The sequence below is a fragment of the Harpia harpyja genome, chromosome 1 (genome assembly GCF_026419915.1).
Source record: "Harpia harpyja isolate bHarHar1 chromosome 1, bHarHar1 primary haplotype, whole genome shotgun sequence".
NCBI lineage: Eukaryota > Metazoa > Chordata > Aves > Accipitriformes > Accipitridae > Harpia > Harpia harpyja.
In genome coordinates, this window is record NC_068940.1 from 777,734 (window position 1) to 1,066,091 (window position 288,358).

At 41.5% G+C, this 288,358-nt stretch overlaps 4 protein-coding genes across 5 annotated transcripts; 3 read left to right on the plus strand and 1 right to left on the minus strand.

The window, feature by feature from the left end:
• The first annotated feature begins 63,788 nt into the window (after positions 1-63,788).
• ADCY1 (adenylate cyclase 1) lies at positions 63,789-229,035 on the plus strand. Of its 2 annotated transcripts, XM_052794181.1 has the most exons (20): positions 63,789-64,474; positions 115,329-115,478; positions 133,590-133,708; positions 144,707-144,818; positions 159,969-160,096; positions 170,788-170,946; positions 172,197-172,338; positions 184,720-184,875; positions 188,604-188,798; positions 190,216-190,313; positions 193,605-193,689; positions 197,630-197,719; positions 200,633-200,889; positions 201,517-201,643; positions 210,467-210,583; positions 211,956-212,102; positions 212,494-212,592; positions 216,616-216,730; positions 218,344-218,468; positions 219,341-229,035. In XM_052794181.1, the coding sequence occupies exons 1-20, from the start codon at positions 63,806-63,808 to the stop codon at positions 219,677-219,679; spliced, it is 3,429 nt and encodes a 1,142-aa protein (XP_052650141.1). In that variant the 5' UTR covers positions 63,789-63,805; the 3' UTR covers positions 219,680-229,035. The 2 variants fall into 2 exon arrangements, 1 of the variants encoding a protein (XP_052650141.1); XR_008236248.1 differs by lacking the exons at positions 218,344-218,468; positions 219,341-229,035 and having other exon boundaries at positions 212,475-212,592.
• An 11,606-nt stretch (positions 229,036-240,641) lies between these two features.
• CCDC201 (coiled-coil domain containing 201) lies at positions 240,642-242,175 on the plus strand. The gene is made up of 2 exons (XM_052789493.1): positions 240,642-241,190; positions 242,089-242,175. The coding sequence occupies exons 1-2, from the start codon at positions 240,642-240,644 to the stop codon at positions 242,173-242,175; spliced, it is 636 nt and encodes a 211-aa protein (XP_052645453.1).
• Positions 242,176-255,057: 12,882 nt separating this feature from the next.
• IGFBP1 (insulin like growth factor binding protein 1) lies at positions 255,058-261,176 on the plus strand. Its single transcript, XM_052789639.1, has 4 exons — positions 255,058-255,556; positions 257,093-257,271; positions 258,959-259,087; positions 260,243-261,176. The coding sequence occupies exons 1-4, from the start codon at positions 255,058-255,060 to the stop codon at positions 260,372-260,374; spliced, it is 939 nt and encodes a 312-aa protein (XP_052645599.1). The 3' UTR covers positions 260,375-261,176.
• Positions 261,177-269,652: 8,476 nt separating this feature from the next.
• Positions 269,653-284,809, minus strand: IGFBP3 (insulin like growth factor binding protein 3). Its single transcript, XM_052794351.1, has 4 exons — positions 284,381-284,809; positions 280,381-280,610; positions 277,657-277,776; positions 269,653-271,365 (listed from the first exon to the last, which is right to left on the minus strand). The coding sequence occupies exons 1-4, from the start codon at positions 284,769-284,771 to the stop codon at positions 271,240-271,242; spliced, it is 867 nt and encodes a 288-aa protein (XP_052650311.1). The 5' UTR covers positions 284,772-284,809; the 3' UTR covers positions 269,653-271,239.
• Positions 284,810-288,358: the final 3,549 nt, after the last annotated feature.

The following is a 288,358-nucleotide window of genomic DNA, read 5'->3' on the forward strand; positions in this document are numbered from 1 at the left end:
TTTGGTTACTGTTCTGCATCCTCCACATACTCAGTTGACATCACCTCATGCTTACGTAAATAATGATGTGAAACTCAATGCTTTCTTTTCACAGTAGAAACTGTCTCTACTCTTCTATAGTGAGGAGTCACAGCCCTTGAGTTTCACTGTTACATGGAGGGAATTTCCTAGAACTGACACTCTGACGATTAAACTACATTCTCCCTGAATAGTTATTCACAGCCCTAGTTTCCTTCAGTAGTGGAAACCTTTGGATATATACCAAAGCTATACCCACCTCACTACTGCATGTAACCTCCAACCCCAAGCTAGGCATCTGTACGCTTTCTGTGAGGGACTTGCCTGAAGTAACCAGTAAAAGATAAGGTAGAAGTGGGACTTGAGTAACCAAGTGCGACCTGGAGTGGGATGCCTCCTTTCCCTCAGTATTGACAGCCAGGATGTTTCTCCTTGAGTTACAGATCTAAGTCTTTCTTACACAAACCATAATGTCAGGCTAGCACCCATTAATCCTGTAGTTAGAGAAACCATCTTGCTAAGTTCAGAGAAAGAATTTTAATCTGGCTTTCTGATAAGCGTGCTATCATCACCTGCTGATAGACCAGTGTGCACGAAGCTCTCCTGCTCAAGCTCTTTGGTTCTGTGTAGGTAGTTAGGTATCCAGCGGACCAGAGAGAGGAAGAGAGAAAGTAACTCTTACTTGATGGCTAAGTGCTGATGTGGGTCAATTAAATTCGTGTTTTGATGAATATTCATTGTTTCTGAAAAGAAGAATGGTTTCATTGGTTTTGAGCTGTATATTAGATAGCCTGATGACTTCTGGCACTCTCTCTCTGGGATGAGACCCCTGGGCCAAAAGGAATTTTGAACTGTGTCTTGAGAGGTATGTTTTGAACGAGTGGTGTAATGCCTGAGCTGTAAGTGATGACACAAGCAGCCTTTCCTAGCTCTGTGTGAGCGTGGGAGAGACTGAGGGCAATGGAGCACCAGTCGTGGGGAAGTAGGGCTAGCTTTTACAGTTCTTCACCCAGGAGCAATAACTACGCAAAGGAAAGCTAAGCTTGTCTATCCACAGTCAAAAAGCAGCTATCATAGCAGACAGGTCACAGAATTCAGGATCCAGTAGATCTAAAATCCAAGTCCAGAACAGGCTGATAAGGCTGCAGACCCCAAATTACTCCTCCCATTTCCATCAGCAATGGAGTACTGGTTCCTCTAGTGACATCATCCCAGAGATCACATTCCCTGAGGCTGGCAGTGGGGCATTTTGTGGTTATTGGCTATGCAAAAATACTAGCCTGCAGGTCAGGAGATCAGGAAAGCTGGTTACCCTATGAGAGTGTGCACACCACCTCATGCCCCGCTGATGTCCATTGATCTGTCTCACTTCATTGGTGAATTCTGCCTGAACTTTAGGAGCAGGGTAGCTCAATGTGTTTGGGGGATGACATTCTTGCACCTTGAGAGCAATGTGTCTGCCTTGAGACATTACGAAATTTGTGCCTCAGGAAATATATCTAAATGCTTTTGGGGCATTGCCTGAATAAGAGTGTTAAGGTTTAAATAAGTGTTAAATTTTGAATATTGGTATTTAAAGGCAAAGTTAGTTACTATCTTTTTGTTAATCCATTTCAAAGAGATTTGTAAATCAGGCTGGAGGCCTGATTTAAAGACTCAGGCTGCTGCTGTTTTGATCTACTTCAAGTGAGCCTTTAAATAATTTTTAGTACATCTCCCAAACCCCCACTACCATAAGTCCTCTTGGGCATACCATCTCTCTATGGAAAGAAATATTTCAGGATTTGGAAATGGATAAAAAATTGTTAAGCACGATACTATTGTTTCCAAAAAAACCCATTTGGATGGCACCAAATATTTGGGCTTGCCCTGCTAAAAAAAGTTTGGATCCAAAGCTTATCTTTCTGTGCCACTACTTCCAAAAATAGTTAACGACATCTACTGGAACAGTTTCCAACTAAAACTGAGACTGGGGACTTGTTGCTCATCCCTAGCAACATTACACATTCATGGGAGAATGTTAGAATTTTTTATCTCTTTCCCCTAGTTAAGTGTATCATCTGTTGAGGAAAAGAAAAAAAAAAAAAAAGAAACCAATAATGCTTCAAGGAAACTGTGACAAAAAGAGGCTGTGGTCATCAGCCAAATAGTTTACCAAGGCATGTCAATGCAGTCTTTAATATTTTCAGCTTTAAACTTGGCTAATTTTATACTGATGATACACATACCACTCTGCTTCCCTTGCTCTCTTCATCTTCGTAACACCAATAGTCAACCTATTATTATGCCTCTGAAAGTATTATGCATGCAGGAACTGTATAAGTAGTTCAGAGGGCATAATTTTTTACCTTAGTCACTATTTTCTAGTCCTTGGACATGACTGCAACTCAGACTGGTTTTGTGATATTTAACAAATGTCTTAGATTCCTTGTGTGGCATGCGCCTAATTGCCTTACCATGCCTTTGCCATTATTTTCAAAACAACCCTTCAACAGATAGGAAGTAACCTCAGAAAAAGAGAATAATTCCCAGTCTCATTCTCTTTTACTCTTGACATGCTGCAGGTCATGAGTGAGTTAACAATATTAGGGGTAGGTATCTCCATTGTGATAAGTGGAGTCAAGTGGAAACTGAACCTGACTGCATGGAGTTTTCAACTGAAATACCCATCTGTGCCCTTGGTTTCCTTCAAAACATTTTTTCTTTTCTAAATCTCCCTCTCCCCATGTCCCACCAGCATGAGATGAGAAGATGGAGATATATTATGTGCCAGTGAACCATCTGCTTATTTTTCTTTCAAGAGCCTCTTCTGCACTGACTGGTCTGTTCACCTAAATTGATCCATAACCTTTACATAGAGTAGCTTATCTGAAATTGTTTTCTATAATAAAATAGAGTTTCTATTACACTATAGTCATCTTTCACAGCATTTCTGCTTAACTTATGGAAGATGTTCCTACATTGCTTGAACATGACCCAAAGCATGTGGGATGCTAGAAATATCAAAATCTCCATTTTAAATCATACTCACTGATGTAAGTGTGGTAGGATTGTTGTCTGCATGTTTCCAACACTTGTGAGAAACCTGTAAGCCTTGTTTGCCTGTCATTATTGTATAATTTCAATTGTGCTGCATATGAGAAAGGAATATGTTTGACACAGGTATATAGGAACATGTGTTGCCATCGAATCTCAAATTTTATTCTGAACAATGCCAGTGGAAAAATTGAATAAATAACAGATAGTATTTGCCCTGAAACCAAAAACTTGCTACTTAAGAAGCATTTTTTTGACAGGAATGCTCTGAAAGTTGTGTTCTTCAAAAAAACCTTAAAACACAGTGAGAAAATGTTGGCAGCTGGAAGATATTTAAAAGTGTATACTGGAATATAGCCAATATAAGTAATTCCACTTGTACTAAAGGTAAGAGGGGAGCTTTTGAAAAGATAGTAAATTATTTCTCGTGGACGCCTGCACTACAAATATGAAACCTGAACTTGTCCCTATTGAAGCCAATGGCAAAGCTCCCACTGGCAGCCGTGAGAGCAGCTTTGAGACTGCGAGCTGTTACAACTGTATGAAATTCCTCATATCCACACCGCAAAATGTACTGCTGATATAGTAAGTCAGGTAGAAAATGCCTCAGAGTTAAAAAATAAATATCTTTGCTTTATGCTATACATCCCAAGATAATGAAAAGTGAAAATAAAGATTTAGTTCTTCTGCAGATAAATGACAGTCAAGCATGGATCTGTAGATAATGTGCAGAGTTCCAGAGAATTCAGAAGTTGGTTTTGGCTTATGAAATGTGCACTAAAATCTATCCCTGTTGCCTGCTTAGGAAAGCTAGAGCTGAGGGTAGATGGGAGAAAGCATGAAACGGAGGCAGGAGGAAAATAAGGCTTGACAGGCTCTGACAGCACAAGGTTAAAATGACAAGGACACTTAAGCTAATGAGTCTGTCATACTACACATATTCTACTTCTGTCTTCTGTTAGAGTCTGTATTTACTCCTATGGCAGCATAAAATGTTGAGAGGGAAGGAAAGAGGAGCTTGGTATAATTTCCTGAAACCAAAACCGTATGTGAGCATTTCTGTCACCCAGATAGCTTTACACTCTAGAAGAGGTTGCTATGTTTGCCGTGCTGGACCCCATGTTTCCCAAACTTCAACCAGCCCTGAGCATAGAAGTAAATACTCAGTGCACACCACCAATGACAAAGGTGGATCTGTCCTCCATGGGGTGTTATGAGTGGCAACGTCTTCCTTGTAATATTGACAGCATTGCCTGAAAAGGGGGTCTTTGATTTCTCCGCCTTCTGTGATAAGAACCTGTCATGTCCTTCCTAGATGCCTTGTACAAGATCCCTTGTGCTGCAGTGAACTGTTTGGGCGATACATGCACAAAATATCAAATTCTGGTTGCATCACTATTCGTCTGATATTATGTAGGCAAACACACACATCTTTAAGTTCCTTTGCTGTCGCGTATTTGTCCAGTAGAAGTTTTCAGTTAAAGCATTATCTGCGTATTTCAAAAACACAGATTAAAGAAAGAGATGGGAAGTGTTCTGTTAGTTGTATGCAGGGCCCCATCTTTATCTGTTTAAATAAATAAATAAATAAATCCCGTTTCGAGCTTTGAAAGCAGGTGGCTTATTTACATTCAACAATCTGCATTACTCTGAGGGGGTTTTAAAACATTGACAGAGCTATTGATAAAATAGGCAGCCTTCACTGAGAAAAAGGTAATTGAAGCGGGAATAAGCAGGCCTATTCAGGCTGCTGCTTTTGTAATTCCAGCTTTCTGCCTTGGCTCAATGATTTCATCAAAAATAAGTCATCAAGGGAGAGTCCCACGTTGTGCTTTGTTTGTTCAGGAACCAGGTGCGGCACATGTTTGTAATTTTAAACTGCTGATATTCTGCAAATTCTGCAGTGTAGGTGAAATCTGCTGCAAAACAGACCTCACTGTCCAACTCGGTTTTCTTTCTGCTAGTCAGTAAGGTGCCCTTCTACTCAGCCAGAGTTCTCTGAAGGAGCTGACTCTCTCAAGACATCACACAGAACAAATTAGTAGATTAACATTCCAGTTTTTCTGGATATAGATATCGTGGCTTTTGTATTCGTGTTCTGTTCCCGTATTAAACATGGGCAAGGAATCATGTCAAGTCAGTGAAAATGTGTTTTTTTGTGGAAAATGGAATGATTAGCCTCTGACATTTAAATACTCAAATAACCAAATAGCGATCAATAGTGATAAATAATCAAATATTCTCAGTTTCTAATTTTCTGCACCTTATAATTATTATTGACAAAGCTGGAATCTATCTCTGGCTGACATAAAATTAATATTGACTCCTGAAGTCAAATAGTTCATTTCTGGCAATTAGTCAATTAGGAGTCCCACCACAATGATGTATAGCACATATTTATGGAGTTATTGCCAAGAATAATTTCCTCTTGTTCGTAGTATACATCTTCATGATTAATAAACACACGGAGACGTTCAGTTATGAATTGCTTTCTTGTCTAGAAATTATTAAACAAGAAAAACGAAGGCGTGACAGCACCAGGTGAAATGGGTGGGCAGGGGAGGAGGCAGGAGGTAGCACAGGAGACAGCCCTGTCGGAAAGCCAACGTGCCGTGGTTGCTGGTCGGCGCTGGGCTCTCAGCATCCTTTGGGAGCCACGTCCGCCTCTGCACTCCTCAGCAGTGTGAGATGTCCTCCCCATGGGAGGGCTGGGGTTGGGAATGAGGAAACCAGAGCAAAATTGTATACCAAGGGCAGCCACACGCCACTTGTGATGTGTTTCACGGCACATTTTGCTGCGCTCGCCTTCAGTTTTCCTACCTCTAAAGTCGAGAAAAGTGCTGCTTTTATCTTAAATGACACCTTTAAGAGAAAAAGAGAAAACATCAACGTTTACTACTAAGCATTGCTATTAGTTACTGAGTTTGACTTCTAAAGAACTGTAAGAGTACTGTACACTGTAAATTGTAGAAAAGATAAAAATGCTTGCTTTCACCTTGTGAATATTTATTTATACTGGTGTTTGAGATTCTCTGAATGAAACTAGCTTGTGAGAGAAGCACAATTGGGTCAGCTGCTTTTTAATACTTACAATCACCAGGATATCATAGAAATAGCTTTGCTAAGGATGCTTGTACCTTGCACTAGCTGCAGGGTTTTGAAAAATATTAGAGAAGCAATATTGAAAAGAGGATTCTGGGTCCTCAGCATTTTGTTGCTTTACTGTGGGGTGTGCCAGCTTAAAGATTTAGCATTTCTAGGAATGTACCAGAAGGGCCTGCCTAATTCCACAGTAAATCACCTTATGTGTGGGGTAGCAGGCATCTTTATCTCTGTCCTTATGATGATCTCACTCTGTACCAGTCTGACATGCTCTTGAACTAAACATTTTTCTTTCACTTACACTCTGCCAAAATATCTCTTGATTCGTTTGTTTCTTTTTATATTTTACTCACAAATGCAGACATACATGATTAATATGTACCCTGTGTTAAGAACAGTGTTACAACACACTAGGGAGCATTTAAAATTAATTAGGAGGTAAACATGTATTTTAAACAATCTAAGAAGGACCAGTTTGAGTGAGTGTAAGTATATCTTCTACTATAAGTACTATACTAAGTATATCTTCTACTATAAGTACTTCTAAAACTATTTCTAGAAAGGTTGTATAATCATAAGTGCATTAATCACAGAGACTTAACCACAAATTCCATCAGGCTACCAAAGTGTGCACAATTAAATATCTGTGAAAATTTTGCAAAATAGGGAGCTAGAGGACAAATGATCTGAAGCCTGTATTTTCATGCTCATTATGCCTGCTCAGTGCCTGTTGGGAAGGATGTCGGTTGCAGGTGCTCAGTGAAGCCAAGCTATGCCCTAGATATTTACTTAGATATTGTGGGAGTCTTTAGATTTTTTTACATGCAAGACTCTAAAAAGTTTCTTGAAAATTTTAAGTCAGATTAAATACCTGCTGATCTACTACAATCCCATTACCCTAGCAGTTAAGATATCTAAGATTCAGTTAAGATATCTAACTATTCAAATCTTTAAATAGTTTTATCACAGGTGTGTCCATGGGCAAGGAAAATCCTTTTTACACCCCTCTATAAGTGGAGGAGCTGAAGTGCAGAGGAAAAAGGCCCAGTCTTTGAGACTGCTGAGATGTTGAATGTGTGTGAGAAGAGATGAGACTAAGGTCTTCCAAGCTTCAGGCAAGCACTGAATTTCCTTGCCTGTTCTTTAAGCAGGTCTTCTAGGAGTACTGCCATTATTTTCATCAACACTTCGGCAATACGTAAAGGGGAAAGTGCCATGAAGCCTTTTATTGCTGCTTTTCGTGTATATCTATTTGTAAAAAATACTCCTTATTTCCTTAGCCGTTGAACCTCTGCAGATTACACAGGTTTGTAGCCCATAACTGCTAAGGAGTTAAAACATTTTTAAGTACAGGACATCATATTGCCACAAGCTTAAGTGATTTCCATTATGAATGATGAGTATGACCATGTAGAATCCTTTGAATGCCAGGTATTGAAGTAAACGTCATGTGAGTAATGCCTCAAAGTCAGAACCTTGCCTGCAAATCTTCTAGGCCTTGAGACAGTTGTGCGTTTTTAATCTAAATCAAAGAAGGTTGTAATGGGGTAAAAAAGTACATTACAGGGAACTTTGATGAGAAAGAACCTAACAGAGATCTTGAAGTAACACATACTGTGGGGTCAGAAGTTACCCTTCCCTGTAAGGTTTTTGTTATGTTTTGTTTTGTTTTGTTTTGTTTTGTTTTGTTTTGTTTTGTTTTAACAAAAGGACAATTTGATACTCTTGCTTCAAATCAGTGTATCTATACCTGCATCATTCACAAACTTTAATTTCCATGCCCTAGAGGACTATTTCCATTTTCCTGGTGGGATTCAGATGAAGTCCAACAAGTCCTCTCTGCCTCTGTTGACCAGGAGTAATTAGCTGTCAGCTCTCTGCTTTAACAAGGCAAGGTGTTATGGAGAAACTTAGGGAAGAAATCTGAACTGCTATGGTCTTCTGATAATTTACTTTACGGGTGAAATTAAATTTGTTTAAAAACAGAGTAGATGGTCAGAATTTATGGTTTTTTCCCCTTCCTAAGTGAAATATTGTAGTGGGGTCTTCACCATGACTCTTAGAAGTTTCTTACATAAAGATGAAAGCCTTGACCTTGCATTGTTGCACTGTTAAATCATAAATCACGTTGTGCTGTTAAATCATACATCCAGAAAGCATCATGTCAGTACTGTTGCATTTGTTAAAACCAGAAGTTGTTGGCTAAAGCACAGGCTAATACACAAGCCGATGGAGGCTAAAGCTAAACATGCATTTGTTTTTGTAGGATGAACTGAAAAATGTCTCGAATCTTTGTATCTTCTTGAACACTAATTAATGTATTAGTCTTTATTATGATAATCACTGTAGTTAGAGGCAAGTGTGTTAATCAAGTTCTGTCTGGCTTCATCCCAAACCCTTGATCCGGCTCTGCTCCCTGTCCCTGAACAAATATGAGCTGAGGACTAGAAGAACCAAGCCAGAAAAATATTCAGACATTATACTGATAGTCATAGACAAAGAGTGTGGTCATGCACCAGACTCAGGACAAAGCTGTCCTCAGAGGTCTCAGATCTACTCTGACTGTTTTAATCCAACTGGCAGAACTGTTCCCCAGCCCCCAGTGATCTACGCTGTAACTAACTATGACGTGCTCTGTACGGTAGCCTGACGGTATTGAAGCATTAATTGCCCAGTGCTATTTTAACTACAACAAGAGATGTGGGGCACTGCTTATTCCTGTATAACAAATATTGCTGTTCTTGGGCCCTTGTTTCATGCCCTTCTTCTGGCAGGAGGCACAACGCAAAGGATTTCCTCCAAAATCAATTTGTCCCTTATAAGGAACATCCCATTTTCACCTTCTTACCTTTTGGATTGCTTGCTCCTCCTAGTATTACTTAAGCAACTTTTCTAGTTAGAAACAAGACAAGCTAAAAAATGAAGTATTTCTGCCTTTGTTAAGATTCTTTTTCTTTGTATTTAGGGCTTTCTGAATAATGATGGGTTCACAGGTGTGACCTCCACATTCTCTGCTGAAACCTCTCCCCCCTCAGCTGTGACTGAGCTGCGCTGGCGCTGGGCCGGGCTCGTGTGCCTGGCAGGAGGACCACCTCACCGCGCAGACAGGCAAGCAGCAGAGCTGGCGTCAGGGCGGCAGCATCCTGGGCAAAGAGATGAGGAAAGAGTTGGGGCAGGCAGCTGGGCAGGCTCCGGGGCTTTTCGGCAAGGTATTAAGACACTTTCAAGCCATTATCAACAAAACATCTTTTTGAGACAGGGAAATACCGTGCTCCTTTGATGAAGTGAGAGCTTGAGGCACAGAAGTAAGACTAGACTCCTGGGTTTCACTGAGTACTGTCTTCCATCTCAGAATACCAGCAAAATAGCTCAGTTTTCCAGTATTCCCTGTTTAGCATCCCTGTATAGCCCCATAAACACTACTAAGAATTTAGGAACTCTGGTTTTTCTTCCATCTGGGAACAGCAATTCAACTATGCAAAACAAATGTTGCATTTGTTATCAGCTGAAGTCACACATTCATGAAAAGAAAGTAATAATTATGTTTCCTTACAGTTCCGTGTTAAGTTGAAGTCCCACATAAAATACTGCTAGTGCTTCACTGTCATTGACCCAAAAGTCTCTCAGACATTAAAGGAGTTATATTCAAAAATCCTGAAAAATAACTGACTGTCTCAGTTTTATGTTGACAGCCTCCCGTTAGCTGACATTTCTTTCTCTGGAGGTCACTATGGGGATAAGTTGACATGGTTTTACATCTTAAAGAACTGTAGATGGTGGAATGGGAAGCCTGCTCTCTCCTGTGTACTGCCCTTCTTGAGGAGGTCATAGCACAGAGTGCAGGTGGTTGAGCTTCCATGTGTAGGAATCTCCTGTACTCTGCTAATTTTAATTTTTTTTCTTTCTTTCTCTTTTTTTCTTTTTTCTTTCTTTTCTTTTTTCTTTTCAGAAATATATTCCTCTGCAAATTCATAGAACATTTAGAACCATGGTAAATACTGAAAACAATTTTCATAAAGGAAATTGTTTAATATATTCTACTCGTTAAATCAAACCGTTCTCTAGCTTTACTCACATGTGCCAATATGGGCAGCTGAGACATCCTGTAATCATTTTTATAGTGTGTTCATCAACACAAAATTACTGAGACAGTAGTATTGAAATCTAAAGGTTACATGACTTTTAATGTATTCACTTCTGTCTAAGGTTGGTTACAAATCATATTCAGAGAGGAAACAAAATGGTGTATGGAAATATCTGGATATAGAATTTGAGGGGGGGGAGCTATTAATTTTGTTTTGTTTCTTTGGTGGTTATTTTTGTGTGTTGTTTTTCCCATAAAGTTCATTGCAAAGCATGTGGATCTGAACACAATATATAAGCCTAGGATTTTAGTTACAGATGAGCTGATCTGCAGTTCTATAGGCTGTCTGCTAAATATTAAGTCAACTGGTCTGTGCTTGAATGTATTATTTCCTATCAGTAAGCATTCCAGCCTCTAGTAAATGAAGACAAGCTAATGAACGAATTGCACATACAGGCAGATGCACATGGTGTGTTGTGTACAGCAAAAGTGGGAAATAATATATTAATATTACAGCAGGATGAGAATTGTTCTTGATTTATAGTTGCAAAATGTGGAGTGATATCTTGTATACATGGTATTGGATTTAAAATTATCACCTTTGAATTTTAAAATGAGATGCATCAGGAAGCAGATAAATTACACCTTGCATGGGGGATGTGTGGAGGAAGGGGATATTTTTAGGTTGGCAATCACACAGTATAAACTGTTATTGTGGCAAATGAGCCCCAGCAGTTTTAAGGGTCTTGCGGCTTGTTCTGATATTGTGTGCTAAGAATCCTTACAGTTAGTTGGCTGTGGATTACGTTGCTCACCACAGGTAATTATTATCTATAGCTATAAAACCCGCAGTACATCAGAAGGCTCTAAATAGCTTTCTGCAACGGACACCTGAAGGAACTGCCTGTTATTAAATGAAAATTTTAGTCTGACTAATCTTCAAAAAATCCTAAAGCCTTTCAAAGAGATGCATAGGAAATATGTACCACAGTGACATTCTGTATCTTATTCCTTCCATCTATTTGTAGCTGCTAATCTTTTAAAAACTGTGTTTTGGTAAAGTCTGTGTACATATCCTGAAGCTCAGAACTGGGTGAATTTTAATAAAGTAAAAATAATCTGCATGTTTTTTCCATTCTTAGGAACTCTTACTGAATTATCTTTGTATATGAACCTTCTGCTGGCAGTTCCAATTTGTTTATGAGGCCAAGACTTTAAGAACAGATGTTGGATATTCATGCAGAGTCATTTCAAGCCAGTTCTTGGAGGTCCCACAAGCGAACACCTAACTTTCAGAAATCAGATAGGCAGGTTTAAATACAGCAAACCTCAGTTTTGTGCATGTGGTTATATGGAAATACTAGTTCCTAGATATTTGAAGGCATACTTGGTAAATGATAGCTTGCCAAGCATATTACCTGCATAACATTTTGTGGCAGTGGAATGAACATGCAATGTTTAATGGACTGTACATGGTTAGGATCGCACATGAAGTGCAAACATTAGGATCTGAATGAAGTGCAAACCTGTTTGGCAAACTTGGGCCTTAGCCAGTTGAAAGTTTGTTGGACGTTTCTAAGAATGCTTTTTTTTTCTTTCTTCCCTATTCTGTACATTGACGACACTCAAAAAGTGTACCTTTTTAGTACCCAGACATTTTAGGGCAATTTACAAGTTGCTTTAAGTATTCTCTCCAATGTCTTCACTACTATGAGGACTGCAGTGCCAAGTCACTGTTGTTGCTGTGGCTGGAGTCTCACAAAAATCACGCTTTGTGTTCTGAGTATAAAATATACATTAGAAGTACAAGAAGACTTCTGGGCAAGGTAAGAGGACTGTTACGATGTCTCCTGCTGGCGTGCCTGCTGTCTGTGCAGGAGAAAAAGTTCCAGTCAACAAATATGGCCTGAACTGGGAAGATCAGTTCAGCTGTGTCAGGTCTGGGGAAAGAAACACAGTGGGGTATCCAGCTAAAGTCTTGGATCTAACCCAACCTTTCTTTGAGAAGAAAGGCCTTCAGTGGGTGATGGACAGATAGAGCAGCCAGTCAAGACTGAAGAGAACAATGCAAAGCCAAAGAGAATATATTTAGCCACCTGCCATGCAATCCTGTATGTATATATTCATACCAGTATGTGTAGCTGTGCAGAAAAGGTTATGACAGACTCTCCAGTAAATTAAAATGCTTTGCGGGGAGAGAGAGAGAGAGAGAGAGACAGAAAGCCAGCTTTCTGCCTGTCAGCCTTCAGTATACCTTGCATGACTGACCTCATATGCTGGAAGAAACAGAATGAAATCAGACTTCCAAATGTATCTGCAATTGCAATGTTCATATGAAAGGCTCAGGTCAGCTGTGTCCCAGTGAGGGACTCCTCAGTGTTATTTTGTGTTGATCACAGATGCAGTTTGCCCCCCTTGATGACCCAGAGAGATATTTATTTTAATTTTTTTTATCAATTTGATCAGTTTCAGATTTTAAATAGTGTTTTAGAGATGGCTTTTGCTTTTGGCTGGGGGATCTTGCTACCTTTCTAAATTGCAGCAGAGAAATTGTTTTCCATGATGTGTTGTATTAAAATGAACGATTAGCTATTGGAAAAGAAGCTAATTTTTCAAGTGCATGCATTTCAAGTGGTCACATTCAACATCAGAGCTGTGCTACTTTCTCTGCAAACATGCAGGGCCTTTGATATGCAACTCTTACTCAAGTTCACGTATTTTTACTACAGACCATGTCAGATCACAACAGAAAAGAATAGTATGTTTAACTACGCAGGTCTCTTAAGTTCTCTTAAGACAATGCAAAACATACACTAGTAATGTTGCGAAACATACTCAGCTAGCATTTTTGCTCCTTCCGTGAATGTGAAATTAGACTTTATTGCCAAGAAGTGATGGTAGAAATAGCCCAGATTTTCACTCTGGTTGTCTGGCTGAAATTCCATAAATTCCATTTAGTTACCTATCCCAATAATTATTCTAAAATAAAGTCATCTCATCCTCATCTGCTCTTAGTGCCACCTTCTTTGTCCTGCTCTAGTCAGCTTCAGTTCTGTGGGGTTATTGAGCAGCTGGGAAAGGACTGACAAATGCATAAGAATACAGAAATGATGTTGTAGCCTTTACCACTGAGCTTAAGAATACATGATGCCATGAAGTGCATGTGCAGAATTTGGCCCATGAACTCAGATATTGGTAGCTGAAAAATGTCAGCAAACGTTCTGATAAATTGTCAGCAATTAAGTGGTAGTCATTTAACATGTTGGAAGCACCGTGAAATGAAACATTTCTTGGAATGTATAATCTCAGATTGCCGGGTAGTTCAAAGTTTTTAAAAAAATAATAAACTGTTGTCTACTTTGAATTTTAAACTCCATTTTGCCTCATAATGCTTTGCTATTTATCTTTGGATATGAAGAATGTCAAAAGGGCTTATCTGTCTGCTGTAGAAATTCATCTTTAGAGAATCACTAATAGTCAAAGATAACCACAAGCATAAAAGGAAGGCAAGGGAGTAAACTGAGAGCGTCTCTGCTATCACAAGATGAACCAGACTAGGAAGTCATGATAGTGTTTTGTTAACTCCCCACTATATATTCTTATTTCTGGTATTTAGGAAACTATGAATTCTGTTTATCATATTTAAGCTAGATGTTGGAGAAGTAGCTCAGCAGGCATCTCTATTAGAGAGCAATGTTATAGCATTTATGATATGGAGCCATATAGTACCCAAACTAAAACATGTTTGATGGTGCAAATCAAAAGAAGTTTTTCCTCCATGGGGATTATTCTAGCCAAAGATGTGCAACGTTAAAATGCTCTCAGTGCTATAATTAGTATAGAAGAGGACTCTTGTTGCTTTAGTTACAAAATCCCAAACCAGTGATGCCAAGAGTATCCAAGGTACCTCCACATTACTGTTTTAGCTTTGCTTGGGTGTTTGCTTTTGAAACAAATCTCCTGATCATCCTCAGCTACTGCGCTTTCTTCCACATTCCAGAGCAGTCTCAGGGCACGTGTACTGGCTTTCTTTGGGGTTGTGCTGGTTTTGGCTGGGATAGAGTTAATTTTCTTCATAGTAGTTGGTATGGGGCTATGTTTTGGATTTGTGCTGAAAGCAGCGTTGATAACACAGGGATGTTTTGGTTACTGCTGAGCAGTGCTCACACAGAGCCAAGGGCTTTTCTGCTTCTCTCCCCACCCCACCAGCGAGGAGGCTGGGGGGGCACAAGGAGTTGGAGGGGACACAGCTGGGACAGCTGACCCCGACTGACCCAAGGGATATTACAGACCATATGATGTCATGCTCAGCATGTAAAGCTGGGAGAAGAAGAAGGAAGGGGGGGACGTTTGGTGTGATGGCATTTGTCTTCCCAAGTCATCGTTAGGCGTGATGGAGCCCTGCTGTCCTGGAGATGGCTGAACACCTGCCTGCCCGTGGGAAGTGGGGAATGAATTCCTTGTTTTGCTTTGCTTGCATGCATGGCTTTTGCTTTCCCTATTAAACTGTCTTTATCTCAACCCACGAGTTTTCTCACTTTTATCCTTCCGATCCTCTCCCCCATCCTGCCATGGGGAGAGTGAGCAAGCAGCTGTGTGGGGCTTAGCTGCCAGCTGGGGTTAAGCCACAACAGGGCTGAAACCTAAAGCCCTCCAAACACCAACATTCCTTCAGTGAATGGGACCAGAATACATAAGTCCTAAATAACCCTTCCCTCTCCACACCCAAAACACGTGTCTGTGTTGGCTTTGCACTGAGAAGGGTGGTTAGACCTGGAGAAAGATCCAAGGCTCTCTATTACCTACTGCACTGGGTCACTGAATAGTATAATTGTAATATTATAATGATATAATTATGTAATAATTATCATCATAATAATTCCCCAGTCACCTTTGGGAAATAATTTGCACTTTCTTATTTTTCCCCATGCATAATAGTTGCAAATTTTTTGGTCTTCTGCAGTGCATGCAGGAAGACAAAAAGTGGTCTCTTCCCCCTCACAGAATCTCCACATATTCATGCATCTATATTGTTCTTCTATGGTTTTCATTAGCTTATATCTGAGCACTGGGTGACTGAATTGTCGTCATCTTGTGCCTTGTCTAAGCACCAAAGCACTAGAATTTTCAGATGGTGAAAGTAGCCACTGAGAAGTGTTCAGCCTAAAGCTGCAAGGGATTCGATGTGGGACTCTGTTCGTTGGAACTTGGTAACTTGTAGCAAGAAGTTTTAAGGGAACCCAACAAGAAGTATTTTATTAAAACAGACAGTTTGACATTTGGGATTTTAGGCAGAATTCTTGCAAGGTTTCATTTGACCTTCACAAAAGTACTCCCTGCCCCTGCAGGTGTGTTCTGCTGGAAAGGCTTTCCTCCTTCCAAATTCCCCCAAACTTTCTGCTATTGCAGTGAGACTTGAACAGAGGTCAGAGGAGAACCCATATTAGCTCAGTCTCTTAAAATAACTATCAAATTCTGGCAGCCCAGATGCAGAAGTTGTATGCCTGCCCTCTGCTATGGCTTAATGGTAGAAGAAATACATGATGATACTTAACTTGGCTCTCAAGATACAAAACTAATCTTGAAATGTGAGAAAATAGAATTTCCGAAGCTGCTGTAGGTAACTCAGTGTGGCTATCCTTTAAAGCAAAAATGGTTAGCTCTTTAACAGTTAATTTACAGGAACAGGGGAGAGGAATAGTGATGCTGGGTGGTAATAGAATATATATAAGCTGATATGAAGTTTATGTCACATTAGAGTGAAGCCTTTTAAGACTGTAATGGTGAAGTGTGTACTGGCTTGTGTGCAATTTTTTTTTAAACAAACAATTACTTAAGCTGGTTTTGATACAGTGTTAATAGGAGTTGAAAGATAAACAAAAATCACACATTTACAGATACAGCTAGCTTTTTTAGTGAAATGACAGTTCTTAATTGCAAATCTTTTCAGCTAGTCAATCTGTGAAACTCCTTTTAAGTCAGTAGAACTACACTGATGTACAGAGATATGGTCAGCTATCTGATCTTCCCCATCCCCTTACACAGGTATTTTCCTCCTTCCTCTGCATTTATCTTGACAGATTTTCATCTGCATCCTTAAATCAGCATTCCCTTACTTGTCTTTCTTCACAATCCCTTACTGCTCCTGTGGTTCATGACCACAGTGGTCCTCTGGCAAAGTTCATTAAGCGGCATTTCCTTTGTGCTTGAGTAGAAGTTCTCATTGAGAGGCTTTTTCCTTGGAGATGTTGTGACACAACTTTAGAGTTTAATTATATTACTCTTTGTCTCCAATTGCCTTGGGAGTGACTACTTCATAATAAAGCACTTGGAAAGTTACCATAAATCAATACTTTTGCTGTGAGCTGCAACAGCAACTCAGTAATAGACACATGCTAGTGATGAAGGCCAAATTATCTCCTTCATGAATAAGCCACTTGTTTCCCAAAGGCTTTGATCTTTGATCTGTGTTTAGGCAGGAGATGTGCACTTCTCTGCCTGGAGAAAGTAACTTTACTGCTCCACCCACCTCTCACTGCAGCACAGGTAGACATTTGGGCCATTAAACTCGCAGTTCCCCTGAGAAGTGTTGATATTACACCTAGATAGCAAGTATGACATGGTGTCAAATTTTTGTAGCACATCAAACAATGTTTCTGTTTGTTTTAGTGCTTTTGGAACAAATACATGAGTGATTTCTATTTGTGAACAAAGTACAAACTTGAGACAGAAGCAGAATAGCCATTCTGTGAATTTTCACTGTTTATTGCAAGCCAAAATGTTGAGAGTCCTTATTGCCTGTCAAAGTAGCCTTTCAACCACCTGTGGAGTAAGATTGCTGAGTGCAAAGAACTAAAAATGTTTTTTCAGAGTAGGTTGAAATGCTTCTGGCTAGCACAGTCAGTCTGGATTAAAACTCAAATAATGTTTCTAGATATGAGTGAGCAAACAGGAGAGTAGATAAAACAAAAAAGTGAAATGTTATTGTTGCCAGGGTGATGCATCTCCATAGGGCGAACAATCTGTGACTTGTGCCTGCCATCTAGGAATGTTGTTGGGCATGAGCTATAAAGAGATGGGCTTAGCATAAATGTTTTGGAGGGATTTTTTGTCTTCCTGCATATCTGTAAGAACTGTAAGAGCTTGTGTACTGAGTTGGGGATACAGGAACCCCTGGCCCTAGCTACCAGAGCTTCACTTGCCTTGAATCAACTAGTGCCAGTTCCCCTCCAAGAGGCAATTCAACTGACTATCCAATAGACACCTAAGTTGGAAGTAAAAAAGAAAAAAAAAATAAAAGAGAGAGACAGAAAATAAGATTTTGCTGTTGTTGTTTATTGACTTGAATAGTATGACAACTAAAAAATTTGCTAGAATGGGACCATGTGACCATGACAGAGGGGCTGGACCAAGGGAGGACTGAGGAGGAGACAAATGTTTGTCTAATTCAGTCCCTAGACAAGAGTAGTACTTCTTTGTGCTTCAGTCTACTCAGAAATCAAAACTTAGACTGATCTTTTTTGAACAGGCAAGTTATCTCAGAACTTCCGTTGTTTAAACTTATTTCATCTGCAACTGGACATATAGTAAGTCCTGCTGTCATGATGAACCAGTTCAACTCACCGACCAAGCAGACAATGATCTGTAGGGTTTGGGGCCTTTTATCCTGTATTAGTTTTTGTGTAATTATTTTTTAGTTAGTGAGCTGGTTTGGTTCATGGACAGATTCAAGGAATACCAGAGCTAGTACACCGTAAGCAGTAATTATTTCTCTACAACAGCAGAAAAGTAGAAATAGATGTTGTAATATCTAACTTTCTTATACAAGTACAAACTTTTCTTTTTGCTCATCTTTTTCATACAATGGATGTTTGATAACTCTGCTTTATAAAATTTAGTTCAAGGGTTATATAAGATGTAAGGAGTGTAATGCTGTAATAGAATTGCAGGTGGAATAAGCATGTAGGACCTGCTGTTTGCTCTGGTGCAAGCATAACCTGGATGTTACAACAATTCTTTTCTATTTCTAACTACTGTTATTCTACAGTATGGAGAGGTCAAATTCTACAGCAAATCCAGCAACAACTATGAAATGTGAAACTGATTGAGTGTGTGATAATTTGAGAAATAAAAATATTGAAGCCATGGTTCATTTTTATTCAGGTCATGTTTCTGATCATATCATGTCCTTTTATCTATTTACCTATTTATTCATTCATTTATTAAACAGAGTAGTGTGGATACAAAGTCTCTCCATACAGAGGAAAGTCCCACTGAAGATTAGGGGAAGAGTGGGAAGGAGCAGCTAATGCCTGACTGCTTACATGGAAAATTCTTAATGAATCCAGAACAAACTTTTCACAATGTTCTAGCAAAGTTCAGAGAGAAGCTAAACAAGAGGGAAAGACAGCCTATTACTCAGGATCAGTGTAATGTTGTCCTACTATCCAAATAACAACAAAAAATAAATCTGAGCACAGTGCATGGTCTTTCTAGAACATGCTGTATGTGCTCTGCTTCTCATAATGTCAGCCATCTGCCCATTTGTGTAAGCTGAGTCTTTGTAGTTGAAATGGTGAGAAATAAAGAGAGAAAGATTGCAATATGTATTGCTTAATTTGTCAAACTTCATAACTGATTTAATTGGACAAAATGCTTGGTTTAGGATTTGTCTCTTCATTCAGTTTGGAGGAGGACTGATAAAAGTTCCTTGAAGATTATTTATAAGAAATATTGCCTTGAGAACAGCTTATATAGATAACACCTATATGGCTTCTCAGTGGGCTCTTCGTACTTGAAATCCTGGTGATTTTTGTCTCCCTCTTTCTCCCACTAGACATGAACAGAACAAGCTTATCAGGCAGTCAATAAGGCCATTTCTTTAACTCTTGTAGGGTTTTTTTTCAATAAATGAAGGGTTTTTTTAGATAAAGGTACTTGTACTCGTAGCAAGTGTGTACATGTGCAGCTGTGTCACTAGTAAGATCAAGATAAGGGGCTCTATGGGACTCCTTACCAGATTTTTCTCACATGCACCTCTTTTCCCATAACCACAATTGAGAAGATCAATGAAATTAATTCATCACATATGTATATTCTACTCAGGATGATTAACATACTTTGAAATATTTGAACTGTGTAATAGCTAATAGGTCCAGCAAAGAAATCAGCTGAGAACTCCTGTGTCTCCAAAGACTTGTGGCTTTTTAGAAGGTGTTTACAATCATTTTAAGCAGATGAACAGAAAGGAAAGAGTCTGTCTTTCTGTCTCCTTTTTCTGTTCTCAAGCTATCACAAAATCCTTGTGCAAGTGCCAGCAGAAGAGTAGGAAGCTCATATGGATCAGAATTTCCTATGGAAGGGCAAAACCTTCATATCCCAGCACAGATAGAAAGCAGTGTGTGGTCATGAGGTGCCACTGTGTCATTTTGTCATCCCTCTCAGACTGATGCCCACACCTTCTCACCCTTTCCAGCACACCACCCTGCTCATACCTTCCTTTTGTCATATTCCTCTCACAGTCCCAGATTGTTCCTCTCCCTTTCTCACCCTACTTAGGATCTCTCTGTAATTAAGTTTTACCTCCCAGAACTTCATGCTCACCTTTTTTATTTTTTCTGGTGGTGAGCTACCTGTGCGGTTTTATTCTGTTTGAAAATAGATTAAAGGCCTTCTGAATGTACTCTAGCAGTAGAAAAACTTCACAAAATGAAGCCAGAACCAATAAAAACTGAACAGGAAGATTCAACAGGAAACCACAGATATTGTTCAACTCTGTTCCGAAGTCAGGTTCCAGCTGACTGTACCTGGGTTCGGCGGGTGATGGCTGGTCTGGGCTCAGTGGCAGCCATGTGTGTTGCCAGAACACCCAACTCACATCATGTTTGCTCAGTGAAATCTTTTCAGACCGTTCAGCTAGTCCCTGAATACTTCAGTTTTACTTCTCTCAAAAAATATAAATCTAGCCTCATCTGTAGCATAAATCCTGCATACTGAGACCTTTCTTCAGCTCCCTGCCCTACTAAATCTACCAGAAGTAAATGTTTGAGCAGCTGCGGCCAACTCAGCCACACTGACAGATGCAATTATTTCCTAAGACATGAGGAGAAATAAAAAATAATGAAAAGAGGTATGGTTTTTAAAAAAGTGTTTTATTTGAACTATATTTCAGAAACACGTTGCTCAACTGACACGGTATTTGGACCCCTCTACTCTAAACATTCCCAAGATATGCTAAATATCACCATGGACCAAAGAGACTGTGATTTGAAGGTATTCAGCAATTGACTTTTAAAGTGAAACTGTCTTCAGCCTTTGCTATTGCAAAGCAGAGCTCTGCAATCATGCAAAATTGCTCCAAGGTGGCATTATATTAAGTGTTCCTGTCCTGTATCACTGAAATCACAGTTAATTCTACCACACAGACTCCCAAGACCAAGCTCAGGAACCAGAGACCCTCAACTGTTTTTATTCATGAGAAACTGACTGATAATTTTGTGAGATGAAAACATTTAGTTGCTCTTATTTCAAAAGGAAATAGGTAGCCACAAAAGTTTTGGGTTCAAATGATGCTAGTTTTATCTTCAGAGTAGATTTCTATGTGTAAGTGTGCTTGAAAGCACTCACAATTGCTTGAGTTCATCCTCCACACTTTCTCATGGTGAGAGAAACATAAATTTAAGCTGAGAAGATAAAACACCTTAAAATGTATGAAGAGGCAACCTTTTAAGTTCAAAAATGCTTCCAGAATAAATACCATTAAACTATGTTAAGGACAATATTTAGCTTTTGGTGCAGTAACAGCATTTCAAAAAAGCTTTTTTTTTTTTTTTTAAGGTAGAAAAGCATCTGTGTACATTTTACATTTCAATGTTTTTTGTTACTACCACACCTCGTGTCAGAGGTGTGATGGATTGAGCCAGTCCATGATGAAGAACATTTTATTTCTGTTTTTTAAAAAATGTTGAGAGAACTTGGTGAAGACTTGGTAAATAGCAAGAAGAATTAATTTTCCCTTGCAAGTCAGATATGTTCAGGAAACAAAAGCTAAGAACCTAATAACGTCTTATATGTGTGCATATCTGACAGCTGTTGTCCAACTGCAACATTTTAATTTCCAAAGACAGATCTCAGCAGACCTGTACTGACTTGGAAGGAGTTTTGCAACAGCCATGTGTCAACTTCATTGCACTGCAGAATGGATACTCTTAACCTGGATATTTTAATGCTAGGACTAACTGTCAGTTTGGTCATGCTGTAGAACATCAAGAGACCAAAGGAAAGGCATGCCAACTTTCCTCATTTCTATGCTGTGAGGCTTGGATGATATAAGACTTGGATGAGACTGATTATCCTGTGCCAGGAATGGTGAGAAATCTGGGCAGGGTAGAGATCTAGATAAATTCTCCTCTTGCTTTAAGCATCTCCCTTTTGCCACTCTGGTAGTAGGATTTCTTGTTTGTCCTAAAGATCCCACCAGAACTATAATGATGCAGCAGCATCATTCTTCCAGGGAAAAAATGGTGTATAAATTTATTTGTTTGGGGAATGCATGTTTTCTTCTGGGAACTGTTCCATCAGAAAAGTTGTAAGGGTTTTGTGAGACTTAATGGTGATAAAGGAACACTGAGACAGTCTAGGGCAGGTTAAAAATCTCAGATGCTATAATATAAATAGGATATACTCCACAACCCTTCAACCTTTAGTTTTCAATTGAATTCTATATTAGGACACTCAACACAGATGTAGGTTCTCAGGCCTTTGCTTTACACGCTGTCATCTCCACAAAGTCATTTGTTTCAAGACAAACAATGGAGAGGACAGAGATGCGCTGAATGTGCAGCGTTCTTATATCTAAGTGACCATTGGCTTGACTGTTAAGCCTTAACAAAGACTTGCCTTTTTTTTCTATTATCCTCCTCTTTCTGCTGTCCCTTCCTTCTTCACTCTTAGTACCGTCCCCTCAAACAAAAAAAAAAGTTAAAAAGAAAAAAAAGGAATAAAAAGAGTAACATGTTAAAACAGACCTTGGTTACTGAGTCCAGTTTCCTGCTAATACATGAATGGGAACAATTTATGTTTTCATTAACTGTTTCTGCCTCTTTTTACTATACACATACACATAGGATTCCCATTGAAAGGTTGGTTGAGAACGTCACCTCTCTTAAGGAAAAAAACAGTTTTCCCTCATTTCCCAGCTAAAGAAGTTCATTGTCATTTGTGCATTTCAGTTATCTTCATGTTGGCATCTCCTGTTAGTTTAAAAAGCTTATTTGCTTCCCTTTTTTTCATCCAATAACCACTTAAAGAGAGTGTTCATTTTGATAAGCTGGTGTGGTGGGTTGACCCTGGCTGGACGCCAGGTGCCCACCAAAGCCACTCTATCACTCCCCTCCTCAGCTGGACAGGGGAGAGAAAATATAACAAAAGGCTCGTGGGTCAAGATAAGGACAGGGAAAGATCACTCAACAATTACCATCACGGGCAAAAATTTGGGGAAAATTAATCTATTATGAACCAAATCAGAGTAGGGTAATGAGAAATAAAAACCAAATCTTAAAACACCTTCCTTCCTGGGCACAACTCCACTCCCGAATTCTTTACCTCCTCCCCAACGTGGGTCCTTCCCACGGACTGCAGTCCCTCAGGCACAGACTGCTCCAGCGTGGGTCCCCCACAGGGTCTCAAGTCCTGCTAGAAAACTTGCTTCAGCGTGGGCTCCTCTCTCCCCGGGCTGCAGGTGGATATCTGCTCCATCATTGGACCTCCCTGGGCTGCAGGGGGACAGCCTGCCTCACCATGGTCTTCCCCACGGGCTGCAGGGGAATCTCTGCTCCGGCGCCTGGAGCATCTCCTGCCCCTCCTTCTGCACTGACCTGGGGGTCTGCAGGGTTGTCTCTCTCACATATTCTCACTCCTGTCTCCAGCTGCTGTTCCCCCCAACAGGTTTTTTTCCCCTTCTTAAATATGTTATCACAGAGGCACTACCACCGTCACTGATTGGATCACATTTGGCCGGCAGCTCTATCACACATGGGGGAAGCTTCTAGCAGCTGCTCACAGAAGCCACCCCTGTAGCCCCCCTGCTAACAAAACCTTGCCACACAAGCCCAATGTAGCTGGAAAAGCCTCCTTCTCCTACCATGCATTCTCCATTCTACTGATCATTTATGATGATTTCTTCATAACTTTTCCAGCTTCCACTCTTCCGTTCTAGATCACCAGAATCCGCAGCCATTCTAAGCACAAATATTGCACAGCAGACATTCCTCATTTGCTTATATCCCAGAATTAGTCTACTCAGGCTTATGATGTGAGCAGAAAAGAAACACCTTCTCTGATAGATTGGTGGGTTGCTTTTTCTCCATGTTTCCAAACAGAGCTTTTGCATTTGTTCAGACTTCCTCTTGACTCATTAGAAAGTAGCAGTAGTGCAAGAAGGCCTCCTTTTAAAAATAAATTCAATTAATTCAGTAAATAAGTGCAAAGATAGCAAACGAAAAAGATGTCATACTGCCTCTACAAGGATAATAAGTGAACATTTCACTGGGGTCATGTCTTCCCTCCATTATCAGATGTGATGCAGTGAAGCCATAGGATTCCTGCAGGTGGAGAAAGTGCTTAACTGAGCCAATTGAATTTAACATCAGAGGATTATTCAATCTGGATTTGAACTTTACAGTTCTGGCCAACAGTGATAAAACTCTTACCCGAACTGTTGTGTTCTCTCAGCAGCAGGCTTTGCAGCTCCAAGAAAGGCAAAAGGATAAGTGCATTTACTTTTACGTATCTTAATTAAATAATGCTCTTGTAGTTTGTAGTAAAAGACGGTATAGAGAGTTTGACTTTTCATTTCAATGCCCATTTTCTTTGCAAGTTCAGGGTTCATGTTTTCTGTCACAACTTGCTTTAGATTTTAGTAGTTAGAAGTGCTCATGAAAAATGTCTCTTCAGATCAAAATAATTTTTAGATCTTCTATAAGTGTATCAGACATGAAAAGAGAATGCATAGAAGTAAACCTCCCACCTATTCAAGAATAGGATTTGGGGTATCTAAATGTTTTAGACATTAATTTATCACTTACAGTTTTCTAGCTTGCATCCTCTAATCTTTTCTGTACTCAGGAAGTTGGGTGAGATACATTTACATAAACCAGTATAAGAGGGCTGTTGGTGGGAATCAGAGCTGGTTTCTATTGCAAGATGATGCAGACAGTGCAAACTTATAGGACAGGATACAGGTAAGCTGGAAATCAATAGACCCTCATATTTGTAGCCAGGAAGCTACTGTTAAAATAAGCATCTTTTATTACAGTTATGTAAAAAAAGGAAGAAGTTTGTTATCATATTATTTAGACCAGGGCCATCTCTGCAATGCTTAGTCAAATAAGTGGTGTTTTCTTCAGTGGGTAGTAACATAAACAGGAAAGTTAACATGAGTAGTATTTACAGTACATGAATTTCAGAGTATTTGACATAGTATGATTAAGCAGCTATAGATGACAGATTTTTCTGTGTAGCCTTAACTTTCACTGTAATGCTGCAGCTGAGATTCTTCAGTGAATAAACAGGAGAGTAAAGAGATAGTTTTTCTTGCTGCATACAGAATTGAAAATGCATTGGTTGGTGTAACGCTGGAGTAACGTATAAAATCCCTGTGCCAACATTTGAGAAAAATATATTGAAAAGTTGTAGCAGATGAAGAAAAGATATTCATATGATTTGACGTTTGAAGAAAATACTGGCTTAAGAAGAAAGACGAGGAGTATCATCTGGAGAAGACAGAGTGACAGGATTAGATTGCTGCACTGAAGGGTACCATCAAGCTAATAGTAACTGGAGCACAAAATTAAAATGAGGGGTCATTCCTGGAAACTTCCAGATCAAGTTTGAGTGAGTGGAAGGAGGAAGAAAGTAAAGTGCCTACTGTAAAGTGCCGCTCCCCAGAAAGGGAGCAGGAATGAGGGAGATGAGTTTGTTGGAGAAAGCTTTTTAAGCAGATCACTGTGTGAGCTAGGCCACCTTGTCTCCATCCCAGTCCTGTTTCCATGGGGAGATGTCATTACCAAAGGCCTTTTGGATCTGTCAGGAAAAGGAACCTGAAGCCTTACAAATTCAAAAGGAAAGATACCATATTTTTTTAGCAGTGGTAGTCCTTAGCAACAGGAAGAAATGTTGAGAGAAGTGATGGATTCTTTATCATTCGATATATTCAGATGGAGACTGGCTACCTTTCTGAAAGATATGCTTTATTAGCACAAAGCTCCCGGGCTTAGTGTAGTGGCAACAGGATGAAAATGGCCTGAGATTAATTCACCAGATGGGGTGAACTATGTAAAAATCTATCAGCTCTGGACAATTAACTCAAGCTTTCAGTACCAGCTATTTCAGCTGGAAGAGCTAGTGCTTCATCATTTAATAGAAGTATGTGAAGTTTAATTCAATTATGTCTGTAACATACACGGACTCCTTCCTGTGGAAACTACCCCAGAAACAGAAAACATAATTAGCAGCAGATGATTGCACTAATTGTGTGCTCAGGAACACGTCTCTCTCAGTGTTTCATCATAAGGAAAATGCTGCATAAGCATAGTTTGGTTGATGAACAAATCATATGGAAGAATTCTTGCTCATGTCTTCCACAAGACACAGATCTTTATGGAGATTAGAAGCTGCTCAGTGAGTGACTTTCATTTCACCTTTTCAACCACTTGTTATATCCATGCAAGGGGAAGGAGGCACATTTGCAAACTCATGCCTAAGAAAAAAGTGTGTGAGTGATGCAGCACCTATTGTAGTATCATCTGTGCATTTGTTCCCCCTATACTTTCCTTAGAGAAAATGAATCATGAATTGGACAATTTGCAAAGCATATTTTTCATAAAATTATGAAGGACATTTTGGCTTTCAGATAGGATTACTGTCTTACTCTCTTTTAGAGCGGAATATTTACCTTCTCAGGTCATCACTAACCACAGTAGTGTATGACCCTCTGACGTGAGATCATCCTGCCTTTTGCCAGTTTGTTTGGGATGAAATCTGTCCCTATGCTCACACCGAGCATACAGGAAAGTAGATTACTTGGTAAGGTGAATAGCTGGAGATCCATCTGCCAGCTGACTAAGAAGAGAGAAATACATGCACACATTAGTTTCCATCCTCATTCAGTCATCAGTCTTTTTTCATTCTGTTCCTTCCTTTTGACATCTTGCTTAGATGATAAGTAAGTTGTTCAGGCCATGTTTGTGGTGCTCAGGTGTGTCCATAATGACATAAGTTGATGTTGATGTTATTTCAGTTACAAAAAACTCCCTCTTTTCTGCTTCAAAGCTAAGATGGTGGCCTTTCATACCCACCACCTTGAAAAAAGAAAGGGAAAGGGGAGGACATGTTCTATGTCCTTTTGCCCTTTCAATGTGCCAGCTCCATGGCAAACTGATTTGTCAATATTCAACTAAGTAAAATATTATAAGTGTCTCATTTCATACGTGTTATAAAGTTACCCTTGTTGGTTGTAGCTTGAGATGGTCTGGCACATGCTTGGGAGAAAGATAATTTTTAGCAGGGCTTCTGCTGAGTGCTTTTAAAGATGCTTTCTAGAAAATACATTAGAGGCAAGACTACTACTAATATTTCACAGCATGAGGCAAGGCCATTGCCTTGCTGTTCCTGGTAACTTCTGTTCTTTGGGGGTCTATAAATTACAAAGCCAAAAAAGGAAATATGAACTTTAATGAATACTCTCTCCTGGAGGCTCCAAGCTCCAGGAGAGAAATGTGAGTGCAAGAAGAGTGTGGGAGCTAAGGAAAAAAATAGAGAAGTTATTTGGCATTAGCATAGCCTACCTATTCATTAGGTCCCTTTCAAAAGGAAAACAGTGATCTATGTCGCAGCATTAGTGCAGACCTTAAAACTACGGGGAAAGGAGAAGTTGAGTAAGGGAGTTGTGCATTGTAGACATGAAAGCAAGATTTTTCCCCATATTACTTTGGGAGCATTTAAAAATGCTTGGAACAACTCATCCAGCCAACCACTAGGATGAAGATAACGTATGAGTCCAGGAAGACAGTTTGTGCGTAGGTCTCAGTCCCTATAACGCTTTCTCTGAAAGCTCAGGCCTCTCCATCCAGCCTGCAGCAGCCTGGGGTGTAGGGGGAGGAATTGGACTTCTAACGTAGGGTGCCTGTCAGAGCTCCTTCAGCAGGGATACAGGCGAGCTCGCTGCCTGTACTGTATTTTACACTTGTCCCTGGTTCTCTGCGTGCACCCTCCAAGGCACTGGCAGCGTGGACGACAGGGGAGGCAGCTGCGAAACAGCCTTTTGTTGTGTTGCCAACAGCCATGCTGGTATGGCCTTTTTTGGAGGGTGTTTGGATACAAGGGACCATTCCCCATGGCATCTGTCCTTGAAAAAGACATAGGCTACCCATACCAGCTCCACTTTTTGTTTATCCCTGCTGCACTTGCCTGTAAGAAGGAGGCTCAGTCTTCTCTTTTAATAATTTAGGTCAAAGAGCTAACAGAGTGTTCCAAAACTGCAGGAGAAATGTCCTTGAACTTAAATGGCTGGATAAAAATAGGCCTTTAATACAGTGAGGCAGCCACCTGAAATGTGCTTTCTGACTGCCACTTCATCAAACAACCTTTAACCCTGCTGCCACTGCCTGCCAGAGTCCTGCCAGCGGGCCATGGGGGTCCCTTCCATCCCCTCCTGCCGGCAGCCCCCAGCACAGAGGTGCCCTGCTCCTCCACGCTGGATGCCGAACAGCAGTATTTGAATTCCCTCCCTGCCCAAAGTACGCTCTCATGATTTTCAATCCCCAGGTTAAATCAGCTGAGGATAACCCACGTAAAGATGCAAAAGAAACAGAAAGCTAACTTAGTTTGTTCAAAGCCATGCAGACAGAGACGGGGCAGAAGCTGTGAATAGATTCCAAGCCTTCTTACTCATATTCCTGTGTCTGCGGCCCCAGACCCTGTTGCTTACACTTTAAAAAAAGACAAACATTTCCTTTGGAAGCCCCCCCCCCTTCTCCCCCCTCCTCTTCTCCTCTCCCTTCCCTTCTTTCCCCGCCCCACCTTCTCTCTCAGATGCTGGAAGAAGTGAAACTCCTCTACAAAATGTCCCTGCATGTATGAGATGTAGAAGAGCGTGATCCTACATGAAGGGGATGCTGTGTGATGTGCTGGCAGCGTGGAGGTCTTTTTCTTTCTTCTGCCAGAGTTCAAATAGATTACCTTGGCCAAAGCAACGGACCTTTCTGTGACCCAATTTCCCCTCCTAGGGAAGATGATTAATCATAACACTGGGGATTTTTTGAAGCTTAATTCAGTGACATTCATGCAATAGTTTGCGATTAGTGGAAGCAAAGATATGAAAAGAAATAAAAGAGTTCTAATGCAGCTGTCTTGTTGGCACAATATTAAAGCAGCTGATTATGGGCACTTAATTGAAGGAAATGAGAATTATGATCAGTTAGCACAGAAGCAAATATGTGATCCACAGCCTGATGAGAATGTAACTCCACACTTTCCTGTTCTGAAAAGAATACTGAAGCATGACATGGGCATATTTTTTATGTGAGTTGAAGATGCTTCGATAACTAAATCTAGGATTTCCTTTTTGTTGAACTTTTGCTTTGAAAGAGCTGGTGCAGTTCTGCAATTCACGTCCTGCCCCACAGAATGAACCTGAGCTGCAAGTACAATTGCTGGGCTCATCAAAGGGTGATGAGAGAGAGACAGACTGAAACTGCATGTTTGAACAAGAAACGTTGCTCTTGCCTTGATGTCTTGATATGCTCCTCACAGCCTGACCCCCAGTAGGGCAGTCAGTGATCTCTGGAGATGGTGAAATGGTCTCTTCCACAAAACAGTTTGTTTTAAACAATTTGTTCTAAAAACCTCCTTTGCTTTGGTGGTTTCTATCCTCTTGTTTGCTTTCTCTGTGCCTGGCTACTAAAGGAGAAATCTCTAGCAGAGAAACATGTCAGTGTGTCAGTCCTGTTTCTGGATATACCTGTAAGGTGCTTCAGAGACATGTTTATCACTATACAAACACAGTGCTTTGTATTTTTGCTTACTGGGGTCTTAGCATGACATTGCCTAGTATGGCAAAGATGCAATGAAGGTGTAGCAAGAAGTCTGGGAGCTAAATGACACCATTCCACAGCTGCAAGCAGCTTGTGGACTGGGAGTTTGACATTCCTCCCCTAGGTGAATGCCTGGGAGAAATCAGGGCAGCACTTTGGTTGCCCTTAAACTATTAGTGAATCACAGGCGCCTTTAAAGAGCACAGGAAGTTGTCTTTGAGGATGGAAGGAGGAGATAAAAAGTCAAATAGATTGGTTTTTTTCACATCGCTTTTTTCAAGTAGGTTATGGGCAGTGGTGCCTGGCAGGTTGGGTCTACTTGACTAATATATAAAGCATGAAAGCACCTCACTAGCACTTTTCTTCTCGTTGGCAGATGCCTTCTGCTTCTGTGCCTCTTACCATGCTACCTACTCTCCTTCATCCCTTTTGTTGCACAAGGCTGTTTTATTGCCCTCCTTTCCTCATGCTCCTCTAAACATTAAGCAATGTTGTACAGCAGAAGAAAGGGGATGACCACTTGAATAGTCCCATGCTATATGTTTGCTAGTTAGCGTTACCCCAGAAAACTTTATAACATCTTCCATTCCACTTGTGTACCATCTGCCAAAGATTTCTGTCAACAAGGCTTGTATGATATCCAGGGGAAGGCTTCCAGACACTTGCTCGTATTTTATAGCAAATGATACAGAGGAGGAAGGAAGAAAAGGGCATTGTCCCCAGCTTACAATGATGTTAGTGACTTTTTATCATGGTAAACTTGAATTAATTTTTAGTCTCAAGTCATCACAGTAAATATTGTATCTGATAGATAAAAAATCCTGGGATCTTATTTCCATAGTGTTGTCACTGTGTTCACATTCATTTTGTATCAATGCATCCTCAGATCCCCACACCTATTTTCTTCAAACACCTGAAGACCTGCAAGCATCCCTCAATCTAATTTCATGATCACCCCATCTGTCTTGCATTATGTTTCCATTTAACATTGATATAAGTGAGGAGGGACCTTGCCTACATTCAGTAGTTCTTTTTTTCAAGTATACGTACCAGCACGTATGTATACTTGAAAACTCTTAAAGAAAGGCACTGAGGTGCTGGTAGCGGATGTAAATTTAGCAAAACGTTGCCATGAATAGTGATACAGCCTGATAAGAGTAAAAAAAATACGGCAACCACCTTGCAGAGGCCTGATAGTTTTCTTATTGAGCGTGACAATCCTGGCTGTTGTGCTGGAAGTTACAACCCTAATTCCAGGGAGATGCAGACGAGCAGAGGCTTTGATACTGTGGTCAGAGAGATGTGCATAAGGTGACATCCACAGCTCTGAATCCCTTCCATTTAAATTGGCATCTATGACTGTAAAAGCTGGAGGGGGATTAAATTTCCCTTCCAGAAACAGCAACGATTCAGAGGGAAGTTTCTGAGGGTCAGTATTTCTTGGGCCTTGTTCCAGGTTAGTCCATATTGCTCAGTATTCTTTCTCTAAGCTTAGTACTAACGAAAGAATTATAGTTTGACTTGCTTAAAGGTGTTTTATGGGCAAAATACACTTTAAAATTTTTCAAATCCAGCCTTATCTCTTGAATATCTTGCTTTGCTTTTATTGGTTGGATTTTCACTTAACCTGGTGAGTAATAAGTACCTACTGGAAGATGAATGCAGAATACAAAGATGCAACCTAATTCCGTCCAATTTGTTCAGGCTGCCAAGTACAGAGGGGTACTAGAAACGAACCAGGCATGCTTCCTGAACTTGATCAAATGGTACACCTTGGCACAGCGGTAGATAGGAATCTGCCCACCTCACTGCAACTGTCCAGGTTTGAGGCTGATTTTGTACTTCATAAGAGGTTGGTGGAACAGCAGAAAGATTTTGTCAAGGCTCAGATGAGCAAACTGGGCTAATTCCAAGTCTAAGAGTTTATTTTCTTCAGAAAGCTGTGCTTCCTTTAGAAATCTGTGGGAGTTGATTCCCCATTCACAGAAGATTTTTGGCCTTCTGCTCCTCAAATCTAGGCACAAATGCTGATGAAATAGAGATCCCCAATTTAACTATCATACAGAAAATATGACCACAAGTTAACAAATCTGCCAGTTTTCATTGCCTCTTTAAAAACTTGCATGTGAAGTTGATGCATGTGCATAAATCTTGCTAGGAAAAACAGCTTTGCAAAAAGCCATCTTATAACTGTTACTGAAGAAGGACCCTTTTTTCATTTGTCTGCTTCCTTGTAAGTAGACCTCAACTACTACTATTTACATTTTGGTGCCCGAGTATGTCTGCATTGTCACCACCATTTTGGTCAGCTCAAATTTTAAAGCAACATTCTGCTGAAATGCCTGAATATCCATGGAGAGCCTTCCAGCACAACGTCTGAACCCTTTACACAGGACTTATTTTGGGTTGCTTGGTTTGTGGAAAAGCAAAGGAAGGGACAGAGGTTTCCATTGTCATTCACTGGTTGTTCAAGAGAAAAGGAAATAAGGAAGGAAGTAATTGTATTGCAGATGATACTTTCTTGCCGGTACAGTGTGTGAGAGGTGGGACAAATGCAGACTGTGATACCACCAAGGCAAAGTAATCTGTCTGGAAGACTAGCTGCCTGCAGGCTATGGTTCAAATTTCAGCCTCCCTGGTGCCTGTGTATAAGACACATATTTTACCATAAGCCTGAAATGAGACTTTCAGATTTCCAAATCAAAGATAATTTATTGATTTCCCACTCCCCTTTATTATCCCTCCGACTGAAAGATCATGTTCAACTTTGGCATTTCACTTTCTCTACCACCACCCCCCTTTTGCAATTAGGGAATCTGGATCTCTCACAGAGCACTCTGACAATAAGGAAAACACTTTATGTTTTGCTGCCTTAGTGGCAGAGTTGGTGTTATGTATACTTTTGCAGAGTGAAAATGTACTGATTAGCTTTGTTGAAAAGAGGTTGAGCATTTAATTACAGTACACATGCATAACTTTCTCCCCTAACCCATAACTCTCTTGTTGGGTTGTAAATAGGAGTAAGCGATTTAGAAGGGGGATTGTAATTTTGTATAGTTCCTAACTATGGTTAGGTGTCTATTCTTGGTTTAATAATACTAGTCCCTGAGTAGTATTAAAAAAAATTCATTTAAAAGTCTGTTATTTCTTGGCCCATTGTCATGGATTTGGAGTGAGGTTTATTCCCTTCCCCCTCTGAAGCTCTCACAGAGAGACTGTGATTTTTCTCCATTCATTTTCAGACTTTTCTTTTGGTCTTCATGTTTTGTGCTACTTCCTTAGGCCTTTGAGTTTCCTCCTCTGGATTTCTTCACTTCTTCCACATCTTCCTTAAAAATGCATTTTCCCAGAGTAGATACTATTCTAGTTGAAATGGGCCAGAGATGTCTCAGACGTAAAACTTTTGTTTATAATCCCAGTCTCTGGGAGGAAACTTGGTGAAAATATAATAGTGTTAATTCACGTTGGGCTTCCGTTCTACTGTAAAACCTTGCTGCTTTTTTGCATAAGTACTCCCTAGCCTCATCTTGTATTTCTATAGCTGAAGATTCACAGTAACCACAACTTACAATAATACAGAGAGAGTGAAGAGCTCAAACATTACAAAATTTCAATTAAAGAGAATAGTGAACTGTTACAAACATGGATCTAAACAAGGATATCCACTGTGTAGATCTATCTTGCACTGTAAATGTGTCATCTCTCAGTGGCTGAGCAGAGTTTAGTAGGAAATAAAATTTCAGAAACCCTGTGTGAGCAGCAAGCAATACAGTGTCCATGCAGGGAGGGCAGGGGAGGAAGCAGGTTCAGCAGATATTTCAGCATACTCTCTTTCAGCTCATTATAAGCAAAAATTTAAGGTGTCTTTTGCTAAGCTTCCAGCATGACCTAAAACTGATATCCCCATTCTGATGTACTAAGTAATGATTAAGCTATAATGCTGGTGAGATATTTCAAATTTAAATTAAAGGTTGGACCAGATGATCTTTCAAGGTCCTGGACTCAAAACCAATCTGGGCTTTTCCAAGCTGGTCTGTTCTATGGTTCTATGTTTTTAATAGAATAGAGAAAAAAAGAAAATACTTCTTTAAAATGATACTGGTCAAGAAGAAAAGGGGAAGAGGGAAGATCAAGATACTAATTATGCTCTTAAGCCATGTATAACTTTTTTTTTTTTTAAACCAGAAAGCTTTCTGGTTGTATCAGGTCATGCACGACAGGAGAAAATAGAAAATGGCACCTTGGCTGTGCTGAGCAAAGGTACTGGTGTACTGATAAATGCAGAGTGGTTAATAATGCTGGCCAGCTGCACATAACTAGCGGCATGTAGGTCAAGCATTGGTTAATAGGACCCAGAAACTGAAGTTCATCCATTATATAAGTAATACATATGAAGGCATCTGGCACAGAAGAAATAGAAAGAACTTGAATATCTCTGGAAAGTGTCCTGGACTGCACGCTCACGAGATGTCTCAAGACAAAACAGTACTTACTGCTGGCCTCCCAAATGTCACGGTTTGTCTGCCAACATTGAAAGAGTGTGCCTAGCATAATAATATTCAACTTGGATCTTTTGCTCTGTGCCTACACGATACGGTGTTTGCTGTTTGGCAGCATCTACAGAGGAGGGCAACAAGATGCATGGTTCTGGAAACCCACTGGGCTGGAGCTGTAACGGCTGTGTGTGTGTGTGTGTGGCAGCAGCTGAAACAAAGGCACAGACATTGCCCCCACTGCAACGCGGTGCAAAGTAAAAACCAAACAAAATCTCTTTCCCCAGAGAGTGTTACCAATGGAGTTGAGAGAGGGAATCTCAGTGTGACCTTTCTATGTTTGTGGTCTGCAACGCGCTGCATTTGTAGGGAAAAGAAAAAAACCGAAGGGATGTTTTGAGGTTGAATTTGTAAGTTCTGTGGCATTTTAGCAGTAAAGTGTGATCTACTGCAATTTAGAGGAAATAAGGGGCCATGCTCTCAGTTTTGAGATCCATTACAGTGCAGCTCATTTGGTTTATATTTTGTTTTGATTATTTTTCTTTATTTATTTATTTCTCCTATTCTCCTGAAAAAGCCAGCTGGCCTATAGCTGTTATTTCCTGAGGTAGTTACTGATGTCTTCTTATTATGGTATAACGGAGCTAGTTCTGCTGTAGGAAACATAGGGAGATTTTTCCTTCAAGATGTCGACTGCAGCCTGCCTGTATATTTTTGTGGCTTGCTGGTAAATTGTCTCTGGGACCAAAGCTGATAAAAGGCTTCCACAGAAGAGATGCAGACAAAGCGGCAGACTCGTCCTGTGGATGGATTGCTTTGACCCTTGGTGACAGTGATGAGAGTGCTGGCCATTTTTCATGCCCAATGCCCCTCTTCAGAAACCTTGCAAAACCCATCTAGTCTTATAAATTGCTAGGGAGTCCTCTGGCTCACCAAGCAGCCACAAGGAAAGAAAGTGCATGAAAAACAGAGCAGGACCAGATCATTGCCTAAACCTGAAAGCTTGCCATTGCAGCTGTTCTTGAGTGAGGGATAAAAATGGTCAGATCAGGTCTTTACAACTATATTTCTAGTGCCCATATTTCAGAAATGGCTTGTGAGACTGCTCATAAACATAATTAATATGCTTTTTCACTATAAACCATGCATGCAGATTCCAAGGCGTGAATGAGAATTAGAAAAGGTTAATACTAGGAAGAATTAGGGATCCAACTCAGAATAGTAGTAAGAAAGATATTTGCAACAGACACAACTGTTTGAGAACATTTTCATTTTTATTTATTTTGATATTATGTCACTGATATCAGGACTTTTCCGTTGCACAAAACTTATTTAGACAGTAAGGGATGAAAGTATGCAGCAGACACAGACTGCTAAATAGAAATAGATTAATTCTTAACAAAGTCCTGTGCCCCCATAACCTTACTCACTATTATTTGTTTCTAAAAAGACCAATGACTCAGAAGGTCAATCTCCAAACTGTAATGCTAACTTAAAAAAACAGTTTATGATACTTCATGTGAATGCAATAAAGGACTTTTGTTCCTATAACTATAATTGTATAATTATATTAATATGTGTAATTATATTCATACACAATACGTAATTATTCAAAGACATAAAGTTAAGGATCAGAATCTGGACATTTCTTTTCCGGCTTCTGTCATCTGCTTAGCTTGTCCCCTTCTCACCCCCAGAAAAGGATAAAACCCAGTATAGAACTGCTAGTAAAACACTGCTACATTATATGCAAACCAGCAATGTCTCTTGGATGCCCACAGGAAAAAACAACTAAACTGCACTTCTATCGTGACAGCATATAAAAGTACTTTCAAGAAAAGTTTATCGTTATCCAAAGAGAGTTAGCTAACTCCTCCTTTCACTTTGTGTCGGAGACTGCTTGGAAATGGGTATTTTTCCCTTCCCTTTTCTTAGAGGGTTGTGGGTTCTGCCAACACTAAATGCATTCACCGTCTGTGTCCTTTGGTTTGGACTGGCTGTTCTGCATCTGCAGGCTTTCAGGCAGCAGCAGATCAGCTGGTATTGCTGATGCCTGAGCGCCCGGTGGAAAAGGACCCGGCGTTGGTTGCCATCCAGCTGAATATGAGCCAGCAGTGTGCCCAGGTGGCCAAGAAGGCCAACGGCATCCTGGCCTGTATCAGGAACAGTGTGGCCAGCAGGAGCAGGGAGGTGGTTGTTCCCCTGTACTGGGCACTGGTGAGGTGACACCTCGAGTCCTGTGTTCAGTTTTGGGCCCCTCACTGCAGGAAAGACATGGAGGGGCTGGAGCGTGTCCAGAGAAGGGCAACCGAGCTGGTGAGGGGCCTGGAGCACAAGTCTGATGAGGAGCGGCTGAGGGAGCTGGGGTTGTTCAGTCTGGAGAAGAGGAGGCTGAGGGGAGACCTTATCGCTCTCTACAACTACCTGAAAGGGGGTTGTGGTGAGGTGGGGTCGGTCTCTTCTCCCAAGTAACAAGTGATAGGACAAGAAGAAAGGGCCTCAGGTTGCACCAGGGGAGGTTTAGATTGGATATTAGGAAAAATTTCTTCACCAAAAGGGTTGTCAAGCACTGGAACAGGCTGCCCAGGGAAGTGGTTGAGTCACCATCCCCGGAGGTATTTAAAAGGCGTGTAGACGTGGTGCTTGGGGACATGGATTAGTGGTGGACTTGGCAGTGTTAGGTTAACAGTTGGACTCAATGATCTTAAGGGTCTTTTCCAACCTAAATGATTCTGTGATTCTAACCCTGGGAGCTGAATTAGTGTCTAATTTGGTAGACCCATACATTCCTATGTTTGTATGAAGAATGCAGTAGTTGATCCCAATGTTGAAGAAGAGGAAGAAAACCAAAGTGGAAGGATAGGCTGGGATACTTGGGGTACCGTGTTGGCCAGCACATTGCAGCCTTCCACTAGCACCAGCCATCGTGGCATCCGTTCCGTGTTAGGTGCGACGGATGAGGAGCTGCACAGCCCACACTGCAGCCTGTGGCTGCATCTCACCATCAGGACAAGAAGCAGAATTGGACTGTGGCTTGCACAGTCACAGAATTAAGGGAAGGAGGAAAAGATTACTTGTCATGTGTGTGCATAAAAGAAAGCTGTAAGAGATATTTACAAGTATTGCCAACCTGGACAATTTAAATAATATAAATTGCACCTCAAACCAGTGATTCAGGTTCTCTTTTGTTTACTTGCTTGCCATTTCCCTTACCTTAATTTACAGAGCTTTTAGGGCAGGTTTGCAAACTTCCTTGGACACTAAAAAGGCTAGATGGTTTTTGCTTTGAATAAAACCTAAGATGTTTACGCAGTCACTGGACTCCAAGAACTGTAGCTTTAAGAAAAATGTCAAATAATGCACAATGACTATAAAATCTTGAAAGGGGAAATCAACAAAATTTTGCCTTTGTGTTTTCTCTCTTTCAGTCCAAACTGAAAGGCAAATCCTCACAGCTCTGAAATTAGTAATACACAGATTCTGACAACAGTTTTATCTTTTGCTCAACTTCCTGGATCACCCAGCAACTACTGTTTCAAATTTTCTCTACAACATCTTTTATTATCAGCTGGAAAACAGAAAGTGATGCAAAGGAATAAGCAGGGAAACTTTGCCTTTCATAAACCTGTGCTATTCAATATCTACATAGCATATTGTAAGCAATGTCATAGCAATTATGTGCTTTTTAAGAAAATCTTTTTCTTCCATCTTTAATTTCTGTGACTGACTGTGGGTTGAGCTAGGAAATAAGAAGATTGCTGTATCCTACATTACAAATAAAATCAGAATTGAATTTACAGTGTTTGTTTGGTCCAGATCTCAGTTTTACCACACCTAGGAACTAAAGGAAGAACCTACAGGAAAAATAAATGTTGCTTTTTCTCTGGGGTCTAATTCAAGACTATGCAGTAAGTGTGCTGGGCTATGCAGTAAAATAGCTGATCTCCATATTTTGTTCATGTTCAACTTCAGTAGGTAGCCAGAAACTTACATTATAGGAGCATCCTTAAACAGAAAGGTTGCTGCAAGCAACAGATAGTTGTGACAAAGCTCCTGATATTTTCTCTTCTGTTACAGAAAATATTACAGACTTTTCTTTCTGTACCAAAAAAGCAAGAGCTGGGTTTTAGCGAAGGCAGGCGGAAAACAGTTACTGTGCACTTTTCTATGTACGGATATTTTCTCTTAATTCTGTACTAGCAGTAGTTGCATAAATTTGGACAAAAATTTAAAAATAAGGAACAGCTGCCTTCAGGAACAGACTGTGCTCTTACACATATGGTAGCAGCATGCTCTCAAAGCGCAAGAAAACACAAGGAGCGTGTTTTCAGATTGGTACAGTCAAGTTAGCACTAAGCAAAAGTTTCGTGCTGAGCTGCAACCCATTGCACTTCAGTCAGTGTTAACAACATGTTTTTCTTGAGCTCAGCCCTCTCCTGTGAAAGGTTGACTGAGAGGGCTGGAGAGTCTGCGGTAAGTTTGGCAGTGCTTGCCTGAAACACCAGACCCTTTCGGAATATCCTGCCAGGAAAGGCAGCGTTCTAGTTTGGATCAGAAGCAGACTGTGAATAACCTGCCAAGAATACAAAGCAAGTGGGGAGCAGCTTCCTCAAAGAAGTGACTTGAAAGGATCAAGGTAGGAGCCTTTTCTGGGAATGGGACCGTCCTGGAAGAAGATCTGATATGGGAGTGTGAAGATTGGAAGCAGAGGGGAAAAACTAATGATTGACAGCACTGACTGTACTGCCATAAACAGCTCGTAATTATTTGGGGTGAATATTTATTTGATGTATTATCAACAATGGAAATTTCTTTAGCGGCCTTGGTCCAGTGATGAAGAAAACACAGATATGTCTTTGAAATGAGCAGGGTGATGTATTTTTGTCCTGTAAGGATGACATACAGTGTTCTGATGCATCTGTAACTCAAGAAGAGACAAAATGCCTATCCCAAGAAAAGACAAAATGCCTGTCCAAGATGGGCATTTGGGAATGATGGGTAGCTTGTGCCTCAGACTTTCATGCAGGTTGGCTGAGCAGCTTTGTGGCCTCTTGAGGAAATACTTTAATTCTTTCATAAATCTTAAAATAATTGGTAAATTCTGAAAGACTGGAAAAGAGTTACTGATGTGATTATGCTAAAAAAGGGCGGGCAAACGATACACTGAATTAAAGTTTGTCACCAGTTCAGGCAAAGAAGTGGGAAAAGCAGATATGGGAGTCATTTGATAAAGAATTAAGGGATCAGACTATAGCTGCAACCAGCAACATAATTTTATGGAAAACAGGTCTCCTCCAAGAAACCTGACTTCATTCTTACAACTGTTTCATTAATAAAAGTACCTACAGGAAGACTTTAATAAAGCATTTGAAGGATAAATTCTGAAAAAAGTGCTGACTCTGAGGACTTCTGTAAGTACTAATGAAGCTTGTGTACCTAAGAAGGTGTGCATGCTACCTGAGTTTTTCGCTCTTTTGTATATTCTTTGATGTCTATTGAAATGTGAGTTCACATTGTGGCTTTTTTTCCTCAGCCAAACCATTTAAACAAGCTGTCTCTCTTGCCACCAGGGAGCCTGTTTCCACAAGTTATAGAAAGTTAATAGTCTTTGAGCTTTTGAACCCAGACAAAGTTAAAAATTGTTAAACAATCCAAAGTTACTACAGGTTGTGGGCACACAGGCAGATGAATGACACAATGAATACAGAAGCCTTGTTTCCAAAGCCATGCTAAAATAAATTAAAATTAAGTAAGCACATTTTGATGAATTTAAAAACAGGCCAAATGAAAGTGCCAAATGGGTACCCATACCTGAATGGGATGCGGGACGGCAAATGGAATAGTTATAGTCATAGCTGACTATAATCTTTATAAACCAGTTGTAATTGTTGTCCCCTTCAGCTACCATTTTCAAACCTATTTCTATGCCTCACATGGTCAACTATCTCTGGTATTACTAGTAGGAATAATTAGGTGCTACTGAAGATCCAATGTGCACATGCAAGCATTCATGTGTGTGATACTGCCATTTAAGTTGTGCCCAGGGGTAAATGATTGATGAGGCTTTAGTTACTGAACAAGGTGAAGGTAACGAATTCACCTGAGGTTTGTGGTGGTTTGATATGTGAAAGTGTTGATATGTGAAAGTGTTGACATGATTTCACATCCACATTGACTTCAAGAATAGGAGGGATTTTATTGATTATTCTATTGATTACTGTATCACAGAGGATCCTGGGATCTTCACCTTTACACCATTATAGCTCTTCCAGGGGTTTACACACTGTCGGATTCTCCCAGAAAAAAGAAAAGGTGCTGGCCTATTAACATGGTCTGGTACTGAAAAAGAGTAAAATAATGCAAAAAGAAAGCTTTTAAAAAATAATCACATCACTGAAACTGTACTTCAAGCCCCTGTGAAACAAACAAAAGTTTTGATACATATACAATGTGTGCATATCTTTTGTTCAGATCTATGCCATCATTTCACATCATGCTGTGAAACAAGCATCTGTCGCATGCTTTGTGCATGTGGAAAAAGCTCAGTGGAGGTGTGTGTGTACAGTAAAGAGGGGATCACATCTCTGACTCTCTGGATGCTCCTGTATTCTGGTTTGAATTATCTTATTCTTCTCTATAAATTGAAAGAAATACAGGCCTCTAACTTACATAGGGTTATCAGTTCAAACTTATTCTGGCAGCCAGAAATAGCTGGGATTCAAAGTTCATGCTCTCTTCCCTTGCTAAACCATCCATACTGCATGGAGTACAGCACAGAACAGGGTTTGGTCCTGCTGTTTAGGGAACTTTCTTCTCTTAATCCAATGGAGTCAGCAAAATCAACTTTCTGCCTATTTTTTGTTATTTCAGCTTTAAAGCAGATGAATCAGGGAGAAGCAGACAGCATTTGGTCCACTGTTTCCTGGAACTCTCCATAATCTCTGTTTTTTAAGCAGATGGCTCCTAGATATATTTTATTAGCAGACAGCACTGCTCCGTAGAACCCACGTGCAGCCAGCCTGTAAAATGCAGCTGCTAATCAGGGGTTAATGTAGTAGTGCTGGCAGGGTCTCAGCGGATTCCTTCATGTGAGTCACTAACGACAGCTCCTGCACCAGACAGACATGCTGGAATGCATTATGCAGGTGCCAGTCACTGGAAAGGTGCTTTGCATATAATGAACCCGGTTCTCCAGGCCAGAGGTTGAGAGAAAGGTATTTAGTATTCAAAAGGAAATATATTTTAGTGGTATGTCAACTCTATTGACAATGCTGTGCAAAAAAGGAAGAGATGTACTTAATACTATGCTATATAGAATTTCCCTTCTTAAATCCTCTTTCTCTCTCCTTTCCATAACCTCATTTCTGAGTGTTTTCTGAGTGAATAGGTATTGCCAATGTCTGCTTGGCTTGTGCTGTCATAGTAGATTAGGAACGTCAATGAACTAGACTGGTTGTTTTGTTTCCTTCTACTGAAGCATACGCTGAATACAAGGATGCAAGACCTGTATCCCGGGGGAATGGGTGGGATGTGGAGGAACTGACTTTTGCTTCAGGATTCTGTGTGTTGGCCTGCACCAGGTGTAACTCCAAACTGAGTGAAAAATGGCACGCAGTTTCTCCAAAGTTAGAGCGTTAGAGTGGGAATCTGAATAGCGGGGAGTCAGTGGAGGTGCAGAGGTGGGTCCGCTTTTAAGGGTGGGGGAATTTGTGCAGAGGGAAACTTTGCCAGTAAGTGACACTTCTGGGGAAGTTTTCAGCAACACAGAAGTTGTCTGGGTTTCTGTTCTGGCCAACGTCTACAACTTCTGCGCAGTTTATGCACGACATCGTGTGTTTACTAGCAAACATCTCATACTTTTTAACTGCCTATCCCTAAAAGGAAACCTCAGGGCTAAACTTCCTCAGACCTTCTCTTCAACTTCTTTTCCTCCCTTTCCCAAACTGGGAGCCAGGCTTTCTCTCAGTTTTGACACTCTGCCCTAGCCACACTTCCATTTTGATTCATCCTCATCCTTGGGTTTTATTTGGTCAGTTTGGGGTAACTATTTCTTCCATCATTGTTAATCTGTGAGTGAAATGCTCCCCTTACTTTTTCTTTTTTTCATTTTTTTTCTAACTCTCCAAAGACAGTATGAGAAAGGTTGGGATTCCCTATCCTGCCTCATATATCACTTTTCACTTGGTTTGATCCAGGAACATTACTATCTTCCTGGCTTTTGTCAGAAGACAAAACATTCTTCATACTGTGAAACTCACAGTTCAGTCGCACTGTTCCATATTTCCTATGTGATAGACTGTTACCTTAAGTAGCATATATCTGAAGAAATAAGGATGATACGGTATCTTAACTAGCAAATTAGATTAAAGCCTTTCCTAGTACTTTTCTTTATTGTCAAAGCCAGTATTTTCTTTTTTTTTTCTTTTTTTTTCCAAATGAAAAATGCCATCCTTGCCGTAAGGATCGGCCCACTAAACTCACTTGAAGCACGTCAAGTGTGAACAGAGTGTTTCTGAAGCTTAAACAGAGTGTGACCAAGCTGAGTGCTTGAGGAAAAAAGTCTCTGACTGCTGACAAATCTGGCTCCTTGGTGCTTCCAGCATTCTCAAATGCAAATGCGTACTCTTGACTTCTTCTGACTGTGTTTGTGTTTGAGTTAAATTGAGTTGCCGCAGCTTCCACTCTGGTACCTCTGACCATAGCAGACACTGGACCAAATTCCTCCCTGTGTAGCCACATTGATTTCTGTTGTCTACAATCAAGGTGCAAACTATACTGTCAATAGCAGCATGCCATTTGTTACAGCTACCATTTTAGTCTAGGTTCATCTCTCCGCTATGCCAGGGAGGACAAGCTCAGTAGCCTTGATGCTGCAAGTCCTCGTGTCGTACTCGGCAGGAAATGCAAACTTGTAATGCTCCAGGAGAAACCAAAATCAAACACACACATACACCCCCCTGCTCTTCCCAAGGAAACAATGCCCAACACACAACCCCTAACCTGTACCAGTGCTGTGAAGAATAAAGCCCAAGGGCAAAGAGATCTTATAGTGCCTTTGATTCTGCAGAATGTGATGACTGCTGCTAATCAGTGTGTGGGCAAATGACATCTGGTCTATTAGCCAACAAGAGGCGAGTTGTTTATGTCCTTCGAAATAAAGCAAGCATGTAGCCGTATGTCCAGGACAAAATAAAACTTCAAACAAATGGGGACATTTACAAAATACCCACTAATAATAATGATGATAAGTATTCTAACAAAATTCTGTCCCTGGATCATAATGGAGAACAAGCAGCAATATAGCTGGACATCTTAGGGACCAAAAAAAAATCAAAGGACTTGCTTGAGAAAAATTAAAGAAACACTTTTAGACAGGATAACGGAGCAAGCAGGAAAGCTCTGGAAAGCTAGAGGTAAGTAAGTAAGATGAGTAAGAGACTGGAAGCTTTCACCCCCGTGACCAGAGAAGATACCCACCTTTGGTTACGCAGCCTGCTTCCAGCTTGCGCTGGACTTGTGGATGCCTGAGCTCAGACTGCTTTGCAGTAATTCTTTTCTACAACAGCAACCCTGCAGCCAGAGCCAACTTTGTCGTTAGCTGTCTGCAGGCACTCCCAGACAGCCTGTCCTCAGACTTCTGTGTTCACAGCACACAAAAAGAGAACAGCATGGGCACAGCTGATGTATGTAAGGCTATAGGTACAGCCCACCTGAGAAATTATCCATACTCTGAACATAGAAAGGATTTTAACTAAAAAACCCATAAGGATATAGAGAAAATCAGTGGTGCAAGTGCAACTCCGAGTCTTTTTTTTTTTTTTAATGCCAACTGCACTGTCTCCCAAAGTCATGGAATTTCCCAAAGGAACTCTATAGGTCTCACCACCTTGAGGGACAGGCAATTAAATGCCCTTCAGCTCATATGAGACTGAAAGAAAAGGAAGCCACTGTGAATTTGTTGTGGAAGAAGGCCATCAGTTGCCATCAGAAGAGAACTCGTAACTTTTTGGCCTTGTTGCCTTGTGATTTTCTGATCATCCTTTTTAGAGATGAGCTGTAGGATATTTTATTGATCTCTTGCAACCTGGTGGTCAACTCTGCAGCATCAGATGAATTGGTGTAGCTCCATCTCATAGGGGACACCATCAACACCTGTAGCTATGTCAGTAGGCAGTTAATTGAAATCTTGCGCAGTCTTCTGTTGTTGCTTCAGACTGTGTTTAAATATCCCAGATCTGTGACAAGATGTGTACCTCTGCTCCAACGAGATTGGGTGGGCAAAATGGGAAGGACAGCAGTTTTGATGTCCAAATTTGGACTGCAATAATTTGGTTCTTCCCTGATGTCACTGACTCATTTTAAAGGTCCATTTGCTTGCTTTCCTACAAGATAAACTATTAAAATTATAGAGATCATAACATGCTGAATGTATTTCACTTTTATTGATTCACTTTAGAAACTGAAGGAGAGGCTGTGCCAGATTTTTAACATGGATATGTGCCAGCCACTGCAAATGCATGAAAGATGCAGTCATTTTAGTGAGTCAAAATGGCCATTGCCACATAATTTTTGCTGTCTATGCTGTAACCCCAGGAGCTGCAGCTTGGCAAGTTACTTTCAGTAGTGTGGGCAAGTTAGTCTATTGATTTTCTTCTGACAGCAAAGCTTGCTTCCGATTGTAGTGTTGCTGCTTTGTCAAACAGATTCAGATTTAACACATTTGAGATTCACGTTTAATGAAGTCTCATTTGGCCAGTTTACAATGTGTTAACATATCAGCCAATTAAGACCTTTTTTCTGACTTGGTCTTAGCATCTTAAGGGAAGTTTCTGAGGAAGAGAGTCTGGGTGCAAAATCGTGGCATCTTGGCAAGCGGCAGAACTCTCCCAGTCTTCAGCAAATCCAGCACAACACTCCAGCCATTGCACCCTGAGCAGACAAACCTTCAAAGCACCACCAAAGGTAAATAGTTGTGTGCAGAGGAAAGTATACTTCATTCTCCAGTTCACCAACCAATGTGTGTAGCAGGTGGAAGGAGAGGAAGACAGAAGCAAAAAAGGATTTGGGGATTGCTGAACAATGTGGGTCTTAAAAAGCATCATAAATAGAGGAGGAAAAAACTTTTAGAGGGGAATATATGCTGATCTCTGTGTTGCCTTTGCCAGCAGACATGAATATGAAAGCTGTCAGTCTTTTATATTCTGAGAAATTAATAAAGCATAATCCGACCAATATATAAGCTCTTAATTATATGATACATCCAATTATAGATAAAATAATAGCATAATGAGATTGGGCCAAAGGAAAAAAAGCTGCCGTTTTGAAGAGAGGCTGCTTTGTTGTCTGAGGTTTTGGAGATGAACTAAAGTAATAGGCATGGACACATCTTTGTGATAGTTTTCATGTAATCGTATGCACGTACAAAAAGAGAAGCTAAACCACCTCTTTACTGCTGGTAATAAATATCAATGAGTGCATTTTAAGAATTGTCATTATATCAGAGTCAAACAAGTGTCCAAAGATTAATGGACTCTAATTTTTCCTGCCTTTCACTGAATAGCTCACAGTACATTTGTGAAAGCACACAGTAAAAGTAGCATAAATCATGTTGCCCATTATTCTACTTGTCTGATACATCCTAGCCTAGATCTACACCCCTTTCCCTGTGTTGCCCTACCTATAAAGATAGTTTCTAGATTGCTGCTTCTGGCAAAGGTATGGCTGCGTATGAATTCATAGAAATAGGAAGCATTTTTGGAAACCAGGAAAGTGGCATTGAACTAGATAGGCAAGCTGAGATATGGGGGTAAGGGGCTGTTGCAGCAGTCTGAAATCATAACGTTTTTTATATTGCAGGAATGCGAAGAAAGATCAGCAGTAGCCAGCCACTACCTGTGAAATCACATATGAATTTAAGAAATCCTGTCCCTGTATCCAAAACTTAAATTGAAGTAAATTACTTCCTCAGTATAAATTAAATAAAGGCTTTCCCTGTGTCAGGTGACTGGGGAGACAGGATTGCAAGATTTCTTTTCTTCACAGGTTTTCCAGCATTTAGCAGGGGATATTGGGAAAGTTGTTGCCCCTCCCAGTGTCTTAGTTTATCCATAGTAGGAGGAGGTTGGTTTACTTTTCAAAACACTGTATTCTTATAAGAATTATAAGATATTTTCCAGTTTGGTCCTGTCTTCATAGGGGAAGTTTCTAAGGAAGAAAGTCCAAGTGCAAAATCATGGCAATTGTAAGAATATAATACGAGAATAAGAAATGCTTCAACTATAAGTATAAAGAACAAAGTAGTGGTATTGACAGTGTTTCTAAAAACTGCTGCACTTTTTTTAGTTTCCTGTAGTTCTGTTTCTTCAGTGCATGAAAAAGACCGTATTCTCTAAATTTTTCTTTCCTCGGTCACATAGCAATTGACTGCAATGAAACTAGACTTTAGTGGAAGATATTATTCAGTGTGAGTTTGTATGGCAAACCTCGCTCTTGTTTACTCAGTCATTCTAGTCCATGTTTTTCATCCATTTTACCATCAGTACTTGGCTCTAAACAGCACAGACATGGAAAAAAGGAAGGTAGGTTATCTGAAATCCCTTTTTCTTCTTTTTTTTTTACAAAACCAATGTTTTAACTGAATATCCCTTTAGATGCATATTTGCTGTTGCAAACCGATAACGGGCAACTTAAGCTGGAAATATTGTTGGAACATTTAGATAGCATTATTTAAAGTACATTAAAGTATGTATAACCTAAGCCTACTCTAACCAATTGCTCACATCTCTCTTTATATTCTTGCTTTTCATTATACGTGACAAGATTTATAGACCCTGTCTGCTGCCATTAGGCTCTGGAGCATTGTTTTACCAGCTGTAACGCAAACAGCATGTTGCTGATTTTTGTCTTTTCTTTTTTTCCTTTACAGTCTATTATTTTGTAGGACAACATCCTGCAAAGAAAAGTAAACTGATATCACTGGGGCCCCACCCAGCCTCCACCACCTCAAATTCCGTGAAAACTCAATGCACTTAATTGTGATGTATATCTGCTAACTTCCATCTATTATATTTTTTTCCTGAAAAGAAATGCCATTTTAAAACACAGTTGCCTAAGACAATATGCAGTAAAGTAGTTGGTTTTGCTTCACTAATTGGGAGGATTAAATTACTTTATCACATGTTTAGCTTGTTTACTTCTTTTAGCAAATATGGCCAAACCTTTTTGGATATTCATGACACCTTTCCTGGTTGTTTTCTGTACTTGCTACCTTTGCAGTGACAGTGTTTCCAACTCTTTCAAAGTCCAAACCCGGTAATTTTTAAAGGAATAATGCACACGTTGACAGCTGTGAAATATCAATTGGTAATACCTCTTTCTATGACTGTGCTGCGGTCATACCCACAATATGGATGGTATCTAGGAGGGGGAAGGAAGAAAAAGCACCAGTATGCACCAGCTATTTAGCACCATTACCAAATTATGATTGGGCATATCAAGGAGATTTGGAAAGTAAAAATGTCTCTGCTTTGATCTGCAGGTGAACTTTGAGCCCTGAGCATGCTGCCTGTCTTTTTCTTGAGTCAGTGAGAAGGCGTGGTGGAAGATTCAAGCTGCTTAAAGTTAGACAAGAAAACCCTGTTATGAGGTACGAGTGCTGTATCAACGGGGAAGGCAGTTCAGTCTGTGGAGACGACTCAGCTCTTTGACTTTGGCCAAGTTACCCCCCTGTATCAAAACGAAGTCAGTTCTGAATGCGAAGGCAATAGAGCAACCAAAAGCCAGGTTTCTTTTCCTGGGGTTGTGAAAAGAAAGCCCACGATATATTTGCTGTGACAACAAACAGATTTTTGTTTCTGGTGGGTGATGATTGTGTGGAGATTTGTGTTTTTGCTAAAGAAATCTTTACGTATACCCTCACAAGAAATGCAAACAACGTGTTTGGGAATTTGGCACAAAATAGACATTTTTCTCCCTGTTTCTTCAAATTCCAGCATCTAGGGTCCAGCAGTCACTCCTGAATGCTACTCTTTGTCTAGCTGAAGTCTACTTTCGTTAAAAACAGAAGTTGTCATTAAAGTACTTTCAGTGATAGAGCTGTTAGAACAAGTTTGGTTCCAAGTATGTATACAAATGCTTCCAAAAGCCAGAGTATTTGCCTTTGGAATTTCATCTACCAGAATGGAAAAAAAAAGAGCATAAGGGGTGTTTGCGTCTGTGATAAAGAACAGTGCACAGAGCATTAGCACACTGCACAAATAGTGTCCTCCAGTTAATGTATATGATATTTTTTGGACTATAATATGGCTCTTTTTATGTCTCCAGAATCACCTCTCTCACAATTATATCCCATGTGTTTGTTTATTGTGGTTAGGTCTTTTGATATATGCTAAGCAGCTCTTACATGTAGGTGGGGGTGAAATCTTTCTGTTTCCAAATTAAAATCTGATGAGAGAACCAGTTAATGAAATTTCTAGTCTGAAAGTCACCAGTGCCCTATCTTTGATTCTTGTTCAATGGTTTCATACATTTTTACAAAGCCAACACAGAGGTTTTTTCTTTAAAATCCCTTTGTTTTCAGCAGTACTTTTTTTCCTGCTTTCACTTTCAAAACAATTGTTCTCCCAGCTGAGAGGTATTTTTTCCAATGATTTCCAGTTGTTAACTGTGCTTTTCCTATCTTTCAAAACTACCGAGACTGTATATATATACAGTATACATATATCTCTAAAGATGACTAGATTTTTGCAGGTATATTCTTCTGTACTAAAATGGCAGACCAACACATATAAACCTCGGAGGTGGGGATTTATGTGCAGTTGATAATGGCAAATTTAGTGCATTCTTTTCTGACAAGGGTGTCAGCACAACTATTGCTGTCCACGTGGTTATCAAACCCATACTGGCAGTATCTCAGTTCAAAAGCTACTGAAATGTTCATCTCAAGTGGAACAGCCAACATCTAAGATAAAAAAAAAGGCTTTTATATGCGTATCAGTCATGTCAACAGAGAATGATCTTTCCTTTGCAAAATAGTACTGATTAACTGGATATAGAAAAGGGTAAATGGAATAGGGTTAAAGGTGGAGGAGATAAGCAGTATTAGTATATGTTCCAAATAACTGTTTTACTGATTGGAAAGGTTAGTCTTGGTAAGGGCTGAGCAGGAACAGACAGAAGTTAAACTAGACCACTTTCAAAAATCCAGTGCTTGAATTTTGCTTATGTAGACTTTAAAATCTTCACTTTGGGGATCCATCATACTGCTTAAGTACCAAGTACACTGCTGGTGCTATGTACATTGCTACACTTCTTCCTTTATGCTTACTGGCCATTCACAGTTAGTTGAAAACTAGGATTTTTTAGGTGAGATGTAACCTAACCCAGTGGAATGAGCAGGAAAGCTAGATGTAGCTCCTAAGTCAGCCATTATTTTTGCCACTGTGATGTGGTTATTATTTCACCAGTTTGTACTTCTGATAAGTCAAGGCTGCATGGCTCGCCAATGGAAGCTGAGTAGTCATCTGTGCAGTCTTCCAGGACACTACTCATGTAACCAAGTAGAAGTACAAAAGGTGAAAGTATGTGGTTAAATAGATTGGAAATAAGATTAAATTTGGGGGTCAAAAAATTATGTATGTGACCAGTTTGACGTGTGATGGGTGGTTTGCATATCATGCTCACTGAGACAGGGTAAGCATTCTTCTAGCAAGCAATGCAACAGAATGAGAACTTGTACATGAAGGAAAGTCAATGTAAAGCCACAGACGAAAATCAGCTTTGGTTCACTCGGTAAGTACCCTGTAAGCAATTGCTCTGAGCTGAAGAAATTATTATTTTGTCAGAAAAAGAATCACAAAACTGACTTTGCTTGCAGATGAAACATATCCTAAAAATTTCCTTGCAGTTAATTGAATATTTTTCCTTAAACTTCTTTTTTGCATTTAGTATCCCCTTTATCTACTATAGTCTCCTTCAGTCTTGTTTATCTAGGCTATAAACTCTTTAGGAATAGAATTATTATGCAATAGACTTTTACAGAACTTTGCACAACTGAATTTTAAACCTGCTTATGGTAGAAATTCTTTACTCTGAGGGTGGTGAAACACTGGCACAGGTTGCCCAGAGAGCTTGTAGATGCCCCATCCCTGGAAACGTTCAAGGTCGGGCTGGACGGGGCTCTGAGTAACCTGATCTAGTTGAAGATGTCCCTGCTCATTGCAGAGGGGTTGAACTCGATGACCTTTAAAGGCCCCTTCCAACCCAAACCATTCTATAATTCTATGATTCTATGGTATTATTTTTGGTATTATTAAAGCACAAGTAACTAATCCTAAAGAATAATACCTGCAATAATGCCATAGTTTAATGCTAACATTTTTGTATCAGTAAACAACATTCTAAGTCCTTTTTTTCCAAGACTGAAAAAATAAAGTTCATTATCGCTGCATTTCGTACTTCACGTTACTCCTAAGGAGCTAGTACTTTTTGTTATCCTTATACTCCATTAGCTCTAGATGTAGAAGCAAAGGAAGTAGAGGAATTCCACCCTTTCACTACTTTGAACTAGTTGCTTATTGCCATGAGTCCTTTGTATATTTTAAATGGGTAACAGTCGCAGTGTCTTGAAGTGGATCATGGAAAGGACTATATGGTTTTACCTGCCTTAGAAAATCTACAAATGAACGAACAAATACATTAGTGTAAGCAACAAAATAGCCAGGAGGGAGTTTAATGGGCCATTAAAATAAACCTTTAGGCCCAAAACCCAGCTACAAGAAACAGATGCAAGCTTCAGTGATTCACAAATGACAAGCACAATACCATTTAGCAACCACATCAAATATACATAAGGTTGTTCCTCTGGCAAAAGCTCCCGACAGACTATTCTAGTTCCCTACAAGACACAGCAATGATACCAAAGCAGGAAGGGTAGAAAAAGGGCTTTGCTCCATTTATTGACATGGTTGCGATTAAAAAGAGTTTTTCAGTTCCTGTCCAAGGCTATATGGAGTTGGGTGTCCAATAAACAGAGAGACCTAAAAAGGTAACTGAAAGGCTCTTCAACTCACGTTCTCTGTTCTTGTCTCAGGACAAATTATATTTTACAATGAATCTAGCCACATGAAGTTTACAAATACAAGAAAAAAGGAAGAACAAGGTCTAATACTGAACACTACTTTTGGACAAATAGAAAAGGAAGTGCTTTTGGAGCAAGCTACTTGACTCAGTGCTTCTGTATATATTTTACATTTCCCTCCGCACGATTCTGCTATGGTTCAGTATCCCAAGTATGCCTGTTGCTGTTTTCACCCTTGGATACAGGGTACTGAATTTGATATTGTCTTTCCTGATTAGAATCATCAGCTGGAACACAGAATTACAAAATCATAGAATAGCTTGGGTTGGAAGGGACCTTCAGAGATCATCTACCCCCCTGCCACTGGCAGGAACATCTTTCACTATATGGGGCTGATCAAAGGCATGTCCAAGACTGCATCTTGATTGCAGTCTCCTGGGAGGTGTGGTATATATGTATTCTCATATAAACTGTTTTTACACTGTGGGAGAAAAACTTGTTCCAAACCAGAAGTGACTAAGCTGATCTAGTCAAATGATGTTAAAAATGCAGTGAAGACAAGACATCTTAGGTTGTTATTCTAATTATCTCTAAACCTGAATTTAACCTGCTAACTCAAAATAAAGCCCAAGTGTCTCATCTTCACTTCTATTTTAACCAAGTTTACCTAGATGAAGATCACATAGCTTTTTCCTTTTTTTTAATGACTCTACTAGAATACTCCTAGCCTACACTGTAGGTGTGCCAGCTTTTAAATATTTATGAAAATAATACCAGCTGAATTGCTTTGTATTATGACAGGCATAATAGCTTGTACTCATTACCATAAATGTATGCATAAAACTCCTTAGGTTAAAAAAAGTTCCCCTTGATGATAAATAGGTTTTGAAAATCTATTCAAAAGCCAGGTTGATCCATTTCAAATACTGAAATTTTAGAAGGGCATTTCATCTACTGCGTGTAATTGAAATAACATATAAGGCAAAGAGAAACATTACATGTAAAGGGGTCTGGGAGGAGTTTCACTCAAACTATAAGGACACAATAATATAAGGCACAAACAGGGATGCTGCTGAACCAAAACAAATGCTGTTCAGGTATGGTGGGTGAATAGTATCTCATGCTGTTCACATTTCCTTTCTTTTAATTGTTTTGTTAGTTTAATCATCTGAATGATTAAAGATGGGGGAAAAAATAATATTGCAAATCTGCAAGTTTCATAAATGACAATGTCTTTAAAAGAGGAAATAATAGTTCTGTGCAAAGTGCAAAGGCTACAAAATCAGATCATTACACATGATAACTTTTGAAAGCTATGCTATGGAATCATTTCAAGGCAGATTATGTCAAAGTTTGTGAAGAAGGTCAGCTTGATAGTGTGCAGTTTTCTTATTTCTCTGCTCATGCACACAAATTTTCACACTCTAGGTCAGATCCCATGAGTGATCTAGGCAACCAAATTAAGAACCTAAACACAAATTACAGTCCTCAAATCTCCCATTCAACTGCTGCGTAAAACTGAAGCGCTAAATTAATGTTTCCATACCTCTTTTCTTTTGGCATATTTTCTAGGGACCTGGGTTTTTCACCTGTTTTGTCAGAACTACCCCAGTTTTGACAGAGTTGAGGGTTTTTCTCTGTCACCCAAGTCATGGGTATGCCCAGCTAGCATCTCTAAAATAATTGTTCCTTTAATTGTTCTGTAATCCCATGAGAAGATTATAATACATCTAACCCCTGCAGGATCAGGTATATTAGAAAATGCAGTTATATTTTTGTATTTTGCAATCATTAGATATGTTTCTTAGGGCAGATCTTGCATTGTCCAATCTGCTTTTTCTTTGACAGACTGAATAATTTTTATTTTTCTTTTTTAACACCATGTAGAAAATGGAGGAGACAGTGCCCGCACATAAAACAGCCTGCCTCTTGGAGTGGGGTTGCACCAGAGTGGTTTGCAGCCCCCTCCCCACATATATCACAGAACTGCGTCATCACAGAAGGGTTGAGATCGGAAGGGAACTCTGTAGGTCATCTAGTCTAACCCCCTGGCTCAAGCAGGGCCATCTAGAGCCTGTTACCCAGCACCATGTCCACGTGGTTTCTGAGTATGTGTAAGGATGGCAACTCCATGTCCTCTCTGGGCAACCTGTCCCAGTGCTCGGTCACCCTCACAGTAAAAAAAGTGTTTCCTGACGTTCAGAGGGAACCTGCTGTGTTTCAGCTGGTGCCCATGGCCTCTGGTCCTGTCGCTGGGCACCACTGAAAAGAGCCTGGCTCCGTCCTCTTTGCATCGTCCCTTCAGGTATTTATAGATATTGAGGAGATCCTCCTGAGCCTTCTCCAGGATGAACAACCCCAGCTCTCTCAGCCTTTCCTCAGCGGAGACATGCTCCAGTTCCTTAATCATCCTCCTGGCCCTTCACTGGACTCATTCCAGTACGTCCATGTTTCTCTTGTACTGGGGAGCCCAGAACTGGACACAGTACTCCAGGGGTGGCCTCACCAGTGCTGAGCAGAGGGAAAGGATCACCTCCCTTGGCCTGCTGGCCATGCTCCTCCTGATGCAGCCCAAGATATCACTCACTTTCTTTGCAGCAAGGCCACATCACTGGCACATGTTCAGCTTGGTGTCCACCAGGACCCCCGGGTCCATTTCTGCCAAGCTGCTTTCCAGCTGGGTGGCCCCCAGCATATACTGGCACGTGAGATGGTGCATGTGATCCCTGCACCATCAGGGATGGTTCCTGAGTTTCCTACATCCTCAGAAAGTGTTCTCATCACTTTTTGGATTATCTCTGCTACCTCTTCCCACCAGGTCCTTGGAGAAAATCCCCTGGGTCTCTCGGGTAAAAAAAAAAAAATTACCTGCAGGTGAGAATTTTGAATGCTTAGTCAATAGGAAATTTCTCTTCAGTATTTGCTTGGTGGGTCAGTCTGTCTTGTGGACACACTGACATCTGGAAGCACCTTGCTGACTGCAGGGGCTGTCACAAATGTCACTGAAGAGGTCCATCAGTCACACGTCTATCTTGAACGTAAAGGCCCAAAAGTTACGACCCAGGCATAAAACCCTGTAGAGCTGATGAAGAAAATCCAGTTGACTTCCTCAGCCCTTGGATGCAGCCCTGTAGGATACGTTTCCACTGAAATCGGGGGAATTTTTCTTAGGTGGCGCGATGAGCAGAGCTGGCACACCATGAGGCAGAACTCACCAGTGGGCACTGCAGAGCGGCACTGGGGGCTGAAGGGAGGGGAAGGTCCCCCCCCAGCTTTTGGTGAGCTCGGTGAGGGGCCAAAAGAGCGCATCGGTGCTGGACAAAACTGTAAAACCTACTTGCAGAAATAAACACAGGTGTCATCACTGCGATGGTAGTTGAATGTGCCTGCAGATTTTTTTATCTTCATGTTAGTATTGCCTTGCCTTCCCTAAAATCCTTTGGAAATCCTTTAGGAAATCCTTTAGGAAAACGCATTCGCCCTTTAGCGTCACCTGATACCTTTTGAGTAATCTTGCAGTGACCTTTCTCCCACTTAACTGGAATATTTGAACTGCCCAGACTACCGCGTTGACTTGCTAAACAGGATTAGGGGAAGAAAAATAGCACTTAACCTTGTTTAGAGAAGTGAGATATATTTCAGACTAGAAGATAAGACCTAATCTATAATAGATGTAGTCAGGCTTGTACGTACTCAGTCTAGAGTTAAAAACAACGGTAAGCTCTCCTTAGAGTAATGCGTCTCTGTGCTTTAAAGTGCTATCAGCCCTGAGGAGGAGAAGCATTCTCAGGGATTAACTGCTAAGGTGCTACGAAAATAGCTGTACCAAATATACAAATAATTTTTTAGGCATGAAGACCTATATTTAAACTACTTTATTTTTTATGATTTTTGCAAACAAAACTTAAACTACTTTATTTTTTATGATTTTTGCAAACAAAACTTGTGAGAAAAAATGCCTACTTTTAAATAAAATCTAAGCAAAATCTAATTTTGTTTAGAAAAAATGAGACAATCCTTATGAGACCCTTCCAACTAGAGATATTCTATATTCTATGAGATTTTTAATTTCACCTCTAGGTTTTTAAAGAAACAACCTAATTTTCTACGCTAATCTTGACTGATAAGCAAGCAGGTTGTTGAGCAAGTAAACGAAAACACAAAAAACAAGGGACGACTCTGTGTGACAGGTGTGAGATGTAGTGTTAGTAACATCACCACCTGACTACATAACTCTCAACTTGTCTCACGTGAGGAAAAATGTAAAATGTTTCCCTTTTTTGACTTTAAAAAAAAAAAAGAAAAAAAATCCTGCTTCTCTACATTTACACACTCACATGCACACACTCACACGTACACAGACATACAGGAACCCCTGTAATATTTGAGGTTGTTATTAAGGCTCCTACTTTTGCATCAGCTCAGAAAATTTTGTGTTTCCCCCAATCATTAATAAGAACAATAACACTTAAAAGTCCTTTTAAGTACACAATCTCTCTTTCACACCTTCACACACACAAACACATGCACAGCAAGTAAGCAGGAAGGAAGAATGAGACAAGAAAAGAATTAAGTTGCTTTACTAAGCCGAATTTCCAGTTCATCTATTTATAGTAACAGTGGAGCATAAGCTAAATAGCATTATGCAGGTTTATGCAAATTATTTAGGATGAAAGGGGAGCACAGGTGATGAGAAAATAAATATAGCATTGAAGGCCACCGGAAATCTGTCTTAATGTTGAGCAATGGTCTGACTGAAGGAATAGTAAACACAGCACAACATAACGTTGTCTTTTTACTTTTAACACCCAGCAGTTGTTACCTTAAAGAGGAGGGTAGCTCGATCTTGAGGGTTTAAACTCAAAATAGACCCAGTGACATATGTGCTGTTAATTTGACCTAATTAGTTGTTGCTAGTTGCAGGACTTACATGAAGAATCTCATTACATAGATTAGATATAAAATAGAGGGAACCTTGGCCCTTGGTGGAGATCAAGTAGAACAGCAGTTTAATATCTGATACATGCTGTTTCTGGGCGCTCTGGTCTTTGCAAGAGGGTGTTAGGGGAGGTGAATCTCCAGTAAGTGTCTTCTGCGACTTAGCCTTCTGTAACAAGCTTTTCTATTTGAAAAGCATCATTAAGATTTTTATTTAAAATTCCGCTGGTTTGGGGGATTGTTTCCTCGGGTTTATAAAAAAAGCAAAGGACTGTATCTGTACTCACTTCAGTGATGAAGTGCAAGGACTAACGGGCAGGGAACACACTGGTCGTCTGTAGTATGCCATGTCTTGAAACCATTGTTAGCTTCATAGTTATGAGAAAACACTAAAATTAGTATAAAAGAGCAATTTTCTCCTCCAGTGGGAACTGACTACAAATATATTACTTGTTGTTGTTGTTGTTGTTAAATTCATATTGTCAGTGTACTTTTCATTCTTTGACAGGAGGCTCTGCAAAGGAAAATATGCAGGCTTTTAGAACACTTACTCAAGACAAACTCCCACATGAAATCGGTGTGGAGTTCTGCCCAAATCAGAAGTCCAGAAGGGAGCCTCAGGTCTGGCACTTGAAGAAGCTATTTACAGAACTGCTAATGAGTGCACTGTGATGGAAAGTCATAGCAGAGCACATCCTGAATATTACCAAGAGTGAAAACTTAACATAACGAAAACAAATACGGGATTAAAAAAAATCTTAAGCAACTGATAGCCTTCACTTAAATAAAATAAAAGAAAAAGAAAAAAAAGCTGTTTAGTAAAGTTTCAGTTCATAACTAATAATACAATGCTTTAGCATAACTGATCCAAGAATATGTGTGCAGCATAACTTACAGATGAGCAAAATAGGGGGAGATCAGATCTGGTGAATATGAATTACTATTTAAAAATGGATGTATCAGAAATATGGCTAGGAGGGAACTGTGGAATTCAGCTATAATTTCTGTCTCTATTTTTACTTACATCTTGGCTTTTCCTTTTCAAGGGATTCAAGAGATTACACTAAGTAAAATGCTTGTCCTTACACACACTCTAAAATACATCTAAACTACAATTCATTAGGCAAACAAGAATGCTGTTTAGAAAACAGAACCATGTTTTACCTTAGAAAATGGCAATATGAATATAAAAAGGAAGAGAAACCTTCCTCGGAAAATAAGCATGGTTATAATATCAGGGCTAATACAGCTGCAGTGAATATCAAAACTTCCCTTGATTTCATGGAACAGGATCAGAGCCGTATGATGTTGTCAAACACTGCCAGCACCCTGATGCTAGGCATTTGCAGAACTCCTAAACCAAGAATTGAATGCTTGACATGGAAGCAAGGAGAATGAAAAGTATTTTCTTCCAAGTGGTCTCAATTTTACTGAGTACGTTTTTACACCTAAGGGATTTTTAAGAATGCCTTGGTCAATCAGGTCACCTGTATAATGGAAATTGCTACCAAATCTGCTGACTGGTTTGGGAACTCTTCATTGTTCTGTTCCATGGAGAAGTACTGAGATATTGGGGGAGAAGGGTTTGGTTTGTTTTCTTTTCTTTGTTTTTCTGAAAGGATTTGCAAAAGGAAACTTGTGGGAACTTGAAAATATTTGTGTTTTGCCTGAGAACTGATCCAGCTTCATATAATTGTGGGTTTTGTGAGATATCGACTGTGGAGTTGGCTCAGAAAAAGTCTGTTAACCAAGCTGACCAGGAAAGATAAAATAATAGCTTTATTGAAGCAAGCAATCAAACACAACTGCCCGGGCTATATCCTGGGCTTGGATGGGAATGTGATTCTGAAGGTACCAATGTGCTGAAAGAGCTGCCTTACTAAAAGGAAAGAAGGGAAAAGGTTGCCAGCTGCTGCAGGCTAATATGGTATTTCTCGTCTCCAGCCTGCAGCGCGAAGATCCCAAGGCAGCCCTGAACAAGTCGTCTCCAGACCCGGTTACTGCACAACTATGTAAACATAGATTGAAGCCTAAGCTGGTAAGCTCTGGCACAAGTGCAAGGCCGTGTAACATGTGGCTACGTGGGTTTCAGTAACTGACCTGGCACCTCTGCATGGAGCTGCACTGCACAATGAGGGTGTACCAGGACATCCACAGCCAACTGGGAGTAGCTGCATCATACCCTCTTGCACGCTATTCTCCACTGAAAAAGAGTAGGCTCTAACTTACACATCTAAAATGAAATAATGAAAGTAGATGGTACGAGTGCTGGGTAGGTTTTGCAGGTGGTTTGTGATTTCTTGTTTTGCTGTTGGGTTTTTTTAATCAATATATATCACTGTTGTCTACCCCTTGGCAAAATACGCAGCGAACTGTTTTGAAGAAGCTTTGAAACCTTTCCTGTGTCATTTCCATGCTGTTACTGTCCACAGGCTCACGAAGGAAAAACCCTGACATTTCCCAGAGATAACAGGGTGGATGCAGTAGGGAGACAGAAGCATGGCCAGATGGGGTGTGGTGTTTGGGGAAGCTCCTGAGAACTGCAGCTTACTAGACATCAGAAAAGAAATAGCCAATGAATTCCTCATAAAAATGCACCAACCCCCCTTCCTGAAATTTTGCCTATATAATAGTCTTTAGATGGCTCTAATTTTAGATGAAGAATAGATAAATCAGAGTTGATGCAGTACTGATGGAGGAAATGAATGACTTGTCAAAAGCTGGAAGGATCCAGCTGACCTGCTATAAATCCATGCTGGCTGAAAAGCATGTTGCTTGCTCACTGGAGAGATTCATTAGTATTAATACAGAAGTTCAGTAGGTCACAGAAGTCTCATGCTCTCCTGGAAGGCTTAGAATAGAAGAGAGAGGTAAAGGATTCAAATGCTCTTAACGTCTGTACTCTCTGCTCAGCAGAGGATTGGAGAAAACCTATCCCCATTCTCTGCTGGCAAATTAGCCACTTTAACCATATTATTTTTCAGTCAAATCTCCTAATTGCTGCAGCAGCAGTCTTGTCTGACAAGAGACTTGAGGTCAAGGCCTTAATGTAATTTTCTTCTCCTCTGATTTTTTTTCCTCCAATAGATTATACAATTAAGTAGACTTCTATACAGATAAAATTGTGATTAAAATAGTCTGAGTGCAAAACCACTGTGTGGTCCAAAGGAAACTGAGTGAGCAAAAGTGCTGTTGTTAGACCTGAGCAGAAGCTAAGGCACAGTTTTGTCACTGAGTGATTAGTGTTGAAACCTAAACATACCCTTGAAGGACCCAACTCTGTTCTGGGTGCCTTAGGTAGTTGTTCGTCTCTTAAAACTGGTTCTTGCATGAAGAAGCACAAAGGAGAAGTTTAAAGCAAGAAGTTGTTTTGGAGAACAGTGTTGAGGTTAAATGCTAATGTTTCCTAGCAATTGAACTTGTAGGTGTTGTAAGGCTTTCACTTACTGTCGCAGGGCAAACTTTATTTCAGCTTTGTAGTAGAAACTCTCTATTTAGGTGAATTCAAACTTGCAGCTAAAGTTGTTTAACTGTGGAAGTGGTATATATCAGAACTATCTGCTTCATTTGTTCTCCATCGAAATGCATGCAACATAAATCAAACTTTAAAATCACAATTTGAAGGAACAGTTATTATGATGCTCATGAGACCCATTCAAACAGTACTTCAGTAGCCTTACAGAAATCTAGTCTATATTTCTTGAAATAAGAATGTGAATGGAGTCCCCACACCGATTCCAGATGAAATCTGTGCATGATTTGGAAAAACATACTTTTACTTCTTTCAAACCTTGGCTTTCCTCAAAATCTAGAAAAAATGGTAAATATATTTCAGAGATCCATGAGAGGAGGAAAACACTCTGTTGAATTTTTATGTTTAAGCCCGGCCATTTCTATTGTTTTCTGCAGGACCTCTTCTGTCCTGCCCACATCACTGCTTTTCTCTCACTAGACATATTTCTCTGGTGGCATTAACAAGCTGTGGCTGCTAGAATGAGTCTGCAGAAATTTCTCAATAGCTTTATGCAGAGTCCTTACTCTTACTGTCAGAGGGGGTGAAAAGAAAAAAGATTTCTATCCCTGTCTCAGATGATAGAGTATGGCATTCTGTTACAAGTAGGCAATACTAAATATGGATGGATAAAAGATGAAGATCTTTGCAGGCCTTGCTCAGATAAAAATTAACGCAAAACAAAAATTCTATTGATGCCAAATTTTGGTTAGGCTTAATTCTAAAATCGTCATGAGTCTGAAATGCTCTCGTTCTATGAAAAGTATTGCTTCCAAAGACGATCTCCAGCCAATGCACCAGGCAGTGAGTGCTTGAAACTGTTGGAGGTGAGGAGATACAAAAAGCAAGTACCGAGTTCAGTAAATTAAAACAGAATGGACAGTGAAAAATAAATAATTATTAAATGGATAATCTATATGCACATAGTAAATAAAAATAGATGTTCTGAAACTCTGAGTAGCCCTTTAATTCAAGACTACTCCTAAGGTCCAGCAAAAGGTAGAGACGCTTCTGCTCTAATGTAACCTAGATCCACATACTGCCCAACTCTCCATGAAGAAAGGTTTTCCACTTCCAGTGGAAACCGACCAAGTCAGCTTGCCTCTTAGGAAAAGGCTGAAAAAACAGATGGGTTTTGCAATGCAAAAGGTGATAAAGCTGGGCTCTAATCACCCTTTCCTGTCAATACTACATTTATCCCCAGAGTAGTCTCCGGTTACAAATGCAAGGGCATTCAACAGGAAGAGCTGGCTTGGATCTGGCCAACATCCAGAACTTTGGGGGCATTACATATCAAAATCAACCTCAGAAGTGAGCCAGAAGTGCACTACAGACCACAAAGTGTTGTTCATAGTTCACAAAACCCCAACCAGGCTGCTATCATCTGCAGCAGATAAGTTTGGTCAGAAAATACAGCACTGTGTCAGGTGCATTCCAGCAGTTTTATAGCTGGTTATTTGCTTTAATGACTGTTTCAGACAAAGGTTCTGAGGTTCCTTCTTTATATTTGTGACATCAGGTGGTAAAAATTGGGCTCTTCACTATGCAGGGTAAGATGAGGTGTTTGCCCTGTGATGTGAAACAGTGTATAAAGGATGGAAGCGTTTCATTAATCACTGTGTGGCATTTCCATATTCCTACAGTGTCTAAGGAAGATGAAGCTTCAACAGTTCAGTGCTTCCCCTTGACCTAGTAAGAATGGAGATGTGGATGTCTCATACACATGGGCCTTCTCTGCTGTGTGTATGCACGAACTAACCCAACCCTTGAGGTTGTAAGAAGCATGAAAATAATCTAAACCACAGGGTGCCTTGTAGGAAATTACTCACCTTGCATTTTCCCAGCAGTGAGCTGAGAGCCAGAAGAAAAAAAAACAGTAACTGCTAGCATGACAACTCTTTCCACGGATTGTTCTGAGGGCTGGGCAGCTCGGTGCCACCTCTTATGCAGTGTGAGATGTGAAATATTAATTTATCCCTCAGGATATACAAGCTCAGAAGAAAACTGAGGACAGGTGAAGATATAACAGTGTGTATTTGTCTAATATATGTGTGACTGAAGGGAATTTATGCACCAAAGTGAACAAGGAGATGAATTTTATTAGCTTTCCAAACACACTAGAGATACTGCAAAATAAAGGAAGCCTTTTTTTGTTAGATTTAACTTCATTTCAGCTAAACATCTCTTCCTGTTTCCAGCAGTTGGGCCAGCAAATCCAACCCCTTTACTTTCTTCCTGAAGGAAGTTACAGAAATCTAAACACCAGCTATTTTTACAGTTCGGCAGTGTTTGAGGGGCCAAGTCACAGTCCAGGAAGCCACCACGAGTAGCGTCACATGAACACAGAGTAAGTAACAGTCATTGTCTCAAGTGTGACATATTTTGAATCTATAACAGGCAAAACTCCAGCAATGTTGATTCATTCCCTTTTCCTAACGAGGTCTGTGCAGGTTCAGAAGAACAACTGCATACTGAGTCTGGAGGGCTAAGACTAACATAAAATATTAAAATAAAAAACTATGTTGCTTTAGATTATGTATCAGAGATTTTTCTTTTGAAAGCTACTGTACTATCCAGAAGTAAAGTACCAACGTCATTCACAGCTGTAACAAATCTTAAAGAATCCCTGCCTGCTGTTGATCTTAAGGCTCTTCAGCCCAAATTCGGAGCCAGAACCTGACATCACTAACACAAAACCCAGCAATTAGATCTTCAACATACCCATGATAGTAGGATTCTGCTTTGATTGTGGAAAGTATTCCTGCACCACCTTTGAAAAGCCAAATGTTCGCGATCTATTAAAGTCTTCTATTTTGACTTTTTCCTAGCCCCGATTCTTACAAATTCTTGATCCAAACCCAAAAGAAACATTGGAGTCCTTTCTCCAGTCTTTGGTGAGTTTGGAATCAGTCTCATAATCCACAAATTAGACGCAATGGTTGCAGAAAAGAATATTGTATTGTGTTCTTTGGTGGCAAGGCGGTAACAGTGGTATGTGGTAGCAGCACCGTAGGCAGACCTGGAAGGTTTTTTTCAACAACAACGCCCAGACTCCCAACTCAGGTTTTTGGTGAGGCACCGAGTGCAATTTTGTGGCGGATGATAATTGACTCCTGTCACAAGAGTAGCCCTCTGCAGCCACTGACTGCTCTGTACTCCTGGACAGGCAGAAGCGCGCACAGAAACGCGTTTCCTTGAAAATTTTCTCATTCGCTACGCTTTTTTCCAACTGCTTCAGAGCCTAGGAGACAAAACGAGTAAAATCAGCATGTTTATTCAGGCAGATCAGACTTTATTTCTCAAAGGACGCAGGCTTCACCCACATTGAGAGATTTATACGCATTTAGGTACACATGTGTATGGACACGTACTTCTGTGTCGTTACACGTCGCTTTCGTACATTTACACCTCTATACGTTTAAACAGATGTAAAGGCGGGCGGGCAACGCGAGGCTGAGAGCCGGGGGGCGCTGGCTGCGGGGCGGGGGGCGCTGGGTGCGGGGGGCGCTGGGTGCGGGGCGCTGGGCGCTGGGTGCGGGGCGGGGGGCGCTGGGTGCGGGGGGCGCTGGGTGCGGGGCGCTGGGCGGCCCCCCCGCCGCTCCCGCGCCGCCGTGCCCCCCCCGGGGCCGAGTGCGGGTTCCCCGGCGAGCGGCGCGCAGGCGCCTGGCCCGGCCCCTCGCCGGTGAGCGGCTCTCGGAGGTGGGGAGGGGATCGCCCTGCCTGTGCCTGCCTCCTGCTTTCCCTCCGGCCCCTCTGCCCCACTTGTCCTCCTCTTAGCCCAGCCCCCTGGCTGGGTGTCGTGACTATTTTTTTTTTTTTTCCCTTGTCGTTGCTTATTGCTTTTTTGGGGTGGTTTGTGGTTGTTTTTTTTTTTTTTTCAAATGTTGCCCACTCCCCGGGAGCCCGTTTGCCACCCGCTCTCCGTGGCTCCCGCTCCTGCAAACAGCGGTATCTGAAGGGAGACCCGCCTGTTGATTATCCCCCACTCCCCTTCTCTCCGCTTCCACCCACCTTCTGCCCGCCCCCCCCCCCCCCCCGCCCCAGCTTGATTTCGAACCTTCGGATGGTGTTTTGGTGTCATTAGGAGATTAACATCCCTGGAGCACCAGGGGAGGAGGAGGAGGACGAGGAGGAGGAGGAGGAGGGTGGAGGGGAGGGAGAGACAGCAGGCAGGAAGGTTGGCATATTAACACGAGTGAGGCTCTCCTCCCGCCGTCCCAGCCATCCCCGGCTCCTCGGTGGCAGCGGAGGGGGGCGTCTGCCGGCGCCGCGGGTTGCGGCCGGCGGCTGTGGGGCTGCGCCCGGTGCCCGCGTCCGCGGAGCTGCGGCGGCGGGGGCTGCCGGCGGGCGTGCGGCCGCGGCTCCTGCTCGCAGCCCCCCTCTCTCTTTTATGAGCGGCGAGGCGGAGGAGCGGCAGCGGGGGACACCAGGAGGAGCATTTCTTCCCCGGGGTTTATGAATGGCACTGACATGGAGGAAATACCGTTTCAGAAAGTCAAGACCAAGAGGAAGAAGTGCTGCCACTGCTGCTGCTCCCCGCCGGCTGCCGCGGCGGCGGGAGCGGGAGCCGGGCTGGGGGACCCCCCTCCCTTGCTGCTGCTGGATGCCATCGCCTGCGAGGACGAGTTCGACTGCAAGGAGCTGGAGGCTCTCTTCCAGAGCTACAACCTGAAGCTGGAGCAGACGTCCACCCTCAAGGCGCTGGCCGTCCTCATCGTGCTCACCGCCAGCCTGGCCCTGGTGGAGCTGCTCTCCGGCCCCAGCCTGACCATCTCCAAAGGCTCGCACCCGGTGCACTGCATCATCTTCCTCTCCCTCTTCATCGTCACCAATGTCAAGTACCTGCAGGTCACCCAGCTGCAGCAGATCGTCAAGCTCACCCTGCTCTTCAGCTTCACCTTCTCCTTCCTCTGCTGCCCCTTCTCGCTCGGCGCCTACGGCATGGAGCCCCCCAGCGCCCCCGAGCAGGGCATGTGGCAGCTCATGCTGGTCACCTTCGTCTCCTACTCGCTGCTGCCCGTCCGGACCCTGCTGGCCATCGTCTTCGGGCTGGTGGTGTCCGTCTCCCACCTCATCGTCACCGCCACCTCCGTCAGTGCCAAGCGGCAGCGGCTCTGGAGGACGGTGAGCGAGGGCCGGGCCGGGCACTGCAGCACGCCGCGGGCGGGGAGGCGCGGAGCGGCGCGCAGCGGAGCGGCGGAGGCTGCCGCGCAGCCAGCCGGGGCGGCGGGGCCGGCCGGCGGGGACCGGGCAGCGAGCGCCCGGTGCGTCCCCGGCTGGGCAGGGGCCGGCGCGCACCGGTGCTGCGGGCGGTGCCCGGAGTTCCCCGAAGTTTCCGGGAGGCGGGAGGACGGGGCGGCTCCGGGGAGACGGGACCCCTCGGCTTTGTCTCCGGCGGGACAGCCGGGGAGAGCGGGGGAGCCGGCAGCGCGCTGCCCGCGCTGGGGCAGGTTGGGGAGCACCGCATGCACCGGCCGGGCGAGCACCGCCGCGGGACTCGGTACGAACTTGGCTTAGACGATAAGCTGCGTGCGCTAGTAACGCTTCCGTCGAGCCGATTCGTGTCCTCGCTGTCTCTCTCAGCCGCGGACCCTTGGTGCCCACAGCCCGTCTCACGGGAGGGGGGGTGGGGGGGGCTGTCTGCAGAACTGGTCTGAAATAGGTGGGACACTCGAAGGGGGAAACCCACCTCGCTGCTCTGCCAGCGAGCCAGGCGTTCCCCCTTCAGCTTCCCCGGGGCAGCCGCTGCCCCCCCCCTCAGCGGACACTACCTGCTAGCTCGGTGAACTTCCTAGCGGCTCCCTTTCCCCTCGGAATTAATCCAGCAAAACCTCCCTCTGCAGCAAGCATCTTTGGAAACGTGCTGCTGCACTCTGCCCTCCTCCCCCGAGTAGCTATTTATAGCCCTGCAGGGCTTTCTCCCGCTCCCGCGGCCTGATGGGCCGCACTGGCTGGGGGAGGAGGGTGAGGAGATGCGCGTCTGGGAAACGCTGGGGCTGGGAGTCGGGGTTGGCGCTTAAGGCTCCCTTATGTTGTGCCTCTCAACCACTGGGAAAGGGAAATTGAAAAATTGTTGCGTCCTCCCTCGCACCGCATTGATTATGCCTGCCCTCGGGGGGGCACACGGGTTCTGGGGTCTAGATTGGTGTTAAACAATGTGATGCGTAATGGAAGTACTTAGTACGTTACTTCTGCTGGATCCTGGTGTTATTCTCCACGGCTGTGTAAGGCTGTGTTGTGATGCTAGGACGCTCACAGTTGGCATGGGCATAAACGCTGCCGTAAGCAGGATTGTACACCTTCGTGCCCAGAACTGTGAATTCCTTCTTCCTCCTTACGGGCTTGCACAGACACCACCCCCCGCCCAGCGTGACATACATGCACACAGTGGCGATACGCAGGGACGATCAAGAGTGGGGTTACTGAGACAAACAAGATTATTCATGGGTTCACGCTGCTGAGCTGGTGGACAAAATAAATTGTATATTTTGAAGGGAAAGAAAGAGATAAGCTGAGCTTTATGATTTACCCAGATAATCTGATGGTCTATTTTTAAATGCGTGATTTAGAGTTTCCATGAGAGAGAGCTGATGAAATGCAGGAGCACTGAGAGGAGCTTTCCTTAAAAGCATCCAAAAGGATGCTAAAAACACTAGAATATTTCTCTTTGAGTAGGGCTGAAGATAGCTCTTTTTACTGGAGTACCAATTAGTCCTTACGGGAGTCGAGGCTATCCTGGCTGCCCTGACACAGAGGCAGATTTTCCTTGATGCCAAGTTGCAGCTCAGTGTGGCACCTGCTGTTCTAGACAAACAACATAAAAGAAGCTGACAATAATGTCTGCTCACTAAATTATCTAACCAAGGGCTTGAATACGAAACATTTTGAAGAGAAGAAATCTGCTAACTTTCTTCACGCTAGTTTAACTCAGTTATTCAACCGATGAGAAGCTGGCTTAAAAAATACATAGAAATAGTTGACTAGCGGCTGATGTAACACACCTATGATTCTTCTTCATCACCCTCTCCCCCCCACCAAAGTAATTTCAGTAATTTGTATGCAGTCCCCAGAGCAGTATGCTTTGCTGATAACAGGAGGCAGAAACCAGCTTTGAATCAGGCAAAATAACTGGTCTGTGAACTTGTGTCCCACAGAAATGCACCTTGATTTGTTGCATATTCGCAAGCAAAAAGTCTTCTGATTTGAAGACTATCTGTGTATGAAGGGACTCTTCCCTTACACAGAAGTTGTTTTTTCTTTTCCAAAGAACAGGTCCACAATGGTTGAAAATTTAAAGCCATGTAAAGGCCGCATCATCTGAATTTTATTTGCCTGGCCTGAGAGTAGCTCAGCCTTTTTTGTAAAGGCTAGAATGGATGCTGGCTCGCAGTCCGGATCTGCTTCCCAGCTACTGGATTTTATCATGACCAGCCCAGTGCTTGTAGACACAGCGTGCAGTCGGCTTGTCAGGGAGGCAGGACTGCTCTGTGCAGAGCTGCAATTGCCTGAATGGCTCTGTTTTTTTCTCCCAACCCCTTGCCCCAAGCAAAGGGGTAAATTTAAATCTTTAAATAGAAATCTGCTGTATCCAGAAATGCGGATGCACCTGCACCAACCACTGAGGCCAGTGTTCTGTTAAAGAAGCCTTTGATTTTGGGGTGATTCCGGTAGGGAACCAATTCTATTTTTGTTTAGCCTGAGCTCTTAAGAGAGCGCAGATCTAGTAACTTCCATTTAAGTTAAAGTGGCAAGTTAAGTTGTCAGCAAGACCAAGCACTTCATGTTGTTTCAAGTTCAACCCGTTAAAAAACAGGCATAGCCAAGTTAAGGGGTTTGTCCTGAAGTGGGCTTTTGGATGCACATCTTCTATTCCATGCTATCTGAGGAATCACCATATGCAAATCTTTGAATGCCAAAAGCCTCACTGACTTCACTAGTGCTGAATCAGACCCTGAGTGGGTCCCATGGCGTGCTTAGAATTTGCATTCATATAAATGTACAAACACTTCAGCATATTAAAATCAATAGTTCAGCTCACTGTGGGAGAAGTTTGTTATGAGGTCTACCCAATGAAGCACATTTAATTTGAAAAGGGTAGTTTTCTGACAGCACAGTGTTGGCTGAGAGTAGTCTGTGGAGATCACGAGCTCATTTCTTCTAGCTCTCTCCACCATTAGATGTCATGTCATGTCATGCCATGCCATGTCATAAGTTGAGACACAGGTATGTGTAAAAGCAAGAGGAGAGGAAGAACGGAAGTGCAGGGAGGCAAAAAGAGCCAGGGGGATAATGTGGCAGAACTTGAGCTTCATCTTTCCACTCAGTAGCTGGTTTTTCATCAAATGAAAGATTCCAATCTGCTAATCTGTCCTGTTCATTCTTAAGAGAAATGTAGTAATAGATAAAATATATATATATAAAAATAAGTGGAATGCTAAAAATATGCAAAGTACTTGGGGGCAACCTTGACCCCATTTGGAATAAGTTCATGGCAAAAGGCATGCTGACTTCACAGCTGGTTTTGCATATCTTCTTTGACACTGTGATAAGGATAGTGTATATAACCAATAGCGTATTGGTCACGTTAGTCAGACTCTTTCACTTCCTTTGGAGTCATGGAACAAAATGCTTATGCCATATAATGTGACAAGGTATCCACAGGTGGCTGAACCTACAAATGAAGTTTTAACAGCTTGGACTTGTCTTTTTTTTTTTTTTTCCCCCCACCCTACAGGTTTCAGATGTATGTTAGGTGATTCAGAGCAGTTACAGAAATACAGAACCCTGCCCCAAGGAGCTTAGTCTAATTTTTGTTGTGATGCAGTGAGTGGGTGTTAGAGACATTAAGGCCAGATGGGGTGAGGAAGGCAAAGGCTGCTCACAGAAATTACTCAGTGGTGGCACGTGCACAGTTTCATGACTTACTATTAAATAACTTTTTTGTCCCTCTAAATATTTTTGTCCCCTTGGTTTCTTTTAAAAAGTATGCTTATTTCCAGAAAATTCAAAAGCAAATCACACAACAACAAAGTGCCCTCACACATCACAGAAATCTTTGTGAAAGAGCAAATCTCTTGCGAAAACCAAAGTTCCAGCTTGACCAACAAAGAGCAGAAGAAAGGTGCTGTCATAAATTAGTGAAAAAAAAATATATTTTTTTCAGCAGTGTGGTGAAATAAGTGTTGTAGTATTTTTCTGGCTGTATTTAAAACTGGTTTTATGCATGTATTTATTTATTTGTATGATTAGCACTTTTATTGATTCAGCAAGTACCAAAATTGTAGGGGAATGGCTAGACTATGAAAAGGATAACATGGAGGAAGCTGGTAACAGTTATTTAAAATAATTAATTTAATACTTACTTACAATTTTATTTTATCTTAACTCTTTGCAGGTTAGTGTGATAGTAGTCTGGAATATCACAAGGAATTATCATTATCATGCCACAGTTAATCTTATTTCTGCTAGTGTTTAAAATGTAATTAATGAACACAGCACTCGCAGAACTGTTAATCTCCACACCTTTGTCTCTCACACAGAAGGTAGAGTCCAGCAGCCTAATAAAAAGGGTTGCGAATCAAAGACAGCTCAGCTCCATTGTCATTATTATTTGGTGCAAAGCTCAGGTTTTCTCCTTCATGCATAGAAAGTACTGCTGAGGGACTGTACTAGTTCATTCTCTGTGGTGCTTTTCAAATGTTAGTATCAAGAATATCTCTAGTATTGCAAACATATCTATGCACTAATAATCTGTGTGAATTCACTGTTTTCCTCTCTTTCCAAAGATTGGGACCACTGTTCTTAGAGATTCTCAATATCTGTGTGTAACTCTAAGTTGACATTTAGTCCATATTAAAAGATTGGTAAAACTTTTTTTTTCCCCTAGTTAAAGTGGGATTTTAATCTTCATTTGTGGCATGGGGATTGCCAGGTATTGACTGCAGTCCTTTTATCTAGAGGCTGAAGTACAGGCTCTTCTATGGAATGTAGAGCTCAGTGTTGTCTTCCACATAGAGATTAATATGCTTTTGGCTTCCTGAGTCTGCAAACTGCTGAGACTGTTACTCTTCATGGGTTTCCAAACAATAGCAGCATGCCGATGGTTCTGCATGCTTGAGAAACAAGAAGCCTTTGAGAAACTGGCAAGAATCATACAGACTTGGAGAAATAGTAAATAACAAATAATTTATCTGATAGTTGTTTTTCTCCTACTTAATGGCCTGGGGAGAATGCAGCTTCCGTCCAATGAATGTCACCATATTCAAAATTTTATAAGAATTTGATTTTTTTTGGTAGCAGTTCTTTGCAATGATTTGTCATATGACCTTTGTATGGACACCTGTGGCTAGTGTATTACTGTTTGTATTGCAATAACACCTGTGGGTCCCCATGATGGGCCAGATGCCTGTTAACTAGCCCAGTGAATAAATACATGCCAAAAGGACAGACTTCCTCCTTGGCTCCACCCCTTCCTCTCTCATGCTGTACTTTTTGTTTGGAAAAAACTTCCCATGGAAATGTACATTGAATTTGCTAATGGTAAGCTCTGACTGAGTTGTCAAACATCTCTTAACATACCTTAGTCTTGTTGTGCTCAAAATCTTGTTTATGGACAAAGAGGAAATGCATCTTATATAAAGCTAGGAATTTTTTTTTTTAGTGTAATTGAAATCTTAACTGGCTAATCAAAGTATCAATAATAGGCTAGATCCCATTATTACCGAAGAAAAAGAGGGCTTCTATGCAGAAAATGTTTTCATAGTAATAAAGCAGCTAACATTGTTATACCCTCACTTAGTTTCTACCCTCTTTCCTTGACGTTATGCTCACCCTCACCATTCCCCTGCTTCTCCAAGTCTTAGGGTTGGTGGCTTCATTCTGCTGGTGGTGTTACCTCTGTTGGCAGCATTGGAGTCCTTCCCTGGAAGAAAGGGGATGTTCATGTTAGTGGTTTCTTCTTCGTTGCTCTAGGGTCCACTTGGGGACATTTTTATAAGTTCGCTAACATGCATTTCTCTTTCTTTATTGGTCTATAGCTCCATGTTGCATCCAAATTTACTATATATGGTTCCTTTTATGTATGTTAGATACTTGTTCTTTGTTCTCTTTGTTACACCTAAAGCCACTTTTGTCCATCTTCAGGCCTGCATTTCTTAACTGACCATTGGTGAGTCTTTTTATAGCTATGGGCGTTGTCTTCAGTACCAAGCCTATGCCTCATCTTTTGTAATCCTGTGCCTGTAGTCCTCTACACCATCTCCTGTGTCTCCACTTCTCAAGGCCTCTGCTGTCTTTCCATAGGCCTATATTCTGCATACTACATCATTATGTGATGGTCATAAAACTGTTGTGCTGGCATAGAAAGATAAGCAAAAGTAACACAAATTAGCTACAGACATCTGGTCAATTAGAAAAAATTGCTGTTATGTTTAAACCAGGTAAAACAAGGTGCAGGGAGGTCAAAAAAAGTGTAGCCTGAGAAGCTAAGCTTTTAGCCCAGAGCAAACCTGACATTTGCAAGACAGAGGTCTTTCAAGATCTGTACAATGCTTATGCCTTTCTATATAGCAACAGCAATACAGTAATAGCAACGGCAATACAATATTACAGGGCTGTATGGTTGCAGTCCTTTTTAATACGTGTGGTTTAGACTGTCTCCATGTGACTTATTACCACTTTCATTTTAATGCTAACAAAGTGGCCAAATGGTGGCTTCATTTCAATATGGTAAAATTTTACTGTCTAGACCCTGGTTAATAGCAAAACATTGCACGTGATGTTAGTAATTAGGGACTGTATTTAATTTACATACTTACTGTGTGAAAAAGCAGTTTTCATATGTGTTCGTGCAGCTCCGAGCTCAGGAGCTCCCAATTTGAGTTTAAAGGTCTTTGAGGCTTCTACAGCGTAAGTTATTGAGGGTTTCTATTTCTTCCTTCCTTTCCTTCTTTCTTTCTTTCTTCCTTTCCTTCTTCCTTTCCTTCCTTCCTTCTTTTCTGAACATGTGATTTTGGGTATGTTCAGTGCTAAACTCATATGAGAAAATTTTGAGAATAGGGAATAGCTGTCCTTGATGTGATCTGCCATTTCTTCTTCTGGATTCAAACTTATGGGTTTTTTTCCATCTTGTTTTCCCCAGTTACTATTACAGTGCAGTGCCTTGCTGGACAGAACCAGTGTAATACAACATCTAGCTAGTGCAGGTTTCAATTTCTTTTCATCTACTTTAAACACAGCCCTGAATGTCTGCATGTTTATATTAGATGGCCCTTACTAACTACAGCAGAAGTTTTCTTTCTAGCTTTTTCTTATCTCATTCTGTCAGTTTAGATGCATTGCATTCTCACGTGCTAAATTCTTCTGTTGCTGTTTCAGAAAACATCAGCTAGCATAAAATAATGGTTTTTGTCTATCACGGCTAGTTATTGTCTTGTACTTTCTTAGATTCAAAAGGCCATATACTCCTGTCTTCCCTACAGGAATAAAGTAGCACAAAATGTAACGGAATGTGGATGGCGTGTATGGAAAGAGGGAGATGAGCCAGAACAGCATCGTTTCTTGTTGCTTGTAAGCTCTTGATTGTGCCAGTATGGAATAATTGTTAGAAAGTCTTTTATGAGTGTGGCAAAGGGATGGCATGGTTTCATGCAGGTTTCATGTTTGGATTAATTCATAATATGTTATAAGAAAATTTCATCTAGGACTTAAAATGTTTGCAGTTTACAACTTTTGAACATAGCTGACAGGAAGAAGTCATTCAGTATTAACTCCTGCAGGACCCTTGCTGTTGGGAAGGGAACAGTGCAAGCAGAAAAGACTGGTTCAAGCTTTGGGGCTGAGCTCTGTGTCATGGTTTAAGCCCAGCCGGTAACAAAGCACCAGGCAGCTGCTCACTCACTACTCCCTCCCTGGCCCCAGTGGGATGAGGAGAAAATATGAAGGCAGGCTCGTGGGTCGAGACAAGGACAGGGAGGGATCACTCCCCACTTATGGTCACGGGCAAAAGACAGGCTCAACTTGGGGGAGAGAAAACCAAAATCTATGTAATTTGCTACCAGTCAAACCAAACCAAGGCTATTGGGAAGTAAACCCCAACCCGAGAGCAGCTTCCCCCCCGCCCTCCCGCCTCAGCCCCACTCCCGGTTCTCTCTCCCCAGGGGAGCAGGGGACGGGGGCTGGGGTCGGTTCCTCACCCCTGGTCTCTGCCGCTCCTTCCTCCTCAGGGGGAGGAGGACTCCGCGCTCGGCCCCTGCTCCGCCGTGGGGTCCGTCCCTCCCGCGGGAGGCAGCCCTTCACCCACTGCTCCAGCGTGGGTCCTTCCCGCGGGAGGCAGCCCTTCACCCACTGCTCCAGCGCGGGTCCCTTCCGCAGACAGGGCGCAGTCCTTCAGTCACAGACTGCCTCAGCCACGCAGGCGCGGCCATCTTGGGCGGCCTCCGCTCCCCCGCTCCCCTCCATGGGCTGGGGGGGACAGCCTGCCGCCTCACCGCGGCCTCCCCCGCTCCTCCTCCTTCCCTGACCTCGGTACCCGCAGAGGGGTTCCTCTCACAGCCCACTCCCCTGACTCCCTGCAGGTTTCCCCCCTTAACTCCGCTCTCCCACAGGCACTGCCGCCGTCGCGGAGGGGCTCGGCCTGGGCCAGCGGCGGGTCCGGCTCCCAGCCGGGGGAGCTTCCAGCAGCTTCCAGCAGGAGCCGGCCCTGCGGACCCTCACCCGGTACCAAAAAAAACCCCCACGCCACACAAACCCATGACACTCTGTCTTTGGCTTGCTATGATGGACGGGTCTGAGAGGCCATCAAAGAGTGTAATGTAAGCCATATGTTTTGTTTCAAAATTTCTGAAGTATGTGATTTCCTTTCTTACTTTCCTTTGGGAAACTTTTCATGGAAGAAATTGACTTTGCTTCAAATTTTTAAGACATGTACCTGGAGGAGGTTGAGGAAACAACATAGTTACTACTCGGTCCACCTGTTCTGTATTTGGAATAACTAAAGACAATAGCATTACCTTTCATTTACTCAAGCGTAATCTGGTTAAAGCAATCCCCTTCAATGCAGGTTTACATAATATAAATTTTAATTCATATAAATGTACAATAAATATAGTACAGGAATATATATTCTGTATGAACTTTCCACATGAGCTGATTCCTGAAAGAAATAAATTCACCAAAGACGTTATATATACAGAAAAGCTGTTTTCTGCAGCAGGACTTGAAATAGTGAAAAATCTGAGAAATGTGGATCTAGTGTGGCTCTAAGGCAGGCAATAAAGTGTGACAAAGCTGTAAGAAATATAGTTATTTCTTCAGTTGTTGTTCAGAAACTACAGAAGTCCTTTATCACCTAGAGATGCATGTTGCAAGAAATCATCTAAGTGTGGCTAATATGAAAAACATTCTAGAACAATATTTCACTATAACACCACCTTTCAGACGTTCATTCTGGAGCAAGGTGTTCATTATTGGATTCAGTAACAAGTGGTTGTGCATCCTCCTGTACAACTTGATAGAAGTAAACATAATTAACTGTTCTTTACAGTGGTTAGCACATAAAATTAAGGGGTGCTTATGGCCAACTTGACAGTTTTCCTTCATACACTACAATAGCACAGAAATATTTGTTGATTTCCATAAATCTGCTTATGATTCTCTCTCAGAAGATGAAAGTAATTATCCACCCACACAAAATTAGGAAATGAAATAACACTAATAAACACAGTTGTAAAAGAGATTTACATAAAATATATCCTTAATTTGAAGTATCAACAGCCTGAAAAAGAATATTGTGCTTGGGCAGATCTTGTGAAATTTGTTCATATGGAAGTTGAGAATAGGCCTATGCCTTCTAAGTAGAGAGTGTCTTTCTTTCTGTACAGAGTTAGAGTTAATCTGTATAAAATACAATGTCGCAAAATGAAGCTTTGAGGTAAATTATTCAATGTTCACCCAAAGGTGAAGGGTATAGGCCTGAGCCTCATTTCACTTTTAGACACCAAAAACCATCTCATAGGGCTTTGGGAAATTTACGTGATGTGCCAAAAATTCTTCTTGCCTGTAATAATTTCATCCCAGAACAATTTAACTAAAACACCGTTTAATGTGAACTATGTAGGAAGTCAAGATCTGTTTACGTCATGACATGAAAGTAGTAATGGCAATGGAAAGGAACCTCTCCTTATGGGCAAACAAGCCCGTAAGAGAGAGAAGCTGAATCAGGATCAAATTCCCACTGTTGCAGGTTGCCTCTGGAGTCTGCTCTGCAGATGCCTGGTCACTGCAGTCACGGCTGTCAGATTTGGATGCTACCCCTCACCTGGGATTATGGGTCACAGAGCGTAGATGCTATGCTCTGGAAATTGAGGATGACCCCTCACAGCTGTCCTGCGTCATTCCTGCTGCTGGACTCCGCAGCCATTGTGCTGATGTCTCTGCTGATCCATGCTGGTTTAATGCAAATCAGCTCTAGCGGGGCTCTGGGAGTTGAAGAAGCCTAGTTTTTAAGTCCATGGTTGGATTAGCTATGAGGAGTGCTCTATCTGTCATTCATCTATGTTTTGAAATATAAGGAATAATGAGGCTGTTCAAAACAGAGACACTGAGCGTTATCTCCATGTGCAGTATGTGAGTTTCCTCTTCCCACCCCCAGTTATGAAATGACTGTGGTGAATGATAGCTGCTTGAGTTCCCCCAGATGGAAAGTTTACATTAGCTTATTTGGCCTTCTCCATGCAGCCTTCTCTCTATTTTAGGCAGCAGTAGATTGAGGAGATTGCAGCTGAGGTAATGTGCCTCATGTGTTTGTCAAAATAAACCGCTTTATCAAGACTCCATTTCTTCTTGCGTACACTGTTAAAAAGATTAGTCCGATTTTACCCTTTGAAGAGACCACAGCCTGAAGAGGGGATTCCTATTCTAAACTGCACTTCACAATAGTGGTTAATATTAACACAATGGCTGAAACGGCTTTGGTAGGAGGGTAATGTGCTTTTCTAACTGAGAGCGCATGCTTTTCTTATAACAGCTTCTGGAACATCCTTCACTGAAAAGGATGATGATGTTTAAGAGGAGAAAGCGAGCTTCATTTGATGGCCTGTTAATCAGTTCCATTGCTATTGCTAAATTTGAAATCCAGAAAAGGGCAATTGATACAATTGCTTGGCATGGCTTTTTGATCTCAACAGCATTATTTCTAAGACTTATTTGATGTCTGACAGAGACATTGAGAGAATCATGAATGAGGTCCTGAATACCTGCTGACTATTTAGTGCAAATCTTATGTGTAGTTAATATATTTCTTTGGTGGGCCATGTATAGGGTAAGCTACAGGATTTTCTTAGCTTGCCTATAGGCAATGGACATGAAAAATGCACCTTTCTGACTCTTGGGTCTTAGGAGAATATGCAAAAAAATTTTACAGTTGGTATTTATAGTTGGTATTGTACAGTTAGGATAAAAAGAAGTACAGAAATGGGCAATGACCACTTGCAAAGCTGAATTATGAATTATCCTCTCTGCTTAACTGATATTTTTGTAACATTGCTAGATTGTCAACGGAGAACCTAATAATTTAAAAAAATGGTTTGCTTACTTGCTTTTTTTCTTTTTCTGCTGCTGCTTTTGTGGAATCAGTCCCTGTCAGTTTCGTGCTGACTACTGCAGTTCTTGGTGCACTGACCTCTACTGAACTTCACCTAAAAGAGAACATCAACCAAATACAAAAGAGAGAGCATTCTCCTGGGATGGAGGTGACTGCAGAAGGGAGGTTGATCTTTCCTAATTTCCCTAAGGGTGCACAACATTCAGTCCCAGGACTTCATCTGTCTTGTCAGTTAGTGAGTCTACACTCATGAACCTTAGTCCCAAATCTCTATGGTGTCATTTGCAAAAGCCCCATTTCTCCAGCATGATTGTATACTGAAGAACTGAGCTTGGCTACTGATCATAATGATTTTTCCTTCTCTTGGGCAAAAGATAGAATACCTAAACAGGGGAGAAATTGTCTTTCTTACAAAATGTCTTACATGCCCCTGAAGTTGTCTTTTGAATTTTACTTAGGGTTGCTGGTCCTCTGTAAAGTTAAGGATTTGACATATATATAATCCATTAGCTAACATTCTCAAAAAAATTCTCTTTACAGGGAGATACCAAGTGCTGTCTTGGCTTCTTTTCCCTTGTGTATGACGGTTGCTGCCATTCCACTCATATAAAAAGAAAAGACTGAAAAATCAAAGACTTATAACTACTTTGTACAAGACAGTTGAAAAACTTTTTCTGGTTGTAATAAAAAAAAAAAAAGCAAACCTAAAGCTGATCCATAATGCACTGCTGAGTTAACAATAATCTTACTGTGCACAGTCCTAAATGTAGATGGTTTTATTCAATGGTACAAACCTTGAAAAAGATTTTTTTTTTTTTTCCTTATTGTAACTAAGGGGTTCAAGAGTGGAGCTGTATGAGGGAAAGGTCTTTTCTTCTTTAGCGTCACAGTTCAAATTTAGGTTGCTAAAGTTCACGTTTCTTCACTATCTAAAGAAACTTTGATGCCTTACCAAAATGTGTAAGAAAGACTGATACTGATAGTTTAGTTTCTGAGATGCAAATGTGAGATTTTTATATAGCATCACTGTTGGTAACTCAGCAAGCCCAGCAAACTTAAAGTTGTTTTCTTAGTCTGTGGGCAAACATGAATGTTGTTTTGCTAAGATTGCTTATGAGGTAATATGTTTGTCTTACATGGAATTGTAATGAAAGTTCACAGGGCCTCTGCATAGGTGGTGTTAATGTGTATGACAACAGAGTGTGAGGCAAACATCCTTCCAGGGTATTACAGAGTCTGCCGCTATGGGTGACTTTTAACATGTTGGGTAAATACCGTGATTCTTACTGTGACAAAAGTCACATTGACTCCAAATCAGTCCCAAGGGAGAACTGAGGGCTTTGACTTGTCAGCAGATGACAGTGGTGCCACATGTCAGTAGACATTGGCTACAGCATGAGCTCAATCTGTGGCATACTGCAATGAACGCAAAGTATTTTGAGGGGGTGTGGGTTTTTTCCTTTAAGGAACCCTTAAGTCATCTGGAAACTACTGGGTACAGTAGTTCAAAAGCTGGCACGCAGCAGGCCGTCTTGGAGTAGTTGAAAAAGGGAAAACCATTAGGGGTCAGGTTACTCATCCTCAGGAGAAATATTTCTCTCTGTAGCATCTGGAAATCTCACAGTTCTTTTCAGAGTTGGTTAAACTATCTCCTGTTGGAAAGCTTCTTGCGATCGGTGTAGATGTCAAAGGTCTAGGTGGCCTAGACGTAATACAATATCACTGTACCATATACCTATGTATAATATAATCAACAACTGTAGCTGCTGATTGGTATTATCAGTCTGCAGACTGAGCAGTTTCTGGGTTAAGTTCCTCTGGGGAGTTTCATGTGACAAAGGAGTACCGTAGAAAAATAGGATCTAGTTAGCTTTCTCAGTTTTTGTCCAGTAGGTACAAAGCTTCATGTCTTACACCTCTCCTGGCCTCTCTTCAGGGGTGAATTTCTAGTCCGGCACACAATTCCCTGAGTGCTGTGAAGAATGGAAGAAATTTTTTTTTTCAGGACAAAATTACTGAGATGTAAGCAGATACTAGACTTCCTTTTAACAATTAATAAACACCAGAGGCTTGGTTCCACCTTCCATTTACAGATTAATTTGGTGCTTATTACACTGATGGACACAGAATACTGTCAGTGTCAGTCAAACATAATGCCAAAGACAAGAAGCAAACTGCTCTTTGCACCAGCCTGTTGATGACGCCTGATGATGTTGGGGTCTGAAGCACACTGTTCCAGCGTGGGGTGCTCCATGTACAAATGCTAACCTACGTTTGTGCCAGCTGTATAACGAGTGAAAACAGAACAGGAACTCCAGCTAACACATTTTCTCTTCTGACTCAAGGAAATTGGAACACAAGTCTTTGTATTCAGAAGAGGAGAGCCTTGGTGACACACCTTGGTGCACCGTGTTCTGGTGCATTCCCTTTCTGCACTATGGAGTCACTCCTTCCTTTCTAGGTCAGCTGTGCCTGTGTCTTTGGTAAGGGTGGGTAGCATGCCATACTGTCCCACCTGAGGCATGCTTTGGGGAATCTCTCAGTCAAGCTTAGTCGCGTGAGCTTACAAACTCTGTCACACAGCCAGGTTCATGTTGGCAATACAGCCTTCTCTGTTGTAATCCCATCTCTGTGTGGATCATAAAGTGGCATAAAAGTGCTAACACACAGGTCAGATAACAGGAGAAGTAACAAAGCCTGGTGATAACGGGTGATATCGTGACATCTGCTGTTTATGTCCTAGAAACCATTAGCAGGTGTGATGACGTGCGATGCTCAAATAATGCCCTCTGAACAGGAATCAGAAATCTCTGGTGTTGAAAGGCAGTGCCTAGACTTTGTTCGGACTCCAGGAACATCAGATATCCAGAGTCTAGGAGGAAGGAAGTCTCATAGGTGAATAGGGCTAGACAAATAATTAAAAGGCCAGCTATTTCTTTCTGGGTTTCCTAAAGCAGCTATTAATGGCCTAGTTTTACTCTCAGGTCATATTTTAAGTCATCATTACCACTGAAAAAAGTAGTCCCGTGGATGTGGATACGCACCCCTGTTCAACCCATTTTCACCACCAAACACACTTGAGGCCCTGCACTGAATGGGCCAGGGAGCTAATGCAGGTTAGAACCAAGCCTGGTAGGATGGGCTCCTATGTGGATGAGTTCACTAGTCCTGTTCACACCTGCATGGGCATCTGTGCTGGCATGAAGAGGCTGGGAATCGGAATGAGCGACCAGTATGAAAAAGAGGACAGAAATGCCTTTTTTACTGTTCTGTCAGTTTATATCCTTGTGTTGTAACAGCAGCCGTGTTGTCTTCACTGCTGTGTGAACTTCAGTGGGAATAATGTTAGTGCAATGACATCTTTTGTAAATGCAGCCTAACTTTTCACTTTATAGCTAATCATATGTGCATTAATTTAGATACGGATGTTTGGAAAATAGGTAAATCAGGTGATATAACTAAAGGTTGGGTTGATTAAGTATAGTGGCTAAAACAATGTTTTTCACTGATGGATCCTGGAACAGCTTTCAGCATAGGTGCCAAACCTTCATAAGCAATTTGCAAACATAAATTACTGTTAAGGACCAATGATCATATTTTCTTATGTTTCAAAAACCCCTTAAAAGTGATTCAAGGATCGCCACTTAAGCCATTTATATAGAGGGACTAGTTTGTTAAACAGTGCGAAAAGAAGGAATTGACTTTTAAAAATGGCTACAAGCAAATAAAATTTGTTTAAAGATTCTGAATTCCTACAGGGTGCCATCTTTAAATGTCCCAAAACTTAAATTGCCTCAGTGTCCATAAAGAAGTTTTATATTTATAACCAGTATGGTGGACTCAATGAGTGAATCACGGAACCCATTAGTTCTGGAGCAGGTAATGATGTGTCTGGTGCCAAGTATAGAAGATACTGTATGGGATTTTGATATGGTAAGTCAATGGACTTTGCATGTTAGCATGGAAATATTATGTGACTATGTTATTTCTTTCAGAATGGAGAGAAATAACCTTATCTGCATACAAAAAAGGCAGTTTCTATCTTATACTATCACTTTGGCTATATTTGGTTCTGAATACCTAACTTACAAAGCAGGCACTCAGAAAAACTCTTAATTTTGATAGCAAAGATGATACTCTGTAATAATCTGTGCTTTTCAGCACTGCTGCACCCAGTCACAGTCAAGTGCAGAAGGAGATTCACAATATATTTAAATTTGTCTTGCAGTGGCTTTCAGGAAGAGACCTTGCATAGTACTGTTGTTGCATGTATTGAAATAAAGATGTCTTGCAGCAAATTAATGGAAAACACAAAAACCCACTTGCTGAAAATTAATGATGCAGTGCTATAAAATACACTAGTTGTATATCCTGAAACCAGTCTCACTTTGCAGTAGTGTCTCGGGGAAGCACTGCTTGCTTAAGATCCTGCTTTTTCAATGACTGTTTTCTCATTGGAGCTGAGAAAACAGTAACACAAAGCAAACAAGGGATTGCTCATGAACCTACACATCAAATTCTAGGCTGAAATTCAGCTTGTCTTATTATTATTTACCATTGATGTTATGGTAATGCCTAGAGGTGTCAACTTTGATTAGCTTCTCAGCTCGCTGCTTGCTGTATAAGTACACAAATAACAGGCAATCCATTGTCCTCTGCTAGACATGGCAAAGAACAGAAAAAAGACTGGAGATAGAGAAGCAAGATGATTTTCCAAAACTCAGTCAGAATAGATTGTGAGTCTCCTGACTCCAGCTGCAGTTGTCTGGGACAAGAATTTCATAAAGTAAAGACTTCATCTTAAGCATCATAAAGCCCCAAGGAATAGTTTAAAATATTTCCATTTACTCTGGGCTAAGCCATACTGTCATGTTTTCTTCTTTTCAATTACTGGAGATGAACCTTTTCCTCTGGTCTGCATGACTTGGGGCAGGATGTTCATAGAAGAGTGAGGAGTTTCATGTTACAGTTAAATGGAGCATGTTTATGAGCCACTTAAACTTTTTTTAATGTATTTGCCTCAGTAACTTTGTTATTAACTGCGTAAGATGTAGATGAAAGGTTGATTTTGTTTACCCAAAGCAATGACATGAATGTATACAACCAAGAATAGCTATTCATCTATGTATTTTCCTGTGATAGTCGGAATTGTTTCACTTCATTTTTTCTCTCTTGGGCAAAGTGAAGCTACAAATATGTTTTTGAATAATTTTCCATCATGTTTTAGAAGAAACCAGCCATAATTTGTATATTTTAATGGCTATTCATTATAATTCTGTATCCCAGATACAATGTTGAGATAAAGGTGAATGGAGTTATGCCAGAGCATACTGTATTTTAATTCTGATAGTGGTAAGAAACTAACACTAAGCAATGTGAAATCTGAAAAATGAACATGGTCCTTAAATGCTGATTACTTTAATTTCTGTTTGTCATTTCTAAAGAAATATTAACAGGCTTTTTGGAGGCAGTACACTGGTTTACCTGCAGAGGATTTTGGCTTCTTTTTACTCCATGACATAGAAGAGATACATGTAAGATGTGTGTACCTGGCCAGGTTGGGAGAAAGCTTGAGGGAGTAAGGTAGCTGATGATAATTCCTAGCAGCTGCTTCACAAGTATTGTGAGTTAGAAAAATCTTGCCATGCATGTTATGGACTTTTACCTGTATCTGTATGTTTGACAGCACATGGTTGAAGCATACTTTAGCAGAACAAATCAAAATGATCAAAGAATAGCTAAACAGTTTATGATGTGAGGAATATAAGTGGCTTTGTTTTATAAAATATTGTGAAAAATTACCATTTCCTTCCTCTTGTCTGCTTTCATTTGTGAAACTTTCACTGTGCTTGTTTTTTGTTATTTGAATAATACATTTGAATATTGCAAATGCTAGTCCAAAGTATACAATCGCCTACACAAAGATAGAGCAGATATATTCTGAAAGTTATTGAAAGAAGTATCCTGCCTGTTTTCTATTTTTTCTCTTTCCTCATTCAGTTTTTCCCTCCCAAAGGAAATGAGTCAGAGGACTCTTTAATTTCTCATTCTGTCTGTCTCTTTCCTCGTTAGTGTTCTTACAAAGACCTCTCAAAAGATTTTCCCTCAACTCATCTCTAGGCATCTCTATGACTAGGGGAAGGTCTCTTTTTTGATATCTTTTCTGCATTCTTTTATTACACAGGCCATAAATACGTATTTCTGCATCTTGTCCTCAACTCCTGCTTGTGCAAGACCCTCAAAAAAGGAATTCATCTTGGTGCAGTTTCCATTCCTTACACTTTTCAAGAGTAGAAATTGATGCTGAAATGAGAAAAATCAAAGGGTATCTCTCTGACTGTTCTGCTTCATCCTGGAATAAGCAATTCACTCAGTGGCTTCAGTGGTGGGTTTGCTTGAGTATGAGCGTCAAGACTCCTCCGTAGACTGTTTTTCAGTATCTAAGTTCAGGAAACAGTAGGAAGTTTATTGGCTCTTTCTGCACGGTGTGTTGTATAACTTAAATTTGTGAACCTCTGATAGTAGCTGAAGGGTTGGGATTTCTTCAGAGTTCTTAGAAAAAATAAAGCTCTCCCTGTTCCTAAATTTAAGAGCGTTTTGTCAGTTAAGTATTTGAACTGAAGTTTTCCTGCCTGCTTAATTTTACCTTTCTGCATTTTACACTTTTTCTAAGGAGATCTCCTTTACTCTGATTACAGAGTAGGTCCTAATCTGATGGAGGTTTCGGGATGCAACCTCACGGTCATTACTAACAGCGGTAAGCAGAAAATGCTGGCAGTACTTAAAACTGTTGGTGTTCCTTTTTTTTTTTGCCTTCTATTTGGTTGGAAGTTCTCTGTGTAACCCTGGCTAGCAAGTGTAACATACCAAGTGTGTTGCTCTTGACTTTCCATAAACACATCACAAAAGTACAACTTCACGGGGTTTTTTTGTTTGCTTCTTGAAAGATCATTTATCATCAGTCAGGGGAAAAAAAAATACACCACTCAACCTTCTTAAAGTGAAGTTTGGTTTTTCTGTGAATAAAAACTCAGTGACAGTTCTCCTCTTCTGAAGCTTTGATGCAAATGTTAAAAGCCTCCGGGACAATATAAATTGTGGCCCTTTACAAATATAGTTTCCAGGGCAACTAAAGGGCCTGCTGTTTCATAAACACTGTGCTCTCAAGCAGAAGCATTTGTCAGTCTGCTGGAAGATTATTTTACATTTAAGCATGTTAATTTTAAAATCATATTCCCCCTGTGAAAAAATACCTCTATTGTCCTCATTCAGGTCTAGACTATTTGAAAGTAAGGCATGGAAATGTATTGTACAACTGCACTTGTAAGTGAGGTTTGGGCTGTAAATATGACTAGTGTGCTACAGGAAAGCTGGCAGATTTCCTCGTGTGCTGCAGCAGTATCCTTCCTCTACCACCCAGCCAGGGGCTGGCACACAGCCCCCTCTCAGTGCGGTATGCTTTGCCGCTCCTGCCTGTTGGAAGATCACTGTTAAATTCCAGGTGAGGCTTTTATTGCCGTTCAGTTGTGGAAAGGGTGATTTTTTTTGGTTGACAGAATATATTTGGGTTGTAGCTGTGAAATGATGGATACTTTGCTATTGACTTCAACACGTGTACTTTCTGTGCGAAAAAAGTGATTGTGTTAATGAGCTTGTTTCAGAAAGTCCGTATGCACTCATATACCGCTTGACTAACATCCTCCTTGACAGTTTAATCATTTACAATGACCAGCACCATTTTCAACCTTTAGGTACTGAATCAAATTTTTTGTTGTTGTTCTGCTTTTTTGTGATATACTACTACATGTGTTCACAACATTACAAGCTTGGCGTTTGCATGTCCTATTTAAGTATTAATGCAGGACCAACAAACAGTATGTAAACCCTACCCTTCTTATATAGTGTAATCAATGTAGTATATGAACACCTGATTAATTGATTTGGCTGGACTTAAATGACTTGCCAACAGATTAAAAGTCAAGTCCAAAACAAAGATGCAAAAATTTATTTGAGTGCCTTTCTAATTGTGCTTTGGGTAATGTATTTTCAGTATTTGCAGTGTGATTAGTCTTGGTGAGATTTAGAGAACATGGTAAATACTGTGGTAACATTATGCAGTTTTCTTGTGCAACTAAAGAGGTGGTTTAGGCACAGTAATTTTGGAAAATGAAGCGGATCTTGTCCTCAGCTATATTTGCATAACTCTTCCTGATTTCTGCACCAAATGTGCTCATGCATATCCGAGTACTATACAAAACAATGACCTAGATTAGAAGCTTGTTTTAATTATGTATACTCAATTTAGTACCTTTTAAAGAGTTACTCCACTTTTTCACTAATTTTAAGTGAGATGAGAACCTGTGCTTATTTGTTAAGACATGTCTGCAGTGAAGTTAGTTCACACAGGTTTAGAGACTTCATTATTTCCTATTTTTTTATTTGTTTGTCCATCCATTTCTTTCTTTTTTTCATTCTTTCATTTTAATTTTTTTCTTTTTCTCTGTTTTTTCCCTTCATGCTTTTTTGTTCTTTTTCTTTCATTCTTTATCTTTCTCTTTCTTGCTTGCTTTCTCTCGTTCCTGCTTTCCCTCTTTCTTTCCTTCCCTCTTACTTCAATGCCCTCTTTCCCTCTTTCCATATTTATCTCTTTCCCTCTCTCTTTCCCTCTCTTTCTCTCTTTCTTAGGTGATAGGAGAAAGAAAACAAACACTATTTATTTTCTTCATTTATTTTCTTCCCTCAGGTACAAATGCTGATTTCATTCTGTTCATGCAGACTGCTCAGATGATGATTAACACAAGACTAGCACACTAGAAAATCTGTAGAGAACTGTACAGGACTAGAGCCTGTGACCTGCTGTAGGAATGTGTTCTACGTCTGACTTCACTGGGGATTTTCACTAGAAAGGCCTAAGGAAAAGTAAAGTACAGATTTCAAGGTTTGCTCTTCTGGCTGCTTGTAGTCTTTCATGTATTAAAGCATTTTAACTTCTGAGGCTTGAAACAAATTCTTAGGTTTTCTTGCACAGAGAAGCGGTGACCTACTCAGGTCTCATCACCAAACTGGTCAGTAAATGTAAAGACATTTAAGCATAAATTTATAAAGGTATTGTATCCTCTACTCACTGTTATGAAGGCTAAATATCCCTTTAGAAATAATTTAAGACGTGGTGATGGTATTATATATTGAATACTACATTATTCATATATGCAATGAGACTTGAACTGTGAGGCACAGGTCCTCACAAGTATTTATGTGTCAGAGCCCCTAGGTTGATTTTAGAGATAATCGGGCACCGGAGTCAACCCATGGTTGCCTGCTTTCAGCTGCCTCACAGTAATTTCTCCACCATCAGGCCTTTACTAGCAGACACCTTGAAAACCTTGGATGCTGATGGAAGCTCTGGTTCACATGGAAGCAAGTGCTAAGAATAGGCAAGAAATCACTTTTTTTACCAATAGGGCTTAGTTTGATGAATGTCAACTCAGGAATCCCTTGCCATTTGTCAGACTCCACACCAGAAGGGACACGTACAAGCTGTGAAGTACAAGTGAATGCAGATAGAAATGGTTCAGTGTGTCCCTGTTACCTGGGGCGTTTACTGGGCACAGCAAAGCAGAGGTGGTTAAACTCTGAGAAGTGGCTTTAAATGCCTTTCCTCTGCAGGGGGAGGTCTGACTCTCCCTGTTCCATGACAGAAGACCTTGGGCTTCCAGCTTGGGCCTGAGGTGGATACCCCTGGCTGACTTGTGCTGCAGAAGCTGTGTCACAGTAATGCTCCAGCTGTGCCAGCAGTACTTGCTTGAACACCTTTCAGGATTGTGTGCTGAAAATGTCTTAGCTGTTGAATTTAATTTGGGCCGAAACATCCAAAAGGTACCTAGTCATGCAGCTCCCCATGATCTCCATAGAATTAAGCCTCTAACTCTAGGCATTAGTTCTTGAAACCGGGTAGAGCGGTGTGGAAAGAACTTTATAAGCCTGAGCTCTTGTTTTGTGTAGGAAGGTTGTGGCAGCTTCCCAGGACTGAGTTCCTGCTGCACGGCCACTTGAGTCACACCGCGGTCCCCACGGTCATCTCCATGAGCACCACAGGCTGGTGATTCCCTAAACGTGCACGTGAACCCTGTCTGTGCACTGCACAACTAGCCAGTTTGTGATTGGTCTTTGTTAATTATTAGACTGTAGTAAGAAATTGTTTTTCAAAGGTCAAGAGGAACCACTGGTACCAAACAAACAATCAAAAGTGCATACTAAAATGGTACCAGTGTAATTGTGCAACCATTTGCTCAGGCACTGGCAATAAAAACATAGTGATAGGTGCTTCATTAACTATGAAAGCCTATCCAAACAGGAGAGAGGTTTATTTATACATTCCACAATTAACAATTGAACTTTATTCCCTGATCCAGGGTATACTTACCACCATAGCTCCAGTGACTTTAGCTTATATAAACTGCAAATCTGTCCCCGGTGTTTTTTGCTTTGTTAATTCTGTGTTTGATTGTAACTATTTATCAAGTAACCCCAGAATACATTTACCACCATTGAATTAGTACTCTGAAAATATTTTAAAAGAGGCATTTTAAGACTTTTCCTGTGGCCATATGCTCAGTAACAGGAATAATATAGTTTGCTATGGTGAGATCATACACAGAGGAGAAAGAAAGGTACGATCAGAGAGAATCACACAGATAAGTGCTATCTGTGTTACCAGGAGGGATCGTGGCTGGGCTATCATGTGGTTGCAACTGCACAGCTTAGGTTTTTGTTCTTAATCACACTGATGAGCACAAGCAATACAGCATCAGGGCTGGGGATTTCCAGAGCATTAGCAATCACTGAAGGCAGAGCATATGAGAAGCACATGCTAAGTTTTCATGCTAAGAAGTCTGACAAATCTGTGGGAACTGGAGGTCTGGATGAGTTAAGATGGTATGAAGATGTTTTCCCTTTAGGAAAAGAATAAAAAAATCTTCTTACAATTTTCTTTGGCTCCGCTTAAAAGCAGCATTATGGCCTGTATACTCCTGAAAGGGGAAGGTTTCTTAAACTATGATAGAGGACAGATAACATGGCATGTAGGTTATCTTAAAATAGAGTCTGTTCCTTAGTTGCCTCCCAGTTGACTGTCAGAGTATATAAGCACCACCCCTCGTATTAGTAACCTCTATGAAAATGAATGCCACGCAGAGAAATAAAAGGGGAAGGCAGAGTCACACAGAACTTAATCAGATGTGCAAATCAACCCCCAAAAACGTTCCAGTCACCTTTCTCCAATACCTTTTTAACACTTTTGCCCAGAAAACTAAATTTAATAAAACAAATTAAAGAAAAAATCCCCCAGCAAAGATGTGCATCAGGATTTTGTTGAACTGTATGGTGTGTTAGTGCAAAACAGAAAGATGGTCCCTGCCTCCTCCCAAATAAATGTCTTATTATTGTGCTTGATAGTAAACAGTAAATATTAAGGCACTGAAGTAGGATAAATTATCATAGTAACCATATCATTAATGCATCCATGTTGCCTTAACGGCCATATACCTACATTTAGAAAGAAGCTGTTTTCAGGGATGGTAAGGAACTGTCCCATCTATTCAAAAGCTTCCTGTGTCTTCTGGAAATAATTCTTTCCACCTTTATTGCCAGTCACTGTGACACCGTGTCCCTTACCCTCCCCTGAAGGTATGCTTTTGGTAGCGAGCGTTCCAGCAGAGCACTTCTAGTCCTGTGGTGTCAGTACGTCTCTGGCACTGATCTGTTCCAGGAAGAGTTTCTCCTCGTGGCTCAAGGAATGGTCACAGCTGCCTATCATAAATACAGAGATTTGTACAGCAGAAGGTGAGGCCAAATAGAGTGTAAAAGGATTGCAGGAGAGAGAGGGAAGGCTGAGCTCAAACTGGGAGTGGTGTAAAGGAAGCATCCAAGAAACCAGCTGCATTAGAGGAAGACTGCAGCGCTCTGCTGTTCTTCTGCTTGGGATGAAGTGAGCCTCACCTCAGGTGTTTGCTCTGTGTGCAACAGCCAAGGGCGATCTTTGCTCATCTCTTACAGAAGGGGAATCTCTCTATGCTTTCTGTGTGTCAGTGTAGCTACTCTCTGGATATGTGTCTGGATATCTAGACTTTTATATCACAGTTGCCTTCATGGAGATTATGGTCAAGAAAATGGTACATTTAATTATCACAGAAACTCGTATTTTATGGCCTGTTACCCACTTACAATTTTATGCTTGCTTCACTGTGCCTGGTGCCGGGGGCACGTTCAGTGATGTTCTCAGTAGAGCTTTTTCCTAGAGGTTTTACTGATGCCCATGCTGTTGGTAGCAGGTTTTGGAAATTGCTTCCCACTCGCTTATTTTTTTCTCTCTGTTCCCCTTTTCTCTACATCAGAGTGGGATGATCTCTCAGTAAAGTTAATTCAGGCCCTTGAATTATGTCAGGCTGTGGGAAGCCATGCGCTGTGATCTACAAGGGTAGCAAAAATCAGATGCAGTTGTAGTTATGCACATCTAATAGTAAGAGATGACTGGTTTAGTGATAATCTTGCCCATAATCATCACACAGTTACCACACGCTGGCCATTCAGTCCAGTAATTAAAACGAACTGGCAATCCCCTTGCAGGCTGGCCACCCCGGTGCTGGTCCAAGTGGGGCAGAGCGCGACCATCAGACCCACGCTGCCAGGCTGCTCGCCACGGTAGTTGCTGCCCTGCAGATGGAGGTCAGTGGTGGGGCAGACGCTGTCTGCACCCCGCGGTGGCTCAGCTGGAAGGACTACCAAACCAGCTCATGCTTTTGATGTGCTGTGAACTCCACTTGTTTTTGCACTGTGGATTGTATTCTGTTCAAATTCACAACAAGTCCTTGGATGGGCCAACACCTAAGCGCAACAAACTCAAACTGGAGAGTCCGGTGCAGATGACGCTGCAGTGTTGCTTTCTTCACCCTGACTAGAAGTCCTCTGGTTTCCGATGTTAGAAGCAAGGGTAGAACTTAAGAGTCATGGTTCATTTGAGTGGGTGGGTAGTCGGTGTATGAAAATTGGACCTTATTTAATGATAAGTACATCGTAAATCACTTGGCAATGGGTATATCTTTGAGTAACTGTTTAAAGCAAAATTGCGTGAAAATTGTAAAATTCACATTACTTCTGGTTCTAGTTTGGCAAACATTGCCCTTATTCCACCTATTTTTTTATTAATACTTAATAAAGAAGCATGTTGATGAAAATGTTAAATCCCTGTTGTAAACATTTAGGTCCTTTCTGATAATTAATACCATCTGCATTTGGGAGGTGGGAGGTTTGCATGTGTGTTTCCAGGAAGGTGGGAGCCATCTGCAGGAGTGGAGAAGCATGATGTACGCTCACAGAGTTACATGTGTCCATATTGCTGTGTGGGTTGGCTAAGCACTTAATCAGAGAAACAAATAAAGAATGTCAAGGGTATTTTGTATGGCATTACATCAGAGCGTTAGCATCTCTTGCTCGCTTGCAAAGCTGTGAAACATTGGCTACGTGAAGTGAGAGTGGGCAATATGGCAGGGCAGCATGAAAATTTGAGTTGAGTTGTAATTAGAAATAATCAAGGGCTATTGCATAGATGTTTTACATTTTATATGTTTTGATTTTATGATAATATTTGGGATGACTTTTTCAGTCATTCTCAGTTGGAATTAGGAACATATATGTGTAGATAGTATATAAAATGTATATATAGAACATGTGTAGATGTCACACATATATATACACACACGTATCATTTTGAAATGGATGATTTTGGAAATAAGTTTAAATTTAAACTCCTTTAAGTAGGTTAAGATATTCCAGTTATCTGATCAGTGGAATACAGTCACTGACCTACATTTGTGAGGAAATAATTTTTCTGAAAATGCTGTTCTAACTTTAAAAGGATCATTAATGGAACATATCTGGCAACCTAATTTGCATTTTAGATAACTCAGAATTATTAATTATCATGTTATACCCAGGCAAACTTCTAATTTCTGCAGAGAAATATCTAGGTCTTTACAGCTTGAAAGGAGATAGCCAAAACCAACTATGTAACAAGGGATAACTGTATGGGATGAAAGGGATTTGCTCTCCTTTGGATTTCCTACTGTGCTATTTCGAATCTCTTGACAGGGTTACAGGGCTAGCCTCATTTCTTTCTCCCTGATCTATTTTTGGTGTTGGTCTTGGTCCTTTGCCATGTAGTGTCTCACGGTGGAGTTTCGGGATTCTTTCATATATTTGTATGTATACATAAAATACCTCTGCGGTGAGAACATCAGGTTGGCTATACAAACCAGTGTGAAACCAAACCTGTTTTTTTCAGAGCTAGTGTTTCACACCTCTCCATTGCAGTGCTTTGTGCAGTGACACACGGGCAGGAATGTGCATAGCTGCCTGGTGTGCATCAGCCGCTTCTCGCGCCACCAGATCAGCCAAGGTCCCTTTTCCATATCCCATTGCTCTGTGAATGGCTTCTCTTTTAGGCGATGAGAACAGAAGGGACCTTGCATTTTTCCACAAATTATTCTTCCAACTTAATTATTGTGCAGAGCATGGCATGCCGCTCTTCCGAGGCATTGCTTATAAGAGCCTGGAGAGTGCTCTGCCTGGCTCTGTTTGGTTTGGTCTGTCCCGCCGGTGGGTTGGTTCCATTCTTTTTTCGCACTCAGCAGTACTGTTAAGCAGGGGCTGTGCAACAGAGAAAACCAAATGGCTATCTCTTGAGCTGCTAGATCATTCAGTCGGTTTTGTCATCAGTGCTGCGTCCTTCTTGGAGGCCAGGGTGCAGAAACTGTCTCATCCCATCTCAGGAGTCAAATGCATAATCATGTTTTGGGTAAAGGCAAAAATACAAAGTTCTTGCATGTATTCCTGGTCGTATTTCATCATTGGCCCCATCAACTACTTTTAACTGCACATGACAAAATAATAGCTTGTGCAGTAGTTTTAATGCCACAGCTGGTGGGCTTGACATAAGCTTTCTTTAATGGTTCCAAGCCAGGCTCTGTCTCACAGCACATCTGAATTCCTCACCACATTTGCCAGAGTGCCATTGCAGCTAAAAATTTCCAGAGCAAACTGCTGTTTGACAAAGAAAGCCAGAGGTGTGGAAAAAGGTGTTTGTTTTTTTTAATAAAAGGACTTGTGCAGCAGTTGAATTAAATATTGCTGAATTGGAACTGCATGACTTATCTTTGCAAGAAACATTGGATATTTGTACTCCTCTCCTGGGGTGCTTATTTAAATAAAAAAATGTTATCAAAATACTGCACGATACTCATAACCTTCAGCAACTGCTGAAAACATTGATTTTGAGCTTTGATCTTTTGTGAAGAATTATTCCATCTGGGAACTGTGGGTTTGGCTGTTTCAATTCTTAACTCTTCATGTGATCTCAGTGGTGGGTGGGCATCTGTTTACTAGGTACTGCAGTGAGCTGGTTCATCCCTTGGTCTTCTGTTCAGTTCTGGTAGTCCTAGAAAGTGATGACTGACTTGCCTTGTTTCCTAGCTGGCTGCTGCCAATACCATTACTGTCATCTATACTGGATGGCTGATTTTTGGTTCTTGGATTTTGGTTACCTGATTGGGTTTTTCAAATGAATGCTAGCTAACTGGCAGTATTGCTCTTGTCTGTCTGTCTTTAGGCCTTAAAAGTAGGCAGACTGCCTACTGCTTGTCTGCTTATCTATGCTTAGAGCATGGTCATGAACATTTCTTCGTTTGCAGCTGTCTCTTTCACTTCTTTACTTGCGGCTTCATGACTGCAGACTTTATGGTAGTCTCTGTAGTTTTCAAATATTTGTGTCTGTAATTTGTGCACCTTTAATATTTTTTCACTGAACCTGTAAACATCATCGTGAATATTATAGTATGGCTCACCTTTATTAGAATGGCACTTCATGCATATATACTTTACAATAATGGTATGAAATATTTAGAGTCTTTATGAAAAAATAAAATACTACCTGGTAGCTTTACTTCTACTTTAGGCCCAACCATATTCTCCCTTGTAATCCAGTATTGAAATTTCCTGTGCTTTCAGCTGGGGATAAAAAACCCACAAAACAAGCAAAAAAACCCCAACAGATTGATAACCTAACATCTTTTCTCTGAGTGTTCTTCCCTGAAGCATCTACCTTTTTTTAAGGAAATACTACTCAGTTTTTCTTCCTTGTATTCTAATTCTGTGCAATTTCCCAAAGCTTTCTGCTGTAGCCCGAGCACCTTCAGACTGCACCTCTGATACAAACTGTTCTTTCTCCATGTAGAGAACTATTTTGCTGCGTATTTAGGACCTTTCAGGAGAGCCTTTAGCACCTTTCAGAACATGGTTCCAGTGCAGTGGATCTCACTTTCCCAGTCCATAGACAACATAGTGGCAGCAGGCAATTACTGTACTTAGTCCATAGTTGGTCTCCATTTGGAGGCTGGAGGTATTTACCCACCATAGCTCTTTCTACATGGGCAGCATGGATGAGAGCTGTGTGGTTGGGGGACCAGTTCTCTAAGAAATCACTGTCAGGTTCAGAATGTAGGTTTGTTATTGATCCAAGACAGCCTGGACTATTCACCTGAAGTTGACGTTCTTGACAGAGCTGAGGCTTGACAAAGAATATTCATTCCATCGTGCTGTTTTGTACCTGTACTGTTAAATAACCTTGATGTTTGAAGTCCTTTCCTAGGTTCTTTTGCCACTGTAACTAACTTCAATGCTCTATGCGTCTTCCAAGTCAGCACCTTCATAATTGTCACCAGCCTCCCTGTGGAAATAACCAGGGCCAACATTTTATGACTTAATACAAATATCTGTGGCATCTTGCTTTATTAATTTTGTTTAGCTGGAACACGTTTCCATGCAGTGGTGCATCTCATGTTGCTTAATGTTGAAAAACATGCGATCTCTCAAGGGGCACAATTTTGAAAAATAAGATTATTTGTAAAGAGTGGCTTATTTTTGTCCGGGTGAGTTCCCAGAGCCAGTTGAACATGTGACTGCTGGCACAGGATAGGAACAAGAGTCAGCAGAAGGCAAAATAGGATCAGGGCAGTCTCTGCTTCAGCTGGCTCCAGCTGCCTCGGTGCCCCCAGCCTCCCACTCCCCACTTAATGCGTATGTAGCAGCACTAATGAGGACATAGTGCAGAGTTTACAGAATCTATTCAAGCACTGAAACCAGAAGGAATATGGCCACAATAGCACAGCATTGCACTGGGAGGGATAAAATCTCTTAAGAGAAAGTTTCATGTCTCTCAGGCAGAGAGACTGCCCTGTTGTGGTTAAACTGATTTCAGAGATCAGCTGGTGGTGTCTTTGCAGCACTGTGCTGTGCTCAGGAGACATACAAGCACTGGTCAGCCTCGGGGTATGTGCCTTTGAAGGGTGTTAGGTGACTGGCTTTCTATTTGGACTCTGCAAAGAAGTCTACCTCCCTAAATAAACTGACTCATTAAATTATGCAATGTCTTTTGCCAAGCAGTTGCATTGCTAGATCAAATTATTGTTCCACTTATACTTGCATCCTACTCCTATCAGTAGTCTTGTCTTGATTACTCAAAATGCTGTGCCATATTGTGCATGCACTACTTACTGAAAAGGACCCGGAGAACCGATGGTGTTCCCTACTAGTAACTCAAAGGACTGCAGTGGTGAGCTCTAACACACCGAGTTGTTGCTGCATAATGTTGTAGTACTGGAGACAGCAACAGATAGGTTTCATTAATTGTGCAGTTGTACCGATGATAAGTTAGATTTTTACATATATTGGTCTGTTGAAAAGTATGGTGACACTTTACAGACTTAGAGGAATTATTTTGCCTACTGCATTGGTGAAAAGCCACCACTTGAGGTGAAACACGGTAGCTGCTTAACAGCTGGTAGATTCCTATAGTCAACTGAACCTACAGGGGTAATTTAGGCAGGCAAAAATGTAATTACCTGGTATATTTCCTACACTGAACTAATTACGCAGTGCCTTACCCTGGAAAAATGGCTCACTCAATGTCCCTATCAGCACAGGTCTCTAAGGGTAGAATTGTATATAATTTATATAATCTGAACACAATTACAAACATATTTTAACATGTATGAAATTATTTGGAGCTCTTTCTAAAACTGTAATCTCAGTCCTTGCCTCAGTTCTTGTGCTTAGTTAATTCTGACTGTAAAAATAGACCCTTTAGATAGTCAATATGAAGATCTTCCTATTTTAAAGAAATGGTATTTTTTCAACATGCCAAAGCAAGGCAATATAGCAAATGCAACAGTACACAACACAGAATTTAAAATAAATTTTGGAATATTAGAGACATGATAAGCTGGCAATAGTGACATAGCTGCAATAACTAAGTCTTTAGATTACAGTGTGGAAGCCTAAGCCATTAAAGCAGAAAGCATGCTAGCATTCTGACTTTCATGAGATACGCAGATCATGTGAAGTGACTACTGGCTGAAGTTAGTCCACTGATTATAGACTATGCATTTGGGGTTTTATAGGTAGTCAAAATAATTGCACTGCGGCAATCGTTATGTCTCAATGTAAAGAGTAGTGTTGTATCTCTAAAGTTGTCAGAACTTTCAGTGAACTCATGGATTTTGTCTCTTACTAATATTTTAGCTGCCACTTGGACTTTCTGAAAAATACTGCTAGAAGTTGCTGGACACCCCTAGAAGAGAACAGAAGTAGTGTTCCTGTGATTGGTGCCTGTTAGTTCAGATTAATTTTTAAATAAAAATACCTACTGAGACAGACATCATGTTCACAGGCATACCTTTCCTCTAAAAGCACTGTATTCACTTTTTCCTGGCTATGCTGCTTCTACAGATTCTGTTGTTTTTCATAGTTTTTACCACTTTGCCCAATATAAAATCAATAGTTCAGTAATGTCACACCAGGTTGTGTAGGGATAACTAGCAGAATATGGCCTGGTCCTGGCAATCTGATCGCCCTCATTTGGGGATTTGTTTTGGAACCTGTTTTATGGATAATTCAATCTAAGAGAGATTCCCTGAGATGTTCCTTATAAATAACAATAGTTCCTCCTTTTGGAATCAAACACTACCATAGATTTACTTTTTGGTTTGTTTTGTGGGGTTTTCTTTTTCCTTTTTCCCCTGCAAGCGTATCTCTAAGTACTTTGTGCTTACTTGTACTTTGACAGTTACATTTTGAACCAGATATTAGCAAAGAGGTCAGAAAAACATTCAGGAGTGCTTCTCCTCCTGTTAGTTCCCCATTTAGCTGCTTCAGGAAGCAGTCATTTATGGGATCTAAAAGTTTGCCTTAGTTTCATGGTCCAGTGTAATAATTACTGAGTCTGCATGGGAATGACGGGAGCCTCCCTTTAGTCTCTATTCTGCAGCGACAGCTTCTCTGAGAGCTCCCAAGTGAACCATACTCCCTTTTTCCATCCTCCTCAGGCTGTGATAGTATTGCCCTATTAATATGCTTTTCCTACGTAAGTATCAGATTTTAATCCATGGAGATTCTGTTACATCTCAACACACTAAATTTAGTCACCTGGTTAAGCTCTATGCTTCCTTTAATGCATAGCACCACTCCTGTCACCTTGCCTCTTGTTTTTTCCCCATGTATTTTGCACCTTGGAAATACAGTGATCCACTGATTATTTTCTTACTACTATCCTTCCAGTATGATATTTCTCATTCAGTATTCAGTTTTAATTCATCCCAGTTCCCCCTCCTGTATTGGCATAGAAGCACATCCCCATTTGGTCTGATTACCTACTTCCTCGCCCTGTTTAGATGGGACATGACTGTTTCAAGCTGTTCTTTGTTGTTCTTCCCTGCAGCTGTCCTTAGTCTAAGTAATCTTTTGTTACTTCACCTACCAAGGATGTGTACTCTTGAACCAGTGTGATCTTCCACCTTGTCAAAACTCCCCAGTTCTTAGATCTGTTTTGACCCATTTTTTATCTCCATGAAGTTCATCCTGCTTGCGAAAACTCATCCTGTTCGCAAAAACTCATCCTGTTCCAAAATTACTAATTCAACACCTCCATTTTTTTAAGGGTCTTCACTGAACTTCTGCTATCAATCACCTCTGCTTTCAGGTACCCCATGACACAGTACTTGATGCCATGTTCTTTCAAGAAGTATTTCAGATGAATTCACTGAGGGAATTAGGATCAAATCACTGGTATTGAGTTCTGAAGGAAGGAGAACTATCCCTAATGAATCTGTTTGTGTAAGTTAGGATTTCTTACAAAAGGGTTTGTGAACAGCTAACGTGGATAGTTTGTCAGAGCATTTGGGGCAATCACGTAAGAGATACTCAGTGCATCAGAACTTGGCCAAGAAAATTTTTGAAGGATTTGACATAAAAGATTTTATTATTATTATTGTTAACTTCACGTTCAGAAACATACATACAAGTGTGTAATAATAATAACAACAGCAAAGCAAACTTCATTAGCATAATCTAATCTGTACAACTCTTTACAGAGTCATAAAAATAAATATAACTAGTATGCTGTTGTTGCAAGAATGTATGTTTCACATCTATTTTTATTCTTAAGTACAGAAAGGGAAAAAAAGGAGGAAAATGGAGAAGTTGTAGTGTACTGTGAAATTATATTTTTTTACATTTCTGGTCTAAAAAAATTCTAAATATCTGCACAGTTATTATGAAGCTTGAATTCAATACCTGATATCTCATTTTTAAATCCCCTCTTATAGACTTGTAATTTCCAGGATTGTTTCTAACATCATCCTATAATGATTTAGGAACTACTTATTTCAGGAGACTACTATTATGACAGGGGACATTAGAAAATATTAAAATGGTTGACAAGTTATTGAATGAATAGGTGATTAATATTTTAATCTTTCTGTAGGTAGCAAAGCTTTGCCATGGAGTAATAAGCATCTGCCAGACTTTGGTGTATGTTGTAGCTTGCTCATATACATATGGTATAATCAACAGTGCTATATTTGCTTTTATTATGAGCCCCTTTTATATACATTTATGCTTAGCATGATTCAGCACATATCTCTGTGATGTAAGTGCCATCTTTTCCTGTGCCTGTGCAGTCTTTATGATACAAGTCCTTTGAGACTTACAGGGTAGTGGGATCATTTCAAAAAAGTAATCTCTATTTTTTGCTGTATTGGGGGAAAAAAAAGAAAAAGCCTGAATATCTTGTCTGTATTCTGGTAATGCATCTTGTGCCTTTAAGACCAGAGACTTCAGTGGAAAGTGGGCTAACTGGTGTTCAGTCCACAGGACCAAGCTAGAGCTGATCCAAAGTAGCCTCTCCCAAAATGCACAGTGTGGGCACCCTGAACACCACCTCTTTCCAGCTGCAAGTCCACACCTGTTGCGCATCCTTCTTGCTGTTGTAAACGTACTCAAATACAGTACTTAATTTATCTTGCATTTTGGGGGTCAGACAAAGAACATGCAGAGCCCATGCCAGAAGAAAGCAAAAATATAGTGGCACTGAAGAGTACATGTCCTATTCCATACTTGTTATTTCTTCATTTCTTTGTGCAAAAAAGAGTGCAGTCAGCAAACCCTTAAAAGGTATTTTTTGTACAGTTAAGAAAGATGTAACATGACATACTATGACATATTACAGTAGTTGCAATTGACTCTTACTATTTTTTTACCAGCAAACAGCTTGCTTTGGGCTTAACATATTGTCTCCCGTCTCATTTGTTTTGAAGCAGAATAAGAACTTACTGATGTATTTTGTTTTCCTCTGTAATTTTCAGAATTCTCAATAACTCAGTTAAATCCCACTCTTGTCTTTTTCAGGGCATAAAATTCTGCTGTTTGCAATCTCTTATAATATGTACATGGAAATAGCACCATTTCTCTTAAGATTGCACATTCTTAATTTGATGGACAGTTTTAAGCTAACCAGAACTGGCAAGACATTCAAAGCAGAAAACAGACCCACCAGACAGTTTGTAGGAAGGAGGACTTTGATTGTTTAGATGAAAGTTGGGATGAGTTTCTGAGCATTTTGGTAGCTATAGGAGCAAAAAATTCCCAGGAAGGCACTCATTCACAATTCAAAGAATAGCAGTCCATGATCCTTACCTATCACCTCTTTCATTCAAGTAAAAAAACCCCAGACCCCTCTCTAACAAGACAGAACAAAATATGACATTGGCAAAAAAAAAAAAAAAAAAAAAGAGAAAAAATTAGCACAGTTTTCAAGACTGTGCTAAATTTTCTCTAAATTTGGCATCGTATCTGTAATTCTAGCCCCCTTACTATTCTTTTGCTCTTCTGCTTATTGTAGGCATGTTTCAGTTCCACCTTTTATCATTATTTTCCTTCTTCCTTTTTTTATTTTCCCTTTACCCCCATTTATTCCTCCCCTTCCAAAAACATACATGATTTATGTCCTGTTATCTTGTTCACTCCTCCAGGTTTGTGATTTAATACTTTGATTTATTTCTGCAGTTCAACTCAGAGTTTTTAAATGCTTGGCATTCACAATATTGTGACTTTTTTCCAAAATCATTTTTTTGCATTCAAATGATGTTACATTAAAACAGAACCAGAAAACCTACACACGACTAGATCATATAATGCAAGAACTTATTAGTCATATGCTCTCATGATATGTCTTTAAAAGCATCCTGTTGCTTACAAAATTGGCATATTGTTCTTTCTAAGGTCCTGATCCAGCAATGAGGTTTGTATGAATCAATTTGGAACACTACCCAAATTCCCAACCACGGAATCATGCCTCCATTTTTTAGCACACTCAGACTATTTTCAGTCATACAGCGTACAGATTCTAACAACTTCATTTTTAGGATCACTAACTGAAAATGAGTAGAGTTTGGTCCTTTGGTCCTAAATCTTCAGAATTTCTTTGGCTTCTCTTGAAATCATTGCCTGATGAATTCAGTTGTTAAATAGAATAATTAAACAGAGGTATATCCTCTTGTTTTCCTAATAAGTCTCTTGAGTGCAAATGTGACCGGAAATATTTTTTTTAAATCTTCCATCAATTTCTTGTTTGATCAGTTGCTTAGTGACATATTGTATAGCTGGTTTCTCTTTGCAAAAATAATTTTCAAAGTTGAACAAGAAGATGGCTAGCATTTTCTACCTCTTCTGCTTAAATTGCTTCTTTGCAACTTGGACAGTATTAAAGCTCTCAAGTGCCAACACTGACAGAAGATACCATAGCTTAAATGACCCTGCAGAGCAAAAATCTTATTATCTGCAGAGACAGCTCTTGCAAGTTGTAAAGCACAATAGGAGAAAAGTAAAAGGGCTCTGTGTGATAGAACATAGTTTCGTCAAGACAAACACTTTCATCTTTTCAGGACATTTGACCAGAAATGACATCATTCACCAAGTGCTTCAAATATCTGCATGGAGAAGAAAAAAAGAGAAAAGAGATCCAAGAGGACATTTGTCAGGTCTAGCAGGCAATCCTTCTGGTGGAAAGGGAGACTGACGGAGATGAGTTTAGCCCTAATGCAGTCATGTTTTCACTGAGCAGTACACAGGCAGCCAGATATGCACTTTTTCCTCTCTTTATCTCCGGCTGCCTTCATTCATCTGGAAAAGGACCAGGTGTTTCGGCAGTGAGTGAGAACCAAGGCCTCACAGTTTAGTCATTCAATTTAATTTGCAGGTGACTTGTTAGGAGACTTCTGTATACTTCTTGACATTTTGGGGGAAAACTTTTTTTAGTGGCATAAATTAAATATGAGGTCCCATGCTTGATATGAAAAATGTGTACCCGACACTGCTTGGGTCACTAAAAATGACTTGAATTTACTATTTCGGACCTTAAGTAGCGCATTTCAGCATGATTTCCTAACGATGAGTTCATTACAGTGTAATATTTGGACAGCTGCTTGAACTTTTTGTGTTTATTTTCTCATCTGTGATATGCCTGTGATTATACCTAACTGACATGCACTGACTTGGGAACCTGGTTGTATCCATAGCTGTCTCCCAGATCTTGAGAAAGCCCCTGAAGCTAAATTCAAAAAGGGCACTTGGAAATTTTAAGGATGGGTGTTACATTTTCTAGGTTTTATGCACCCAACCTTCCAGGAGCAAAATTCAAGCCTTCGTTGGAAGTAGCCTGTGTACAACAGAGGAGAGCACCATTTCAGTACCAAATAGGTGGTGCGGTGTCTGTGCAGCGTGTGTAATAAGCCCTGGGGACAGTACTTCGTCCCCAGCAGCACAGTGCCCAGGCTTGACAAGACCGAGCTTCAACTGCTGGAGAACAGAGCCAGGACTTAGGAAGACCTAGGTTTTGTCACCGGCTCCGTCGCTGGCCGGCAGAATGAGCCCTCTGCCCCAGCACCGTTTATTGGCAAAGCTTTGTACAGAAGACGCTTTGACAACTAAACTAAAGCTGACAAGTGAGAGGTCCCGAGTGAAGAGCTGGAAGCGCGTTCCTGCCGGGACGTGCAGGAGCTCAGCGCACAGCGGTCAGTCTTCGGTGAGCCAGAAGAACTCGGGCGCGTTGCGGAGTGCGGTTTGTGGGTACACCCAAATGGTGCCACAGGAGCGTGAGAGCGCGGTGAGTTCGCTCGGCCGGTGGCGGCCGGTGGGCTGCAGAGGAGGCATGGCTGGAGGCGTGGGCAGGAGGCTGTCCCACTCGGAGCGGGCAGTCTTCCTCCTGGGTTGGTAGAGGAGCAATCTGAAAACGTGGCACGCCCCTTGCTGAACCGAAGCCACGGCCTCATTTTGTGTCTCTGCAGTCTGACAGCTGCGCACGCGATAAGAAATGCTTCCTCTCTACAGCAGCCAGGCGCCAGGCTGAGGGTGCCCTGTGCCGTTTCTCAGCCATGCACAGGACTCAAATGAAGAAAAATTGCATTTAAGTTCTGAAGGTCCAGTCACCTAGCAACTGTAGTCCCACCAAAGGTTTCAAACTAGCTTGGATTGTATATCCCCGCAAGTCTTTATTTTTATGTATTTAATGACTGCAGCTTTTAAAAAAAAGTGTATTAAGATGTTCAGATGGATTCTTGCAGGACAACAAGTACTGGGAAGGAACCACGTGTTGCATACAGCAGATGCAAACAAATTTTGGACGACAGATTACTGTACTATGCTCTAATTGCACAACATGGCATTATACTAACTAATAGGAAAAAGGGAGAAAGCTGCAGATTTTTGGTTGATGTAGAACAGCTTCAGGGTCTGATCACCGGGACTCTGTCAAGCAAGTAAATAGCATGCACAAATAAATAAAAATATTGGCCATAATTTCTATAGAAACGATTTCAAATGGCTTTGGCAACATATTCCAAGTCTTTTGTGATAGACGGCAGCTATTCATAATGCTTGGGAACAATTGCAATGTCCTAAAAGCCCCAAACCATAACAACCCACCCCAAAAGCACAGAAGAACTTATTTGTTCTATGGTGACTTACAATACACTGTAAAGGAATGCAACAGCTAAATCAGGCAAGAAATATAAGTAACATTTGCCTCTTTCTTCTCAGGACAAAGAAATTTGTGGGATGTGACATGTAAGCAAGCTAGCAAGAATATTTTTACTTTTTTCGGGGTAGCTCATTGTGTCAGCTTTCCAGAGATGGAAGTGACTGAGACCATATTATTACATTTAAGGTGTATGTTCTGCTGTGAACCAGTTACACACTCTGGAGTGCAGTACCATAATGTAGCAGCAAGACAAAACTACAGCTGAGATATCATATCTCTCATATCTTATCTGAGAGGCATTCATAGGCTCTCATATCGTGAAAAAATGTGGAGATCAGCCAGTTCTCTTGTGTACCTAGACTTGACTGATTAGTATGGATGACTGGGAAATTATTTTGGCTTCCCATGTAATATTCTTCAGATACTCTCTTCTGTCTGCAATAGTCCCAGAACTTCTGTGGGCTTTGGAGACAGTTTGCTGCCTTCTGTAAAAGTAACCACCAATTATCTATCTGTAAGGTCTGGTTTGATATATGGAAAGATTGCTGATATTAACCTCAGCTGGGCTTAACGGATACAAATATGAAACTAAGAGAAATAATTAATGTTGTTCACATGCTGTCAAGAACCAACTCACAAGTGTGTATCTGTATGCACACGTTATGTATAAAACCAGGCTTTGGACGGAGACAAATCAGGGCATTTTCATATTGCTTTTTCAAACTTCTGAAGTGCAACAGCCCAGTGCAATACTTGGCAAGTTTCAAACATTACTGTTGCAGTTGCGCCAACCATTTCGAATAGAATGCTGCTATGCGTTTAGGTCCTTCCCCCCCCCCCCCCCCCCCCAAAATACAGCTTTTATGAAGTCATTCATTATTTGGAATGGTTTGAAGTGATTGAGAAGTTATGCTTGAAGGTATTTCAGCCTGTATGCTGCTTGCAATATTTTCCATCCAGTCCTTTGTTTCTTATTTCTAAAATTTCATATATCAGTGCTCTGCTGTATATTACCTGTAAGTGCTCTGTCTGATATTTTTCGTATTCCCCAAAAATCAGCTGCCTTCTTTTTTAATCAAAAATTGCAGATAAGAACAAAATTTCTTGTGCATAAGTCTTCTTTCTGTCTTCCTAACAAATAAAAAATAAAAAATCCAGAAGTCGTGGTACATCAAAATAAAGATTTAATTTATTGGTAATGTGAAAGGTAAAAATGCTGGAATTGTGAGTTCCTTCCAGAAATTCACTAAGAAAGGCACAACAGCTCAGAATCTAAAAAATAAGAGACTGAAATTAATGTCATAGATTCATGTCACACACCTGAGTGAGAATATTGATGGGCAGGCAGTTGACACTCTGGGACTAGCAAAACAAATATTTGGTATCTTATGTAATCACAGACGTCTTTAACAGAATGCTTTTAAGCTGCAGTAGTACACAAGGTTTAGGATTCAAAATTTATGATTCAATCAGCCCTAGTTCTGATATTCCCTCATAATTCTCTGCTACTTCATCTCAGAAGTAAGTGCTTCTGACACCAGATAAACAGCTAACGGTGTAGAACGTGAGAGGGAGGTGCACTAGCGGTTCTCCCGGTGCATCTTTCCAAGTTAAAAGGAAATGTCCTTCAGAGAAAGATGCAACAAATGAACTTTTTAACACTGGGGAGCTTGATGGTTCTCGATGACTCTACTTTTGTAGGGGGCATTTTTTAGAAAGGTTTATGGCATGTTGTCCTTGGTTCGGCTCTGATAGAGTTAATTTTTGCAAGAAGCTGGGAGAGGACGCAGCCCGGATAGTTGACCCGAACTAGCCAAGGAGATGCTTGATACCATACAGTGGTCAGTATATAACTGGGGGAGCTGGCTGGGGGACGGAGGATCGTGGCTCAGGGATGGGCTGAGCATTGGGTTCCAGGTGGTGAGCAATTGCATTGTGCATCACTCACTTCATATATTATTTTATTAGTAGTAGTATTATTTCTTCTCTTCTTTTGTTGTCCTATTAAACTGTCCTTATCTCAACCCGCGAGTTTTCTCACTTTTACTCTTCTGATTCTTTCCCCATCCCACTGCGGGGGAAGTGAGCGAGCGGCTGCATGGGGCTTTTTGCCGGCTGGCCTTAAACCACGACAGTCCTTTTTGGGCCCCAACGTAGGGCTCAAAGGGTTGAGATAAGGACAGGTCTGACCAGAGCTTGTTGAAACGAGTTTGTTATACACATTTTGTATATTAAATAGTCACTGGTCACAATGTTGGTTCATTTGTTCACATGGTGGTGGTATGTAAGTTCTTATATGCACTATGTATTCCCTGTGGTGATGTTTATCACCTCTGGGTGAGGGATCAGGACTATAATTTTGCTGTACTGGGTAATGTCGACTTACGATATGATTACATCACTAGTCATGAGGTTAAGCTGGTGTTTGTGTGCGGCACTGTTGTGATGCTTGTATCTCGGTCACCCTCTCTCGGAATTTATTAGTAGTCGCACCCAATCTATGGGGAAGACGGGGATACTTTCTCCCCCTCTTCCACCTCCCCTTTCTCCTTCAGGGTAATTACAACAGCTTTTGAGAATTTTTAATATCCTTGGGATGCTCAAGCCAGCATGCCCTTATTACTGTCTCCTGAACGTGTCTCAGGTCTTGTTTAGGGTTACATAAAAATTTTTTTAAGAATACCACCCAGAGATCTGCCCTGAGGCTGGATAATCATGGGTGGCATGGCATGTGGGAGAATATGGGCAGGTATCTAGAGAACTTCTCACCTCCGATGGTGTGGAACTTCACTCCCAAACAGCTACAGGACCCTGATAAAGTGATAGAATATTTGAAAGGAAAATTCTGTGGCTATTCCAAAGAGGCACAACTTATCACACTGTGCTGGGCCCTGGCCAGTATCTACCAAACACTGCTAGATACTGTGCAGCACCCTCAGGGGGAAGGGGGGGAAAACAGACCGACAGGCACTGCAGCTATTCCAACCCTCGTGACAAGCACTGCAGCTACCCCAACCAACCAACCCCGGCGACAGGCGCTGCAGCGGAACCAGAGAACCAACCTCTGCCGGTGTCAGTGGCCCCTATACAGAGGGAGAAACACACAAAATCAGTTCACTTAGTGACGGATGAAGGTGAACCAGGGTCATCATAAGAACAGGAAGAAGAGACAGAACCAGAGATAATCACCCGATCCCTATCCCTGAGTGAGCTGTGGGATATGCAGAAGGATTTCAGCCACCAGCTAGGTGAGCACATTGTTACCTGGCTGCTCTGCTGCTGGGATAACAGGGCCAGTAGTTAGAGGGAATTAGAGGGTAGGGAAGCGAAGCAGCTGGGATCCTTGTCTAGGTAAGGGGGAATTGACAAAGCAATTGGAAAAAAGACACAAGTCCTCAGCCTCTGGAGGTGACTTCTGTCAGGCGTGAAGGAAAGGTACCCCTCCAAGGAAGATGTTACATGCCACCCAGGCAAGTGGACCACCATGGAGAGAGGTATCCAGTACCTGAGGGAATTAGCCGTGCTGGAGGTGTTTTGTAATGATCCGGAAAACGAGCCGTTACCCACAGATCCAGATGAAGTCCAATGCACACAACCCACGTGGCAGAAGTTTCTACTAAGTGCACCAGCGCTGTATGCCAACTCATTGGCAGTGATGTCCTGGAAAGAAGGCAAAGGACAAATGGTGGATGAAGTGGCTGGCCAACTCCGGCAATATGAAGGAAATCTCTCTTACTCCTTACGGGCCTGCGTCTCGGCTGTGGAGAAGCTGTCGTGGGAGTTCCAGCAATTCAGAGAGGATATGTCCTACTCCGCAGCTGTACAAGCCTCTATCTCAGCTATTAGGAGTGAGTGTTCCTCTGCTCAAGAGAGAGGAGATAGAAGGTACACACCATGGGGTAACCCATGGTTTTACCTGCGTGACCATGGAGAGGACATGAGGAAGTGGGATGGAAAACCTACCTTGACCGTAGAGGCACAGGTACACGAGTTGCGAAGAAAAACAATCAGAAAAGGGGATTCTTCCTGGAAAAATACCACTTCAATTTTCCAGCAGGCAGTTCCCCAGACAGAGTAGAAGGACTGATCTCACCTCTGATCCTCTTGAAGGGACTTCTGATTCATGTTTATAAAAAAGTGAGTAATGAATACTCAGACCAGGATTAGACGTGCCTTGCCTCCAGCCAGGTGGAGGAAAGGGACAACTGGGTTTATTGGACTGTGTGGATTCGATGGCCTGGCACGTTTGACCCACAGGAGTATAAGGCTCTAGTGGACACCGGTGCACAATGTACCCTAGGGCCGTCAAGGTATAAAGGGGCAGAACCCATCTGTATTTCTGGTGTGACAGGGGGATCCCACCAGCTAACTGTATTGGAAGCTGAAGTGAGTCTAACGGGGAATGAGTGCCATGAACACCCCATTGTGGCTGGCCCAGAGGCCCCGTGCATCGTTGGCATAGACTACCTCAGGAGAGGGTATTTCAAGGACCCAAAAGGGTACCGTTGGGCCTTTGGTATAGCTGCCTCGGAGATGGAGGAAACTGAACAGCTGTCCGCCTTGCCCAGTCTCTCGGAGGACATTTCTGTTGTGGGTTGCTGAGGGTTGAAGAACAACAGGTACCAGTTGCTACCACGACGGTGCACCGGCAGCAATATCGCACCAACCGAGACTCCCTGGTTCCCATCCATGCGCTGATTCATTGACTGAAGATCCAAGGGCTTATCAGCAAACCTCACTCACCCTTTAATAGTCCCATACGGTCAGTGTGAAAATCTAATGGAGAGTGGAGACTAACAGTTGACTGTCGTGGCCTGAATGAAGTCACGCCACCGCTGAGTGCTGCCGTGCCAGCCATGCCAGAACTTCAATATGAATTGGAGTCAAAGGCAGCCAAGTGGCACGCCACAACTGATATTGCTAATGCGTTTTTCTCAGTCCCTCTGGCAGCAGAGTGCCAGCCACACTTTGCTTTCATTTGGCGGGGGTGTCCAGTACACTTGGAATAGACTGCCCCAGGGGTGGAAACACAGCCCCACCATTTGCCATGGACTGATCCAGACTGCACTGGAACAGGGTGAAGCTCTGGAACACCCGCAATACATTGATGACATTATCATATGGGGCAACACAGCAGGAGTTTTTGAGAAAGGGGAGAAAATAGTTCAAATCCTTCTGAAGGCCGGTTTTGCCATAGAACAAAGTAAGGTCAAGGGACCTGTACAAGAAATCCAATTTTTATGAATAAAATGGCAAGACGGGCATCGTCAGTTCCCAATGGATGTGATCAACTAAATAGCAGCTATGTCTCCACTGACTAGCAAAAAAGGAAACACAAGCTTTCTTAGGCATTGTGGGGTTTTGAAGGATGCATATTCCAAATTACAGTCTAATTGTAAGCCCTCTCTGTCAAGTGACCCAGAAGAATGATATTAAATGGGGCCCTGACAATGACAAGCCTTTGAACAAATTAAACAGGAGATTGTTTGTGCAGTAGCCCTTGGACCAGTCCGGGCAGGACAAGATGTCTACACCAGAGCTGGGGAGAATGGCCCTACCTGGAGCCTCTGGCGGAAAGCACCTGGGGAGACCCGAGGCCGACCCCTGGGGTTTTGGGGTCCGGGATACAGAGGATCCAAGGTTCGCTATACTCCAACTGAAAGAGATATTGGCAGCATATGAAGGAGTTTGAGCTGCCTTGTAAGTGGTTGGTATTGAAACACAGCTTCTCTTAGCACCCCGACTGCCGGTGGTGGGCTGGATGTTCAAAGGGAGGGTCTCCTCTACACATCACGCGACTGATGCCACGTGGAGTAAGTGGGTTGCATTGGTCACACAACAAGCTCACATACGAAACCCCAATTGCCCAGGAATTTTGGAAGTGATCAGGGACTGGCCAGAAGGCAAAGATTTCAGGGTATCGCTAGAGGAGGAGGTGACGTGCTGAAGGGGCCCACTGTATAATAGGCTGTCAGTAAATGAGAAGCAATATGCCCTGTTCACTGATGGGTCTTGTTGTATTGTGGGACAACATCAGAGGTGGAAGGCTGCTATATGGAGTCCTATATAAGTCACAGAAGCTGTTGAAAGAGAAGGTGAATCGAGCTAGTTTGCAGATTTGAAAGCCACCCAGCTGGCTTTAGATATTGCTGATTGAGAAAAGTGGCCAGTGCTCTATCTTTATACTGACTCGTGGATGGTGGCAAATGCCCTGTGGGGGTGGCTACAGGAATGGAAGCAGAGCAACCGGCAGCGCAGAAGTAAACCCATCTGGGCTGCCCCATTGTGGCAAGATATTGCTGCCCAGCTAAAGAAGCTGGTTGTAAAAGTACATCATGTATATGCTCATGTACCCAAGGGTCAGGCCACTGAAGAACATCAAAACAACCAGAAGGTGTATCAGGCCGCCAAGATTGAAGTGGCTCAGGTGGATCTGGACTGGCAACATAAGGGTGAGGTATTTATAGGTTGGTGGGCCCATGACACCTCAGGCCATCAGGGAAGAGATGCAACATAGAGATGGGCTCGTGATTGAGGGGTGGACTTGACCATGGACACTATCACACAGGTTATCCATGAATGTGAAACATGTGCTGCAATCAAACAAGCCAAGTGGTTAAAGCCTCTGTGGTATGGAGGACGATGGCTGAAATATAAATATGGGGAGGCCTGGTACATTGACTATATCACACACCCACAAACCCACCAAGGCAAGCGCCATGTGCTTACAATGGTGGAAACAACCACCAGATGGCTGGAAACACATCCCGTGCCCCATGCCACCGCCCAGAACACTATCCTGGGCCTTGAAAAGCAGGTCTTGTGGTGACACGGCACCCCAGAACGAATTGAGTCAGACAACGGGACTCATTTCCGAAACAACCTCATAGACACCTGGGCCAAAGAGCATGCCACTGAGTGGGTATGGTATATCACATTCACTATCATGCACCAGCCTCTGGGAGAATTGAACGACACAATGGACTGCTGAAAACTATACTGAGAGCAATGGGGGTTGGGACCTTCAAACATTGGGATACACCTTTAGCAAAAGCTACCTGGTTAGTCAACACTAGAGGATGGGTTAATCGAGCTGGCCCTGCCCAATCAAAACTTCCATGTACTGTAGAAGGGGAGAAAGTCCCCGTAGTGCACATTAAGAATACGTTAGGGAAGACAGTCTGGGTTACTCCTGCCTCGGGCAAAGGCAAACCCACCCATGGGATTGCTTTTGCTCAAGGACCTGCATGCATTTGGTGGGTGATACGGAAGGATGGGGAAGTTCGATGTGTGCCTCAAGGGAATTTGATTTTGGGTGAGAATAGCCAGTGAATTAAATTGTATGATGATAATTGCTAAGTAACCCTGCTACTGTATGTCATCACTACTACAGTTGCTATATGCCGTATCAATGGTATAACAGTAAGAATCACCCAAATCAACGAAGGATGGACTTCCATGAAAATCAGGCAAAGTGCAGCAGTGATGGAACTTGAACTGGCTTCAGCAGCTGGCACCCAGCAGCTTCCTCCAAATCGACATCTTCAACACACACACCGTGGACATGGGCTGCACCAAATACACCAGCCACGAGCTCTGCAGGCAGCGTGCAACAATCCAACACCACACACAATCTCTCCTACCCTGAAAGACTGTTACGACAGATGGAGCCCCAAAGTCATGGATTAAATGAACTCAACGAACATGTTAGAGGGATGGCCCATAGACTAAGGGAATGGTATCTGTGTGTGTGTATAGGTATGTGTACATATATATCTCTGTGTGTGTATCTATACCTATATCAAAGATAGGGAAAGTGGTCGTGATTAATTGGAAAGTGTAGGATCTGGGCATGACATAGATGGTATAGAATAAGGCGTGGATAATGTCCTGGGTTCAGCTGGGATAGAGTTAATTTTCACAAGAAGCTGTGAGGGGACACAGCCAGGACAGCTGACCTGAACTAGCCAAGGGGATATTCGCTACCGTATGACATCATGCGCAGTATATAACTGGGGGAGGTGGCCCAGGGAGGGGGGATCGTGGCTTGGGGGTGGGCTGAGCATCGGGTTCCAGGAGGTGAGCAATTGCATTGTGCATCATTCGCTTTATATATTCTTTTATTAGTATTATTGTTATTATTATTTATTCTCTCGGTGTGTTGTCGTATTAAACTGTCCTTATCTCAACCCATGAGTTTTCTCACTTTTACTCTTCCTATTCTCTCCCCATCCCACCAGAGGAGTGGGGGAGGAGCGAGCAAGTGGTTACGTGGTGCTTAGCTGCTGGCTGGGCTTAAACCATGATATGTATTTTAAACAGTGGTTATAAATTGTGTCTTGTACTTTGGTCAAACACGTATACAAACAGAGGGAGAGACACATTGTGCATGTACACTTCAAAAAAAATGGCTGTGGTTAATGGACGTAGCATTCTAGATAGCCTAAAATCTGTCTTCACTTGTATGGTTATAGACACCCCAGTGCTACTGTCTTTTCCTCAACAGTGACATCTGCTCTCATTCTACACATTACCACTGAAATAACTAGTTACTAATCCCCTCTTAGACTATGCTGTAGATTCAGGAGGGGTGCGAATGAAGACGGAAACCACGGAGAATAGCACAGCAGAACAATATTTTCTTAGTACATGGCATAAACCATTTAGGACAAAAACTAACAAAAATAAGAGAGGGACGTTTATTTGAAATGGGAATACTTTTATTTAATCTGGAGAAAATTTGTTTGGCTGCCTTCTCTGGTAGGAGGGTGTGCTTTTTGGGACACAGTAACTAAGGAGAAGTTCTCTGCTCCTGTGTTTACACTACTTCAGCAAATGGAATAGATGTAGTAATTAAGTGCTCTCAAAAGGTTGCAAAGTGAGTTGATTAAGTGAATTACTAAACTCAGCATAAGCATGTCAGGATCAAGATGCAATTGTTCATTCTCTTTTATGCAGTCTTGTTCTGTAAATAAAGCACTGCTCTAATCGTAACATTTTCCATAGCAGCAAAAAGAAACTATTTTTGTTTAAACTTGTAAAAGGTCTTGTTCGTGGTATCAACAGTTTTCATAAACAGCACGGTCTTGCCTTGCTCTTAACAGTTTTAATGGTGGAAGCACTGACTCATTTTGGTGAGCTGTTCATGACTCTTTCCTTAGAGGCATGCCTCACAATAGACATTTATATTTTACAATAATGCATTTCATTGCCATATCTCAAAGTATTTTGACAGAATGAGTAAATGTTACATTGTCAGCATAACAGGAACAACAATAGTGGCATAGAAATTAGTTGCAGTAAATTTAGTGAACAGAAAACTGGAAGTAGAATTCAGGCCCTCCATACCTCTTATCTTATCAGGTAGCTGAGGGTTAAGACATACAAGAACCACATTGGTCTTGTCTTTTCTGCAAATTTCAACCTTCACCTGGAAATGCTGGCCATATTTCCTATGTATTCTGCTCTGCTTCCTGGGATATCATGAGAACTCATGCTGCTGAGAATAAATTGAATTTTGATATTAACCACTAAATTATAATCCTGAGAGTGGTAACTATTGAAATCCCTTCTCAGTCCCATTCACACCACAAGCCCAGCTTTTAGAAAGCACAATGACGTTCTGAGGGAGTCTCCTGAAGTTTTCTGCCCCGGTAATTTATATTTCTCATTTAGTCTACTTAATTTGGGTAGTTCAATATCCATCCACATGAATGCCACTTTGTAAAAAAGTCTTTGAGTGATCCAGAAGTCATTTACACCTTTGTGAAATGGCTACATTTTTCTATGAGGCAATTTTGTGAGACAAACAGAAAGCTACTGCACAATGAAAACCAGCCTCAGGTTTGTACCATCTGCTATGCAACTGTTTACCTGATAGCAAAATTAGTCTGCTGAGTAAGCAGAGTCCTCTCAAAAGGCAAATAATAACACGTAGAAGAATTTTTTACCATTTGTTTGAGAGAGAGCAAGTGCATGCATGAATGCATACATGAGGATCCTTGCTTTGAAGGAAAAAGAAGTGGAGAATAAATCCTATCTGCACTAGAGATAGAAGTTTTGAGAGACTCTTCAAAGAGTCTCTCAACTAATCCCAAGGGACACTCAAAAAGTGGGAGATGCTTCTGGGGGAAAAAAAAGGAGATCTTTAATTGAACTCCTCAAGCCCTGTGTACATGTGTGCATGTTACATGCTTCTTACCTCCGGAATTATTTGCTCACTCCTTGATGGGTGTTGCTGTAGTGCACAGTTTGAGTGGCCTACCAAAATGAACTTAAGACCCAAGAAAGTCAATGGAGATAAAAACAGGAGAGACAGAAATTTGGTTGAAATACCTGCTGGAGCTGCCAGTCCCTCTTCAGCGACTAGGCAGCCCACAAGAACTAGCTGCCTGTGTTGGAAGTCTGCCTTTGGTAACACTCCCTAGAGCCAGCACAAGGAACCATGCCGGAGTTCATCCAGTGGTAGAAAATGTACCCTCCTAAGGAGCAGAGAAGCTTAAAGCTCAGGATGTAGGTATTGAAGTGCAGCGGATATGCAGAACGCACAGTACAAGATTCAGTGACAACAATAAAAAAAAAAAAATTTAAAAAGGCTTTCATGACCCTGATGGCCTTTTTTTTATTTCGGCTGACCTGTAATCTCATTATGAAATGAGAGGATAACATTGTTTGAAAGAGGTTGCAGCATAAAAATGTCTTTGAGTCACTTTGTGTTGCATTAAGTAAATTGTCTCTTTGGTAGTTCTGTAAATAAAAGGTGATGGTGAAACCTGAAAAGCACTCTTTTTGCTACCATGCAGTACTATAGTGAATAATGTCGTAATGATTTAAAATTAAATACCTTGATATTTCAGCAGTTCTGCATGCTTCAGTACCTCTTCAAAGATCCTTAGTTTTAACAGCAAGTCTCTCAATCTTTCCTGGAGTTACAGCACATAAGGTGTGTAAGTTATATATGTATGTAAGTGTGTATATATAGAGGTACATATTTACATATTAAAATGTAAGGGACCAGGAAATGGCATGCATTTGAGAAACCTAGAGAGAGACAGAAGTATGTAGTTTGCAGTTGGGGAAAAAATAGTAATTAAGCAGAAAGCGGGTTGTGGAGGAAAGGAACTCTTACCTCAGGAGACAAGCTGCCCTACTTTCTTTTCTCACATTTTGAAATCCATGAATCTTTTACTTGCTTTATCACTTTCCTGATTCCCTGCAGGCCAGAGCTGACAGCTAAGCCTCTGTTTTATCTTAAACTGTTCAAAGCATGTCGGAAAATGACTTACCCCGCTGAGTCTGAAAGTGGCTGCGTGATTGCAGGAACCCACCTACTGGTCACCCCCAGTCCAGGTGATCACCGTTGCTTGAGTGAAATCGTGATGATAGTCCCAGAACAGCTGGCAGATTGTTACAATATACGGTCTTTTACTGCTTCCAGTTGAAGACCAGAAACTGAGTTGATGGGTTTTTTTATTCTCTCTAGAAGTAATTATTCATGTCTTGGGCCACTCTGATATCAGTGCACAGCGATAGTATTAGTTTTTCTCCCTGTGTTATTAACAGCTGTTTTGTATATGGACAGGGTCAAGCAGTTGCACTGGCTGTAACTGTCTTGGCTGTTTATTCTGTGGGCTCTCTCTGCTGACTTTGAATACGGCCTTTACAAATCCTTTCTATTTTTATTCCGTTGCGCTTCTGAGAATTAGCTTTAAAATACACTGTTGTCGCTACACTTCAGCACGATAAAATGCAGCTATAAGGTGAGTGCGGCCACATTCATGTCTAAAAATAGGATTCTACTGGAATTCCTACAGTAATTTCATTTTAGTAGGCTTTAACTTGTGCTGAAAATTGATATACCTCAAACAGTTCTCTGTGATGAAGCAAAATAAAGCAGGATAGGAATTGCAGACTGTTTATGCTCAGCCTGTATAATGAAATAATATGCTCGTGTGCTGCTTTTCATCTTCAAAGTTTTACCATCTGTATTACCATCTCTGAGAAGTGACATGTAAGTAACTGGTATATGAGATTCTTAGGTTGAAATTCATCTGACTAATGACACTGGAACCCGCGTTTTGCAGTTCTCAGGAGGAAGCTGTAACACCGTTCTTCACTGGTGTTAGATCTTGTGAAATAACTGTTTCTTTTTGGGTATCTGAGGAGAAAGAAAACACTAATGCTAGGCACAGCTCCCTTTATTGTCACAGGGTATTTTTTTTGATTTTGCACTGGTGAGAATGTTTGCAGGGAAGTTGTTGTTGACGTCTTGTTAACTGATTACAACCAGGTATGAAGGTAAAAGATTTGTGAATCCGTGAAGGTCTGGAGAACCCACCCAGAATGAAGCTTTCAGTTCTCCCCACTATACTGAGATCACAGGGAGTGGAGATGTATACTGCCATTAGTTAATCACATCAGAAACTTCCTTCTTATTTTTGTAGGGTGAAACATTTTCCAAAGGCTCTCCAAAATCAGCAGGGAGTTTCTGGATGTCATTTTGGATCTTTGCTTACCATATTGGCTGAATTCAAGCCTTCAACCCTAGGCCCGTTAGTCAGTAAGCATCCTCTACGATTATGTCAGTGGTTTTATTTTTCTTAAAAATTGATTGTGTTGTTGGCACAGCTGGACTTACTATGCAGTGCAAACAAGGGGAGTGGTCTCCTCTTCAATTTACTTTAGCAGATCATGCAACAGTAGACATGTACTAGCTTGAAATGTATACCTTGAATTAAGAAGCAAATGTCAGTTATATGGTCTTTATGAACTATTTTAGGTGCATAGGAATTTAACATTAATTGTGTTACTTGCTGTAATGTCTTCTTGGCTCTTACTACACCCAGTCTTGTCCAATTTATGTGCCAGCTGATTTCTGACTTTTCGGAATTTATGAGTCCCGTGAATCCTTATCATCGTGCTGTGGTAGTAACTAGAGTAAATATGGAGAATGAGACTGAAAAGATACTGGGTAAACAGGCCTTACTGCCTCCTTTCTAAACAACCAATGCATTGCATTGCAGAATTTACCATCTGAAGACATGTTTCAGTCATCAGAGATGCAGTGAGAAACTCGGACAGGATTGTCTTAAATAGGGAGGTTGTGTGCAAACCACTGTTGAGTTATTTAGGTTAGTTAACTAACTTTATCACACACTGTAAAAACATTAAAAAAACCCAGAAGGGCAATTGGGTCATTTTTGTGTTCTTCATTAAAGCACTGTTCATAGAAGTAATTCCAAAGTAATTAATTGTCCCTGCTTATAGCATTGCAGTGGTGCTTGTTTTGTGCCAAGGGCCATCATTTGAAAGCACTCAGCACCTTCTGGGAAGTCGGCTGCAGGATAGCATCAACAATATTTTGGATGATTTCTCAAAAAATACAGTATGGTTGCTAACAGTATAGATATGGGAAGAGAAGCAGATTTTCCAAGTGCAAACTGCACATTATCAAAGCTTGGGGTACCCAGCCACACGTTTTGATTTAGTCACAGATTTTGTCACTTCCTTGCTTCTCGACTATAAAAAAAGGGACAATAATATCCCTACTTTATGAAGGCATTGAAAAATAATTTCAGTGTTCCAGGCATCTTGCAGTTGAACAAATGCTGAAGGTACTGTTCTTATTAGATGGACAGATCAGCTAATGGGCTGGTGAAAGAACCAATGCTGAATGAAAGTCATAAGCTTACAGATCATTGTAAGAAAAATTAACTTCAGCAGATGTGAAGTTCTGTGTTATGCAATATTGCTTGCCCAGACTTGTGGTAGCTGCTGTAATTGTTTCACTGCATTTGGGTTGTGGGAAGGGGTATCAGTGACATGGCTAGTGAAGCAGAATTTTTAAAGACAGTGCTTTTTTTTTTTTGCCTTTTTTTTTTTTAAATTTTGCCGAGTAGAAATGTAAAATAAAAATCTGTATTTTAAAATATTCATTTATTTTTCTTTCTTTCTTACAGCTTGTGGCCAATGCAATCCTTTTTGTCAGTGTAAATTTGTATGGGGTCTTTGTGAGGATTTTGACTGAAAGGGCTCAGAGGAAGGCATTCCTTCAGGCCAGGAACTGCATTGAGGACAGGCTGAGGCTGGAGGATGAAAATGAAAAACAGGTCAGTTTTTAAGCCTTATTTCTTTTTCTCTGTTTCTTCTGAGATGACTGTAGTTATGTGAACCACAGGTCAGGACGTTACTGCCAAGTGCATGATAGGGCCTGTGTGCATTTCCATTGTGAAGGAAGGGAGCTGCCTCCCCCTGCCTGCTTCAGCTCTTCCTCCCCAGTGCACGCACGCTCTTCGCTCCTCAGAAGGTGCCGCTGACCCCACAGCTACTGTCAGCTCCAGCACCAGAGGGGATGTATTTTAGGGCTGAGGCAAAGCTAACATACTATTCCAATCTAAGATCCTGGGGGTTTTTCTGCATGGATGTTTTGGGGTGGGTGTTAGATATGCTGTAAATACTTCTCTTCTGGCTGTGTGTGCTGTACCCTGTTTGCATTCATGACACCTATAAACAAAAGTCAACATTTTGGGGACAAGGGACTGCACTGATATACATGAATAACTGTGGTAACAATCTATTCCTTTTCTCAAAAGCCACCTTAGCAGTTTGATGGTTTATTTCACACAATTTCATCAATCAATCTTCCAAGTAGATTGGGAAACAATGAGAAAAAATGCTATATTGTGGAGCTTGCTGTTGTTACTCACAGGTCTGAATCTTAAACCTACTAAGATCTGTTCATCTGTAAGGTTTGGGCTAGATTTTTCTTTCTTTCTAGGTGATAATAGAGGGCCACGCTGGAATACATAGATATAACTCCATTGACCTCTGTGAAATGATGGTAACTTATGCTAATAAAGCCCTTAAGTGGTATTCAAACCTTGCTATACAAGATGTCAGGGTCCTCAAAGCTTGTGTACCTCCCACACTTTTACTTCCCTTCACTTGCAGTTTCTCTAGCGAGTTTATTCCTATGCATGAAGTAATGTGGGTCCTTAAGTACTTTCTGTTATGAATTGAGCGAATGCATTTTTATGACCTGAACACACTCTGTAATAAGTAGATGTCTTCTTTGAACAACTGCATATCTTTGCTGGCTGCGTAAAAATGGTATTAGGATCAAAGCCTTTAGGTTTGATTCTGGTCTTTTGTAATCTAAAGCTGCAAATTTTCAAAGGCATAAATGTGTCATAAGTGAATTTCCATGGGATTTAGGCAACCCTGAGATTTGTGCCTTTGAAAACCTGCTTCTGGGATCCAACATGAAAATAATATTGATTTTTGTGTTTCTCTAGTTAGCACATTAGCAATCTGTCTTATTTTATATTTTATCCATGCATATAGAAACACGAGAAAGAAAAAACAAAACACATAAGTACCATTACTGTTAATAGTATACCTAGAGAATCCTGCAAATGTTTTCCCAATGCAGCATACAGGTCAGTGAAGAGAATACACTTTTCTCCTACGCTTGTGAAATTAACTTTATGCAACACAGTGTAAAACTCAATACAGTAGTGAAATATGCTAATTAGCTGTCAAAAATACCACCAAAATACTTTCTGTGGCTGCTGTCATAGTACATTAGAATACCTCTAAAACCAGGGTGAGAATTAAGACATGATTACAGGCTACAAAATTATTCTGCAGTTGCTGTAGCATAACGTAGCCCAAGTTTCCAGCTGGCAACACTCAAGAGTCTTTGAGAGGAAAAAAGATGTTGCTGACCTAGTTCAATTTTTGTGATCATTCCTGTATTTTGTTCTCTGAAGTACCAACATTACATGTTAAAAAGGACTGAATTTTTTCATCAGACTTTCTTGCCTCATTCAAATGCTCTGACCTAGATACCGTAGCCCTTTTGCATTGAGAATTGTAATCCAAAATGCTAAAACCTTTCCCTGGTATTTCTGTGCAAGTCTCTAATGGGAGAGGAAAGAACATGCTCTTGGCTTTTGAACATACACTGCCTTCTGGAGTTAAAGTGTTGACTGTGTGAGACAGATACCACAGCTGAAACTGTAAGTGAGATTTCTTCCTCTGTGTCCTACTTACAGTGGTTCTCCTCATGTAGGATGTATTTGTAGTAATAGTGCCACATGATAATTTTGATAAATCTATTTTTATGAGCAAGAGCAAAGATATCATGTTGTAGCATTTTTGGAGTCATCACACAGGAGTTTGCAAGTAGGCTTTGAAAGTGTTGCTGGGGAGAAGGGGAGCAGATGGACTCTCTTTATTTTAAAATTCAATTTAATGTTCACCCTGTTATCTGTTCTCTGTGGTCACAACAAATAACTGGCCTCCATGGTGGCATCATCCATTTGTTACATTGCTGAATGTTAGACTGCAATTCCAGAGTAACACCAGAAGTGAAGGCCAAGTTTTAGACCATGAGCGAATAATTATAATCATTCACTTGGGATAAGCTGCTTCTCTCATTATCTGTAAATCTCAGCAGCAAGACCATCCTCTGCAGAGCAAGCAGTTAAGAATAAATATTGTGAGGTGGGTCCTGTTCCCTGCCACTGCACTTGTTCTGTTCCTGCTCAGTCAGAGCACCTGAGCACTCCCTTTGCTCCCACTGCACCATCCCTCGGTGTCCACTTTGTTAATTCCAGATCATCCTTTGCCCATACAGCAAGCAAGGCGTTGGCACCCTGCTTGCTCCCTGGAGGACTCCAGCGTTAGACGTCCCTACGGATCCTGAGAGCAGCCTTCAGGCAGTGCTTCAGCCCTTCCCAAGTGAGCAAGCAGGGGTTGGAATGGGGTAGGCATTCAGCATAGAGAAAGAAGTAATCTGCTGCTGATTCAGGCTGCTTGCTGTCTGATTCAGAGGGGAAACCAGTAAGGAAGTTGTGGCCCACCATGTATTAATTCCCAGCGTGGCGGCTCCTGAAGTGGTGCTGTGCTCCAAGGCAGTGGTAGCACTGCAATTCCGGGGTCATCTTAATTTGAAGTGCAACAGGACCACTCTGTTTAGAGGCCTGTAGGCTCCCATTTTGCATTTTTCTCGTCTTGCTTTCAGCATGTGTATAGTTTTGTCCTCCCCACAGTTTTGTGATGGTGAATTTCACTCTAATTATGCACTCTGAAACAAGAACTTCCTTTTATTTGTCATAGACTTGTCTGATGACTTGATTGGGTGTTCTCCAGCTCTTGTTTTGTGATAAATTGTGAGTAATCATTCTACAGAAAACTATTCCGTGCCACTCACAACGCTGTAGACTTCTCTCATTACCCTGCTCATCTCTCTTTCCAAGCTGAAAAATTGTAGCCTGTTTAGTCTCCTGATGTATGGAAGCTATTTCCTACCCCAATCTTGCCAACTTTGTAAAGAATCTCACTCACACCACACACCCCCCGGAATATTTTAATGCAAATTCATGCATTGGATTCAGAGATAAAGCGTATAATTTCCATCAGTGAAATGCACTTGTTGCAGCACAGGCTGATGTGAAAAGTGCCTGTTGTTTTCATATGAGGAAGGATGGAAAAATGTTTGACTTCATGCAAACCTCCAAAGCCCACAAAACCAGCTTAGATATCTTCACTGGTTTTTAATTGTATAAGTATATGCAAATATGTTTGCAAAATAAAGGCCATCTTTCAAGCAACTTGTTTAGATCTTTCCTTCCCTCCTAAATGTTACTTTTGTACTTGCTCGCAATTAGAACATGATGGTGGGAAAACAACTGGAGAATAGCAAAGTCTCCAGTATGGGGGATTGGCTATCTTAAAAACTATTAATGAATTCACATTTAGTCTGTCAAACCATTGGGACTGGATAAATGTATTTAGTGGTGGCACCCATCTTTCACGAAATAGTTATGTACCCCACTACAATGCATGAAATTTAAGTTTATTACAGGCTTTAATGTAAGAAGCTGAAGGAAGCACTAAAAACTACAAGGAGTTAGGAAGCACTGGGCTGAGACAGGCCGCTCTGGTTAGCTTCAGGGCCAGAAGCATGGCACTCCAGGTAGTCTAATTAGTTTTGCTGAGAGGTAGGGTTTTTCCCTTTGCTAGTACAACACCATGCTACTGCAGTAATGCTGGTTCCAGGAGACAGACTAGCACCCCAGTGTTGCTCTGCAGTGCTTCCGTACATGTTCACCAGATCATATGAAGCTACCTAAATTCTCTTTATGCAATGCTGAATTGTGCATACAAATGTCTGCATGTGTATGCGTATGCATTCCAAGTGCCTGATGTATTTTAGGGCAGTATCCTTAACATATATAGTATTGTAACTGGGACATCACCGAGTCAGAGATTTGATTAATAACTATTCATGGAAAATGAAACTGTGTCAGCAAAAGATACCGCGAGTCTCAGTGCAGAATACTTTGAACTGCTGCTTAGGGCATTTTGGGTTCAAATTCCCTGCTGGGTTCAGGTCACCCTTCAAAACAATTTAATCTAGATATTAAACGTTTTGGGTATGCGTACTACCTCCTGTACGTTTGGGTAAAAGGATGACACCCACAGCAACCCTCCAGTGGTTTTGTCCGTTATGTTTAGTTTCAAGCATCTATGAAAAAAGGGAAAAAAATACAACATTATGTTTGAATAAAGCAAACCATGTTGGACTTCATGCTGGTAGTGGGTAACAGGTTGCTGTTTTTTTTTAATTCCAATTCAGCAACCAAACTGAAGAATTAGTTATCTGCACAGCCTCAGGCAGAAGTAATATCTAGGGTGCCTGACAGCATGCTTATCAATGCATAATCAGGTTCTCCTTATGTTTCCCATACTTTTTATTCCCAGAATCCTGCATCTATTTTCATTGCAGTGCAGAAGAAAATATGAAATTTATCATTAAAACACAGGCCCTGTTTCCATAATCAGTCATACTGGCTCTGTGCATCAGCAAATCGCCCTGCAGCAAAAATTTCATCTGGATCATGCGTGGGCACAAAAACATGTTCTTGTCAAATTATCTAGTGTGCAACAGGGAGGTGGTCCTGATTTTACACAAACTGCAGGGCTAGAGATGATGCCTGATTCTCTGGAAAAGCTAGCCAGTAGAATCTTTGAAAAATGTAGGTGGACTAACTAATTTTAGCTGACAGGGTGAGCCTGTACCACATTAGCGCTGTATTCTGTTACAAGGAGGCTTAAAATTGAATGTATTGTGTCAGCGAACCACAGCCTTACACAGGAAAGTCCACCTTCAAAAATCTATTTGTTCTGTTCTAGGATGAGGGAAAAGAGAAAAGGAGTGTTAAAATTTCAGGCTCTCGGTTTGAACTGCTGGGCTTCATGCCCACTCGTGCAGGCTGGCCAGCTATGCCTCTTAGCCAAATAGCAGCACCAGCAGGGATGGGAACTTCTCCTGCTCTCCGCTTCGTTTGCCACCTTTGGCTGCTTAGATCCTTACACAGAGCTGAGATGAACTGTTGGTTACCTTCATCCTGCTATGTGGCACCCCTGGTCCATCTTCCACCTTTCTCAGGTAAAAGGAGTTGCGGAGGCACGTTTCTCTCTCCCACACAGCAATAATTGCCCAGAAGCTTTCCACTGGCTAGCGTATGTTAGTCCCCAGTCCTTCAATAGTCATGCACGTGTCTATCCTTCATATAGCAAATAATAAATCTGAGTGCTACTTGGGTTAAATGCAAACCTTCAGTTTCGACGTGCAGCCATTAGGAACTGCTTGTTACCCCTTGCAAGGCAGGGTATGGTAAACAAATAAACGTGTTCTAATTTTAAAGTTCTATTACACCTCTTTTTATGCAGAATAAACTTCTCATCTGAATACGGTTAGTGCCAGAAGCTGCGTTGTTCTGGCATACCATTGGCATTCTTCTTACCTAACTTTGGCCAAGTAAACGTGAGGCCTGTCATCTAACCTTTTAACCTGTAGGCAGTAATCCTTAGCAGTAATAGACACATACAAGGGTAGTTCATCCCTTCTATCCTGAACAGCTTGCTGGAGATCAGATGAGGTTTTTTCCTGGAAGGGGTTACAGGGGACACCTAAGCTTAGGGCTAGACAGCTGCATGATAAGAGAGAGACGTGCCTTGCACTGGACTTGAAATGTCGAAATGTAGAAACTCAGTAAGACACAAGAAAAAACATACAGTTGTAAATCATACAAAGTACATGTGTTTTAATTGCATTGTAATTGTATTACTCTACCCACATGCCTTTAATTTGCAAAATGTAACATATGGTATTATAGAAAAATCGATAAAAGCCTTTAAAAAGCCACACTTACAACAGCAGGCCAGATCAGTACTATAACAATTTGGTTTAACTTTATTTCACCCCTTGAAACCTTCCTGATGTTAGTAAGTATGTCAATTAAATTGGTTATCAGCCATTTCATTTTTTGACACAAGGCGTGAACTGTGGCAACTGAACAGATTTCTAAAGAGGAAAATAGGGCACATGAAATTTGCTTTTTAGTATAAGTCTATGTAGTCACTCATACTCAAACTAACAGGGGGATGTCTTGGACTGCTGTTTGTTGCAGTTTGTTTTTTCTCATAGATGTGTGTATGACATATAGTCATGCCACCTACATTAAGGTCTTATATGTTGTAATGGATGCTGGCTTACATTGAGTAGGGTAGGCAAACATAAATAGATAAGTTAAAAAGTATAGTTGTATCATTTTAAAACCTGTTGATACTTCGGCTGTTAGGAGTTTTCAAATAAATATTGGGTAATTACGAATAAGTTCTGCTTCAAATAACTGTCAAGTAAATATGCTGGTGGTTGACTCGGTGAATTTTCCAGTTTATTTTTCCAACTTGCTCTGTGTATTTTCCATTAGAGAGAATGGAGGAGGAAGTACAAACAAGAGCACACAAACCTGTCATTAGATGATTAAAAATACGCTACCATACAGTTTTCAATAGGTAACATCATGGATAACAGTTGCTAAGGCAAATTATCATAGAGAAGAACACTGGCTACAGTGCTACGGATCCTTAAGTTAAATAGTAAGACAAATACTTCAAAAGCAATTTCTTAGGGCTGATTTCTAAAGTCACAGCAGTATCCATGACAGCAGTGCTGTGACTCAGGCAATGTTTTTATGTATTTTAGTAGGATGTCACAGTATAAAGTAATGCAACCTCAGGAGTGATTCCTGATGTTCTTTCCTCAGCAGTAGGAATTCATAGGGAACTTTAAAATGTCATTAGGAAAGTTCTCTTACATGTATTCTTATTGTTGTCCACAAAATTGTTTTCACTTCTGGAAGTGTCTTAACTATAACAAAAAGCTAGCTAATGCTTTAACACAAGCTTGACACAACTTTTCCTGTGCCACTCTTCAAACGCACAGCGGTTCCACCGTAGACCAGCAGCTCTGCCACATAGGTGCTTCACAGTACAGCAGCTGGCCCAGCCACATGTGCAGTTTGCCAAATGGTTCCTGAGTTGCTATGTTACTGCTTAAGCACAGATTATCTTCATGAGCAGGATACTGAGCTGGGCACTTTGCTTTCATCCCAGTGTGTGACAGTCAGTACACGCTGTTTGCACACACAGACTCTCATAGATGTGTTGCCGGTTTCTTTTGGTCAACTTTCTGTGAAGGAAGAGAGCTAGACCACATCCCATTAGCTGGCAAAAAAAAAACATTCTAAGCTAAATTTTTTTTTTCAGGTTTGCCATTCTAGAGTGAACTTCTGTCTGTCACATAATTTAAATTCTTTCCAAAGTTTCTGTTTCCCATTAACTCTTCAATATAAACTGATTTAATTTGGAGTTAGCTTCCCTTCAGGAACATTTGATAAGGAATTTCCAGTTTGACAAGGTAATAATGAACTAAATCTGAGTCACACTTGTTATTTTAAGTGAGTGAATATACTCATTGCTTCCATAGCATGTTCGTGGTTGGTCCTTGTTTTCCCTCTTTGGAAGGCGATGAGATTTTCTGCTGGTGGGTTAGGCTCATTTCCCTGCTCTGTGAAGACAAAATGAGGACAAGTAGCAAAGGACAAAGGCTTTTAGTTTTTTCTAATCTAGATTAGAAAAATTCTAGGTTTTTCAAAGCAAAGTGTTATATCTTCATCTGTGGAGATTATGGCATCTACTGCGTTTTACTGGTTTGCACTGTGATTTGCTTTCATATTGCTATACTAAAGGCATCTGTGGTTTTCGAAAAAGGAACTGCTAACTGCTTATCACTTAATATGTCTTTCTTAGGCTCTAAAATTACTGCTTTTGACTTCAGGTTCCTGTTTTCTTAAAATCCTCAGCCTGCTTACACCCACTACTGAGCTCAGTTTCTATCACTAGCAATCAAGAAGTTTATCTTTACTGAAGAGTTCTTGCTTGTTCCACCACCGGCAAAAATCTGTAATAAGGGCATGTACTGATATCGAGTGGCTACTGCAGCCCTAAATGTGTGCTGTGTCAGACAATAGCAACGTTGTGAAGCACCGGTACTAGTGCAGCAGTGTGTCCTTAATTTCTGACTCTTCTGTCCTCTGATTCTTCCCCCGCTCTGGACCCTCAGCTGCAGACTCTGTCTGCTCCAGCAGCGAGGAAAGAGTCTTGGAAATGTCTGCGGCCCTTCTGCCCTTGCTCCCCTGCGCTGGCCCCATTTCTCGGCAAGGTGCCGGAGCAGACCACAGCAAGTTTGCCACGTATCTGTGGGGAGCTGGTGGAGAGATCTGGGGTTTGGAGGAGTGTGTGAAGGACGATGCCGTATCTCACTGGGCAGAGGAAAAGAAGAACGTGCCACAGTCCCGGTACCATCTCGAGCTGTAACGTGTAGCATGTTCTTTGAGAAAAATCCCACTAGCTGGGGACTGGGGGGTTTGTGAGGGCAGAAGAGCGGGGGGATGTATCTACCTTGCTGAAGGTTGAGCTCTGTGACTTTCAGTTCCTGAGGATACATACGTGCCTGGCGCAAGTATTCAGTGTTACACTGGTGGAACAAACCGACGTGGCTGTGGACTGGAAAGAGGTGAACCTGTCACTGGAGAGGAGACTTAGTACAGCAGGGGTAAGCCAGTGAAGCTCTGACTGCTCTTCCATTTACCCTGGAAGGGGGTAGCATCGGTGAAGCTGATGCTGCTTGCAATGCCTTTTTCCTAGCGTCTTCAGAAGAAAAGAAGAGAGAGAGATACAATGACAGGATTGTTGTCCCAGTCCTGCTCACGGTGGAACACATCGCTCTGCGCGACACTTCAGCCTCTAGCGAACCTGAGCTCACGTGTCTCTCAGCTGCAGGCCTGCCTAGGAATTGCATTAGCACATCTGTGCTCCCTCTGATCACAACATGGGCAGATGATTGGTACTCTTTCTGAACATTTTTAAGGCCCCTCTTTATTTGAACCAGAAAAGCCTTTTTATAAAGAGATTAAATTTTTGGAACTTGTGCTTTAAGTGTGTCTTTTTGTTTTTAACATATATACTCAACAAATATGCATACTGTCAGTGCTACTATAAGGGGATCATTTCACTGAAAGATGAAACCTGGCCTTCCTGACTCTGCAAGAGAATGGGCAAAACATTTTCTTTCCACATAGGAAGATATAGAACGGTATGTTCAGTGGCCGTTCTGTGCCAAAGAAAGTTTCATCTTCACTGATAGACCCTCAAGAACCCACTTATCAAAATTCCACTGGAGCTTGATAGAAACAAGGACATTTATTAATCTAACATTTAATTAGGAAAAACTTCAAAAACTCCCATTTGACTTTTTTTTGGTTTTCCTAGCAGGTATTTTCAAGTATACCATATTACCATCTTCCCATACCCACTAACCTTCTCTAAATGTTTCTGTGGTTAGTAGCATGTCTTTGCTGACCCATGTATCTTTTGAACAGAACAGAACAGTGACCAAGACTAAAATGAGCGGTTTGTGTTGAGACTATATGCTTTACCTCTTAACTCCAGTTCCTCAAAAGAAGAGCACTGAGTTGGAGCTTACTTCAAATGTGTGTTTTGAGGATATGATTCCATAATTGCTGATCATTCTGTCAGTGGTGGTTGCACCCAAGGGAACTTTTCAGACCTCTCTTTTCCTTCCCCACGTTCATTGCAGAAAGGCAAAGAGTTTTGCCACTACTCTGTTTTTTTCCCCACCTTGTCTTGTTTTCCTCTATCTGTTTCTGCCTTCATGGAGCGGAAGAGACAAACAATGTGGTGTTCCACACCTAGGTTGAAGGGGTCACTTTGAAGAGCTAATCACTGCTGGAGTCAAGAAATACCTGTCCCTAACAATATACTCCAGAAATGCTATTGTGCCTTCTTCCTTGCCAAGCATAAGTAGGGTTTCAAGTTATCTGCTCTAGAGAATGGTCTGATTATATCTGTATGGCTACTTGCCTGCACTATAGTGAGGCAAATAAAGATGCCTTAAGTATAAAGTCACTGTTTGGTTGTGTGAATTTAGCTGCTTCTCACTCAAGTTTTCTGCCAGTAGGAAGATTTCCATTAGCTGAAATGAGTGTCGTCTTTTTCCTGTCAAGTTTTCTGTGATGGTTTTGTGGATACATTGAATTTCGCCAGTTAGGTTTCAGAGAGAGTGAGTACTGCAGATATGGGGTGAGAGTAAAAAGATTAATGATAGGCTGATGCTACAGTCATTTATTCATTGCCAGTTTATATCTGGTGTCAATGCTGTTAGCTTGCCTTTCTGAAGATTAATCCTTACTGGTATATTTCTAGAGCATTCTGATTTAATACATAGGAGGGCAAGCAGGAAAACAGGCTATGGTTTTTATACTTCCTAGTTTCCTTGTTTATCCTCATAGCCTTTCTCTGTTCTTGTTCTTGTTTGAACAAGATTTGTGGAGCTGATCTCAAGGTATCCTACTAGCAATCTTCCAGTCCGTTCTGGAATCACACTTGCCTTTTTAGGGTAGCATCACACAAATACTCCATAGTCATTCAGTGGTCAGTGGGTATCTGAGGCTTTTTCACGTGCAGAGGTTTCCAACTCGTTCTCCCTCCTGTGTGTTTGTGGATGGTACCTAAAAGGCACAATGTACTGCTGGGGTTTTCTCATTCTTATCATTCCACTTGTGTGCTGTCCTGTGAACTTCGTACCTTCGAGCAGTTTTATGGTCTCTTTGTGCCCACTCTCCAGCCGATGCTTCGGCGCTCGCTCCATGCTGCCCATTGCTCTCTCTGTTTTAGCCAAGAATTCACCCTCCCCTAATTCTTTCACAAAGTCTTACCTTCTCCATTGTAACTAATAATGTTCCATGTGGAACCTATCAGTGCCTCATTGAACACCATGCTGATGGTATATCCTGCCTTTCCTTTATTTGAACAAAAATAATCAGTTAACCATAAAAAGATGTCAAATTGGTCTGGTACAGGTCTACTTACCCTGAATCCATCTTGAAGTTCATACGTAGTATATTGATCATCTACCATAACTGTACGTTGTTAGCCATCCTCTTACTACTCAAAATCTGTGCATTAGATGGCAGCTTTATGAATGGTCTTTTATGATTATGATTGTAATAATGACTTACTGACAAATACAATTTTTCAAGAAATCTCAGGAACGTTCTGAAACATTGCCACCTTGTGGCTTTTAAAAAATCACCATCTTTAACAGTGCTTTTTCTTGTACTTTGTTGGAAGAAAAGGCATAGCGTAGTTAATTTAAAATAATTCACTAATGACATCTGCTGTCTTTGTTTTCCAGCTTACAGGAAGTGTAAATGAATCCTAGTATTTTTACACAAAGTTGTTCTTCCATGCATTGCACTAGGCTTCCTTTTTCTGTCATTTTTTTGTTTTCCTTACAGGGAATTAAAATGGCTGTGCGGTGTAATATAGGAATGACAGAGACTATAAACTAAGCAGTAGCTTTTAAAATTATGCAAGAGTGAACTTATCAAGGTATAATTAGGTAGCAGGTGGTAATATTTAGGATGTACTTTGGAGTTCCTGCTGACTAAGTAGAAGCTGAATCTCAAAATTATATAGATGAGTTGACTTTGAAACAGTCTTATTTATATTTTATATGCATGTCTGATGCTTGTCTTCTCCAGGAAAAAAAAGATTTTTAAATATGTTGGGACTTTCTGTATAGTATAGCAATAACAAAAGAAGATCTGTGGTAGACTGCAAAAATTGGTGGGTTAGATTTCATGTTTTGTATTGTAAAAAACCTTGCAGAGTAGATGATCAAAATGCTCCTTTCTTTCGTGAGCTCCTTTTCCCATTTGTCATCGTTGTTGGAGTGTTACTATAACAAACAAAAATATTCATATTCTATCAGTCAGGAAACAAAGGTGCCAACCCTGGTTTTGTTACAGGCTTCTTTTTTCTTTCTTTCTTTTTAAAGTCCCTATGAAAATGCAAAAAGCGGTGGACCATGGCCATGCAGTCTATCCTGAATAACGTGGTTCAGTGCCAGGGAGCGTGAGAAAGGACCAGGATCTGGAGTGCTCTCCAGAGTAACTGCTTTCCCCAGCAGGAGCTCGGGAACCTCGGAGTCCCATTTTGAGCAAGCTCCACGGGGCAGAGGGCTCTGCCACGGCGGGCGTAGGGCCCCGGCTACCCGGCGGCGAGGGCAGCAGTGCCGGCAGGCCGGCTGTGCACCGCGGTGCAGGAGGAACCCAGCGAAGCTGGCTAAAAGAGACTGAGTTGCATCTGTTACAGTCCTGTTCTCACGGGACTGAAAGACATGCAAATCAGTAAATTCTTCTGCATGGCCCTTCAGCACGTCCAGACTGTAACTCCATTCTCAGAGTGAATTCCAGTAGATGTGCGTATACAGTAGCGTGAGAGGACAAGGAGCAATGACTTTCAAAGAACCAGAGAAACATGAGAGCCCGCAGCTTTGAGGCAATGCTACAGTTCCTCTGGTTGCTTCTCTTCCGTATCTCAGAAAAAATGGCAACAACTAATTCCTTTGATAAAATAGTCAGCACTGACTATAAATAAGATTTCCATTTTGTTTTCTGTTTACCTTATATGATAATCAACAGGAATACAATTTAGCATGGAGAAGCACAGCAAGTGCATCCAGTTTATGGGTAGAAAGTTGTGAGGGGTCATCCAACTGCACGGCAGGCAATGGGAAAGAGGAGAGGATGCTGGCTGGGAACATTAAGACATTTTTCTGCATTTCAGCCTTCTTTTCTGATGAAGGGAGAGTGGATTCATAAATGATTTACAACTTGGTGAAGGAATTTGAAAATGTATCACAGTCATTTCCCATACAGATGTCAAAATAAATCATTTCGTACAATAGGAATGGAATGTGGTATTGGGCTGTATAGTATTGTTTGGGGAGCTGCATGAAATGATTATAAAACAAAGTGAAAGTTTCAAAGGGACTTTGAGAAAGTCATAAGTGTTTGGAAGAAGCAGTAAAATAAGCAAGACAATGATTTTCAAAATGGGAGGGGGACAGGCTTCTTCATGTGGAGACAGGCGCAAGACACGTATTAGGAACCTGCGCTGGGGACTCCCATAGAAGCGGAGCCGGGATGCGGGTGGGAGAAGCTGTCCGGGCCAGGGATGGGGATGGGGGAGGGAGTTGTGCTGAGAAGCCTCCAAATTGGAGACAGCTGAAGAGAGCTTTGGGGCAAAACAGAGCGCGCGGATGATGGAAACTGTTGCTTCGGCAGCCTCTGTGGTCTGCTCGCCTCTTTCACTTCCCCTCTCAGGAAAGAGAAATCGCACTGCTGCTAGAGGGTGCTGAGCCCTGAGCTCCCCTGCTATTGCAGAAGGCACACTTGTGTGTGGTAAGGTGGCAGGATGGCTTCGGGCCTCCCCGGGAAGCCACAGGCACCCTCCACTCCTGATCATTGTGCTGTTGTCCCCCTTGGTACACAACGGTCAGGAGGGACCTCTGGAGATCACCCAGTCCAACCACCCCCTCAGAGCAGGACTGCCAGCAACACCAGGTCTGATCAGCCGTGGCTTTGTCTAGCCAAGTCTTGAATAACTGTGAGACTACTAAAGTTTTTCCCCAGGTCCAATGCAGAGAATTGCAGTACAGGAGCTTGTACTTGCAATTAGGGTTGAGAATGTTCTTTTTGGCCATTAACAATGGGAAACAATTTTTTTTTCCATTTCTCTACCTTTGCGTATTTTCCTTCTTTGTCATGTGCTAGTTGTTGAACAGTGCCAAGGTAACACTGAGCCATTCCTAATTGGCTTGGTATGCACATTTTGACTTGCCTTGGAGTCAAAGGAACGTTTGCTCCTTCTTTTATTTCTAGCAATGCTTCATTGCTGTGGGAGAAAGAAATCTGGATGTTTTCCTAAATCGAATGTCCTTTTCAAAATTAACTAAGTCTTCATTAATGGTACAGAAATCCTCATTAATGAGGATAAGACAGTTGGCAGAGGCAGCCCAGTTTGACATTCCAGATCCCAGGCGAGGACTGGTAATTTAAAATACAAATGAAGAATGCCGTGAATGAAGGAGATATAGGTCCTCATCTGTCATTTTCTTTTCTTAGTGAGATTTGTGCAGGGAATGCAAAATCATTGACAGACAATTATAATTTCTGAAAAGAATCTTTTTTTCATCATGCGATTTCACTTTAGACCACGTTAATGCTGAGTGAAGATTTACAACAGAAGAAGAGAGTACAAATTCCTAAAACAGTTTAAGTTGGTCATAGGGCCAAGATTTAATTTTCTGGGTAGAAACCAGCTGTAATAAGCCTAAAGAGCATTGTGGATCAGTGAGAAAGGTGAAAATGTGGAAACATTTTTCTCTCTACCAGGCCCTATGTTTTGGAATATGCCACATGTTGAGGCTACCTCAATACAACATCATTTGTCACAAATAAGAAGGTCTGCAGCGTGAGTGTTGTTTTATTCTAGTCAAAGTTGTTGCTAATTGATTAGTGCTGTCTCACTCTTTCAATTTTTTTCTGTCACCACCCGTCCTCATCAGAGGCAACAACCACTCAAGCATGAATGTCACCACAAATGGGACCGGCCTTGCTTTGGTGCTGTCACTTGTTCCATTCAATGCACTATGCCGCCGTGCACATCTAGTTTTCCTTTTAGTCTGGTTTTCAGATTATTTTTATAATCAGATCAGCCATACAGGAGCAAATGAAGAAAATCTGACAACGATGGTAGGACTTGCTGAACAGAGATCCAGGCGGAGGCCTTTCCCAACCCTTCCCACGGCTGTATTTGGCATACATGAATTCACTCTTGCCGCTCTAAACTTCTGAATCCTTGAGCATTCATTCCTTAGGCTGACCTGAAGGGCGATACCGCTTTGCTTGACAGATGAGATTTTGCCCAAAATAAAAGAGACTTTTCTTATTCTTTTTCTGGAGAGCTAGATGCTGTCTTTCATTTATTTTGAGTGCTTCGATACTTTCCATTGTGGGGTTGTTTCTCACATTTTCCAGTCTCTCTTCCAGTGACAATTCTTTACAGCCACGATGCTGCTTCCCTTCTTGGTCTGAAAGGTCAGCAGTGGCTGCCCTTTGAGAAGACCATAATTGAGTCTTTACTCGCTTGGTGAGTCTGAGGCTGCTAACCCTCTTTGTAAAGACTTTACAATTCTTCCTCAGTAATCTTTTTTTTTTTTTCTTTTTCCCTATCTCTAATGAAAAAAGCAAGCCACCACAATTTGATATAGGATTTTCATAAGCTCCCTTCAGGTCTTGTAATAGTCAAGCTAATGTGTATAGGAATCACTGGTTTTGTAGCCTCCCTTACTATATCTGCAGGTTTCAACGCTCTCAAGTGCTGCATCCTGCAGCTCTCCAATGCTACCTTCACAGTAACGATTGTTATTACTTCCCTGGCTTTTGTGCCATTTGCTGAGCACTGCAGAAGTTATCTGTGAGTTTTTTACTCACATCTTGTATTGTAATTGTGTTTACAGGCCATATTCAGTGAGCATTGGTCTCTGCAAGAATCTGTCAGTATAATTTTTGTTTGGTTGTTTATCTTTTTGTTTTAGTCTGACTTTCGAAGAAGCAGGCGCTGAAACCCCACTCTTTCTCTATAAGAGCTTTGGAATTTACTTATCCATTTCAGCAAAATGACAAAGATCTTGTTTAATATGCTTACTTAAAGAGAAGCTATAGTGAACATTTAGTCCTTATCAGACATCATAAAATTGGCATCCAGGATAATACTTATGATATTCCAGCATCCTTCGGAGTTTATACCATCTTAAGCACCAGAGAATTTAATCACCAGTCCAAACTTCTTTCCTGTGTGGATTCTCTCTTGTCTGATAGGCGGTCAGCTCATTTTACAACCTCAGTATATTTCAGTTAAAACAGTAAATCAACTGCAAGACACAAGTAGTGGGCAACAGAGCTTTGTAAGATCCACTGTTGACAAAACTATTTGTTTTGGATTTTAACCCAAATTTTGGGTTACCCAAATATAATTCTGCTGCAGAGATATAAGCATACTTAATTAAATCAACATAAAAATTATAGTAATTAACCATTTTCTACCAAGATGTGAGACTGTTTGGTTAATCTGAAATTGATGTATGCATAAACTGTTAACAAATATTTAATTCCATCTTATTCTTTGCAATATTCTTAGTATACATACAAGAATAATAGGAAATATTAGTTAATGATCCTTAGCCTCTAGTCCACATGAACTGCCACAAACATATGAAGGAACTTTAGTCTAAAGTAAGTACCAGGGCAGTTCTGCAAAGTTTAACTTACTCCTTGGTGACATAAATATTCAATGTGTCTTCTTCCAGAAGAAACTGTAAAATTAGAAACCCTTTGAGTATTATTTGGTGGTTTTGGCTGGTGAATGAATGCATGTGAGCAACACAAAGCACTCGTCTGTGCAGATACACTCTTCTCAGTGTTAATTGTTGCTCTTTATTTACTTAATGTCATTTAAATAAAAGGAGGATGTGGTTTGGCCAATATCTGCACTTCTGTGATGTCTCGCAGCTGCCGTTACGGTGGCTGTCGATCATCAGATAACAGAATCACAGAATAGTTGAGGTAGGAAGGGAACTCAGGAGGTCATCTGGTCCAACCACCCTGGTTTTCAGGATGAGCTGCTCCATCAGTTTTCCAGGACTCAAGGTGAGACTGACCGGCCTGTAGTTCCCTGGCTCCTCCTTCTTGCCCTTCTTGAAGATAGGAGTGACATTTTCTTTCCTCCAGTCTTCAGGCACGTCTCCCAGTCACCATGTTTGATCAAAGATTATCGAGAGTGGCCTTGCAATGACATCTGCCAGCTCCCTCAGTGCTTGTGGGTACATCCCATCAGGGCCCATGGACTTAGGTATGTCCAGTTTGCTTAAATATTCCCTGACCTGATCCTCTTCCACCAAGGGTGCATCTTCCTTGCTCCAGCCTTTCCCCATTTTCTCTGGAACCTGGGATTCCTGAAGCAGATCGGATGTGGTTATGTGAATTCATTCAGACTGTTGCCATGGCAGAAGCTAGCAGCTCTGATGGGTGAGCTTGGAACTGCATTTTAAACAGCAGTGTTTTCAAAAAAGTGTTTTCTGTGTGAAAACAAAGCTTAAGTAGGTATCTAAGGACGCCTTACAACACCTAAGAACACCTGCTGCAAGTTTTCTGGGTGGTACCTGTGAATGGGCCAGAATATGTGAAAAAACTACATAGGCCCTTATAGTCAATACTGACAAGATCCAAAATGTTAGAGGTCCTTTTTACGCAGGTCAGTGACCCATGCTAAAAATCTCCCTGTGGATATAGCAAGAAGAGATGTGCTTAACCAAGGGCTTGTACTGATGCATTCCGTTACGGAGCTGGCTGGAACAGACATTGCCACATTGGATAAGATACCATTAAAACTGTACCTTTATTACTGTTCCGCTGATTCAGACAGTGGATAAATCTATCATCCACTCTCGCTGCTTAATAACCAGCTGTCATAGTCCTTATAATGCAACACTTTCATTAGATTCAGAAATAGGACACACAAAAGGATAGCAAATGATCCTCGGAAGTCTTTCCCAGACAGATAAATGCTACTAACAATAAAGTAAGTTGTTATTATTAGCATTGTGATGTTAATGAAAATTAGGGACAATTATCTGCTCTTGAAGCTGGCTTTTCCCTTTCTGTATAGTTTTTTGATTTTTTAGTGCAGAAGACTTAAAAAAGACACCCACACAGTTTGCAGAAGTTTGAGAGAAATGGTTCATATTATTTATGCAGCGGAAATTCTCAGGAAGCAGACTAGATTAGGAAAAGGTTGTCTAGTTTGCTAGTTTAAAACTTTTGAATAATGGTCACACTCTATACCACAAAACTGATGTTGTTTACGTTTTCTTTTAGGAACGTCTCTTGATGAGTCTTTTGCCCAGGAATGTTGCAATGGAAATGAAGGAAGATTTCCTGAAGCCTCCTGAAAGGATTTTCCACAAGATTTACATTCAAAGGCATGACAACGTTAGGTAAGATTGATGTAGTCCATGAAATAATATAAAGCAGAGACTACTTAGTACAAATACAATGACGTGTAATTGCAGTCAGGTCTTAGAATAAAGAACCCAAGCAGTACAGTGAAGATTTGTCATTTCTGCAGAGGGGGAGAATGGGTGCACTAGGAAGACCAAATAGTCTTCTCAGAAGATAACGGTGAATCAATAAATGACTTAGAATAGTAGTGCTGGGAGGCAGACAACTTTTTTCAAATGAGTTGTCATTCTTTTTGTACTGTATTACGTTTTGGGTGAATGGGAATATTTATTTTGCATGGTAACTTTTACACATTTTTATTTTCCTGTTAGTAAGATAGATTACTTTTAATATTTTCTGGGTAATAGCATGGAAATACAGAAAGAAAGCGTGATGTAAACTTAAACAAAATGTGTATTTGTCGCCGTCATATAAGCATTCCTCCTCGGAGGTTAATGATTGAGACTCACGTCTACTTCTTGCTCTTGTTCAGTAAAACTGTTGTGCAAGTGTCCGAGTTGCGCATTTATACTGGTTGTTGTTAAAGTGCATTCTCATTTGCTATTCTTCTCTGCGCCCCCAAACAAATGCCTTAAAGGCCTTGTCTCAATGGTGGTGTTTTATCGTACTGCCTCTAGCTACTTTTTCTCCAAGCGCCTTGCTTTCATACCAAAAACAGTGTCAAAGAAAGAGGTTTACTTGGTGCCACCCTTGCACTAAGCAAGGTACAGGCTTAATAAGTGATGCCGCAGAGCTGCCTTGATTTGCACCGTGTACTCATGTGGCAAAGGAGTAAACTCCTTTAGCACCTCCTCTTCTCCCTCATCCACTGGGAAGGAAGGTCCTTCTCTTGGGGTTCAGTCTGTCTCCCCTTGAGCTGACTCTAATATTTGCAAGGACCGCTTCCTAGTAACTAAGCTGTTGCAACTAAAAGCGCTCATATCAGTGAGGGAATCAGAGATGGCTGTGATGGGAGTGTTTAGCAGACTGACAAGTTAGGTCAGTTTTACACTGTAAAATTAAACATTACTGAATTTATTCATTAGCAGCTCACTTCTTGCTAATGGTTAAATCTTATAAAATGTTAATCATCATCACTACGCATGCAAAACTTGGTCTTTAACAATCAGTTTAAAGTTAGCTCTAAGTGTACAGTGCCCCAGAGCTGACGCTGCAAAGTTAGCATTCTTGGTTAGTCTTTGATGGTTCTCAGTTGCCAAATTGTCAGGCTTGAGAGCTCCCGAAGGAGAGAATTCAAGATCAAAGTGGGCTGTCTTCCTCCTCCTCCAGTTTTCCTTGTTTATGCCTCACGCTTTTATGCCGTTGCCCTCCCACCAATACCATTTGTCTTTTTTTCTTTTTCTTGCCAATCTTCCATCTTTGGATGATGTCCTGTCTATCTGCAGCCACTCGTGCTTATCTTGTCTGCTGCCTGCCAGATTTTTATTGCTTGGGTGCCTGCTACTATCTTCATTTGTCCTTTTGGTGATCACATTGCTTATATACTTATAAAAATTGTGTCTATTTATGCTGTCACAGTGCTATGACACACATGTATACTACTGTTGGTTGCACGTATATTCGGGTTCAAGGCAAGCTAACAATAATTATATCCTGATCAGTACATTTATACCTTGTATGTGTCGCAGGTCTCTGCATTGATTACAGTGCGGGTATTCTTCTTAAATAGCATTGCTTTGCATCTGGACTGGTTGATTATAACGCTTCTGAGTCCTCTCTTGCGCTGAGATCTTTTCGAAATGTAACCTCAGGAGTACCCTTTTTTTCCTATATGAAATGGTGTTTCACGTGACCACTAAGGCTGCTGTGGCTTACTCACTGCTTCGATGTGGAGTTCATAAAAGATTTTGAACCTGAATACCTTGTCTGGAGAGGTGAATTCGTTCTCTGACATCAAGAGGGTACTTCTGGGGCAAACGGAGGCAAAGTAAGATGGCCTCATTTTAATGTCAAAGGGAAGATCCTCAGGGAGGAGAACTGAAAACAAGAGACCTCCCCTCACCACCTGTACTATAAGAAACTGTATTAGCTTTTATTTCAGTATGTGACTGCTGTATTAAAAAAAAAGATAAGGGGGGGAATTGTGTCCCAGTAAATACCCAGCAAGACGTTGCTGGCAGGTCCCAGTAGACCGGAGTTTCACCCCAGGAGCTTTGTGACTCTGCAGGTCTGAGCGATGCAGGGGAACTCGCCGCGGATGCCACCCTGACACCTGTGTGGAGGACAGCACTGCAGCATCCTCTGGGAAGTGCTGCTGCTGGTCAGTGCCAATAGTAAGATGTGTGTTTTACCTTTTTAAGGAGATGGAAACAACTCTCTCTCTTTTGAGTAGTGGCAGTTCAGTGCTATACCAGGCAGACCTAAGAGACCTTTCCCATATTCTCATGACTTGCCCTTTTCATGCCAATCCTTCTGTAAAGCACCACTATTAAAACAAACAAACAAAAAGCCCCTCTATAGTTCTAAATTCCTGGAGCTTTTAACCCCAAAACTACACAGTGGAAAATAGAAAATGAGCTGCACTTTTACCTTTCCTATTGCAATGCTTTCTTTTTCTCCCAGCAAATATCTGGAAGGTCAGAGCGTTCTTCTCCAGAAAGGATAGGCTGGAGGAGCTAGGCAGGCAATTAGTAAACCGCATGATTTTTCCACTCCTCACCTATTAAAAATAACAACAAAAATAAACCTCACCAGCAACAAAACCCATCCATTTCAGTCTTCTAAATAGCTGCCTGAAAAAAGAGTCTTTAAGCACTACATCTTGCATGTAAAAAATAAGACATCCATACAGCTACCTTCTTTACCCAGAAAAAAACACAGGGGGATACATTGCAGTGGAGATATATAGATATAGATATAGATATAGATATAGATATAGATATAGATATAGATATAGATATAGATATATACACACACCCCTGTAAGAAGTGAATGATGGACTGGAAAAAGATACTGGCATATTTCAGATACACCATGGCAACAGCCCTGGTTAATCAGTTAGTTGCTAAATATTTTACCAACTATCAAACAGTTGTTGAATGACTGCCTGCAACTGACTGCACCTCTGGAAGGCAATGGAAACATGCCTCTCCATGCTGAGGGCAGAGCCCTCAGTGTTGTGTCATGCTTTGATGAGCTCTTCCCAAATCTGTAGTGAAGAGAGGAATTTATTTTGCTCACAGATAACTCTCTTCAGTTAGAAATCACTTCAGACTTCCACCTTAGTAGCCCAGATTTTATTTTTCTTTCTGCAGTACAAAGCATTAAACTCCCTCAACATCAATCGAAGACTTCTGTGTGGAGAGGGGGCCAGTTTAAAACTTACTTTATATTTCCATTTGAGACTGTTCTAAGGGCATCAGTGAATACAGCCCATAAAAGAGCACTGAATAGATGGCTTCATACGCAGAACGACAGTGCCATCAAAGGAACTTGCAAGGGCCCTGGGAACCGTAGTGGTTTGTGGGGAAAACCCCTTTTCTCCTCCAAAATGCTCACCTACAGGTTCCTCTCTGAGGCAGCATGTGCCATTAAAATATCATTCTTATTATAAGTTGTGCTCTAATTACACAAATGAGCCAAGTGGAAATAAAAAAGAGGGCGCACAACCCCTCCTTATTTTACTGAGTGTTTGTTTATACAAGTGGCTCCACTGAAACCAGCAGGACTATTCAAGTGCACAAAGCACATGAATAAGCGCTGTTAAAAGTGAACATTTACCACCTACAAGCTCTTAAATCTCTTGTGTAAGTTGGCAGGATTCCTCCTTCTGAACGCCCCATAGAGTGACATAGAAAAGGGTTACTCGCGGTTGGGAAGCAGCTTAAATCTCTTAAACCAAGCCACAGGCTTTGCAGGCTTGGCTTTAGCAGGTGCAGCAGGTTCCTGCGGTGCTGCGGGAGGGCTGCAGGGCCACCAGGCAGGTGCTGGCTCTGCCTGCCTGCAGGCAGCACCGGGGAGAAAACAGGAATACGGAAGGTCCTGGAGGGATGACTCAGGGCTTGTCAACACAAAAATGCTCCAGATAGACGAGGCGTGTGAGATGATGATGTATGTAACTTGTACGCCTGTGCTGAACCAGCTCAACTCCTTGTTTGTGAGGGAGATGAGAGAAATGGCTGTTCATAACGCTTTCTTTCCTGAAGTTGCTCACTGCAGTGTTGCTTTGCTTTTATTCAGAATTTTTATACCAGAAGCATGTAGAAATACTGTTTGTGTATCAAATCAAATACTCAAAGGTAACTTAAAAAAACTCCTTAGGAAACCTACATTAAAAATTAGAATCATGGAATCATAGGATGGTTTGGGTTGGAAGGAAGCTTCAGAGATCATCTAGTCCAACCCCCCTGCCATGATCAGGGACATCTTTCACTAGATAAGGTGGCTGAAAACCCTGACCAGCCTGACCTTGAATACTTCGAGGGATGGGGGCATCCACAGCTTCTCTGGGAAACCTGTTCCATCCTCACAGTAAAGAATTTCTTCCTTGTATCTAATCAAAATCTACCCTCTTTTAGTTTAAAACTATTACTCCTTTTATCCTGTCACTACAGTCCCTGGTAAAGACTCACGTTCCATCTTTCTTGTAAGTCCCCTTTATATATTGAAAGGCCACAGTAAGGTCTCTCTGGAGCCTTCTCTTCTCTACAGCTGAACAACCCCAACTCTCTCAGCCTTTCCTCATAGCAGAGGTGTTCCAGCCCTTTGACGATTTTTGTGTTTCTCCTCTGGACCTGCTCCAACAGAGCCATGTCTTTCTGTTGCTGGGGGCCCAAGAGCTGGATGCAGTGCTCCAGGTGGAATCTCATGAGAACAGAAGCTCCCCCGACCTGCTGGCCACGCTTCCCTTTATGCATCCTGGGATACAGTTGGCGTTCCGGGCTGCAAGCACACCGTGCCGACTCGTGTCTGGTATTTCATCCACCAGTACCCCCGAGTCCTCCTCCCATTCATCCCTCGGTCTGTACCCGTGTTTGGGATTGCCCCAGTCCGGGTGCAGGACCTTGCACTTGGCCTTGTTGAACTTCGTGAGGTTCACGTGGGCCCACTCCTCAAGCCTGGCAAGGTCCCACGGGATGGCATCCCTTGCCTGTAGCGTTCCAACCGCGCCGCTCAGCCTGCTGTCATCTGCAAACTCGCTGAGGGTGCACTCTCTCCCTGTCTACGTCGTTAATAAAGTAGGAGGGAAACGCGTAGTCAAAAGAAAAACTCTGCTCTTCAATGCTTACAAATCTGTATTTACACATTAAGATCTATCATATAGGCTTTGTTGCAGCAGTCTGTGGGGCGTACAGTCTTATACGAAATGTATGTGGATATTAGAGTTTAGGCGTGTGTGTGTGTAGTGTCTAGCAGGAACTGTTCATCGGTAATTGTAGATGCAATTACTGTACACTATAATTGGAGGAACTGTTTTTTCAAGCTTTTTTGAAAAAGTCTTTTCAGAAAGCTAGGTGTGTTTCATTAAGAAAGGAAGAAGCATTCTAAGATCAGAGGGAAGGGTGCAGTGCGTAGCATTTGTAACAGGAAATGTTCTGTAGCAAACTAAACTCTTTTGAAGAACTTTATTTGCAAATTTGGTGAGTTTTGCAGTTGCAGATAACTTCTTGAGATTATGTATATTTCAAAATGTTTTAGACATAATTGTTGTAAGATCATTTGGTATTATTGGTAAATAAACCAAGCCATTTATGTATAAATTCTTATTAATGAAAAAATTGGGTAGCTTTATGTAAAAAATAAGCTAATTTTCCTATCAAATGTAGAAAGGTGACTGTGCAAATGCTAGAAAGACAGGCCATGTTTTAAGTGTGGAGTATTTAAGCTACACTAGCAAACAATACATTTAAAAAAAACATTAAAGCTAAAATATTACTGTACAAAAACCCAAGTAGTTTTAAGCTTATTTTACTAAATGAGAGTAAGACCGGTCAAAAGTTTCAGAAAACAGCTACAGAAAAGCTAGAGTCAAAACTGAGTTTCAGCCTTGCTCTGGGAGCTCTGCCAGTAGAAAGGCAATACTAACCCAGGTGCAGCTGCACCAACAAGCGGTGATTAGCTCTGAGCAGAAGGTGTTACAGGAGCGATGGGGGTTTCAAGTCATGGAAAGGGTAACCATAGCTGTTACCCTGCGAGAAAAAACCCGTGGCAAAAGTGTGTCTTGCATCTCAAACAAAGCGATCAGAAGGAAAGCTTTCAAACTAGTCTCCTGCGGCTGTCTTGTGCTTTAGCAATACCCAGTATATGTTCCTCTCATCTTTTGTAAGCGAGCAGGCGGCATTAGGAGCAAACCAACCTCTAAGCCCTGCCCCTGCAACACAACAGCGTCAGGCAGAGTTTAAAATCAAGAGCAGAGTGGAAGTTTGACAAAGCTCTGCTCAATAATTGATTTTTTTTTGCCCCTAGGATTTAATTAGAATATTGACATGCTGTTGTAACTTATGATGCTAATAACTTGTCTGTCTAAACGCCAAAGTGATTTGAGTTTTTACCAGCTTAGCCAGACTTCCTGATCCTGTGAACTTACAGGTAAAATCCTGGTGTGACTGAAAACTACAGGACAAATGCTGAATACCTCAAAGAGCATAGGACTGCAGAGTTTTTGGTATAGCACACAAGCAAAGAGAATGATGGCTCCTGGGGGTCCCTTTGCTCAGTTATGGGATGGAGGAACAAGAGCATTGCTGAACCCCTGGGCGATGAGGCAACACCAGGCTTAGCACTGTAATAACTACTTAGCCTTGCTAACCATCACTTTTACGTCGCTTGTCAGGGAGAGCGGTGCTTGAACCATGTGCAAGCTACGCTGTTGAACAGGCAGAAGTAACCTTTGTTCTTTGTTTTCACTTTCTTTCCACTTTCATTTCTCTTCTTTCTTTAGTAGTTGCAGTTTAACTGCAATTGGTTTTTTTTGGTTTTTCACTGGAGTGCCCCAATAGCATTGTTAAGATTTCTGTGGAATTAAAGCAGGGACAGTCATATCCCTGAACGGTCGTTAAGCGAAACAATTGGTAACGGGTAGCTCCTCGCTTCTTGTTTCTATATATGCTAATTTTTTTTTTTTTAAATACAATTACTTGGCAACCACTGTGAAGTGTCCCTTTGTATACCATACCATTATGAGGACTCTTTCATGCATAAATAAGGTAGCCCTACTTTACTCTGGTTTAATCCTCTCTGAGGATGTGAACCTCCATGGCAATTAGCGATTAAGTTACAGTGAACCAAGGCTACTTTGCTCTTGAATGAGTGCATCTGCAGGATTGATTAATGTGCTTTAACACTGATATCACTCCTGTAGTTGCTTTGTCTTAAGTTTTCTAAGTATATCAATGTTAGACATGGCCTATGTTTAAGACTCTCATTATTTTTGTGTGAATAATATATCCAAATCAAAGGAAAGGGAATTTCGGTGTTAATTTGTGTTGTGCTAAGAAACAGGTGGGGACTTGGACTTTGGAAATATTGGAATATATCTGAAAATATGGTTTGGCCCCGGAAACACTTCAGGCATATCACTGGAATTCTGGCACTGTATATCTTATCATTTCTCTCTTTAGTACCCTTATGATTTTCATGGCCATAGCAAGAATTATAATTTCTTTTCTGTTCTCACTCCCCGTGGCAGATTTTGCCACCTCCTGGTAAAGGCCTTCTGTGTCCTTTACGTTCCAAAAACCTGAGCAGGACATAACAGGGGAAAAAAAGTTTATTGCATCAGCTGGGTGATTTGACTCCATTGTCAAAACCCTGTGTCACAGACCAAGATGCTGCCCTAATTTGTTTTAGACATTGTACAGTAAAGAGTAAGTGTTGGTGCTGCCCCACAATATTTGCAGTCCCAAGTAGTAAGGGAAGAGGCAACAGATGGGCACAGAGAGGTGAAGAAGTGCAAGGGATAATATTGGTCAGTGCACTAGCTAAAGTAAAATGAACCGGCTAATGAGTTTCAATGCCATTTTTAGAATATCAGAGCCCCGTGCCTGTGAGAGAGGGTCACCCTCGTCAGCACTGCCACCCCTGAGAGGCAACAGACCATGGAAGCAGCAGGCTCGCAGTCCCAGCTGCACTTTGGGTCTGCAAAGCCCCTGCTCATCCACTGGCTGTTTCCTACCATCCCTGCTGAAAAATCAGGTTTGGTCATTTGTATTTCAGCCTACTTTCAAAAGAAATGCAGCAGCTGCTATGGTTGTAACACTTCATGCTGGTAGAAATGAGCAGAATTTCCCTAAAAAAAAGGCAGGGCTTGTACTGACAGCATTGCCCACATCTGTGCCAGACATGGGAGTTACGCTTTGCACATTTGAAGAATGTTGTATTAAAGGAGTTACAAATTTTGTAAAAAAGCACTTACATTTTTTTAAAAAACTCTTATGCCAAGAAAGTGTAACAGTACTCATATTACCTAACCTATTCCATTAGCTTTCAAATAAGTACATGCAGTTAACTGCAGTATGAAATAGTTCACAAGCATAACTGAACTACAACTGTGTCTCAGCACACAATAATTACATATTTTACCTAAATTTGCAATTACATGTTCAGTTATGTATTGTGGGTACTTTTATGGACTTCACTTTCTTGTATAATTAGTGTTTTGAATCAAATGCTGAGGGCTAAGCATTTTTTGCGTGTTTAAAGGATTAGCAAGGATCCCATACTGACTTATTATGGTAGACATATGTGAAATAACTTTCCTCTTAACTGAATAATTATGCATTAATGTATTTCCTGTGCTCTGTGCTTAACTAATTGAGAGGTTTTGATATAAGTGTACATGTCAACAGTGTAATGGTTGCTCTGTTAGTTGTTAAGACCTTGTTATATAGTCTCCACAAACACTAGACATTGCTGGTTTGTGTCTATGTGTATGTTCTTCATTGTAAAAGACTGTGGTAAACAGATAACATTGTTATTACCTTAAAGGCCTAACCCCCGCATCCCAAATGCAAATGTTTTTCAGGTGGACGTTGTTGGTGCTGTGGGAGATATTACTGGTACTGTAAATGTGGTTAGACAGGAAAAAAAGTGGACTGCCGTATTTAAAATGGAAATAGAAAAATAAAACCTATCAAAATGTAGAATGTGCAAAAATGAGATGTAAAATGGCAGACAAGCTAGCAGAAGCTGTTATAATAAAATAGCATCTACACTCCCCCTCCATACTAACAGTATCTAATTAAAACCTGGAAACTGCATGACATGTTGGATTACAACAATTGTAGTCGTCGTGTTTTCCTCTGTGTCTTTTTCAACTGTATGAATTCTGATGTGAATTTAGGTCATAAAGCAAATGGGTCATAAAGCAAACTGTATGAAAGTCCTTGATGCACGTTCAAGTAGATTTGAAAATATTTAAGGAATTTAGGAGGATGATTTGATATTAACTGATGAATTTCCAGAAAGACCAGCCTCGGGCTGTCAAACAACAAGGATGTCAATCCAGAATTAAGAGAATAAGTAGATCTCCACATGCAAATATGCAGAGCACTTTGCTGGCGTTACTGCACTCTGTTAATGCCTTTTACCTTACCCATCACTTGGTTGGCTCACATCCATGATAGCAGAGACACGAATCTGTAAAACTAACTAAATGCTGAATGTTTTATTTTAAGAAGCCTAGGAATGGAATAGCTATTTTTTCCCTGAATGGGGGCCATCTTGAGCAATGGTCTCATAACAGTGCTCAAAGGAGAAGGGAGTGGGGAGACTGCCCCAAGGATTAACATGGCAACACAGAGGCTTTCTTTGTAGATTAAAGCCGTTGAATTTTGGATGAGTCGGTTTTGTGCTGGGATACCTTACCGAACCTGCTCTGGTGGATGAGGGATTTTAGCAACTGGGTTAAGTGAAATTATAGAAAGAGGGGCTGAGTCAGGAGCTGTATTTGCTCTTTTTTGTAGCTTATTGGGAGAGTTCAGACTTGGTTATGGTGAATGGGAAACAATAGACTTAGTCCTGCTTTTCTAGCATCTGCTATTTTGTCTGTAGAGTGAAGGTTTGTTGAGGGGAAAGGGAGTACGTAGTGCTTAATTTAATTTACAGTTTGCAAGCCAAGTTTTACACTATGTCAAGTATACCTAGGCCATGTAGCATGGGACTGTTTGTTAGCATTTGCATAAATAAAGACTTGTTTGACATTTGTAGTCTGGGTGTTGGAGATAAATGCATTAGGTTCCTGCAGTGGGCTCTGGGCCTCTGCCAACAGACGAAGGAATCTAAATAATTAAAAGGATCGTAGCTCCATACTCTCAAGTTTCAGGATCTACACAAGAATTTTTATTCTGTCATAGTATCTGTGCTTCTTTCAGCTATCTCCCTTATCACCACAGATGGGTAGGGATTGTTAAGGCAGGTAAACTGTTGGACATTAAAACCTTGCTAACATTGATGGAAGCTGGACACTTACCTGAGCCACGCAGCACAGTATGGAGAAGCCTGGCCTGACACTATGGGTGCTAGCTCCTCACAGGGAAAACACTAAGACCATATCACGGAGCTACCGTACGCAACTTATTAACTCCTGTCCTTCAGTACTTAGTAAACCTCAGGAAAGGTTTATCAATTTGGCTGTGGAACTCTACCACTGCAAAAACTGTCTTTGAAACCAATTGAGCTGAGAAGATCCCAGCTATAAAGAGGAGAAGCAATTGTTCTCTGTGCTCCTGGAGTGCTCATGGGGGAACCTCATGAATGAGGTGCTTTGCCATATCTACACCAGATACGTATCTAAGATAGGTAGGTACATAGGCATTGAAAGTGTCCCAGGATTCCCTACAACAGTTGACAGCACCAGACTGATGCCTATGTGTCTGAATTTTTGCCATTTTTGTTCCAACTAGCACTTCATGGATAGCATTTCAGGGCTTGTTTGAGTTTGTGCTTTGGGTCACGTTCGTGCTATAGAAGAGGATCATGAGAATGTGAAGATGTCTTCTGTACTGATATCTCTGTGTCTTTTTCCTTCTTTACAGCATTTTGTTTGCAGACATTGTGGGGTTCACTAGTTTGGCATCACAGTGTACTGCCCAAGAGCTAGTGAAGCTGCTGAATGAGCTCTTTGGCAAATTTGATGAATTAGCTACAGTAAGTACAACATTCTTATTTCAATTTAATTTAAATTCCCTTCTGAAAGACGATGCATGAGTTACACATGTTAGAAATCTGTAATAGACTGATTTAGCCCCACGTGTTATGAATTTCTAAAGCTTCGATTTTTTTATTAATATTCTGGAGAGAAAACAGTGTATTTTAATTGTTTAGGAAAGAAGTTTAAGTTGCTATTTTTAAATATACTTTTCTTCCCCCTCCTTGGAGGCTAACAGTGTTCTTCATTGGTTTCGTTTGCACAAAACAGAGAAAATATTTCAATATTTACATTTCTCTCCTGCATGGAAAAAAACCAGGATAATGGAAAATATGAATATTGGCAGTATGGCATGAAACTACTTTCTGTGATAATAAGAAGCTAGAGAGTAAAATTAGTTCTTCGCAGAGAGCACTCCTTGTCACAGAAATGATAGGAGCTTTTCAGAGAGGCTATTGTACGCAAAATGGGATACATATTATACCTGATGCTTATGTTTTGGTCATTGCACTTTCATTGTGCCAGAATCCCCAAGGAAAAGAAAATGAGAGAAATGTTCCTTGCCTATAACTCCTACCAGTCTAATAGTACCACAAGCATTTGGCAAGAAATGAGAGGAATGGATGTGCCTGAAAAAGTCACACATCTTCTTCCAAATTACATTTAACAGTATGCTGAAAATGTGTTTTCCCCTTGAACTAAGAAAAACTTCATAAAATCTCTCTTGTTTGCCAGCCATGTCCTCAGAGCCTTCATTGCTGAGAAGTGTCACCTCCAGATAAATTATGCTCCTCCATTATCTAGCTATCTTGTCTTCAGGCTCTGTGCAGCAGCCTAGAGAGCATATTTCTTCAGGTTCCCAACATAAACAGCATCCACATTTTTTCAGTCGAAATTCACTTCTCTTTGATGTAGTCTTCCACATAAGGGAACTGAAGCCTGTGGACACTTTACATCTATGGCTCCCTCTTGATAAACAGCTTTCAAGGACCCCAAGGAGAAAGAAATCTTCTGCTCCACAAGATGCCAGGGTTGAGGAAGACCTAGCCTTAGTTAAATGGGTTGTCATTTGATCAAGTGCTATGTCCTGATTTGCACTAGATGTTCAAGCCATAACAGAGAGGAACTGTTGTGTGTTTCCTTTTTCCAAGAGAAACAGAAGATTAACTTAGATGCTGAGTAGAGATGCAATGGAGGTGTGTTTTTTTGGTATGAATTTGTAACACACTCATAAGCCTTTGTGTAACCAATTTATTACTGGAACTACTGTCACTGTCTCACAGAGAGCACAGGTCCCCAGCCCAGAGTACTTCATAGATGTATGCCTTAGAAATAAAAGTGACTGCCATGTAGATGATCATTGGCAACAGCTTAAATGGCTTAAAAATTTCAAATAGTCTCCTTACTTTAATTTCGTTACTGAATTTCATCCTCCAAATGTCAACCAGCCATCTAATAATCTCTTTTAAAACTTACGATGCTTTAATTTCCGGAGTCATCCTAGCCATGGAATAAAGGCAATGTAAGAACCTGGGAGTGCTGTGACATGACACAAGATCACAGACGTGCGCACAGAAATGCACATGCCTACGGCATGTGACACGGCACTCGCGCCAGGGAGATGGCTGCTGTCCCGTGCGTGCTCCCTGAGCAGTGGCCAGGTGCCGCCAAGTGGAAGCGTCAGTGACCCCTGAAGCCAGGGTACCAGGCAGAGGCCAGCTTTTGGTGCGAGGTTAGTTGTTTGTCAGACACGCAGCAGATCGGAGAGAGTAGAGGAGCTAAAAAGCCTTACCTTTTCCGTTCAGCCTGCATGCATTCCCTTTCCAAATTTGAAAATAAATCTCATGGTTTCTTTCAGCTACGTGATGAAGATTTGTTATTTACTTGTCCTTCTAGTTCAGACCGCTGCATCGGGGTGTGATCAAGGATAGAACGTATGAGCTTTCCTTGGTGCCTTCTGATGTGGTAAAGGGGGACTTGTTATTGTGTCTCCCGCAGTCAGAAGAAATGTGCTGAGAAGTGCAACTTTTCAGAAGGATTCTGATCTCTTGCTTCAAACAACTTCTAGATATTCATTATTAGGCCAAAACAGAGGACTGGGCTGATTTTAAAACAGTGCTGTGCTGTAGTATTCAGAATGATGAAGGAGGAAACTACAGGGGACTTTAAAGAAAAATGTAATGGTCATAGGTATGTTCCCTGTGACTACTAAACTGTGATCGGTAAGTGTGCATGCCCTGTGCTGCTGCTTCTTAGGAAGCAATATCATCTGGAAGGGGCAGTTTATGACAACCCTTGTTAAAACCATTGTCCTGTCTTAAAACTGTAATGCTTAAAAAAACCCCCGTCACCACTGTGGGAAGTGTAGTAAGTGTAAGGCAGCATATATTTGCTGGGAGTCTCATGAAGAGGCTTGGCATTTTGGCACGTTGACACATTGTAGGAACAGTGAGTCTTTGCTTCTTGACAGTATAGCTCTGAAGCTGACCAGAATCAGGTGCTTCAGACAAACATAAAAATTCTCGTTGAGAGATCTGGGACAATTTAATCCTAAAGTTTGTCCTTCTGACATTTAGAAGCTGGTTTATGCTTTTTAGCATTAGATTTTTCTGTGTTTCTATATGCTGTTTGATTTTTTTGGTAAGGCAAATGGTTTTGCTCTTTTTGAAATGCTAGGCCTTTTTTTAAATGACAATAGCTTCAAATATAGTTACAGTTTGTGACAGGGAGTTCTGAAGACAAACCTTAGGTTTCAATTTATTGTCATTCAATTCCTTTCAAAGTTTGCTTGTGCATTCTGTTAATAGAGAGGGAAGAAAATTCCTGATCTTCTTACTCCCTGCTAGAAATGATTTGTACTTTTATCTGTCCTTTCTTTTTTATTCATCTCTAGAGAAAATATCTTTTTCAAACACTTATCTTGTACAGGCTATTTTACCTTGTAAATCACTGAGTCTTTGAACTCAGTTAGGAGAAGAGGTGATCAGAATACAGTACTCAAAATGATGGCTAGCACTGTTTGGTTTCTTAAAGAAACAATCTTAGGTAGTCGTATTTTATATAGGACTTTGTGGTCCCCTTAATAACTTTGTAGTCTATGGGCCACCTTCAGTCACTTTGAAGAAAGGAAAGTGAGTCTCAAAAATCTAAAGCCAAACAAAAATGAGTGACAATATTAGTATCCTTGCAGGAGTGTAACTTCATCCTAGACAGACATCAGAGAATCCACATGGAGAGGTGCAGTTATGAATGCCTCAGTGTTCATTTGTATGTCTGGTTACTGAAATACTTTCATGTCACAGTCTTTAGGCACCCTGATTTCCTACAAGCATTTTGGATAAGTTTGCCCATGCAGAGGTTCCCTTGGGACTATACATAACAATAGCAAGCCACCTTCCTGAATGTATGCAGTTAGTTATGTTTCTTACAAGGCCTGTGAGTAGTTCAAATAGGAAGAATGATTTTGCATTAATTTCTGTTGGATTTGATCTGCTGTTCAGGCTTAGTTCAGGCTGTTACTTCTGAAGTTTCTCAGTTTTTTCCACTTTTGGGTAAACAAGAGTAACTTCGTGCAGTCTCAGATTTTGCCCTAATGATAAGTCATTCTGTATTACATATTATCAATGAATGCTTTAAAGAACTGATCTTTGCATGAGGTCTTCAGATGCCTTGCAATTAACTTTCAGCACTATAGCTAGCTTCCAGTTTGTCATTCTTCAGCTTACTTTTGAGAGTGACAGATTTTAATGAGATACAGTCATTTGCATTGTGTTGTTTTTATGTTCCCAAGGAATTCTTGGACATGTGACAGTTAGGCTGGGTGCCTTGTTACTTTAATACACTGTATATTTCAGTGCATTTTCTCTTCATGCTTTAGCTGTGGCATGGATTTACTGTGAATGAGGGAGGTTCTCAAGGCTGCAGTTACCCAAGTAGCGTCACACAGAGTTGCACAAGCCCCTGCTCGGGTACTGTCATGGTCACAGCTCCACTATCTTGTGATACAGTTCAGCTATACCCAAAATATTTTACCTGCAGTAAGTCATCTTAATAGAAAAGAGGAGGCATTTCTCCAGCATCCTGCATCATAATGAAACAGGCTTGCTTTTTAGAGAAGTTTTGATCTTCTCTATTTGTTCTTTTCTTTGGTATATTTTTCTCACATACTTCCTGAATCTAATCTACATGGAGAATTAATTATTTGTATTAACAGATTCAGTTATTTCCCTTTCAACTTCCATGTTACTGCATCTTGGACTTCTAAGACTTTCCATTTACAAGTGGATAAGGTTAAATGAAGTTTAGGCTCTTTTCAAAGTCCATTGCCAGAAGAGGATTTTGATATTCTGAATGAAGGATCTTACTTGTTCGTGCCACTTTTGGCATCTCATCTATTAGCCAGACTGACAGCCGCCACTTCCTTGTTCTTTCCATTTGCAGTTATGTATACCTTCAGGCTTTGTCAGTATTTGTAGGCTGAATCTATTTTTACTTCTTTCCATTTTAATTTAGTATCCTTTGCTGATTACCTTCTTAGCTTTTAACAATTTTTACTTTCCAAATTTCAATGTTACTAAAGTGGCTTTTTGTACCTGTTCAGCCTCAAAGATATTGAACTTAGCAATGTTGATTCTGAGCCTTAGGCAAAGAGTCGGTAAGTAATATTTTAATCAGCTTCTGTGTTATTTTTTTTTTAACTGTGTTAAGAACAGTCAGTGCTTTGTTGTGTGAACTACCTATTCCTAGAAGCAATCACTTTAAGAAATTGATTCCATTGAATCTACAGAATGCTTTTAGTTTATATGAAAATAATTATGATGTAATTTTAAAATATAAAATGAACAAAGTTTTGTGGGCTGGTTAAGATGAGAACGTTAGTGCTGGAAAACATAAACTTAAAGTAAGTAACTCTTCTTTGTGGAAACTGGTAAGTGTGCACTAGGGGGGGATATTTACAAAGGCTAATTTTAAGGAGACTTGTCTCCCCAAGTTCCCTTGATAGTCAGTGCAGACACAGGATCTCACTGAGGCACATCACGGATGTAAGCTTGAGTCTGGTTCTGAACAGCTGTCTGGAGAGGTCTCCTAGAGAGACCTAAGGAAATAAGCTTTCTTAAATTAAAGTGGTCTTTAAGTATTGTAGGAACGTATAAATGGGCAGGTACCACAGAGGTTAGGTCTTGGCTAACCTCCTTTATGGTACTTTTTAGGTAAGAGGGTACTGTGCTTGGTATGCCAATTCTCTGTCATAGCTCTTGTCATGATTTGCACGCTCATGGTAAATTACCAAATTCTTCCTGAGTTTGTATTCTGCAAATCCGAGATGTGCGTCTTTGTATAGGACTGTGTTGGATTATTCTGATCGGCTTCAGATGCTTGCAGCGTGGGCATTTGTACTGAAACTAATTGTTTTGACTCCTTATGCAGTTAGCATAGAGAATGGTATTTCTGGAGTGCAACGTGTGTCATCCAAGAGGGATGTCTAATTGCACTCCAGAAGTGCCTGTTTCACCTCATTGTTGTAGAGGCAGTTTGACTGATAACCCAGGTGCACATTTTAGCTGTCTAATGTACTCTGCATACGCAGTCCTACCTGGAGTCCTTTGCCCATGGGCAGATCTGTTATGCGGGGCACAGCAGTGCATCGGGGGCAGCTGTCAGGACCTCTCCTCAGCCCGGGGGGGACCATGCCTCCTGCGCTGGACTCTAGAAGCACTATCCTCAGAGCAGTCAGCTTTGCTCTTCTCAAGCCAGACTTTTTATCTCCTTGAAGTCAATGGAAATCTTTCAGGAAACTTTTTTTTTTAGCCAGCTGTGTACAATATCTTGCTAGTTCTTCTCAAGCCATCTTTTTTCGGCCAGTAATTCGGCCAAGTGGAAATGAATGGCCATTTCCAGCGATTAGGTCTTGAAGATTTCCCATGCTTTTTTGTTTGGAGCATGACTGTATTTCATACTTTTGTTGGTGCACAAACATCACGTTTTTTTAAAATCCTCTCTATTTTGCTCTTTTCAGAAGAATCTGGAAAAATATCCATTTCCTGAGATTTAGAGCTTAGTTTTTCAACATTTTATAGTGTATTTGTTTTAGGCTTGTTTCTCCTGGGATATTCCTCTTCATAAAAAGGCAGTATCTTAAAGGATACTTAATGAAAGCTGGGAAGGAGACAAGCATGCCTATCAGTCACGATGATTGTGTAAAATATTCTCGTGTGGTGTGTTGACCCTGGCTGGATGCCGTATGCCCACCAAGCTGCTCTATCACTCGCCCCCCCAGCAGGACAGGGAGGGGAAAAAGTAAGATGGAAAAAACCTCATGGGTCAAGATAAAGGCAGTTTAATAAAGCAAAAGCAAAGGCTGTGTGTGGAAGCAAAGGAAAACAAAAGATTTATTCTCGACTTCCCATCAGCAGGCGATGTCCAGCCACTTCCCAGGAAGCAGGGCTTCAGCATGTGTAGTGGTTGCTCCGGAAAACAAACGTTGTAATAACGAATGCTCCCCCCACTCCTGCTTTCTCTTAGCTTTTATTGCTGAGCAGAGATGATACGGTATGCAATATCCCTTTGGTCAGTTTGGGTCAGCTGTCCTGGCTATGTCCCCTCCCAAGATCTTGCCCACCCCCAGCCTAATGGTGAGGGGGGAATGTTGGAGAGACAGCCTTGATGCTGTGCCAGCACTGCCCAGCAGAGGCCAAAACACTGGTGTGTTACCAACACCCTTCTAGCTACCAGTATAAAGCACAGCACTATGAGGGCTGCTATGGGGAAAAGTAACTCCATCTCAGCCAGACCCAATACATCTTGCTAAAATCCTTTTTCATTTCCAAGTAAATTAACATATATGACTGTTAAATAGGTTCTCGCTCTCCAGGACTAAAAACATTTAACCTTCTAGTTTTTTAAAATTACTCTCCATGTGGAGTAGGGAAGGAATTTATTGTGAGAATGGGAATGCACAGAAAAGGTGGGCCAAGAACCAGCAGGTTATTGCAGGTCAGCATATATAATTGCCAATAAAATTGAGGGAAAGCAGTTGAAGCAAAATGTCTTCCTTTTTATAGCTATCCTGAATAATTCTACATTTGTTCATGCATGATATGGCTCCCATGATGGCAGATAATTTGTCATGACTTCACAAATATATTGCTAAATTACAAGCTTACATATGCTCATCTGGACATGGCCAGCTTTCCTCAGTCAGAGCCTACCAAGCCATTTCTGTGGTACTCCCTATACTGTAACCAGATTTGTTTTTCTTTCCTATTATTTCTGCCACTCTGTAGAAGCTCTTCTTGTTAAGTTTATACTAACTGTTATCACTATGAGTATGTCTCCATTACCCTGCTAAATTGAACTCTATGGAGTATTGCAGTTAGCTCATTCTCAAGGTTTTTTATGCTGAGACTAGCAGATGTGCAAGAACTAGTGTAAGTTGGTAATGTTACTATTTGCAGGCATTATTCCATTAAAAGGTTATCAAAACAGTTGTTTCAATTTTTAAACCCACAGTTTAAAACCTGGGTGAAAAGAAATGTTAAAGTGTATACAGTAATCGACAGGATTCAATGAGATTTTCTAATGGGCTGGAAAGTTTTCAAAGGTGTATTATCACTATTGGCACACTGCAGTGTAATGGAGCTGGTGGTAATTTCCATGTCACTTCATTACACTCAGGATTTGACTATGAAGTTTATCTGATAAGCTGGCTTCAGTAATCTATCACATGTTGTGGCCCACATTCAGCATAGTCATTAAAATAGACTTGTATACTGCACAGAGAAACCATGTTGGTAAATCCTTTTGTTTTACTGAAAGAAAAGTAAAATGATAATTGAAATTACTGTTTGTCATTAATAAAAGTTGCAGATGGCATGAGTGAACTCTGCATCCAGCTCTGGGGCCCCCAGCACAAGAAAGACATGGACCTGTTAGAGTGGGTCCAGAAGAGGGTAACAAAAATGATCAGAGGACTGGAACACCTCTCCTATGAAGAAAGACTGAGAAAGTTGGGATTGTTCAGCCTGGAGAAGAGAAGGCTCCAGGGAGACCTTATTGTGGCCTTCCAATATATAAAAGGGGGCTTATAAGAAAGTCAGCAAAAGACTTTACCAGGGTCTGTAGTGATAGGACAAGGGGCAAAGGTTTTAAACTGAAAGGGAGTAGATTTAGATGAGATGTAAGGAAGAAATTCTTTATGATTAGGGTGGTGAAGCACTGGAACAGGTTGCCCAGAGAAGTTGTGGATATACCATCCCTGGAAGTGTTCAAGGTCAGGTTGGATGGAGCTCTTTGAGCAACCTGATCTAGTGGAAGATGTTGATGCCCATGACAGGGGGATTGGAACTAGATGATCTTTAAAGGTCCCTTCCAACCCAAACCATTCTGTGATTCTATGATTTTCACAGATTTAGCTGTTAGAAGTTAGCTTAAGTAGGCTCACTTTTCATCGGCACAAAAAGAGGGCCCTTTCAAAGGGGATTCAAAGTAGGATTCTAAGGAGTGTTTTGCATGCGAATCTAAACCCATGTCTTCATCTTTTTTCTGCACCTAGCTGCATCTTTTGTGAGTACTGCTGCAGTCCGAGACTTGCACTGGGTTGTCCTTCCCATGGAATGTTTTTGGTTCTGTTTTTCTCTAAAGCTCTTTGGTGCACAAAATGGAGTTACAGAGCTGAGGGAAAAAAAATAGAAGGATCTTTTATGTTTTGTTTAATTTTATAAGGAAATTAAATGTAGTAGGAGAGTGTAAATATCGAAAACGTAAGCTCATATCTTACAAAGGATCTCGCCCTCTCACCATGCACTGAACTTAAATTAATAACTTGATATGGTATTGCTTAGTTGCACTGTACAGCCTTCTGACCAACTCCATCCAGTTCACTGCCTTTTCTTCTATGACCCTGAAGGAGGGTGGCTTGTCCTTCACCACTACCTTAAAAGCAGAACACTGCACTGTGCCCTTCCAAAGGTGCTTGGAGCAGTACGACATTCACTATAACTCCGCGTAGAGGAAGGAGTGGACTAGAATATCTTCTACCAGTCTGTATTCAAATCTGTTGAAAGGGGGGGCTCAAAACCGCTGTCTGGCCCGTAACTGTCAGGTCGAGCCACCTTGGTTAGTATGTCAGTAGTCCAGAGGATGAATATTAAACTTTGCATTTATCACTTATGTTGTGTACATATGCAAGAGAGTGTAGGTAAATATGCAGAACTGTATGTTTGTGCATGTTGTACATGCACATATATATGGATGGATGCATATATTTATACAGCGTGATAGCCTAAATACAGGTTTTTTCCACTTCTGATCCAATCTAATGGACAAATCTGAATAGAGAAGTCATTCCAGCTGTAGAGGATGTAGTAGAAATTACTATTCTTTCTGTAAGTCTCTTTTGTGTCTCTATACACATCTGTAATATAGATAAATTTGTTAACTTCTAGAGTGATTCAAAGCTTTCTAATCCAATTTTTTATTGAGATTAATAGCACTTTGACATTTAGTGCTATAAATGTTAAATATGCTACACATGCGAAATAAATTGAAAATAAGCTGCAGTGGTAACAGTGGTGAATCCTATCTTGTCCTCTCTCAAGACCTCTTTGGAAACAGAATGAAGTTCTAGGTTTGTGAAGAGAGATAAATAGGGAATGCATTTTATTGCTATTTTATGTCTTTGGGGAGTTTTAGAGGTGCTTTGCCTTTTTGCCCCCCCAATACTCATTTTATAGTGTAATAACTAAGAAAGGACTGTAACTGTGATGTGGTTAGCCTGGATTATTGAATTATGGCTTAGGTCCCTGAGGATTAGCAGGACAGCTGGTATAAATTAGTGTAGTTCCCCTGAAACCCGTGATGCCATGCTGATTAATATGAACTGAAAATTTGATCCCCTTTGCCTACCTGATACAAACATTTCAGCTCTGAGCACAGCAGGCTGCTCAGAGGAAGCTGTTGGAATGGGGCTTTCCAAAAGAAAATGACTGATAAACCGAGAATGAAGGAAAATAAGAGGAAATCTATGAAGGGGAATAAAACACAAAAGTACTTCTGTGATGGGTCCTTTCCTCGGGGTCACTGATCTTCCTTTTGGCTCGTGGAACGTCTGTACGGGAGGGTGACCGTGCCCCTCTGTGGCACTGCCTGGCCCCGGTGACGAAGCTCTTGACAGCAGTGGCAGTGCCAGGAGAGTGGTGTATATTCCTTCTTCAGCCCCTGTAGGTCTCCACTGTCCCCCCAGAATTAATTCTGCTCTCAGTGAAAACTGAGCCATCAGAGGTTTGCATTTTGATGGTTTCCCTCTGCCCAAGACTTCTCTTCAGTATGCGAAGAAAACATTGAGCTAACAGTGGGTTTTTTCAGGGAGTAGGGCAATGTTATTTTTGCCCCCCCAGATTCAGTTTCAGGCAGTGAAGGGATGGGGGAGGCATGAAGGGGTTTTGAGCTCAAGACCTGCTCCCTGAGCTGCCAGTGCATCTCCTTCCACTCCTCTGCTGTATGCAGTGCTGCTCGTGTACTCATTTGCAGCTATGCAGGGGCAATATTCAGATATCTCACTAATGCTGAAGTCTGAGGTTTGGTGAGGATGTCAAAGCCTTCACCTGAGAGAGTAAAGCCTTCAGTGTAAGTCCTGGCCTAATAGATCTCCTCCCTTTTACCCCAACTCTTAAATAGCTGAACCTGGACATGTGTTGGTTTTGGTTTTCTTTTTTCTTTTAGGACTCTTAATTTTGCAATCAGTAAGCATTGTAGGTAGTGACCAAACCCCTGTTCACATGTTTCTAGCCTAAACAAAACCAAATGTTACTACTGCTTGTGTCCAAGAGCATTCTAGGAGAAGTGTAAGACTGGTAGTGTCTGAGTTAGGGGAAATGGAAATTGCTGTTTATGCATATTTTTGTAGGCCTTAATAATCTTTTCTTTTACTCTGCACAGCATAACTAAATCCAGATTGGCTGAATATAGTAAAGAATCTTTTTATGTACCTTAGCTGATGCAGTTTTTATTAGTAGGAATGGCAAAAAAAAGTCTTTCTAATTTATGGATAAATAAAATCCCTCCTACTCATAGATTGTGATTCAGGAGGGTAGGACAGTAAAAGTCTGAAGAGCACACCTGCAAAGCAGATTGCTAGCAGGCTTGCAGAAAAAGAAATGGATGTGTATAATAAGCATAAAATATATTGTAATTAAGTCACGCAGAGTCAGACTCATCCTTGGTGCAGTTCCAGTGCAGCTAGTGGAGTTACCAGAGAGAGAAGTTCAATGTTTAGCTTTTAAAATCTTGCTTTTTAAAATTGTAATCTATCTGGCCTTCCTTTTTGGCTTTGATAGATGCTCACACACCATGATGACACATGAGTTTGTGGAAACACATAGATTGTTACAGTGACAGAAGGCAGAGCAGGGACTCTTTCCTGCATTAGCAACTGCCATCTCTAAAATAAACAAAAGCTTTAAAGAAGCTCTTCCTACCAGACAGTGTTACAAGAAACAAAAATAATGTACTGAGCATCCCTGACTTTGGATCTATTCATGTAACAAATGATTACTTACTTGGACAGCCTATTAAAAAAAAACCCAAAACCCAAAACCTAGCAGCAACAATAAGGATTGCTGCAAGTTGACGTCTGAGAAAGATCCACCTTTAAAAGACTTTGCACTTATCCAGTACAGTCTCTCTGTCCAAGAGAACACCTGGCTGTCTGCTTGTGTATTCTGCTGGGAGAGGTCTGAAAGCTCCTTAAACTTTGTTATTCCTTTGAGACAACCTTTTTTGATATATATATTTATTAATTTTTTTTACAAACTGTAAGTTCTTTTCCCTTTACTTTTTATTTAAAAAGAAAAAAGCCTTATTCTGAGTATAGAAAACAGTATTTGACTTGTATAGTACAAGACTATGGAGTTAATGGTCCGAATTTCCAGTTCTGCAGTCTGAGTTGGCAGACTTCAGTCTTTCTGCAAAATACATTTAAATCAAGAACTACAACAACAAAACCCCAGAATTGGTTTGAAACAGGTGGCCTCCCCCCCTCCCTTCTACCTAACAGATAGGTAGAATGAACTGCTTTATAAAGTGCTTGTCTGAAAGTGTAAAGAAAGCTCCTAGCAACTTTGAAGTATCCTCTGCTTTCAGAGCTGGGCTTCTACTTCACACTGACAAACCCTGTGACTGATAGTTGTGCCAGAGGGAATTCTGCAGATCCGCTTGGAAACGTCTCAGCCAGGCACCGCAGGTGGGCAAGCTGCCTGGCTGATGCAGTGCTAGCAATCTCTGGTGGGTTTTATCATGTGCATAAAACCAAATTATCAGCTGTTTCTAAACAGACATTGCTTGTATCAACTGTGACTAGAATTTGTAACTATCACACTTGAATTCATCACTGTCACAAATGTGAAAAATATTGCCGAGTCAAGGGCTTCTTTGGAAGTTGCTGAGGAAACAAAACAGAGAGGGAAAGGGTTTGTTTTGTTAATTTGCATATCAATCCTTAAAAAGATTGCTCTTACAAAGCTGCACTGCATCTCCTTCCTGGAAGTCTCCCTCACGTGTTGAGAAAAAGAAATCAGACAATTTTTCTAGAGATTACTGTATATTAATTGATTATTATAAATAAGGGCAGTGAGGATAACATCTGATAAGGAACAGAGTGGTGGTTTCAAAAACACCAGGTGATTTAGCCATATGTCTTTCATCAAAATCAATCTCTCTCCAGAAAATGCTGTAGTCCTTATTCTCTTTTTCTTTTATTTTTCTCCTGCACAAGTAATAACCTGCCTTGGAAAAGTGGTAATGGATCAAGCCCTGTTCTGGGGTTTTTTTTTCCTTTCTTAAACTATATACCAGGCTGCTAGGCTGTGCTGTGCCAGTCTGACAGTAATTTTGTGTATCCCATTATAAAATGTGCAGTACTGCTCTATAGCATGGTATGCTCTCTAAGAAAACCAGGTCATTAGAAATGAGCCATTTTGGAGGTAGACACTGCATAGGAGAGAACACCGATCGATTAACACATACGTATTGTCCACCCCAGACAACTGAAATGGCTTTTCTGAATAACTTACAGCTGGGTCAAATAGTCATTGCCTGGCCACAAATCATGCATACCAAATTTGAAGATGAAAAGGGCTTTATAGAGGATTGTAAGGTGCGGGCCAAAACTGGATTTATTTTGGAAAGTAGGTTCCAGCTTTAACTACTGAGTACTCTCTACTGCTTCAAGATTTGCCCACAATTTTAAAAAAAAGCTTATTTTGGCAGTATAATTTAGTGGTTTCTACTAAAAAACTTAGCGGTTTCTATTAAAAAACTTAGTGGTTTCTGTCCAAAAACCTTGAGTTGGAAGGCCTGTTTTGTGTCAGGGTAGATTTTGAGGTCTGCATATTACTTTGTGTGCATTAATAATTATTTTACTTATATAATACCATTTAGCCAAGGATCTCAAAATACCCAATTAAAACTCCAAGTAAAATTGGTGAGGCATTTTGTGGCTATAGGCTGTGGGAATACTCTAAGGTCCTGGTGATAATGCTTCTAGAATAATTGTGCTTGCATTCATTAAAATATATATTAGCAATGATAATTAGTGGTATATTTAAAATCTTGCTGTACAGCAGAAGAAATGTTAAGTAGTCACTTTTAGAAAAGCCTTTTCTACTAGTTAGCATACCCAAAAAGATGGCTCTCTGATTCAAGATGTGAATTTACTGCTTTATTTATAAAAAGAAGTAGACAAACCAATTTTCCCAAACAGTGTTAGCATGCCTTCTTCCGTGCCTGAGCAGAGGTAATTCTCATTTTATAATATTTGTTCAATACTCAGAAACATTTACAAAGAAGACAGGCATGGGAATGCCTGCAGCTGGAAGAGTGTGTCATAACAAGCCCCGAATGCTGGTGTATGACACGTCAGAGAGAAAGGGATTGCTGTAGGCCATGACCATCGCTTCTGAGCTGGAATATGGGTAATGATGTGGAGAGTGTGGTCAGCTCAGGAAGGCTTTGATTCTTGTAGGCAGGAGACTGGATGAGAATATGTGCCTATATGAGAAGCTGAACCAGTATGATTAGGTCATTTTTTCCAGAAATTTTAAATTCCACCACCACTGCCCTCCCTTTTTTTTCCCCTTTCTGTGCCACTGAAGTCAAGCCTATATAGCACACTGCTGGGGGAGGAATCAGATTTTTGTTAATCTTCTCTCATATTCACAACAGCTTATTTTGCATGGCACTTACTGGCATAGTCCCAGCTGTGTAAGTTGGATTCATTTAATCAGGTTATTTACTTTTCTGTGCCATACTCTAAATGGGTAGAAGCTGCAACAGTCTAGCTGCAAGGGATACCACCATCTCTTCGTGTCTCCTCATAGTTTATTAGTTAAAGGCACTGCTTTGTTAAAGGCATTTTGTATGTGCTCTCTGTTTAGAAATGAACTTTCTGCTCAGACTGATGTAGCAATCATCACATGCCATCATTGGTTTTACAAAATGGGAGAAATTTAGCCAGGTCTCTTTGGCTGTAGAAATTAAACTGTATGCAAACAGGAGATAAATTCGATGGTAATGCAAATTGACTGTATCTCCTGATGTGCAAGTGTGTCATATTTACACTGATCATGCTGTATTGTAAATTGTGTTTTATGAATTGGTAATGCACAAATGTGTGTACCTTTACAGATAAATACACCATCTTTCTTGGTAAGTTGGAACTGGATTTGAAACAAAAGGTTCTCAGAATACAAATATTTCCTGATACTCAGTGGTAGTTTGGCTTCAGTCCTTTGGTTTTGATTCATACAGAAATGAAGTCTCATGGCAAATCTTGACTTCATACTGACCTAACGTGAGGGCAAGGGAATAATATTTGTTCAGAACTATAGTTTTAAGCAGTGTTACCCTATGTGTGTTGAAAAATGCGGGACTGATCTCCAGTATACATGTGTGTATTTGTAAATAAGTAGATAAACAAATACGGGTATGTCAGCTGTTCTGTACAGGGAACCCAGATTTCATGAACCGTAAATTACTTCATTTGACCACCGAAGGATTCCCTGAATGATTGCATAGTATTGGAGAAGATTTTATCCTGTAAATATTGGAATATTTATAAGAATAGTAAAACTTCCCCCATTCTGTTTTTATTAAAGGAAAACCACTGCAGAAGAATAAAAATCCTAGGGGACTGTTACTACTGTGTATCAGGATTGACCCAGCCCAAAACAGATCATGCCCATTGCTGTGTTGAAATGGGACTGGATATGATTGACACCATCACGTAAGTACTGTGCACGGTGAACCCGGACAGGAGTGCTACAATAACTCAATAACTTCTAGGTGACGTTCAGGAAGTGTGTTCTCAGAAAAACAGCAGTGTCTGCTAGCACTGCCCACCTAGCAGTTCACACTGTTGCATTCAGGTCACAGGATACTGATTTTAGGAAGGGTCATTCTACACATTGATTGTCCACTCCATTTAATCGCTGTGAGGAAAAAATCCACAAGTATGAATATGTACAGGCACATACACGTAGTGATTAGGGGTCAGAAAGATAGTGGGAAGTAATGAAATATTCCTATTGCCATTTGCCACAAAGAAAGAAGTCCAATTTCTTGTTTTACAGCGATAAACACTGCTCATTTTGCACACCAGTATGTAAACTCAAAGCCAGTCCTGATGTATGCATGGTGTATATGTGTTTGTATTCTCAAAATGATAGCTTGCTGATTTCTCCTTTCTGTATGTCATGTTTAAACGTTTAATTTATTCTGCTTTTCAGAAATGTAATGTGAAATTCACTTTGCTGATCAGAAGAAACTTTTTATGCTTGAGAGCTCTGCATTAATCATTATTTTACCAAGGTGAAAAATGTGAATGTGAGAGAACTGTGAATGAGCTTTTAGCGAGAGCTGGAGATCTATTTCATTACACAGGAGGAAAGGGATAAAGACTGGGAATTTCTGGAGGCTGTAGGAGACAGTGCACACCTGTATTAATTGTGTATATAAATAAATACTGGTCAGGACAGTGCTATTATATTTGGAATGAGCTTGCACAAGTGTGTCACATCAGGGGCCTTAGCCTGTTGTATACTGGAAAGTGTTTGTCCGCTGTTTCCAGTAGCCAGTTATTCCTTATCTCTGTTGTCAGCTGGACTGTTGGGAATATGGAGTTGACTCAAGGTTCTACTTCCTCTCACTTAATCCCCACATTTTTGCATTGTATACAGAGAAGACCTGCATTCTATGTGAAGGCAAATAGACCACAGTGTAATGTCAATTTAAAAATGAATAGTAAACTATATAGAATAAGAAAACATAAGGCTTATGAATTCAAATTATGCTTTCTTTATTTGGAACATTTCACCTTCTTTCTTGTTTCTAATAAAGCTTTTGCCACATCATATATTTCATGTCTTCCATTTGCATGTGAGGGTGTTTATGCACATATATGCACACAAAGAAGTTGTTTTTCCAAAACCAAATTGTGTTCATTTCTGGAGAGTCTTGGTGTTGTAGAACAATGTATTATGCTCCTCTCACAGAGTTCACTGTAAGTTTTGCTCAAGAGATTTGGGTTTATCTCTATGGAAGTAATGGCTAGTTGTTCAAACCCTGCGAATGCCTTAGGGGAACATGTACATTACTAGCCATTTTTGTTGTTTCATATCAACCTTAAACTTTTCTGTGAACCTGGATTCATTGAGCTTTCTTTGCAGAGGACTTGAAAGCATAGAAAAAAGGAGAGAAGTACTTAAAGCAATTGCAGGCTGATTCTCACTTCTAGTTCTATCCATCTGTTTTTATTATAATGTTCATTTATAAAATCTTTCAGAGCGTGAAGAGTTGGGCCAATGAATCCATATTCTCCCTCTCATTCAATGCAAATTCATCATCTTTGTAAACATTGTAAAATTGATAAAAGACTTTGTAATCTATGACAATATATGATAGTCTATGACACTATAAAATCCTAAAAGAACATCCTAAGTCTGTAAATGAATATATATGTGCATTATTCCAGCAGTATATGGATAGGAGGCCTTGGCCTTTAGAAGCATAGTTAGATATACAGGCCTTGTACATATTTTCCAACGTTTTTTTTTTTAAATCCCTGGAAAGCAGTAGCTGATGCTCTCATCCTCTTTTAAACCTAGCATTAATCTTTAATTCATTAGTTGTGCTGTGTTTCATGTGTACAAATAAGGTAGTGATATAACTGTCTGAACTTCCCTTTTTTGAATGTTTCAGTTCTACTAATAATAGAAATGAAACATGTTCCCTTTTTATGTTATCATTTATTGACTGCTGTCATGATAATGTAAACTTGAAAAAGGAGTTGAATTAAAGAGGAAGGAATGAACTGGGACCGTTCAGCCTGGAGAAGAGAAGGCTCAGGGGCAGTTTTTATCAATGCATACAAATACCTGATGGGAGGGTGTAAAGAGGACAAAGCCAAACTTTTTTCAGAGCAAGAGGCAATGGGCACAAACTGAAATACAAGAAATTCCATTTAAATGTAAGAGAAAACTTTTTTACTGTGGAGGTGGTCAGATACTGGAAAGGTTGCACTGGGAGGTTGCGGAGTTTGCATCCTTGGAGAGATTTAAAACCCAGCTGGACGCAGTCCTGGGCAACCTTCTGTAGCTGACCCTGCTCTGAGCAGCAGGAGTGGTCTAGATGATTTCCAGACACCCTTGCAGCATCAGCAACTCTGTGATTCTAAGTGGATGGGCTGTAGTGTGTTATCTAGACATGTTTAGTCAGAGGTTGTGGTAGCAGATAACTAACTGACAATTTCAGCATTTATTTTTTCAAGAATTCATAAATTGTAAGTCTTTAGTGTAGTCAGTGGTCAGAGCATGGTGAGAGGACAAGATGGAGAAGAGGCAAGGTTATGAAAGAGCACCAGATTTATTTGCGGTTGTTGAATGGCTAGAGACCTCTTCTGCATCGTTTGTACATAACCACAATTAATTAATCCCTTTTTTTTTTCAATGAGGAATTAGTAGTGTGAGTAAGGACTGTAAGATCCAGGCTCAATACATATTTCTTCTCTTAGTTAAATGAATGTGCCTGTTTTGCTTATGTTAGGAAACAGGAAGATAGTGCATTCCAAGTACCATTGCCCTTGATGGCAGTACTATTTTTTTCTTTTACGGCAAGTGAAGCATCATCTGTTCAGATATTGTTGGATTCTGGGTGAGGTTCTTTTCTTGACAGAAGCGTGTGGCTAAGCCAACTGCACGAAGAGCTTCAAACCAGGAAAATAAGTTCTGCTGAAGATTAGGAAAAAACTCTTCACTTCTTCAGAGAGACCAAAGTTAGAAGACGGATTCCCCAGATTAATTTGTTTGAAAATACGTTGAGCAAATGAAAAGGAGAAGTGAAGAGCTTATGATGGTAAAGTTGGAATGCAACATTTTATTTTCTATTGGTATGATTATTAGGTGTTGTTTATCTGTCCCATGAGATGCAGAGTCACTTTTGTTTTTAAACTAGCCCATTTCATCCAGAGTTGGATGCCAGCTGGTAGTCTTCTAAAAGTCTACTCACTTTACTGCAGAAATCAGGTCTTGGCATTGTAAATTTATGCTTGGAAGTTGTCATCCCTAGTGAAAGATTTGTCGTATTACCTGGGATAAATGAATAAATAAAATCACTTGAATTGTGATTCAGCTGATGGATCTGTCAAAAGTGCCTGTCCCAGAGATATGTACCACCAACACGTGCTTTTTCCAGGAAATCAAGGAATAGAAACTTCTAGTGGCTGGTTGATGCATCTGTGATTTGACTGAGTTGAATGTTTTAATGAATTCATATAAATTGATACTTTCTATTCTCTTCATGTTCTGTGTAACTGTTATTTAAGTATCCTAGAATATGGTGCTGCCTATGAGTATCATCTGAGGATGTTGCCTTACTACATTTAGATTGAGATTTTCAGGGTAATTTTCAAAGAACATTATAAAATACTTAAAATTTTCACAATTTCATCTTCCTTCTTTCTACAAAGTATTTTTTTCAAGGGCACAGTTAAAGTCAGACCAGAATCATTATGTGAGGATCTTTTCTTTTCTTTAAAAAACCAACAAAACAGGTAGTGTTATATTCTGTTTCTATTCCAAAAGAATTTCTGCTGCCAATGAGTTTCGTGTCAGTGCTTCAGTACAGGCCAGGTGTTTGTTCTACTTCAAAGTCACTTAAACCAACATGGCAGTATTTAAGTGGGAGATAAGTGTTGGATACCACCGATGTTGCTTTCATCAGTTGAGTTTTAACTGTCAGGTTTTTGTTAGTAATATAATTAAAATGGTCATGTTCATTAGTGCCTCTAATGTGCCAGATGTTGCTCTAATGTGGTAGATGTTGTCCTCACCTTGGTTTTGATCAGTGTGTTAGGCCAAGTACGCTCTTCACCTTACTTAAATTGCTTGCCACATTTGAAGGTTCCACCCTATTTACTAGAGTCTTTTACCTTCTAAATAGATATGTTAGCTAATTGCCATGTAGAAAAGTTTTGCCCAGCTACCCAAGCTCTTCCCTCTCTCTCTCCCATAAACTGGCTAGAGTTCTGGTTTAAGCTAGTATTACGGGGGCAATTTTATACATTCTTAATAATAGTTTGTCTTGCCTTACAGAGCATTTCATCAGGTGATATAAATTATGTTAAGCAATTGTTTGGTTCAGTCCAGAAATGTAACCTCTTAGGGGATGAAATGTGATGAAATGAGGGAGTTATTTAAATGCACTCAGTAATGCCACAGGGCAAGAAGTGAACTGTAATGTTTCCAGTGGGAAATGAGGAGGGAATCTGGGTGAGCAGGATACAAATACTGGATTTGGGACTGGGCCAAAATACTGGGGTTAACATTCATAAACTTCTCAGAAGTGTAATGGGATCCTATAATCATTCATGTTGTCACATAAACTGTACATTTTCACGATACTCCTTCCCTTGACATCTTACTAGGATGCCATGTTGATACTGACTCAGAGGGAATTGCGCCGCTAGCTGTATCACGGGCTGTGTCTCCATTGGCAGGTGGCATGGCACATCTGTAGATCACAGCAGCTGCTGCTGACTACTTCAGTTTAACCTATATGTATTGCAGTGGGGGAGGAGGGGCAGGGTAACTTTGGAATAGGTCTCGTCTGGCCCCCGGACTGAATGTTGCTACTGCCTGTGGGGTTTGAAGAGGTCTGAGGGAAAGTGTCCCTGAACCTTTGCTTCTTGAAATCCCGGCACCCCAGTGGGGTCTGTCAGCTTTTCTCTGTGTCACATAGGTGAGCTTATCCCATACAGATGACTCCACCTAATATGGGTGACTCCACCAGTCATCCATGTAAGACCTCACAGAGGGAAGCTGGGCTTATTTTGCACCTGCACATTGTATTGCTGCTTGGTTGCATGGGTCATGGTGGAGACTGATGCCTGAACTGTCTCCTTCCTATGGGTTGTGGTGGAGAGTGATGCCTGAACTGTCTCCTTCCTATGGGTTGTGGTGGAGAGTGATGCCTGAACTGTCTCCTTCCTATGGGCCGTGGTGGAGAGTGATGCCTGAACTGTCTCCTTCCTATGGGTTTGGTCACCAGCTGACCAAAGGCACTGGGGAAGGGAGAGAGAGGAACTACAGCAGCCAGCTTGAGGAAGCCCAACTGAAATGTCAAGTTTTCCCACGCGATCTTTTGTCTGAGGAAGAAGACAGAAGCACTAACTTTCCTGACGTCAACACTGTTGATGCTTTTCCCCTGGTCCTCCAGAGGTCCAGGGCCTGGGAAAGTTTGGACTGGCAGGAGTGAGTTGACCTTGAATTCTGGGAGAGCCAGCGACTGCATTTTCGGCAGTGGAGAAAGCTGCCTGCCCTTGATGAAAGCTTAGTCCGCTTGCACCTCTGTGGAAGTGAGCCTCTTGGCTGCTGAAGCCATCAGACCTTCACAGCCCTGGCTCTCTGCTGCCGTGCTCCGGGTGAGCAACCTACTGGGAAAGCATGCAGCTCTGGTCAGTATATTTTAAAAAAGAAAAACACCACGAAAACCCAAACAAACCAAAAAGCCCCAAACCTGACGTGGAGAAACAGCTGCCGAAAACAGGACAGCAAAGGTTTTCAGACAACAAAACGTAATTGCCCAGGAGGCCTAACATGGCCGCCGCCCGGTGGGAAGACAAACCGCAGGGAGGGCGCGGGGGCCGGGCGCACGGGCGCCGGTGGGCCCGTAGCCGTGGCCGGCAGCCTCCCCTGCCGCGGCCTGCCGGGCTGGCAGAGCGCCTCGCGGAAGGAGGGTCTTCGTCACCGACCGAGTCCCGGCGCGGTTGAAGTGGAGCTGACGCAGAACTGTGTAGGGAGACGTGCAGCCTTACAGGGCACCCTTGTCTTAGAACCGTGCGTCTGTAAAAAGCGAACGTATGTAACTGAACCAAGAATCTGGTCTATGCCTTTAACTGGGAAACATCTATTTCTATGCAGATATTTTTGGACCTAAAGAAAAGCCCTAAATAACTTATAAGAAATGGGATGCAGAGCTCTTTTTTTTTTTTCCTTCAAATGCAGCACAGGTCTGGAGCTGTTCTGCAGATGATCTAAATGACTTCGATGGTTTGTAGCAGCACATGAAATATTTGTAGCTGAGGAGAGAACTAAAATTTAAAGGCTTGGTAGGGTACTTGAGCCGTCAAGGTAGATGGTTATCTTATTAGTCACTTACATAGACTCTGCACACTTCTAGTTTAAAAAGAAAATATTTTTCAATTTCCATTTGTTTCTGGGCCTACTTTTGTGTTAACATTTGGAAAACTTTTGAGTATATTATATCTGAATCTAGGAGAGAGTAAGTTGTAATGAATAATTTATTTGAGAAACTTCTTTATCCTATTCATGGCTTGTTTGTGAAGTGCTGGTATTTTTTTCAGAAATGTATTTATAATTTAAAATGCATCATTGGACACTCGTGATATTTTAGTGCAGAAATGTTGATGTTGCTCGGGAATATGATTGTGGTACTGCTCTGATTTTATATTTGAAGCCTATTCTTTATATATTACTTAACATTCCTCGTTTTTGATAGTTCAGTGGGTTATATTCATGGAAATTAACTGCACAAAAGTCACACAGGTATTCAAGGTAAATTCAGAAAGTTTAATGAACTATTGATGAGCTTTTTTGCCTACTCAAATTTAATAATGGTGAAAACAGCCCTGAAACACACTGTAGTTTCTGGGGAAAATGTAAATGAGTTCTTGATTTAAATTTTTTACTAAGTGACTACTTCTGGAAATCTTTTGTTCAAAACATCAACTGTGAGATTTTGCTTTATGGTTCATTGGTACATTATACAGTCCAGCTTATTTAACAAGGAATATGATCGGCCATGTTGTATTTCTCTGCTCATTTCCTTTCATTTACTTTTTGTTATGCTATTTAAATTTCTAAAAGCAGATGACATTTCCCCCTCTCTCTCAAGCCAGTTGGGATAAAGCAAGGCCAAATGTTTGGGGTGGTCTTTATCAATGTCTGAGTTTCACTGTCTTTCCAGTTACATTTTGCCTGAGGTTTTATATACTGTTTTAAATGGGAAAAAAACCCCAACATTCATTTGCAAACAGAGAAACTCACACACTTGCAGGTTCGGCAATGAAGATAAATATGTAGGTAGAAGGGCTTTGGTTTGCAGGGTATGGTCTTGCTGTAAGGTCAGTCTGTTAACGGCACAATACACACGCACAGGTGAAGATACAAAGGTTAAGTTATCATTAGGTGGCTTATATCATTAGCTCCTTTCGTTTCCTCAAGGCTTTGTCAAGCAGACAGTGTGCACAACAAGCCCTGTAACACTCATAGAATAGAATCATAGAATCATAGAATCATTTCGGTTGGAAAAGACCTTCAAGATCATCAAGTCCAACCATTAACCATGCCCCCTAAACCATGCCCTGGAGTACCCTGTCCACTCACTTTTTGAATACCTCCAGGGATGGTGACTCAACCACTTCCCTGGGCAGCCCATTCCAATGTTTGACAACCCTCTCAGTAAAAAAATTTTTCCTAATATCTAACCTAAATCTCCCTTGCCTCAACTTGAGGCCATTTCCTCTTGTCTTATCACTGGTTACTTGATAGAAGAGACCAGCACCCACCTCACTACAACCCCCCTTCAGGTAGTTGTAGAGAGCGATAAGATCCTTTTAGGACTCCTTGGAGTCATTTTTGAGGCTTGACTGGGAACAGATACTGAATAAAGGAAAGCTGACTTGCAGTGAGTAGAAATGGAACAAGGAAATATTTAATCTTTCAGAAAGCTGTGCATAAGCCTTTCTGTGCTGTTGCATAAAATATGACTGAAAAATGTGGTATGCCCAGATTCCCTATGGGGACAAAAGATATCTCCACATTACTCACATTAATGATGGCTGACATGGTATATACTTCAGCACTTCATGGCTGCAGAGTTCCTTACTTAAGTTGAGGGCAGGTATCTTGTGCTGCTCACCCCACATCTTGACCTATGCTGCCCTTTCTGTTAATTGTATTTAAACAAATACAACTATACAAGAGACAAATACAGTAACTGCTCCTGAAAGAGTTGAAGAGTCCTCCTAAAGACCTCTCTGCCAAATCCAGTGTAGCCGGATGATACTTTAGAAAATATATTAGTCAATGAAGATCAAGGGAAAATTATAGCCAGAGCCTCAGTTTAAGGTCTTCTCCTGTTAAATGCATTGGAAAAATTAAATTTAAAAAAGCTAATGAAAATCAAGTCCATTTCATTTATTCACCGATATTATCTCTTTTTAGACTGCAACTTAACTGTGGAATGCCAGCTCTCTCTGTAACAGAAAGAGCTACAAAGATTTATGCGCAGTGTTATCTCTGCATGTAATGTGTAAGACTGTTAGCTTCAAGGCTCCTTTTCAGTGTTCACAAGTCCGTGCAGGGTGCGAGTTACATCATGTCCCACATTCACAGAAATGAAGAATCCTTCCTTACTGTGGCACCAAAATTAAAAATGCTTTCTACTAATGACTTTGCCAATTAATTCTTCCTTTCCCAGCTACACAGTGAAAAATCTCTGAAGGTTAGATTTCATTTACAGGTGCAAGTCCATACTTACCGGTGGTTTCTGTGCCACTCTTGCAGGAGCTTTGGAAAGATATTAGTGTTTATGAACACTCTTCATCTGCTGTCTTGCACTGATTTATTGGTTTCATCATTTTCTTTGCTCTGTACTCCTGTAACTGGGTAATTGAACTGATTAGAACATAGTAGAGTGGAGTCATTGCTTATCCATTTACCTTCTCAACTAGTACCTCTTCATACCTCTTTTCTCGCAGAAACTGTAAAAGTGTTTCAATATAAGTCTGTGTCCTTTCAGTCTCACCATAGAAAATGATGCTTAGCTGAGCATACCATAAAGGTAAAGGTGCAGCACAACTCTGTGATTACTAGTAGTTGCAATAGTTTCCTAGCAGTAGCATAGGGTGAAAATATCAGTTGAAATAATATCATTAAATACTAAATAAGTATCATCCAAGAAGACTGACAGTCTGAGACAATTGGGGAAAAAAAAATGTTAATTTTTAACTGAGTAGGTTTTCATTCAAGTGGAATTTTAATTAAATGGTGAACTTAGAGAACATCACAAATCTAAACTGTGACAACTTAAATAAGACAATAACTTAATTATTAAATATTTTGATTATTTTTAACCCTCTGTGCTGCACAGAGAGGAAGTGTTGGGGTCCATATCAGATTATGTTATATTATTTTAATTACAAATTAAATGTTTTACACTATTACCTTGAGATCAAGCCACTGCAAACAAAACAAGTAAGGAAAAGAAAGTATTATTTTGATATTAAAGATGGAGAACTGAAGGAGGATAAAATTAGTTTGAGTCACAACAAACTGTGGTAAAAGAGGAGAGAAATTAAATGGAAGTCTTGAGTGACTCAAGATCATATTTTACTCACAAGACCAATCTTTTCCTTAGTGTTTAATATTAAACTACTTCATGATGAAATTCAGTTAGCCCATATAGGATCAAGCATGATCTTTATATGAGTGAGGTGGGGGGGAAGGGCATAAAAAAGATTTAGAGAAAAATCTACCAACCAGTAAACCCAAGGCTAGGGTAAGGAGAAACATTAACAGAGATTTTTTGGTAAAAAGAAGAAGCCAGGTAGCCCATTTTAATACTGAGTTGAAAGCAGTCTGGAGTAATGGTAGAATTGAAACATGTTTGCTTACTTACATGTCAGGTTAAAATTAAACCGAATAAGATGATAGTTTAAAAAAATCTTCTTTTGATTCCAACAATCGCTCTGTGGTTGCTTGTCATCCTGCTGAAATAAATATGCAGTGGGAAACAGGAACATTTATGACAAAAAAAAGTAAATATGTGAGATGCAAGATAAACAGGGAAGTGCAGAAGTTAAGCTGGCTGTCTCTGAGTTATTTGAGTTACAGCCAGAAAGGTCTTTGTTTATCTCCCAGTAAAATATCTAAGTTTCTGTAGGACGATGATAGCAAATACTGCAAAAGTGGCAAATAAAACCTAAGTTATATAGTCTTAGGGAAGTTTCGTGACAAAACCATTTACTACACTTCCTTTATTGTCACTTTTTTTCTTTTTTCTTTTATTAAATGTAACAAAACATAACCTTTTCTGGGTTTCCTTGAAACCTGGAAAATTAAATTTTTATGTATTAGGTCAAAAAATTTAGAAATACTAAGATTTTGGTTCAACAGTAATTAAAATATGACCAAGAAAATTATTTCTTTTCAATTACAACTGGGGCTTTGAAACTAGTGAAAAAAAAGAACAGTACCCGAATATATAATCTGAGATTTTTAAAAGATCCTGTCTATTCAGTCATGTATATATATGTTAACTTTGGGGGAAGGAGGGAAGAAGAAAATCAAGAGCAATGTCATTGTGTAAAGACTAATATTCTGATGCTGTGTATTCCAGATCTGTTGCAGAAGCCACAGAGGTTGATCTCAACATGAGAGTTGGATTGCATACAGGCAGGGTGCTTTGTGGGGTCCTGGGTCTCCGAAAATGGCAATATGATGTCTGGTCAAATGATGTGACTTTAGCTAATGTAATGGAAGCTGGAGGACTGCCTGGGTAAGTCTGAGAAAGAACCATAGAAAAAGAAACAGAAACCTGTATGGGTGAAGAACTTAATTCCTTCTTTAAGGCATTTGCAGTGTAATTGCTATTGATAAGAAGGGTTGTGTTTGGTAAGAGCAACTAACATACTATCATCTGATTTATCCTGTGGATTTCTCCAAATGATCTTGATATTTACATTAGTAATAGGTTAGATTAGAAGCAAAACATTTCCAGTTAAAATCCTCATTAGAAGCTGCCAAATATAAAGAATAGGAATGAGGCAATGCTAGGGATGTAGGAATGCTAGACTTTCACCACTTCATGTTATAAAAATAAAACCCTCTAGTTATTCCAGGAAATGCTTACCCTTGCACCTCTACACATGTGGGGGGGGTGTGCCTTACTGCTTTTACGTGGCAAGATTTCCAACACTAGTAGTGTGCTATAGAAAAAAATACCTGTTTATGCACTCAGATATTGATGGTGTCTGTGCAAATGATACAGTAGCACATAAACCTGCAGCCAACCCCTAGGGCACCTCCTGGAATTTTAAGTACTCCCTGGACCCAGTTTAAAAGCACACAGCGTACTCTCGCAGAGGTGCATGGGTGTGCTTCTGTGTGCAACTCACATCTGGACTGGGGCCTGCCATCCTCTGTTGGATTTTTAGAAGAACATGATTTGCTGAACAGGGGGACGATAGAACCTCGTAATCTTTGTGGTTAAGATGAGTGAATTTCTGATTGTTACGTACGTCTGCCTTCTTAGACAATTTTGGCAGTGTATTTTGTATGTTCCTTACCTTAAGGCTTTCCAGTGAAAAAAATCTGAACACGTTTAATAGAGGAAAAAGAAGTTTCTTCTTTATGCGCAGGAGAGATTCAGAGTGTGAAGTCACAAGTTTCAAACAGCAGGATGTTTTTCCAAGCAGGCAGTGAGGCAAACACTTAAGAAAGCCACACAATGTAGAAGATGATGTGCAGACTTTCACTTTCTACAAATCAACAAATCTGCAAGTGTTTGGATGGTCAACAGTGATCTTGCTGTTCACTCTGCTCAAGTGTAGAAAATGCATGTAATAGAAATATATCTATGTTCTATTTGGCTGAAAAGACAAAACAAAATGATTTTTTTACATCAAAAATAGGGGTTTGCACGTAAATTGACCTCTTTATGATCTTCTACACAGGAGTGTATTTCAGGAGCAACTAGCTCATAATGTATCTGCGCTTTAAACAACAATGTCCTATTTTTCTCTGCAGGAAAGTTCACATTACAAAGACCACCTTAGAGTGCCTAAATGGGGACTACGAGGTAGAACCAGGATATGGTCATGAAAGAAATAGTTTCTTGAAGAAGCATAATATTGAAACGTATTTTATTGTGCCATCTCATCGTAGGAAGGTAAGCTCTACAAATTCTAGCTTATTCTGTGATATGTTTTTGTAATTTAATAACTGTTCTGTGATATTCTGAAAGCAGAGGCAATACTGGTATTTCTTATTTCTAAAAGCTCTTCAAACACTCTTGAAATTAGATCTTCTGGTTTTGACTGAGGCAGGAATGCTAAAAAAGCTAACCTTGAATGTTACATAGAGAAGATGATCAATTTACTTCTGAAGTTAAAAATAAAACAATTTTTCCCTTTACGTCCCCAAAAAGAAAACTGTTGTTTTATTCAGATTCTGTAATTATTCTATCAGAAACTATATGATATATTACTCCAAAAATTTAATTCACTCTTCCCTTCATCCTCCCTTCAAAAGGGTGTTTCAGAATATTAATGCTAACATCTTGGCTATTTTTCTTCTAGTTTTCTTTATTCTTTCATTTCCCATGCCATTTTACCCATGCTTTCCTAAGCTCTTCTACAACCACTTATGATACTGGTGGCTCCTTTACTGGGCCTGGAGGATTCCTCAATGAATAGGCACAGAAAAAGCAGCATTTACAGACATGTCATGCCCACAGCAGAAAAGTTAGTGAATTGAATTCAGCAGTGATTGAACTAACATCCCCTGGAAGTCTGGAAAAGCTGCCATGTTGCCAAGCTGTACAACACAAGCCCTTTTATCCAGGTCAGAGGAAGAGGCTGCAGTCAACCATCCTGCTTTCAAATTTATATACCACTGTACCACAGATCACGTATTTACACTGAAGCTGAGTAAATTTTCTAAGATTACTGCAACAAGTAATATATCCTCTGTCCAAAACATGCGTGTTTTTTCCTCCTGCTACATTGAGCTGCTCATGACAAATTGAATGTTTTCCTTGCTTGCTCTGTCACCTCAGACTCCCACAATGATTTCGGTCATCCCTTTCTTATCTTAGCTGGCCTTCCCTCCAAATTTTTTTAAGCTCCCCTCTCCCTTCAGCTTCTTCCTTTTGTCAGACCCCTGAAGTTATACTGGGGAAAGAGGAGTAAGTCAGCAGTGCTGTTGAGGGACAATAACGTTTTCTGCTCTTTTCTTTTTGGTGGAGAACAGAAAATGGAAAGTGTGGAAAGAATAAGGTGAGAGAAGATTTTAGCTCATTTGAGCGGGAACTTCATTTCTTAGATGTTGCTCAGGATTTAGCCACCCCTGATGGAGATGGATATGACTCCTTGTTCCAACCAGATTGTCAGGATAAGGAGAACAGAGGCCCAGCACTGTGATGGCTATATCTTGAGTCTCAGCATGCGGTGAAGATGGTGACAATGGTTTTCCAACAGGTTCATTTATAGTCACACCTTTCTTCTTCAACCAGTTACTAAGTTTAGGGCAGTTCTACTACAAAATGTTGTTGACCTCAATAGGAGTCTTGAAAGTCTATAATCATCATTTAAACATATTCAGTTTGTTCCAACATTTTCCACATCAAACGAAGCTTTATCTTAGAAGTTATCTGCCATAACAGTTTACAGGCCAAGAGGAACTTTATTGCTCTTTATCTCAGCCAGACAACTTGGGATACAAACTTTTGCACCCTTATCTTCTGAGACTCTGCCCAAACAAGTTTCATTCAGGGGTTTGACCTTTAGAGGGAAAATTATAATACCCAATTCTGAAAATAAGTATGAAAACAATACAGACGAGGTTTTAAAGTGATGTCAAAGCTCCATGCTTGAGGGTGTTAGCCAATGGATGTTTGACAAAAATGTAACCAGGGGAAAACAGGTCATCTTGAATTCCATACCTGCGGTCAGTTTCTTGGTCTGAATTTGATGACTCAGGGAGGTTTTATGGGATGTTGGGAGTCCAGTCACCAGCGGAATTTGATTCTGGGAGTGAAAATTCCTGTTGTTTTACCCCGGAAAGGATGCTGCAAGGGTGTGTTTTTATGCACTTCCTCTAAAGCATCTTGTTATTAGAGATATGGAGTGTTCTCATCTGCTGTGAAAATGATGCAATCTCACATTTTGTTCTTCTGCTGGTATATATGATTAGATTTGGTTTTAGGTGGTATGAAAGAAAACAGGTAGAAAACCAGTGGGCTAGATTCTGTTTTGGCAATCACTGAGAGATTTTTCTGGTGGCTTTCTTGAAACCAAGATCAGTTCCTAAATGAATTAATCCCAGTAAAGAAGAAAATGTAAGGGAGGGTTTAATTAAGGTAGATGTGTTGCTTATTGCTGTCAGATTTTTTTGGTTTGGTTTTCTGCTGTTTTCACTCCTACAGCATTATGTATAATTTCATTTCCTATGTTATTACGTATCAGGTTTCATTTCATATTGAGGAAAGAAATAGCTGAATTTCAGGAAATTGTTGATAGGGTGGTGCACAGAGACAAGTAGAAAGAGGATAAATATGGCTATTACATATAGAAACTGTGTTGTGTCAACTCCGCTGCATAAACTAGCAATTGAGGAACAGAAGCTTGACATTGACATATTAAAGTAAACCAGGTCAATGCATGTTTAATGTGCAAGGATGAGAGCCTACTACTGTGTGAGCACACATTTCTTTGTCTTTGCAAGATTGCTGAGAAACTACTGGTGATTGCTGAGAAACGACTGATTGGTTTGTCATCAGCTACATAAACCAAATGCCATCTTACCCATGGGTGTCACTGATGGGTTTGTGGAAGTGGCAGGTGCCGCAGTACAGCTTGGCTAACGACATTAGCTCTCCGACATGCATCAATGGCGTGTCAGCCAAACTGGCAGAAGGAAACACTTCATGAATTTTACTGGTATTGACTGGCTTCTCCACTGGGCTCGCAGATCAATCAGCACGTCACTTCGCTGTTTGTCACAGTACATCACAGCTGTCCCCAGTCTTCGTATACTTGCATACTGATCATTGGACCACGAGCTACATAATAGTATATTTACCTTCAAAATAAACGCCTGCTGTCCCCTCCTACCCTGATGCAGTCATTAACTCTTCAGAGACATAGAAACAGAAGGCTACCCATGAAGCACAGACAAGATGGAGTTTCTTTAGGTGAATTCAGGTATCTGCTGGTTTAATATTGTATTCCTTCCTCCGGAGCCTCAGTAGCTGAAATGCAGACACATTTTTTATTCTTTATGCATCTTCTCTGACATTAATGTGAACTGACTTTAGCAGGTATGATGCCAAGAGGAATGAAAATCAATGTTACAGCAACAGATGGCCAAGAATCTGTTGAATTTGAAAGGTAAATAGGCCCACTTAGGTTTTTTAAACATTTTATTTATTTATTTAGAAGACACATACCCCACATTCTTCCATATTTGGTCTGACAGGAAGATCGTTCATCACAAATATCGCCCAAGCCAAGAATGAGAATAACAGTATAAGACGACTCATTCATGTACCAGTTACATTTTAAATGTGAACAAATTATAAAGTATTCTCAATTTTTTTAATCTTTTATTGAATCAGCTAACAGCCACAATTTTGTGATCTGATTGCTAGGTTGGTGTATAAGCAAATAAGTAAAGCACTTCTAAGTGACCACTGAGGGAATACTTTTCTTTTTGTTTTGTTACAGTTTTTATTTTGGTAGAGATTATATTCGTCTATTATTATTATTATTATTATTAAGCAATAATTATGCGTGTTTGATTGGATAACATTCAGCTTCTAAACAGACTTAAATAATTCATCTGATTTCCAAAGGCATACAGAACTTTTTTGAATTAAATTAAATTTTTTTGCTGGCCATCATAGTTAAAAACTTATGCAAATATGCTTTTTAAATATAACACAAAATATTATAAGCTTCTAGTTCTGAAAATGCCAGCACACTTCTTTTAAGTAAAGTTTAATTATGTCTTCATGATATTTTATATTGATACCAAAACTTACAGTGATGTGACCAAAGTAATTGCACTGAGACAAGATTTGAAAAGTTTGGTAATGTAACTAGCCACAAGTCTGACCACATACATGAATGTCTTGGACTTATAAAACAGGTCTGATCCAGTTAGAAAAACAGATCTCTTTCTAATATATTAAATATTCACAAGATCCGTACTCTATGCTTTAGACACATGGACATTCTCTTAGTTTCAAGATGTCCTAGCTTTCTGGCATATTGTAAATATTACTGTTCTGGATTTTATTTCAGGGGCGGGGGGGTGGAAATCTAGGTCAGATCTGTTAATCTCAGAGCCCCTTACAAGAACTTTGTAACTCTGCTTAGACCCAGCTAAGTAACTTTTTCCATTAATGTTTCCTTGATAATCTACCTGACTAATCCTGTTCTGACTTTCAGAGTGTATGCTTAAAATTTAATTTAATTTTTTTTAATAGAGCAGATCTGGCTTTCATCAGAATTCTTTGTTCTTTCATTGTCAGCACTGACGTTAGTCAAATTATCTTTGCCTCAGTTTTACAGCTGGCATAGCTGGCTCCTAGAAGCACAGCAGAAGTAGTGAGCTCAGCTGGACTGTCTACTTCACTTCTATGGTAGCTCTAGAAAGTACGATTCTCCTGCAGGGCAGCACCTCCTAAGGTTCAGCCACAGCCTCCGTGATAACCGCCTGGTTTTGTCCTTGGGCTTACTTCTCTGTGTTTGTTGCAGCAATTCACGCTCTGAAGGCACCTCTCTAGTTTTGAAAAGGCTCATTAATTTCACCAGTTGAGAAAACAGCCCAGCGCAGACAATTAAGCGAAATTCCTAACATTCTTCTACAGATAGCCAAGCGGTGGTCAGAAGTGATCAAGTTTTTGTGAGGGAAAAGATTTCTCAGAATGTGTTAGTTTTTGCATTTACAGAAGTGGGCCTGCCATCACTGTTACTCATTGCCAGCTTAAGGGAACCTGCTTCACTGAGTAACTTTGCCAGCTCCAGAGCTAAGGCAAAGACAAATAATGCTCTAGACCATTAACAGGAAGCAACAGAGCTATGTCCAGGAAAGGGGGTGATAAAAATTGTAAAAATCATAGGGAAACGCTATAGATACACTTATAAATGATTCCTATATATTCATAAGTGTATCCTGGATTTTACGGCGTACCTCAAATATAATCAATAATTAGCTTCCAATAGGTTGCTAATCACCATCTGCAAAATCTCTACTAATGTGCTAGTGAGTTATTCACCGACTAACTGTATTCAAAGATAGGAGTTGTCTTTTATTTGTGGCAATGTAAATCACATGGTATCTACATCTACTATTTGAATAGCACACAGTGATGGACATTGATGAAAAGTCCCTGAAAGTGAGTACCGCATCTGTTTGCCCTTTGGAAACTAGATGTTTCTCTGGAAAGGCTGACATTTCTCTTTCCTGCCGCACCATGTACATACAAAGCCATGTCAGGCAGTCTCAGAAAATCCTTTCTGTAGCTTGGACAGCCCTGCTCTATTGTCTGAAGTCTCTGAGTAATGCTGTGACCATCCTGAAAATCCCCGGTGAAAGGTTCTAAACTTTTTTTTCTGAATCCTCGTTTAGTTATCCAGCCGGAAGGAAGTGGATGCTGGTTAGAGGTATGATGCTCTGTCTCCTGTCTGGTTTGCTGTGTTGAATCATGCCCTAAACGTTCCAGCACAGGCAGCTAAAATTTCAATTTTATTTTTGTCCAAAAAATAATTATAGCCAAACCAAACTACCAGCAGTCTATTTGAAAAGAAAAGTTAAAGCAATAGTTGAGGAAGAGGAGAGCACTTTTGTCAGTCTTATGATTTCAGGAAAACTCAGCTGAAAGCCTGAAGGTTCAGGAATCCTCTCAATAAGCAAACAGCTCAGGAGCATCCTGTGGAAAATACTATTTAAAATGTGAAAACTCTTGCAAATGTCGGAAATATCTAGAGCAATTATCTACACTACACACCTGTGGCATAATGTGAACTGCAGATGGATTTAACAGCTCAAAAGGTTGATCAGTTCATTTCTTTGACTCATGATGAATAGGCAGAAATTCGGCAACCTGAGATTCGTTCTAACTTGCATGACAACAGCTGCAAGAAAAGTGGCAAAGGCTGTCACATCACTTTCATCTGTTGTTGTTTCATCTAGCATGAACAGATGTGATTTTAAATTTCTGCGTTGCAGTCCTGTCACCAAGGAGTAACAGGGAAATAAACAAATTTTCTATCACTCCGCTGCTTGAAAAGGCAGTATTTTTTGACTTGGAGTACAACATCCTCCTTTACCGTTAATCAGCATAGCTTTGTTGCATGAAGCAGATGATCTGCCTTCTATGTTAAAATAAATTACTAGGCTCCATATCTTTCCACCACCAACCAACGGGTGTTGTCTGCTTCTCTCCTGTGGCTGATTTGATTTTTTTTCCCCAGGGTGGAATGAACTTTATGCAATATAGCCCAGAGAAAACAACATAGATTCATGATGGCTTTTTCGCTTTGTGTAGATAAAATACATAGTACATGTGCTTGCCTTATTACTTTGTTGGTGAATCACTTTCACCTGTGAATCATTGTTAGCAGCTAGCATGTTTCACAAGTATAACTGCTCATATACACTCTTGAGATGCTTTCTATTATGTCTTAATAATACTTTCATCTAACTTTTTAAAGTGAAGCAATTTGATTTTTGATAGCAGTTTGTTGGATTTTGTCTGACCTGATTAAAAGATGTCATCTTGGCATCATCATGGGAACAATAACAAAAGAAAAAAAGGCTACAGAAGGAAAAAAGTAAACTGAGTGAAACAATAGGTAGGTCTAAAATTATTGTACTTAATTATTTTTAATTTATTATTTCCATTCAAATTGAAGTTCCATCTATATTTGTAGGAAATTTCCTTCTCTGCAAAGTTAATTTGATTTCTGGTTAGGTCTACGTGAACGTGCCACACGGTTCTCAGATTCTCCTTTTTTTCCAAATGTGTAAAATTTGTGTTTTCCACAGAGCACTTATGGCCCAATAAATCCATCCATATGGCTAGTAGATCCGTAGGATTTTTTTGCATCTGGCTCTTCTGAAAATATCCATACCACTTTGTCTCAAGAAAGTTTTCATGGTCCTTGTAAGTTGTCAGCTTTCTGGACTAATTCATTTTGAGGATATTTTTACTTAAGCGACCATATGCTTACCAGCCCTTATGGAGTGCTAGAGCTCCGACTCCTAAACTCTAAGTAGTAAGAGAAGAAAAGAGCTTTACAGTTAACGCAGGGCAGGTGAAAACTTTTCCAGCTACTCAAACTCTCCTTTGCTAGCGCACAGCAAGCAAAAATGTATTTGACAAAATTGTTCTAATTTGAAATGCCCCAAGTTAGGCATCTGAGTCCATAGCTGGGCACACAGTGATGATTTCTGCTTTCAAATGGACGACTATCTGCAGCTACCACTGCTGCCATGACTAGGAGAGTCCGGGGTGGTCTTTGCTTTCAGTGGCTGAAAGCTCCTACGGAGGAACTTAACTAGAGATCTGGATGCGTAACTTGGGCATTTCAGGTTTTAACACCTTCAACGTACCTTAGCAGATCTGATTGAACAGATAAACACACAGCCTTTTGAGGGAAGCTCTAGCTTGTATCTGGGCAGGGACTGATCTGTGCCTGAGACTTTGCATTGCTCAAGTTGTTGCAATATACACACCCTGACACTGGAAGTAAACTGCTTGTGTTACCACCCAGCAAACACAGACAGAGGAATGATGCTTGTGTTGCAGAGTGTGTTGCTCTACATCTTCAGGATTGTTTCTGCAGTTGCTGTGAAGCTGCTAGTGCATCATCGTCAATGTGACAGCCAGCAGCTCGGCCTGTCGGTGATGGTGGAATTAGTTATGTGCTCTAACATTGTCCTCCTCCCTTCTTTTTCTTCTTCCAGAAATGTGGAATCTGTAGATGGGAGAAATGTAGGGCACTGGTGTAAGATTTTCTCTGTTATTGATCTCCTAGAGATTGTTTTAGTCTTCACAGATGCTAAAAACTTTCTACATCTGTGTCAAGAAAGCGGCCACAACATTCTGAATGTTAAGGGTTTGTCTTAATAGAATCTATTATTTACTGGTAAAAATTACCAATATACTTTCCTGACAGACAGCTGAGGTGTGATAAGCAAAATATATTGTAAGGGCCATGGAAAAGGATGAAAAAGCAAATGTCTGATGCTATTAACTGTAAGGAAAAAAAAAAAAATTTGCTCACCTATCTCAGGACAAGATGGCTTGCAGATAGTAATAGAGCAAACACTACTACCAAGAGGCATGGTCCTGCCCACCTGAAGACAGAAAGCACAGACAGACATAGTGCTACAGCATTTATGGTTTCTGTAAATGTGTTTTGAATGTCATTAGTATCTTCTTTCCCATGCCATTTTAAGCGCTAAGATTGAATACAGTCAGGGGAACAACAGTCTGCTGCTGTTTCTGAGAGTCCCAGATAAGCACCAGTGAATCCCTTACCGGAGTATTACATGAGATTCAAACACTGGGGTGTTTTCCCAGAATTCTAATCAGCGCTAGTTTGTTTTCTGCATACTTAAAGACACTCACAAAGCTGTAGATAGTCTGGCTGCTTTCAGAGTGCTCTGTTAGAAAATCCCAGCTCTTAACCTTCTTTGCCAGCTGTGTTGCAGCAAACCACCACCCTAAAATTATGAAGCAAAAGAACAGTGAACGAATAAGAGATGATCCCGAGGGTCAGAAAGAAGTGTGAAAGTAAAATACATTGACAAAATGAGCTGGAATGAGAATGCTGCAGTCCAGCTTTCCTGTAATGCTGGCCTGGGGTGAGTTCAGAGAAAAGGCAGATTGAAAGACATTGGGGTTGGGGTTTTTGTTTGCTTTTTTTTAAAAGTCTGTTTTAACAGACTGTACAGCATTTCTTGCCTTTATCAGAGGCTTACAGCAGACAGTGAGATTACCTGAATATTCCACTCAGAAGAACACTGTGTCGAAAGTGTTGTTCTGCTGTAAAAGTAATAATAAAAAAGGGACATGATTTGTGAGATGAATGTGGGAGAGAATTCCTTTGTTTGTATTTTTGATACTGTGTATATATAATAGTAGAATGGAAAATCCTCAGTCCCAGTGCAGAATCTGTATGTCCTGCAACCACCAGAATAAAAAAAAATAAGAAAAAGCTATATATAAAATTATACATGACCTGAGAACTGCCAGTGTGCCCGATGCGTGTATTGCAGTGTCCTTTGAGTGGTTAGGTTCTTGGCCAGCCATGAAGAACTGTAGCTGTATGTGTTCCACACGTTTTCATAGCATCGCGCAGTAGCTGAATTTGGAAGGGGCCCTTGGAGGTCGCATGGTTGACCTCCCTGCTGAAAGCAAGGCCAGCTTTGCAGTTCGATCCACGTTTGAAACTGCAGGTTGCTCAGGGCAATTCGTCTGAGTGAGTGCTGAGCGTTTCCCTAGCTGGAGATGTGGCAGCCCCTCTGGGCAGCCTGCTCCAGCGCATGATCCTCCTCACGGTTAAAACTTCTGTTCTTTGTATCAGATGGGAATTTCCCTTGGTCCAGCCTATGTCCATTGCCTCTTGTGCTTTTTCTGAGCATTTTTGGGATGCATCTAGCTCTGTCTTCTCTCTGACTGCTACTTAGGTGGCTGAAGGCAGCAGTTAGATCCCTCCTTAGCCTTCTCTTCCTCCAGCTAAATTAACTGAATTCCCTCGGGTTCTTCTCATATATCGTATGCTTTGGAACCCTAATTGTTTTGGTGAATCTTTGCTGAACTCGCTCCAGTTTGTCACTGTTTTTCTTGTACTGGGGAGCCCACAAGTAAGCACACTACTCCATTTTTTTCAGTGACTTCTATTTGACATCCAGACAGCTGGAAAACACCCTTGTATTTCCAACATACAAACGGTGTATACAATTGATATACTATCTGCCGATAAGATTTATAAACAAAAAGAGCAGTCGATGGTATGAGCTAAAAATGTTCTACCTACTTCTTTGAAGATATAGTCAGGAAACTGCATGAAAATATGTGTTTGAGGAAAAGCCGTGTCGGTGACAGGACCACACTGCCTGAGCCAAACTTCCAAGTTTTCAAGTTGCAGGTTGTTCTCAGAAATGCATCTGTTGTAAGAAGTTTGCAGCGAGGAAAGTCTAAATTCTTCTCTTTTCACAGGACTTCAAATCCTTGTAGGAGGATATAGTCATGCCCATGTGCTTACCTTTCTCGGTCACGCCTTCTTGAATCTTTTGCTAGTAAGATGTTCTACTTATTCTTTGCCACTCTTGCACCTTTACTGTGACATTTCCATAATGAAGGCTGTCAGGCAGCTTCTGGAGATCTCTGTACTTATTTAAGAGCATCTTTTCCAGCCAACCTAATGGAGACCTAAAACTGAAGTTGTTGACCTAAAACTGAAGTTGTTGACCTAGTTAATGGAATGTCCACAGTGAAAGGTTTGAGCAAAGGAATAGCTAATGATCTCTTGAGATACGGTCCACCTGTACACTTCTGTGTATTCCCTTTTTATCTCTGTGTCTTAAAAAAAATGAAGCAAAATTCAAAACTGGAGGGAGTTTCAAGAAAGTTGCTCATTTTTGTTGTATCAAAAGGTTGATAGGGAGACTGAGTAAAATACATAGTACTTCTAGAGGAATTATGGCTACATTAGGAAAATTTTTAAGTGGAGTACCTGTCCAATAAGCATGTTTTAGCTGTTGGGAATGGTAGCTCAAAAGCTGATCGTATCTGCCATACGTAGGCCTAACAACTATCTACTTGGTGTCCTTAGGAATACCTCAGGGATGATTAGTATGTGAATATCCTTGTACAGTATCTTCTATGTGGTTATTGCAATACAGCGGTAAGTCTTCTGCCAGAAAGCCCTCAAAAGAAAGGGATCATATTATGAATCTCTTCATGGAGACTTTTGTTAAACTATCACTTATACAAGTGGTTACACACTAGATACACTAGTGTCATTTTAGATTCCAGCTGTTGACCGTGCAGTACAGTGCTGGTGATGCTAGCTGGCTTGAGCCAGCCTTTCAGGGCACGATAAACTGCACATGTGCAGACCTAGGCAGCTTTCCACATTTGAAACGTCACGTGCTTATAACATAGCCATCTGCTAATAAAAAATGTGCAACTTTTTATACACAAGTCATTTTTGTGTTTCATAGCCACAGTGTAACTGACTAAACAGAGTACTGGTAGATCAATAGGATATACCCTTGATTCTCCAGAAGGTGCAAGTGCATAGCTGTATGTGTTAAACAGCACAGCAAACCAATACCTGAGATGCCATTTGGAATATAAACAGTGTCATTTGCCTTGTCTCTCTAAATTTAGGTATCCATGAAAACATGCATTAAACAAATACTTCCAGTTTACTTCCCTCTTCATTCCTTGATCATTGAAGTAATGATGTAAACTGCTGTAGTAAATCATAGTATTGTGAAGACTAGACAGCAGATCCACAGTGCCATTTGTGGGGTTTAGAGCATTTGAATAAAGTTTTTGGAGTGTGATTTGCTCTGTCTTTTGTACCTAGGAACACTAGGGACCAAATCCTTTGTGCTTCTTTGTTTTGCTGTTCCAGAAAAGACTAATTTCACAAGCTTAAATTCCCATACTGTGGTGGCATGGGGTCCTTCCACATTGCCCGTGAACACTGCTTTACACATTCCACATGCCAGAAGCATGAATAAGACTGGTATAAATACTGAGGGTATAATAAAGGATCACTCTTATTCTGATCTGTGAAAGCATCTGAACACGTGCTAGGGGTTTATTAAAGTCAGCAAGAGTTAAATACATGCTTAAGAGTTAACCAAGAAAATATTTGTCCTTGCTGAATGGGGAGCTCAATGGTAAAAGGAAAAGATTATACCCAACCCTTTGAGGATATTTCTCTGTGGTACAACAGTTGTTGCTTTGAAGAAATAAGATGTAAAATGTAACTTCAGTGCCTCACAGCCTCCTTTTAGGGCATGTATACAAGTGTATTTTGCTTTAAAGCAAAAGCTATCCTTTTCTGATTTTAATGGGCTTACCAGTGGCTGAAGTAACAAAATGAGGAAATAAGAAAAAGACTGAAATTATATTTTTTTTAACATCAATTAATAAAAATGCTAATTTCCTCTTTATTTTTTCCTGTATTTTTCCAGAATTTATTTTAAAGTTAAAGAAATACAAATATTGCCTCTTTTATGAGTTTGTCGTTAATAAATTTTTTTTTATACTCTACATTTCTATGTAGAAAACAGTTCCTGAAATGTTAAGTGTGTGTTTAAATACTGTCTGTTCAATAGATTCTTTATATCTCAGGTTAAAAAAAATGAAGTAATCTTCATCTGCAAATACACGATCTTTATCAAAATGCATTGCTTCTTGATTAGAATATTGCTTTGTTCTGACCACTAGACAGGGTAAATGTCTGCAGGTATCTTATGTCTGCATGGGAATAAATACTATTTTTCTGACCAACAGATATTTCCTGGACTGATTCTCTCAGACATTAAGCCTGCCAAAAGAATGAAGTTCAAGACAGTCTGCTACCTGCTTGTTCAGCTCATGCACTGTCGTAAGATGTTCAAAGCAGAGATCCCTTTCTCCAATGTCATGACGTGTGAGGATGATGATAAGGTAATCCATGAGGGCTCTTTGGGCATCGGTTCCAGGGCTGCACAAGCAGACTTGCTCTGAGAACATATGGGGTGACCTGACCAAGTGATAGAGGAGTTCCTGGTGTTCCTGCTGGAGCTAGAGCTATCTAATGCCCACAGCCTTCTGACAGTAAAGACAAAACTTAATTATAACAGGCCTCAAATTTGGAGCTCCTCTTGAACAAGCACAGGTGGCCTACGTGGCTTCTATTAAGGGCTTCCTTCAAGGGAATTAGAGTTTCTGAGGCTTTTTCTGCAATTACCAAGAGCAGTTCTTTTGCATCATGAATCCATCACAGGCTGAAGCTGATGGCAGCAAATGCAAAATAACAGAATAATTTTGTATCTCTAGATGGTTTTCTAAAAAATGAAAGGCAACTGATTAGCCAAAAAACCTCTTAATCCCTGCTACAAATCCTAAATACAAAAGTCTCTAATACAAATACGAATACCACTTTCTTGAATGGCTTGTAATGCCATAACTCAAAATTGCTTTACATACTGGTTTACTTCCTTTTCTGCGTGTGGATCTACCCAGAAGTTCATGAAGAAAAAACTTTTGAAGAGTTGCTCATTCCATTTTCTCTGCCAGCAGGTGGCAATATTACATAGGTCACTCTACCAGTGCTCCAAAGCAGGGCATGTGTGCGTTGGAATCAGTCGTTCATCTTGACTGATTACTCCACCTTTTTTTTTTTTAAATAATGAACATTTATTGAAGATTCATGCTAAATCTTAACTTTCAGAAAGCATTCTAACTTTTATATTTTGGATTTTACATGTGCTTGTGTTTCTTCTGTGGGAAAAGGGGAGAAAAGTCTGTTAGTTCCTTTAAAACACAGTTTCAGTGAAGACTTGCAGAAACTCCAGATTTGATTTTGAAATTGGCCACATACAAAGCCTTCCAGTTGTGAATTAGTACTGTTCTTTGAGTATTTAAAAAAAGTAACTAACACATTCTTTGAGGCATGTGCAATGCTTTACCATGTGTCTTGTGTATATGTATGTATAAATATGGTAGTATATGCAGAAAATCCTGATACGGGTTTGCTAGGGTTCCAATGAAAATTTTCTCATGTCAGAACATTTACAGTGAAGTTTGACAATGCTATCTTTAACTGAACCAGTTATTCTGAGCTTTTGTACCTAATACGTAACATTTATCATGGAGCATGATGTATGATTTTAATACAAATACGCTGTGTGGCAATGTAGGGTTTCTTCAGAGATACCAGTCCTCAAATCATGTAAAACAAGCTATGGCTATAAAGGCTTTGAAGCCAGCACATTACTGTACCATGTATTTATTTATTTAATTTCTGAGAAATATAAATACTGGATCTTGATTGCATATAAGACATAATGTAAGTCTACTGTGTGAAATAATAATAGAGATAAAAATAAGAGACCTAGTGAAAATAATTATATGTGAGCAACAGCTATTTTGATTAAACACAGTAACTTTAACCCTATTTCAAAGCGGCAGAATAGATAATATAATTTATTCCATCTGTCAGAATAACTCCAATTGTCTACCCTCATTCCAGATTTTGAAGCAAAGAAGTATTTTCTTTTTTTTTTTAATGCTGTTTTGTACACCCCTATTATTATACTATAGGTTTAAATTTGGATTATAAAAAATCCCCAAAGATGTACTTTCTGCTGCACCTTAAGCAATACATATGCTAACTAATTGTTCTTTAGCTTTATGAAGAGCAAAATTGTATATTCCCCAAAATACTCCCGAAAGTACTCAGTTTCCTTACAAACTTTTGGGACAAATGTCTTCTGCAAGAGAACAACTTCATCTCTCTTCAGAAGTATTTAGAATAGTTGTTTGACTGGCAATTTAAGATTTCTGTTATAGCTGAAAGAACCCAGAAGATTGGATGTCAAAGCTCTAATCCATATATGTCCACAAGATTATTTTTCATGTTGAAACAATTAGTTCTTACACCACAGACAACAAGTAATGGGATCTGATAGTTTGAGGAAAAATGCTTCAAGTAGCTTCATAATTGTTTAATGCTGGTATAACCTGCCCTCTACATATAAAGCCAGAAAAACAGAACTTCGAAAGTTATTTTATCTTTGCTAACGTCCGTTCTTCTTTATGGTCAGAAAACTAAAGTGTCAGTCAGCAATTAACCCTTCCCACTGTTCATAAGTATTCAGGTATAATACACATAGAACATAAGTTCTGTAAGCTAATGAACTGCTGTAGTCCACTGTTCGTTCACTGATGAGGATCTCATGAGAACTACTTCTTGTGGAACAAGACAGGAAACTGCCATTCCTGCAGAATTGCTTAAATAGCTATCACCACCTCTTTTTACCATCTGGTTTAAAAGGATATTTTGTAGTATAGCCTTTAAAGAGTGGGCTATTAAGTACTGACTGCTCTGAAGAGAGAAATTTTGTGTGCTTTTGTAACAGCTTGCTGACAGACTCTGCTGATTATATCCTGAGCCAACATTGTCCTTATCCCTGAGCAGACTTGTCATTTCATAATGTTTTGAATTGTCTTCCTGAACTCTGCAGATGTTAGGTAAAAAAATACTCCTTTAACTGTATAAAAATAGTACAACTTGCCTGAGCTTGGCTGTCAAAACTCTTCTGGGAAGTAAGGCTTGACCCCTTTTGAGGTGAAAAGGATATTCAATTGATGTCTCTTTCTTCCTGCTCAATGTGCTAACCATTAGGTAACTGTTTTTTCTTTTACAAGATTGGCCTACATCTTTCTCACTCTGTGTTTAAAAAATGCTTCTACAAGAGTATTTTGTGAAGGCCCTGATCCTTTCGGTGTGCTGGGGCACGGGCGTCGTACTAGTGCAGATCTAGCCGTAATGGGTGAGATTACAGTGCCCTCAACTGAAGGTTACCGCCAGTGTGGCTGAGGTGCTGCTCACCGAATTCTGAGTGCTCGCTGTGAAAAGTGAGACAGATTGTCTAAAATCCCTTTCAGATGCGCTGTGATAAGTCTTTTTCACCGAAAAGGACTATGAGTGATCATCTTGTCAGATGTGCTATATCTCAGGCAGAGAGGAATTAACCCCAGTTAGGCACAGGTGAGCTCTGATAATTTATTCGACTGCTCCATCTGGATCTGCAAGTGCACTTAAGGCATACCCAAGAGGTCTTAACAAGAGAGCCACTTGGGTGAGTTAAAGATAGGAACACTTGATATTTCAGACCCTTTGAAGTTCATGTACGGTCATTGTGCAAGAGGTTAAGGAAAATTATCTCTTCAAAGTGTATATTGTTACCTAGACAGTCTTGGATAGTAGGACTTTTCTTGTATCATAAAGAGCCTGGTCGTCTTGTGTTCGGGATGGCCAGAGCTCCCTGTCTTCCATCAAGGAAAAAATTCTAATTATTCTTCTAGGTAAAGTCACACTGGTTGGGATCAAACTGATGAGTTCCTCAGTTGCAGAGAAGTGTCAAGGCAGTATGTGAAGAGAATTTCTGTGGATGAGGATTGAAATCCTGGAATGCAGTGGGGGTTTTCTCATTGATTTTAATGAGATCAGGATTTCAGCTAGGGAGTTTTTAAAAGATGGCAATCACACAGAGATAAGATCTCTGTCTTTTGTAGTTGCTCTGCTTAATGGATCCCTCATCCTGGCTGTGAGCTTGAGATAATATGAACAGCAATGAAAAATTTCAATGTTAATAAAATCTGTGCTTCTTTCTTCATCTGTGCTACAGAGGAGAGCATTAAGGACAGCCTCTGAAAAACTCAGGAATCGTTCCTCTTTTTCTACCAATGTTGTATACAACACTCCAGGAACTCGAGTAAACAGATACATCAGCCGTTTGATAGAGGCCCGGCAAACTGAGTCTGAGATGGCTGACTTGAACTTCATTACCCTGAAGTATAAGCAAATTGAGCGTGAAAATAAAGTAAGGGATTTTTAAATTATTTTTACTGATTTCACTAACCATGAGCCAACTAGCATTGGTTTTTTGTTTGGTTTTAGACAATATTTAAATTCTACTCACTATCTTTAAATAGTCCTCTGGACTGTCTCTCAGTTAAGAGGGAGACATTCTCTCCACCTTCTGTGGAAGCACTTGGAAGGGACAAAAAGAAAGATCAGTATCTTTCTACTCATCAAGATCCTCCCCCATAGAGTTACACATCCTGTGTTTTGGCGTTCCTTTTGCTTCTCCAAACTGCCTGACCTCCATCACCTGTTTAATGCTGTCTCATGGCAATGTGGCTGCCAGCTGACTCATCTGCTCTGGAGAAGCGTTAATGACAGGAGGATGCTTCCCTCTGCATATGTAGGCTGATAAGTATTGAACCCATCAGTCCTAGAAAATATTAAAATATCATAAATCTCTGGGCAAGGTTGTGATCTTATGCCAGTGTGACTGTGCTGAAAGCAGCAGACTTATTCCAGACTTACAAGCAAGCATATAAGCTAACAAAGTAGAGCTCTTTGTTCCTTCGTTGTATGGGTTTTGTTTGTAAATACAAATTGTTTTAACTGGAAAAAAAAAAAAGCCTTTGGTTTATGTGTTTGAAAAAGCAAAAGTGATATGATTTTGGATTAATTTGGCAGTAGTGTTTATTTTTCCACTGTAAGTCACTTTGTACATGTCACTGCTGTTTCAAGTCAGAAGGCTGTGTGCCACATTGGAGTCAATTTTTTTAAGGTCTCAAGTTTCCACATTGATTTACTATTTAATTGTCATTGTTTTCTTTCAAAATAAGAAAGTCTTTTGCTGTAAATGAGATTGAAATTTGGATCTTTCTGAGAAAACACTCATGCATTTCCCTGAAAAGTGTCTGTTGTAAGGACTGTGGCTTAGTGGAATCAGGGACAGTAATTGCTCAAAACTGAGCCCCTGTGTCTCATAAGCAGCTGCCTCCAGCCCACCCATTAGTGTCCTGTCCTGAGCAGATGAGGTGACAGGACTCCTTACAGGCAGCACCAAGGAGGTTTTGGCCTTTTTTTGTGATGAGTAGGTGGAGAGAAGCGAGTGCCACCTCCTTCTGGTTCAGAAATGGCTGAATCCATTTTGCTCCAAAAGATAAACTTATGTCTGAGCCTAACCCAGATTTGACTAGTTACAGGTTGAAAACTAAACAGCTAGTCAACAGGAGCAGCTGAAACAGAAGGCTGTCAAGGAAAATGTTGTGTAGACTTGCCTCATCTTTATTTTTTCATTAAGCAATTATTATTTGTATGTTTATAAAGTGGGTAGGGGCTTGTTTTATTTTAGGCTATAGTTCTTTCTTCCTGAGAATGGACAAGTGTGGCTGGGTGTGTATAAAATGCTCACTGTCTTCATTTCTTCCTTTCTTTAACAGTATCACCAGCTTCAGGATGAGTACTTCACCAGTGCTGTAGTTCTCTCGCTAATTCTAGCTGCCTTATTTGGCCTTGTCTACCTTCTAATAATACCACAGTAAGTTTCTGTCTTTTACCATTATAATTCAAAGCGGAACATTTTCAAGCATCCTGCACAGGTCAAAACATTAATGTTTTTGGAATGGGAATTAGCACCGAGGTCAGTATCTTCTCAGACAGGAGATTCTCTGTTGGTATACCCTCAGTCTAAGTGTTCTCTCTTACATTTGTCCAAAGGAGCCACATTTTGCTATCTTTTTTAAAACAATTTCTTCCCTGTTGTCTGTCTTTTTTTTTCTTTTTTTTTTCTTTCATTTTTTTTTCTTTTTTGGTAGAAGAATGCACTAGAAGACAAACCCACTGAAATCTGCTAAACTTGTTTAAAGCATTTCTGCACTACAAAGGTGTTACTGCAGCTTTTCTAAATGTATTTGTGCTGGCTTTGGAAGAGGTACTTCAGGTACTGATAATAACGTAGATAAAACTATACAGAGCTTAATGGGATCTAAGTACTGAGTATCCATCCAGCTTTTCAACACAAATTTATAGCCTGCATTGAGGTTTTTGGTATCAATGCTATCATGACACAAACTGCCTAGTACATAGTTTGGCCATTCCCACATGAGTTGCAGTCAGACCTTGGCTGCACTAAAGCAGACATAACCAAATACTCATGATGTATTTGGGGGGTGTCTGATGCCTATTGTTGAGTGATATAGTTTAGTGATTACTTCAGATTTTTTCAATTCTATGTGAATGGTTACTAAATAAAAAAATAATTAGATGTCACTTTCAAGTCTAGGGGTTATAATAAGTAGATATAATTGTGTTCAAGGTATAAAAATGATTAGTAATAAGCTTTTTCAGTTGAGAATATCAAAACATTCAAAATAAGTTTCGCTCACTTTTACTGATTATTAGGATTTCAATGGGAATAGAACTGGCTACAGGATAATGCTTTTGAAAATCCTGTTTTAAATTCTATTCACAAATCTCCAGTCAGAATAATACTTACTCCTATATTCTATTATTTCTAACTGAAACTTTGAGAAACTCCTTTTTTACTTTAATAATAATAAACATAATTTAAATTTGTTATATAATACCTTTCATCTGAAGAATTCAAAGTCACTTACAAAAATCATCTGATTTCCAGACTAATGACCTCTGCTGACTAACTGGAGCATAGTTAAGAACTCTTTCACGCACTTCTGAAGCCCAGCTGCAGTACATGGCAATTTAGAACAAGGAGAGACAAACAGTATTAGTGTAGTTGAAACTAGAACTAATTTCCAAGAATCATATGGTATGGTAGTTGGTAACCTTTCCAAAAAGTACTGTCACTTAAAAAACAGCTGGACAGAGATTCAGTCTAAGCTCTGATCTGACAGACCCACAAGCTGCAGCAGAACATGACCACTGAAGGCCACGAACATGGACTGGTTCATCACTGGGTTAGTTAGTGGGTTAGACCCACTGAATGGTCTTAAGTGCTCTCTTCCAGTGTCTGTTGGTGGTGGCTTCATACAATCAAATTCCTAGTCTTCTTGGGCTCTTCCCTCACTGTGACACAGATGCAACCATCAGCTAGCCTAAAACTTTGGAAGTATTGGAAAATTTCCCCTCTCCACTGAACTCGGAGCTCTAAGTTGCTCTTTAGATTGCCAAAGTAGTTGTAAGTATGACAAGAGAATGCAAAAGCCAAGACAAGATGTGTAATGTGTTACTATAATGGGAGAAGCAATAATAATAGTGTTTGACATGTATCACAATATTCCAAGGAGGGGGTTCAAAATCTAGAGACAAGAAAATGTTGTAAGAAAGCCAGTTGCTGCATAAATACACAGAAAGCAACGGGTTTGACATTCTCACAATTCCTATGACCATCTGAGCAAAACAGCTTCTCAGCTAAAGACATATTTTATATCCCCAGATGGAGTTGGTGAAAGTAAGGCTATGTTCCTGTCAACCTAAGCTGTCCAATTATGGAGGCACACATGCAGTGCAGCCGCTAAAAGCCCTGATGATGAATCTTTCTGATGTCTTATGCTGGGTTTATTTTTAAAAAACAATGTAGCCCTTTGTTACTGGTGCCAACCCAAATCTCTGCCACTCAGCACTAGTGTCAGTTGCTGGCTGTTGCTGCCTTAAAAGACGCTGTCGCAATCATGTCCCCTGCATTTTTTTCTAGCATACTACCATCCTGAATACAAGCCAATTCTCTAAATCACAGGAGAGCCTGCTGTCTATTAATGCGTGTATTCAGAATCCACACTGAGAGCATCTAGTCACCTCCCCATTCTGGATACACATACTACACCAAAGAATTTTCCCTGTTTGTGTATTGGTGGGAATTGTTACATGAATTTGAAATCAAAGCCAAATACTGAGAAATTCTACAGCAGAATTGCACTCTTGTACTGTTAGAAACCCTATATAAGCAATCTTTCCCCAGTGATGGTCAAGGGCAGAGATACATACACGCCTGCAGCCATGGCTCACGTCTTCTGGACTGGCTGGGTTGTTCTCACAAGACTAGAAAAGAAGGTGTGAAGATCATGTTAATGCTGCTGTCACACGGCCCTGGTTGCATGGCTGGCTTGGGGCCAGGCTGTCCCTGAGCGCAAATCAAAGCACCAGCTTGCTCACATCCATAAGGTATCATTCCAATAACACAGGTTTTCTGGAGGAGGGAAATGCTTGGTCTGGACCCCTCCTCTCATGAAGAACAAGCCTATTTTGAAAGATCAGGAGAGGGAAGATTAAGAATTAAAGGAATTATTACAGCATCTTTGTGAAACCTAAGATTTTTCTAACCATTGAGGAAGATTCAAAAGGAAGGAGTTGCTCTGTTTCATTAGAAGAAGGGATTGCAGTCTGGTCTGATTTTATTTGGCTTGGTAAGTGACTAAGTTGACTGACCTCTGATTTCTGAATCTTTGAGGAGAGATTAGAAGGGAAAAGCATCTGGTAACTGTTACACAGCTGCCAAGGCCAAGTAATTGGGTTACACACTCCACTTGCAAGAGTCATCATGCTGAATATTCTGCATTAGCCTACAATTAGAAAGTGTCTCTCCTAACATACCATACAGTTGAATTTTTGAGGTGCTTTGATCTTGCTGAGGTCAGAGTGGGTACCTTATACAAGAGCATTTACTGATTTCTCATTCCTGAGAGCGGTGCATTTCACTGTGAAATTTCCTCTGCGACGGTTAGTATTACAGCAAGGGTGAGGGGGAGATCCTCCACCATTCATTCAAAATACCATTTCAGAAGGACCCCTCTGCTGTTTGTTCTCATCTGCTACTGAGTTGCATTGCTTTACTTCTATTGTGTTTTGTTTCTAGGAGTACCGTAGTTCTTGTTCTCCTGGTGTTCTGCATATGCTTCCTAGTGGCTTGTATTATGTACCTACATGTCACACGAGTACAAGTAAGTGATTCAAGATTTTATGACTATTCTTCCTTTTGGTGGCTATGCTTTGTTTGTCCTTTGGAATATGAAGCCATCAGTGCATGCTTCACACAGTCATACAGTCTGAAATCTGTGCTTTTCAAGTTCATTGCTAAATAATGTATTAGGCACTTCAAAACCAAAGATGGTTCACCCGAAAGTAGACTTTTTACCTGAGTGATCATTACAGCAGTGTAGCATTCAGTGCCATTAATGCTATGCTTTTTGTCTTTTTTGCTACGTCTTCCGTGAACACCTACCACTAGCTACTGAATCATTCCAGTGCTCAGATAAACAGCTGCTTTAACCTGACTTTTTCTCCTTTCTGACTACAGAGTACACCAGTTCTCCCTTCCATTCCAACTGGTATCTGGGTGTAAAGTCCTGCTAACTTCCCCTCTGTTTTCAAAACTTTTCCTGCCAAAGCAGCAGCTGTTTTGATGGTAAAGCACAATGTTTTGTACACGCAACCCTTGGCCTTTTCAAAACCTTTAGTAATGATTAATTTTCCTGCATTACATTTTCACAACAGTAATGATGCAGAAGGACATTTGGTTGTTGGAGGAGAGAACTAGGTCTGCCAGATCAGAATAAAACATCTACAGACTAATATTCTGATGAAAAAAATCTATAGTGGCTTAATCTAAATTTAGCCTTTTCAGACAAATATCAGGAGAAAACACCTACACAGTTAATCAGCTTTGGTGATTAGCACACACTAATTTTTAGTTAAGAAAAAATGCCCTTTGGCAGGAGGAAAGTAATTGTTTTCATGGAAACATAAATAGTATATTAGCAGACTATCTGGTACAGAGCAGATCTTTATAAACTTACACAATTATTTGGGAGTAATTTTGATGATCTCTTTTGTTTCGTAAAGGCACAGTAGTTTATCATCTGTTGTTCTGTCTATGGATGGTAGAAACACAGATGAAGTTTGGAGGAAATTGCTCCTCTTTATGCCACTTCCCTGGGGCTAGTGCAAACTTAAGGTTTGTTCCAGCTGTTTTGGCAGTCAACAGCATTTGAACTTATTCCAGGTTCCTCTAGAGATTCAGTACCTTACAGGATCAAATCCAGCATTAGAAAAATAAAGAAATATAAAACCTCAGAATATCGCAGTTTGAAATTTTGTGGTGAAAATTTGTCTTATATAATAAATAAAAGATAATTAATATTCTACATATAATTAATACAGAATTGTAAACCAGTCATTCCCCTATTTTAATCAGTCTTCTGGCACTTATTTGCTATTTTACACTGGACAAGTGACTCAACTTCTCCATGCTTTAGCATTAAATGCCTCACTCATAAAACCACTATAATAATGTTTTACTATACCAGTTATCTAGCATTTGGGGGATCTGACGGTACTTGTTTAGTTAATAAAAATTCCAGAAATGAAAGAAAACAAAGAAAATTAATCCCAAAATGCTCTGCTATCATAAAAGAGCAGATGCAATCTTAGGATGACCAAAAGTGAGAAGTATAAACCATTTAAGTGTCAGTCAGAGTTTTAATTCAGACATGTCTCATACCTTACCTTCTAAAGGTTTATTTTCCTTTTTAACACAATAGCCTAGCATGTCAACATTTAGAACATATTCATACCACACACACAAAAAAGAATGTCTGTGCAATGTGTCAGGACACATTGTCTTTGAATCTGCATTTTGCTTTGTCACTAATAACCATGCAGCATTACCTTTGAACTACGGGGATTCTCTCTGTAACAAGCAGTAGATAACTTACTTGGTTGCAAACTGAATTAATGGAATATATATATACACATATACATAGTATTATTATTTTGTATTTTATTTATATGGATAAAACCACACATGTTCCACTTCGTGTGCATAGGATTTTGATCTAGTTGGGTGGACAACCTGATGAGTAGAAAACCATCTGGATGATCACATTCAGAGCATAGCAATTTATGGTCATACTCTACCTGGAAGACAGTAATAAGTGGGGTACCACAGGAGTTTATCCTGGGACCTGTCCTGTTGAACATTTTTATCAACGACCTGGAGAAGGACATGGAGTATACTCATAAGTTTTCAGGTGACTCTGATTTCGGGGGAACAGCCAACACACTGGCAGGATGACCACTGAGGGGGACCTAGATAGATTGGCAGAATGGGCCGACAGGAATCTTACCAAATACATCACGGGTAAATGCTCAGACCAGGCCCTGAGAAAGAAGAACCCTCTGCAATGACACAGGCTGGGGACCAACCAGCTGTGCAAAAATGGCCCTGGGGGTCAAGGCAGACAGTACTTTTGGGCCCCTTGAGGTCCATCCCAACCTCAGCTGTATGATAGTGAAGAATAAATGCAGAAATAGTCTATCTCTTTTTTCGTAGTGTAATTTTGGACAGCGCTGTATCCCCTCCCTTGAGACACAGCTTTTCAATGTGAGATTCTTAGAATTCGAGGTTTTTGTTCTACAATATGCTCACTGTTTTATTAAAGATGATATACCCCAGGTATCCTGATATATTTTACTGATGCTGACTAATAGTTAAACTGGTTTCTGGTGTAACAAATTATCTCAGGTCCATGATATGCTTATATAAATCTATTGATATTACGCTGGTTGTTCCCCACCTACATTTACATTGACTTAATCCATACTGAAGCCAGTATTTGCAGATCACACATGTTTTTTATTTTTTCTGTAATTGCTGTATTGCATGTTTCACAGCCCAGATGAAGTCGATTCACCTATAACTACCTCAAACTTTTAATTCATGGTCACACACACGGGAAATGTCTCTGCATATGTGAAAGGAAGGGGAAGAGTTTCAATGTGTGATTTTTGTTGTGCCAAGGCCACAGAAACCCCTCTCTATGGGTACTTTGCTGCCTGCCAGAAGCTATGCTTTTGATGTTGATGATACCCATGAACTGAACAGCTTTTCTTCAGGACTGGTGACTTTCATCCAAAAATTAGGTGTTTGCTTGCTCCATTTGATCTTAAGTCAAATCCAGCCTTGATAAGTCTGAGCCCCCTCCTTTTAAGGGACACAGGATTGTTCCCACTTTAAACCGGATTGTTTCCTGGAGTTGATTCTTGCCCCTTGAAGTCACTGGAAGAATTCCTGTGGTCTGAAAGATGTATCATGGATCCAGTAGATAATAGATGCCCCAAACATTCTTAACGCAAGGGGAGATGAAGGAAAGCAGCTTTCCCTGGAACCAGAGTAGATCATTATGACTGGAACAAGCATAAGTACTAGAGCCTGACAGACTTATCCTTCCTCTCTCACCTTCTGTCACTGGCTTCATGTATGCTCACAGCAGCAAGCACTTCACACTTCACAGTGATGGAATCAGGGTAAAAATGGAGATGAGCAAGACATTCGCAAGACTCCATTCCACCAGACGTTTTTGTTCTCTACTGCTCTTTCTGCTCTGACAAATTCAGTATTTTTCATGAGTCCTGATAATTAAAACTACCCTGGCATTTAACATTACTATTATAACAGAAGACACAAATACCACTCCAAAATTCTATGCTACCACAGTATGTTCTCTTGGATCACTATTTGTAGCTGATGATTTGCAAGGCAAAAAATGCTTTGGGTATTTTCCCGATGAGAACAAAACCAAATGCCATCCTAATTTATTATTTGCATTATGAGCAGACATCCTACTAACCTTTCAAAGAGTTTTAATTATAGTGAGAAATAATGTATAGTAACAATAATTTCACATTTATTACCCCCAAAAATGTGATTACCATTAAAACACATGTACACAATAATAACTGCATGCTTGTTTTATAATTTGCAGTGCAGGCAAAATGTCTGTATCCCTTATCCACTTCCTTTTATAGACTACTAAAAAATAACAACCCCACTTTAAAAAATATTTTTAAATCTTTACCTATAATTTTTTTTTTCTTCCTTAGTGTTTTCCAGGGTGCCTGACAATACAAATTCGTACCATTTTGTGTATTTTTATTGTGATCTTAATATACTCCGTCGCTCAAGGATGTGTGGTGAGTATTTAAATCAAGCATCACTTAATTTAGCATTCTGTCTAAAGAACAACCTGGTACAGATCTCTTAAACACATACCATAGTCTCATCTGGTGAATTCCTACTCTTTTTATTATTCATACTTGCAGAGCATGTTTCTTCAAAATTAAAGCCCTTTGCTATAATTTGAATTTTCACTGCCCTGAGTCAGGGTGTTGAATTATTAATGGAAAAGCTATTAGCAAATTACACAAATAATACCTAGTCAACACCTATAGAAATATTTATATCAAACCTTAGTATCACATAGTCTGCTGATGTCATGTACTTCATGGGAAAACTATTTTTAAATGTTCAACTTGCTCACTAGTTCAATGGCTAATATTTTGTGACAGACAAGGCATGGTGTCAAACAACATTACTTATTTCTATGTGGCAACTTAGAGAACATATTTCTGCGTAATAACAGGGGGATATTTTTAGTCCAGGCAGATCAGAAAAGATAACGAGATCTTAAAATATGGGCAGTATTGCATAACGAGAAGAGGTGCTTACACTGTGCTACTTACATGATCCATTCACATCTAGTGTCTAGGAAGTTTCTCTTGTATGAAGTGAACTTGATCAATACTTCTGAAAATTGAGCTTCTTTTACCATGGATTAGCAGCTAGTTCTGCATGGTGGACTTGAATGTCAAATGGGATTTAAACTTCCACTCAAGTATTTGGCATTTAGTTGCCTTGTCAAATTCCTAGCACTCAATTTCAGCATTTTGGCTGCTAATGCTAATGAATTAAACATGTTAGGGCACCCAAAGGAAAGAATCCACACAAAAATAGCACACTGAACACAATTGGAAATGCTGAGGAGGCAGGTGTCTCAAATCATGCCTCTCTGTAGGATTTAGGCAATGTGTTCCGACCAATAGGAAGACAGTGATTTCATGAGCAATTCACAGTGCTAACTGAGATGCCAAGCCCCTTATTTTGTATTTTCTGTATTCACTCATCCCTGGCCCTGCCCTGAGAACATCTACCAAGCTGATCGCCATGAACTGAATGGGCAGAGGATCCCTTGTCTGCGAATTCCAATGTCCTGAGAGGTACCAAGAATTACTGATGTTCAGACATTTCTGGGAATTCCTGAACATCAGCTGTGTAACACACAGCCCTAATAGCACACAGACATGTATGTGGTTCTTAACGTGCATATAGCCCAAAATGCATAGAGATGTGCAGTGCCTCCAGGCTAGCTAGTATCTCAGCAAGTTCTGTGTATGTGACTTTAGGATTGAGATAAATATTATGACAGCTGGAACCTTTGTGGATCAGCCCCCATAGATCTGACACTTACTTTGACCAAATGAAAAAAGCACCATTATTGCCACTTAAAGACAGTGAAAATGAGAAACAGACATTGTAAGGGCTAAGGCAAAGTTGAACATCGGTGGAAGAAGGCAGATTCGAATTCAGAAGTTCTGGCCTCCAACAAGGCGGTGATCATTCAGTTACAACTTAGGATAGGTCACAAATATAACTTTATCCTTTATTGATGCAAAAATAGCCTGTAACCATTGAAATGCTTAGGAGAAATGTTTAATCAGTAGAAATTATTAGTTCCTGCAAAGTAATGCCTCTAGAATTCTCAGCTAGCAGAGGAGCTAGGTGTTGAGGTTTCACTCTTAGCTGTAGAGCAGATGGTGTTTTCCTAGATGGATTGCACATCATTTATGAAGCCCTCATGCATACCTATGGTTTTGGATGAGTTTAGTATGAACAGCATTTTTAAGGATATTGAAAAAAATCACATTAAATGGATTTTTCACTTCACTCTTTCTCATCTCATTTCATAATGTTAGCCATTATGAGTTTAACTCACATTTTATCTGTTATGTCTCATCTTTTTAAATGACTACGACCCCCTGTAAAATATATTGCTTAATCACCTTTCAGGTTGTCAGTTATTTTACAGCATGCTATAAAGTTTCATTATCAGTGGTTAGGATGAAATAAAAAGGTCTAATAACACACTTCAAAAGAGAAGCTTAAGTACAGGGCAGGGCTTATGTGCCAGTGCCTGTTAAAATCAATTTCATGCTACCATCCCACTCTCCCCGTTTATGCTAACTCTTATCCTCTCCCTTCATAAGGGGTGAAGGTTGCAGTGCAATTAAGACTGGAGCTCTAGGGACTTGCACTATTTGCCAGAAATTCCTCCTTTCCTTGGGTAACAGTTCTGAGATGTGTACGTGACATTGCCTTTGGAAGAAGCAAGTTAAATTTCCTCAAATTTCCCATAAGAAATGCACTAAAACATTTTTTTATTTCCCAGTCTAGGGAGGAAATGGAAATCTTTGGATAACAGAAATGGCAGAGATAATTAAAGATGAGGCCTTGTATTTGAATCATATGTGATAGCAGAATTAGCTCAGAGCTGGAGAAAAGATTTTATTCATGTTTAGCTCTTCAATAAAAGATTAAATTATGTTTTATTTTATATTTGATTAATTGAAATTGATACAGTTTACACAGTCAATAAAACAAACACATTTATTTCTGTGCTCTGTGCAAGAACCTTTCTCACCCACATGGCCACATAAAATGTTTACTGAAGTTCCTTAATTTTGCAGGAATAATGTTGGCTTGAGAATCTCTTGGTTTTGAGCACTGAGGGGGAGACTATTCAACTAAGCCCAGACTTTAATTGGTTGGCCTTACTGGCATATAGTGAACAAAGGGTGTCTCCCACCTAAAACTGAGTAAAGCATTACAGGAAAAGGAGAGAGATTTTATTAGAGCAGTGAGCTGGATGGGAACTCCACGGCCATATTTTTCCAATTAGAAACTAACTACAGTCAGCCCCCATAGCAGCTGTATTTCTGATTATTTCATATTTGACTTTCTCACCTTCTTGCCTCTCCTGTCTTTTCTAGGTTGGCTGTATGCCTTGGGTTTGGAATACCAATTCCAGCAGTTCAATAGTGATCATTTCTCCTGGTGGAACAAATAAAACAATGAATGAACTTCCATGTGACACAGCCCACTACGCTTTTCTTTCCTGTGTAGTGGGGACTCTCACCCTGGCAATATTTCTACGTGTATCTTCCTTGCCAAAAATGATTCTCCTGCTTTTTGTTACAATTTTGTACATAGTTATTCTGGAACTCAGTGGTTACAGAAAAGCAGTGGGGTAGGTATCTTGCAAAGTTAAAGCAACGGCTATTTCTGTATAGATAGTCACGACATTGACTACTCATCTGTAAATTGTCCTCTAGCATTCAGTGCTGCTTAGGGATATGTACTCAGCAGAGCATAAGAAATACTTAAGCCATCCTCTCCCCAGCAATTGTAGGATCTAGTAATAACCACCAACAGGAAATCAGCTTTTGGGAACTGGCAACTGTTGCCCCATTATTCTGTAGTTTTATGCTAACATACCTCAGCTGAATACACTGCGGTCTAATTATAACATGAAACAGAAAAACACAGTTAAAAACTTCACTCCCATCTTTCAGCAGCCCTCAACCAATTCCAATTTCATTTAAGCTTTTGAGTGTTTTTATATTTCCTAATCAAAAGCTTGCACACACATTACAATAATGTATAACATTATAAAATCCTCAAGAAGTTGAATGTTGGTGTGATGCAGTGATCAGATTTACTGTCACCCTTCTCCCTGCCCATATGAGCCTCTTCAGGAAAGACTAGTGGTTAGGGGGTACCCACATGTTCTAAACTAAAAATCTGATACAAAAATACGTAGTGTTAGGTATTAGAAAACCTGGAATAACCCATTTACTTTCCTTTTATTTTTAAGGGGTGGCTCCTTTTATATGCGTGGCTATGAACCAATACTAGCCATTTTGCTATTTTCTTGTGCTTTGGCACTGCATTCCAGACAGGTGGACTTGAAGCTGCGTCTGGACTACCTCTGGGCTGTGCAGGTAAGTCATAGGACTTTTTCTTCTAGTATCCATGCACACAAAATGATGTCTGACTTTTTGAATTGGCTTGCAAATACTTTCAGAACAAATTAGTTGGACTAAGACACTTTCAAAATTTTTCATGTCTGTTGGGTTTTACGGAGAAAAATTATTAGAGCTTTCTTTCCACGGACCTATAAAATTCATTTGCTCTGGAAGTGATTTTTTTGTTTGTTTGTAGTTGTTCCATAACAGTACATCACTAATGAAGTAATGAAGTAAGGAAGTAATATATTTATATCTAAGGGTGCATTATGGATAGAGGGAATTTCAAACATGGGAAATTGACTGTTAGCAATATAAACTTGAGGTAAAGAAATTAAATCCTTGGGGTATTTTCATCTTATAATACAAAAATGGGTGAAAATAAGTTGGTGAACAGGTAAAAATGATGTTCAGGTACCTAAAGGGAGCCTACAGGAAAGCCGGAGAGGGACTTTTTACCAGGGCATGTAGTGATAGGACAAGAGGTAATGGCTTTAAACTGAAGGAGGGTAGATTTAGATTAGATGTAAGGAAGAAATTCTTCACTGTGAGAGCAGTGAGACACTGGAAGAGGTTGCCCAGAGAGGTTGTGGCTGCCCCATCCCTGGCAGTGTTCAAGGCCAGGTTGGATGGGGCTTTGAGCAACCTGGTCTAGTGGAAGGTGTCCCTGCCCATGGCAGGGGGGTTGGACTAGCTGATCTTTTAAAGGCCCCTTCCAACCCAAACCATTCTATGATTCTATAAACTGAAAAGAAGCAAATAAAACTGGTAAAAGGAAATACTTATATCAAGCAATGAAACTATGGAACTCTTTCCCAAAGGAAGATTGGAAACTTACTTAGATACCAAGTGCATGGACTTATTTTTGAAAATATATTTCCAATCATAATCACAGCAAAACCTATAGAAATTATATTAGCCATAAGCAGGGTCATCAGGCAATGGCCACCTGCTGTCATGGCTCTCAGCAGTCTTATTCCTGCCTGCAGAGCGTTTCACACTGGCCCCTGAGGGAAGGAGAAAGTGGAAGAAGATGTAATTTTGTTTCAGTGGAATTTGGAAGTTGCCTTTATGATAAATCTTACACTCTTACACTCTTGTAGTTCACAGAAGTCACATCCTGTTCTCACCTAAATCCTGTTAACTATGTTGTTAAGAGGACTGTATAAGTCATCACAGTGCTTGCTTTTACATGTAAGATCAAGACTGGAACACATGGGTTAAACACATCCCTGGGTCTACTGTGTTACCTAGAATGGAGAAATCAGGAATGACTTAGCTCTATTATCTCCTACTTTGAAAGTTTTTCTACCTAACAGTTAAGCTCTGTTGGGTTTTTTTGTTTGTCTTGATGTCCAAGACCATGTCCACCTCCTTTATGATTTAAGTTTATCTTGTTCTATAATTTCTGTGGACTCTGTGCTGTTTAACTGAGTCAACAACATGTGATCACTTCATTTAATTTTTGTCCTATGACCTGCAGTATTGATAGGTGCTGTGCCCGTCAGCCTCAGAAGTTTGTTTTGGACAAACTGATAATAGTTTCCGCTTGCTGTGGTGCCAAATACAGTTTTCAGGTGGGAAAGAAAATCCCCTGACTTTGAAACTCAGAGCAGCACATGACTAGCTGTGTAGTGGCTATCTTTATGTATGTTGGCACATGGTGGAAGTATGTGAGTGCCATATGATCCATGAATACGAGACCTTCTGTATGTTTTTTCTAGCAATGAAATAGAGTAGCAAGCAGGAAGATAACTGTGGCCTTTCAACAGGTCAAGAGTGAGTTCCAGCATCTTAAATGCTTTTCATCATTCCAGCTACTATGACTTGCACAGTGAATTGTGCATCCCTAAGGAATGTACTGCTTAAAGATTCTTAGTTTTAAGTTGGCTTTTAATTAGCAATCAATTAGTTTTTAAAAATTGAAGTACAGGAAACTAATGGGATGCTTGCCTGCTGAAAGTCCAGAACTGGACAATAGTAAAGGAAGAAATATAAACTTTTTCTGTTTTCTTGGGGCCAGGTTTTACAGAAATACCTAGTCGTCTACCACTATTGTTAAAACCATTGTGCACTTACTCCAAAGGACAATAAGGGGAGTTAAGACATACAGATGCCTATCAAATTTCAGTAATGTCCAGCATCATCTTCAGGTACCATTTCAAAAAGTGCTTTTCATCTGAGAAGATCAAATGCCATTTTCACATCTTTACAACTGCAAATCAGGTCCTTAAGTGGTACCATCTTGTCTGTGAGATTTGCATGATAATAATCAGAAAAAAAAAATCGGTGTAGGTAGAAAATTCAGAAACTAGGGATCAATATAAGTACCATTCTTTGAAAACAGTATGCTGTGTAGGTGCTTGGCCTCTGATGATCTGGGCATGTACCCTTGTTCTTCTCGATTCCAGATGGAAGACCTATTCCCTGTACAATAAATAATAGTGGATAACATGTTGCAAGGAATGTTGTCCTGGTTTCCACTCTGTGCATAGGTTGTAAATGATACTGAATACAAGGGCTAATTAACATAACATGCAGAAGTACCGTCATGATGGATGTTACAGAAGTGCTTATGGTGCTTGCCTATTCAAATGGATAACTAAAAAAACCCATTATCTTTGTACTTATTAGGCTCTTTGGCATAGTAAAAACCTGAGTATTAAAAGATCTGGGAAGACTGTTGGTTGGAAGTACCTGTATATTAAAACTGCCTTCGAATAGTTAGCAAACTGCAAGCTACTAATTGTTTAACAATCTTTAAGAGGAGACAAGGGTAAAAACCACCTTCTCGAGTGAGAGTTTTCTCTAGCGGCTGGACTGCAGGAGCCCTGTATATGGTTAAACAGCATTCTTGGCCATGTTTCTCTACAGCTACAGTACTACTTACCATTGAACCATGTTGGCTTAATGTGGGTACGTGCTTGGTAGCGGAAGTTTTAGAAAGACCATTGACTTAGTGCACAGGGACTGTGGAGATTTTGTTCTGTTTTACAGAGCGAATGTGCTGGCTCTTTGTGCAAACACTGGGTTGCATGAACCACTGCTAGAGCTGGAGACTCACATCTCCCAGTAGCCAGCTGCTGCTGTGTGAAAGATTTGCCAATGTGGTACAACATGTATTTTTAGGAAACTTCTCAGTTGTTGGCTTACAACTGGGAGAATTTCAGATTCAAGGGCTATTTTGGAAGCTGTAAGCACTTTGTTTGCATACTTTTAGTAAGGCTCATTGTGGGGCTAATCCTGTAAAAATGTTCTCAGATGAATAAAACCATTTGTGGCATAAGCTGCAAGAAGAAGGATTTCATAGATACTTTCATTTACTTCATCGTGAACAACAAACAGTGTAGTACTAACTAAATGATATTTTAAACACTGAAAGTATCCTGCAATTAATACCATTACTAATAAGAATATATAGATAGATGCTCAATGGTGTATGCTAAGGTCTGAGGAAAACCCATTTCCACAGATTTTGTCTGCCACATGAGGAAAAAAACACGTTTTGAAGAAAAGCAGATCTCAAACAAGAAAAACTGATTCAGAAAAATGATAGTTTCAAGAAAAGCTAATCTAATTTCTGTGCATCTAGGTTACATAACCAGAACAGAGATAATACAGTATGATTTATGTACGTCATGTGGAAAAAATACAGTTTTCTGATTGATGATAAGTTGTTGAAACATTTATATTTGTACTTACTGTTCACACGTCAATGGTGTTACAGGTTCTTGTTGATTTTGTTAGGGTTTTTTCTGTGCCACATTTAACCTTTCTGAATACCACAGTATTTCCAGAAAATATTTGTTGGGTTGTTTTTAACAGGCAGTGGGAGGAGAATTTCATTTTCTACATAACACTGTTGAGTAACTCTGTGTGCCTCATATGACAATAACTGTGAATACCAAATATAGGAGCATTTTACTTTTTTGTGACCGATAATCACTTTTGCTCGTGCAAATTATTCAACAAAACTGGAAAAAAAGATCGAATCCAAGCAATAAATTTATGAAGCAGCTAAAACTGCCAAAAAAAAAGGAGTTGCTCACTCAACCAGGATTTGTCAGGGGAGGAAAATAAGAATAATACACTGATATGACTGATTGTTGCATTCTTTCGGGAATACTAGAATGTCGTTCAGCTGTTTTTTCTAATCCGTGACGCCCGTAAGAAGTAGTTCGAGTGCCTGGCCTTGCCGGGCCGACGCGGGGCGGGGGGGGGGCGGCTCTTCCCTGGGCTTTTAGTGCCACCTTCAGGTCCAGAGGTGATGTTCTGCGGCACCCCTCCGCTCCTCTTCAGCTGTATGGCGAAACAGTGGACTTTCCTCAGTCGGTGACATCCCTACTGCACTTGTACGCTCATTGAAGGGTCCCCTGACAGCTCAGAGTGCTTTCTGGACAAAGGATGTGTAACCAGTTGCCAGCATTGTAAAAACTGTGGGATGCTGTGGAACTTCGTAAACTGCAATAGATGTCAAAAACCGTAGTACCAAAGAACATTTTAAATTCTGTCACCAGGTCCAAAGCAAAAACAAAGCCTGCTTTTAAATACTGCAGCTCTGCAGATACAGTTAAGATCTGCAAAATGACCTAGCTGCCACAAATACCAAACAGGTATAAGCAAAAAGCAAAACGTGAAAAATGGTGTTGCTTGTGCCTATGTATTTTCTTTCTTGTTTATTTTCACAATAATCTGCCTTGGGTTTTGAGCTAGCAGCTGTTGCATAAATATCAAGCTGGCAGCTTTCCTTAATTAACCAACAGGAATAGGGGCAAATAGACAAAGGTTTGGCTGTCTGGATAATATTTCCACCAGGAATGTAAATACCTGTGATCTGTGCTATTTTAATCTTCCTCCAGACCCAAGTACTCCTTCTCCCTTCTCGGTGTCTGTTTTGGCTGGGAAAGGGTGATGCCTACATATCCTTTTATCTCAGCTGTTCAAACTGTAGACAATAGGAGTTCATGAGTCACAAGGAGGTAAGACAGTTTTCATTGCACTTGCCTGAAGGACAGGAAGCTGGAAAAAGGTCCAGAAAATATCGGTAATCAGTTTACTTCCCTCCCCACAGAGCCATGTGATGGGATAGTTTTAGAGTCCTCACTGCTGAACATGACCAAGTCTTTTTTTACCTCACCTTCACTTCCTATCTTCCCTTGCAAGACACACAAGATCTTTCCTCTTTCCCCAGGCAGCTCCTGAGGAGTTGCATATATGAGAGCTGTCTTAGGCAGTGCAAGGCGAGAGGACAGATACTCAAACCCTATGCAGCAGTAGCAGAGGAGGTACACTTCAGTTCATATTCCTAGCAGATCGCTTTATTAAATGCAGGATGTTAGACATTTGGTATGGCTGGATGGTGTAAGTGCAGTCCATGCAGAGACTGCAGCTAAGGTACCAGCAACAATATAGCAGTGTGTGGTCTAAGCTAATATACCTTGCTTTTCAACACAACTAAGTAGCTCAGAAGGAGTGCTATGCTAATTCCATGAATGGGCTGCTTCTAGTTCTGGGGCTAGGTCAGGTAGAGCTAACACAGCTTATTCTTCATGGCACTGCATTGCCCCACATAGGCACTGTCAGTGCAAAAGTCTCCCTGAGCCACAGGGAGAGAGTGCAGTCCTCTGTCCCTGTTGGCTAGGAAGTGCCTGGCCTGAAATGGCCAGGGCACAAAAAACTAAGAGCGCTTGACCTACATACTCCTCATTCTGCTGTTTGCATAATTTGTCTCTATTTAGGGTTTGCTACCATTACCCACCATGGTATTATTCAAGGGCCTTCCATGGCCTTAGTGGCTTTTGTCTCATTTCTGGCAAGTGAACCTTCTCAGAGTCAAAATTGTACTTAACAGTTTTGCATCCGAAGGAGTAAGAGCCACTTGCTCAGTGTGTTGGAAATCTAGCTTTCTACTGTGTTTCTTAGCAATGGTGACATCCTTGATGCCTTTCCCTACTCTTAGAGGATTTTGCCACCCCTTCAGTCATGACTTTGGTGGTTTGGTTTGAGCCACTAGCTCTTGACCCAAGATCTCAGTTCTCCACCTCTTAGTCGCAGCTGTGGTCCCATCAGTTGTGAACACTGTCGCACCCATACCTGCGCATACACAGTACTGTCACTGGCATTTCTCTTCCCGTAGTTTCAGGACTGTATTGAAGTGAGACAGAAAGGAGGAGAAAAGCCATCACATGCTTAAAGTTCCATCAGAAGGAAACAACCAGAAAACCAACAGTCTAGAGTGTCCTTTCTCATTTATTTTAGGTTGGTATATCAAAATTGTCTTTTATTTCTGTCTGTCAGAGGCTGGACAGAAGTCCAGAAACATGACCAGGGTCACAAGGGTCTGGTTCAGTGCTGGCAGCTTTGTCCTTGTGCTGTGGCTTGCTCTGAAACCTTTATTGTGAATTATACACAATGGTAGGAAACACTACATATTGCTGAAAGACCTTCTCAATCATGTTTCCAAAATGAACACTTTGATCCACGACTGGGCAAGGTAGAGGAATCTGATCACACGTTTCCAGATCAGAAATGAACAGCAGCTTCCAGTGATGAGCAACATCACTACCCATGCAATGCGTCAAACTGATTACTCCACTTACCTACCCCTGCTTGATTACTTTGGCTTGTCCAGAAATCTCTACGCCCTGGCCAAAAGGTGTATTGTTCTTTAGGCTGCTATTCTGCCCCGTATTGTATTGGAGGCTTAACTGAGAACTTTAAACATTCCTAGGAAGAAAGTAACAAAAGAGTTCTTATTAAAAAAATAGAGGAATGGATAAGCAAGCTCAAAATGGATTTTTTATTCAGAGCATGAATTCAGTTTGCAAATCTCTTTGCTGTCATCAGAATAAAATTTCCCATATTCCAGCATGATGTAAAAATGAAGCTGTAAGCTTGGTTTGGATTTTCAGCTGGAAAAAGCTTTTTATTTTTACTAGTAGAACATGTAAATTCCAACAGTCAGACTAACTGCAAGAGGCCATTACACATGTTTATAGGCAACAGTAAGTCAGAGACAGAGTTATACCACCAAAATAGGGGAAGGATATTTTAAAAAAACAGCAAAAAAAGTATCAAGAAAAAAGCTCACAAACAGGAAATAGATACTTGCTTAGATTAAAAATTTCAAGTATATTTCTTGCAGAACTTAACTGGTATTTAATGTTTACTGGTATTTCACTTCTGGAATAAACTCTGATTCTCATTACACAAATTAGAGGACGAGCTGAGAATTTATTTCAAAAGGGAGTGATTCCTGAAGAAGTTATGTTTATAAAACCAATTCTCTTTCAGCATTCTTTCTACTTGTAAAGAAATTTAAGAATACAGAAGTAAACTGCAAGGCAAAGCGGACTGTGTGATTTGAATAAAAAGGTTGTTTCCTAAGTTTTATCATGGAAAGCAAAAATTAACTTCCTGAAAAAAAAAAAAATCACGTGAAAAGAATATTGTAAGACTATACAAAGGCAAGGGGTGATTGTTTTTCTCCTACTTAGGCACAAATGGATAATGAGAAAAATATATAGACTTTGTAATAAATCAGGATAGCAAATTCTAGGTACAAAAAGGACACCAACAAAGATTAGAACAGATTCTTCAGTGGTTTACGTGATCGTAGTTTCTCAACAATGCCTGAGAATTTGGCCTTCTGCTCTTCTGCTGACTGTAACTAGATAAACAAAATCATATTGGGATCAGGGCAGAAGATTTGTGTTACAGTTCTGTGAGTGTGATTGAAGAGCAAAGAATAAGCTGTGATTGAAGAGCAAAGAATAAGCTGTGATTTCTATGAGATGAATTATATGGTACTGATCAAATGTTTTCAAATCGAAATCAGAATGTGGGGCCAAAAGTCACTCTAACAACGAGGAGCTAATTTCAGGGAAGTAATTTAGCAGAAGAGTCTACTAAGGACTAGGCTGGAATTTGCAAACCTAAGAGTCCCAAATGAGATCCCTAGATATTCAGTATTTTTCCAATCAGGGGTCTGATTTTTAGAATTGTTTCCTAATGCATGACTCCCACTAACTCCTGTGAGTCAAGACACTTGTAATGAGATACCACTATCTTGGGTTAAGGACCTCAGCTGTGTTAACTCCTTCTGAATGCTGTCACTCACATGAACGATAGAATTTCTGTTGCTGTTGCACACAGAAATTTCTGTGTGCAGGAACTGTGTATGTTTTCATGACAAATACCAGAGTAATTAAAACCGCCTCTAGAAATGCTAATTATTTTCATATTAATTTTTTATTATTATTTCATATCATTCTTAAGGATGTTCAATTTTAAAACCTTTTTCTCTGTTGAAGTTACTGTCTTACCAGGTCTGTTTCCATTTTACTGCAAAATGCCATCAGTTTGCTTTGAACACTGGTGATTCTCCAGGCTTCTCTTTTTTGAAAGGTGGATCAAATACTGCTGTCACTGTCTCCACCTACCTGGGAAGTAATTGGCCTCCAAGGCCAATGTGACTTAAGTGGGATTATTCTAGCTTTTTACTCTGCAAAAATATCAAAGGCCTATTTAAAAGAACAGAGAACTACAGAAGACACCAATACAGCTGATCAAGCCCTGAAAGTAGTCATCAGCCCAGAGACTTTAGCTTGAATTACTAAGGACTTAAAGGGATTTTGCCCTGAAGTAAAAGCACGGTATAGGAGAACTGTTCCCACCCTACTTAGCAGGCATGATTTTGCTCAGTTTAATTTCAAAGGATGAATTAATGGAAGCTATTTGATGGCTTCAGGTAATTTTTTTGCTTTTTGGAAAGGTTTTTCTTTTTCTCTATCCCCACAGGCAGAAGAAGAGAGAGATGATATGGAGAGAGTCAAGCTGGATAATAAAAGAATTCTCTTCAACCTGTTGCCAGCACATGTTGCACAGCACTTTCTTATGTCTAATCCAAGAAATATGGTAAACCAAGATAAAATTTAAATACATGGTGATGTTGTATGGGTGTGACCCTGTGTAGCTTGGATCACCTTTCAACTGTATGTTTTCAAGAAAGGCTTGGACTTACAAAATTTCATTTGTGTTGAAGGGAATAGTTTTGTAAAAACTCGTGTACAAGAATTAGATTGGGATTATTTCTTTCTCTGTAGTGTCTTCCTTCTCTGAAGAATTTTAATAAAAAGCAGGATAAGGGAATTTTCCATCAATGTTCTGGCTGTGTCCCCTCCCAACTTCTTGTGCCCCTCCAGCCTTCTTGCTGGCTGGGCATGAGAAGCTGAAAAATCCTTGACTTAGTCTAAACACTACTTAGCAACAACTGAAAACATCAGTGTGTTATCAACATTCTTCTCATACTAAGTCCAAAATACAACATTATACCAGCTACTAGGAAGAAAACTAACTCTATCCCAGCTGAAACCAGGACAAACGTCAGTGCAGCCAAGTGTCTGTATGCAAATCACTAATTTTTTTTTCAATAAATTTAGAATATTGTGATTTATCACAGTATTTCATGAGCTTAGTTTGGTTCTAAATGGTAAAGTGTATGAACTGCCAGATGCTTCCGTATGAATCACTCTAGTTCTGGAAATACACTGCCATTACAAAACCCATCCCTTTAAAGTTAAAAAGAGAGAATTGTACACACCCAGGGAAGACACAGTAGCTTTTAACATCAAAGGCTGCAGTGATTTAATAAATTGGTTCAGGAAGCTCTTACCAGAGTCCTTCCAGTGCAGCTGCAATACCTGCACCACTGGAGTAGCCCTAATGGCCATGATACTGCTCTTGAGAGTTTGGATCTATGTATTTGAACCACAGAAGAGTGGTTTTACTTTGATAAGCTCTCTGAATTCTTAAGCAGAAACCTTACTGTACAGAACAGCATTATATTGTTAATGTTGAATACAGGACTCCACAACTCAAGGAAAGATATGAAGGAGCGAGGCTGGTTTTGTGCTGCAGGGTAAAATTGTTCTGTCTCCTATTTTAGTTATAAAACAAAATTGAGAAAATGCAATTATATTTCTCATACAATAACAGTTCTACAACTGTTAAGACTTTCTACAAAATTTTTACTCACTGCTTCCATGTCTAAGCAGAGAAGAAGACTGAGTTTTTTTAAATGGGTTTAATAGCTTAGTTGTTAATTTTCTTTTGTGTTTTTGAGTGGAGAGATCTTTCAACATTTTTTTAACAAGGCTGGCTTTCTCTCTCCCTAAAATGATGGCTTTTGTCCTACCTATTGCTTAGCAGCAGAACAGATATCATAATAAAGATGCCTGGTTTAGATTAATCTTTTAAAATAAAAATTATATCTCCTCATGAACTGCAGGACCTTTATTACCAGTCATATTCACAAGTGGGAGTGATGTTTGCTTCCATCCCAAATTTCAATGATTTCTACATCGAATTGGACGGCAATAATATGGGAGTGGAATGTTTACGCCTGTTAAATGAAATTATTGCTGATTTTGATGAGGTAAGGTCTAAACTCTTTGTCTTTTCACCATATCAGTTCTACCAAACTACTATCAACAGAGATTAATTATCTGTAGCAACTCAGCCTATGTTGAACTGCCTAATAAAACAGTACTGTGAATTTCCTATTTAATTGTAGCTGTTGTCCACTGGTCTTCTCCAAAGTGCCCAGTTTGTACTTTTAGGCACGTGAGTCTGGCCTCAAATTCCTCTAATACAGGAAAAGTATTAAAATGTGAGTTAATGGTAGTTTTTTCAATGACCTCAAAGTGGGCAAGCCTCAACTTACCAAAAATAGTATGGTTTAATCAACTTGCACATATCGTCTGATAACTATGGTTGCTTGTCTAAAATATTATGTAATATTTAACAGTTTTATGTTTTAAACAAAGCTTATGGACAAAGAATATTATAAGGACATAGAAAAGATCAAGACAATTGGAAGTACATATATGGCAGCTGTGGGACTTGTACCTACTTCGGGAACTAAGGTAAGACGATTTTACATGACAGTCATTTGTGGAGGAACCATTCTCCTTCAATTTTCAGAGGAGCATCAGAAACAAAACTAACTCTATATGATTATAGATAGCTTGTATTACTTCTTTACAACAATATAAATCTGAAATTCAAAGAACAACTGTAGCCTGAAAAGAAAAATTGCTATCCTAGCAGTTGCTCATGTGGCTTCATTTGGGATTTTGTTGTCTGCAGCTCTGGATTCTCTGTAAATTGGTGTATAAAGCTCCAAAGTCAAAGTGGTAGCATTTTAAACCTGGTATCTTAGATGACCTTGTGAGATGCAGGGAAGAGGAGACTCTAGGTGTAATGAATTGCTGCAAAACTAACACAAGAATATTAAAATGTGATTTTTTTTTTTTTAATATATATTGAAATCTGCGTGCAACTTACAATCAAAACAAACAGCCTCTCCCAACCCCCATCATGGACAGGAACTTAATGCTAGGTGCATTGCTGCACTTTACCCTGGTCCCTCCAAATGAGCTCTTCTTTGTCTCTACTGCTAGCATTCTTTTTACCCCTTTAATTACTCAGCAATAAAAAAAGTCAAAGTCATTTCAGACCCATTAGTTCTGGGGCACAGTTCTTCGGTATCCTCATTACTACTCCTGAGTGTGTTTCTCACCTGAAGTTTGTGTCTTGGGACAGAGATTTCCTAGATTTGCATGCAGCATCTGGAAAAGCAGAAAACCCTGTGGACAGTGTACTGTATATATTGTATACAGAGTGCTATGCACGTTAATAATCATACTAATAAAATTAATTTATGAAAAAATAATAAAATTAATAATATGAGGAGTATAATGAAAATGAAAGGAATCTGTGCACCTAGTCTGCCCAGAATTTCCAGACACCTCTCCCCGTTCTGATATGCATGTACGTATGTTGTAGAGGTATGCTCACGCATATGGTTTAGCATTGCAAAATAACACCGAATTAGAGGGCAAAAGCAAAACGGGCCAGAAGATGGCCTGTGAACTTTCTAGCAACAATTATCCTTGTTAAGTAAATAAAAAACAAGGCCACATTGAAATCAACTGTTAGAATCAGGTTGGAGTATATCACATGCAACTGATGCTTTCCTTTGTATCATTCCTAGAAATCTACACATTACAAAAAGGTATTTTTAAAACTCTGTTTATGCTGAAACGTTTGACTCCTGGGTCCTGAGACAGGCAAAAAAATTGATCCTTTGAATTTTGTTTGGTGTGATCTCAGGCAAACAGGCAACGGCATTCTTGTGTGTCTGCCATAAATGCTCTTTGAACCATAATCCTGAAAACAAGTGTGTTATTGGGTAACTTTGGCAGCATATGTTCCAAAACCTAAACATGTTTATCTCTTGTATTTTATAGTTGCTAACTGAAAGGTCAGCTGAGTTATCCCAGTACTGAAGATACCGCTCTGAGCTTATGATAGTAATGCATTTTAAATCACTGCAGAAGGTCTTGTACCAGGACTCTGCCCTTCTCTGAAATCTTGGGGCAAATTTTGGTCTTTTCTGTACAGGTAGAATTTATTTAACATTGTGTATTCCAGAAAACCTAAAGATCTTTTATGAAACAGCCAATATTTTTTACTTTAACTTGAGGTTTCAGCTTTTCTGCGATCTCTTCCCACTGCTGGTGTGATGCAAACAAGCAGAAATTATTCACAGCCTCTTGGCAGTTTCCCACTAGTTCTTCAGCATGCAGCTGCGTGTTAGAAGTCCGATGATGCTGGGTAACCCGTCACGTGCAGACGCTCACTGCCAGCCGCCACAGTCCTTGGGCTGCCCTGCGGAGTCACATGTGTCCGTGAGGAGCCACAGCAGGCTCAAGTGCTTCTGGTCTCCCCTCTACCAGGGGTGCCCCAGCTTCATCAGAAAACCTGGCACAGCCTCTGGTTGTGAGCCACCAATTTCATACTAGGATTTGGACATGAGCAGAAAGCAGTGGATGGAGTTAACTGTGCTCTTAACTAAGGTTATTTACACACATGAGAACCCAGTACCCTTGATGAAGTTAAATATTTAAATCCCGTATTTTACAGGACTGTTGTTTCTGCAGCTTGACTTCAGCAGGTGACTATAGTAAATGCACGTTGCCTCTGTGTTTACTGTGTTTTGCTGTGATGCTCTGGGCAGTCTTTCCAGTAACTATTCCTCCAATGTTTAAATAAATAATTGCTTGCCAGTTACACCATCAGGGCAGCACACAAACCAAGCTCTTTGTAGATCTTTTGCACAGTATAAGTTCCTTGTGTGTGTGGAGTCCTTTGAAATTACATCTGTGATTTCACCAGGGTCCTGACTTCATCAGGGTCCTAACTTTGTGGTGTTCTTCAGTGCAGGTTCAAAAGAGCTTGCCAGTAATCCTTTAGAGGCACCTGTCACCTGCAGCGCGTCCTGTATTTGTCACCGGTCCTCTCTCCTGCAATCATGAGGCGCATTGCAGGAAATCAAAGCATTCATAGGCCAGCAAAGAAATGGAAGGATAAGGAATATAAAGAAGATTAGAGGCTTAAATAAAACTATACACTCCTCCCTCCCTCCTCCAGACATTCAGTAGTCTTCTCCTTCTCTGTTGGAAGTGTAGCCGTCAGCTCTTTAAACTTACTTCTTGTTCTTCCTTTGTCTTGGTGAGGCTGGAAAAGACTAGAGTTAGTTGACATTGCAGCAAGCAGAATGCCAGAGACCAGGGCAGCTAAAAAAAAATATGCTTCCTAAAAATGGGACTGGCCCAAGGATGACTTTCATAATTTTTTGTTAGCACTTTGCTCTAATTTTTGTACATTTCCCAGCCACATGAAGGAACCCTTTGAAACTGAGACGAATAAAGCAAATGGCAACCTGTCTCTCAGGTTTCTCAGCTATTGTCAAGTACTCCATTTATAAAATCTCACTATCATGACAAAAACCCAGTAAGCTCTCATGTCATGCCAGCTGCCACAGCTCTGTTGTGCAACACTCTACTGAAGCTAGACTACCACTGACCCTGCATTTCTTTCACCATATCCTACCTTTAGCACACTTTCACTTTGCAAATCTGTTCAAGAATTCATATTTATTATTCAAATAAGAGCACAACATAAGAGCAACCATACTGAGAGAGGTCAAAGGTCTATTCTAGTAACCTGTCTTTAACTAGCCAATGGTAGATCCTGGGGGAAGAGCATGAATTACAGGACAAACATGCAAACCTCTTTTCCACTTTCTAATGATATGCTGCTTAAGAAATTCTAGAGCTACAGATAATATCTTTTTACTACTTCGTAGCAAATATTTCTTCCATGAGTTTGAGTAATTATGTTTGAATCTAGCTAACTTTCGGAGTCCACAATATCCTTGGAAAATGAGTCCCACAGTTTAATTAGACTGAAGTTGTAAAAATTATTTTCTTATGTTTTGGGGTTTTTTTACAAGTTGATACTTCAGCATTTCATTTGATCCCTTCTGGTTCTTTTGCTTTAGTTCATTTAGATACATTTTATAACAACTCACTTCAGCTTGCCTGGAAAGGAAAGAAAACAGGAGAGTTCTGCATCTCACAGGATTAAACCTAACAGGAATTTTGTCAATGGGAACAGCATGCACCCCATGGAGCTGGGAGCTATCAAAAGCCCCAAAGGGAGAAGAGGGCAGAAACTATAGTTATTAATAATCATCAGGCAAAGCAGTTTTGTAAGAAAGCAGGTTATATTCCCTGCCACGCTCAAAACAAACATCTGCAGCTCTCTAGCAACAGAACCACTTTACCATGGGAACTTTGCTTTCCATTCTTCCCAGAAATCAAAAAGTGAGAGAGAAGGGGAAAAAAAAAAAATATTCAGTACTTGAGAAAAGAATGCATGTGCTGTAGCCACCATCAAAAGTTTCTTTTCACAAACAGCAAAATGGGTTAGATTCTTTTCCTAAGCCATCCAGGCTGAGTTTTTAATTGTTTGTCACTTTGGTATTTCACCTGCCTCTTAGTACCATACAAATCTAATGTGCGATACTATTTTGTTTCTAGGCTAAAAAATCAATTTATTCCCATCTGAGTACACTGGCAGATTTTGCAATAGAGATGTTTGACGTTCTTGATGAAATCAACTATCAGTCTTACAACGACTTTGTCCTACGAGTTGGTAAGTCACGTTTCTACAATTGTTACACAAGCAGAACATTGTTGTTTGTTGGTTTTCCCTGTGCTGTCTGCAAAGGATTACCTGTCCTGCACTTATGATTAAAACTGAAAAGCCTCTAGCTGGAGAGTCACATCCATGTGGACGGTCAGCAGCCTGGTTGGTGAGCATGAGTATTAAGGAATTATAATTGTGTCCAGTTCCAGTGTGTTTACTTAATCTATGCACCCCTAAAAGGAAACTGCGCCAATAATTTTATATGATATTATTAGTGTACCCAGTCTTGTGGCTTACACTGTTTTGCATTGCTAAACTGCTGAAAACTGAGTCTGACTGTACCTAACTATAAAGTTAAGTTGCATCTGCAAAAGCTTTGTTGGCATTAGAAGTGTGATGGGACCTTTTTGTCCGCGGACGCCAAATCACCTCCACCAGTCCTATTTTCTCCAACAAATCAAATCCTTTGGTCTTCACAACACAAACCTTCCCATGCAATCCTTTACATGTTATTACATGTCTTACCTCTCGGAGGCCTTTCTCCCAGAGCCTTCTTAGAGAGCAAGTTCCCCTCTTCCCTTCCTTCCCTGCATTCCGCTCCTCTCCAATGGTACTTACACTGCTGTTCTCATTTAATTGCATATACTACCACAGATGGTCTTCACCAGCTTCTTTCTCTATATATTTTCATGGCTGAATTGTGAGAATGGGCTGAACAAGGGGAAAAGTGAGGTTGCTAGCAGCAGAGTATTGAGAAAAACCAAAGACATCAAGGGTAGCAATAGAGGAGTTACACATCTTTGCCCTCCTGTACATCCTAATAATTATAAACCCCAAATTCTCATTGAACTCTGTTATAACTGATCTTTCCAGGTTCACAAAGGGGAAGAAGACAAATATTTAACCCCCATTCTTCTGCTTAACTTGCTTGGGAAAGCCCTTGCACAGAACCTCATGCAGGGTTTAACATCTGCAGCTCTTCAGGGCACTCAGAAGGAACAACCTCTTTTATCTTCCAAACAAGGTGTCAAAATCAGCCAAAAATATAGAATTGAGCCCTGTGGTTTCCCAAAAAAGATGCTTGAGCCATTTTCACATACTCTTGTCTTCTTGCAGTGTCTGCCTAATCTGAGTTGTCTAGTACTGACAACCAATGCGACACACTTCCTTTACCCCATTCCTCGTATCTTCCAGGCCACTATTTCTGTTCCACTTGGAAAACCTCCATTAAAAGGCTTTATATGAGCAACCACAGTGGAAGTTGTAGCAAACAATTAAAGATCTTTAACAGTTTGTCCTGAATTGTTCTACAGCTAAACTCTGCACTACCACTTCTTTTCTTCTTTTCTTGAACAAAAAAAGGAAAATCCACAGATGAGCCAAATTTTTATGTTGTCTATCATATTGCATTTCCAATAAGATATCTCTGTGTATGTCTTTATTTTGTTTCTAAACCTCTTACAAATACAGAAGTCCAATTGGCATTAATTTAACATATATTATGTCCTGTGACCAGAAAAATTCTAAGGCACTTATGTTAAATCTATTTTGCAGGATTCATGTTTCTCTTGGATAATATGCTGTAGCGTTTGAAACTAAACTCATTGTTTTGATTTTAGGTATTAACGTCGGGCCGGTAGTGGCTGGAGTCATTGGAGCCAGAAGACCACAGTATGATATCTGGGGGAACACTGTAAATGTTGCCAGCCGAATGGATAGTACTGGAGTGCAGGGGAAAATTCAGGTGAGTGCATTCTGAGACAATTTTGCAAACTTTACATACCTCCTGTTTTATATGTGGTTACATTTTCAAGACCACTTAGAAAACGCAGCCTCACTTGATCTTGTAGTTCTTATGAAAAGGGCAACATTCTCCAGATGATTCAAGCATCAGAGGTATAGTTGTTTTCCTTCACTACTTCACTACTTGGAGGCAATGAAATCCTCAAATAAATCATTTCCCATCAGAAGAAACAGAGTTCTTTGCTGCATTGCACACAGTTGGAGGCAAGCCTGGGAATGCCGACACTGCATGGGCCAGTCCTTGTGCTGTAGGAATTTTGCCTGAATAAGGACTACAAGGAAAGGATCTATGTCCATTTGCATCCTGCTGCGTTTTATGTAGCTTTAAAAATTCCTTGGATGCTTTGGATCGGAGAGGCTATTCAGACAGAGAACATTGTTGTTCCGCTAGAGTTTGTCTAGAAGCTCTGCTGCACCTCTCAAAACCTCAATGAACTCTTGCAGTCCTTTGTCCAAAATACCTGTCTAGTCTCCAGGGATCAAAAGTTCTTCTGGAGTAAATTAACGTCACTGGAACTGATCCAGCTTACAACAGTGGACAATTTGGTTACACATTTCTGTTGGACGGAGCTTAATCTGGCTGTGTAATTATTCAGCTCAAGAGCAGAAGTTCTGCTTCTCAGATTCCAGTTTGGTCAGTGATTTTTAATTCCTTAAGAAAAATCTAAGTGAGCCCGAGAGCAGCAGTAGGTGCTAATTCATTCTGTTTATGTGTATTTCATGACAGAGAAGTAAAATGGGGACGGGTGGGCACTTCAAGGATTAACCTTATATGAACAGCAAAAACTAATAGTTCTTTTTTTCTGTCTTCAGGTGACAGAAGAAGTTCAGCGGATATTAAAAAGGTGCAGTTATGAATTCGTGTGCAGGGGTAAAGTCAGTGTAAAGGGAAAAGGTGAAATGTTGACCTATTTCCTGGAAGGAAAGGCCGATGGAAATAATTCACAAACACGGTCTTTAAACTTAGAGCGGAAAATGTACCCTTACGGGAGAGCAAACATTCAAACAAAACTGGGCACCAGCTGTCCATCAGTGTCCTCAGTTGCTAGCTTTACTGTAAAAGCTGGGCTTGGAGCAGGTCAAGCGTCTGCCACTCACACAAATCAAACACTGCATTATCTTCCTTCTGTGCCAGCTGTGAAGGAGGCGTAGAGCAAAGGAGATTTGGTTGTGCCATTTGCGGTGAACTTGGAGAGCAATGGTTGCCTGAATTTTTACCAAGAGATCAGAGGTCATAGGCCATGGCATTAACCAAGGACCACTACAACCCAACCAAAGAGAACTTGGGGACTGTGTAATGAACTCTTGGGATGGAACATATAAGGGCTAGCAATTCTGTTAGGAAAAGTCAAAACCTGATTTTCTGGAAATGAGGAATATTTTCTTGGCATTTTTAAAGGGTAAATGAAAAAAAATTAGATAAACGTGCAAGCAATTATGTATGTGTGTGTGTGTATATATATGTTTTAATCTATATATGCACATATACAAAGTCCTGTGTAGACTTAATAGAGATTTATAGAGATAAACATAAAAATATGTATTTATTTACACATCCACCTGCAAAGAGATTTCTCTTTCTGTCATAGCCAGCATTGTTGGGACTGGGATTAGCAAAACTGCATTTAGCTGTGGAGTGGGGTGCAGCTGGAGACTCTCCAGGGCTACAGCAAGCGTTAGAGAAACTGTGCTCCCAGTGCATGGGTTAAAGCAATGACAACAGTGTTCATTCTGCTGTCAATGGCAGATAGATGAAGGCTGGATTCAGCTAATTGCTAAACCCTATGTATTTTTTAAAATTGTCTTTGCATGCTCCAAAAACTTCAAAAAAATTCCAATTCAAACCATAACACTAGCATATGAAGTAGATAAACCACAGAGCTTAAAGGTTTGGCAGAAGAACAATATATATTCTTTCCATAAAAAAAAAAAAAACAAACAGGGGTGGTAGAGTTTAGAAGCTGCTGCCTCTTCACAGGTCATTTGACTGTGGAAGACAGAGGAGCCACCCTGCAAGCACAGCAATATGCTTATGCAATATAGAAACATTCCTTTATGTACAGTGCTGATTTTATTGAAGAGCAGAAAGATGGTATTATTTCAGGCTTTTACAAACAGCACAGGTCCTGTGGCTCAGTTCCAGGATTTAGCTTTACCTTTCTAAACAGCTCAAAGAATAGTCCTGTACTGGTGACAAACATGCTGTTGCTAGCTTCGTGACATTTGTATGTTTGCCAACACAGTCTTACATCTTAATTGATTTTTTAAATTTATGCCACAGTTTTATTATATCTTGATTCTACCCAGGCTCACTCTTCAAAGCTGTACAATTATAGAAAGCTATAATTCTGAGAAATAAGCACAGTCAAACTTTGCCCAAATGAGGAGCACACTGGTAAACGTGCCAGGAGAGTGAGGCCTGCTCTTAATCTGCATAAAAGGGAACATATTTTGACTGCTTTTTCCTTTAATGCAGCCCACATCCTATTGTTCATGGTTTCATCTTGAAACGCTGATCTGGGTGTGAAACGTGGAATGCAGCTCCGTACTCGAGGTGCGGGCAGTTGGAGGTCATCCTGCTGAGTGACGTGTGCTCCATGGGCAGGTACCCTACTGCCCAGATGGGGATGCACAAGCTAACCAGCCTCACTGCTTTCCAAAAGAGAAGCAAAACTTTATGTTGTCTAAAAACACGCAAAACTTCCTTTTAACTAACAAAAAAAATAAAAAAACCCCGACCAAACAAACCAAAGAAACCAAACCCGGAAAACCCACCCAAGACTGCAAACGTTGTCCAGATTGTGCAGTAGAAAACTTGCATGTACTAGATGTCACATTTCCCCTTGGTAGGCCTATTTTATTACTGATTTTAGTGAAAAGAAAATTCTGAGCAATTCTCTTACAATCTGCATTTGCTTTGGAGCAGTCACTGTTTGTGTTAAAAGTGTATGGACAAATACTGTGTCAACAGATGCAAATGGTTAAAGAAATGCTGCAGGATTTTCCATTCTCCGTGTAGGCGTATCAGGCTGCTGTGGGACTCCAGTGGTTTTCAGCAGGATTTTTAATTAATTTTTATGTACCCTGTCAGCTAGGTGCTTCAGTACAAAGCTAGCAAAATTAGTGTTGTGATTAAAGTGACTATAAAAAAAATGAGAATTGCTTCCTACTGTACTAGGTGTATGCACCCTGGCTGATCTGTAGAAAGTCACTGGAGTTCTTTACCTCCCTAACAGCTATCCAGTTCACAGGTATTCTTCTAGAATAATTTAATTCTGGTTTTGAGGCATTCAAAGCCATTTAAATAAATACATGTAGAGAATACAGATTTAAAAAGAACAACTATTTACATAATTAAACTGAATAAGTGGTATCCATGTAAAGTACACTGCATATTTATGTTTCCTAATAGGTTTGTAAGAACTAAATCATCACATAGGTAAGTTAAATATTTAACCAAAATGGAAAGCATTATGTGCAATAGCATTAATCACTTAGTTCCACTCACAAAGAGCCCAAGTTACACAATTTTTTAATCAGTGAATTTGGTATAATTTCACTGATAATAATGAAACATTATTTGTACATGTACTGTTATTAAAAGCATCTTCAGATCCTCGCAGTAGATCTGGTAGTATGTGAACGCATAGACCAAATATGCCATTGGCCTACCCCAAAAGCTTACAGTGAAATTATTTCTTTGTTACTTTTTTAATAGGTACAAGATATAGGCATATTGCCATTGTTTCTTTTATCACTGAATGGACAGTGAGCAGAAACAAATTGTCCCCTGTGCTAATATTTTCTGGACTGTTCTCATTCCCAGACTCATTCCCAGCCTAGTCCTGAAGTAAAGTCAATGGAAGATCATGTAGCAAGGTAAATTTGGATTATTCATTTTATTATTTTAAAAGATTAGCAGGTGCTAGTAGAATTACTTGTCTCCAACAGTCAAATGTGGTACGTGACTTCGTAATAATGTTTTCCATGTTGAATGGAAAGGACGAGACAGGCGCAGCCCATCATCAGCTTCTCATTCGGCCCTTTTGCAGGAGGTCTGTGCCTCCGGAGCAGGTTGGGTGGACCAGGATGGCTTCTTGGTGCTGCAGCCGGTCCAGTGTGCATGTGCTAGCTTACAGCATCAGTGATGGTGTATTTGGAGTCAGTTTCCAGACTTTGAGTCTTACCGTTAACATTTTTCATATTTTTGTTGTGGTGGTTGTTGCTGGTTTTACTATGGGGAAAACTTTATTTCACTATGTAGTCCTGGACTGAGCAGTAGAGAATCATGAAGAACGTTCAGCGAAGGCACAAATTAGTAAAAAGCCATGTGAAAATGATAGGCAGTCTTCAGCAGCCATTCCAACAGGGAAAACTAAGTGCCCGTTGAAATCATGATATAATGAAGCTGTGCTCTTGCCTTTATGCTTTCCCTCCCTATTCATATAATTTCCCCCCATTTTCTTTTCCTGCGTACATTTGGTTTATTTCAGTTCTCGTGTGATAGCTTTAAATGACAGATTTAATCTCTGCTCTTCTGCGTTCTTTGATATGTTCAGTAAGTTTTATACATAGAAAGAGGTAGTAGTAATATTTCCGATAACCCCACAAATACACATTTTCTGCCAAATTAGAGAAGCTTGTCATCAAATTTTTATTGGCAATTGGCTGAAGATAATATGTGGCCCATTCCAATATCCCTGAAAATCATCAGAAGGATTTCCTTGGATTTCGGTGGGATTTGGGTTGTGTCCACCTTAATGCATGCAGTTGTATTTCCTATCTTGCATTTATTAATTTTCTGGTCAAACCCCGTAACTTTTGCCTGGGTGACCTTGCTGTAGCCCCAACAAGGAGTAATTCTGCCCCACAGCACGCAAAAGTCCCTCACATTTAACTGAGGATAGTAGCTTGTTGCGCTGTGAGCAGAATAGCCTCCTGCACTTCTGTTCACTATTTTGTGCAGCTGTTAGCTTGAAACAATTAACCGATATGAGCCCTACAACAAAGGGATGCCATTTTGGCATGTCGATGTCTGTCAATAGCAAGCACAATATTTCACATCAGTTTGCACGTTCTCTCTTTCAGATAGTAGTAATAATCTATGTCTTTTGTTCTTTATATAAGGAGATAAGTATCAGAGATCTTCAGACTTCACTGTCTTGGGAGCTAATTTCAAAGTGTTCCTATGCTACCTTTAAATGATTTTTTAATTATTATTCTCTGCTGAGATTACAAACTGGCATTCAGTTGAATTACTGGCTAGATATTTCCTAACATTTTCCATTTGCATTGACTAGAAAGCTGTTTTATCCAGCCTGTAAAATACATTGGTTTTAGTAGCTGCTTCACGCTGTGGCAAGTCGCACTCCCTCGTCTTCACTAAAACACACGCAAATTCTCCCTTGCTTTCTCTAGGTGAGACTGAGAGTCAAAAGCTTCAGCTCATTAGGGCTGAATCTGCATCCCTTATGTACCCACAAGGCCTGCAGAAATCACCAGAAGTTTAGCATGTTTATGAAGGTCAGGAGTTGAGCTTCTGTAGGCCAAGTTCTGCTTTGGGTTACAGCGATGTCTCGCGTCGGTACTGAACTGAGTATTTTACAACACTGTAACCGAGAGTAGGTCACGCACCTAAATCTCTTTCACGCTTTTGCCTGTAATTTATCTGTAAGGCAGAAGAAAGTACTTGGGAGTCACTATTCAAAGGGAGACAGTATATGACCTGTGCCATTTCAGTGCTTTGAGGAGTCTGAACACCTTAGTAAGTAGCGTGAATCATTTTCATGTGTTGAATTCCTGCTTGTAGCAGCAGCAAAGTGTTTTCTTTACATCATCAAGTCCAGATTCTGTATATGTTCTGCCCAGGCAGGAGGACTATTTAGCCATAATGTTCTTTCAAGTTAGAGTTTTGTATTACAGTGAAAACCAACATTTTTTAATTTGTGATAAACGTGTATTATAATGCCTTATTTATTTTTAATCTTGTACAGTGTTACAAAACAACAGAAAACATTGGCCTTTCATGTATTATTCACTTTAAAAGATGTATTGTATTATGAAATTTTGTAAATAGTTTTAGCTCGAACAGGTAATTGCATGTACACTTGTATAAAAAGAGGCAAAAAGGCACACTTTTAACAAATGTTAACGATTTTTGTAAGAGACATTTTACATGTGCATGGAGATTATAAATCCTTTGGAAATGGATGTCCTTTTGCTTTTCCTTGCAATCTACTGCATGCCACTCATGCCTGACTTCAGTAAAACAAAACAAAACAGTAAGTTTTCCTAAATGTTTTTGACATATCACTTCTGGCACAGAGTTAAATCCACTAGTTGCATGTGCGTTCAGCAAAGCAAAATCAAAATGCAAACAGCAAATAAAGAAGAAAAATAATTTAATGATTGTGATCTGCCAACCTCAGTGTTCCAAGATCCATAATACGGTATATGAAAAGTGTTACCAACATCTATGCTGTCTTCATAAGGTACCTTCTGGTCATTAGAAGCAATAAACTCTACTTACTGTAATATAAAAAGCAAGCAGATATTCTAGTTCATAATGGTGTGATATCTGGCATTCAATGGGTATTCTCTGATACTGCAGTTGATGTAGTATTGTCATCAAGAATGACCAAGTGTCAAATCCATCATTGCTGTATGCAGGTGCAACACTATGGAAGGTAAAGGAGGTGAATTTGGCCCATCGACGTTACCCAGAGTATATTTCTAATGTGGTAATAAGTTATTGTATGTGAAAAGTACACAATGCAAATAGATTGTTTTCCTAGATACATACATATATCTATATATATGTATGTGTATATATAAAAATTAATTTTGTTGCCTTACTTTTGTTAGCTTTTTTGACTCATTTTCCAAATAAGTTCTATTGCTAAGCAGAAAGTATTTAACAAACAGAACTATTAGGAGAAGGTTCACCGGGTTCTCTGGCTTTGAGCCATCTGGGTTCTGCGCTGATGCTAGTCCTGCCCCCACTAAAGCCATGCTTACAGGGATGCCTCTCTTAGGCGTCACAGCCTAACCCACAGCTTGAGGCCTGCGTCAGTTAGTGGCATAGGAATAAGAAATTAATATCCAATCCTCTAGCTGATTTTTCCCATATTGCTGCTGAACAAAACTTTAAATTCTGGAGGTATTTTTCCATGCATAATTTTTAAAGTTGTCATGCCTGTGTCACTGCAGCTTGGGGCTACTTCTCGAATTACTTATATAATTGCTGTATGATAAATGAGGAGTATTGTAGGGGCATAACACTGAGGTTGGTGGCAGAGGAAAAAGGGTGTGGACTGTGAATAGTTTCTGCTATGGATTAATAAGGACTTCTTGTATTTTACAGATTTGAGCTAGTATTATGATAGGACTTAGAAATCCATTAACTTGTATGTTTAATCAGGTGACTGTGGGGTTGACTAAGCAGTACAGCTTCTGCAAGTACTTCTGTCATCCAAAGTTAAGATGTAGATTCATGCAACGTATCCCAGTTGCCTGCATACCGGAGCCACTACCTTGTACTGATGATTGGCTTCATACAGCAGTTAAGGGTTTCTAACAGTCATAAACTAACTCCTCTCAAATTCAGTGGGTTTTACATCTCAGTGTGGCATAATTGTTGTGACTAATGACAGTCTGGACTCTGCTTCTCTACCCCACCCTGTTTATGATTGGCTTTTTCCAGAACTCTATATAGGCTTTTTTTAGCTCTTTGTTCCTTTTAATCCCATCCTCACTGAGTTTTCAGGCCAAATCTAAATCATGAATAAATATGTAAATGTAAATAAATGGATAAAAGTACATATAAGCAGGAGGGTGCCTGTTGCTCTTTAATTACTCTTCAAAATGTCACACTGCTTGGGTGGCCTGGTGTGACTTATGATCTGATCGGTGCAAGAACAAAAACAGGAAAAGAAGAGAAAAAAAAGCACAAAGTTAGCAGGAGTACAAAATAACAAAAAGAAAAGAAGCCTGTGAGATAGCAATTGCTGAGAGGAAAAGGTAAAAAGCCAGTTCTCCTTCTGAAGTCAATGGTAAAGCTCTCAGTGACATGGGACAGGTCTTGAGTATCTGAGCTGACAGAGTACTCAACCAGATTCCTAGTGCAACAAAAATAAGGCTTGTGTTTAACTGCACGGCGATCCATTTCTGAGTTTTCATGTCTGTTCACATTCACAAGAGTGTTCCAGATCTCTTGGTGAACGGCTGTCAGAATGTCAGAAGGAATTATCAGGAATGCTTGGGGGTTGTCACCTTTAATGCCTATTTTCTGATCATGAGGAAGCACCTTGAAATTTGAATTAGCATTGGTTAATGTACATAGCCTATGTGCTGAAAGGACTTGGTTTTGCTTGTGCCTTACTGCATGCTGGAGGATCTGCTTCTTTATATTAGGATCCCCGTTTTATGCCTTCTGTGGCATCAGACATGTCACGCCTGCATAAAACTGAAGGAACAAACAGTGCTGCATCACTGTGAAGCATTTTTACTACTTCCTTTCCTACTTTGGTTTACTACCAGCACAGTTTTGTGGGTGCAAGGAGTGCTCCAAGTGTTTAGGGAGGGAGGCCATGCACAGGTATATGTTGGTCCAAGCTAAATAACAGATTTCCTAGAAAGCTCAGCACACACAGTGAGCTGAGTTCTGCAGACAATCTGTCCAGATGGTTTGGAGCTCCTTTGAAAAAGCTGGCTGCCCTCCTCTTCAGAACAGGCTTCCACAACACGTTGATTAAAAACATCCAGACAGCTTACCTACAGCTTGTAACTGCACTGCCACGTTTGCTAGACATAGGTCAGCCTGCTGGTGGTGAAACAGCTAACAGTTCTCGTTGTGGGCAAGGCTAAGGTGTGCTTTAATTACTGCGGTTGTGCACACTATCGTGTCTTACTTTCAAGTGCCTGACCTGCTGCTTTGATCCTAGACCTGTCAGTGGTGGCATCAGTTATGAAAAATTTGAGCTGGCACGTTGAAGTTCTTTAGGTGATTTCTTATGTCTTTTACTCTTTAGTGCGCATGGGTGCAAAGGTTGTCTGTTCTTACATTTCAAATGCCATTCAAGGGATATATCAAGAATTTTCAATGAAATGCAGATGCAAATTAATTACCTGTGCCATCACGTAATTGCTTCATGATAATTACATTTTTAAATTGTTACAGTAGAAATCCTTCTTCACTTAGAATTCCTGCTTTTTTTACAGTAATGTTACGAGGGTTCAATTAAGAAAAAAAGAAGTGAAGTGATTGTGTAACTTGCTCCCATTTGCAAGTACAATTGTCTGCACAAATTTGGACTTAGACAAAGCAAATGGTGAGTTTCTTTTCTGCATTCAAGCAGCTAGTTATTACACTGAGGTAGCTTTGGAAAATGTTACAGAATACAGTAAGAATGAAAGTAATGCTTTCAGAGTTACTGGTGTAAAAACCAGAGTCCAAGAGCAGTTACTGTTTAATCTAATAATTACTTTTAATTTAGCCCAATATAGAGAATTCTAGAGAAGTGATATTATTTTCAGTGAAATTCTGACAGAGATCAAAAACACTTCTTGGAGGTTCTTTTTCGTAATATACTTGTGTGTAGATTTGTCTGTGTGCGTATCGTCGGTTTGTACATGGAATGTGGGTAATGGTGCAAAACTAGTAATACACACATTTCACAGTTTCAAGCAGATTCAGCCCAATTTGACCCATCTCTTAAAACCCCTGCCACTAAAACTTGTGCTGCAACTCACATCTATCTGGATTTTATCCTGCTGATTAGTCCTTGTACTCTTTGCTGTCAGGAGGTTACTTTTTGCCTTTCTGGTATATATCCATAGGTTCTGCTTGGAAATGAGATGTTAAGTATTTTTCTGATCTGTTAATTGAAAAGATTTGAAAGTGTATTTGATTCCCTCTTTTTGTAATGAAATGTTCAGCAGCCTCAGGTAGGAAGCAAAAAACCACATGAAGCATGTGTTCTACAGTCAAAATTGGTCTGCCTACACACAATGGCACGGTGTCCATTGTAGGCTTACCCATAATTTTAAGCATCCTAGAATTACTTAAATGTAATAAGCACCATAGCACTAGGAGGAAAAGGAGCTAGGCAGGCCTGCCTGCCTCTAAACACCACATAATTGTTCTTTGGACATAAAAATGTGACCTGCAGCTCATAAAACACTGCTGCTTAAGAAATCGGTGCCCCTGCTGCCCTTAACTCGCCTTCAGTCGCTCAGTGCCATCACGTTTTTGTCGCAGGCAGTTACTGTCCACGCAGGCCTGCGTACCGTCTCCCTCTGTAGATCCTTCATCACATGGCTGGCAAACGTCTTCTTTTTCAAAGAGAAAATACGTTTTCAAAAAGCAGATTTTTCATGTAATAGGTGTTTAGGGGAAGAGAAACAGCTTTGACGTAGTCTGGTTAGGAAGCAGTACGTGCGACAGCAGACCTGGAAGGGCGCATAAGCGTGCCCCGTGGTGGGAGCGCAGGGGCCAGCAGCGGGCAGCAAGGTGGTGGGCAGCGCGGGTTCGCCCTGCCCGCTGCCGGCAGGCAGAGCAGCCGCTCCGCTTGGGTCCCCACAGAGGAGACACAGATAAGCAAGGGTGGGGTAGCCCCTAGTTCGTGTTCCCTAGCAGTTTGCTAAACGTGCAGACTCATTTCAAGGGCAGTCGTGCTGTCTGTGTCCAGGTGCCACTCTTCATTAAAAAATAAGAGCAAGGAAGGATGCAGTCTTGGGGTTTCAACTGAAGTATTCAGTAAGAAGACCGTGCAAGAGGAATCTTACCAGCTGCTTAACCTGCAGACGTTTGCAGCAAATTCTGCGCTGCTTCCGAACTAACTTGAATATTCTGCTTAGACTTTGGAAAAAAATTTATATGCATCAGGTAGAGATGTTCCATTCCTCCAAGGGAAAGCCAACTGTATTCTTCTCCCTATTTAATTGGCACACAAGGTTTCAGAAGATCATTTAGTCTGATTTAGAGCCCAGTAAAGTTAATGGAAATATTAACTTCGATGATTGTTAAATTGTTAGACCAGGTCTTATTCTAATGTCTGTTCCTCTCCCGCTGATGTCAAATGGGGTGTTGCCAGTGACTTCAAAGGGACCAGGAGGCGGCCTACTGTATCACAACAGAAACATCTACATAGGTAAATAAAATGAATAGTCCTAACTTTAAGGAATGAACTAGTAAGTCAAGATGTCATTTTTCCAACTATTGTAGCCCACTGAACCTATAAATAATTTTTATATCTATATAGCTATACACTATATATATATATGTATGTATATACATAGTACAATACAATAACTTAACACTGGGTAACTTCTAATGATAGATTTGCATTAATAATACGGGTCTATTTTTATGTAAATAGAATATTGTAGAGTATCTTCCAGTCTTTTTCAGGATTGTTAAATTGAGAAGAGCAATTGAATATTTGTCCTATTTTTATGTTAAAAAGTGAATGGACTGAAATGTTAAATGTGAATGTAAATTTCTTATTGCAACTTTTATACTGAGTGTTTGCACTATTATAATTTCTGGGATCTAATTAAAAATAAAGGAAAAAAATTTGCTTGAATAAACAGCTCTTTGGTATTGTTGTTTTGGTTTTGGTTTTGGTTTTGGTTTAAATCAAGTTGTATTCATTATTCTATACCAAGCTGCCTTTCAGAGGGTCCAACTACAGTTTCTCAGTTTTCAGGCTAGGAACATGCATCTAGAAATCCTGCAATTTTATTTTCACAATTGCTTTGAACTGAAGAACCTTGTGGGAACAATTCAGCTCCCTTGTGAGTCTTGTTGACTTTCTGCATTGACCACAGTGGAAGCCAGCTTGGGCCAAGTGCTCCATCCATTGTGCAAGCAGAGGAAAGCAAACATGTGCAAATACTGGCAAAATACTGGCCACACAGACCAGAAGACGGGGAGGGGAAGCTCATCTCTCCCTTTCCACAAGCCAGAAATAATTGGCCAACTTGGGCCAAGTGTAGGTTTTGTAGGCAGTTTATATTGTGCAAGATACAGAACCAACCTGAGTGCAAAATTGCATAGGTTAACTTAAAATTGATTTGAAAACTGATAGAGTTATATCGGGTAACGTGTCTCTCAAGAGACGTTGTAAGCTTGGGCACAGTACCAAAGTAATTTGATTGTACCGCTTCCAAATCACAGCAGACTCCCATCTGGCCAGCTCAGAGCAAAAGCAGAGGCGCTCAGGTCCGTCACGCCTGTCCATGCAGATATGCCCTGAGATAACTTGGAAATGCAGAGTCCCTTGTGATGGAAAACAGCCTGGGCTCAGATGCAAGGGGTTTTATTCCAAATGCTAGACTAAGGCTCCCCAGCTGTTTCCCTTGCAGGTTAGAGAGCACAGTGCGAGTTGTACCGAATTATTGTGATGACAGTGAGTGTGATGGAACTGTTCTTGGTTTGCCCTTACAGCAGTGAGAAGAAGGGTTTGAGGCCTTATGTAGCCATTTTTTGTTTTCTCCTTCCCCTCTGAAGGACAGCGTGCCAGATCTTCATAACTGTCAATCAGAATAGCTCCACTAAAGTCAAAAGGACATAAATAAACTGCAAATCTGGCCTTCATCTTTCATTGCACCTATTCTGCCACATTGGTATTTTAAGTCTTTCTCTTAATACTAAAATGTGCAAGCCTCCCTGTGTTGTTTTGGGGGAATTTATGTATATAAATACACACAGAGCTATGTATACTTGTATATAAAATATGTACACACACACACACACATATGTTAATGAGATAGTGTATGTTCTGGTTTTAATGACCCAGGTCAGGTACTTGGAAACATTTTTTCTGCCATGCCCCATTACACAGTTGAATCACTTCAGAGTCATAATCACACAGTGTGAGAATTTGTTTTGCTTAAAGAATGAGGTAGTATCAGTGGTGGGTTGCTTATATCCTCTGGTAACGTTTTTGGGCAAGAACACCAGTCCCAGTTGTGGGTGGTTTATGCTATAGAAATGCAGTCCCTGAATGAGAAACTCCAGAGAGATTGGATTTCTGTAGCGTAAACCACCCAGGACTGGGACTGGTGTTCTTGTCCAATTGTTCTTGTCAATTTGAAATAGGGGGAAGGGGGCAACGGAAAATGAGAACATGGTGTACCTCCAGGCGTTACTGGTACATTGCCTCCGTATCTATGTCAAAGCCTTCCAGTTTTGCAGCCATCCCCTGGGGCAGTGGGTCACCTAATGCACTGTTCCTGCTGGTGGAACATGATGTTCAATGGAAGGAAACAATTATACAGGTACCAGTCATGGACCGTATTCTCATTTGGGCCATTCTGATGGAAAAAAGCCACAGCTGGAAAGTGAGTCACGTAGCGGAAATTGTCTGTGACAATTCTGGCTCTCGTTAAACCCGCTGAACTGTGGAGAGAGCATCTGAGGATGGGGATCTTGAGGTGTAGCCAGGCTACTTAGGATCCGATCCTAAACATCCAGTCCTGTGCAGATTATTTCTGCTATCAATTGCAGCAGTAGTTTGCGTAAGTTTTCAGGCTCAAGGCTCAGAGAATAGAAACTGGCTTTTAATATTACATTACCGTGACCCTCCCAGGCTTAGGCTGTTTCTATACTTGTAACCAGACATTGGTCCGCTATTATTAGATACGGCCAGAGCGAGCTAGCAATGAAGAAGTAGAAGGAGCTAGTGATGAAAAAGTAGTCATGATTATTATGAATGTTTATCTTTCCATTTACTAGGCATAGTCTGAAGATGCCAATGAGGGGATCATAGCGACAGTGTAACTTATCAATTACTACACCACCACAGACAAAGCAGATGAGCTTCCCTATCACAAATGCTCTGCTTCACTAAGTCAGTGGGACTCCGATGAGTTCATCAGCATTCCCTCATCTCAGACCACCTGGGGATTCATCTGCGCAATTCTAATATGACAAGAAAGAGCCATTGATATTCATCTAGTCTGACCTCCTGCACAGGACTACACTCAGTCTGGCCATGCTACTGCACTGCACAAACACAGCATTTTTTGTTTATTATTAGATGTAATAAAGTAAAGCAAATCCATCATTTTCTGGTCGCTGAGAGATTTGAAGTTAGACATTTGTTTGGCATTGGCCAAACTGTGCTCATACTGTTGCCAAAGGTCATGAAAGCACCACCGACTGTTTTCCCCCAAACTCTATAGTTACTCTGTATGTTTATTGAACTTTGGCAATAATATTATGTGCTCCTCAGCAGCACTGCCAACATAATTAGAAAGGAGCAGTCATATCAGAAAACACACAGTAAGTTACTGAGGAAAGGTCCCAGTTGAATATTAACTCAGATCGACTTCTGGGGTGTAGAAACACGTAGAAAGTGTATGGGACACCGTCTAGTGAATAAACAACATGCAGACAGAACACATCGTGGCATGCTGTAAGACTGAAGTGGATAAGCATATAATGAAGAGGAGTCATTGACGTAATTACAAAGGCAGGTGGTGGCACATTGATTTTTATCAAGGTCAATGACCTCTACTGCTACTAAAGTGTACCTAGTTTCTTACTACTGAGGTAATTAGACTTTTTGAAGTCAAATATTAATCCTCCAAACCTTTGGATAAAAAAGATACTTTTCTCAATTTGGCATTCCCCTCAATGGTTTTAGAGTGGCTACTCGTATATTACAACCTTGTTTAACCAAGAGAGGCAACAATTTTTAATGCCTTAAGGTTTTGTAATTGATCTTAAGATAGTAGCATCTTTAAATATGTACAGCCTAATCCTCCTCTCGCATAGACACCAAGCACTGCATCTGAGGGCAGAGCTGATCCACGCCGAGGGAAGATGTGACACTGAACTTGTCCGTATGTGTTCCTTAAGGCTTTTGTTTACTCAGTCCTAATGTTGCATTAAGGCAGAAAAAAAAATTTGGCTGTTAGAATACTACTTTCAGTTCCCTGCAATTGGTGGACCTAGGTGAAAATTTTATAACATCAACATCTAAATTAAAAGCCTTTAAGAATATTTGCAATGGGTCAGAGACAGAGCACCAGGTCTCATTGTTCCTCAAACTCTCACTGAAAGGAATCATATGGAAGTTGATTTAAACATATAAATAGGGGTTTGACTTTCTGAGCAGCTGTGCAACCCAGTTAGTATATCAAGACTGTGATTTTGACTGCACAAAATCAGATTGGTTGTCCAGCTGCACCCAGTCGTAGCAGAGGTACGCTACCCAAAATCTGTAGAAATATATAACCTGCAGCATGCGTCATGACTCAGTGTGTTGTTAGTACAGAGCCATTTTTCTTCTGATGGGTTATGAAACCCCCAAACCATCTGTCCAGGATTCCCTAAACCCTTCCTCTCAGGCTGCTTATGAGATGCTCCTATGACAGGAGTTGGAGTGGGAATTATACCACACAGGTTTGTTCCCGGACACTGTAGCCAAAGACATTGACCCTGCCTCTGGCCAGAAGAAAGGTCATTGCCACGCTGAGTAATGGGGTGTTCCAACAGTTGCAAAGCTACCACTTCCACACTACTACCATAAATAATGCCGTATTTTTCTCCAGTGATCATAACACCATAATTCAGCAGAATTCTACCAACTATGAGGAAAGTCTTCCAAAACACGAAAACTTTAAAGTTGCTGGAGAGCAAGTTCATGAATGTACACAAGTGCTTTTCAGGCACTGAAAAGCCTGTTTAACAGACCACAAAAGAATTCATATAGTCCTTGGTTTCTGAAGGTTTCAGCAAAGGTTTTCCTGGTGAAAGGACTGGAAGGCATGTCCTGTGAGGACGGCTGAGGACACTGGGTTTGTCTTGTTTGGAGAAAAGGAGGCTGAGGGGCGACCTCATTGCTCCCTACAGCGTCCTCATGAGGGGAAGGGGAAAGCGAGGTGCTGAGCTCTTCTCCCTGGTACCCAGTGCCAGGTTGCATGGGAATGGTTCAAAGCTGCACCAGGGGAGGTTCAGACTTGACATAAGGAAACATTTCTTTACCGAGAGGGTGCCCAAACCCTGGAACAGGCTTCCTAGAGAGGTGGTTGATGCCCCAAGCCTGTCAGTGTTTAAGAGGCATTTGGACAATGTCCTTAATGACATGCTTTAGCTTTTGGTCAGCCCTGAAGTGGTCAGGCAGTGGGACTCACTGGTCATTGTAGGTCCCTTCCAACTGAAAAAAATATTCTATTCTATTCTATTCTATTCCATTCCATTCCATTCCATTCTATTCTATTCTATTCTATTCTATTCTATTCTATTCTATTCTATTCTATTCTAAAGTGTCTTCAAAACACATATATTAAATGACTGTCCCCACTGTATACCCTACCATGAATCTCAGGGTTTTCAGTAGTGCCCAGGCATGTAATTCCTACTGAAATCAGTGGAAATAAATTGCTAAGGTGCTTTTGAAAAGTCCTACTGGGTTCCTCTGTGCAGCTTTATGTACCTAAATAGGCAAAGTACGCAGGGAGTGTTGGACTGTTTCCGTTTCGATGTCTGTGGCTGCCCAAGGAGCTTACGATTCACTGGGACAGAGGCTGTGCTCCTTTTGCATGCCCCACTGTACCATAACGCTGGGATGCCCAAGGAAGGCACTATTCTGCAGAGGTCAGTTCATGATGAGGCTGCCTGCTGGCTTCAGCCTTCATGTCAACAAATGAGGTGTCCCACTCCTATTTTCACTGAGGAGTCCAGCCTTATCAGCAGTCTTGTTTGAATTCTTGTTTGAATTTGAGCACTCCTGTTTGAATTCCCTATACACAAAACTCAGATACAGGAAGAATAGGTTATGGGAATTTGAATGAGATTTGCATTTTAATGCAGTTTCATCCATAAACAACTCATAGTCTGGGCCTAAGTCTCCTAAATCATTTAGGAAATACAGTTTAATTTCCTTTCTTTTTTTATTTTTTCCTTTGTCTTGCCCATTCCTTTAATCTTTCTTCTAATTTATTCTTTCCACATGGCTCTAAATAAAGGAAAGCATTTTCACTTTTGTGTCCCTCTCTTCATTTCTTCTTTTTACACTCCTTTTACTCCCCACCACCATTTGTATTCTTCTTCTGGCTCTTCTTCCTTCCAGTTCTCCAAACAAGGGTCATTCCACCATGGGTTGTCAGAAAAAGTAGAGTGCTGAGCTCCCCTTACCAGCTCCTACTGCCTATTATGTACTTCTTTGTGGAATCACCCCCTGCGCCAAAAAACATCAGACTAGTTGCACGAGCAGGGAGGAGGCCTGATACCGTTCTGCCCAGGAAAGACTGCACCTAGCTCCTAACTGCTTGGACACTTTTGCAAGATTTGTGACTTCACAAACTAGAATTACATATCCAATTCAATATAGTATGTTAGGGAAGCATATGAGCTCAGAGCTGGTTCAGCATCCAAGTTCCCTTCAGGAGAACTGTTTGGCAACATCATCAGAGTGGGAAACGAAGAAATGAATAGAGCAGCAATTGAAGAAGCATGGTCTCTCAGGTTAGACCAGAACACTAAGGGAAAAAGCTGTCCCTTCATGTTCCTGTATGTATGTTATTCCTTGGTAAACTGAAAAACAATTCCAGTTTCACTCTCTTCCAGATGAGGCCTCCTCAAACTCCCATGTCTCTGAAGTGAATTCGTGTATTTGAACTGGAAATAAGGGGCTGAAATTTGAACAAAACACTGTGCTGTTTTTGTTTTCCCCACTTTTGTTGGTTTTGGAAGTCAAAATATTACGAATTAATGTTTCCCACAAGGGAATGCAGTAAAAACATTTAAAACATTTCCTATGTAGGTTTTGTATTTTTGGAACACATTTAGAAAGGGAGATGAAGTTATCCCCTAAAATGAGATCAACAAAAGAATCTTTCAAGCCATAAACATAAAGCAGTGGGAGGCTGATGATATAATATATATGGAAGTGCATAATAATGTTGCTGGAATTGTGTGCCATCTTGCATCAGACAGCAAAAGAGAGGAAGGTGTGTAAACATAGACCAAACAGCTGGATCCAGACCTATGGAATTATTGCTTCAAAATATCAGGTAGACAATGCTGAGGAGGAAGATGGTCATACCAAGGAATGTGATTTTAGTGAAGGAATGGTTCATAATGAATACATGTGAGCACAGGACACCGTATGTGTCATTCTTTGAAAGATGCAAGAAGCCTGCAAGATGCCACTCTTGCCAGAGCTTGGGTGTTTCACGTCCAGGCTACAGATACACCGAGGCCAAGGTAATATCATCACTGCAGCTGGTCTGCTGAGCTCCGCATGCTTGCATTAGTTTTGGACTCTTTTCTGTCTGATCTCCGCATAGTTATGTCCCTCCTGTTCTCTGTAACATCCTGCCACCACTTCATAAAAAGCTAAATATGTAGGATGTAAAAGAAACCATGGCTAAGAGTGAGAACAACTTGCAAAACTCCTAATTTATATCTCGAGGACATTTGGCAAGGAACTCGAGGAAATGGCAACTAACGGTTTTGCAGGAAAGGGGAAGGTTATTTTTTAAGACGTTTGTAGGAAAAGACCACGGAAGGCAGGCATAAAGATGATGCAGCTACAGACAGCGCTGGTGGACTGTGAGATGCCACGAAAAGGATACACTAGAAAGTGAGGGCAAGCATGGTGAGGAGGGCAAAGCACAAGCTGGAAGCCAAGGCCAGAAGTGTTTGAAGGGGTCCAGTGAGATGATGTCAGTTTTGCTCCGAGCCACCAAAAAGCTTCTCGCACAGGTTCACGCTGCGCAGCGTTGTTTGCATCACTGCCTCGCCGGGAGAGGCAATATTATGTCCCACCGACACAGCAGGACAGTGCAAACATTGCAACACTATGTCAAGACATCGCTCTCCGCTCTGTGCTATATAAGGAACTGGCTTGCCGGGCTCTGCGAGGTACAGTATGGCTCACCTGGTGGGTTTGCTCACCAAGCCACAAGGCCACTAGTTTGAAAACTAACTACTAATATTCAAAATGAGGTAAGGGTTGGTCTAGCCTCTTCTATGTTTATAAAGGACTGAGAATTTTTTTTTTTTTTTTTTTTTTTTTGCCCAGCCACAAATATCTCAAAATAGTTTTTGTTTAGTTCTCAAAATATTCCTGTACGAACCTCCCCTGGGAGTTTAGGAAATAAATAGCTTATCCTGGACAGACTATTTATTTCCAGGATGTTTACTCGTGCAATCCATGTGATTGTAAAGTGCCTCCATTTCTCAAGCTCTCTTTCAGTTCCTTAGGGGCACATAATTTAAACCTAGCAACTTTCCCCATATACTGACAGACTGTTATTCGTAAATATTGAACTGGTAGCTCCAATTCTCTATTCATAGTGCAATTATTAATGTGGCAAGAGAGGGTGGTTTATGATTAGGTTTGAAATGCCCAGACTCCCTGGAACCACAAGTTCAAATCCCGGCGAGATCAGCCCTTCGCCCCTCTGTCTGCGCTAGATGCGCTCCACAACCTCAGGTCACCCGCATAAAGCCCTCAAATTAGGTCTGTCTGATCAGCTTAGGTTTTAAAGGTCCACAGGTCATGCTTTGTCCAAAGGGGCTACCCCAATATTTGCGCACATGCTCCCTCGTGCCTGTGCTTGCCCTACCGTGTTGTGATAGCAGCTGTTTACTGTCACCCACCACAGAGCTGGCTTGCAATTTAGCGGGGCTGGTGCGGCCCCGCTGCTTTTCTCTGTCGACAAAAATTACAGCCCTCCACCTGAGCCACACCATTTCAGACCAATGCAATTCTCATCTAAGAGCTGAGATTTTGAAACCACTTGCTTCAAGATAAAATGCTGCCATTTCCACGGTTGTTAGCTGCAAACGCCGTGAAATTCAGACTGCAGCAAGATAACCTTCCACTTATTCTCACTACCTATTTTCCTAAAAGAAGAACTTTTTCATGGCAGATTTAACATTTGTTTTCTCATTTATTTCTTGGGCAAGAGAAGCAGTGAGAAAATAAAATCAGGATGGGAACAGATATACTGCATCAACATACATACATCCATCAACACACATCCATGTGCTGACAGATCCTCAATGTGCCTTAAGCAGCCATGTGAAGCCAATTAACCACTAGATGTGGTTTTGTGATTGAAATAGGCAGCAAGCAGCAGAGATTAAATAGCAATAAACATAGCACATAGATAAGTTAGCAAGACCATTTTCCTATGATTAATTCATCCTAGATTTCTATTTAGTGGTTTATTCGGTTAGTAGCACTGCTGAAACTCCTAAAAAATGCTAAATGTGTGATTTAAAGAGTCTCTGCAGCAAAGGATGTTGGGAGGCTAGCAGGGCTATAAGAAGCGAAGTAGCAACTGAAGCCAGATCACCTGAGAAGCAGAGGAAGACATCAGACAGAACCTGGTAGGTCTGGTAAGTGTGTTTTCTTTTGTCAAAGTTGCTGCAAGATGCATTCTCCATGGTAGACTCTGGCATTCTTAAATGGTTTATCTTTCTCTATTGTTTTTAGACTTTTCCCCTCCTTTATTCATAATGGTGTTATTAAAACAACTGAACAGAAAAAGTTTGTTGCTGGTATATATGTGTCTCTAAAGCACAGAAAAGTGTGAAAGAAAAAAAAACAACCATGTTGTTGTTTTCCTCAGAAGCTCTGGTTGAAAATATTCTTTAAAAACTAACTTTAAATAAAAAATAGCTTTTAATTGGCCATCTAAACTTTAATGAGTGAGGGGAAGGCATCAAAATGTATAGCTGAGGATGGGCTTGGGGGGGGGGGGTGGTTGCAAACTCCTTCTTATTCCCTAGCTAAGTTTAATCATGCAAGCTTACTGACAGTAAGCTTCTATGATAAACACTAAGGGAAGTCAAGCTGGCTGAACAGGAAAAGAAAAAGGCAGTGTCTGTAGGCTGAGTGCTGCTTATACTGTGCCACACAAGCTAGCACTGCTAAGAAGTGAGGGGAGAAATGGGTACCCAAATAAAAGTGATAATGGGATTCCTTTTTCCTCCCTTCTCTCCAAGGGGGGGGAAAAAACCCACAAAACACCTGACTCTTGCTGTGCTGAAGAGCCAGTGCTCCACCTCTTGCCTCCCCTTTAGAAACTCTGCCCCTACGCAGGTGCAACACATTGACAGGGAAGGGAGAACTGATGCCTTTTACTTCAGCAAACATATCTTGCTGTCCTCCTGTGCCCCCCTTCGTTGTAGTCCCATTGTCCTACCAGCCCCCACCAAGGCCTTTGATCTATAGGGCTTAGAATATGGGCACTTAAAACATATTTGCCCCTTGATGGGCTTCACGCAATCAACCTGCATGAAATATCTGAACTGCCTCATGAAAGCAGAGTTCAACAGTTACTAAAGTACTTAACTGCTCATCTAATTCAGATATTTATCTTAAATATATCTTAAACTGGATATATTTATCTTGGGCTTCTCCACATGTAAGAAGTCGAGTTCCTTTTTGTTGGGGGTTGGCAAATGAGTAGGGGAAATGCTACTAACAAAATCAACCTTGTTATTGTTGTAAATTCAGTTGAAAATGGACTTGCACAGAACATGGTTTAGGATCAGCAGAAATAAGCCAAATGCCAAGTAAGTAGGAGGGAATGAGAGGTTTGTGAACCCCCTTTTAAGAAAATAAGAGAAACAAAATGGCAATTGGACTGAGATGCTTGCTTGAATCCGGAACTTTGCACATCCCTAGAGCACTTGAATTTTTGCTGCACTATGGTAATCCCTCTGGTATCTAACAGTTTTCATCTACCTACCCAGTGTTAGCAGCTGCAACCCTGAAAGTATATTATTTGTATACTCTGAACGATAAAACACTGTCTTAATGATGTTGCGATTAATGAGATATACTAGAACTTTTTTTTAAGATATGTGGAGCTCCACATGCTGAGGGGTGGGACAGGAGTAAGTGTTGTATGTGTGACAAGCTGTCTTCTAATGTTCTGTTTTCAACGTGGCTCTTTCAAACCCTTGAAGACCACTGATGTATACAAAGGATAAATTCCATGTAAAGGGAGAATGCAGACATGAAAATAGGAACACCTATTTGTCTTTGCAGCAGCTGAACACCTTATGTGGCACCTCTTGCTATGTGAGCAGAGACACAATTTTCTCTTCTTACTTTCTTAAGGCAATAAACCTGACTTCAAGATGTCAGAGGAAGAAGATTCTTTTCTGAATGTTAAAAGATCTCTGAAAAAGCGAATGGTGAAACACAGCACTCCAGTGAACTCAATGCTTTCAAGAACAATGCCATCTCTTACAGATCTGACAAATCAGTCAATCAAGGACCAAAATGTCAGCAAGAGAGTTTATGGATCTCCAATGCCAAAATCAAATCTAAGTAGATCGTTAGCTCAAGTATCGCTAGTAAGTGTTGAAGCATACATCCCCCATACGTCCCCGAAGAGGCTTTCAACAGTGCTTGACTCGCAAGAATTAAACGAAGAGATAAGCCAAAGCTCTCAGGTTGTATTTTCTAGAAGGAGGCTTTCCACAGTGTTGGCCTCTGAGGAATCAAACGAAGAGCCAAGTGACAAGGTTGTGCCAAACACGGAAACTCAGGCTCCCACCAAAGCATCTGAGGAGGCTGCAGTAACTCGCAAGAGCGGAACTTCATGGCTTGTTACGGGAATACCAGGGATAAAAGATATCCCGATAGTAAAAGCCAGAAAGAAGAAAACTGATAAAGCTCTTGTGGTAATGGCTTTCCCTTAGTTATGAAATAGATAAGCTATACAATTTCCTACCAATGCTGAATATATACAGATCTTTCTAATAATGTGAGAATATTTTAGTTACGGAACAACTCCACAACTTTAATCAGTGAGAACTTGTATTTATGAATTGGGTCATAACCTGCTAGGCTCTGTGGTATCATTCCTAATCACAGACTGGATGGGATGCAGTGTTCCAAACTAGTACTTGCTTCAGCTTGTGATCTTGCATGACTAGTGTACACTAGTGCAAAAGTAATTTTTTTTAATATATCTTTCTTTAGGAGAAATGTAAGAATGGGCAGAAATCAGTGATTTTTTTCAAGTTTCTTAACGTTGGCAAGTTAACTAAAACTGGAGAAACAAATAATCTACTACTTTCCTTGTTTAATCCAAATTGTAGTGCTTTATAAAAAAAATGCCAGTCATTGCAAATAGGGCCTTGTGTGCAGTCCTTCAATTAGTGTAGGGTTTCCTGGGGAAAGTTTAGATTAATGGACCTTATGCAGGTCTCTATTCTTCTGTTCTGTGGAGCACAAGAACTCAATTTCCCAGAACTCTGATTATTGGCAAGGGCCCTGTGGAAAGCCCATAGAAAGGATAGGGAGGCAGCAGATTTAGACTCTGAAAGCTGTCATGTCAGTGTGAAGCCATCAAATTCTGTTCTGGTTTTTTTTCCCCTGTACCATATTGTTCATGGGTGTGTTGGAAACTCAGGAAAACTTGCCCGCTCTGAGAGTAAAGGCTTCTTAGCTTAAAACAAGTGAAAACTTCAGCCAAAATCCAGTTGGGTTCATAATGCCTTTGTGTATGTTGTTTGTTTGTTAAAGCAGGTGATGTCTGAATGGATTAGGTTGACTAGTATTTCTTTTCTATAACAGAGAAAGAGAGAAAGAGAATGGGTGCTTCGTCAACTTAAAAACATTGAAGAAGCAACTGAACACGAACTGACAATTGAAGAAGCTTGACTGAACTACTTATGGAATTAGTGCCATCACATCCTTCTTGTGGGAATGGCTGGTTCCAATAAATCACACACCTGACTGTAGTGCCTGTTAGACTTCCTCTTTCCTTCAAAAATGTTCTTTTTTTTTGTTGTCTGTTTGGTTTTATGATTCCTTTTGCCTCTTAAATCTAGGAGGAGTCAGGTACAAATTAAGAAGTGCCTCTACATGACAGCCAATGTTAATTCATAATGGCTGAAGGCCTGGAACAAAGAAGGGAGGGAGAACTTTGTGTAAGAATCATTCTTCATCCTGCCACAGCTCTTCCTGACCATACTCTTGTGTAGCATTCAAATCCTGTAGGGCTGCTGATGTTCCTTAAGTGACAAAGTCCTAGCGGCCACAGAAGAGTGTAATCCTGGTTAGCCAAAGGAGAATCTCCTCATCTAAAAAGTAATCAAAACTGATGCAATCGGGAATGTTTTTGCTGCTAGCTGGGGAGATGAGGAAATAGTGAGAGGCACCAAGGAGGGAGGCCACCCTCGAGAGATTACTAATTAATGAGAGTTTGTTTTGAAGTTTTGGCTCAAAATGAGTTTGCCCCAGGCCTGGACTGTAAATGCACCTCACTGTTGCACTGGAGATCCTTAACGCTCAGCTGTGTGCTTTGAGGGGTTATGGGGTTTCTGTTTTGCTCTGGAGCTGCTGCATGGAGGGGAAGAAGGGTGTCTTCCCTGACGGCTGTATTGGCAAAATGGCAATTTAGCTCAGAGCAACTCTTTCTGAAGCACCGGTCAAGAAGTGATGCAAAAAGCATAATGCTCATGTTAGTTCCTACTGCTGTCTGTCACTTAATCTTTAGGCAGAGCTTAACACTTCTAAGTGATCTATGGGGTGTCAGCAACAGGGATCCAGAACAGATTTACTGCATGCACACACATATCCCTGCATTTGTGTGGCTATACTGATTTTTTCAGCCTGTCCCAGGCCCTACCTAATTACTCCAAAGGGGAGAGGTCCTGTTCAAAAGAAGCTGCAAATTAAGGATGGAGGCAAGGGAAGCTTTTTCATTTCCTTCTTACACACTGAAACTTGTATTAGCTCATGTCCAAGATGGCAGTGAAACAGAAGCATGGCCCAAGCCAACATTATGAGACAGGCTAACCAAGAGCAGCTGTGTTACGCTCAAAAATGTGAGCAGAGTTGTGGTTTTACAACCTCTCTCAGGATTTAAAAGGAATTAGGATGTTTATGCTAATGATTCCTGAAGTGAAACTCTGAAGAGTTTCTCAGGAGAACAGCCTTGTCCTCAGACCTGGCTTTCTGTGGTAGCCAGGCAGTGGGGCGATGTTGCCCCTCGGGTCACCAGCCAAGGCATGCTTACTTGGTTTGATGTTTAGTTAATGTTCTGGTATTTGTTTGTGTGTGTTACCCAGGCTGCTTGTCTGGCCTCCACAGGTTCCTCTGGCAACCAGGGAGCTGCTGGCTGATGTAGATCACAAGCTGCTTTTGAGATAAAATAGGCATGGTTGCAGATGTGCTGCTATTCCCCTTGAGCTTGCAGGCATTTCATCAGCATCGATGATTTGTGCCAGGGGCTGAACTAACATCAGGCAAGTGCAAGGTTAGCGTAAAACCCTCCTCTACCCCTGGGACAAGCACAGATTAGTCTGGCCGCATGACCCAGTGCTTAATCCAAATGACCCAGTTCTGTCTCTTGTTTATTTGTACCTTCCCAGATAGCCAGTTCCACTTGTTCCTTCTTCAGGCTTCTCATCCTGGTCTCAGCGAGTCTTGATACTGCTTCTGCTTTTCTCTCTCCCACTCACCTCTCGAAGTCACTCGTGGCTCCTGCCTGAGCCCATCCAGTTCCCTGGTCTTCAAATGTCTCTATCTAATGTCTTCTCCAGTCTGGCCTCTAGCGGCTTCCATCCCGGTAAGACACAGAAGTCTTCTGTGCCTGCTCTTCGCTGCTGGGTTCCTTGCCCATCTGATACCTGATCTGACACCCTCCGGTACCTGATGTCAGTCTGCCACCAAAACTCAGACTCAGCTGTCATACCCCTAAAGTGCCTTTGTCTACTTAGGTTGACCCCCTCCATGATGCTAGGCCAAGTGGAAAGGTCATTAAAGGCCAGTTGGACCAAGTTCCCAGCCCGTAGCAGGCCAGGGATGTAGTTGCTGGGAAAGTCCTTCTCAGGCCCTGCTTCAGGCTACATCAAATGCAAGAGGAATCCAGGGAATATGGGTGCTTAACATCTAAGAGGTCTTTGGGTTTGTGCCAAGTGCGAGGCAAAACTTTCTAAGATTCAGGACACAGTAAATGCTGGGAAAGTTTTCCAGGGAACAAGGCTGCTGTCCTGCCAGATTCATGGAACTAGTTGGTGCCAATAAAATCCCAGAGACTTTCCTCGGTGGCGGGAAACAAATTGCCCGGAGTGGTAACACAGAATTGACTTTGACTGGGTCTTTGCAAGTCCTGAAGACGTATCAGGCAAGCAGATGCAAAAAACAAAAGGCTTTCAGGATTTTGGAAACTACTTCTATTTCCTTTCTCTGGAATGTTTAAAAAGAAATACAAAAGACTGCATAGCATTTATCTCGCAGTAATTTAGGTCCACATGAATTTGCAAAAGTCACAATACTGCTTTGATAGCCTTTCATGAGAAAATATTAATAGACTTAATTGGTGCTTCAGGGGTTTTCTGAAATGTATCTGATACTCTACATCAACAGTATTATTGTTAATTATAAGTTAGAATACCAAGGGACTTCAACCAGACCTATATAGTACTAAACTGCATGTTAACCCCTAATGAATGATGTTCCCAAAGAAAGGCTCATCTCTAATTTTTAAAAGCCAGGATCTTAGGGAATATGAAACTACATACATCAAACTACAGATACAAAACCACACTGCTATTATTGCACTTCACATATAAGTATATCCATTGGGACAAAATGAAAAAAACTCTAGTATTTCTTTTGTTTACAGGGTTTGCACTTTCATTTGTTTCTCCAGTAGACTCCCAAGTCTGCTGGAGTTTAAGGTTTAAGTTTAATGATACAGCTAGTTTTCTGTTACAGTACGCACATACACTTTGAAAAGAATAGGCTTTGAGAAAGGCACTAGTAGTATGCGGTTCCAATGTTGTTTAATGTCCATCCTCTAGTGGCAACAATGGCGAATTACTGTTTGGTTAGCAACTCTTCATGTGCAAAGTTCCTTTATGCATATTTATACTGCAGTATCACCACAGTGTAAAAAAAAACCCTTAAAAGCAGCCTAGAGTCCAACACCTCCAAAAAACAAGCCTGTCTAATCAGTGACTTTAAGTACGGATTGCAGGTGTTGAAGCTGGAAAAGATTAGGGACTACGGACACCAGATTCTTAGGAGAAGATAACCCCCAAGGCATCACGTTTTCTAAAATAAAAAGCCCTTTTTCTGCATGGATGAATGTGAACCAGAGTTGCAACAGGTTCTTGAGCCTTGCTCTTGTCCTGGCTTTCAAATGCAACACTGGACATGTTTGTAAGTTCAGAGCAGCCTTCCCACCGAGGGTGCTCTTTTAGGGACGTATTTTTCCTGTAGGAGCTAAGCTATGACCTTGACCTAGGGAACTGTTGTCAGTACACTTGTCTCTGAACGGATATTACCCAATCTACCTGCTGATGGTGACTAAGCATGATGTTGGATGGGGAAGAACGAAAACACTACCAAGAACAGAGGGAAGAGACAGAATTGTCTTCACCCTGGATTTATGAGCTCGGCCTTGTTCCCACTGAAGCAATGGTAACGCTCCTGTTGACAGAGCTGGGAGCGCTCTGCCCAGCTGCAGTGCTGCTGTAGGAGGCCAGATTGAAGAAAAAAATGTTTAGCACACATATTTAACATATTTCAGATTTAAATAACAGAGAACTGGTAACTAAGTTACTTCGTCACTGATCATAGCTGAACAATTTTAGGATAACTAGGAAAAGTAGAAAACTCTTAAATAAAAACAGATTTTTTTTTTTTTCTCTAAATCACAACATAGTTACATTCCTGCTATGGACAAAACCCTGAGTAATATATCACACAGCAGTATCACTGACCTGTACTCCAGTATGTTTTGTTCTACAGGGCATACAAGCACAGAAGTCTCCCTAAGCTCCATCTGTCATTGCGGTCCACAATGCCTATTGAAACAGCTCACTCCTCAATGCTTCCAACTTAATAGAAAAAAATGAACAAACATACTGAAGTTTTGACTGAGCCTAGCAGCACCTAGGAAAGTTGGACCAGTTGAAGCTATTGGGCAACATTTTCAAATGTTATTAAAAGCTAGACCTAGGCACAGATCCTAGGACCCCACCTAGGACCTAGGCCCCCCCCAGAAAAGTCCGATCTGCTGGTCAGTCCTTGTACTGCTCTGTAGGTACCTAATGGCCCTATACAATGAAATTTTGTTTGATGGTGCAGTCAGTCCCAATGGACGTGCAAACCCCCTGTAGAGCTTGACAGCAGCTCCTGGTTGCCAACCTCCTGGGTCTGCCCACGCACGTGATCTCACAGTACTCTGCACCAGTCCCACCCCGAAATGGGACCTGTGTGCAGGAGGTGTGTGGCAGACACCAGTCAGACACGAGGTAGATCTATCTGCCTTTAGTTTCAGCAGCCCACAGGAAAAAACTCTGGGAAGACGGCATTTCCAATCCCCTTCTCATCTGAGATAGGACCTTGAAACCAAGCGTCCTAGGTCACAAGGCAGTAATCACCATCTCTAGACTTGCTGGGGAGTCAGGGCTTTTAAGTGTTACCTGTCAAAGTTGTTCCACTTTGCCTAAGTATTCATTAAAAAAGAAGATTGAACTTGCATCATAGGTCAGTGACTCACTGTCCTGCATCTGTGGTATTTTATTTCTTGAAGGTTTGGGGGGGGGGGGGGAAGTGTTGTGGTTTAATTCATTTTTATTGAAGAAATGGAAAGAAGAAGGGGAAAAACATCCTTCATTACTCCCATGGAGCAAAAAAAGAAAGAAAGAAATCATATCTTTTCTGCTTCTTACTGTTGTTGCCATTTTGATCCCTTTTGTTGTCCTCCATTTCATCCTTTTGGCCTTTCCTAGCTCCACATGTATGTCCTCTTCTAACTGGCTTCTGCTTTCAGCTCTTCATGTCATTGCAGGTTTGTCCCCTGTAGTGACCTTCTTCTACTGGCAGATACCGTAAGCCTCCTAAAGCTTACATCTTACACCTTCTCCTAAAGAGGAGATGCCAGCAATGAAAGGGGAAGAGGAGTATTTCATACCTCTAGAACAGGGAAACAAAGGTTCTCTTCCTAGAAATGGAATAATCCAACTTCCTAGTATAGAAAGGTGATGTGAATTCAGGTATAGGAAAGAAAGTATGGGCAGCATACTGCTGACAAATTTACCAGGAGAGAAACTGGGTCCAAAAAAGCACTTACAAGATGCCTAGGTAAAATGGGTTTCAAAGTATACTTCCCAGCCAAGAGAGCACTGAGCAATTTGTTGCATCATACAGCATGCAATTAAATCAAACTGGTGCTGTGTGAGAGTATTCATACAAAGGAGAGGGGTGCTTTAGTACTTGTTGCTCCTCTCTAAGAAAAAACCACACAAAACCCCCAAACCTGCACAAACCATAGCTCAACAACAGCAACAGGCTTTGCCACTGTGGGAGGGAAGGCATTCCAATTAGGCGGACGGCTTAAAATGGCAATCGAAAACTTTTAATTACAACACGTATGCTAACGCGGATACGTGTTATAATTGTAACTATGCTAGAGGGAAGCAAGAAGGGGTGGAACTGGGATGGTGGAGCAAGAAGCGCTGTTTGGCACCCTGAATGCCCCTGGCTAGCTGAGAAAAAGTCCACTGAGACCATAGGATTAGAAATTATACTACAAAGGTTATGATGCAAGCATACAAATCAATAGCGTATCCTGACCTTGACTAGCATATTCAGTAGCAGGTGAGCGTTTTTGGCCACAACTGGGTGATGATAAAAATTGATTCAAGGAAAGAAAACACAGAGCAAAGCTCTTACATGAGACCGGCAAAATGAAAAGACTGTGATGACTACACTTGCAGAAGAGATGAACAAGGCAAGCAAAAACACAATAGCAGACTTATGACACCTAAAAGGTGGATTGGCCATTCCAGTTTCTCAGAACGCAAAATCAGTGGAGTTAAAGGAAAATAAGACTAGAACTGATATTTTAAAAGGTGTATTTTTTTGCATATACTTAATAAGTCTGTAAAGCCTGTTTTCACTAGAAAGATATCTTTGAGAAAATTATCAAATCAGAGCGGGGGGGGGGGGGAGTGCTATATATGAAAATGTAGAAAATTACATTAAAAAGGTGGTGGTGTTGGGGGAGTTGTTTATTTTTTGCATGTTGACCATGTCATGGTCAACCCATCACTGATCGTAATAAGAACAGCAACAACAACAAAAAAATGAAAGTCTTACTTTTATAGTTACACATACAAGCATTTCTACAACAGCTCCGTCAATCAGATTTCATGAGAGAAAAGCTTTTGAGACATCTAATAATTCTTCTCTGTGTCTGCCTAAGTTTTTATAACTGTCCCCTCATCACCAAGCTGTGGGTCACTAGAAGTTTTATTCTTTTCCATGTGTCTTTGCTACAGAAGGCAAAATCACAGTGATTTATTGAATGCAGTCAAATTCCTATTTGTAAAGAGAGGCACTCTGCTTTCATCTGTAAGAAAGTGCCTTGACAATCTAATCTTGGCTTTTTGCTTTGTTTCATTATACATTAATTATATTGATTTTTTTTTTTTTTTTAATCCAGTAACTCTGTGTGATCTCTGTGTTTGATGGCAGAGATTATTTATACAGTAGGTCAGGCAAATATTCGTGTGACATTCAATCTTATCTCCAGTGTGATTTTGATATAATAACAGGCGGGATTAACCCCTTCATGTCTCTATTTTCAAAACGTGCTCTCCTTCAAGGAGCCTTTAAACTGCTGACAAGTAGAGTTAGCAGCTTCAGTTTTCTCTAAAATGCTTGCTGAGGTGCATTCGCCCAAGAGTAGGTGCCACGCAGGGTGACCTGCCTGAACGAGGGTGTTGTGCCTCACAGTAACTTTGGTCTTCGTGCTGTTCTCCTGCCTCTTCCCACAGAAAGCAAGCCCTGCTCCCCTCACACCAAAAGGTCCAGGGCTCCCGGGCAGAGGCCAGCACCTCTGAGCATCTTCCTTCCTCTGGACAGTGTGAACTCGCCTATACCTCACTGTGGATCCCCTGCAAAGAGTTTGAAATAGTAAGTACGTGTAGGTTAAGGCTGCAGTGAGCATCAAAAGCTTTCACACTTGATAACTAACAGGCACTAATTCAACGGTGGAGGTGTTTGAATAGCTCAGGCAGCCCTGAATCCCGGCAGCAGCTTACCTGGTTGCAGTTCTCTGTGCAAGCCTCAAGCCCTCCAGAACTGACTGAAGTCCCAGACTCCGGTCTCTCGTCCTCTGGGGAAACAGTAGAGGCTCTGAAACCTGAAAAAAAGTACTCTTGTTATTGCTAGCAACAATATTATAATAATAATTAGTAGCAATGACATTGCTGAAATCAGAAATGCCCCAGGACAAAAGGCAGGAACAGATTTCTTGACAAAAGCAGCCAGGCAAAACGTTTTACTTTTGTAAGAACCAGTGCAGAAGTGAATAACCTAAATGTGGAAGACAATCGTAAATGATCCAGAGAAATGTGCTCTCCCGTTTTAACAGCGTATCATTTTGCTGTCAGTAACAGCCCTCTTGCTCGCTTGCTGAGAATTCCAGGCTGCTGCCTCCTGCAGCCCAGCCCCTGTTCCCCTGGTAGGCTCAGTTCGGGCGTGTTCGTCCCCCAGTTTTGGCTTCTCACTTCATAGGACGGATTACCAGAGAAAACGGACTTCTTGACTTATTCCTATTTTTATTAGCATTTTTAAAAGGATAAAAAGATGAAAGAACAGCACTTTAGATTCTAGTACTAACAGCCAAATATACTCACAGAGGAGAAAAGCCTTCTCGAAGCCTCAGAAGAAAAGCGCAGGAACTTGAAACATCAGGGCCCCCTCCATTTTGGGGTTAGCAGTAAGCTCCTTCAAAAATCCAGCCTCTCTACTGCGAAAGAGAATAGCCACTGTTGCGTTTGATGAGGTATATACCAATATAAATGAATTATTGTTGGCTGTTGTCCCACGGACACCTTGCCCCCCGAGTTGTCCAACGGGCTGTGACGTGACTATGATGCCCCCGGTCTGGGGCTGGATCTCACTTTTTCTCCGTCAGTACTGCCTACTTTTCTCCCTACTGCACGGGGAAAGGCTGGTTCCTGGAAAGCCGTGTATGAGTTTGGGGAGGGAAGGGGAGTTTCATGTGCGTCCTGGCATTTAAGCCGTGTGACATTAAAGTAAGCAGGAGCCTTCTGTTACTGTCTCAAACAGTCCTTCACATCAGATGCCTTAACATGTATTTGAAAGCCCTACTATATTTAAATGGCTTTTAGAGTAAATCTCTGGGGAATTTACCTTTCCTTTGTCAGGATAAGATAGCAACCACTTAAGAAAGTAAACCTAACGGTGGTGAAGGCTGGAGACTTAGGTCCTCAGTGCCCACAGCCCTCGAGGACTGCAGTGAAGGGCACATCACCTGCTTGCGGGTGCTCTTTTCTCTTTCTGGGCCCGGAGAGACACACTGGCCGAAGAATACAAAGAGATTTAAACAGCTGATGCTAGTTTAGGTGCCTGGAGCCAGCGCTAAAAGCATCACTTACATTTTTCGAAGCCCCCTGCTAAGCTATAGCTCAGTCTGGTAGGCACCGAAAAGCCTTTACTTCCATGGCTGGTCCCCGGGAATACCCCTGCCTGGGGTTAGTGATGCTGACTACAGCAGAAGGGGTGAAGCAGAAGCTTCTGTATATCAACTCTCCGCAGAGGAACTCGCGCTCTGCAGCGTGCTTTCAGCTTTGTCATACCGCAGTAAGTCAAAGTGCTGCTGCATCATTTCTCCAGCTAAGCAAACTCACACTTGTGCCATCACTGCGTGGAGCAGCTGGCCCGTGGTAGGATGACTAAAGGACTTTAACCTGTCTTGCTAGAAAATAATCACCTGGCTGGTCTATGCACGCACAACATTGTGAACAAGGCATTTTGCTCAGCGCCCAAACGCTTTGGTTGCCACCAAGGAAGTAAATTACTTTTTCCTCTCTTTTTTTGAACCCGATAACCTATGATTTGACGCGGAAAGTCCACAGCCTTCCCTAGCTAGGCTTGCCATGTGAGAAGCCTCTCACTTTTCTTCTCTTACTAGACTTTCTGCAGTTTTAGGTATTTCTAAAATATTTTCCACATTCTAGCAAAACTAATTGCTGGGGAAAAAAAATAGCAAAAGTCGGTCTGCAAAAGTTATAGTGGAACACAAACTTGGAACACCTCATTATCTGCATCCAGAATCTAATTCTAAAAGCCATGCTTACTCACCCAGAATAGAAAAATAATACCAAATGGCATCTATGTCATTGCCACAAAGCGACAACAAAGAATCAATGAACGCTTGAATCAAATTATTCATCAGTAATCTAAGCACCATCAATTACTTGGATAAAAAATTCCTAAAAATCCATAGAGCTGAAATAAAGCCTTTTTGATAGGGGGTAAGTGACAGAGAAGAACCTAGGGTTTTCGTATTTCTATCAATCATAGCTGTTTCTCTTCACATGCCTGATGCCGTATGTGTGTGTATCACGTAGTAGTTTTGGATATTAAGCTTACAATTCAGGATTAGTTTCTTACCTAAAGAATAATTATGAGGATATTCCAGTGGTTGTTTGGGTTTTTTTTTTTTAAACATATTGAGAGAAGCAGTCCCGGTAGGAAATTATCTGGCAAGTCACTTGAACTTTTGGTGATGAGAGGATAAAGATCACTTTTACACAAACTTATATAAAACTTTATGTTCTATGAGTCACTCCACGTGGCTTTAAAGAAAAAAACTTTTAAAAATCCCAAACTTAGTTTAACATGCAAAATGAGGTCATTGGCTAAGAATTATTAAGAAACCAGTGGGAAAAGGCTTGTAGAAAAGTAACCCTTGCCCAGGATTCACGTGGTGTCTTTTGACAAGTGGTTCAAATTGGGGGACAACAGTTGGAACACCTAAAACTTACCATCAGAAGTCTTCAGTAAACACGACTTTACATCACAGATGTTTTTAACCTCCTGACTCTTATCTGTTTGTGTTCTTTAAAGCAATGTCAGGGTCAGAGATGGAGATTGGTGGATGAGTTGTAGTATTACATCAAACAGAGCCTACATAAACATATACACTGCTTTCACTTCACTGATGTCCCATGGCCTATACAAAAGCATTGCCTTGTTGATTCATACTGCCCTAAGTTATCATAACCTGTTCTAACATATGTTCATTATATTTGTATAAATGAAATACGAAGGGACTGATTTTTATGGGTCTACCTTTTGTGCAGAAGAACATCTGCTCACAAAGTCTGCTTTAGCGGTTTTTTGAGGTTTCCTCGGTTTGATTGTGCAAAAGACATCAAGGGGAAAAAAGGCTGGCCCATCATTTAGAGTTGACCTGCAATCATAAAGGAAACAAAACAAAACCACCTTCAAAATGTTTTATAATCTATGGGGATTTTTTCTTTATCTTTTTTTTTTTTTTTTTAATCTTACTGGGTAAACTGAAAAAACCTGGCTTCTGAAAGGCTGCCAGTTGTTAGGAATTGCCTAGGCATTTCAGATACTGCCAGCTGCCCGACAGCAAGGGAAAATATGCCAAAGACATGATGGTGCTTTGGAAGAACGAGACTCTTCGGAAACTAATGGAAGTTTTGTGACGCAGGCCTGTGCGTCAGACAAGGACTCTGTTCTTACATTAAGTGTCTGTCTTTATCTGGTTATTTGAAAAAGATGGTGATGAGTTAAAAAATCCTTTTTAAAAACACTTCCCGTGTACATTAAAAGCTATTTCCTCTCAGTTCACGTCCTGTCCTTTTTTTTTTTTTTTTTTAAGACAGAAAAACTGCAGGCAGGACGGTGGCAGTCACACTGGAGTACAGTCATTTCAGGGGCAAGTAGCTTATGTTAAGCAGTCAGTAGCAGAATGATCCTCAATTCTGTTCATACAAAGCTATCTAACACAGCAGAGAGACATACATAGATAAGTGAATGAATACATGCATACACATATACAAATGCATATGAGCTCTTTGGGTCTTTGTCTTTTTCCAACTGGGTCTACTTTTCATTTGTAATTTGTTTTCATGTTTCTTCATGAAAGGGACTTTGTTGTGCATTGTTTTCTTTTTCTCTTTGGGGGAGGAAAGAAGACATATTTCTGTATTTTTTTTTCACTTTACATCATTGAATGGTAAGAGAATCGTGCTTTTCTAAGACGTACAAGAAAAATTAGAAATGAAAGGGGGGCAAAGAGCATCAGAGCTTGAAAAGTCTAATTGCGATGGTCTGCAGAAGTTGCCTCGCCCTAGGTTTTCAGCCCAAATTTGCTCCTGGTCAGACGTGTGAGGTCCACAGAATTCTTTTGAAAGTTGTAAGATTAGTTTTGTTTAAAATGCTTAAAAACGCTAGTGAGTTTTAAGGGCTGCCAACTTTTCTGTATCCAGATAAGAGATCCCTAAAACAACCTGAGTTAAATAATAAATAATAAATAAATAAAATTAGATGAAGCAGTTAGGTGAAAATGTCTCAAGTTATAAAAGCCTGTAACCACTGAGAGTACTTTTAAGAGCCGAGTTATGAATATAGGGGGTTAAAAATTCACTACATTATAAATAAAACTTTTGGCATCAATACCAGCAAACGAAGAGTGAATAATAGAAGGTTAAACAATGCTCTGCAGTTCTGCTTCAGTTTCTTTCACACAAGTGACGTATTTACCAAAGAGGAGAACTAAATGCAAAACAAACAAACAAACAGGAATCATGCTACATTCGATGACTTGACAGTGGAATTTGCTATTTCGAGCTCAGTACATACCGCAAATACCAGGATAAAATAATCCGTTCAGCACAGTGAAGTTTGAATACTTTTGCTTTTATTGTATGACAACCGCTGCATGCAAAGGAGCAGAAAAGGAAAGATTCTTTGCTTTTTTTCCGCCGGGCGGTACATGAGGGGATGGCGAGGGTAACAGGACAGCCAGCGGAGCGGACCATCCTCTCATGTATTTCTGGACAGTTTGACAACCTCTGGTTTTCCCCCAGTGCGTGTTTTGAGGACTGCCCCCCCCACTGCCCCCCCAGCCGCACCGAGCCCAGCCTCGGCCCGTCCCTCCCCCGCAGGTTAACGCGGGACCCCGACGCGCCCGTGTGCCGTGGGGACGGGACCCCGGGGGCTTCACGGCCCGTGGGGGCTCCTCGCTGGGACCTCCGTGTCCTCCGAACCCGCGGCCGCATGCCGAAAATTACAACGAGGGTTTGTTGCATGGGTTGCTGTGGAAATATGAAGTCGGTTGCTTCAGTTTCAACGGGATTCCCCTCCTCACCCCCCCCCCCTTTTTTTTTTTTTAAAACATTGACATGTTTATCGAATGTCAGGAACAGGAGACGTTTGTGACGGGCGGCAGGGGAGGGGATAACTCCCCCCCCCCCCTTCCCTTTCCCCTCCACCCCCCGCCACATTTTTCCTTGTTAACTGTGCTCGGGCGGTGAGGTGGGGGCGAGGGAATAAAAGCATTCCTGCATGTCTGGAGGAAAGAAAAAAAAAAAAAGATGCTAAACGGGGCAAGTGAAAGGGGAGGGGAAGCGTGGTCAGGGGCTCGAAGCGCCAGCGCCCCGCCGCTCCCCCCCCCCCCCGTTCAGATAATAGTTAACTCGGGGTTAAAGATTAACAGCCGGGCCAAGCGCTGTATAAATGGCCCGGGCGAGCCGAATGTATGCGAACTGCCTCCCGCTCCCCAGCCCGCCGCGCCGCCCTCGCCCCGCCGCCTCCCCCGCCCGCCCCATGAGCAGCCCCCGCTCCCGCTGCGGGCCGCCGGCCCCGCCGCCCCCGCCGCCGGCCCCGCTGCTGCTGCTGCTGCTGCTGCTGCCGCTGCCGCCCGCCCTCCGGCCCGCCGCCGGGCTGGCCCTGCAGCCCCTGCGCTGCGCCCCGTGCAGCCCGGAGACGCTCGCCCTCTGCCCGCCCGTCGCGCCCGCCTGCCCGGAGACGGCCCGGCAGCCGGGCTGCGGCTGCTGCCAGACCTGCGCCCTCGGGCCGGGCCAGCCCTGCGGCGTCTACACGGCCCGCTGCCGGCTGGGGCTCCGCTGCCGCCTGCCCGCCGGGGAGCCCCGGCCGCTGGCCGCCCTCGTCCGGGGGCAGGGGACCTGCCTGCCCGCCAGCGAGGCCGCAGGGACGCGCCCGGCCGAGCCGGCAGGTAACCGGCGCCTCCCCGCCGGCGGGGGGTGGCTGGGGGCGGGGGGGGGGGAGCCCGGGGAGGAGCGGGCGAGGGCGGCGGGCGAGCCCCGCGGCGTAGCGGTGGGGCGACGCGGGGGCCGCCGGGGTCTCCGGGAGGCGGCGGGCGGTTCGGCTGCGGCGGCGGGCAGCTGGGGCCGGGGGGAGCGTCTTCCAGGCTCCGGCGGTGCCCCCCGCCGCCGGCCGGGCGGGCGGAGAGACCCGCGGGGTGGGGGGGGGTGGTGGGGGGGGTCGCGCCCGGCTTCGTTGCGGGCACGGAGCGCGCAGCTGGAGCGGTGCGGCGCCGGGCAAGCCGGCCTTGGGCCAGGAGGCGGGAGGCGGCCAGCATCCCGCGCTGGACGCTGGTCGGGGGCTTCTCCAGTGGCGTTGCATCCTTTTCCCGTTTTCCAGTTGTTCTCAGCGTCGCTGCTGCTCTGTTGGTGCAGCGGCGGTTCAGGTGACTCAGTAGGCACCCAAAAACAGCCGTCGCGGACTCAGAACAACAGTGGCCGTCGGAGGCAGTGAGCGGGGTTTCTCTGGTGCTTGAGGGAGCGGGGAGGGGAGAGAACAGTGACTAAACCGAGTGTTGAAGGCTCCTGCCGCTAGAAGGGTCTAGTACTTGGCTCCATTTTAATCGTTCCTTCTTTTTATTCTTTCTTGCTCGCTTGCTTTTCTTTCTTTCTTTCCCTCCTCGATTTCCCACCTCCATTTTTTCTTAAACATCGCCAAAGGGAAAACCAGGGTGTTTCTTAGTCCGTTGGGCGATTGTTATCCGACAACTTGCTCTTAGACACGTGTCCAACTTTTTTATCCCGCGATGAGTCCCTGCAATTGCGAAGAGCTTCTGTTGCCTCTTCCAGTGGGAGAGTTCACAGTGTGCTGAGGTAGACACCAGCGTGCAGGCCGTGAGCAGGCAGATCCAAACAGCTCCTGCCAGTCCCTGCCCATCTATCTGATCCGCTGCCGGCCAGCACGAGCTACCGCTGGCTCCTGTGAATTGCTACTCCTTCTTATATGTCAGGCGAGCCGCGGAACAAAGCACAGGATGCCATGGGATCAGGTCTGGACCAGGTCCTCTCCTGAATAAAAACTGAAACACGTCGTGCTGACAAAAAAAATCTAAATTCATTACAAGTTTAACTCCAGTCTTTCCTCATTTAGCAAAGTCTCTACAACCCACTGTGGTCAAGAAAGTTTCTTCATTTCTAACAAACAGACTGGCTGCAGCTTCATCTTTGGGATTAGAGTGATTTTGAAGGATCATAAAATAACCAACTTGTCAGAGAACAGCTGATGCCTCTGCCTATGAATTTATGACGAAAGTTTAATTTGCTGGGCTGCACATGTAAATTTACTACTCCTGCAAGAGCTACTGTAATGGATCCGTCTTAGATACTACTTTTTTTTTTTTTTTTTGCTGTTGTTGATTATTCTTCTTCTTTTTCCTTACCTTTTTAACTTGGAGAAATAAATGCAAAAGTTCACTGAAGATGTTCACCTTAATATCATTCCTTTCCAGATTCTATCGAACCTGAAGATTTGCCTTTGGAAAGCACTGAAATGACACAGGATCAGCTGCTGAACTATCAGTTGATGTTCCCCATAGGCCAGGACAGATCCATCCCCTGGAATGCCATCACCACATATGAAAACATGAAAGCAAAGAGAATATCTGAACTCAAGAAATGGAAAGAGCAGGTGGGTTTTCCTTGCAAACCTTTCAATGTGACCATTTCAGTAGATGCTGTTGATTCAGAATACAAAACGAAAATGTGCACGAAGTTCTAGCAGCAGCACTGGGATGTCAGTGTTTTGGGTAGCCGGCAAACAGACTTTTGGAATGCCTTCATCGGATGCTTGAGGAACAGGCAAAGTGGCAGGAGCAGTAGGAACAGGTGTGCCTCAGGTGTGTCCTGTACGGATTCCATGCAGAGGCTGAATCTTTCTCTGCATTTACTATCGGATTATAACATGGGCCCTTAATTTCCAGGATCCCATATTAAAATTTTGGACTCCTCTTGTGTTTTAGTGAAAAAATAAAAGGCGTTTGTCACTGGTCCAATGCTCAGTGAAAGAAAAGGGAGTCCTTACATGCAGTTATTGACGAAACACCGATGCAAACCGAAACACGTTGCTTTCAGATCGCAAGGAAACACTGTTAAGTAGGTGCCTGTAAAAAGACAGAAAGCTCAGCAACTGAAGGAAGTTTCAACCTTCCACACTGCAAAATCGCAGCGGGTAATGGGGGTGCAGGGTCTTTGCAAGCAGGTCCCTGTTCCACTTGAGGGCACCAGAGAACCGCAGTCAGACCCGTCCCAGGCAGGCAGCACACCCCCAGCACGGAGCTGAATTCGAATTGGGCACCACAGAAGCCCAGTTTCGTAATGGTCACAGACAAAACGGGGGGGAAAAAAAAAAAAAAAAAAAAAAAAAAGGCGAAAACCTACTAACCACCACCCCACCCGAGGAAGTCTCCCTCCACATCCAGAACAGGACTTAATCACTGATTTAGTTTGAACTATTATACCTAAGTGCTGTTAGCTCCACTTCTGATTTTTAGGCTTCTGCTTTTCTCACCCAGAGCCGCATAGAAGCCCGTTGACTTGAATAGGACCACTTATGTGAGGGGCTGACAGGGGGAGGTCTTGCAAAAGCAGAGGGTATGATTATTTTCACTCTAAGGTAAAAATATTTGGTTCAGTCACTTGTCCTCCCCTTTAACTCATTTAAACACGTTGGGCGCTGTACACGCGCGGCAATTGTGGCTTTGAAAAAGGGAGCAAGCAAATTGTGAAAACAGTGAATATTGCAAACAGTTCTTCCTCCCCAGTTCCAGGCAGTTTGGGTCTCGCGGCCGCAGGGGTGCTGCTCTCTGTTCTGCTTCGGTGACAGCTCTGTCCTGTACAAAAGAGAACAAACATTCAGATGTTTGTTCTTGCACCGTCTATATATGTCTTGCACCTATTCTCCATACATCAACAGAGCACAGGGCCATGGCAACCCAGAAAACGTGGCTAGTCTCACGTACACCAGCCTCCTAACGTGCACCTCCCCATAATAGGAGAGATTGTACCCTCTGAGCAGTAATGTGTTTACTTAGTACAGGTTAAATTTCCTTGTGTGGCAATTTAAGGACTTAAATCCTCATGTTTCTGAGGACAGAAAATACCTCAAAGAATAAAAACAAAGGCCTAAATGCAACACCAGAGTTTTCTGGCTGTGCTCCTACTGAAACAAGTGAAAACTACATGCAAAGCAGCCTGATGCAGATTATATGACTAACAAGTATTTTCAGCTTTTTGCTAGCTTTACACCGATCGCTTTTGGTTTAGCTGGTTTCTTTGTGATTTTTGGTATTGACAACCTTTGCATGGTATTCCTGCAGGGACCTTGTCAGAAGGAGCTCTACAGAGCCCTGTATAAATTGGCGAAGGCTCAGCAGAGAAGCGGAGGGGAGATTTACAAATTCTATTTGCCCAACTGCAACAAGAATGGATTTTACCACAGCAAACAGGTACGTGCCTTTTCCCCTGTCTGCTCGCAGCAGCGCTGCAACGAGCCTGACACAGCCAACCCTTTCATAGCCCTCTGCTCCCAAACTCACCAGTTTGCAGCTGCTGGAAAAGCAGGTTGCGAAAACAGGGATACTTAGTACTGGGAGCAGATGGTTTGTCCTTCTTCTCTTAAAAGCGAGCTGCCTGCTGCGGGCTGACAGCAACGGAGGCAGGAGTCTTTTCCGTTCACAGAACAGGTGCACGCAAGGCCTTCTCCAAAAATCTTTTAACCCTGTCTGCTCCCAGGCCAAATCAAGATCCGTGTACCTGATTTGTTAGCATATTCCCAGTTGACATTAATCCGTAATACCCACCATACTGCCTGCAAAGCCCATGGAATATATAATAATCACTGTGAAGAAAGGGGGCTCTCAGCTCCCAGGCAGCGAAAAAACTCTCTGGAGCAAAATTAGCCTTCTGAAAGTAGAACAAAAACACTGATTCGTGCTGCCTATAGATTATGCTATGTGCTCATTTCCATTACAGCCTCAAAAAAGGCCATTGCAAGTTACACTGAGAGTAATCTGCAAACCTAACCAAAGCTCCAAACCTCAAGCCACACCCTTGCAACCACAGGTCATGCACACAAATTTAGTAGGTCTGCATAAATCTGTGTCACCGAGACTCCTTGTTTTTGGGCATGGCACCACCGTGTGACTCACAAACATTGTGACCTGGGATCTAATCGGGCACAAACAGAAATCTGTTTAACCCCCTCCCCAAGAATAAACCCCACCCGATTTGCCTCCTTGCATGGACAGCCAGACCATCCAGTCATTGCTCTCGCCCTACCAGTTCGTCTATTCTGCCTTTCTTCGGTTTCCCGCGCTGGAAGATATTGCTGGTTTATACTGCTGTTTGCCAACGAGTGGGCAAACCGTTTTTAGATCTGAAGTTGCTGTTGTGGTAGCTGAGCTGGGGTCGTGGCTGCCTGACCGAGTGTGTTGGTCAGAGGCTCTGGCAGAGCAGGGACCACCGCGTTCAGAACAAGTCTGTGCGCGGCAGGTCCCCGCCTTCTGGTCCTAGTTCTGGCTGACACTGGTACGATCATCTCACAGGTAATCTTCTGCTTACAGTTATTTATGGTGAGTTCTGTTTTGCTAATAATATTCTAGTGTGAGACTTCACTGGATGGAGAGTCAGCTGGATGCTGGTGTGTCTATCCAAAAAATGGAAGAAGGATTCCTGGATCTCCAGAAATGAAAGGAGACCCAGAATGCCAACAGTATCTCAGCTCACAGGAATAAAACGAACCACATTCATCCACACCAAGTTTTCTGTGGGGCCTGATCTGGCCAGGAGACATGTCAGTCAGGAGCCGTTTCAGTAAGGTAGTTGTGTGCACCTGATTTTCAGCATATGAGTAATCCCATAAAGTAGTTTTTTTACTGCACTGGGGTGACTCAGCTGCTCGAGTGACAGATAGGAGCAACTGCAAGATCAAGTCCTACAATCTTGTATATTTTGTTTGTATAATATTATAGATACCCTCATATGTAAAGCTGTTGAATTATTTATTTCACAGTACATGTATTTTTGTCTGTGTGTGTTGTTACTAATTTATATCCTCAAACACTTCATAACTTTATATGTAAATACTTAATATTATTGCTCTTAAATATATGCATCTTATGTTGGAGGAATGTTGCTACTTAAAACTTCAAATGGCACAACTCTATTGGGAAAAATGGCTTGTAAACTTGCATTTTTATACTATGTATTTATAGACTTAAAACTGAATTAAAAAAAATAGCTTTCAGTAGAGAACATGCTTAGAAGCTTATTTAAAACCTATTTTGTTTATATATCATGTTGCTTTTGCACCTCTGTTTCAATGTCAAGCTGTTTCTTAAAAAAGAAAGTCTAAACCTTGATTATATACTGAAGCTCCTGATGGGACAGAATTTGTTTCTCTTTTCCAAACACACACACCGGATAAATGGCAAAACACAACAGGATACTCTGTGCCACCTTTGACAGGTGTAAGCTGTTCACGTGTTGACATTGTCACGTTATTTAAGATGAGCTATTAAATAATGCCTTCTACCCCGTCCCGGTCTCTTGCTCTCTGCGCGTTCCCGTTCCGCAGTCCGTCCGACCTCAGCGGGACCGCGCAGCGGCAGGCGGGAGCGCAGAGGAAAACGCGCCTCTTGCGGACCTGCCTCCCGAACCGCTAGCTCCATTTTCCCGCAATGAGTTTTCTTCTTTTGGTCTCCCCGCCCCGTTCCCCTTCTCCCGTCCTCTCCAATCCCGGCCATGCTCTGCAAGCCTTTGCCTTGGGCAAAGCAGCAGCCTTCCAGGGAAGTTCTTAAAAAGTTTTCTGGGTAGGAAAGCTGGATGCCTTTCTCCGCTCAAAAGCCCAAGGCAGCAGTATTAGTGCGTTAAAAAGATAACGTCGAGGCTACAAAGAGCCATTTTCTGCACAGAAAGTCAGAGGCTATAAAAGGGAGGCTGGGGAAAAGCCCAGCCTTATGCTTTTTGCTGAAAGCAGAGAAGAGGGTCCCCTTGGCTTGAGATGTGGTCCCTCTCCCTCCCCGGCATGTTCCTTCGATTTAGTGGCTGCAGAGAAAAAAAAGAGACAGCACGTGGCTGCCCTGCTGGCTTCAAGCTGGTTTCGACCATGGAGAAACTGGTGTGGGAGTTAGCAAGTCCCAGAGGTGGAAACAGGCTGCACCAACCCTGCCTGAGAAAACAGCCTGAGAGGAGAGTAATAACATTTTCTAAGAGCCTGGCAGGAGGGAAACTCGGCATAAAATCCTCCCGCCGTTTGTTGGCACAAGCTTTGGGTTTTACGTGGGAGCGGGAAGTGGCTGGGAGAAACTGCAAAGCCACAGCGTGGAGATCTCTGCTCTCTGCATCACGGTCCTGTGGCATCGCACGTTGGGCTTGCTGAACACGTTGGCTGTATTCGCATGTCAGTATGTCAGCTGCTCCGATCCGGGTCTAGTAAACCGCTCCAGATTTAAAAGTATGGATATACTGCCGTGCTTCTTTGGAAGGTGCTTTGAGATCTTCCCGAGCAAAGCACTGCAAAAGCAGTTGATGGCATTGGTATTATAAATCATTAACGTCTGACCTCCCTGTAGCGAGCTACAGTGAGACCTGGCTAAAACTGTCTTACACTGATGCATTCACTCTGTCAAAATGCTTGGCAATCATTGTATCTAAATAATGAAGCAGCAGCAAATTTGGGCAGAACCTTAGAGTCCTTTCATGGAGTCTACCCAGCACTGAACAACTGTCATGCATCATTGCCAAGGGAAAATGGTGAAGAAAGGAGGGGAAATCATATACTCAGAGTTAACAGCATGTGCTTAAGAGCACTCTGACTGCTCTCACCCCATCGACCTTGTGTAAAGGTTGATCTCTAAAGAGCAGAAATCGGTTCTTTTTATTGGGATCATTATATATATAGGGGAAATGTTCATCACGGTCATAATTATTAATAGCACAGTCTATTTGCAGTATAGCAATCCAGTGGATGGCTACTTCCAATGTTTTGCAGGGTGGCAGGTTCCCATCCTAGCTGCACGAAATTAACAGGGATGGGGTTTTAAGGGAACTCTTTCCTTTAAATGTTAAGTACCAGGAGCAGAAGTTGCTTCATACAGCGTTCAGGCATGACAGGCCAATTTCTTAGAGGGGTTTAGCTCCTTACCTCCCACTGAAAGCAACAGGGGATGGGTGCCTCCTTATCTGCAATCTGGCCTCGTGTGACATCTTGCCAGGACTCACCAGGACAGACTTCTGCTGAGCTGCTCTGGGATGGGCTGTCTGACTTGGGCCAGACTCTTCTGTATACTGGGATTAGGACTAATGCAAGCAGGCAAACAAGGCGCATTTTATCTCCCCATCACAGTGCTGCCAGGAGCTTGGAATACATTTAGGCCATAGATGCCACGCGTTGTTTTGTCCTGATTTTTATGATCAGCCTCAGTAACGGTGAAAAATCAAAGGTCTGTAGTTTTCCTTTGTTTTGGTTATTTTTTTCTGTTTGTGGGGCACTTTTTTTTTTTTTTTTTTTTGGCATGTGTCAGCTGGCAATCCTGGCTTCAGTGTGTGCCTGCTGCAGTGGTTCCACCTGCACCAGCGAGCCAAGCCTGGTGGGAATGAGTGGGGAAACAGGGAAGGTGCCGTGGGATGCGCTTAGCAGCTCAGGTCACCTGGCGAGCAGCTGGATGTGTAAAGGGGACGTACTGTTCCTCGTTATTTCAGCTCCCTCCCTTTGTACCCTTTTGCACTTCTTCTACCCCACCTAAAAAAAAAATAATTGGTGGGAAGGTCTTAGGTGAGCGTCTGCAATGTTTGGTTCATGTTATCTGAGAACCCTACCTACCCAGTTTGTGCTCCTTCCTGCCAAAACCCTGCCAGGTTTGCGGCAGCAGGGTTTGTTCCAGCCGTGCCTCCTCCTGCCCCTGGCCTACCGCCAACTGCAAAATGCTCATAGCACAGAAATGAGGTCACTGCCCTCTGCACTTTATTTTCTACCCTCCTTTTCCCCTAAAGCTGTCCAAGACAACCTACAGTCACCTGGTACTGGGCTCTGCTCATACTGAGTCAGTTCTGCTCATCACTTTGGGGTACAGCGGAGACACATTTGTGTCGGCCAGGGTTGGCAGGAGGCGAGGGGAGAGAAAGAAAGTGGGGGTGGAGGGCAGCCAACACTAATACTGAAAGCTCATCAGCATCTCTGTCACTCCTCTACCATAAGAACACATGCTCTGCAAAGGCAAAACTTAGGCAGGGAACAGCTTTCTACAGACCCAGCCCAAAACACGATCAGATATGAAGCACGTCAAGATTTAGCCTTTTCCTTTCCAAAACTAATATATTCCTTTGACCTTGCACTTGCTAATGAAACTCCTAAACACATCACAAAATAAAAAAGCAAACAGAAAATGCGTCACATATATAGCTTGCTTTCCTCAAGGGGAAGAAAAGCGGGACGGAAAAGAATGGCACATGGCAGAGGCTTGTCACAGGATTTACTGCACTGCTGGAAAGTGCTCAGCTCCCATAGCATCAGACAGTGGAAGTCCCAACAAAATACTAAAACTGAGCAGGTTTTTTTGCAAAGTCGGAAGCAAAGGTGTTTGCGCTTTACCAGCAGTCTAGCAGCGCTGACTTTGCAGAATTAGAAACGTTATTTTTTTCTAACCACATCACTGCCTTGCTATTGCAGAACACCAGCAATGTCTAATCCCTGTCCAACTCATGATCACAATAATTAAAAAAAAAAATCTGTAAAAAAAAGGATCCAAGTGACCTATTCCAAGCTAGACTCTCAGCCCATGCTGCATGTCAAATGGACAAGTCCCATCTCTAGACAACACCTCTAAAGCGGGTTTACTTTTCCTCGGCTATCGCTTCGCTGATAAACCGCTAGCCTAAACAGCCTCCCCAGGCTGCACCCACGACAGGTCCCAGGCTTCCTGTTTGCCGACACATTTTGTATTTATGGACCAATTATCTTATGCACTTGTCGTACAGCGCGTCGAGAATCAGGCAGGGATTCAGACCGCACAGGGAAGCGGGGTGTGAGCATCTTAACAAACACCTAGTTGTATTTAGCACATTTGCCTTCTTTAGGGCTTGGGTAGGTGGTAAATAGTGAGTAACAGTAGCAGAGCTGGGGCAAGCGAGGGCTCCTCTTGCTGACATGTCACCCTGTATTACCTGGTCACGTTTAGGTAAAGGTGGAAGGGGACAAAGAAGGAGAGGAACCGCTGGGAGCACAGCCGGTTAGTTCTGAATTACCAAAAAGTACCAAACCCAACAGCAGCGGGGCAGGAGCCCAGACATACCCGCACTTGCACTCTGAGTAATGAAAACAGTTCTGACAATAGCTCTGTCAACAGACAAGGGCTTTATTTTGTTTTCCCTCCTTTCCTCCTCCCTTGCCCTACCTCCTCCCTCAGGGTGCAAAGTTCAGCTGCAAGTAAATCTGCTGCGAGGGTCCCGGGAGAGGGGCAGCCTCCCGCGGGAGAGGCGTGGGAGCAAGGGTGCCGGTGGGTGTTGAAGCCCGGTCAAATGAACAAACCTAAACGTAGCCCGCTCCAGATCGCCTCCAACTGTGGCAAAGCTAACGAAGAGCGGCCCGTTTGTGCCTAGGCTGAGGTGTTGAACTGCACAATTACGGCAGTGGTGACGTGTGATTTTTTTTTCTCTCTCGCTAACGGTGCTTTGTAGTTCAACGGGCCGATGCGTAGATGCTGAGGTGCCTTGGACAAGCATCTTAGCGTGGGATGTCTCTGGAGGCCTAGAGCAAATGCTGGCTATAGCATCGCCTTCTTTCCTATTTTCTCTTTGCCTGCGGCTTCTGTTTATCGCTGCTTCGGCAGCTGAGCCCTCACCATTTAGCCCCAGCAAGGGAACAGAAAAAGAAGAGCAGCAACGTGTCAGCGGTAGCAGGTTAACAGCCACTGCGGGAATGTGCGGCAGGACCTGCGGGCCGCGGGTGGCATGTGGCACCCCTGTGACAAAGCAATAATCAGCTTTTCAAGCTCAGTCAGGTGTTTTTTACTGGGTGCAAGTTACGTGATACGTAGCAGACGTAGGAAACAGCTCTTCACCTTGAATATTCTCTGGGTGGCCTAAGCAGGCAAAAATAGCCCCTGCTCTGCAGCTGCAGGGAGCGAGGGACATGAGGCTCAGCCTGGCTCTTTTAAGCAAGTCCCTGCACTACCCCACTTCTGGAAGGTCTCACCACACGTGGCTGTGGGGAGCAGTCCTTCTCAATGACACTTCCTTCAGCTTCACCGGTTTTTCTGGAGGAAATCTCAGCTGCTCTCTGCAGCAATAACTTTGCTGCCTTTCTTTCCATTCCCACTCATGGAGACAGCGGTGGGGTGAAATTAGCCATGACAGAGAAAGGCTCTTAAGGAATTTGGATAGGTCAGCAGAAGTGGAAAGCCAGGGTACATGCTGCAGCAGGACTTGCATTCTGCAAGGATAAACTGAGATTTGCAGCATTACCCTTTGCTGCTGCTAATACCTGGTCTCCAGTTTTTTTCAGCTGGAACTTCCAGCCTTGAAGTCATTTGCATTTTTTAATATAGGTACAGGGCAAAAGCAAAAGCAAAGGTTTTTACAATGGGATTTTCTCAAAGGCTGGGGTATATGCTTCTACAGCTGCAAAATATGAAGTGGAAGAAATAATACATAAAATTAAAAAGTTTTAAATCTAAAGCTTCTTCTGGTGAACAACAAACTTGCACTACTTGCCATTTTACCAGGAAATGTCCTTTATAGCAGAAAAGATGTAACATCTTCTCAATCAATATGTGGTGTATAATGTAGACAATATCTCATGCGCTGGAACTCCGGACACCAAGCCACCGCGTCCTGACAGGTTCATGGGATCACAGGATGGCTGAGGTTGGGAGGGAGCTCTGGAGGTCACCTGGTCCAACCCTCTTGCTCAAGCAGGGCCACCTGAAGCCAGTTGCCCAGGACCATGTCCAGACAGCTTTTGAGTATCTATCTCCAAGGATGGAGACTCCAAAATCAAATGAAGGTTAAATACTTTCCAACTGGAAGAAGATACCCAGGTCCACTGGAGATAGATACCAAAACACTTCTCTTCTAATGGCCTTCAACAAAATGAATTTTGCACGCTTGCAGATGAAGGTATTACTGATACTGACCACAAAACCCTTGCCCTTGGAATACTCCGATACCCTTTCTGGATCTCTCAGAAAAAAAGAGGGAGTGAGGGAAGAAAAAGGGGTCCTTTCTAATGTAGGAAGCAAGCATATTCTTCTGATAGAAATTAATAGATGTGTAAAGTTCCGAAAGGTGCAGCAGGACCACGTACAAAACAGCTACCTATATAAACATTTCTTTTTGAATACCAATACACTTTGGCATCCAGGAAAATTGCTCAGCACTTTCCATACTTTAAATATAATTCCTATTGCTAATATGTAAAATCTCTGTGGAGCCATCCTTGCTTACACAGTTTTAGAGAGTGACTAGAGATACCAAAAAATGATTTCCCAAAAGGTTTGTAAAACCATTACTTAAATTTAGGGCTCAGTTCAATAAAGAATTATGCTGTGTTAAGGTTTCTATGGAATTTAGTCATAAAAAGTTCAGACTGTACTAAAAACTAATTAATTCTGTGGTTTTGGTATTCATTGAAGCCTCCTTCCCCTGTGCACAAATAGCTAACATTATGCCCTGAAGGGCGTGCATGCCAAAAAGGTGGAAAAGGATATTCTGAGCTCAAAAGACTATAGCACAGTAGGTCTATTAAAAAAGGGAACTTTCTCAAATAGTTTGAAAGATAATAGAGCTGCCTGCAGGCAGCTTTAACTTGCATTCTGGTCAATTACAGGGATTTATGCAACTATTTATTACACTGGTTAAAATAAATACTCACCACATCAATCTGGGCTACATATGGTACCCATGTAGCATCTAGAGATGAAATATGCTCAAAAAGAAATGAGCAGCTCTTGCAGTACATACATTAAGCTTTTGTAGTGCCTTCCCATGCAAATATTTGACGTGTAAATAATGTTAGCAGTTACAAGGATTTTTCTGGGACTTCATAAAGTTCCCCCAGATCACCTGAGACTCTTGAAGAGGTTGTTAAAAATAAGAAAAGATCTGACAAATGTTCAGTTAAAAAAATAAACCACCTGAGCTGAAGGCAGTGAAGGCACCAAAAGGGGAGGTATTTTTCTAATGCATTGGTTCCATTTCTGCCACTGAAACCAAAAAGTCCTCCACTCACTGCAGCTCTTCGCAGGAAACATTTCTAACCTGCGTGTGGAGGAAGATCTTCCCCTGAACTGACACTGACCCATACATTTGCTTCGTGCTGCCCACATTGTGCTGCTTGGATGTAGCCCAGAAATATTTTTGTTTGAATTGGAGCCTGGCTCCTCTAGCCATGAGAAAAATCTTTGACAAGTAACTTGTCTATTGAATTGAGCCCTTCTCTTCAAAGAAATAGGAATGTTACCCCCCCCCCCAAAAAAAAACCCCAAAAAGGAAAAAGCCACCACTGATTATCTTCATTTTAAAGAGCGAATTTTTGGGGGGAGGGGAAATAATGTTATTTTGCATTTCATACCAAGAATGCCAGCTGCCAGGAACATCAGATAGACAACGGGAAGTATCCAATACTACTGCAAGCAACTGTGCTCGTAAAAAATACCTAAAAGGCAGCTTCTGGAAAAGGGGAAGCTTTAAATTACAGGTAAGAATTTTTTTTTTTGCTATTTTTAGTCTTTGTTTTAAAGTCATCTGTTGGAAGCAAAATAACCAAACTGACTTGCACAACCACACAATTATTTTTTTTTTTTCTCCCTTACGGCTGTATGTTTCCTCTGTTAAATACCAAAGACCACTAGCACCACTAAAAGAGCTGAATGTAATTTCTTAAATAATTCATGTGACAGATTGCTTGCTTGCACCTCGAGTTCCTTGAGATTTAGTATTTTTTAAAAAATAAAATTGGTGCTCTGCACAGATTAGAAAATTTACTATCACCTAAGGACCTTTACTAGCCAGCTTCTTTTGTATTTGCTTTTAATAGTAGGGCAAAACATAAAAAGCTTAAACACTTGACAAAATATGCCAATCAGAAATACTGCCACAGGCTGTTAGAATATTTCTTGCATACTGGCAAAATGTGGCTTGCAAGGCAGCTAGCTATCTTTTTTCAGATAGAAAAGAAGAGAAGCTGCTTTTTTTCAGAAGGCTCACAAGATAGCAATTAAAAAAAGCCGAAATACTAACTCACTTTCGTGAATCCAGCCCTTATTTTCATATCTATGGTTACATACCCAAATATTGGTGTATATGTAACTTCCTTCCCTCTGTGAAATCATTTGAAAGGAACTGGTATACAACTTTAAAAAAAAAGGCCCAGCAGTTTTGGTGGTTTTTTTTTCCAACAAATCTTTGCAGACATTGCATTTGCATTAGCAGTAAAAATATTGCAATAAATCTTCACCTCACAAAGCTTTCTGTAACCATCTGTCAGGAAATCTGTATTAGCCTGGAGTAAGCATCACTTCACGTATACTTTTTTTTCTTACTCTAAGGTTAAAAAATTTGTTCTAATGATGATGCGAACTCATTTCGTTAGACAGAAATTGGGAAGATGTGCAGAATGCACCCAGGGCTGTTCAGCTAATACATTGCAGGGTAAGGCTTTTAACCAACACCCGATTTATGGCGATCGGCTGTCTCGATCCTGGCAAGCTGCATATCCAGACCTTCCCATGTCACAATTTCAAGACGTTTGCCATCGCTGGCAGGAGCAAGGGCGGTTCTAATTCACGGGGCAGGAGAGGAACAGGCTCCTCAGCCCTGCGGCATCCCCTCCATCAGCACAACCCCCGGCCACGTCGGCTGGAAATGCACTGCCCTCAGCCTCCGCAGAGTCCCCAACCCGACAGAAAATTACGGTGTTGAGATGGCTTCTTTTTTTCTACAGTGACATCAAACATTTATAGTGACACATGTAAGAATATATTATATATTTATATAAATATATAAAATATTTATATAAAATATATAAATAAATACATATACAAAATACGGCATTACTTTCCAGAGCGATGTTACATTTCACAGGCCACCTTTCCTTATCCAGATTTCATTGTCATACAGAATTTGTCATGAAGTTCAGTAAACAATCAGCCTCAAAAAAAAAAAAAAATGTTGCCAAAGTCTTCCTTATGTGAAAGCATCATGTACCAGAACAAAACCAAATCACTTCTCTTCCAATTAAGAGGATACATAACATCATGGCAGACAGTTGGGTTAAATATTTAAACCCAATGGTTCTTACTCTATGCTTAGATGCAGGCAAATAATTTCCACCGAAGTCAAAGCAAGCAACAGCTGTGTGTAGCGTAAATGAAGCACGTGGGTCTCAGCACCCAGGTCCACGATCCCCCATCTTGTCAGCATTGTTTTAAACAGGAGTTCCTCGTACAGAGTACGTGCTTTGGTAGAGTGTACCAAGACAACACAGAATAGATACAGCTTTTCAAAATAAACAAGCAAATAGAAAGGGTGGTACTGTAATGGCAATTTTTTGTCCATGAATATTCTATATTAGTGTGAGCAGGAAACGGAGGAAATGTAAGCCCTGTTGCACAAACTGAAGCGAAGGACAGACAGAAGAACGCTTTACCGAGAGCTTCAGTGCAACTGTTATCATTTCCAGTGGCATATTTCAGTGATGGGTACATCAGAAATACCAATAAAATAATAATAATAAAAAAATTAAAAGAAGAAGATTATCTTGGTATTTGTAGTTACTTCAAATAACAAAACTTAATCTCTTCTGGAAACAATTCCTTCGCTCCACAAATTCATTTCTACTGTCTAGAATAGGTCAGTGTGTATGCATATGGATCTATACATATTTGTGAATCATTCCATAGCCTTACTTTCTCTTTGCATACAGAAGTATACACTAGAATTATTGTGTAGTATTTGGTATTCACATGTTACATTTAAATAAAGTTTATTAAAAAACAATTATATTAAATACAGACTAACAGAATATTCATAATATATTTTACAGAAAAAATAGCCATGTCTTTTATTTTAGAAATAGGTTTCTTTAAAAAGTTCTTTGAGATTTTTATAAAACTTTTTACCCGTGAAGATAAGTTTCCCGTCAGACCTGTAAAAAAAGATTAACCTTTAAATCTTTGTGGGTTTTTTTTTTTGTGGTGGTTTTTTTTTTTTTTCTTTAATACTTTTACAAGCTTACACTCTATAAATTCTTTAAAATAAAAAAGCAGTATCTTTCGGGATCAAATTGGTCACAGGCCGTTCTCTAAAAAGTCAGTGGAGACTCCCTGAATCCGTTCCGAAGTGCCTTTTGTTTTTCTCTCTCTCTGGGTATCCATAGTGCAGGTTTACGTGGGAATTCGGAGCTCCCCGGGCGTCCCGTCGGAAGCGCGCGGCGGCGGCGGCGGGGCGCACCGCAGCGGCGCCCGCGACTCCCCGCCGGCCGCGGGACGCGGAGCTGGTCGCTGCCCGCGCAACGCGGCCCGCGGCGCCCGCCCGGCCCCGCCGAGGTCCCTGCCCCGTCCCGCGGCCGCGCGCGGGTGCCAGAAGAGCCGGCGCCCGGTCCTCATTTGCTTTCCAAGTTGTAGCAGTGGACATCTCCTTTTCCCTTCCCGTCGTACCCGGGAAGCGGCTGTCCGTACTTATCCACGCACCAGCAGTATCCTCTCTTTCGGCCTTTGGATGGGCGACACTGAAAGAGAAGGGAAGACCCAGTTGGCACCACTTCTGTTTTCTCCGCTCTTGGCGTTACACAGCAGGGGTTCCTGCTCATTTGATGGCTGCACTTCCATACCCTGGCCATACCTGACGGAATCAGAGTATTTATTGCCACTACAAAGGACTACAGTAAAAGCTTACCGCCTCTGCCCATCAACCCCTTCGGGTCTAATTACTCCACAACGAAACGGCTCTGAAAACTACCGGGAAACAGCCTTATGAACTACCCCCTATTGTATTAGGCGGCTCAGTTGCCCCCTTTGAACACCAGGACTGCTTACAACAGTACGGGCAGACGACTGGGACCCGTCCTTGGAAAAGAAAGTTAACGGATTTGTTCCACGCTAAAGCGCAGGTCTGCAAAGACAGCCATTGCAGCGGTAAACACCCTTGGCTTGCATCTGTTTGCTGGAGGAATTTCAATACTGTAGTTGACATTTATTAACAGATACATAATCCTTCTGTAGGGGAGTTATCACTTCAACAACTGCTAGGTGTACCAGAACTTTACGTGTATATTTTCCTATAAATAAGGTTGCTTATATACTAGACTATACCTACGTCAGCTTTAGCAGTTGCCTGGTGGAATTTGCCAGCAATGCTGACCAACCTGAAACTACCACAGGCGACAACACTGAACCTCTTTAGAAATAGCGATGCAGTAAAAATGCATTATGAAGTCTAGTATGTACTAAGTCATGCTCTCCCCAAGGAACCAAGAACGGTAAAAACTAGACTAAAAGAGATGACATGCTGCAGGTTGCATTCAGTAGGGAGCCCTGGACACCGTTACATACTGCGAACCTCTGGGACCCCAGCAAGGCTTTCGCCCGCTCAAAAGACACGTGCCTCCAGGACAGAGATTACTTCACTAGGTTTGCCACGGTCAACCTCATTGCCAAGACGCAGCCTCCACGTCAACTCAAGTTTTGAGATTTGGTGATACGGGCCTCGCTGCAAATGCTAACAGGGGTGGCTGTTTAGTGAGGACAGACTTACAAAGGAGGCGGTGACACAAATACACCTAGCTTTTCAAAGACGGAGGTTTCACCTGTTGCATCGCCAACATGAAGGAAGATAGGCTAGACTGAAGCCACTCACAGCACTCAGCACTCTAAAGGCTATCTATCCATCAGGCAAGCAGAGCAAACGCTGCCTCTGAGATCACACAGCAATTCAAGTATTTCAGCGGTTCAGGCTGGCGCAAGTCAGGTAAACTTTGCCGCTACCGCTCAGCTGCTTGTTCTCCAGAGTCTAACAGGCACGTCCCCATCTCCCACGCGGGTACGGCAGCGGCTCACAAAGCTAAGCCTCTCTTCCATGTGCAGGTACACAAGGAAACATCAAGCAAGTGTTGGGCTTCACACGCTGCCCAAAGCGCCTGGCCCTTTTCACGTCTAGTTTAGGACCTCGGGCCAAAGGGTGGTATTTGGGACAGAACTGCGAAGACGGGTCACTCCTGGGACAGCCTGCACCAGCACATCGGCCTCCGAGCCAACTAATTTGTGGCAGCATGGAGTAGGGCAGAGTTTTCACTAGGAACTTGTGAAAGAGACATGGGAGCAGATCACACATTAGACACAAATTTCTGAACAAGTTTCCATCTTGTTTTATTTTATTTTAGAGTAAATGAAGTGATATTAGTCACCGTAACTGCAAATTAATCTACCGCTGTGATATATTTTTGAGTAACAAGCCCAGTGCAGAAATAACACGATGCCTTCTCTTCCCTGAATTTGCAGTCCTTCTGCATTAGCCCTATGCAAACGGACGGCAGCAGGACGACAAGATCAAGCTTAAAGTACGTATCAGCTTATTTTAGGAGAAGGTGAAGAAGTTCAAACCTACTGAGAGAACAGCTACATTAATAATTTGCTAAGCTACGTGGTTAGCCGCATTTGAGTTCCAGTCACCTGTTCAGCTGGTTTTCGGTACTAAATCTTTAAACGTTAAGCTCTACAACTTATGTTTGTTGTCTCCAAAGCCTGACCAGGGCTTGTCCGCATTCTCCAGGACTTCCACGAATGGCTGCTCAAAGTCCACTGATGTCATTGGGAAATTTTCCTTCAACTTTGGTGGCAACTGGACTGGACTCTAGCTTGAGTGGTATTAACATTTAGTGACTTATATTCTTCATGCTCAAAACTGAGGAATTCATAAACAACAGCCTTTGCACAACTGAAATTTTACAGAAAAGGAAACTGAGGCAGCAGTTCTTGAGTTGTTTTTCCCAAGAGAGCAGGGACAGATGGAGCACGAATTAGAGCACAGGGCTTCTGGCTGCCAGCCTGGTGCTCCGGCAATGAAACTACACTTCTGCTAATAATAGTAACGCAGCCTCCCCTTTTAGAAGTACTATATGAAGTATGTTACACAACTCTCGCTGATTCATAGGCTTGCATCACTCTCAAAACAAATGATCAATTAAAGTTATCTCATGTTGTTGGAGGTTTTGATTGCTTTTTACAGTTGCATAATCAATTTTCAGAATTAACTACAACATTAAGTTAGTCTGCAGGAACACCTTCCCTACTGCTAATATTTTTTTTATTTCTTCTAGACAACCCATTTGGAAAACAAAACGCTTAGATCATTCTACAGCTGAAATAACGCTCTGTGAGGAAAACAATTTACCTTTTCCAATCTGCGATTTTGTACTACCCTCTCAGGCATGCTGTCAATAATAAAGGACTTCTGATTCAAAAGTGATGCTTTTATCCTGAAGCAGCTTTCTTGCATTCCCTACATAAGTGGTGGACATAAGTTCATATAGAAAAAAAATATATATAAATATCCGCTCTTCTGAATTTTGTACTCCACATACATTTCAAGGCTCTGCCCAGCTCTTCCATATGACTTCAGAAGTCCAAAAAGCTGGAAAACTGCCCAAGCGGTGGAGCCAGTAATTACTTCTGATAGAAACACCAGCTGCCAGCTTCCATGCCACCTGCCCCTCTCCCTTCCACAAAGAAGTGCCGCAGAGGCATTCGTGGGGCGCAGCAAAGCATATGGTATCCCACCGAATTCCTGGTCAGGCCAGAGGTCTCCGTGGAGCTACAACTCTGGTCTCCCAGAACAGACTGCAGACAGCACTGACATACACCTCGAGCCGTTTTGGCTCCCGCCAAGCCCAACTCTGTTTTCAGTGGAACGACGCCAGCTCACATTTAGGTGAGTATCTGGCTCCGGTACGCAAATATGGGGCAATTCTAGTAATTGCCCCATATAATAATAATTCTAATTTCATCAAAACCTTTTTTTCCATGCTTGAGGCAGAAACGTGCCTGTATCAACCTATTCCATGTAAATATACCTATATGCCACAGTTGAATAGTACAGCCTTTCATGTGTGATTTATTAAGACAAAGAATTCTAAATTTTAATAGGTCTGATTTTAAAAAAGTTTATATATAAACACAAGGCATGAAGTATTTTTCATGTTATACCCCGAGAGGTAAATTTACGTTCTTAAAATTGTTTCACATATGCAAATTATTCCCCATGGTTGTTCCTGAAAAGTCAATTTCTAGTTATCTACAAAAGTCTTGAAAAATAACTGCTTTCAACTTGACTGGAAGAGCAGGTGACCAGGAAGGCAGAATATAGCAACATGTGAAGTGCCTCCTGAATGAGTTTTAATGGTTTCCAGGGTGATGATTCCTACCATCACACACCTATCTGTGTTATCATCCCAGGCAGTGGTTTTGGCAGCTCTTTCCAGAATTAAAAATGCCTAGCTCACGCTCATTTTTTGATGGATTTACTGTATATTTCCTAACATATTATCCTGAATTTTGTTGCCACAACAGAATATAATTGAATTACAGATTGAATGCTGCTAATAATAGCAATGAAGGAAATTCATGAAATAGCCTAACATTCTGTTCATGAGATTAGACACCTGCTCACAGCGCCTGAAACATCAGACCTACACGTTGATACTCCAAAAAGAAAACCAAACACACACAATTGTCGCATTGCCTCGTGGACAGCGAATTCAGTCTGGAGAGGACTCACGTCTCAAACCAACGCGTCTTTCTAGGAGTTAGTTCTACAAGGGCAACTCAACTCAAATACGCTGTTTTTGGTTCGTATTTTGTTCGTCTGAGAAGCAGCCTGCCTCTGTAAGCCCTGCCTGTGAGGGCCGGTTCCCAGGGCTGGCTGAGGTTCGGTTACAGGAGAAGCACTCCGGCTGCATTTCACGTAGAATATTTACTCACATGGGCTCCATTTGTGGGCATCTCCTACACGATCCCGAGTTGTCTCAAACTACCGTTGAAGCTGCTGGACCTGTGTAAATTGGCACGGCGTCTGACAAGGCTGGCCCGCTATGGAAGTGCCCCTTCATCCCCTCTGTTTGCTGACCGGACGGGCTGCTGCGCACCGCGCAGGAACCTCTCCTACAGCAGACTGAAAGCCTCTAGGCAGCACGGACGCTACGCGGAGGGCAGAAGCGTCTTTCTTCCGTACCAACACCTTGTTCTCGTAAATCGACTTCTAGCAACAAAGACCAGGTAAGTGTATCATCTGTCTTTCCTTTTTTTTTGACTCTGTGTTTCGTTTTTTTCTGCCTCAGTGGCAGGACTGTGACTGCGCTTTCAAGTACAGTCATCCTTTAAAGTAAGGCACTTTAATACGTGCTTACTGTGGATCTAATTTACTACATACACATGCCAGAGACAGCGTGCAAACCACCACCCTTTTGCTGACGAAGCAAAAACCTCAGAGGCTGCAGACAGACGAAAGCAAGATCTACTGAACAAAGTAAATACCAATCTGCGGTCTTCTGTAACACCTAGAGAAGCAAAAGGGCTACAATACGCTCGTGTGACTTGAATGCAGTTAAATGATGTGCTGTTGTAGAGTAACTAAGCAAATGTTTTCATGGCGCAGGTGCAAAACACAGTCCTAGCCTCACTCCACGTGGCGGTCCAATGTATTTTCTGAACAAACGCAGACCGAGATGTGAGCATTGCTCTCTGCTAGTTTACGCGCGGCGGGAGACGAACGACACGGACTTCTCAAGATTCCAGACGACAAGAAGAAACTCCGTCCCTGCTTGGGAAAAGCTGGGGAGCGCAGACGAGCTCAGCAGCGGGCACCGAAGGTCAACCAGCGCAGTCGGTGCTGGGCTGACGGCGGGAGGGAAGGCTGGAAACCTCAGCCCTATTGCAAACGCCCCACCTGACACTGCCGGCTTAACGCAGAACGCCAGGGAACACCCGAAAGGGAAAGACCGTTTCTAAGAAAGCTGGAAGCCAAAAACCGGAGAGATGCCATTCCTGAAGTAAGGCTGCCTGGTCAGAGGTTGGCCTCTCACTTCTAACCCATGAACTGCATCAGGTAGTGACACAGAGTCAGCCGCTCCTTTGGCTGGTTACCAGAGACAGAGAGGCTGACTCGTGTAAACCCAAATGGGAGAGACAAGACCGTCCGCAAACAAAATCTGGCCTTACAGAGGGTTTGCCTTGAGGAAAATCGGCAACTTTTGAATTCAGGAAATTTTGGAATTACATGTTGGGAGGCAGGTCACTAACTAAACCCTGGAATTAGATGGGATGTGCACGCTAAGCCAAGAACCTGGCACGTCTTGCACTTCCCCTAGTTTCTGAATGAGCTTCAAGGGCAGCACTGAACGGAGGATGCTGCCGTAGCTCAACCTGCATGCACAACTAAAGCATAAATACCTGCAGTTTAGGTCTGCATTTGTCACGAAAGGTCACAACCCCAGAACCAAAGAGGGCTGAGAAGCCATTCTTGCTGCAGAGTAACTACTAGACGTATCACTTTCACGATAACGTGACCTGGATTTGGGAAGCGATCTGTGTAGCACATAAAGGACAGATATATACCTTTCTCAAGTTGCTTTTTGTAATGTGATCCAGTGCAGTTCTTCTAGGAACTCTCAAGCAGCTATTTACAATTCAAAGCATTGATCTATTGCAGTCATATGGTGACTGCAACATTTAGCTCTGTGGGTTATTACAGAGGCGCTGCTTTTTTTAAACCAAAGGGCATTAGTATCTAGGACACCAGCCAACCCATGTGTGATTAGGTATGAAGTTTCTCAAATGAATCTGTTGTCATGACCAACAGAAAATAAAAACACTGTCCCCACTTGACAAGGTTCAGCACTATCAGACGAGGTCCTAAAACTAGCTCCTCTGTAAAATGATAGACAATGCACCTTGCTGGCAAGATTGTTCAGCAAAGATGCAGAAAAGGTGAAGTGCACTCACTGAAATGATCGAGAGACTGTACTTACTTGCTTTTTCTTGTAGAACCCCTTCTTGTCACAATTTGGAATATGAAAGCCCCTGGGACTCAAGACGTTCAGGATCTTTAGGTGGTTTAAAGTGTCTTCCATTTCTCTACGACAGGGACCCTGTTAACGAGCATATTTTAGAAAACACAGATGAAACGTCATTCCCAAATGCTGTCTTTCACACAAGAGTTAATAAATCTTTAAAGGGCAAGAAGCACAAACCCAAGCAAATCCATTAAAACAAAGGGATGGCTGGATATGTCAAAAGGCAGACCATTCACAGATAAAATTCTGACTTTCTGCTTTACCGATTTCTAAACACTGAAGGCCCTATGCTATGCTGAGGCACGGACTGGCATTTCCAGTCAAAATCACAGCCACGCATACCTACGGGAAGGCTTAACCAGTATGTAAATCAATCATACATAACATAACTTAGGTTTGGAAAAGCTGGCCTGGCACCAAGTGGGGAAAGAAGAAGAAGGTAGGCAACTGGAAATACACCACTTGGTAGATCTTCCCTAATGCCATTTGATTTTTGTGATTCTGCTGGATTTGAAAGCTTAAATGAAATGGGATTTAATTGAAAACAAGTAGTTTGGCATAATGTATATGTATATATAAAAATACTTTGCAACTTTGGACAGCAATGCCCAATTTCAACGGGACCAAACGGACGCAGCCGTGCAAAGGAATGGTTGCACACAACAGTCTCATTAGATAAGTACGTCACTTTTTGCCTCACTTTCTCCACCTGCGAAAGGCTGACAACAATGCAGTGAGGATTAGCTCTAGGACAATGAGCCAAAAAGAACTTCCAGAAGCACTTTTAAGAGCATGTCTCAAACGCCAACTAATTATTTCTCACTGCAGCCCTTCAGGGTAGGGAGTAAAGCATTACGAGCCCCACTTTGCAGTCAGAAAACCAGGAGCGGAGGAGTTCACGGTTTGCCAGAGGCCAAGACGACAGGCAGCGTCAGCAGCGGGATCGGGACTCAAGAGTCGCAGCCTACAAACTCTGTCCTTAGCTACACTCCTGTCTGGGCACATTACGGACTCAGTCCACCAGCCCGCTTCTTCAGCGGAGACCTGAAAAATTCCTTTGCGTGGTTGCAGGGGTTTAAAACGTTTTAAGTTGCTGTATCAACACAAAGATTCACTTGGTGCAATTTTTAATTAGTGAGGTAATGACATTTATACTTTCAAGTGGTAATACTAATAGTTTGCTCATGTAAAGTGCCTTTCATGTGAGTGTCTGAAAGCATACAGACTCCACAGTTCTACTGGAGTTTAGAACTGATTTTTTTGGTGAGCGAAGACCTTCCTTGCTGCTTTCGTATGTTTTCTTTCCATGTCAACCTCACAAGCTCTAAACGTGCGCTTTAAATTGCTGCTCTTATCGGCAGTTCCTTTAAAACCCGAAACTGCTCAGACACGCTGACTGCAAATCACGCACGTTCAAGTATCTGGTCCTGAGTTAGGCCTACAAAAAGATCAGACAACTTTTTTTTCTCTCTCCAAAGTCACAGAGACCAATATCAAAAGCTAAGATACAGACACAGCTAGAAGGGCATTTGCTGACGAGGGCACCCGTCCCCAGTGGACTCATTTCTGGTTCTCACAGAGACCAGCAGCCTTGGTAAGTCTTTGCTCGTGGGGCCCAACTACCGCGTAAGCGAAATGTTCATCCTAGTTAAGACCAGGACCCGATTTCCTCAGAGCTACCCAAGGTCATTCTTTTACTGTAGGCAGTTTACTTCACGTTTTCGGGAGAAGGACATGCTGGAAGGCAGATACTGAAGTGTTTTTACTAGACGGGCTGGACATCGCTCACACACTAAGCTGTGCTAACTCGGAGGCCACGCTTTCTTCAGACACAACTTTCCACCTCATACAAGTTTCAAAACCTCCTTTTGCAGATGGGAAGCCTCATCTGCTTTCACCACGACGGTTCTGATGAAACGTCGAAGTACATCCAGACGTATTTTTTAGGCCACCTGGCAGAGGCACAAGGACAACCACCGGGTTATCAGGAAGAAGCGTTATTCTTCCCTCGGATCCGCCACGCTCCGGCTGCCCTGCACATCCACCGGGCACAGGCAGTGGGAAGCGACGGCAGCTCGCGTGCCCGCCAGCCTTTGCATTTAGGCAGCGGCAGCAGACGACTGCAAGCGGAGGCTGCGCTCAGCACGTCACACAAACCGCGACTGATCAGTCACCGTCCTAATCCTCAACCCAGCCTCAGGTTATCTCCCGCGATTTGCGCCGTGGAGCGCGAACGCAGTGCCACTACGCTGAATGTGAAACGTCTCGTTTCCACTATTGCCACCCGGCAATGCCGTTTGCAACCAAATTTAATGATGGCACTATTAAACCTGTCCCAAGTCCGCCCACGCAAATGTGTGATAATTACAGGGGGGAACAAGAACTTTGGATCTCTAAGAAATGACTTAGTGAAAATCATACTTGCATCAACGTAAACGTCATTGTGTTAGGCCTCCGTGTTTTCTGAACGTGGTCTGCTCGGTCTGCTGATTGTCTGCATTTGCGGAGCCAATAGTTTTACCAGCTGAACAGCCGGAATGCCTTAAATGGCTACAACAATTAGCACCATTTAGTTATTTAATTTATTTATCTTGTCGTACGCACAACACGCATATACATACACACGCAGGCACACGCTCGCATGCTGGGAAATGCCCTTCCATTTACAAAAGTACTTACGTATTCGGTCTCTTGTTTGGATTCAGAAGAGAAATTCAGTGTATCCGTACTCTGCGAATCATATTCCACTTTATAGCGCTGCGTATTTTTGGCTTGCACTTTCCTGATGATATCTATTTTGATGTGCGGTGGATGCAATTTGGAATCTGGCACCCTGTGAGAGTTTGGGATGGCCTGATTTTCGATGCTGCTGGTACTCCGGTCTTCTTCTTCTGAATCACTGGAATTTCCTTCGAGAAGAACAAATGCAGCGAAGAAACAATGTTAATCAACGGCCAGCTGCGTCCGGAAGGGCAACAAGCCTCCAGACGAGTTTACGACCTTAATTTTCCTTCACAAAACAGCGATATATAAAAGGACGAACCACTTAGCGTTCCGCATGCATCCGTGCCTTTGCTGCCGAGCGATGCCTTTCGTAACTGAAGCATCCCCTTGCTCCCGGCAGCCTCGCGAGGCACCCCACCGCCCCGTCCCCGCAGGCTGCCCGACACCCGAAAACCAGCCACCTCCGCCTGGCTGCCAGCCACCACCGCCCCAGCGCCTCGCCCCTCGGCGCCCGCCGGCGGAGCGGGAGCCCGCGGCAGCCCCACCGGCTGCCGACCCACGGCCGGCTCCATCAACTTCAGCTGAACGCGGCTGGCGTGGGTAACTCCTGGGCTGTGGTGTGACTCTCCGTCTGCCCCAGGATGGTGATTTTTATTTTTATTTTTTTTTTTTTCCCGAAAGAGGTGTTCATACAACAAATTCTACCACGCTGAGTTTCACGGTTCTAGGTAGCTATTTTTAATACTTTTTCTTTCTTAATTTTATTCAACATGCAGAACAGGGAAGGAGAAAAAATAGCACGTCTTCATTCTTCTGCTGTTAAAATCAGAAACATTTCTAAGTGTACAAAAAGCACTTTAAAAGTAATGGACAAAAAAATGCCATTCATTCTGTAATGGTGTCAAAGGACAAACATCTGCTTTCATCACAAGCTTCAAAAATATTTTCTCTTTAAACTACCGTCCACAAAAGTACAGGAGAAGCACATTTTTCCAAAATACTGCATAAGCCCAGTGTTCCTGTACCTTCTGAGGTATTTGTCTACACTGCATTTCTCCCTCTTAGGAGACTCCTGCAGTGTAACTGTAACTGGCTGCGTTTCCTCCGGGGAATTTTTCGAGTTTGGATATTACTATCAGCTAAGTAGCTAAGTCCCACGAGTCTCTGCCTTGGCTGCTGGCCACTTTTTTTTTTTAAAGGAAATCATATTGGGAGCGCACAATGATAACCGACGTGCAGGGAACACCCTGGAAATCTGTATTAAAATTGTACTTGATGGCTCACTGAAAAACCACAAAAGCCAAGAAATTGGGTGCTAAACCTGAAAGCCCATGTTCACGTAGCCCATTGACTCTGAATTTTTCACCACAGGCAGCAGTACAGTGGCACTGCCAATACACAGGCACAGGGGAGGAACACGAGGAGGAGGAGGAGGAGGAGGGATGCGAGCTAACATCCTGGTACCGGTGGTTTTAGTGTAGCCACTGCTGGCAATGGACATAATTGACCAGGAAAATCCAACTCCCAGTGCAAATGGATTAAGGAAGTTTAAGTCTTAAGTCTAAATTTCCTGGCTTTTGTGGGTTTAACTCAGACTCTCAGTGGTATTTGAACATATTTCTGGTGGTTTAATGTCCTGTTTTTAAACAGTGGTATTTTTTTTTCCACATTCTCCATGAAGTTTGCAAGAAATGACACAATAAAATGCTATAAACCTGAATCTCCTAAATATAAATACTACGCCTGCCAGGTTTTCTGCAGTAAGTGCAGTCCGTTAGTTTGCCTCCTCTACCAAAAAATAAGTAGAAAATCCTCTTAATGTGCACTAAATAATTACCAGGCTGGTCATTTCAGTTTAGATAGGCCATCACGTTTCAATAGCACTTCTTACACTTCTGATTTGGAACGGTCGTAATGCCACATCTTCAACTGTGAAGCGTATTTGATTAACTCAGTTTCACAAAACTTGGTGCCATGCTAGCTTCACACCCTCGTAACAGAAACAAAACTGCTATGAGAGTTCCCTGCTCTCTTTTAAAAAACAGCTTAGAAGGGTTGCACATGCACACTGTTACTTAACACTTTTGTGCCCCCAAAAAACTGAACTGGAAAGTAAGTCAGCGGCCTACTAGGGTTGCTCTTGAGAAGGTACTGTAATATACACCACCCCACAGGGATTTCCAGCGATTTCTGCAAACTGGGAACGACCAAAAGCGTAGCACATGAGGCGGGCCCTAGCTGTCCGTACGGGAGACGATGTGATCCTGCGCGGGGAGGGTGTGTACCAGGGAGTGCGGGATTTCGAGGAGCGGTCCCCACGAGGAGGTGGGCCCTTCGGGTCGCACAGGTTCAGCCAACTTCTTCCTTCTCGCACCCCAGGTTTGCAGCCCTCACTCCTTGAACGTGAACTCTAAGGGTCCTACTTTGCACTTTCTAAGGAATCAAAGCTCCTACTGATTTCAAAATGGGGAGTTCTCCCTCAGCCAAGAATGCAGAAACAGGAACTCGGCAATATGACTGTTTAGGCGGAAAATGGAAAGATTTTCAGCAAAGCGCAGCTCCGTCTTCCCCTTTCGCCTTCTCTAACGGTCACGGTTAAAAGCGCTACCCCTCCACTAAACAGCACCAACTCCCAAGTCCGGAGGAGACCTCGCCCCTCGTCTCCAGCTCATGCGAAGGATGAATACGCAGGGCCAAGTGCATGTGATGAAGGAACCCGCTCCATGTTCCAATGAGATTTAAAACTTCAGCGAGTACCTCTGCACTGTCATTCAAACTGTCACAGCCTGGGTGCAGGACATAGATTAATTATAATAAGGCATCTTCTGCTACTCTCCTAGCAGCCAGTTAGCTGCAGCACTGGTGCCACTTCCTCAGCTAAGGAGAGGCCAGCCAAAGAGTCCCTGCGACCTAGCAGAAAAACTGGCCTTTTAAAAATGCAAACAGTGGAAAGCCTTTTGACACACTTTTCTATTAAATAGATGTTAACATACTTGCTGCTGGTTAGCAAACAGTTTAATGAAATGTTTGCACAGAGGGACTGTGCTTTCTTGATCTGAATCCCAAGTTTCCCCGTCTTGAGTTTCCAAATGTGCACGCTAACACAACTTTTTCCAACCGTCCCTTCCTCTTCAAACAAAACAAAACCCGCTCTGTGAACCTCTCACTTACAAGACGCGCAAGAGGTACGGCAAAGCTTCGTTCGACCGAAGATTTATTTGCAGTGCAGGCGAAAAACCAACGTCCTCTCACGTACCGCTGTGCAAACGCTTTGTTCCGAATAACCACCTTCCCGGGCCAGGGGAATATTTAACTCCCCCCCCCCCCCCCCGCCCTGTGCTCAGCATTCCCCGGACTTGGCCACGCCGCAGCGCAGGAGTGAGCCCGCGCTCTCCAGCTTTCCCGCACCCTCCTTCCAGGAACAGCGGGGCCAAACCGCGCGGATCTCGCCCTTTTTCTCTCTCCCTCTCCGTGCAGGCTCTGCAGCCCGCCAGCCCCACGCACCCGCGGAACCAACGTGCCCTCCCTCCCCACCCCCGGCCCCGATTTTTTTTTTTTTTCTTTTTTTTTCCCCCCCAAAAAAAGAGCAGCTCTGCCCGCTTTGCCAGGAGCTGCGTCTCAGCACCGGTGCTGACGGAAGCAGACGCAGACATAAATAAGGTAGAAGAGGTAAATCTTCCTCCCCTCCGGGAAAAGCCCCCCTCCTTCCAAACGGTCCCAGCACGCTCAGAGGAGCCCCCGCGGGCCGGCAGCGCCGGGCAGCGACCGAGGGGCCTCTCCGCCGCAGCCGGTCCGCAGCCCGCCCGCCCGCCCCCAACCCCCCGCCGCCGGGCGCAACTTACTTTTTAACTCAAAAACCCCACCAACCCCCGCCGCCCCAAGCCAGCAAGGAAGCGGCGAGGCGGGGAAGAGGCGCGCCCGCCCGCCGCCCCTCCGGGCCTCCTGGCCCCCTTACCTGCAGCGTGCGGTCCCGGCAGCAGGAAGGCCCGCAGCCTGCCGCCCGCCGTGGCGTTGGTGCAGAGCCCGCGGCCCTCCAGCAGCGCCTGCAGCGGCCGCGCCTCCTCCCGCCGCGGCTGGCAGCTGAGGCCGGCGCCGCAGCGCTCCGTGTAGATGCCGCAGGGCTGGCCCGGGCGCAGGGCGCAGGTGAGGCAGCAGCCGCAGCCCGGCTCCCGCACCCGCTCGGCGCAGTCGGGCCGCAGGGGCTTGCACTGCTGCAGCGCCCGCGCGTCGCAGGGCTCGCACCGGACCACCGGCCCCGCCAGCGCCGCCGCCGCCGCCGCCCGCCGGACCAGCAGCGCCAGCGCCGCGGCCGCCACTGCCCACAGCACGCCGGGCCGCGGCACCATGGCAACCGGCGGAGGAAGGAGCGGGGCGGGCCCGCCGGGAGGCGCCCCCCGCGCAGCCCCGGCCGGGGAGCGGGACGGGCAGAGCCGGGCGGGCGGGCGCTGCCGCCTGCGAGGGGGGCTGCGGGGCGAGGAGCCGCTCCCGCCGCCGCAAGGCGGGAGCGCTGCGCCGCCGGCCCGCTCTTCAGCCGCTGCCCATAAAGGTAGCAGGAGCTCGCCGGCAACAAAGGCAACTTTTTTTCCTTCTCTTTCCCCCCCCCCCCCCACCTCCTCCCTGCAGAGCGCCTGAATCACTTGGCTCGACACTAACTTTTTTCTGGTTGGGTTTTGTTTGGGGGGGCGGGGGGGGCACACACAACAGTCAGGAAAAAAAAAAAAAACCAAACAAAAAACCCGCTCTGTAAAAGTAAAAAAAAAAAAAAAAATTAAAAAAAATGAAAAAAGCCAAGCCCCGACGGTCTGAAGAAAACTTGGTCCAAAAACGCTCCAGAAAAGAAAGAAGGAGAAAGAGCGGAGAGGGGGGGCAAACAGAGAAGGGGGGGAAAAAAAAATAAATCAAGAAAAAGCAAGGGTCCCTTCGTTTTATTCCCTTTGCCGGCTGCCACCCGGCTCCGCTCCCCGCCACTCCGCGCCCGGCCGTCCCCTCCTGCCGCCCGGCCCGCCCTATATAGCGCCGCGGCCGCCGGCCCGCCCCGCGCCATGAATAACGAGCGGCGCGGCGCGGCGGGGGAGCGCCGGCCCTCGCCGAATCCAGGTTTCGGTCGCGGAGGGCTGGGCGGGCGGTGCCGGGGGTTTGTGGGCTCTTCTTAGAAATCAGCTGTAAGGGGCACGGCTCGGGGGAGGGGGGGGGGGGGCACGTCGCGGGCCTTTTGTTTCACGGAAAAGTGCTCCGTGCCCGTCCCCGTGTCCGCCTGGGTCTCCTTGGCACCGGGAGAGGAGACGGGAGCAAAGCCGGCGGCGGGGGGGGGGTGTGGGGGGTGTGTGTGCCCTTTTTTTGGACTCCTCGCTACCATCCTGTCTGCTTTGGGGCTGACGGAGGGCCCCGGCCATCGAGGAGGCGTGCCTTTGCTCGCACCCGCACCCACCCGCACCCACCCGCACGCAGGTTCGGGGCACACCTCGGGGCCGGCTTTCAGCTGGCGTGACAGCTGCGTTTCCTAGGAAGGTGGGGGGGAAACCCCTGTACACACGCACGCTTTTGCACAGATGTTGGTGTCTGGCACAGGGCTCGGTCCGTGTCGTGCCCCTGCCTCGTGGGGGTGCCTCCCCTCATTTAAAGTGTTTTCTGGAGAACTCTTAAAACTTTTCCCTCTGTCCATAAGAAAACGGTTTCCGTTGCAACATCCTCGTAAATCTAGGGGGTGAAAAACCAGCAAACCAAACAACCCCCACAAAACCCCAACAGCAAAACCCCACGTCGCTTTTACACAATGCATGTGTTTGCGTTCTGTTTGTAGCCACTGCAAATGCCGCCCCCGTTGCGCTCGGCTTATTTCGCTCCCCCGGTTAACTCGGCTTGACTTTGATGGAGACAATCTGAATTGGCAGTGCCAGAATTTGTGACCATCCTTTCTGAAGCTCTCCTGCGAGCTGATGTGGAAGGGGCTCAAGAGGTGTACGCGTAGACACATAGAAGAGTGTTTCAGCCATAGGAGCCTGCTCTTCATGCAGAATAAAACCAATAATGCTCGCAGATACTGGCTTACACGAATATATTCTGCCGTGGGACTGGTAAGAGCCAGACTACTGCTCTATTTTCAACCCCTTCATCATTAACACTGAAGCCCACCTTCCGGTAGTTCATCAGCTGTTTGTGTGTCCAAATTCAAGTGGAAGAGTATGTGCGTTATTGCTCAGGGTACTGGCCATGATGCTGTGAATCTCGAAAACGGCACTTTTTTACAAATCGGGTCTTTTTAGATAGTTAGAAACAACTATACAGTTTGTGTCCTCTGTTCCTCATTCAGTAATGATGCCTTTCAGATACTATCTTGAAAGACCCACCGTGCATAGCAGGATAAAAAATACCCGATTTTATGTGTGAAGAGTACGGTGTAAGAGTAGATAGAGACTTTTCCTCGGGAAATTAAATTAAAGATCTGTTGGAAGAGAGATCAGCCTTGCTTAATGCCTCGATGGGTGACTGCACCAAGGCTTTTCAGCCTTCTTTTGTCCTCTTGCTCATTTTGTTAATTGACCAAAAGAGGTCGCAGGTTGTCCAGGATTGAATTAGAGTCTCACTAAATCTGTGCGAGCCCATCTACAAAGGGGGAATTGATCAAGCACAATATATTGCATGTTTCGTCTCAGGGTTGGTTGTTTGGGGGGGGGGGGGCGACTCTTGCAGGAGAGCTTGCTGTTACCTTTTTATTTTACTTTGGTTTTAATAGCTGTTTATAGGGGATGAAGTCTGAAAGTCTTTGGGATTGTCTGGCAGCACGTATCGGGAGAACTCAGATTAGGTCTAGCAGAAAGAGGAGGCCTCCTTCCTTTCTGCTCCATCAGTAACACAGTAGGGTAGCACTGCACACTGTATGTATACAGGCATCTTTTCACTTGGGGCGAGCTTTTATAGCATGCTGCTTTCAGAACTGAAACAATAATGCAGAGGAAATGCTGAGAGAAGAGACGTAAAATGGGGCAAAGGGAATTAAGGGATGGAAGGGATGAAAGAGAGCAACCCTTTTCCTTCGCCAGTCCTACACCTCTTACTTACACGCTAATACCAGTGGAACTTGTATTTCAAACTGTGGCGTTTTTATCAAGCTGAAATTTGACCCCCACCATCAGAAAGACCTTTTTTTTTCTTTCTCTTCTTTCTTTTATCACATTCCACAAACTTTGTGGTGTACCATTTTGAAGTCCTGTTAATACAAGGTGATACTTACAATGTCAGCAAATAAAAGTGGTCCATTTTTTTTTTTTTTAATACACAGTTGGTGAACTTAGTATATATTTTTAAATAGCATAAACCAAGGTTAATGCAACATCAAGGTACTTTGAACAAAACGCACTCCAAGTGGGAAATTAACACTGCCAAAGATGTGGCTGAATCACCTTGGCAGTAAGTGAGTAGAAAGCCAGTGATGTGTCAAAGATCAGGTCGGCCTAACAGCTTTTGCTAAACAATTAGCTGTTTGCACTGTCTTAACCAACAGGCACTGCATTACAGTGCATTTATATGAATGACAGAATTGGGTTCAAAGCCCTACTTGGCAATCAGAAGACGGACACCACTGTGTCTGGAAAGCCAGATAAGAAATTCATAAAGAAAAAAAAAAACAAACAAAAAACCCCAGCACACACCTATAGCTAACAGCTGAATTATACTTACAGACCAAACCTTAGTAACGTTGATGGAAATCTTCTGTGTGGACAAGGCCAAGGGCTAAATATGCAAAGTAGCAATGTTTGTAAAACTGTACCAGATCTGAACTTCCACGTTTATATTTCCTGTTTATTCTAGAGACTTTGCAATTTTTTTTGTCCTGTTTATTCAGTTTTCCTGGGAGAAGAGGGAGAGACAAAAGTCATGTAGGGTTGTACTGAACCTCTACAGTCAGTTCCAGACGATGGAGAGCAGAAGAAGA

Coding starts and splice junctions, on each gene's coding strand:
- IGFBP1 (XM_052789639.1), top strand. CDS start 255,058: ATGGCCCGGGCGAGCCGAATGTATGCGAACTGCCTCCCGCTCCCCAGC. Junction 255,557..257,092: donor GCGCCCGGCCGAGCCGGCAG/GTAACCGGCGCC, acceptor ATTCCTTTCCAG/ATTCTATCGAACCTGAAGAT. Junction 259,088..260,242: donor GATTTTACCACAGCAAACAG/GTACGTGCCTTT, acceptor ATAATATTCTAG/TGTGAGACTTCACTGGATGG.
- ADCY1 (XM_052794181.1), top strand. CDS start 63,806: ATGAATGGCACTGACATGGAGGAAATACCGTTTCAGAAAGTCAAGACC. Junction 184,876..188,603: donor CGTGTGAGGATGATGATAAG/GTAATCCATGAG, acceptor TCTGTGCTACAG/AGGAGAGCATTAAGGACAGC. Junction 197,720..200,632: donor CCGTCGCTCAAGGATGTGTG/GTGAGTATTTAA, acceptor TGTCTTTTCTAG/GTTGGCTGTATGCCTTGGGT.
- IGFBP3 (XM_052794351.1), bottom strand. CDS start 284,771: ATGGTGCCGCGGCCCGGCGTGCTGTGGGCAGTGGCGGCCGCGGCGCTG. Junction 280,611..284,380: donor GCCGGGACCGCACGCTGCAG/GTAAGGGGGCCA, acceptor TTCTTCTCGAAG/GAAATTCCAGTGATTCAGAA. Junction 271,366..277,656: donor GGTTCTACAAGAAAAAGCAA/GTAAGTACAGTC, acceptor CTTCTCTTTCAG/TGTCGCCCATCCAAAGGCCG.
- CCDC201 (XM_052789493.1), top strand. CDS start 240,642: ATGTCAGAGGAAGAAGATTCTTTTCTGAATGTTAAAAGATCTCTGAAA. Junction 241,191..242,088: donor AAACTGATAAAGCTCTTGTG/GTAATGGCTTTC, acceptor TTTCTATAACAG/AGAAAGAGAGAAAGAGAATG.